Source organism: Manis javanica, chromosome 5 (assembly GCF_040802235.1).
Source record: "Manis javanica isolate MJ-LG chromosome 5, MJ_LKY, whole genome shotgun sequence".
Classification (NCBI taxonomy): Eukaryota; Metazoa; Chordata; class Mammalia; order Pholidota; family Manidae; genus Manis; species Manis javanica.
The window spans coordinates 28,116,984-28,353,870 of NC_133160.1; the positions used below are offsets into that span (position 1 = coordinate 28,116,984).

General features: G+C 44.9%; 6 protein-coding genes, 1 long non-coding RNA gene and 6 other non-coding genes across 19 annotated transcripts; 9 read left to right on the top strand and 4 right to left on the bottom strand.

The window, feature by feature from the left end:
• Positions 1-34,891: 34,891 nt before the first annotated feature.
• Positions 34,892-73,761, top strand: TGM6 (transglutaminase 6). Of its 3 annotated transcripts, none has more exons than XM_017679774.3 (13): positions 34,898-35,077; positions 45,464-45,637; positions 46,174-46,416; positions 47,167-47,285; positions 48,512-48,640; positions 50,078-50,255; positions 50,778-50,916; positions 53,137-53,240; positions 53,317-53,559; positions 56,795-57,136; positions 66,770-66,924; positions 67,230-67,363; positions 68,465-73,756. In XM_017679774.3, the coding sequence occupies exons 1-13, from the start codon at positions 35,047-35,049 to the stop codon at positions 68,616-68,618; spliced, it is 2,145 nt and encodes a 714-aa protein (XP_017535263.3). In that variant the 5' UTR covers positions 34,898-35,046; the 3' UTR covers positions 68,619-73,756. The 3 variants fall into 3 exon arrangements, with proteins under 3 accessions (XP_036873434.2, XP_017535263.3, XP_036873433.2); XM_037017538.2 differs by having other exon boundaries at positions 34,899-35,077; positions 53,404-53,559; XM_037017539.2 differs by lacking the exon at positions 67,230-67,363 and having other exon boundaries at positions 34,892-35,077; positions 68,465-73,761.
• Positions 73,762-80,423: 6,662 nt separating this feature from the next.
• On the bottom strand, positions 80,424-88,717 carry SNRPB (small nuclear ribonucleoprotein polypeptides B and B1). Of its 2 annotated transcripts, none has more exons than XM_017679775.3 (7): positions 88,578-88,717; positions 86,128-86,279; positions 84,189-84,300; positions 82,602-82,754; positions 81,924-82,062; positions 81,468-81,593; positions 80,424-80,574 (listed from the first exon to the last, which is right to left on the bottom strand). In XM_017679775.3, the coding sequence occupies exons 1-7, from the start codon at positions 88,578-88,580 to the stop codon at positions 80,537-80,539; spliced, it is 723 nt and encodes a 240-aa protein (XP_017535264.1). In that variant the 5' UTR covers positions 88,581-88,717; the 3' UTR covers positions 80,424-80,536. The 2 variants fall into 2 exon arrangements, with proteins under 2 accessions (XP_017535264.1, XP_017535265.1); XM_017679776.3 differs by having other exon boundaries at positions 80,424-80,721.
• A 13,445-nt stretch (positions 88,718-102,162) lies between these two features.
• Positions 102,163-135,154, bottom strand: ZNF343 (zinc finger protein 343). The gene is made up of 7 exons (XM_073236837.1): positions 134,748-135,154; positions 118,292-120,566; positions 115,519-115,689; positions 112,888-113,149; positions 112,666-112,724; positions 107,552-107,678; positions 102,163-104,958 (listed from the first exon to the last, which is right to left on the bottom strand). The coding sequence occupies exons 4-7, from the start codon at positions 113,000-113,002 to the stop codon at positions 103,673-103,675; spliced, it is 1,587 nt and encodes a 528-aa protein (XP_073092938.1). The 5' UTR covers positions 113,003-113,149; positions 115,519-115,689; positions 118,292-120,566; positions 134,748-135,154; the 3' UTR covers positions 102,163-103,672.
• TMC2 (transmembrane channel like 2) lies at positions 124,616-212,515 on the top strand. Its single transcript, XM_073238064.1, has 20 exons — positions 124,616-124,730; positions 134,358-135,059; positions 147,376-147,715; positions 150,458-150,610; positions 166,558-166,648; positions 169,649-169,730; positions 170,091-170,197; positions 173,579-173,677; positions 176,392-176,534; positions 178,296-178,443; positions 180,805-180,993; positions 182,466-182,645; positions 184,087-184,236; positions 186,254-186,382; positions 188,624-188,691; positions 189,522-189,761; positions 191,882-192,007; positions 197,666-197,744; positions 199,970-200,078; positions 210,799-212,515. Exons 1-20 carry the CDS (start codon positions 124,616-124,618, stop codon positions 211,014-211,016), a joined length of 3,468 nt encoding a protein of 1,155 aa, XP_073094165.1. The 3' UTR covers positions 211,017-212,515.
• Positions 171,141-171,247, top strand: LOC118972284 (U6 spliceosomal RNA). Its single transcript, XR_005061185.1, has one exon. It is a non-coding gene; the product is annotated as a U6 spliceosomal RNA (small nuclear RNA).
• A 5,475-nt stretch (positions 212,516-217,990) lies between the features above and the next one.
• On the bottom strand, positions 217,991-219,524 carry LOC108385327 (uncharacterized). Its single transcript, XR_001850260.3, has 2 exons — positions 219,390-219,524; positions 217,991-218,254 (listed from the first exon to the last, which is right to left on the bottom strand). It is a non-coding gene; the product is annotated as an uncharacterized lncRNA (long non-coding RNA).
• Positions 219,525-219,563: 39 nt separating this feature from the next.
• Positions 219,564-224,959, top strand: NOP56 (NOP56 ribonucleoprotein). 2 transcript variants are annotated; one of them, XM_017642710.3, is made up of 12 exons: positions 219,564-219,679; positions 219,822-219,911; positions 220,281-220,395; positions 220,987-221,148; positions 221,324-221,522; positions 221,852-222,039; positions 222,120-222,271; positions 222,460-222,560; positions 222,927-223,075; positions 223,314-223,435; positions 223,623-223,760; positions 224,504-224,959. In XM_017642710.3, exons 1-12 carry the CDS (start codon positions 219,677-219,679, stop codon positions 224,873-224,875), a joined length of 1,791 nt encoding a protein of 596 aa, XP_017498199.3. In that variant the 5' UTR covers positions 219,564-219,676; the 3' UTR covers positions 224,876-224,959. The 2 variants fall into 2 exon arrangements, with proteins under 2 accessions (XP_017498199.3, XP_017498200.3); XM_017642711.3 differs by having other exon boundaries at positions 220,362-220,395.
• On the top strand, positions 220,762-220,829 carry LOC118972291 (small nucleolar RNA SNORD110). Its single transcript, XR_005061192.1, has one exon. It is a non-coding gene; the product is annotated as a small nucleolar RNA SNORD110 (small nucleolar RNA).
• LOC118972289 (small nucleolar RNA SNORA51) lies at positions 221,594-221,725 on the top strand. Its single transcript, XR_005061190.2, has one exon. It is a non-coding gene; the product is annotated as a small nucleolar RNA SNORA51 (small nucleolar RNA).
• Positions 222,623-222,708, top strand: LOC118972290 (small nucleolar RNA SNORD86). The gene has a single exon (XR_005061191.1). It is a non-coding gene; the product is annotated as a small nucleolar RNA SNORD86 (small nucleolar RNA).
• Positions 223,153-223,223, top strand: LOC118972286 (small nucleolar RNA SNORD56). Its single transcript, XR_005061187.1, has one exon. It is a non-coding gene; the product is annotated as a small nucleolar RNA SNORD56 (small nucleolar RNA).
• Positions 223,481-223,552, top strand: LOC118972285 (small nucleolar RNA SNORD57). The gene has a single exon (XR_005061186.1). It is a non-coding gene; the product is annotated as a small nucleolar RNA SNORD57 (small nucleolar RNA).
• Position 224,960: 1 nt separating the features above from the next.
• On the bottom strand, positions 224,961-229,862 carry IDH3B (isocitrate dehydrogenase (NAD(+)) 3 non-catalytic subunit beta). Of its 3 annotated transcripts, XR_001850259.3 has the most exons (13): positions 229,713-229,861; positions 229,494-229,574; positions 229,264-229,362; positions 229,044-229,164; positions 227,341-227,401; positions 227,133-227,265; positions 226,924-227,057; positions 226,729-226,831; positions 226,495-226,641; positions 226,194-226,288; positions 226,024-226,084; positions 225,193-225,396; positions 224,961-225,089 (listed from the first exon to the last, which is right to left on the bottom strand). XR_001850259.3 is itself a non-coding variant. In XM_017642713.3 (12 exons), the coding sequence occupies exons 1-12, from the start codon at positions 229,767-229,769 to the stop codon at positions 225,009-225,011; spliced, it is 1,173 nt and encodes a 390-aa protein (XP_017498202.1). In that variant the 5' UTR covers positions 229,770-229,862; the 3' UTR covers positions 224,961-225,008. The 3 variants fall into 3 exon arrangements, 2 of the variants coding, with proteins under 2 accessions (XP_017498202.1, XP_017498201.1); XM_017642713.3 differs by lacking the exon at positions 225,193-225,396 and having other exon boundaries at positions 229,713-229,862; XM_017642712.3 differs by having other exon boundaries at positions 224,961-225,396.
• Positions 229,863-236,887: the final 7,025 nt, after the last annotated feature.

Below are 236,887 nucleotides of genomic sequence, written 5' to 3' on the forward strand. Positions count from 1 at the left end.
ACCTGATATTTTTCTCAAGTTTATATCCATGACTCCAAATAACATGTTTGGGATAATTTACGCTGCTTCTTTATTTTTCAGAAAAATAGTGACAACCATCCAGTGACTTCCCAATGTAGGTTAAAGATCCTCTTAATTCCCACCACTAACACCAAGTACAGCCATCCCATCCCCACCCTCCAGGATGAGTAGTCTGAATTTTGGTCTGATTATTTTGTGGCACTTACATTAATATAATGTCCATGTAGTTAAACTGTGCTTACTCTTCTTTTTGTTTTCCCTGGAGTTAATGATTTATAATCTAGGCTTTACATTTGCTTCATTTTCTATGTGCTTATGACTGTTTCAAAAGCCAAACACTTTGCTAGTTGTTGAAATAGCCTCTCAAAATCTGTAGACATCATGGGGTATTCTGTCCATTTGAACACGGTAAAGAAGTTTCTCCCAGAGCCTTCTGACCTGCCATACTCTGGACTGGCTGCTTCTTATGCCCAATGCCCAGCTGGCATCCTGGGGTTTCCTTTTGGATCATCCTGAAATTTGCCTCTCTTCCTGTTGGAGCTCTTGTTTCATGTATCACACATATTTTCTTCTTACCTGGCTTGCTCCCTCTTTTATGTTGCAGGATATTCTCCAGCAATTTTTCAAAAAAGGATCCGTGGAGGTAAATCTTTTGAGAACTTGTCTACAAATGTCTTTATTTTACTGCACACTTGGCTTGTAGTTTGGCTGGGTAGAGAATTCTAAACTGAAAATGATTTTCCCCCAGAATTTTCTGCATCCTAGTGTTACTGAGAAAATTGAGATCACTTCCATCTCCATTTCTTTTTCTGTGATCTATCGCTTTTCTCTGGAAGCTTGTAGGATCCCCACTTTGTCTTTAGTACTTTGTGATTTCACAAGACTTGGTGAGTGTTCAGATTCATCCACTGTCCACGTATTTAACATTCAAGTCTTTTCAACCTGGAAAGTTATGTCCTTTAGTTCTGATAATTTTTTTAATATTCCATTGATAATTTGTCTCATTCTCTCTGTCTCCATTTATCTCTTTCTGAAACTTCTATAGTTCAGATAATGAACCTTACTGAGTGGACTTGAATTTTCTTTATCTTTTCATTATCAGGCATACTTCTCTGTTCTTTTCACACTATTTGCTGAGCAATATCTTCAACTTTATTTTCCAAGATTTACTTTCAAATTTTTCATTCTGTTATTGTGGGTGAAATTGTAACATTTCCAGAACATCTCACCTGGCTTTAGTACATCTGCATATCAACAGGCATTCAGAGGTGGAAAGAAGTATGGCTTTAGTGTATTTGCATCATTCCTCAGGGGTGGAGAGACATTCACCTCCATATCAATGGGTAATTACCTGGGCAAGAGGGCTTATCTGTACCTGAGAGGGAAGGGGAGGGCCGGTTTTGCTTCTGCTGGAGCAGGAGAGAGAAACTGCCCCAGACTGCAGTCTGTGAGCAATAAACAGATTTCAAACTTTATTTCTCCCTTTGACTGATTTTGGTTTTTAGAGGTATTTCACCCCAGGATTTCCTCTCCCCAGACTTACAGTTATTTCTAACTTCTTAGAGCTGTTTGTTTTGAATGTTTCTGGGTTGTTTCTTTGATCATTCCCCATTTCTGTTTCATGGTTGCTATATCTTTTCACAACTCTGGAGATATCAAGAATGTTTATTTTCCTGAAGTGTTTCTCCTCAAATAGGCTGTTTCCTCCAGGGCTCTTGTTTAGAATGTTTGTCCTTTTCTCTCTTTCACATTGGAAGTTTTCTTCAGCAGCCTGGTAATGCTTGTCCGCTGGTATTTAAGGGTGGAGACTAACGCACTGATTGGAAGCCCTGCGGGCATGAAGGAGACTTGTGGGGGAACATCAGGGTGGGTGGCTGTTAGGCAGGAAAATATATATGAGCAGCGTGGACAGAGAATAAGGTCAGTAAAGCCCCCTAGAAAGGATTCAGTTAACCAGTTAAAACTAGAAAGCTAGAAAAGACTCAGAGTTAATGAGTTAATCAGTTAAAGCTCAAAAGGTCAAGAGCAACTTGGCCTTGAATGTTTGAATATTCCCCAGAGGTATCTGAGCACAACCCATGTCTTCATTGTGTCAATTAGATCATTGTAAGACTTACTCTAGCCTGCTAAAAGGCCCACCTATAAACAGCATAATAAAGACAGGGATATCCCACCTTAAAGCCAAAATTGCATTTTGAAAAAACCCAGGAAGTTTAAGAAGAAAGATTCTTAACATACTCTTTAGCAAACAACAAACAAGTAACTCTTCCCACCTTGAAGGAAGGGCAGACAGTCTTGATTGATATGCTCCCAAACCAGGAAGCTGCCATCCTGGGAGGGGACCAGAGCAGTAAATTTCTTGTGTTACGTTAATGTTGCAGAATTACCTAGAGGACTGATAAGAAACTTAATGTCTCATCAAAGATGAGACCATTTAACAAGTCCTCACCCCTAGCCCTTTGTCACATTCCTGTGTGAGACCCCTGGAAAGTTAGCTTGACATAACTTACTCCATTTTGCAAAGCTTAACCTGACTAACTCCATCTTGTGTTAAAACCCTAGTCATAAGCAAAATCAGTAAAATTACAGTCCTAAGCAAAATAAGAGAAAGGAAGTACCCTATGCCTGGGAAAGCCACAAGCTAGAAAACCACAATGAGTAAATGTCCATTTTGCTGAAACTGTAATTGAAGGGCCCCCACCAGTAAGATGGTGACCATCCGGCTTTTCTTCGGGGTCCTTGGTTCCCGCCGGCGCCACCTGAAGCCCAATCACCTCTCGCTCCCTCCCAATCCCAGCACCTAGCCAATAGCCACCAGCCCCCTAGAAGTGACACCTCAATCAGCTCATGCCCCTTCCTATATAACCCAGCACTTTTCCCTAATAAAGCAGATTTCTCCGGTGAATTGCTGCTGTGTGTCGCTCCTTTCCTTTCATTGGTGCCAAAACCCGGGAGACGGGACACCCCAACTGGGCCCCATCTTCCCCCGACACCAGCAGCAGCTTGCCCTCGTCCTCTTTTTCTGGCGCTGGCTCATCACACTCACCACTCCTCTCTGGCCTTTAGGTAAGTTTTCCCCCCGGAGCGGGCCACTCTTCCCCAAGTTATCGCAGTGCCATTGACCGTGATCGTCCGGCAAGGCCCTGACACTCGGGGATGAGGAGGGAACTCTCCTCGCCTCAGGCCTCCACGGCTGCGGCGGACCCTCAGGCCCCTCCTCCAACAGCCATAAATGAGGTGACTCCTTTGCGGATGAGAACGCTCCCTTTTTTCCCCCCTCCTCCTTCTGTTCCATCCGCCGAAATCCGTTCTGTCTGCCAAAAATTCCTAGTGCTAGGTACCTCGTGACTCCGGCACTCTGCCTTCTTAGAGAAGTCTGGGTGATGACCCACACTTCCTAATAAATTCTGACTCATATACGAGTTTCTGCAGACCACCAAAGATCATTGGGGATGCCCTTTGCCTCCTTGCGGTCTGCTCCCAGTCGAAGGATCTCCGTTCGTCTTCCCCTGTTTGTCTCCTTCTCTGTCCTTCAGCCATGGGAGCCTCCTCATCCCTCCCTAAAGATTCACCTCTTGAATGCCTGCTTAAGCATCTGGCTACCCTCTCCCTGACACCTGATATAAAACCAAAACTTCTCTGTAAATACTGCTCCCAAGATTGGCCAACATACCCCCTAGACAATAACAACCAATGGCCCGCAGGAGGAATTCTTGATCCTAACATCATTGGCAATCTCTTTAACTACTGCCAGTGCCTGAAAAAATGGAAGGAGATTCCCTATATTGAAGCTTTCTGCCTCCTCCCCCCATCCCCCGCCTCCCCCCAAGTTCTCCTAGCCTGCAAGCCGTCTCCCCCACAGAAGCCTCCCGTTCACTCCCTTCCCCCTCCTCCTCCCGCCTCCCTTGCCGCCGCCGCCTCCTGCCCCCCGCCAAGTTCTCCTAGCCTGCAAGTCGTCTCTCCCGCAGAAGCCTCCCGCCCACCCCCTTCCCCCTCCTCTCCTACAACAGCCCCTCTCCCTTCCTCCACTACCACCCCCCCCGCAGAAGCCTCCCATTCACCCCCTTCCCCTTCTTCTCCTACAACAGCCCTTCTCCCTTCCTCCCCCACCATCTCCTCCCCCATCTCACCTCCTCCACCTTCGTCCCCCTCACCTGCCCCTACCCCACGGATTGAGCCTGAGCCTTTCAGCCCCCCTTTAACTACGTCCCGGGGGCCTCCTCCGTCTTTGCCCTCATCACCTGTTTCTCCCCCACAGACTGAGCCAGAACCCTTCAGTCCCCCTCAGACTCGGTCCCGAGGGCCTCCCAAAATTATTGCCCCCCTTCGGGAGGTAGCAAGATCCGAATGCATCGTGTGCGTTCACGTCCCTTTCTCCTTAGGAGATTTAGCCCAACTTGAGAAACGCCTACGTTCCTTTTCCACTGATCCCACGACATACATCAGGGAGTTTCAATTGACCCTCCAGTCATACAGCCTCACACATCATGACATTTTCATGCTCCTGGCCAATTCCCTCCTTCCTGAAGAGCGTAGACGAGTTTAGGACTTCGCCCAAATGCACGCTACCGAAACCCACAGGACTGACCCCACCTACCCCACTGGCCCCACCGCTGTCCCCGAACAAGACCCACACTGCGATTATAACACCACCGTGCGTCTCCGCTCTCAACATATTTTCGCCTCCTGCCTAATAGCAGGTCTGAAAAAGGCAGCTCGTAAAGTAGTCAATTTTCAAAAGCTCCAAGACATAATTCAAAGGAGGGACGAAAGTCCCTCCAAGTTCTTAGACAGACTCACTCAAGCCCTATTACAGTATACCAGCCTGGACCCAGAAACCCCTGACGGAAGACATGTCCTTATGACATACTTCTTAGCTCAAAGCTACACCGACATTAAAGCTAAACTCAAAAAGTTAGAACAGGGCCCCGCTACCCCACAGACTGAGATCCTAACAGTGGCCTTTAAAGTCTTCCATAACCGGGAGGAGGAGAAAGAACGCCGTAAACAAAAGGCTGATCAGGCCAATTTCCAAATGTTGGCCCAGTTGATAAAACCACAACCTGGGCGCCCTTCTACAAACAAGCCCCCCCAGGAGCTTGTTTCAAGTGTGGACAAGAACGGCATTGGTCAAGGGCGTGCCCCTCCCCCAGATCTCCTACCACCCCATGCCCCAGATGCCACAAAAAGGGCCACTGGGGGTCTGATTTCCCAGCAACCCGAAGGGGAGGCTGTGTGAACAACCCCCATCCTAAGCCCACCATAGTGGGGCTGGCAGAAGATTGATGGGGCCCGGGGGCTTCTCGCCCGACCATTTCCATCACCAAACAGGAGCCCAGTATTACTTTAATAGTAGACAGTCGCCCCATCTCCTTCCTCCTAGATACAGGAGCCACCTTCTCAGTCTTGCAAGAATACCAGGGCCCTACCATGCCTGCCATTACTCCTGTAGTCGGGGTAGGAAGTAAACAGATTTTCCCATTAAAAACCCCCCTTTTATGTACAATCCAAGACAATCCCATACCTTTCTCCCACTCCTTCCTAGTTATGCCCCAGTGTCCCATCCCTTTACTAAGACAGGACATCCTTTCCCTCTCCACGTTTCCATAACTATATCCACTCCCACAACCCCCAGTACTCCCTTTCTGATGGCCCTCATAGCCAACGACCCCCCTCTACCCAGTGAAAGCTCCAGTTCCGCCCTCATACACCCTGTAAATCCCAAAGTTTGGGACATTACAAGCTCCTCCGTGACCCTATGTCCCCCTGCCTCTATCAAATTACGTGACCCCTCTCAGTATATCTGTCAGGCCCAAAACCCCCTAACCACTTCAGCCCTCATAGGCCTCCAACCCATCATTCAAGATCTCTTAAACAAAAATTACCTAAGACCCACTCATTCCCCATTTAATACCCCCATATTAGCTGTTAAAAAAACCAACAGATCTTTCCGCCTTGTCCAAGACCTTCGCCTCATCAACATAGCCATTGTCCCTATCCATCCCTTAGTTCCAAATCCATACACCCTTTTATCACAGATCCCTGCCTCAGCATCCCACTTCTCAGTCCTAGATCTCAAGGACCCATTTTTCTATCCCTCTAGACCCCTGCTCCCAAGATTTTTTCATCTTCACCTGGACGGACCCATACACAAGACATTCTGAACAACTCACTTGGACAGTTTTGCCACAAAGCTTCCGAGACAGTCCCCATATTTTTAGACAAGTCCTAGCTCAGGACCTCAAACAGTTTCATCATGATCACTCCAAGTCCACCTTATAATACATAGACAATCTTCTACTCTGCAGTCTCTCGTGGGAACAGTCTCAACTTGACACTGCCTCCCTACTTAACCTTCTAGCGTCCAGAGTTACCAAGTATCCCCTGTCAAAGCTCAAATCTCTTCCCCTCCTGTCACTTACCTCAGATTCCTTCTATCTCAACAAAGAAAGTCCATTACCTTAGACAGAAAATAGCTCCTCTCTGACCTCCCCGTTCCCAAAACCAAGACAGAAATCCTTTCCTTTCTAAGCCTGGCTGGGTATTTTAGAGTGTGGATCCCTAACCTCTCCCTGTTAGCAAGACCCCTATACGACCTCAGCAAAAGCCCCTCTGAAGAACCATTATCCTCCTCACCCCGACACTCCTTCATTAAGCTCTGTCAAGCCCTAGTGGAAGCCCTAGCTCTCCATCTTCCTGATTTGTTGAAGCTCTTCTCATTATACATTCATGAGAAGTCCATTCAAGCTCTAGGAGTCCTAGGCCAATATTATGGCTCATCCTTTGCCCCAGTAGCTTATCTCTCTAAGCAATTAGACCCCACAGTTCGGGGATGGGCCCCCTGCCTATGGGCATTAGCCGCTGGACAGCTTTTGCAGAAGGAAGCTCATAAACTAACATTCAGGGCGCCCCTTACCATTCTGTCCCCACATCACCTAAAAGATCTCTTAACCTACAAAAGTTTACAGACTCTCCCTCCCTCCAGACTCCTGACCTTACTGTCCTCTTTCCTCCAAAATCCCGTTCACCCCCTTTGCCATCCATACCCGAATCATGACTTTTTCCTCCTTTACTGCTCTCTCGCTTTTTTTCCTCATTCCTATTGTCTTCCCCGCCACCCCAGCCTCCTTTGTATGGCGATTCAAAGTCAGACAAACTTACCACAGCATCAAACAAAAGTTACTGCCCTCATTGCCACATCAGACTGCCCTCTGAAAAGCTGCTCTGAGCCTTTATACCTCCACTTTCCTCCCTCCACCGAGGTGTTCACTAGCAGCTACCCTTATTCTCCCTATCTCTGCTTCCTCTATGACCAAAAACAAGCCTATTGCAGGTGATGGCCAGACACCTACGGGAGATGTCCCTACTGGTCTTGCACCATTCACTACATGGATAACTCCTGGTACCCACAGTATTACTCCTCCAACCATTTCATGAAATATCCCAATGGCTCATTCTCCTTATCAATCCCAGATCCCTGGGACTCTCGATGAGCTGCCAGAGTCACAGCCTCAGTTTACTATGGGGGGTCCTCGACCCCCCATCTTCCCTTCCCTACCAAGGGTACCCCCATGGTACCCTTCATATCTCTCAAAAGTATGTTCCCTCTCATTCCCAGATCTCTCAAGTTGCATCAGATATCAGACATTCCGAAAAAGTCATTATCCAAACTCTTGACGGCGCCTCTTCATCTTCTCATCCCCGCCCCTCTTCCAATTTCTCCTACTCTTCGTTACAGCTCATTCAGGACACCACCATCTTTCTCAACCACACCCTTAACACCGCCAATTGTTTCTTGTGCGCATCACTACAGCGCCCACTGCTGGCCACCATGCCCCTTAATATTTCCAACTACTCCTTCCATGCAGAAAGACAACCCCTCTGCCCCCTGGCAGACATACCCCTATGAGAACCAGAATACGCAGATAATCTCACCATCCACCACTGTGTAGGCCCGACTCCACCCTCCTCCAGCGCACTTCACTGCCTCCCAACTCCAGCACACCCTGCATTCTCATCACCCTAATCCCACAGCTTACACTTTACAGCATGGCAGAATTCCTTGAGCTCCAACCTCCCTTGCCCTCATGCACAAAAAGGGCTGCTTTCCTTCCCATTCATGGTGGGTATCTGTTTGACCACCTCAGCCATTGAGGCAGGATTTTCTGGGGGAGCCTTAGGTCACTCTCTATGGGCAGTTAGAGATCTCAACGCCAAACTTGAGGGAGCCCTGACATCCACTGCCGATTCCCTGGCCTCTCTCCAAAGACAGGTCACTTTGCTAGCTAAAGTCACCCTTCAAAATTGGCGGGCCTTAGATCTGCTTACAGCCGAGAAGGGCGGCACCTGCGTCTTCCTTCGAGAAGAGTGCTGCTATTACATTAACGAATCCGGCATTGTAGAAACTGACATTACCAAACTCACCGACCTTGCCTCCAGCCTCCACTCTGCTTCCAATTCCAACCCATTCCCTTCAATACTAACAAATCCCCTCCTTACCTGGCTCTGGCCCACTGCAGGCCCCATAATAATCATTCTTCTCGCCTGTCTCTTCTTACCCTGTATAATAAAGTTCATCAAATCCCAAGTCGGAAAAATCTCTAATCAAACTTTCAACCAGCTTTTACTCAGGAACTATCAGCTTCTGGCCACAGAAGATCCCTCACCCTCACGTAACTTCCTCACCACACACTGAGATGGACCCCTCTCTCCGCTGGAAACTGTTCCTAGAAACAATGGCCACAGACGCCTGGCTTCTGGCACCCATATCCTCTTGGCACCAACAAGTCCTCGACCTATGGTTACAGGGAACCTTCATTGATTTCCAACCTGAAGAAGTCCACATCAACTCGTCCTTACTGTGGGGAGTCCAATCAACCCTTTCCTCCCAATCCTCAAGCCCTCACTCCCTTCTCTGCCCCCATTCAGCAGGAAGCAGAGAGAAAGCAACGTCCACAGCTCCATAGAGGAGAAAGGGGGAATGAAGGGCCTCCACCAGTAAGATGGTGAACTTCCGGCTTCTCTTCGGGGGGGGGGGGGTTCCTTGGTTCCCGCCAGTGCCATCTGAAGCCCAATCACCTCTCACCCCCCTCCCAATCCCAGCACCTAGCCAATAGCCACCAGCCCAGTAGAAGTGACACTTCAATCAGCTCATGCCCCTTCCTATATAACCCAGCACCTTTCCCTAATAAAGCGGATTTCTCTGGTGAATTGCTGCTGTGTGTCGCTCCTTTCCTTTCAGTAATTATCCATTTTTGCTAGATCTGCCCCTTGGAAAGCCCCTAACCATTTTAGCTATATTTGCTAACTGTTTTTGCTGTATTTGCCACTTACCAAGGTATAAAAGCAAAAAGGGAACTTTGTTCAGGGTCTCAGATTGTGTCCAGTGTTCTGACCGGCTGCTGAGACCCTGGTTCAAACTAGCAATAAAGACCTGTTCTGTTTTTGCATCTCGCGACTGAGCTTAGTGACTGCAACTCCGCACGGGGACTCAAAGAAACAGGGCACAACACCTGAAAAATCCTTAAAAGGGGGCACCCCCAACCTTTCAGGTCACTCCTCTCTCTGAGGTCGCCTGCACGTTCTCTCAAGTAACTTTAAATAAAACTTTTACTCTGTTTCACTGCTGTGTCTCTGCCCTTCAATTCTTTGTTGCAGTGGGGACAAGAATTGAGGAAAAATACACAACACCCTCCCCCCAACTGTAACGGAGTGCAGAGAGCATCAAGAGTCAGGAAAAAGAACTAATGACACTTAACCTGACTGCCTAGAGTGAGAGCCACCCAGTCTTTTCTTGTGTAAATTACCTGAGGCTTCTGAGAAATGTGCCTACCCTAAGTTAGATAACTAGAAGTGGGCAACAGCCTGGGAACGCCTGGGGATGTAACCCGTGATAAGTCACATAGACATGCTTGGGTAAGCAAGAGATAACAATTGAAGCGGGCAGGCAACTGGCGCGTTCCCTAAAAAGGTTGCAATGTTTCCCACTGGTTACAATATAGAGTGTGTTTTAAACCTATTAGTTGTAGAACTGCGCGGGCTTTGGTGTAACGGCTGTGAAGATCCTATATAATCAGTACCCAAAGTTGCTTCGGGGTCAGCAGCTCGGACTCGGCCTTCGTGTCAGGGGAGGTGCTGTCGACCCCAGCTTGCTGGCTGAATAAAGACTTTGCTTGGATTTTCATCTCCGTGTCCATGTGTCTTGTTCTCTGGGAAACCCCGGAGTCTTAGACCCTAACATTTAGGGACTCATCTGGGATCCGTGCCGCTTCCCTGAGAACAAAGGACGGCTGGAGGCAAGGTCTAATTGTCCAGATGGGGCAGTGTAATTCGAGGGTCACCCCCTCGTGTCTGCATAAATCCATTATAAAGCAGGAGTTGCCATCCCGTGTATGGTCTCGGGTTAGTGACCCCGAGTGAGAGAGTCCGGGTTGGTAGTCCTGGCCCCCGGGTTAGTGACCCTGAGTGAAGTCCAGGTGACTAATCCTGGCCCTAGGGTCTGAGGAAAAGCCTTAGGAAAGCAAGTCTGATCATCAGGAACCTGGCGCCTGAGGAGGAAAGGATCAAGCTCGTCACCCTGCGGCAGTCCGAGTGGACGCCTTTCGGGAGAATCACAAGAGTTTTTGAGGATCCTGAAAGTGGTGAGGGTGGTGCGCACCAGAGTGAAAGAAGGACCGGTCCGAACAAGTGTGATCAGATGTGGTGTGTGTGCTTGGTGTTATCATTGATTGTTTTATTGTGTTTTGGTTTCAGTTTATATTTTTTTTGGTGCTTCTCATTTTAAGTTTCCTTGTTCTAAGGTTCTCCTGCTCTCTCTGTTCCTCCTTTCTGCCACTACATCATTCCCCGTGGGCACGGGTCGGGCAATTAAGAGCCATTAGGGCGCCCGCCGCTAGAAGACTCCCGTGACAGGATAAGGGGGTCACAGCCGCGAATCCCAGATAAATTTGCATCCCCCACAGAAGAAAAACTGTGCAACGACAGGCACCCATTCACAAGCACATACAACAGTCATCTTGTTTGAAGTGGCATCTTCATCCTTCGCCTTTGTCTCCCTCATATTCTTTTTCTTCTTCTTTCTCACTATGGGTCAGACTCAGGCTACTCCGAAGAGTCTGATCCTTTCCCATTTCCCGAAGGTCAAGGAACAGGCCTTAAATATGAGCCTTGGCATCAAGAAGGGTAAGCTCGACACCTTTCGCTTGGTCGAGTGGCCTTCCTTTAGAGTAGGTTGGCTGACCCAGGGGTCTCTTTCCCTGGACCTTATCGGCAAAGTCAAAACCATTATCTCCCGACCAGACCCTGAGGGCCACCCTGACCAACTCCCCTATATCTTGGTCTGGGAAAATCTAGCCGAGAATCCTCCATCCTGGCTGAGGCCCTTTTTGGTGGGGAAACCTCATAACGACCCACTAAAGACCTCCGTCCTAGTTGCTCAGGAAAAATTAAAGCCCTCTGATCGCAGGGCCAGAAATCCTGTGCGCCCGAGTGCGCCGCCTGTCCTCCCTGACAGTTCTCCTCTCTACCCCCTTCTGCCAACTGAGCAGCCACCCCCGTATGTGGAGGAAAGGGGTGAAGCTGCCGGGAGGATAGAAAACGAGGCTGGGGAACTCAGCGGGAACCAGGCGGCCGCAGCTTCCCCAGACTCTTCAGCAGAGGGAAGCAGGAGGCCGGAAAGAGCTTCCCCACACTCCCCCGCCCTGGCCCCACACTGGGCGCCAGGTAGAACAGGAGGAATGCAGTTAAGGCCTCAGGGGGCCAGGGAACAAGAAGGGGAGGCTCCCTCCTCCACCTCAGAAGGAGCAGTGCCGGTTCTGCCTGTGCATGCCATCGGTACGGGCATCACTCAACAATATCAATACTGGCCCTTTTCATCTAGTGACCTCTATAATTGGAGGACTCAGAATCCTCCCTTCTCAGAGGACCCCAAGTGTCTTATAGGTCTAGTGGAGTCCATTATGTTTACCCATCGTCCCACATGGGATGACTGCCAGCAATTGCTCCACACTCTCTTCACAATGGAAGAGCGAGAGCATATCCTCAATGAGGCCAGGAAAAATGTCCTCGGAGAGAATGGAAGACCCACTACCCTCCAGCCCATCATCGACAAAGCGTTCCCACTTAAGCGCCCGGATTGGGACTTCGGGACTGCAGAAGGTAGGGAGCATCTCCGGGTCTACTGCCAGACTCTGATAACCGGTCTCCGGGCGGCCACCAGATGGCCCACTAACCTGGCTAAGGTAAAAACTATTGTTCAAGGGGAAATGGAAAGCCCAGCCACGTATCTGGAAAGGCTGTTTGATGCTTGCAGTATACCCCCATAAACCCGGAAGCAGAGGAACATAAATCAGCTGTAGTCCTCTCATTCATCAACCAGGCAGCCCCCGATATCCAGAGAAAACTCAACAAGCGGGAAGACCTGGGGGAGATCTCTATTAGGGAACTGCTGCAGCAGGCGGAGAAGGTCTTCAGTGCTAGGGAAACTCCAGAGGATAGAGAGGAAAAGCTGAGGAAAGAGAAATGGGTAATGCAGGAGAAAAATAGGAAGGAAGACAGAGAATTTCAGAAGAGAGAGAACAAAAAACAGAGGGAGGAGATGGCCAGGATATTCCTGGGAGGGTGAAGGAGGGCCCTAGGCCACCTCGAGGAACAGGACCCCGCCAATCCCGACTAGGATGAGATCAATGCGCCCTGTGTAAGAGATATGGACATTGGAAGAGGGAATGCCCCCAAAGGAGAGAACAAGGAAGAGGGAACCCTGTTAAGACCCTGCACCTAGGAGAGGAGGATTGATGGAGATGGGGCTTGGCACCCCTCCCTGAGTCCTGGGTAACCCTGTGCGTGGAGGAGACTCCCATTGGGTTCATGGTAGATACTGGGACACAATATTCAGTTCTTAAGCAGGCCCACGGTCCCCTGAACCCAGGACGCACAAGTATAGTCCAGGGAGCGACAAGGTCCAAGAAATGTGCCTGGACCACTAGCAGAAAAGTGGACCTAGGAAGGCATCAGGTCTCTCACTCATTTCTGGTCGTACCTGAGAGCCCCGCACCGTTGTTAAGTAGAGACTTACTAATCAAGGTTGGGGCGTGCATTCATTTTGAACCCAAAGGGATAAAAATCATGGACAAAGAAGGGCAGCCCCTACAACCGGCGCATGTGTTAACTCTGTCCCTGGCCGATGAACATCGTCTGTTTCAGGCAGATCAAGAAAAGGGGGGCCAGAGAGAAATGGACTCTTGGTTGCAGAAGTTCCCTTCCACATGGGTCGAGACTGGAGGAATTGGTCTCGCTAAACACCTATCCCCGGTTGTTGTTCAACTCAAAGCCACGGCTCTACCCATCCGGGTCTGGCAATATCCAATGCCAGAAGAGGCTAGGAAAGGGATAGCACCCCATATCCATAGACTGTTGGAGACAGGAATCCTTAAAACCTGCCAATCTGCATGGAATACGCCCCTGCTTCCAGTGAGGAAGCCTGGCAGTAGAGATTACAGACCAGTGCAGGACTTGTGGAAAGTCAGTGAGAGGGTAGAAGACATCCATCCTACAGTGCCCAACCCTTACACCCTACTCAGCCACCTGCCACCCACGCATGTGTGGTATACTACTCTGGACCTGAAAGACGCCTTCTTTAGTATCCCACTCTCTGAAGTTAGTCAGCCTTTGTTTGCCTTTGAGTGGCAAGAGCCGGGGGGGTGGGGGGGAAGAAAAGGGCAGCTTACCTGGACTAGACTACCACAGGGCTTCAAGAACTCTCCCACCTTATTCAATGAAGCCCTAAGCCAGGACCTGGAGCCCTTTCGCAGGAGTCACCCCCGTGTGACATTGCTGCAGTATGTAGATGACCTGTTGCTGGCCACAGAAACCCGTGAAGAGTGCGAAGAAGCCACGGGGAACTTGCTGGCTGAACTGGGCGAACTGGGATATCGAGCCAGCACCAAGAAAGCCCACATCTGTCAGAGGTCAGTAGTCTACTTGGCATACAAAATATCTAATGGGGCCAAGTGGCTAACGCAGGCCATGAAACAAACTGTCCTGACTATCCCTGTCCCTTCCTCACCCCGGGGAGTGAGAGAATTTCTTGGCTCAGCTGGGTTTTGCAGGCTCTGGATTCCAGGGTATGCAGAAATAGCCCGACCGCTATATGAAGCGACCAAAGAAGGGCCGGGCTGGCAATGGACTCAGGAACAACAAGAAGCTTTTGACAGACTAAAAGAAGCTCTCCTCTGGGCCCCCGCCCTATCTCTGCCAGACCCAGAAAAACCCTTTATCCTGTTTATAGATGAAAAGAAGGGAGTGGCTAAAGGAGTCCTGGCTCAGCAGCTGGGCCCGTGGAAAAGACCTGTAGCCTATTTGTCCAAGCGGCTAGACCCAGTGGCTTCCGGGTGGCCACCTTGTCTGCGTATCCTAGCAGCTATCACTCTACCGGTAAAGGAGGCAGACAAGCTGACTTTTGGCCAGAACCTGAGAGTAACAGCCCCACATACCGTAGAGGGGATCCTCAAGCATCCTCCAGGAAAATGGATGATGAACACAAGACTCACCCACTACCAAGGGCTCCTACTAGATTCTCCACGAATCACCTTCTCTGACCCGGTGACCCTAAATCCTGCCACCCTTCTGCAGGACCCAGATCTGACGACCCCCATCCATGACTGTAGAGACATCCTTTCCGAAATTATCCAGGTGTGAGCAGACCTGAAAGACACACCATTACCAAACTGTGAGCTAAATTGGTATATGGATGGGAGCAGCTTTGTGCAAGAGGGGGTCAGGAGAGCAGGGGCAGCAGTAGTAACCCACGAAGGGGAAGTTGTCTGGAGCGCAGCTCTGCCCCCTGGCACCTCAGCACAGAAGGCGGAACTTATTGCTCTCGCTGAGGCATGGCACCCCTCCCTGAGTCCTGGGTAACTCCCTGAGTCCTGGAAAGAGCAGAAGGCAAGCGGGCCAACATTTACACAGATAGCAGATATGCCTTTGTCACTGTCCGTGTCCATGGTGCCATCTACCGAGAAAGAAGATTCCGTTCTGCGGAAGGGAAGGGACTGAGGAATCTGCAAGAAGTCCAAAGACTACTAGCTGCTGTCAAAAAACCCAAAGCCGTAGCAGTTATACATGTACCGGTCCACCAATCAAAGAAGACACCTGAGGCCATCGGCAACAGCCATGCTGATGCGGAAGCTAAGAGGGCAGCCCTCTCAGACTCCCTTGTACTTGCAGCCCTCAAAATACCCATACCTGAACTGCCCGCCTTGCCACCCAAACCTGAGTATTCCCCCAGGATCTTGAGTGGATTAAGAAACAAGTCTCGGGGAAAGTGTTTGGGGAGGGAAATTGGAGTAGGGACCAAGAAGGTAGGTTGATTCTGCCAGAAGCATTAGGGCAGTACATGCTTGCTAATCTGCATAAGTCCACCCATCTAGGCTGGAAAAAGCTGCTCAGCCTTTTCCAGTCCAGGCAGTTGGTGTTTCCCCACCAGAATGAGGCAGCTTGTCAGATCACGAAAGAATGCAGTAGCTGTGCAATGCTAAGACCAGCCCCAAAAGGGCTGCACCCGGCAGGTACCCGGGAAAGGGAGAGGGCTCCAGGGAGGAATTGAGAAATAGACTTCACCGAAATAAAACCAGAGAAGTATAGATACTAGTATTTGCTGGTTATGGTAGATACTTTCTCTGGGTGGGTGGAGGCCTTTCCAACCAAGCATGAGACTAGCCAGGTAGTAGCAAAAAGATTAATTGAAGAAATCATCCCCAGATATGGGGTCCCTGAAGCAATAAGTTCCGATAATGGCCCGGCTTTCATTAGCAAAATCCTGCAAGGACTAGCCCTAGCTTTAGGAGTAGATTGGAAGTTACATTGTGCTTATAACCCACAAAGCTCTGGGCAGGTAGAAAGAATGAATCGGACCCTGAAAGAGACCCTTTCTAAATTGGTATTGGAGACTGGCAGGGACTGGGTGACCCTCCTTCCCTTAGCCATCTTCTGCGCTCGGAACTCCCCCTATGTACATAGTTTAACTCCATTTGAGATAATGTACGAGGCCCCTCCACCCATAACCCGGCGAGTGCAGCTTCCCGGTGCAGAAGACCCGTCCCCTGACTATCTGAATGTGTTGCAAGCTCTTGCTAAAGTGCAGCAGGAAATCTGGCCCCTGATCAGAGCATATTACGAAGGCGGGAAAATTCCAAGCCCGGAACATGGCATAGTCCCAGGGGATATGGTATGGGTCAAAAGACACCAAGTGAGGACTCTCGAGCCCAGGTGGAAAGGACCTTACATTGTATTGTTTACCACCCCCACTGCTCTCAAGGTTGATGGCATCGCTCCACGGGTGCACCACACCCACTTTCGGATCCTACCTCGTAACGATCCAAGGAACCGAAAAGAAGAGTGGAAGGTGCAGCAGCATCCTGCCAATCCCCTAAAACTGCACTTAAGCCGAAGATGAAAGAGATCCTGCTAATAAGCTCCTTAGTATAGATCTTCATGGGAGCCACATCTGTGGGGATCAGAGGCACCAACCCCCATCAACCAAGGAACCTGACCTGGATACTGATTGATAGCGACAATGGGGAAGTCATCAACTCCACACAACACAGTGTGCCAATCAGAACCTGGTGGCCTGACCTGTATTTCTGTTTTCAGCAGATCAACCCCGTTTACCGATCGGTCCCTCCAAATTTGGCTCGCTCCCATAGGTTTTATGCTTGCCCAGGAACAGGTAAAAGAAGGCACTGTGGCGGGGGGGCATGACTTCTTTTGTGCCAGCTGGGACTGTGTAACCTCGAACGATGGGGATTAGAGATAGACAGTTACAAAAATCGATTCTGTCAAATTTACTTATGTCAACAAGGTCATCCCTCGTCACCAGCCTATGACCCTTTACAAAACCAAGGCTTGTGACAAAACGGACCAGGATTAGGTAAGAGTTCAATTCACCAAGATGGGCAAAAACACTGAGGTATCGCGCTGGATAAACGGACTAATGTAGGGAATGGTGTATTGTAAATATGGGGAGCATGCCGGCTCGACCCTCATCATTAAATTAACCGTGTCAACTCCCACCGCCACCATAGGTCCCAACCCGGTTATAAATCCCCAGAAACCTTCAATCCAGGACAAGGGCCTGAGCAAAAAGGATGAGAAAATGCCAACCAGAACGCTTGCTCCAGAGCCCACGAGAGGACCGGGTCCATCAACCTCTGGGTTATGGGCCCAGCACACTCCCTCCGGGTTAGATAATCCCATGTGGGAAATGGTGCAAGCAGTAGTAGAGACTCTTAACCACACCACTTCCTCCCTCACTGATCCCTGTTGGCTATGCTACCCAGGTTCACCCCCCTTCTATGAGGCAATCGGGATAAATGGCTCCTACACTATCAACAACTCCCATCCCACTTACTAGGATGGGAGACCGTGGAGACTTACAATCGCTCAAGTCTCAGTTGTTGGTATGTGTGTAGGCACAGTCCTGACAACCCAGAGCCAGTTATGCTCCTCCCATAATAACACTACGTGGGAGCAGGGAAAGTGGATTATACCCTCCTCGGGCTGGTGGCTCTGCTCAAAGACAGGCCTCACTCCAGCCCTATCCACCTCTGTGTTCAATGCTAACAGTGAGTTTTGTGTGCTGATAGCCATTCTACCTCGCCTAATGTATCATTCTCATGAATCTCTCCTTTCTTATTGGGAAGAAAGGCCGAGCCCCCACCGGAGCAAGAGGGAGGTTGTTACCGCCCTGACCATTGGGACCCTCTTCTCCCTAGAGATAGCAAGGGCAGGCACTGGAGTCACAGCCCTTGTGAAAAAGGGCTCACAGCCCTGAGGCTGGCAGTCGACAAGGACCTAGAACAACTCTGACAGTCAATATCAGACCTGGAGCAATCCCTCACCTCCTTGTCAGAGGTGGTCCTACAGAACCAAAGAGGCCTCTTGTGCTTAAAAGAAGGTAGGCTATGTGCAGCCCTAAAAGAAGAATGCTGTTTCTATGTAGATAAGACAGGTGCAGTCAGAGATTCCTTAGCCAAACTAAAAAAAGATCTTGACAGGCGGCGTAAAGAATATGAAAGCAGCAGCAGCGAAGGCTAGTTTGAGTCTTGGTTCAAGCACAAGCCATGGTTTGCTACCCTCCTCTCGGCCGTTGCAGGGCCACTGGTCATCCTGCTGTTTTTGCTTACCATCGGCCCGTGTATAATAAACAGGCTGCTTAAGTCTGTGCAGGAGAAGTTTGACACCGTCCAACTCCTGGTTCTTCGCCAAAAATATCAGGCCCTAGACACCGCTGCGGAAGATTCCTTAGTCTGATCAAGAAAAGGGGAGAAATGTAACGGAGTGCAGAGAGCATCAAGAGTCAGGAAAAAGAACTAATGACACTTAACCTGACTGCCTAGAGCAAGAGCCACCCAGTCTTTTCTTGTGTAAATTACCCAAGGCTTCTGAGAAATGCGCCTACCCTAAGTTAGATAACTAGAAGTGGGCAACAGCCTGGGAACGCCTGGGGATGTAACCCGTGATAAGTCACATAGACATGCTTGGGTAAGCAAGAGATAATAATTGAAGCGGGCAGGCAACTGGTGCGTTCCCTAAAAAGGTTACAATGTTTCCCATTGGTTACAATATAGAGTGTGTTTTAAACCTATTAGTTGTAGAACTGCGCGGGCTTTGGTGTAACGGCTGTGAAGATCCTATATAATCAGTACCCAAAGTTGCTTCGGGGTCGGCAGCTCGGACTCGGCCTTCGTGTCAGGGGAGGTGCTGTCGACCCCAGCTTGCTGGCTGAATAAAGACTTTGCTTGGATTTTCATCTCCGTGTCCGTATGTCTTGTTCTCTGGGAAACCCTGGAGTCCTAGACCCTAACACCAACATGACCAAGCGGGCTGTTTAGCTGGGGAGACTCCAATTCAGTTTCTTTAGGTCGTTCCTTTTTGAGCTCCTGTGAGGTGTTTCCTCCTGGCTGCCAGCATCCTGGGTGGGACGTGTGAGGAGTCAGACATGGAGGCCAGCATGTAAACGTCCCCTCACTGTCCCTATTTTCTGGACAGTACACCCTAGCCCCAATGTGGGTAAAACTGTAATATTTCCAGAATATCTCGTCTGGCTTTAGTACATCTGCTTATCAATAGGCGTTCAGAGGTGAAAAGAAGTATGGCTTTAGTGCATTTGCATCATTCCTCAGGGGTGGAGAGAAGTTCATCTCCATATCAATGGATAATTACCTGGGCAACAGAGAGCTTATCTTTACCTGAGAGAGGAGAGGGAGGGCTGGTTTTGCTTCTGCCAGAGCTGGAAAGAGAGAAGGCCCTGGATTGCAGTTAGGGAGCAATAAATGAATTTTAAACTTTATTTCTCCCTTTGACTGATTTCGGTTTTTTTTTTTTTTTTTTTTTTGAGAGGGCATCTCTCATATTTATTGATCAAATGGTTGTTAACAACAATAAAATTCAGTATAGGGGGGTCAATGCTCAATGTACAATCATTAATCCATCTCAAGCCTAATTCTCGTCAGTCTCCAATCTTCTGAAGCATAACGAACAAGTTCTTACATGGTGAACGAATTCTTACAGAGTGAATAAATTCTTACATGGTGAACAGTACAAGGGCATTCATCACAGAAACTTTCGGTTTTGATCATGCAATATGACCTATAAACCATCAGGTCAAATATGAATATTCATTTGATTTTTGTACTTGATTTATATGTTGATCCCACATTTCTCCTATTATTATTATTATTTTTATTTTTAATAAAATGCTGAAGTGGTAGGTAGATGCAAGATAAAGGTAGAAAACATAGTTTAGTGCTGTAAGAAGGCAAATATAGATGATCAGATGATCAGGTGTGTGCCTATGGACTAAGTATTAATCCAGGCTAGACAAGGGCAGCAAGACATCCACGGATGCAGAAGATTTCTCTCAAAGCAGGGGGGGTGAGGTTCTGAGCCTCACCTCTGTTGATCCCCAAATTCTCACCTGATGGCCCCCCTGCGACTGTGCCTGTCTTAGGTTGTTCCTCCCTTGAGGAATCTTACCCGTCTCTGGCTAACCAGTCATCTTCCGGGGCCATACAGGGAAATGTAAAGTTGGTAAGTGAGAGAGAAGCCATATTGTTTGCAAAGGTTAGCTTTTTACTTCTTTGCAGATTTATGCCCTGTGGCTTCTATGCCCAGCACTTGTCTCGAGGTATCTTTACCACCTGAAGGAATTACGATACTCGGTAAATTCGATATGAGGCACGAATTCTATTTAAGGTTTGTAATTAGGAAGGAAGAAGAAAAGCTATAGATGTAGCATATGAAGGAAACTTGGGAGGATTGATTATTTCTTTGACATATCTTCTTGTATAGTACCTTAATTATGTATAGGTTTTAAACTACTAACTAATTTGCACACACATATTAACATAATAGGAATACGGTGACATAAACAAAGCAAATCTATAATTACCAGCCATCTCCAGTGAAGCCAAGAAAACCATTTAGGCACCCTAGGCATTTGTGAAAATTTATCTATGATATGATGGATATTGTCCAACTGTACTTGAACCATCAGACAAATCAAAGCAGCCCATTTCTGGGATCTGTTCACATCCCATATGTTCTTTTAACCATAGATAGTCTATAGTCATGAGATTTTGGGGTGCTACAACTTGCACCCCTCCCAACTCCTGGTTGAGTTCCAACAGTACAGATCCAGTCAAATTCGTTGTCTCACTGTATGCAAATGCCAGCCTAGACATCTCCCTCCTCCTTCTTATGGCAAGTCCAGGAGACGGTGGGCTGGATGCAGCCACAACCGCAGCATCGTCCGGATCCCTGTGGAGGCTTTTTGATGATCATCCCCCGGCACGAGTCCTCCAGAGAGTGCTGATGCCGGAAGCTCCTCCTCATATCGTATCTTAGTTCATTTTCTGGGTATCCAAGCTAGGCCTTGATCTTCTGCGTAGAAACAAACAGACCCTTTGCCCACACTTTGACATGCCCTCTATACCACTGTGCAGAACTCATTGGAGGTCAGCACACAGTAACTGCTTTTTTTTTTTTTTTTTAATTAAGAGAAAGGAATATTATCAGAAAAGAGTACCTCCATAGCTGATCATCTGACACCCTTTAAGTGATCAACATTAAGGATATTTAAAGCATGCGTTGATCTTTGATTTACCAATAGTTTTATCCTGTTAAGGAGTAATCCCCCTTTTCTTTCTTTCTTTCTTTTTTTTTTTAAATTTTTAATCTACACTTACCTGAGGAATACTATGTTTACTATGCTCTCCCCTATATCAGGTCCCCCCTAACAACCACATTACGGTTACTGTCCATCAGCTTAGCAAAATGTGGTAGAGTCACTACTTGTCCTCTCTGTGTTGTGCAGCCCACCCTCCCCTTTCTCCCTCCCCCCCATGCATGCTAATGTTAATACCCCCCTTCTTATTCCCCCCCCTTATCCCTCCCTGCCCACCCATCCTCCCCAGTTCCTTTCCCTTTGGTACCTGTTAGTCCATTTTTGGGTTCTGTAATTCTGCTGCTGTTTTGTTCCTTCAGTTTTTCCTTTGTTCCTATACTCCTCAGATGAGTGAAATCATTTGGTATTTCTCTTTCTCCGCTTGGCTTATTTCACTGAGCATAATACTCTCCAGCTCCATCCATGTTGCTGCAAATGGTTGGATTTTTCCACTTCTTATGGCTGAGTAGTATTCCATTGTGTATATGTACCACATCTTCTTTATCCATTCATCTACAGATGGACATTTAGGTTGCTTCCAATTCTTGGCTATTGTAAATAGTGCTGCGATAAACATAGGAGTGCATCTGTCTTTCTCAAACTTGATTGCTGCGTTCTTAGGGTAAATTCCTAGGAGTGGAATTCCTGGGTCAAATGGTAGGTCTGTTTTGAGCATTTTGATGCACCTCCATACTGCTTTCCACAATGGTTGAACTAATTTACATTCCCACCAGCAGTGTAGGAGGGTTCCCCTTTCTCCACAGCCTCGCCAACATTTGTTGTTGTTTGTCTTTTGGATGGCAGCTATCCTTACTGGTGTGAGGTGATACCTCATTGTAGTTTTAATTTGCATTTCTCTGATAATTAGCGATGTGGAGCATCTTTTCATGTGTCTCTTGGCCATCTGTATTTCTTTTTTGGAGAACTGTCTGTTCAGTTCCTCTGCCCATTTTTTAATTGGGTTATTTGTTTTTTGTTTGTTGAGGCGTGTGAGCTCTTTATATATTCTGGACGTCAAGCCTTTATCAGATCTGTCATTTTCAAATATATTCTCCCATACTGTAGGGTTCCTTTTTGTTCTATTGATGGTGTCTTTCGCTGTACAGAAGCTTTTCAGCTTAATGTAGTCCCACTTGCTCATTTTTGCTGTTGTTTTCCTTGCCCGGGGAGATATGTTCAAGAAGAGATCACTCATGTTTATATCTAAGAGGTTTTTGCCTATGTTTTTTTCCAAGAGTTTAATGGTTTCATGACTTACATTCAGGTCTTTGATCCATTTTGAGTTTACCTTTGTATATGGGGTTAGACAATGGTCCAGTTTCATTCTCCTACATGTAGCTGTCCAGTTTTGCCAGCACCATCTGTTGAAGAGACTGTCATTTTGCCATTGTATGTCCATGGCTCCTTTATCAAATATTAATTGACCATATATGTTTGGGTTAATTTCTGGGGTCTCTAATCTGTTCCACTGGTCTGTGGCTCTGTTCTTGTGCCAGTACCAAATTGTCTTGATTACTATGGCTTTGTAGTAGAGCTTGAAGTTGGGGAGTGAGATCCCCCCTACTTTATTCTTCTTTTTCAGGATTGCTTTGGCTATTCGGGGTCTTTGGTGTTTCCATATGAATTTTTGAATTATTTGTTCCAATTCATTGAAGAATGTTGCTGGTAATTTGAGAGGGATTGCATCAAATTTGTATATTGCTTTCGGCAGGATGGCCATTTTGACGATATTAATTCTTCCTAGCCATGAGCATGGGATGAGTTTCCATTTATTAGTGTCCCCTTTAATTTCTCTTAAGAGTGACTTGTAGTTTTCAGAGTATAAGTCTTTCACTTCCTTGGTTAGGTTTATTCCTAGGTATTTTATTCTTTTTGATGCAATGGTGAATGGAATTGTTTTCCTGATTTCTCTTTCTATTGATTCGTTGTTAGTGTATAGGAAAGCTACAGATTTCTGTGTGTTGATTTTGTATCCTGCAACTTTGCTGTATTCCGATATCAGTTCTAGTAGTTTTGGAGTGGAGTCTTTAGGGTTTTTTATGTACAGTATCATATCATCTGCAAATAGTGACAGTTTAACTTCTTCTTTACCAATCTGGATTCCTTGTATTTCTTTGTTTTGTCTGATTGCCGTGGCTAGGACCTCCAGTACTATGTTAAATAACAGTGGGGAGAGTGGGCATCCCTGTCTGGTTCCCGATCTCAGTGGAAATGCTTTCAGCTTCTCGCTGTTCAGTATAATGCTGGCTGTGGGTTTATCATATATGGCCTTTATTATGTTGAGGTACTTGCCCTCTATTCCCATTTTGCTGAGAGTTTTTATCATGAATGGATGTTGAATTTTGTCAAATGCTTTTTCAGCATCTACGGAGATGATCATGTGGTTTTTGTCTTTCTTTTTGTTGATGTGGTGGATGATGTTGATGGATTTTCGAATGTTGTACCATCCTTGCATCCCTGGGATGAACCCCACTTGGTCATGGTGTATGATCCTTTTGATATACTGTTGAATTCTGTTTGCTAATATTTTATTGAGTATTTTTGCATCTACATTCATCAGGGATATTGGTCTGTAATTTTCTTTTTTGGTGGGGTCTTTTCCTGGTTTTGGTATTAGGGTGATGTTGGCTTCATAGAATGAGTTTGGGAGTATTCCCTCTTCTTCTATTTTGTGGAACACTTTAAGGAGAATGGGTATTATGTCTTCTCTTTGTGTCTGATAAAATTCCGAGGTAAATCCGTCCGGCCCCGGGGTTTTGTTCTTGGGTAGTTTTTTGATTACTGTTTCAATTTCTTTGCTTGTAATTGGTTTGTTTAACTTTTGTGTTTCTTCCTTGGTCAGTCTTGGGAGGTTGTATTTTTCTAGGAAGTTGTCCATTTCTTCTAGGTTTTCCAGCTTGTTGGCATATAGGTTTTCATAGTAGTCTTTAATAATTCTTTGTATTTCTGTGGAGTCTGTCGTGATTTTTCCATTCTCATTTCTGATTATGTTGATTTGTGTTGACTCTCTTTTTCTCTTAATAAGTTGGGCTAGAGGCTTATCTATTTTGTTTATTTTCTCAAAGAACCAGCTCTTGGTTTCGTTGATTTTTGCTATTGTTTTATTCTTCTCAATTTTGTTTATTTCTTCTCTGATCTTTATTATGTCCCTCCTTCTGCTGACTTTAGGCCTCATTTGTTCTTCTTTTTCCAGTTTTAATAGTTGTGATGTTAGACTATTCATTTGGGATTGTTCTTCCTTCTTCAAGTGTGCCTGGATTGCTATATACTTTCCTCTTAAGACTGCTTTCGCTGCATCCCACAGAAGTTGGGGCTTAGTGTTGTTGTTGTCATTTGTTTCTATATATTCCTTGATCTCTATTTTGATTTGTTCAGTGATCCATTGATTATTTAGTAGCATGTTGTTAAGCCTCCATGTGTTTGTGAGCCTTTTTGTTTTCTTTGTAGAATTTATTTCTACTTTCATACCTTTGTGGTCTGAAAAATTGGTTGGTAGAATTTCAATATTGTGGAATTTACTGAGGCTCTTTTTGTGAGCTAGTATGTGGTCTATTCTGGAGAATGTTCCATGTGCACTTGAGAAGAATGTATATCCTGTTGCTTTTGGATGTAAAGTTCTATAGATGTCTATTAGGTCCATCTGTTCTAGTGTGTTGTTCAGTGCCTGTGTGTCTTTACTTATTTTCTGCCCGGTGGATCTATCCTTTGGGGTGAGTGGTGTGTTGAAGTCTCCTACAATGAATGTATTGCAGTCTATTTCCCTCTTTAGTTCTGTTAGTATTTGCTTCACATATGCTGGTGCTCCTGTATTGGGTGCATATATATTTAGAATGGTTATATCCTCTTGTTGGACTAAGCCCTTTATCATTATGTAGTGGCCTTCTTTATCTCTTGTTACTTTCTTTGTTTTGAAGTCTATTTTGTCTGATATTAGTACTGCAACCCCTGCTTTCTTCTCACTGTTGTTTGCCTGAAATATGTTTTTCCATCCCTTGACTTTTAGTCTATGCTTATCTTTGGGTTTAAGGTGAGTTTCTTGTAAGCAGCATATAGATGGGTCTTGCTTTTTTATCCATTCTATTACTCTATGTCTTTTGATTGGTGCATTAAGTCCATTTACATTTAGGGTGACTATTGAAAGATATGTACTTATTGCCATTGCAGGCTTTAGATTCGTGGTTACCAAAGGTTCAAGGTTAGCTTCTTTAGTATCTTACTGCCTAACTTAGCTCGCTTATTGAGCTGTTATATACACTGTCTGGAGAGTCTTTTCTTCTCTCCCTTCTTATTCCTCCTCCTCCATTCTTCATATGTTGTGTGTTTTGTTCTGTGCTCTTTTTAGGGGTGTTCCCATCTAGAGCAGTCCCTGTAGGATGCTCTGTAGAGGTGGTTTGTGGGAAGCAAATTCCCTCAGCTTTTGCTTGTCTGGGAATTGTTTGATCCCACCATCATATTTAAATGATAGTCGTGCTGGATACAGTATCCTTGGTTCAAGGCCCTTCTGTTTCATTGCATTAAGTATATCATGCCATTCTCTTCTGGCCTGTAGGGTTTCTGTTGAGAAGTCTGATGTTAACCTGATTGGTTTTCCTTTATAGGTGACCTTTTTCTCTCTAGCTGCCTTTAAAACTCTTTCCTTGTCCTTGATCCTTGCCATTTTAATTATTATGTGTCTTGGTGTTGTCCTCCTTGGATCCTTTCTGTTTGGGGTTCTGTATAATTCCATGGTCTGTTCGATTATTTCCTCCCCCAGTTTGGGGAAGTTTTCAGCAATTATTTCTTCAAAGACACTTTCTATCCCTTTTCCTCTTTCTTCCTCTTCTGGTATCCCTATAATACGAATGTTTTTCCTTTTGTATTGGTCACATATTTCTCTTAGTGTTGTTTCATTCCTGGAGATCCTTTTATCTCTCTCTATGTCAGCTTCTATACGTTCCTGTTCTCCGGCTTCTATTCCTTCAATGGCCTCTTGCATCTTATCCATTCTGCTTATAAATCCTTCCAGGGATTGTTTCACTTCTGTGATCTCTTTCCTGACATCTGTGATCTCCTTCCGGACTTCATCCCACTGCTCTTGCATTTTTCTCTGCAGCTCATCCCATTGCTCTTGCATTTTTTTCTGCATCTCTGTCAGCATGTTCATGATTTTTATTTTGAATTCTTTTTCAGGAAGACTAGTTAGGTCTGTCTCCTTCTCAGGTGTTGTCTCTGTGATCTTTGTCTGCCTGTAGTTTTGCCTTTTCATGGTGATATAGATAGTTTGCAGAGCTGGTACAAGTGACCGCTGGAAGAGCTTCCCTTCTTGTTGGTTTGTAGCCTTTTCCTGGGAGAATAGCGACCTCTAGTGGCTTGTGCTGGGCAGCTGTGCGCAGACAGGGCTTCTGCTTCCTGCCCAGTTGCTTTGGGGTTTATCTCCGCTGTTGCTGTGGGCTTGGCCTGGCTGGGGCTGTTCCTCCAAAATGGTGGAGCCCCGTTGGAGGGGGAGCGGCCAGGAGGCTATTTATCTCCGTAAGGGGCCTCTGTGCTCCCTGCTGCCCAGGGGGTTAGAGTGCCCAGAGATCCCCAGATTCCCTGCCTCTGGTCTAAGTGACCTGTCCTGCCCCTTTAAGACTTCCAAGAAGCACTCTCCAAACCAAAACAACAGCAGCAACAATGAGAGAGGGAACAGAAACTAAGAGAAAAAAAAAAGGAAAAAAAAGGAAAAAACAAGCGATTTTTTTTTTTTTTTTTTTTGTCCTCAGGTGCCGGTCCCAGGCACCCGCTCACTGGTCCTGCTGCCCTGTCTCCCTAGCACCAGGGTCCCTGTCCTTTCAAGGCTTCCAAAAAGCACCCACCCACCGGTCCCGCAGGGAAGGAACGCTCAATATTCTTTGTCCTCAGGCACTGGTCCCACGCACCCGCTCACCAGTCCCGCCGCCCTGCCTCCCTAGCACCGGGGTCCCTGTCCCTTCAAGGCTTCCAAAAAGCACTCGGCAAAAAGAGAGAAAAAAAAGGGGAAAAACGCGCGATATCTTCCGTCCTCAGGTGCTGGTCTCAGGCACCCACCCACCGGTCCCACAGGGAAAAATGCGGGATATTCTTAGTCCTCAGGTGCCAGTCCCAGGCACCCGCTCACCAGTCCCGCCGCCCTGCCTCCCTAGCACCGGGGTCCCTGTCCCTTTTAGGCTTCCAGAAAGCACTCGCAGAAAAGAGAAAAAAAAAAGGGGAAAAACGCGCGATTTCCTCTGTCCTCAAGTGCCGGTCTCGGGCACCCGCCCACCGGTCCCGCAGGGAAAAACGGGGGATATTTTTTGTCCTCAGGCGCCGGTCCCAGCCACCCGCTCACCAGTCCCGCCACCGTGCCTCCCTAGCACTGGGGTCCCCGTCCCTTCAAGGCTTCCAAAAAGCGCTCGCCAAAAAGAGGAAAAAAAAGGGGAAAAACGCGCGACCTCCTCCGTCCTCAGGCACCGGTCTCAGGCACCTGCCCCCAGGTCTCGCAGGGAGAAACGCGGGATATTCTTTGTCCTCCGGCGCCGTTCCCAGGCACCTCCTCACCGGTCCCGCCACCCTGCCTCCCCAGCAACGGGGGCCCGTCCCTCTAAGGCTTCCAAAAAGCGCTCGCCAAAAAAAAAAAAAAAAAAAAAAAAACCGCTCCGGTTTCTCTCCACCCGCCAGGAGCCGGGGGGAGGGGCGCTCGGGTCCCGCCGGGCTGGGGCTTGTATCTTACCCCCTTCACAAGGCGCTGGGTTCTTGCAGGTGTGGATGTGGTCTGGATGTTGTCCTGTGTCCTGTGGTCTCTATTTTAGGAAGATTTTTCTTTGTTATATTTTCATAGCTCTATGTGTTTTTGGGAGGAGATTTCCACTGCTCTACTCACGCCGCCATCTTGGCTCCGCCCCTGATTTCGGTTTTTTAGAGGTATTTTGCCCCGGGATTTCCTTTCCTTGGACTTAAACTCAACCTGGCGTGCTATGTGTCAGCCTGTATCTACTCTCTCCAAAGAATAAAGCTCAGACTCTAGTGGGCTGGAGAAAGGGAAGTGACTCAGCTCACAGAGACTGGGAGGGGGCCTAGGACTGACTCTTTCATGAACAGATTTTCAGCCAATTGTTATTTTTTTCCCACAACCTTTGCCAGCCTCCACTTACAGAACTGACCCGTGCTGGCAGCTGTGGAGTTTGGAGGGGCTCTTTTACTTAGCCAGAGAGCTAAGCAGTGGTGGCTGGTGTTCACCACTGCTTAGGTCTCTCCAGTGCCTGGCTGGGAATAGCTTTTCTCAGATCTGCTGGTTATCTGCCATTCTTGCCTCTGCTTTCCAGATTTCCAAGTTTTGCTGCTGTGACCTTCTTCCTGGTTCTCCTGTCTTTGTACATTTACACCTTTTGCATAGAAGCTCCTTCCCGCCATTTTGGTGAGGTTTCAGGAAATGACTGCAGGCATTCATTTCTGCATCTTCTGGATGTCCTCTCCTTCCTTGGTCTTCAAAGCTTTTGGTAAGGTTTGGGGAGAACATTTACAACTTCTTTCTGGAGGGACGGCATGGGGACCACCCAGGTTGCACTGGCCTGGGCACAGAATCCGAAGATTCTCATTCCAAATGAATGGTTCATCTTTTTCTTCCTGGTTCATCTCTATTGCAAGTTTGAAGAGTGCTTTGGGGCAGGAAAGATTGGAAATTAGGTAGTGAGAGTATTTTCTCCATTTGGTTCTTTTTGGGATTTAATAAAAAAGCACTCAGGAGTCCCAGGAAGAATACCATTCTCTCAACAGAGTTAATTACTTTTATTCTGTTTCCCATGAAACTTTTGCTAGAAATGGCCTGACCCAGCTCTGAGCTAACACATTCTCTATTTATGTATTTCTTGAGAATCATCCATTTCTACCATCTGTTGTAATTCTTTGGTGTATTTTTTTAAATCTCTTTCACAAACACCGAGTTTCTTTAAGGCTAGAGATTGTCTTATTCATTTTTTCTCTCCTTTGCCCCCACTCCCCTTATCCCTTTGCTGGGAGCACGTGTTAACAAGCATTTTATAAATGATTTAGTCAGTAAATGAATGAATTGAAGGATTCTGAACAAGATAACCCCCAGCAGCAGGAGTGTGTCTAACTCCTTAACCTTTCACAGTGCCTTGCCCAACACAGGCACTAATATATGTTCAGTTCCTGGCAAAAGGAAGTGGGGAATGTTAAACAGCGATAACTGAGCCACAGAACCAAGATCATGGTGACCTTCCTGTACTTCTGCTGTGCTGTTCCTTACCCAATAAATAGCACTAGCTATTTACTGAAGAAATGAAGAGACAAAGAATTGTAGTGGGGCTGGAAAGTTGATTCATTGCCTAATACCATTGTTAAACACATAGGCTCTACCCTCAGGCTGCACAGGTTCAAATCTTGATTCCATCAGTAATCAGATTTGTGACCTTAAGACACATATGTCTCCTTTCTAAGTCTCAGTTTCTTCCTCTGGAAATTGGGGACAGCATTGGTGCCTACTGATACATAAGAATCAGGTTAGAGCAGTGGCACATAGGAAGCACACAGTAAATGGTAGTTATTATAATTGCTCAAAAAGGTAAAGAAAATATCATTTTAAAATTTTCTATCACTGGTCTAATCTTCATAAGCCCAGGTCCAGTGGGTCCCAGAAACAACAGATTTCAAACTTGGGTCATTCACTCCTTCCAAAATTCATTCAACAAACACCTCTTCACATGCACTAAAGGGCAAATCCCTGTGGAGCCTACTGACACATCAGAGTTGTGGCACTTGCCTATCAATGCCTAGATGACCGATTTGGTACTCTCCCCTCGGTTCATCAGGTTCACTCATTGAGTAACAGGGATCATGTGTTTGAAGTATTTTTGGCTGTATTTCCTCTGGATTATGTTGCTCTTGGGCTACTCACCCAGCTAAGCCAAGAATCTCAGTGCTTCAGAGAAAGAAGGAGGGGGCAAGAACAATGGGCAATTGCCACTGGCTGCCTGATTGGGTGTTCTGGTTTCTGTTCGTTTTGTGTGGTCCTCCACCAGACAATCATCTTTAAATCCAGTCTTTGCCAAGAAAGGGCTTAGTAAATTCTAAATGTCCATTAGCAGTCAGGAGCTGAGCCTAATGCCTTTGACCTTCAAGGTTACTATAAGCCAGGGCCAGAGATGTCCAGGTACACCACTTAAGGAAAGTCCTCTCCATCCAGGAAGTGAAGGAAACCCACTTTGCTGATTGTGGGAAATAGAAGAAGGAAAGGCAGACAGATTTCTGGACCAAATTTCCAGAGAGCGAGAGACAGGAGGGCAAGCAGGGAGGTGTTGGAGGTGTTGGTAGCTACACAGTTTGAGGGGAAAGCCAAAATTAAGAGTTTTTGCCAACTAACCTGGACTCTGGGCCAGGGACCAGGCCACCTTTAACCTCCTGGCTTGCCCCACAGCTCCGGGCCTGCACACAGTGAGCAATGTCTGCTGGTGACTTGCCCTCGGGCTCAGCAAGCACCTCCCTCCCGGAGTTTGAATGCTGGCTGTCTATGTCATCATATTTATTACTCTCAGGTTGTGATGTACAGATGAGTGAGAGCTTCACAGTCTTTTATTAGTTGCCTAATGACTTCACCCAGGAATGGGAGGGGGCAGTATCATCTTCCATTTTATAGACCAGGTTGACAGAGACCCAGAGAAGAGAAGGGCAGCCTGCCACTAGACCATCCTGATCTGCTCTCATGGGACCTTTTGACTCATTGACCTATGAGGATGAATTCCCAAGATGACATAGGTGACTCACAGCCTGAGCACACTGGGGATTTACACATCATATACCTTGAGATACGTACCTCCTACCTTGATATACGCCTATAGGCAACACCAGGCCTGTGGTCACTGGAACCACAGGGCTCAGGAAATGGGGGTGCTCAGCACCAGAGGGCACTGTGAGCTGCCCCTGCAGCGTACAGCTGTCCCTGGATTTCTCTGGCCCAGGTCTCATCTTCACTTGAGGCCACAGCCTCCAGTCCCTTCCCCTGTGATTTGGGTCAGCCTAGGGTTTTCTCTTGAGGGACAGAACTGGAATCCTAAGGGCGGAGCATACTTTAAACCAGTAGTTCTGAAGCATTTCAGTCTCTTTACACCCTTGAAAATTATCGAGAACCCCAAAGAACCCTTGCTTATGTGGATTGTAGCTATGGATATTTACTGATTTAGAAACTAACACTGAGAAACTTACAAAATATTTATTTATTAGCTCATTTACATACTAATAAATTCATGTCATCCTAACACAAATAACATGCATTCTAGAAAAATAACTATATTTTCCAGAACAAAAAATAATATTAGTAAGAGTGGCATTGTTTTACTTTTTTTTTTTTTGGCAAATCTATTTAAATAGAAGGACTAATGGAAAAATAGCTATATTCTCGTATCTGATTTTGCACTCAATTTTTTGCAGTATCTGGAACTCTAATGAGAAAATGAATGTGGAATAGGCCCAAGAAATAAAACTTAATAATATTAGGAAAATAGTTTGACCTCACAGATTCCTTAAAAGAGTCTTGGGGACCCAAGACCTCCCTTTGAGAAGAGATGCTCTGGGTAGGGAGTCTCAGACATTAATGTGCCTGTGAGCCACCTGAGGAACTGTCAAAAGGCAGCTTCTGGCTTGGGGATCTGGGGAGCTCCCTGGTGTGGTGGCCACGCTGCCGATCCAAGGACCACGCATGCACAGATTCACAGCTCTGCCTCTGACGCTCCCACAGGCGGGGCCAGGGAGAGGCTCTGAGTCCTCAAGAAGTCATGGGGCTCTCCCAATCCATATAATTCTTATTTTCCCCAAGGTGATCACTTTGATTTTTTTTTTTTAATTTTTAAAAACAGGTTTTGGTGCCCAGGTTTTACTGGGCTCAGGCATTTGAATAATCGATTACTACTCACAGCCCAGGAGCCCTGTCCAGGGCTTTGCTGCTCTGTCCCCTGGAGAAAGCCCTCCCTCCATCCTCCACTGAGAGGCCCCTGTTTTGCTATATCCCCACCACCACTGAAAAATACAGGACACTTCAATACGTGACCTCCTCTCCACCAGACCTGAGGCTTGGTGTAGGGAGGCAGGTAGGAGGGCAGGGAGTTCATAAGCCTTCAAGACACCTTCAGTCAAGGAGACCGAAATGGGAAGTACTCAAAATACCGCCAAAAAGAGCATTACATTTCTTTATGATAGCAAAAGTCTGGAAACAACACAAATTCCCCTCAATTTGGTTAAGGTAAGCTAAATCATGTAAACTCACACTAGAATTACCACTAGTAATGACAATGCTTGTCTATCTTCTGTGATTTCAAAAGGGAGCCCAATACAAGCAAAACACATGGTTAAGCGAAAGGGCAGGTTACAAATACACTTCTCTGTACAATGGGTGTATGTGTATTTATTTATATTTGTTGGCGTGACATGTATGTATGAATTCTTCTTTCTCTGTATCACTTGGATTTTCTACATGCATATGTATTATATTTACAGTCAGGAAAAGAAACTCTTTTTAAAGCATCTGTTTATTCCACAGGCACGGATTTTCATTGGTGAAGCACCCATTGTATGTTGGGCAGGGGCTGGTCCAGCTGCTGACATCAGGGTGTCCTGTGTTGCCCCAGCCTCTGGCTCCCAACTGCCATCTCTAGCCTGATCATTTAGCATCAGAAAATGTTGGAACCAGTAAGACCCAGCCCACAACCTCATTTCACAGATTAGGGTGCCAAGAGAAAGTACATGACTTGCCAAGGGTCACACAGCCAGTTTCGCCCAGAGATAACAGCCCAGGGCTCTGTGGTCCCAGGGCTATGCTGCTCTCTCCTACCTAGGCCTGAGTATGAATTGTTGTTGGGGTTTTCTTTCTTTTTTGGGGAGGTGGGGGGTACTTTTGAATGGCCTGTCTTCTGGGCACCCCAGTCCAGGTAAACCCAGGATGAAAGATGAGCCCTGAATGAGACAGTGATTAGTAAGGTGGAGCCTGATCCTGCACAGGCAGAAAAGCAGCTTCAGAAGGGTCCCGGGCTGCCTGCCCATGGGGCACAGGCTGCACATATGAGGAAAGTCGGCCCTGGGCCCATGCCAGATGTCAGTAATTACAGGCAATGCAAGTAGCCCATTAAAGATGCTTGCCTTGCACCACACTGGCAAGCTGAGCTCAACCCCTTTGCACTTTCTATAAAAAATCCAGCCACATCAAACACTGGGGTTTTATACACTTTCCCAAATTCTCAGGTGATCATAGGGAGCAATGGTGCCCACACGGCACACAGACCGCCTGCTGCTCCTCAGCCTTGTCTCAGTGTCCACCCTTCCCACTTCCCCTGTCCCCCTGTCCCGGACCCTCCCAGCCTCAGTGGCCCCAGCCATCCCCTCAAGGCACTTCCCAACAAAGAGAAACTTCCCTCCCATCTCCCATGAAAATAAAATCCCCTTATTTCATTCCATAGAAGATTTTAGAAGCTTAGAAGTCCAGGGTCCTTGAGCCCTGGAATCTTAGACTTTGACGTAGAACCGCACTGAAGAACAACTGAGTCCAGCCCCTTTAGTTGACAGGAGGAGAAGCCGGGGTTCTGAGATGGAGAGGTGTTGCCCGTGGTATACGGGGCACCAACAGCTGCCAGGTCTCCAAGCTCCAGGCTGGAGCCAGCTCAGAGTCCAGGTGGATCAGCCTTGCCTGTGACCAGAGCGCCACTCCCCTTTGGTTAGTCACCTCCTCCCAGAGCTTAGGCTGACATCACTCCTAACAGGGAGGCCTTGCAAGACATCCAAAGGACAGAAGACCCCACAAGAAATCAGGCTGAGGGTCTCCTTCTAATTTCCAGGGTAGATTTAGCCCAGGCAGAGGCAAGACCACACACCATCCCCATCTCCCCACCTCAGAGCTCAGAAATCCCCAAGTGGAAGTTTGGAGACACGGAAGGGGTGCACATGCTCAGGAACAGTCTAACTCCCAACATACAGGTGATTGAAAGAGAAGGGACCAGCCGTTCAGGGTTCCCATGCCTCCAGACCCTTTCCATGAGTTATGCTAGTACCTCCTCAGTCTCCCCATAAAGAGGGGTCACTGTCTTCATCTTCCAAAGGCTCAGGGGGAACCACAGACCTCACTGAGGTCACGGAGTGACCAGGGGCAGGAGCTGGCCTTCAGCCCCAGGCCTGTGTGGGCCTAAAGTTTGTTCCTCTGAAACTCAGGGCTCCTCCAGCAAGAGTGAGCCCACGGCGTGGGGGTGCAGGGGTGCGGGAGGGTGGGGTGTGGTGGGCAGGGTGCTGGGAGAGATCACCAGCGTGCCCCTGTAGATGCTGCTGGAGCCCACGTGGAAGAGAGAAGAACCACAGAAGCTTCTCATCACAGCCAGGAGGGGAGGAGACACCCCAGACAGGAAGCCATGAGACCTGGGTCCTAGTCCCAGCTCTGCAGCTTACACTTTAGAGAAAGTCCCTAGCCTCCATTTTCTTTTTCTTGTGGTTGGGCTGTTGTGAGGGGTGTGACTGGGTGGCCATAAACCCAGATCCCACCCACCTCCCTCTCCTTCCTCCTGGTCCGTGCCAGGCTTCCGACCTTCCTGACCTCAGTTTCTCCCACACACCAGCTCTCAACTCTGCATTTGGAAAGCCTTTTGACTAGAGCCCTTCCCACACTGGACACCTTTTAGGTGCAAACCAGGGCAATTATGTGTGATTAGGGGTGAGAAGGGCCACGCCTGCTCTTGATTTCTGCCTGTCCTGCCTGGGAGCGTCCCCAGATTTGCCTAGCTAACTCGGGCCTGGCTGCTCCAACACGCCGTGCTGACGGCCCACACCATCGCACAGAGGAAATGAGGACTCGGACTGGGCCTGGCATGGCAGGTGAGTGGGCAGGGCCTGGGGGCCTCAGGGCACAAGGGCCCCTGAGAGGAGCTTCAGGAAGTGGGAGTCTGGGATGAAACTTTGCTCACTGATCCTTAGGATTAGCTGCGTGGTCCGTGAGCTGTTCCCACACGTTCATGAGAATATAGGAACCCAAAGATGGAAAGAGCCAGCCCAGACCACCCAACGAGTCTGCAGCAGGACCCTTCCTGGGCGTGGGCCAGGCCTACATGCCCATGCCCCTTGCTCGACTGGAGGAAGGGAAGAGGGGAACTGAGATCTTCTCACACTGTGTACATTGTGCATATCCAGAAACATCTCTGGGCGTAGATGGGAACTGTGGGCAGGGTGGGGAGGACAGAAAGGCCCCATGGACGCATCCTCTTCTATTTCCCATCCCAAAGGTTCGGGGGCAAGAGCAGCTCTGTCTGACATGAAAAGAGCTATGTGAACTTGAGCAAAAGAATTTTCCCTTGGTGCCTCCTTTCCTCATCTGTAAAATGGGAATTACAGCACAAATCATCTCACAGGCTTGTTGTAAGGAATCAGTGAGACCAAGTGCCCATACCCTCCACAATATCTCATGTCAGGTCTTGTAGACAGTAAACTCAGAAAATGTGCCTCCCTCCATGGCCCCAAGATAGTGAGGGCGAATCCCCCTCCCACCCTGCGGCCTTGTTCCCTAGTAAACAATGACATGTTTTATACCTACTCTGGGTAGGTGCTGGGGGCCAGTCATGAACAAGTCAGCAGAAGGAGGGGTCCTAAAGGATCTCAGAGGGGATCTTACAGGGAGTCTTCTAGGCCTTTAAAGGATGTTTCTAATTCTATGCCCCCTATTTTCAATTGTTCAACATCACGTGACAATTATATGAGGTAGCTCTTGTTTATATTTTTACTTTCAAAGGCAGGTATTTAAATTGCCTTGTCATATTGGAAGTTCCTCTTCTCACTCACTGCTGATGGTTGCTAATATTCCTGGGCGTTCTGGGCCCTCCTGGCTCTTGGGGTGGGCCTGCTCCCTTAGGACCAGGCCTCGTCACCCCAGCTCACACCCCAGACTGCTGCTTTGAGACCTGAGCTGCTTCTCCCCATTAGCCCTGCATTACTGGGGACTGGCTTTGCTTCCTTCAGGACTGCTTTTCAGAGCTCACCCAGAGGTCCCTCTTCCCTAAGTATCTGACATAGTCTCAGTCTTAAATTCAGTCCAGCTTACTTGCTAAGAAAGGACCTTTTGAGGAGCACAGTCACTGATGGGGGTTACAATGTCAGGTCTGCTACTAACTTGGTAGGTGGCCATTCTTCTCCCTGCACCTCAATTTTTCCATCTGTGAAATGTCAGAGCTGGATGCCTTCACACCAGTGCATAAGCTGACAGGCTGCATTCAATCCCCCAGCCTTCGGGCCTTCCTTGTTTCTTGGGGACCTGTGCCTCAGAGCAGCAGACCACGCCTGCCAAGCAACCCGTGCAAAGCCTGGGTACAAAGTGTGTGGCCTGCATGCCGCTCCGCTCCTTTCCCTCCCTCACGCTGTCTGTGGACACATCACTAGTTGACCCCAGAGCTCTTCCCTGCAGAACCTGGATGTGACCCCAAAATACTCCTCAACATAGGTCTTCAAGGAGTCCCTATCAGTTGACCAATGATAGGCCAACCCTTTTGCTGTTGTTGAATTATAATAGTCATTCAACCCAGAAATTCCAAGAATTGAAGAAAATATTCTGTGTGGGGTTGGCTCTGACTGGGAGGGACATCGGGTTAGAGTTGATGGGCCACTGCCTAGTGGTGAGAGAGGGGCCAGCAACTTCCACAAGGACCGGGAAGGAAAGGGAGATTGGGCAGTGGCCCCAGGCCACTCCCTAGTTAATCACTTAGCCGTGGACATCAGGTGCCCATGACACTAAGCATGAGGTCATAATGGAGCCCATTAAAAACGAATTACGTCAGGTCCAGAGTCTGGGAGATGTTGCTGCCTTCAGCAGAGCGCCCTGGCGCCATCCCTGGGGCTGCCCCAGAGACCTGGGCAGGAGGGCATCATCAGCCCTTTGCTGTCACCCGAGGGTGGGAGGAGAAGCAGCTGAGCTGAGCGAGGGCTGGGCTGGGGCTGGCGACGAAGAGCTGAGTGAGTGGGAGGCCACCTCTGCACACAGACCCTTCCCTCCAAGTAGGACTCTTTCTTAGGCTGACTTCTGGGGCCAGCTGGTGAGCAAGTGAGCAAGAGACAGAGGGTGAGTTTCTCTGGAAGGGAGTGGAAGGCAGGCCAGATTGTGAGGGACCGTGAATGTGAGTTTGGGGACTTTTGAACAGAGAAAATGACGTGCTGGCCCTGATGCAATAGGAAAAGTCCCTGCACTTCACTGAACCTCAGTTTCCCCACAGTAACAAGATGGACTGAACAGGATGAGAACAGAATGTCCTGAGGCTATTGGGGCCACACAGTAATTTAAGCAAGAGGGGAAGAGGGGAAAGTAAAGAGAAAACGATGTGTGCGGTAGCCGGGAGAGGAGGCCCGAGGTGGTGGTGGGATCTGGGGAGAGGAAGAGCTGGCGAAGTAAAAGCCCCGTCTACTGACCTTGAAACTGTAGGCTCACAACTGTGCTCAGTGCCTTCTAAGTGGGGAGGCCACTCCCCTTGGTTGAAGCTTGTCCTAGGGTCTTTATGAATGGATTTTCCTTTCATTCTCAGAATTTCCAGATTTAGGAGATGGATTTTCTCATTACCCTATTTATGACCATTACCTCATGCTAGAACTCTATGAGAAAGGGATTATTATTATTACTGCCATTTTCCTGGGAAGGCAATCTGAGCCTCAGAGAAGTTGATTAACTTATCCAGGCCACACAGTGCATAAGTGGAAGATTCAGGAGAGCATTAATTGGCAGAACACTGGAATGGCAGCCAGGAGTTCTTGTGCAAATACTGATGATAGTATGATTAATAACATGCACATTTACTGAATTCCTAATATGTACCAGGTCCTGTTCTAAGTACTCTATGTGAATTATTTCATTCAGTCCTCACAACCCAAGGAGGTGGCTGCTATCATCACCCCCATTTTCACCATAAGACTGGGGTTCAGAGAGGTTCAGTCACCTGCCTCAGGTCACAGAGCTGACAAGCAGCAAAGCCTGCATGTGAACTCCTGTGTGGGCCTCTGCAATCAGGCTCCTGATCACTGTGCACCGTGGAAAGGAAGGTCAAGAGAAGAAGGTGGGAGGGAGAAGGGAAGGAGGACAACCACACTTGGGGGTCTGGAGGCTTTGGGGTGACAGTGTGGGTGGAGAGAATGACCTTACTACATCCCTTTTCCCTTGCGTCTAGCAGACACAGCAAAAGGCTGGGGTCAGGGGCCCTGAGCTCAGGGCTGGGAGCTCGCCTCTTATATCCCCAGGATGCGGGCCCAGGGCTGGCAACACCACCCATTCTGTCCTCGGGGCCTCATCAACCACAGGAGTCCCAGATGAGACATGGCCTCTCCCATCCCTTCCCAGTGCCCACCAAGGGGCTGTGACAACATCAGCACACTTCAGGAGTCCTGGGGGTATCAGAGGCACTTGATTCAGCAAGCCGCAGACTCAAACCCTCAGAGTCCTTATAGGTCATTTCACAGATGAGAAAACTGAGGCCCAAGAGAAGGAAACGACATAGCCTAGGTCCCACAGGGAACAAGTGTCAGGTTGGCCTGCCTGAATCAGAAGCCACACACTCCACCCATCTCCTGGGTCCATGACTGTGGAAGGAAGGAAGGAAGGAAGGAAGGGCAGGTCTTGGAATGTGACAGCTTGAGAGAGAGGATTACGGGTGGGTGGGGAGCCTGGTGCGCTGATGGGGCGTGGGCGTCGATCCTCAAGGGTGTGCCAGGAAGCTGGTGGGCATCAGCTCCTCTTTCTACACCCAGCCAAGGGACAGCGAATGATGTTCATTCATTCATCCAGCCAACATTCACTGAGCATCTATTATGCCCAAGACGTGAGCCAGGCTCTCACAATCCAGAGACAATGAGACTCAGGCCTCGCCTTCACAGAGCTCACAGTCCAGTGGAGGAGAGTAACACACAAGGGAGTAACTGTGACCAGGCCCCCTTTATGACTTTCTGGGACAGAAGCCTGAGTCTCAGATAATAGAATTGGAGCTGAGCACATGGAGGAGGTGATGGGTTTATCCTGATGGGGACTCTGGAAGCAATACTACAAGCACATGTTTCTCCTGGCCTTGAGCTGCCCCGTATATAGGCTCCCCACCCCTGTGCCCTTTAGTCCCTGTGGGGGCTGGAGAGGATGCTGGCTAGGGCAGAGCTGGGCTGTCATCACCAGAAGCGCTGCTTTCCCCATGCAGGATCCTGGCTCCCCGGCCCTGACCATCAGCCCACACATGCCAGGTCATGGGGATATGATGCTGATGAGTCAGATGGCTTAGATTACCAAAGCTGCAGCTCCAGGGGCAGGTCACACAGGCTCCAGAGCAGAGACCTGGGTTCAGACGGTGTAGCTGGTGGGGGTGGTGGGTCAGGATTTCTTGGTAATAGCTCTGCAAAACCATCATGGGGCAAAAGGACCAGATGTGTTCTGTGGGTCTAACGGGGAGGCAGAGTGGGGGCAAATGGGGAGAAGCTGCCAGACAAAAGGCCTTGGTTCGGCAGAAGGAAGGACTGCTTAACATCTGGGTGGTGTGTGAGCTCCTTGCAGAGCCATGCAAGCTGCAATTATGATCGAGTATCCACCAGGAATTTGGCTGAGGGAGTCTGACCTGGGCAGGAAATTGTGAGAGAGAGAATTTCTGAGATCTGGAGATAATGACAATAATGGCCTCTCTGACTCATCCTGCCCTCTCCTGCCCCCCATGTGATGAGTCTACAGATGCCCAGGGGGTGGTGGGAGCTGGTTTGGGCTGACAAGGGAAGGGGAAGCCATGGCAGAATCCTTCGGTTGAACCTGTGCCCGAGGTCTAGGAAGTCTCCCCATCTCCTAGCTGTAAGCATCCCTGGGGCATGCCAGGGCTGAGATAATTAGAGCGACTTACCTCCTCCCCTACTTCTGACTCATCCCCTAGGAAAACAATTGCATCCTGTTCTGGCCTATCCTTGCATAGGCTGCAGCTTGACTCCATGAGCTACAAATCCAAGGCAGCAAGAAGTCCTTTTCTTCCCGTCTCTGGGTCTCAGTTTCTGTCGGTGAAATGGAGACCTGGACTTATACAGGCCCTTCCAGCTCTTCCGCTGGTAGGTGAGACAGCCTGTGCACCAGGCGAGTGGGCTTCCTGCCTGGGTTTGCAGACCAAACAGTGGCCACCTGAGCTCAAAGTTCTGGGACTGTTCCTGCCCAAGAACTGCGGGACTAACTCAGTGTGAAGGCTTCGGTTCTACTTTCAAATGGGAGAATTGGCAGTGAATGGAGGTCCCCTTACACTGTTGTTCCAGCTGTAGGAGCTTCCAAGCTTGGGACACATGTGTCAGCTCTGTAAGTTCCCATTCACATGTTCGGTCATTATCCCCTAAGCTTGATGCCAGGCTAGGCCTTCCAGCATAGGCCAAGCCAGGAATAGCCTTTTCAATGGAGCTCAGGCTTGGGTATTGAGACTGTAGCAGCTTAGCTCCTCATAAGTGAACACTGGTTAGAAAGCTCTTGCAGTCTAGACAGGAGAGCCGTGAGGAGCTTGCCCTAGGGTAGCGGTGGAGGTGGAGACCTGTGATGGATTTGGGGCAGATTTTGGAAGTGGTGCATCTGGACTCAATGATGGATTAGATAAGGAATGTGGGTGCAAAGGGGAATCACAGAAGATTCCCTGGTTTGAGCCTGGGCCCCAGGAAGCCCAGATTCCCTGGCTTCCACTAAGACAGGGACAGCAGGGATTTGGGGATGGGGTGGGGAAGAAATCAAGAGTTCTGTATTGGGCATTTAGGCTGGATTTGCCTAGAAGCCCACCAAATGGAGATTTCAGATAGATGTTTGAATCTATTATTTGCATTTCAAAAGAAGAGACAGAGTGGAAACGTAAACTTGAGTGATAGCAGCAGACCTCAATCAAAACCACTTGATTCTACCAAAAAAATTCCATTAGTATAAAACCTCAAAAGATAGGAGTTTAGAAGCTCCATTCTTTCCCTCCAGAGATGCTCCTTATATAAACATGCCCACCTCTCCCCAGTTTCACGTACCAGGCAGGACTCAGAGGAACTACTTTGGCCACAAAGGTCCTGTTTTCCTTCCCCCAAGAGTGGGCATCTGGTGCCTGTAAGTGTGTATAAGTAAACAAGGTCACTCCAGGGATTTTTTTCCAAATAAAATCTGTTCTAAGGTGCTTTCTTTCTCTTCTTTTTGATATAGAAAAAGCCAGTGTGGTTTTTGAAATTCTTCTGCACTGCAGCTGCATAAAAATCATCCCAAGAGAGTGGCTTAAAACAATAGTCATCATTTTATGATTATCACCGACACTGGACTTGGCCCAGCCAGGCAGCGCCTGCCCAGGGTCCCCCTCATCATTGCAGTCTGACTGTGACTGGGGCAGAACCATTGCAAAGGCTTCTTCTGCTCATATCTGGTGCTTGGGCTCCTCAGACATCTCTATGGTGATCTTGCCTTGTGGCCCCTCCAGCACATGTTTTCTGTCTTGTTGCACTTTATCAGATGATGACAGATAGATAGATAGATAGATGATAGATAGATAGATAGATGATAGATGATAGATAGATAGATAGATAGATAGATAGATAGATAGATAGATAGATAGATAGATAGATAGATAGATAGATAGATAGATAGATAGATACAGATAGACAGACAGGCAGGCAGACAGATAGATAAACAGATAAGGCTCAGGGCTCCAAAGCAGTCTTTTTGGTTGACTCCTCCTAAAATCCTGTAGGATAGGTGCTATCCTTACCTCTGTTGTTTAGATCAGGACACTGAGACTCAGAGAGTTGAGATGACTTGCCGAAGGATACATAAAAGATGGCAGAACTGTGGTCAGGGTCCAGGTTTGTCTGGCTCCGAAGCCTGTGTTTTCTCCATTCTACAACCTGACTACTCAAGATTTGACAATTCCTGGTCTCAGCCCTTGATCAGAGAGGCAGGATAGCATCGAACCCTGGAACTACCATTACTAGCTGTGTGCCCTTCATCAAGTTCCTTAACCTCTCTGTGTCTCTGATTCCTAATCTTTAAAACTGGGGTGATAATAGTATTAATCTCACAAGGTTGTTGTTAAGATTAAGTGAGTTTACCAATGTAAAGCACAGATGATAGTGTCTGACTCATGGTAAGTATTACATATGTTAGCTCTTGACTTATTCTTCTTATTATAGTTGGGGGCCAGGAGGCTCAATTGGGACAGCTTTACCCAAGCTCTGAGTTAGGGTTTGCATATTGGAAAGAAGAGCTGAATGTTATTACTGAAGAAGGGTCCTAAAGATTTATCCAGACACGAGAGTTTCATGTTGAGAAGTTTAGCAGGTACAAATTAACAACCCAAGCTTGGATATGAAAGATATGTCACATTTACTGACACTACTTAAATCTAATTAAATCTAACCTTGAGTCCTGACCTTACTGGGCTTGTCAGAAAATTCTATCCCAGGTATTACTGGGGATCCCTCCATGCTTCAGTCACCTATTGCTGTGTAACAAACCACCCCTACTCAGAGGTTTAAAACAACAGCAATCCCCCTCTTGCTAACAAACCTGCAGTTTGGGCAGACCTTGGTGGGGAGAGCTTGTCTCTGCTGCATTTGGTACCAGCTGAGGCAGCCTGCCGGGCGACTGGAGGATTTGCCTGCGGGATGCTCACTTCCAAGGCTGCCAGGTTGGTGCTGGCTGTCAGCTGGGAGCTCAGTGGGCTCTGGGTTGGGGGTCCTGGTATCTCTCCACTTGGGCTTCTCCATGGGCCATCTGGCTTTCTTCAAGTCATGGCAGCTGGATTCCAACCAAGATCAAGCAGCTCAAGAGAACCAGGCAGAAGCTATATCAACTTTTATGATCTAGCCTTGGAAGTCACAAAGCGTCACCCTGTCTTAGCCACAAGTTCTCCCAGATTCAGTGGGAGAGAATATATATCCCACTTCTCCATGAGAGGCATATCAACACCATATTACAGGAAGAATAGATGCAATGGGAGATAATACAGCAAACACTTCGGAAAATATAATCTGCCACTCCCCCAACCAAAAGATTAGCTGAAGATTCTAGAGTCTTTCAAAAGCTAAACATTTTGGCTGGCTGTCTCTAGACCTTGGCCCAGGTGAGCACTGCTCTGATGCCCAGGGTCCGAGACTGGGACTTCCAGGCCTGTGACTCCTGTGTGGTCAAAAAGGCAGCACAGCCAAGGGGTCCTATACAAGCTTAGACTCCGGGCCAGATGCCCAGCTCTATCACTCACAGGCTGTGTGATTCTGAGCCTCAGTTTCCTCATCTGTGGAGTCAGGATAATAATGACATTCCCTCACATGGTTTATGGAGGTTAAATGAGATAATATTTATAAATTACTTAGAAAAGTGATGGGTTCATAGGAAGTTTTATTAAATAAAACCTATCCAATAGTCCAGCCAAGAATTACTGAGCACTTACTGTGTGCTGGGTACCAAATAGAATAGAGCCAAGGGCCCAGTGCAGGTGCCCTGGGGCAGGGGGTGCTTGGGGACATTGCTTCAGTAGTTCTCAGCTGTGGTACTGTGTTTCATAGGATGGTCATATCGATTTACATTTCATCCCCTGTGCTCTTACAATGTGATATAGGCCCATTTTCATCAAGAGTGGCATGTATTCCCTCCCGTGAGCCTGCACAGATCTTTGTAACTGCCTTGACCGGCACCAGAGCATGGAGGCAGCAGTGTAACTTCTGAGGTTAGGCCAGAGAAGGCGTTCCAGCTCCCACCTTGTCTGCTGGATCACTTGCTTGGGGGGAAACAGATGCCACACTATGAGGACTCTTGTCAAATTTGCTCTTAGAAGTTTGAGATGTATCTGCTTAACGCTGACCTCCTCCACTGGACTGTCAAGTGCCTCACCCCAGGGTTGTTTTTTCTCCCATGGACTTTTGGTCTGTAGCACCCAGCACGATGCCTGACACCTGAATGAATGAACCCTGAACAGAGGGAGGTAGAGGATGGTTGGGTTGAGGCTGGACACCCCACCCACCTCTCCCCTGGAGACATTCCATTCAATTTAGTGCCACCTTCTCAAGCAAGCCTGGCTTGGCACCTTCAGACCAGGCCAGGCCCCACTGTTATGCACTCTCTCAGCTCCACGTACCTTTTCTTGACAGCATGTATCTAAATGACAGTTATTTGTCAGCTCACCTGTTTAATGTCACCCTTGCTTATCTGGAATATAACTATCAGTTATTGGACTGTTGTATTCTAAGGGCTCTAAATGACAATCAGTTAGCCTTGCGATCAGTCCCACAACATATTATTTTTCCCACCCTACGGAAGGCGAAACTGAGGTTTGGAGAGGTCAAACAGAAGATAGTTTAGCCAGTAGAGCAAGTCAGGATATGAACCCACTCAACTGACCCCAGAGACTGTGCTCATAACAACTGAGAATGGCCTCACTAAGAATCTCTCCAGGGCAAGCCCACATCTATCTTGTTCACCAATATATCAAAGGACCAGACAGCAGCCTGGAAAAAAGAATGCCCCTAAGTCAGTCCCAGTATTTAGATTCCATGTTTGCAAACTGGCTTACTTGCTAAAATTTATTTTAAACTCCAAATCACTACTCTTGGCACTTTTGTGGTCGTTCATAGCCATGCACAGAGTGGTAAAACACAGAGTCACCTACCACGCGTGCTCCCAGCTGAGATCGAGCGAGGTGACACTCTGCTTGTTCTCACTCTCACACTGTGAACAAGCATCCTTTCGCAGTCCATTTAATGCCATGTTTTTTGCATGTTTGTCCCTTTTTGCTGGTGATTTCACATTTGCAACAGCCCCACAGCAGGGCTGAAGCACGGTTCCTGTGCACGGGGAGGCTGTGATGTGCCTTACAGAGAAAACAAGTGTGTCAGATGAGCTTCGTTCAGGCGTGAGCTGTAGTGCTGCTGTCCATGAATTCAATGTTAGTGAATCAACAATATAGTAAATAAAAAGTCTTTTAACAGAAACACATATAAAATAAGGTTATGTACTGATTGGATGAGAAAAAGTTGTTGTGACCAGAGGCTCACAGGAACCTACTGTATTTTCCTTCTGAGCGACACTCAGTATTGGCTAACTCAGGGTTCACAGTGACTTTACAGAACGTAACTGCCTCGAATAACCAGAACCAACTGTATATCACAGAAAGTGGCTTCATGAACAAATGACTGGCAGGCCAAAGCAGATAGCAGGGCAAATCAGGCATGGATAAGGTATGTGCTGAAGGCTTGGTTTCTTGCTGTCCTCTCCCTGCTCAGGGGTCAAAGTCACCAAGGTGGACTGGCAGCAGCTGAGGAACTGTGCTGCCCACCGCACAAGGGAGTACCCTGGCCCTGAGCTGGTGGTTCGCAGGGGCCAGACATTCGTCTTCACATTGGAGCTGAACAGACCCCTGGACAGCGAGGAGACCCTCATCTTCACAGTGAAGACAGGTAACTGGCTCACCAGCACCCTTCACTGGTCTACAGTCAGAAAGATTTATCTGGTGACCAGTGACCTGAGACCCTGTGGTCATCAGCCCAGACTTCAAGGGAAGCAAGTCCCTGTAAGTGGGCTAAGCCCCAGACCCTGGAGACTTTTGATGACAGCTTTCTGAGGATGGCTTAAAGTTGTTGTTAGCAGGCAGTGGGAGAGATGAGATGACTCTGGAATTCCTTGCATACCAAGGAATCCAGGACTTTTGAGCTCAATCTTTTCTTTCCTGGACTGACAAAAGGCAGACTATGGTTTCAAAGGGTCTTTCTCTTTTATCCAGGAGGTGGCAGGTGGAGGGGATGAAGGGACCATCAGAACAGCTGAGGTGGGCCCCAGTACGCCTCTGACCTTGTGTCTTGACGAGGTCCTTCCCCGCAGCAGTGTCCCAGCAGCTCAGCAGTTTGACCGTCCAGGCCTGTAGCTTTTCCACTTCTCTGGAGCTGGGTTACCCCAGGGGCATCTGGGTGTCCTGATTCCCTTTCCTCTCTGCCAGGACCACAGGCTTCCGAGACCCTCCGCACCAAAGCTGTTTTCCAGACATCAGAGCTCAAAGTGGGCAAATCCTGGACAGCAACGAAGGAGGCTCATACCGGGAGCACCTTGACTGTCAGCCTCACCAGCCCTCCCAATGCCATCATTGGCCGCTACCTTCTGAGCACCAGGATTTCCTCTCGCCGCAGACATAGTGACCTGAAGCTGGGCAGATTTGTTCTCCTTTTCAACCCATGGTGCCCAGGTGGGAGCTGGCAAGTCTGTCCTAGGGGTGGGCCTGCCCTCAGCTGGAGCCCAGGAGGCAGTTAGGCAACAAGTAGGTGAATGCCTAGAGCCTGACGAGAGTCAGACCTAAGCAGAGGCGGGCACTGGGCGCAGGAACCTGGTAGCAGGTGCTACGGAGGAGCCTCTGGGCCAGAGGGGCAGGAATCGGAGGTTTCTGGTGTGCAGAGGCCAGCAGGCAGGGACGGAGCCTCGTGGGAGGAGAGGCGCCGCAGGGGAGAGCAGCCGGCCGCAGCCGGCGAGCAGCCGTGGTTCAGTCCCGGCTCCGCTGCTTCCCTCCGTAAGTCTCAGTGTCCTCATCTATAATATGAGAATAATGTGGTGCCCACCTCTAAGGGGTATGGTGATAATTCATACTAATGCTTGTAATGTACAAGGTACCTCATAAGGGATACTAAGGTCAATATTCTTATTAATATCGAAGAAATATGATGCTACTGTTGGCATCAACTAGAATCACCCAAGGGCATCAGGAGTCCTAAAATCCCTCATTCTTGGACCAGATTGCAGTTGATCCCTACCTGGGGAAGGCCAGCCTGGTAGAATGGGGCTTGGCCAGAGGCAGCCTGGGAGCCTGGCAAGCCCCCTCTTGCCCTCTGCTGTCCCAGCCAGCCTCCAGGCACCATCCTGCTGCTCTCCCTGATGTAGCCCCTTCCCCAGGCCAGCAAGGCCAGAGCCCTAGCCCATGCTGGGCCTGATGACTGCTTTTCAGAGGATGACGTGTTTCTGGCATCAGAAGAGGAGAGACAGGAGTATGTGCTCAACGACAGCGGGATCATCTTCCGAGGCGTGGAGAAGCACATCCGAGCCCAGGGCTGGAACTACGGGCAGGTCTCCAGGGGCACCGCCAGACAGGGCATGCAGGCTGGGGTGTGCAGAAAGACAGCCCAGGAGCCCCTCTGTCTGCTCACTTCTCCACAGGAGGGACAAGCTGGGCTGACACCTAGAGCACATTCATTCACTCATTCAGCACTCTCAGTTGTGCAGGGCTGCCCTGGGTCCTTGGGAGGGTGGGTGCCTTGGACAGTTTGCTGTGGAAGGATACATAGCTCAGATCAGGGGTTCTCAGTCTTGAGCATGCAGCCAAACCCCATGGCAGGCTCTTTAAAACACACAAATGGCTGGGCCCCATCCCCAGAGTTACTGATTTGGTAGGTCTGGGCTGGGGCTTGGGAATATGCATTGCTAACAAGGTCCCCAGCTGCTGCTGCTGGTCTGGGGCTACACTGGAGGGCCACTGGCTTAGATAAACACTTACAATTCAAGGTGCAGTGTAGGGGTTGGTGAGAGTCAGAGTGACAGAGGTGAGAGGTGAGGGAGAGTTCAGAAGAGCATGAGAGAAAACCACCCTGGGCATCACAGAAGGCGTCATGACGGCAGGGCTACATGTCCAGAGTTGGGCAGGATCTGGACAGAGGGAAGAGCAGACAGAGCTTAGCGGAGGTGGGAAGTCAAGGCATGGTTTGGCTCTGCTGGAGGAGTTCTGTCTGCCTGGCCTCAGGCACCCACCTGGAAGAAGACTGGCCAGGCAAGTTAAGGATCTTGACTGTCAGGCTGAGGAGCTAGGGCCTGAAAGCACCTGAGGGATACACCGGAGAGTTACCTAAGGGGTAACCACTTCTCAGCACCCACCTCTTGTTGCATGTGGGAAGGTGACCCCAGGTTCCCAGACTTTTCAAATTTCCAGAGACCAGAAATCCTAATTTATATGTAAAAATCCCCCAGTTTTTAAATATTCTCAGTTAATTCAAATGTATTTGAAAGAATCATGTAAACTAAATGAGCACCCAGTGGGGTTACCCATTTACCACAAACTTAACTATGGGTAGTGGGGGGCCAGGGGCAGTTATTGAACAGGGGAAGGTCGTGAGTAAGGGTGAGCTTCTGGTTCATGGCAACCCTTCAAGGAAGGGTTTCTGAGATGTGGGAATGCTCTGTGATGTCCCCGAGAGGGTCAGCAAACTCCCCTGCATGGCCCAAGTGACTAGTTGAGGGTTATGGGAGGGTCTGGAATATGGGAGAGGCTCTGGCATCTAAGTACAGCCTTTTGGGGACAGTTTGAGGAGGACATCCTGAACATCTGTCTCTCCATCCTGGACCGAAGTCCTAGTCACCAAGATGACCCAGCCACTGATGTGTCCCACCGCCACAACCCCATCTATGTCTCCAGGACCATCAGTGCCATGGTGAGTAGCCCCACAACCCATCTGACACTCCCTCAGGGGTCCCGGGCCACACCCAATGATCATTCCCATCACCTCTTGTGTTAATTCTCCATTGCTGCCTAACAAACCACCCAAAACTCAGCAGCATAAAACAACTACTTACCATGCTTACAGTTTTGTCTGTCAGGGACTTGGGCGCAGCACTGTGTGGATGGCTTGTCTCTCCTCCAGAACGCTGTCACTGGGGTGTCTGAATGGCTGCAGGTGTCTGGATGGTTTGATGAAACCATGTATCTGGGGCCTTGGTTCTGCCAGTCAGTGGTTCCTGGTTCTCTCCCATGCCCCGTCTGCTGGGACTGGACTATCAACAGGCTTGCTCACTCTCATGCGTGGTCCCTGGGCTGGGATGGTTAGAACAGCTGCAGCCAGCCAGCTGTGGCTCTGTTTCTCCGTGCAGCCTTTCCACGTGACTAGCTTGGGCTTCCTCACGGCATGGCAGTCTCAGGGTAGTCAGGTACAGCAGCTGGCTTCTCCCCAAGCAATATTTCCAATAAAGAGGAAATGGAAGCTTCCAGTCTCATAAGGTCTAAGCCTGGAAACTGATGCAGCATCACTTCTGCCACAGCCATGCATCACAGCAGTCACGGCCAGCCTAGATGCAGGGGAAGGGGTCACAGACCCACTTCTCCATCTTTAATCTGTTACTCACCGCAGTAGTGCTCCCTCCTCAAAGAGCAGCCAGAGGGCCTCCTAGCTCTCTCTCGGTAGTAAGCAGGTGTTAGGGTCAGCGGGTGGGTAGCTGGGATGCCAAAAATGGACAAAGCTGTTTATCCCATATTTGGTTCTCTGCATTCCTCCAGACCTCAGAGAGAGTCAGAGCACAGAGACCCACAAGCAGCGATCAGTTCCAAACAGCAGTGGTACAGCCCCGGGGGACAGCAGTACAGGCTCCCAGTCAAAGTCCTGAACTTTGGGGTCGCCTGCACCTTTTGATAACTTGGTGTGTGATTTGAGAAAGTCCCTAAACCCTCTCTGAATCTCAGTTTCTCATCTGAATAAAAAAAAATAAGAATGCCATAGAACCTTAAAGACGTTAATGTAGTATGCACAAAGTCCTTAGAGCACACCTGGTCCCCAGTGAGTGTTTAATGTAGGTTACCTGTCTCTATAGTTATCATACTGCCAACAGTCCCCAAAACAAATCACTTAAAACAGGAAATGCCCTAAAACCACAGTGAATTTTCCACAATAGAGTAGCTTGATGGTAGATACTGAAAATGATAAATAGTACCAAAAAGTAGGTATTTCAAAATAGCAGATGCCCCCAATTTTCAGATAATTTAATAGTAAGGGGTGACCCTAAATGACTGGTCCAAAGTTGGAGATGATTTTACGATGGCAAGGATCCTGAAGAAGGAAGCCCTGCCTGGTGGTGGACCCATGGCCTCCTCTGCCCAGGTGAACAGCAACAATGATCGGGGTGTCCTTCAAGGCCAGTGGCAGGGCAAATACGGTGGTGGCACCAGCCCGCTGCACTGGCGTGGCAGCGTGGCCATTCTGCACAAGTGGTTCAAGAGCAGGTTCAAGCCAGTCAAATACGGCCAGTGCTGGGTCTTCGCTGGAGTCATGTGCACAGGTACCCAGGGAAAGAAGGACCCCCATCAGCACCCTCATGTTCCTTCATTTGCAAATATTTACACAGACCCTCCCCCAAACCAGTCTTTCACTACTGGTGATGGGGAGCTGGAAGCCTGGTTAATGACCAGAGAAATGAGATGGTTCATTTACATGACTTCTGATCTTTTATCTTGCAAGAATCCCACCTCCTTCTGCCACCCAGGCTCACTGAATGCCCTTGGGCGATTCCTGTGGTCCCCTAGGCCTCCAGTCCCCTCAGAAAAATTAACAGGCTATTACATGGCTAATATATGGCTTCCAAGAGCCTGTCTATTCAAATAGGGTGGCAGTCATGTCTCCAGAAATCCCCTGAGAGGGTGTACAGGAGATGGAGGTGTTTCTGAGGGTGGAGACAGGAGTGTCAGTCCTGGAAAAGTACACAAAGACAGAGAGGAGCTGTGGGCAGTGGGGGAGAAGGCCAGACCTCACCCTGAAGTCAGGGTCTTGGCCCCTGGAGCCACGCCAGCCTCCTGCTCTTCAGTCCTTAGGTGCTTGGGGATCGCCACACGTGTTGTGTCCAACTTTAACTCCGCCCATGACACGGACAGGAACTTGAGTGTGGACAAATATGTGGACTTCTTCGGGCGGACCCTGGAGGACCTGACAGAAGACAGCATGTGGTGGGTCTTAGGCCTGTTGGGTCCCTGCCCGCAGCCCACCAGAGGGGCTCCCCAAGGCAGACGCAGAGCTGGAGCCTGAGCGAGTGCAGAAGGAGAAAGAGGCGCCCTGCCTTGGGGGTGGTTGTGAGCGGGTGACTCCTCTTCTCAGACGCAGGGGTCTTTGGGCACATGACTCAGAGGTCAAGGGGGCTTGCCTTGAACCCCCACTTCTCCTTGTGGGACTCAGCCCTCCCCAGGATTCCTGTGACTTGGGAGTGGGGCCAAGATTCCCTCCCCATTGTTACCCGTATCAGCTCCTGCTTCTCTGACAGCTGCCCGTGCACCATGCTGTGTGTCCCAGGTGGGAGACAACCTCTTTCCCCAGCTCAAACAAAACTGTTCACACCAAGCTTTAAAATTTTAATTTAAATTTAATATTTTAATGTAGGGAATACATTCATGTTCTTTACTATTCAAAGAGTACAAAATGGGTTACCGTGTACACCTCTCCCCTGCCTGGTTCCAGCCTCCCTTTCCTCCATGCCGGAGGCAACAATATGACTAGTTTCTTACATCTCTTTTCGGGAAGAGGCTCAGCAGGTACAAGCACACACATATACATCTGGCCCCTCTCTGCCCCACTTTTTACCCACTTTAAATTGGCAGCATAATGTAATACTGTTCATCTTGCTCATACCCTTGACAATAAGTAAATACAAAGTTTCCTTATTTTTTGTAGTACTTAAAATGACACCACCACACTCAGTGACCAGCTAGTGTAAACCAGGCCCTAAGTGCTGTGTGTATACTGACCCATGTACTCCTCCAAATAGCCTTGTGAGCATGCGAGGAAGGTTCCCAAATCCTATCTCTATGTCGCAGAGGAGGAATTCAAGGCACAGAGAGGTTAAGTGATGTGACTTCACAGCTAGTGAGTGGAAGATCAGGGGTATGAACCTGGTCAGCCTTCAACTGTAGAGAAACTACAGTAATCTAACCATTGCACATGGATGGACCGAATGTTTGCCTTTACAAACAACGCTTCATTGAATGACCATGCCCTGATGTCTGTCCCATGCATGTGAAGTTGTCCCACAAAGCCAACTTTCTAAGGAGCAGGGGCAACAGTGAAGAGCACACAATACAGAAACGTAGACAGCCTCGGCATCCCTGTTCTTGGAATGTCCTTGAGCCGCCCCAGGGGAGCTTGCCCAGGTGCTCCAGCCCCCCAGTGCCCCCTCATCCCATCTCTCTGCCTCTCTTCTCCCCTTCCCTTTCTCTTCTTGGTTTTCTTAACTCCCTCTCCCTGCAGGAGCACCAAAAAACTTGCATTTTTCTCTCTTCATGCACAATGGACAGATGCTTCTTTTTGATGTTGGGGCCTCTGTCACCACACGGGGTATTAGTGCCTCCCTTTCACCCGCAAGTGCTTATCATGATATTTTCCCAAACAAAGACCCTTACCTCCTAAAAAGGAGTTCCGAGGCCAGCCATAAAGATGCCACCTCAGGCAAACCAGGGTTTCTCTCTGCTGCCTCCTTACTATGTGACTATGTGCAAATTATGTCACTTTTCCTAGGCTCATATTCTCATCTTTAACATAGGAAACTTAAAAGAAAGCCTAACCTCCTTACCAAGCCCTACAGAGCTCTACCAAATCTGCATGCTACCTACCTCCTGTGCTAGCTATAGCCCAGAGATACATACATACTTTCTGTTCCTAAGCTCTTTTTTGTCTCAAGAGACTTTGCACATGCTGTTCCTTCCCTGGAACACTGTTCTCTTCCCTCTTTCTATAACTAATCTTTTCTCACTTGGTCTCATCTTAGACAACATTTACCTAGAGTAGGTTTCCAGCAGTCATTCTCTACTCAAGTCTCTCTCTCTTCACAGCATTTATTGTCACATGCATTTGTTTTATTTATCTGCTTACTTAACTGCCTGTGTCCTCGTCTGTCTCCTGTTAGAATGTAAGCCCATGAGGGCAAGGATCTTCTGTCTTACACTGAACAACAAGTTGTTGAAATATATACACACATGCATACCTATACATACACACATATATATATACATATATACAGATCATATGTGCTCATTCATACAGTTGAATGAATAGTTCACAAGACTCAGCCACAGTGTGCCTGCAGAGCTCCAGCCCAGCGCCTGACTCACAGTGTCACTTACCTTCTCTGGGCCTCTGTGCTCACTGTAGGCAACCTTGTTCCATCCTCTCTGTGGCAGGAATTTCCATGTCTGGAATGAGAGCTGGTTTGCCCGTGAGGACCTGGGCCCCTCTTACAATGGCTGGCAGGTCCTGGATGCCACCCCCCAGGAGGAGAGCAAAGGTACAAGCTCCCGTGGGTGGGTCCCAGACCCCTGCTTTTCCTCACCCTGATGCTCACACCCACCCCTCCTGCCCAGGCATGTTCCGGTGCGGCCCAGCCTCCGTCACTGCCATCCGTGAGGGTGACGTGCACCTGGCCCACGATGGCCCCTTCGTGTTTGCAGAGGTCAATGCAGACTACATCACCTGGCTCTGGCAAGAGGACAAGAGCCGGGAGCGTGTGTACTCAGACACGAAGAAGATCGGGCGATGCATCAGCACCAAGGCGGTGGGCAGCGACTCCCGTGAGGACATCACCGGCCTCTACAAGTACCCAGAAGGTAAGAGCAATACGGAGGCCTCTACCAGCCTCCCCAGGATGACCCGTCTGCTGAAGAGGGGCAACCACAGCCTGGCCTGGGGCCAGGCCCTTTCCCATGCATTAGGCTGGTGATAGCTTCATTCAGCACTGTCTCTGTGCTTTTGAACCAAGTGCCTTTAGCTTATATAAATAGCTTCCTCTGTTTGTAAGTAGATTTCCCACATTATATAAATAGCTTCCTCTGTTTGTAAGTAGATTTCCCACATCTAATAATAATAGCTACACTTCCTTGAACACTTACTATGTGCCAGGCACTGTCTATTCACATATGACAATAATAATTACTAAAAATAAGGATGATAGTAGCAAGCATTATTTTCTGACACCTTAGGAAACATAGCACTGGGCAAAGTTCAAAATAATAACAATAATAGCAGCTCCCATTTATCACCAGCCAGAGCCTATACCATGGCTACTAATTTGTGGTCACCAGTACTTTGTTGGTATTTTTTGAAGAGCTTGTACATTTTGGTGTCTTTTCTAGTTGCTGCCTCCAGCTATACTGTAAAAGTTGCCCCATGGAGTAACAGGCCCCTTAGCAATGCTGTGATCTGATCCATCTATTTTCAGCCATTTCTGCCCATCAAAACAATGTCATTGAGTACTTAAGACTTGAGGTTCAAACTTGAAGCACAGCTATTCTCCTCCCCATCCCTGAGCACAAGCCAGTGACCCAGAAGGCTGCTGTAAATGAAGGGCATGGTCTACTCTGGATGCCTCCACCCATCCTCTCACCTGTAGCATGGTGGTTTGCAGCTCTGGTTGCAAACCAGAACCTGGAGCACCTGTGGCATCCAGAACCTGCCAAACAACCCAAATGTCCCAGGTGGTTCTATAGATGAAATAACAATGGTTTATTTGCTCAGTATTCTGTGGGTCAGCAATTTGGGCTGTGCTCAGCTCAGATGGCTCATCTGCTCCACACGGTGTCAGCGGGAGCATGTCTGACTCCTCATACAGGGCTGCTGGGGTGGCTGGGGCTCTCTCCCCACCTGGCCTCTCCTGCACCAGCCCTCACTATGCACGTGGCAGCAGACAATGAGTGTTGGTGAGGATGTATGGGACCTTCATACATTGCTGGTGGGAATGTACAATGGTGCAACCACCTTGGAAGAGAGTTTGACAGTTTCTCAAAATGTTAAACACAGAGTTACCATTACAACCCAACAGATGAACTTCTAGGTACATAGCCAAGAGAAATGAAAACAAACATCCACACAAAAACTTGCACATGAACATTCATGGCAACATTATTCAAAACAGCTAAAGAATGGAAACAACCCAACTGGGTAAATAAATGTGGTATATCCACACAATGGAATATTATCCAGCAATAAAAAGGAATCAAGTCTGATACATGCTGTAACATGGGTGAACCTAGAAAACACGAAGTGAAAAAAGCCAGCCACAGAAGACCACACAGTCTATGGTTTCTTTTATATGAAATGTCCAGAATAAGCAAATTAGACATTAGATTAGCAGTGCCTAGAGCTGGGGTTGTGGCAAAGAGGGATGGGAAGTGACTGCTAATGGTTATGGAGTTTCTTTCTGGGGTGATGAAGTGTTCTAAAATTAGATCATGGTGATGGGTACATGACAGTGAATATACTAAAATACTGAATTGTATTCTTTGAATGAGTGAATTGTATTTTATGGAATTAGACATGAATAAAGCTATTAAAAAATAAACCAGGTGGTCAGAGAAGGTCTCCCTAAGAAAATGACATTACATTCTTTGGCAGGGAAGTGAAAGATTTTTATAGTGATATAGTTATATATTGAATATATTATGGATACATTATGGAGTAGAGTGCAAAGTTCACATACATTTTAATAATAAAACTTGAGATGTTAAAGAGCCTTTAGGTCCATATGGGTCCTTCAAGCCCCAGCCACACAGTATTAAGGTACTTCGGGGATAACGTATGGGAAGGGGTACACCACAGGTTTCAAGCAGGGAAATGGAACCATCACAGTTGGATTTGGTGCTGACAGGGGTGGAAAAAGGACTGGAGCAGGCGGTGGGGCCCACATTCCCAGGAGGGAGGGGCCATACTTGAGCATTGTTCTCCGTGCCTTCCCTGTGGGCCTCTTGTCTCCACTGTACAGATGGGGGGAAAGTGAGGCTTGGAGGGGCTAAGAAATGATAATAGTAATAAAAATCCACTATCTCTGGTGGTACACAGACCTGACGGTGAGGTGATTTATATGGTGGTCTGATGGGAGAAGAGTACAGAGTCTAGAGATCAGTGAGGATGTTCGGCAGGACTTGAAGACTCATCAGTTGTGGGTGGTGAGGGTTTGGGAAGAGTTAGGGACACTCATAGTTTCTGGCTTGCACACTGGGTGAATGGTGGAGCCATTTGCTGAGATGGAAAATGCTGCCAGGCAGAAGATGTCATGTTTGGTTGGATTGGGGGCACCTGTGGGACATCCTGGGGCAAGAGGAGGGAAGCAGCTGTCCAGTTGCATGTATTGGTCTGATGGTCAAAAGAGAGGTCTGCGGTAGCAACAGGGAGTGGGAGATCAGGGGTCCTAAATGCACATGTCTGTGGGAGCCTTGCAGATGGTACCCCGTGAGTGCAAGTCCAGTGGGAATTACAGGGTGGGGACCCCGGAGAACCAGAGAGAGCAGCCACTACTCAGCAGGAAACCATTACTGCTGTGCAGAGAGAGGGAAGGCAACATGCTCAAGAATGTGGAATTTGGAGCAGACTGCCTGGGTTCAAATCCTGGCTCCCTTGCAAGTTGCCTTATTCCTCGATGCATTAAGTTCCTCGTCTGTAAAACCAGAATGACAATAGTACCTACCTCCGAGAAGGAAAAATACCGTAACTAGAACTATAGTGCCTGGCACAGAGTAAGTCTACAAAGTGTCAGCTATCATTATCATCAGACTTCAGACCTAGTTGTCAGAGAAGCTGCAAATCTATATTTTTATGTGAAATTTTCTTATCTGAAGTTGTTGGCAATTGATTTAAAATTCCCTTAAATGATCCCAGAATCAAACGCAGTGCCTGTAACTGAGGTCTGCACATGGCTTTTGGACTGCCAATCTGAGACCTCCCACAGCCCTGGTGGGCTAACATGGTGAAGGAACGGTGGTGTTGCCTAAAGAAGAGGGGAAATGAGAATAGGTGGCCCCGGACAGGTGCAGGAGGAACAGGGGCCTCACCATGCGCGATGCCCCACAGGGTCCCGGAAGGAGAGGCAGGTGTACAGCAAGGCCGTGAGGAAGCTGTTCAGCGCGGAAGCTCCCGGGAGGAGGGCCCGGCTGCGCAGGGCCGGCGGCCGCGGTCTCCGGCGCGACGCCCTCCTGGAGCCCGCCACCAAGCCCAGCATCACCGGCAAGTTCAAGGTGCTGGAGCCGCCCGTGCTGGGCCACGACCTGAGGCTGGCCCTGTGCTTGGCCAACCTCACCTCCCGGGCTCGGCGGATCCGAGTCAACCTGAGCGGCGCCACTATCCTGTACACCCGCAGGCCGGTGGCAGAGATCCTGCACGAATCACACACAGTGAGGCTGGGGCCGGAAGAAGGTAAGAGCGCCGCCCGCTGCGCGGTGGGACCAGCCCGACCCCTGTCCAGGAGCGGCGGGGCCGGACTTCGGGAATAATGTAAAAATGCATTCATTCCCGAGAAGGTGGGGTTATTTCTGAGCATTTGCTCAGAGCCTTGCCTCTTGTGCCCACTTCACAGCTGAGAAAACTGAGCTTAGAGAAGGTGAATAAGAATAGTAATGAAAGTCCACAATCCTCTGGTGGCAAACTTGTGCGATAGTGAGATGATCCCAGCTAGTGTGAATATTCACAAACGGAATAAATCCCTCCTGGAAGCATTTCCCAATATATGGAGTATGCTTTGCGTTGCCTTTCTAAAATCCAACAACTCCTGCAGCCCATCTGGCTCCAGGTGTTCTGTATGGCAGGGGTGGACTAGTAAGTGACGTTTATTAAGTGCTGACTTGTGCCAGGCCCTGTCCTGAGATTTCCACCTTCACCAGGGCCCACCTCCAGGACCACCCTCTCTCCTCCTCTCCTCTCTTCCCGTCCTCTCCCTCTTCCTTCCTCTCTTCACAGACATTCTGAATTGAGGATTCAATTAAACAGCGAAACTTTTCCTCTGGGCCACTTTCTAGTATGTGAAACTTGTGTTTTGACAGGATGTGAAAATATGTGAATGAGGTGTCACACATTTTTCACATTTTTGTTATTTGTTCTTCACAAAATCTAAATCATCACAGAATAACACTTTATGAGGAAATATCAATTAACATACACTTTTTCCTGGCTTTTTTCATATTCACTAAAGATTTAGAGGGCAGACAAGAGAAAGATCGCCTATGATCCTGCCACCCATCTACAAATTATTTAACATGTTTTCCTTCCAAAATTTAAATGCCTGTTGGTTTTTGAAAACAGTTCTAATTATATGGCAGACACTCATTGGTGCCCTGCTCTCTTCACATTACACTATAATTTAAATATTTTTGTACGCTGTTTATTCATATAACACTAATAAATGTGTAATCTTTAAATAAATGTATGGCGATTTATCTTTTCCCTTCTTTTCAATAGTTATCAGCTTATTACTATTCTTTTTAAAGCAAACAGCTTGATTTAAAAATATCCCTTTTTTTGTCTGGGTTTTCAACTGTTTTGTTAAAAGAGATTCAAAAAATGGGACTACTGAACCAAAACATCTATTAAAATATAATTTATTAAAATTTATAATTTTTCAAATTAATAGACTATTTTTACTAGTTTTGGTTTACATAAAATAAAGCAGAAAGTACTGAGTTCCCATATACCCCCTCACCACCTTCCATTTCCCCTATTATTAACACCTTGCATTGATGTGGTACATTTATTATAACTGATGAGCTAATACCTGTATATTATTATTAGCTAACACCCATAGTTCACATTAGGGTTCACTCTCCATTGTACACCCTGTGGGTTCTGATGACTGTGTGATGACACGTGTCAGAACACCAGACAGAATCTCTTCTTCACCTTTTCGCTCCCTGCTCCCTCTCCTCAAACACCTGGCAACCATCGGTCTTTTTGCTGTCTCCATAGTTTTGCCATTTCCTGAATGTCATATAGTTGGAATCATACAGTCTGTAGCCTTTTCAGATTGACTTCTCTCACCTAGAAATATGTCCTTAGATTTTATGGCTTGCTGGGTCATTCCTTTTTTGTTATTGAAGTACAGTTGATATTCGGTATTATATTGGATTCAGTATCCAACATAGTGATTTGACCATTATATATTTTTAATTTTGTTCTTGAAGTATAGTTAATATACTAAATTATATTGATTTCAAGTATACAACATAGTTATTTAACAGTTATATATTGTTAGTAAGTCCCCACCCCAACTAGTGCACTTACTGTCAGCATAGAAAGATGTTACAGAACTATTGATTTTATTTTCTATACTGTACTTTCATCCCTGTGACTAATGTATATTATGGTTGAGATTTTGTGCCTCTTTAGCCTCTTCACCTATTTCACCCACCCACCCCTATGCCTCCCCCATAGTAATACCAGTCACTTCACAGTGTCTGTGAGTCTACTGCTGTTTTCTTCATTTTGTGTTATTTTGTTTTTAGATTTCACATATAAGTGAAATCATTTAGTATTTGTCTTTCTCTGACTGTTTTATTTCATGTAGCATAATACACTCTAGGTTCACCCATGTTGTCACAAATGGCAGGATCTTTCTTTTTTATGGGTGAATAATATTCCATTGTGTACATGTACCACATCTTCTTTATATATTCTTTTATTGATGGATACTTTCTTTGGGTAAATTCTTATAAGTGAAGTTACTGGGTCATATGGTAGTTCCATTTTTAGTTTTTGAGGAAACCTCCATACCGCTTTCCATAGTGGCTGCATCAATTTACATTCCCACCAACAGTGTAGGAGGGTTCCCTTTTCTCCACATTCTTGCCAAAACTCTCTATTTCTAGTCTTTTGGATAGTGACCATTCTCTTGGATGTGAGGTGATATCTCATTGTGGTTTTAATTTGTATTTCCCTGATGATTAGTGATGTGGAACATCTTTTCATGTACCTGTTGGCCATCTGTATTTCTTCTTTGGAAAAAAAATGTCTATTTAGTTCTTTGTCCATATTTTAATTGGGTTATTTGTATTTTTGGTGTTGAGTCATATGAGTTCTTTATATATTTTGGATGTTAACCCCTTACTGGATGAATCATTTATGAATACACACTGTGGGTTGCTTTTTTTGTTTTGTTGATGGTATCCTTTGATGTACAGAATCTTTTTAGTTTGATGTAGTCCCACTTACTCATTTTTTATTTTGTTTCCATTGCCCAAGAAAACATGCCCAGAAAAAAATTGCTCATGCTTATTTTTGAGAGATTTGAGCCTGTTTCCTACTAAGAGTTTTATGGTTTCCTGTCTTATATTTAGGTCTTTATTCCATTTCAAGGTACTTTTGTATATGGAATTAGAAAGTAATCCAGTTTCATTCTCCTGCATGTACCTGTCCAGTTTTCCCAACACCATCTATTGAAGAGACTGTCTTTTCTCCATTGTATATTCATGGCTCTTTTGTCATATATTAACTGACCATATAACTATGGGTTTATTTCAGGCTCTCTATTCTGTTCCACCGATCTATGGGTCTGTTCTTATGCCAGTACCATACTCTTTGGTTACTGTAAGTATAGCTTGAAGTCAGAGAGTGTAATACCTCCAGCTTTGTTCTTCTTTCTCAAAATTGCTTTGGCTATTCAGGATCTTTTGTGGTTCCATATAAATTTTAGGATTATTTTCTCTAGTTCATTGAAAAATGTCATTGGTGTTTTGGTAGGGATTGCATTGAAACTATAAATTGCTTTGGGCAGGATGGCCATTTTGACAATATTAATTCTTCCTATCCATGAGATGGGATAGATTTCCATTTACTTCTGTCTACTTCAGTTTCTCTCATGAGTGTCTTATAGTTTTCAGAGCATAGGTCTTTCAACTCTTTGGTTAGGTTTATTCCGAGGTATTTTATTCTTTTTGATGCACTTGTCAAGTGGAATCGTTTTCCTCATTTCTCTTCCTGCTAGTTCATTGTTAGTGTATAGGAATGCAACATTTCTGGGTATTGATTTTGTATCTCATGATTTTGTTGAACCCAGTTATTAGTTCTAATAGTTTTTGGTGGAGTCCTTGGTGATTTTCTATATATAGTATCATGTCATCTGCAAATAGCGACAGTTTTACTTCTTCCTTACCAATTTGGATGCCTTTTATCTCTTTCTGTTGTCTGATTGCCATGGCTAGGACTTCCAGCACTATATTGAATAAAAGTATGAGAGTGGAAATCCTTGTCTTGTAATCTTTCTGAATCTTAGAGGGAAAGCTTTCAGTTTTGCATCATTCAGTATGTTAGCTGTAGGTCTGTCTTACCTGGCCTTCATTATGTTTAGGTATATTCCCTTTATACCCATTTTGTTGAGTTTTTACCATGAATGGATTTGAATTTTGTCAAGTGCTTTTTCAGCATCTATTGAGATGACCATATGGTTTTTTATCCTTCTTTTTGTTAATATGGTGTATCACATTGATTGATTTACCATCCTTGCATCCCTGGAATAAATTCCACTTGGTCATAATGGATCCTCCATTTCATATATTTTTTAATTCAGTTTGCTAATATTTTGTTGAGGGGTGTTGAATCTATCTTCATCAGGGATATTGGTCAATAATTTTCTTTTTTGTAGCATCTTTGTCTGGTTTTGGTATTAGAATGATGCTGGCCTCTTAGAACAAGTTTGGAAATATTTCCCCTTCTATTTTTTGGAATACTTTCAGAAGGATCAGTATTAGCTCTTCTTTAAAGGTTGGGTAGAATTCAGCTGTGAAGCCATCTCGTTCCAGGTTTTGTTTTGGGGGAGGTTTTTGATTACCAATTCAATTTTGTTACTGGTAATTGGTCTACTCAGATTTTCTCTTTCCTCCTGGGTCGGTCTTGGGAGGCTGTACATTTCTAGGAATTTATCCATTTCTTATAGGTTGTCTGATTTATTGGCATGTAATTTTTCATAGAATTCTGTAATAATTCTTTATATTTCTGTGGTGTTAGTTGTAACTTCTCCTTTTTTGTCTCTGATTTTGTTTATTCGTGTACTTTCTCTTTTTCTCTTGATCAGTCTAGGGGTTTACCTATTTTGTTAATCTTCTTTAAGAATCAGCTCTCGGTTTCATTGATTTTTTTCTTGTTTTATTAATCCCTATTTTGTTTATTTCTGCTCTGACCTTTATTGTGTCTCTTTTCTACTAACTTTGGGTTTCATTTGTTCTTCTTTTTCTAGTTCCTTTAGCTGTGAGGTTAGATTGTTTACTTGGGATTGTTCTTGTTTCTTGAGGTAGGCCTGTATTGCTATGTACGTCTCTTTTAGAATTGCCTTTGTAGCATCCCACATATTTTGAACTGTTGTGTTTCTGTGACAGTATTTGTCTCCATGTATTGTTTGACTTCCTCTTTGATTTGTTCATTGATCCACTGATTATTTAGATGCATGTTGTTTAGTCTCCATGTGTTTGTGGGGTTTTTTTGTTTTCTTCATATAATTGATTTCTAGTTTCATATCATTGTGATCTGAAAAAACGCTTGATACAATTTCAATCTTTTTTAATTTATTGAGGCTCTTTTGTGTCCTAGTATGTGATTCTGGAGAATGTTCCATGTGCACTTGAGAAAAATGTGTATCCTCCTGCTTTTGGGTGGAAAATTCTGTAGATGTCTGTTAAGTCCATCTGGTCTAATGTGTTGTTCAACACCTCTGTTTCCTCATTTGTTTTCTGTCTGGATGATTTGTCCATTGATGTATGTGAAGGTGTTAAAATCCCCTAATATGATTGTGCTGCTGTCTATTTCCCCCTTTAGGTCTGTTAATATTTGTCTTATATATTTAGGTGCTCCTATGTTGGGCACATAGATATTTACAATTATTATATCCTCTTGTTGGACTGATCACTTTATCATTATGTAATAATGTTCTTCCTTGTCTCTTGTTGCTTTCTTTGTTTTGAAGTCTACTTTATCTGATAAAAACACTACTACTCCTGCTTTTTTTCTCCCTTTTATTTGCATGAAATATCATTTTCCATCCTTTCACTTTCAGTCTATGTATGTCTTTAGGTCTGAAATGAGTCTCTTAGAGGCAGCACATAGATAGACCATGTTTCTTTATCCATTCTGCCATCCTATATCTTTTGATTGGTGCATTTAGTCCATTTACACTTAAGGTGTATTGGTAGGTATATACATATTGCCATTTTATTGATTCTGGTGGTTTTTATAGTCTCTCACTGTTCCATTCTTCTTCTCTTATACCCTTCTCTTGTTATTTGGTGGTTTCTTTTAGGGTTGTGCTTGAATTTCCTTTTTTCTTTAATTTTTTTTGTGTGTATCTATTAGAGGCTTGAGATTTGTGGTTACCATAAGGCTCGTAGCTTCCTAAATATATGACAGTCTATGTTAAATTGATGGTTATTCTATTTCCAACATAATCTAAAAATATTATTTTTATTCTTCTTCCTCCTCCACACTTTATGTCATAATCTACATCTTTTGTGTATCCTTTGACTGATTTAGTGTATAGTTGATTTTAGTACTTTTGTTTTTTTAACTTCATACTTGCTTAGTAATGGTCTACTACCTTTAATGTAAATTTATTTTCACTGATGAGAAATATTTAGGTTTAAGAACATTTCAATCTACAGAAATCCCTTTAACATATCCTGTAAAGCTGGTTTGGTGGTGGTGAATTCTTTTAACCTTTGTTTATCTGAGAAAGTCTTAATCTCTCCTTCAAATCTTAATGATAACCTTCCTGGGTAGAGGATTCTGGTTGTAGGTTCTTCCATTTTAATTCATTAAATATTTCATGCCACTCCCTTCTGGCTTGTAAAGTTTCTACCAAGAAATGTACCAATAGCCTTACGGAGTTTCCCTTCCTCAGTTCCAGCAGTCTACTGTTCATTCCCTCTGTTGTATTTTTCATTTCAGTTACTATATTCTTCATCTCTGAGTGGATCTTTTTCAAATGTTCTCTTTGTTGAAGTTCTCACTGAGATCATCAATTCTTTTCCCTAGGTCAGTGACCGTCTTTATTTCTGTTACTTTGAAATCTTTATCAAGAAGATTGCTAAGCTGTGTTTGCCCTTTTTCTGGTGTCTTGTCTTATTCTTTTGTTTAGAACATATTCCTCTGCCTCCTCATTTTGTCTGGGTTTCTGTATTTCTTCCATTCTATTAGATAGATCCACTATACCTCCTGGTCTAGAGAGTAATAGCTTTCTGAAAAAGGTATCTGGTGGTGCCCAGAAGCTCAAGACTCTTTGTTACCAGTGCCTGCTTCTCCTTTGTGGTGGAGCCACGTTTGATGTTGGTGGACTGTTGGCAGGCCTGCCTTTCTGGCCGTCTGCCAACAGTGACTGATCTCTGTCAGCAAAAGCTGACATCTTGCCTCTGTGGCTTAGGAGGGACTTCTGCTGGGATTCCTTATGGGCAGGGCCACCCTCTGCCTGCCAGGAAGCAATGGTGGCTGCTGCTGGGCTGGGCAGTGGGGGTATGCAGGGGAGTGTGACTCAGGGCTGAACCGCCAGTAAAGGAGTTGGAGAGTTTAGAGCTGACTTCCATGGGCAGCTTGAACATCTCATCAGTTGGGCTGAAAGAGGGCCAGAAAAGTTGGGAGAGTGTCCTCCCTCTGGCTGCCAGGCAGCAAAGTCTCACCACTGCTGGGCAGAGCAAGCCTGGCTGGGCAGATGCACAGGAAAGTGCACAGAAGGATGAGTGACCAGAAAGGGAGATGGAGCTTTTGGAATTGGCTCCTTTGAGCACCCAACCAGCTGGATTGAGGGAGGGCTTGGGGAGCCTTGTCCAGCTGCCCTTCCTCCTCTGGGGGAGTGCTTCCTCCAACCCCCACCTCTCTGGTACCCTTCCCACTGCTGGTAGATCTTTCAAATCTCTGTCTCTGTGTTGGGTCTCAGCAGAACCAATGAAGTGTCCCTGTCCTTCACAAAAGCAACAGGAGTCTCAGCCTCCCTGTGTCCAGCCCCATTAATCTCCAAAGCCAATGTAATGTGGACTCATGTTTCCTGAGCATATCTTCAGGGCCAGATGTGCAGGATTCCTGAGCACTTATTCTCTCCCCACTCTTCCTCTCCCTTCCACTTGTGGCCTGGGATGGGTGACAGGCTTGGGTCCCAATCAATCTCAGCTCTGCCTCTTTACCCTTCTCACTGTGGTCTTCTTTTCCCTACCAGATGTAGACTATTCTGCAGTCTTCAGGTTGTTTTCAGGGTTACTTGTATTTGCTGTAGTTGCTTCCTTGGTGTGTACACGAGAGGAGGTTTCTGCCTTGCCTTCCTACTCTGCCATCTTATCTCCTCTCTAATTCTTGCTCATTTCTTTTTACCACTGAATAGTATTCCTTAACATAGATGTACCACAGTTAATTTATCTATTTACCTACTGAAGAGCATCTTGGTTGCTTCCAAGTTTTGGCAATTACAAATAAAGCTGCTATAAACATCCATATGCAGGTTTTTGTGTGAATACAAGTTTTCAACTCATTTGGGTAAATACAAGGACTAGGATTGATGGACGGTATGCTAAGAGTATGTGTACGATTCTAAGAAACTGCCAACCTGTCTTCCAGAGTGGCTGTACCATTTTGCATTCCAACCATCAATGAATGAGACTTCTGTTGCTCCACATCTTCTCCAACATTTAGTGTTGTCAGTATTTTGTATTTTTGCCATTCTAATAAGTATGTAGAGTATCCCATTTTAGTTTGCAATTCCTTAATGATATATAATATTGAATATCTTTTCATATGCATCTATATATCTTCTTTGGTGAAGTGTCCAGATCTTTTGCCCATTTTTTAATCATGTTCATTTTCTTATTGTTGAGTTTTAAGAGTTCTTTGTATATTTTGAATAACAGTTCTTTATCAGATATGTCTTTGCAAATATTTTCTCCAAATTGTGGCTTGTTTTCTTACTCCCTTGACAGTGATCTCACAGAGAAGTTTTTCATTTTAATGAAGTGCAACTTACCAATTTTTTTTTCATGGATCATGCATTTGGTGTTGTATCTAAAAAGTCATCACCATACCAAAGACCTCTAGATTTTCTCCTATGTTATCTTTTAGGAGGCTTATAGTTCCACATTTTACATTTAGTCTTATGATCCATTCTGAGTTCATTTTTGTAAAAGGAAAAAGGTCTGTGTCTAGATTTTTTTTTTGCACATGGATGTTCAGCTGTTTCAGCTGCATTCACTGAAAAGACTATCTTTTTTCCATTTTATTTCCTTTGTTCCTTTGTCAAAGATCAGCTGACTATATTTGTGGGGGTCTATTTCCGGGCTTTACTTTGTACCATTGATGTATATGGCTATTCTTTCACCAATATCATACTGTTTTCATTACTATAGTTTTAACGTAAGTTTTGAAGTTGGGTAGTATCAATCCCAACACCAGTCTGATGCTGTTCTTTTCTTTCAATGTTGTGTTGGCTGTTCTGGGTCTTTCGCCTCTCCACATAAACTTTAGAATCAAATTGTTGATATCCATTTTATAACATGCTGGGATTTTGACAGGATTGGCTTTAGAAGAAGTTAGGAAGAACTGACATACTGACAATATTGAGCCTTCTTATCCATGAACATGAATATCTCCCCCAGTTATTTAGTTATTTGATTTCTTCCAACAGACTTTTATGGTTTTCCTCATGTAGATCTTGTGCACATTTTGTTATATAAATGCATTCTAAGCATTGTTATATAAATGCCTTCTAAGCATTTCCTTTGAAAACTAATGTAAATGGTATTGTTTTTAATTTCAGATTCCACTTTTAATTAAAATAGGGCATAGAGCTGTTATTGCCAGTACGTAAGAATGTAATTGACTTTCATATATTAACCTTTTATCCTGTCACCTTGCTATAATCACTTATTAGTTCCAGGAGGTTTTTGTTATTCTTTCAGATTTTCTATATAGATGATCATGTAATCTGTGAACAAAGATCGAAGAAAGTGCAACTATGAACTGAGCCTTCCCTTCCTCCTCCTGGGTTCTATTGAAAAAGAATATTGGACTCCCAATTCCTACCTGTGTTTTCCCTTCCAGAGAAAAAGATCCCAATTGCAATATCTTATATGCAATATAAGCAAGACCTGACAGAGGACAAGAAGATCCTATTAGCCGCCATGTGTCTTGTTGCCAAAGGAGAGAAGCTCCTAGTGGAGAAGGACATCACGCTGGAGGACTTCATCACCATCAAGGTGGCTACTCTCTGCATCCACCACCCTGTTCCTAGAAAGCCTCCTTCAGAGCTGGGGGAGGACATCAGAAGTTGGTGGGAGGGTGTACTTTTAGCTCTGGCTTCTGTACCCTTTTAAGGGTAGGGAGAAGTGGTGTGGATGCAAGGAATGGGTATAATGATAGGGCTCAGTAGGGGTATGTGGGAACAAGGGATAGACATGATTAATCTCCATACCAGAACCCAGTGAGGGTCCCAGCCAGGACCCATAGGTTTCCTGGGGAAATGGGGAGGAGGAGGGATGACTTATGAGTATTGTCCCTTCAGGTGCTGGGCCCAGCTGTGGTGGGGGTGGCAGTTGTGGTGGAAGTGATGGTGGTCAACCCCCTCTTGGAGAAGGTGGAGGACTGTATGCTGATGGTGGAGGGAAGTGGTCTTCTCCAGGGACAGCTCAGCGTTGAGTAAGTGTCAGCCTGGGAGTGGGAGGGCTGCCTTTCCTGTAAGATGCACCAGAGAGAAGCTGTCAGTGAAGGAGGATGGCAGAGATTCTGGACCCCAGAAACCAGTCCACTGCCTAGACACACCTGACTTCATTTACTTATTCATTCCTTCATTCATTTAATCACTTTGTCATGTAACTCCTCCATATACTCATTCATTTATATTTTCACTCATTTATCCATTTACCCATTCACTCACTCTTTTATTCATGTTTTCAGTTATTCACTTATTCATTGATTACTCAGCTCAGTTTGACTGTTTCACTTACCCACTCATTCCTTCTTCAATTTGCTCACTCATTACATGTCCCTTCACTCGGTCTCCATTTACGCATTCACTCACTCATTCCCACATGTTGCATTCATTCGTGCATTCATTCATTCTCAATCATCCAGTCACTCATTCATGTAGTCCTTCATCATACTGACCTGATCAACATGTCAACTGTTGGGAACACCAAGATGAACAGATGGGGATTTACCTGGAAAAGGGCTCTCCGAGACAGTTGGCCCTTCAAATTAGGACAGTGTCGTTTTTGCAAAGGGATGGCTCCCCAGTGTCCAGGGGATCAGAGGCAGCCTTTGAATGGGGATAGGGTGGGACCAGGGGAAAGCCCCAGTGGAGCTTATATTTGAGCTGGGCCTTAAATGATGAACTGGGAAGCTTTTAGATATCAAGAATGGAGGGCTTCCTAGTGAGAGATCTCCATGGCTGACATGGTCAGGGGAGGTCTCCTGGAAGAAGATAAAGTTGAGCTGGATATCGAGTATGACTGGAATGGGAAGGGCCCCCTGGGTGGGAGGAAGAGTGTGGACAAAAGCCCGGAGAGTGGAAGTGTAAGGCATGTTCAGGACACAGGGCCGAGATGAGCCTGGCTGGTTGGAAAGAGCAAGAAGTAGTGGGAGGGAAGATTAAGCTGGAAGCAAATGGACAAGGTTTGAATGTCAAGCCACAAGGTATGACTTTGATCCCAAGGGCTCTGGAGGGCCATGGACTGGCAGTCCAGGCTCAGGAAGAAGAGCAAGCTGATGGTCTGCCTTTCTCCCATCCCCCTTCCCCAGTGTGCCCAGCCTGGAGCCCCAGGAGAGGGCCTCAGTCAAGTTTAACATCACCCCCTCCAAGAGTGGCCCCCGGCAGCTGCAGGTGGACCTCGTCAGCCCTCGCTTCCCGGACATCAAGGGCTTTGTGATCATCCACGTGGCCACAGCCCAGTGATGGGCCACAGGGGGCAAAGAGGGAAGGAGATGGCGCATTCCCTCCTGCCCGCCTCTTTGCCCCTCCCATGGGGGAGCCGGGAGGCCTTTGTCCCAGGGCTGCTTCCACTTCTGCCCCACTTTGTGAACTTGGGCAAGTCTGTTCCTCTCCTGAGCCTGTTACCCCACCTATAAAATGAGGTTCTGGACTTGGTAATCTTTAAGCTTTCGGACAATGAGGGATGGTGTCGGGGGCCTCTACCACCTTCATCCATCACCCTCAGTGCTGGCAGGCTGACAAACGGAGCATCACAGCAGTCCCGGCCCGCTGGCTCTGCCAGCGTACTGGCAGACCTTCCAGAGCCCTGGCTGACCCTTAGGCGCTCCTTGCTTTTCTCTCAGCTCTTCAATGCTCTGACCACATCCAGACCCAAGAACCTTCCCAGTCCTGACAGAAAACCCAAAGTATTAGTGCTGACACCCAAACACCCCCACCACCCCCACTGTACGCAGAGGCAAGAGCCTTGCTCACAGCCACAGTGTGAGCAGAGGCAGAACTGGGGCCCCATCACTTTATATCACTTAAGTTTAACCCCAAAGTCACGTTCCTGAAAATCATGAGATCTGAAGCAATGGGAGATTTTACCTCAGTGAAGACACAGGCCCAGCAATTAAGGGGTTCCTGCCACCTGGAAGAAGCTGAAGACAGAGATGGGGCCATCAAGCCTGGGTTGCATTTGGGAATGCAGCCCCAAATCTGATCGGGTTAGGGCCATCACTTATCAAATACATCCAGCCCAGGGTTTCTCTGTTTCTTTGGAACCAGTGTTGACTTTGCAAAACTTCCCCAGCAGCCTATACCACACACAATCACATACTTAGCATCGAAACAGGACAGAGATCTCTGGGCTGAAGACCAAATGGAGACCACTAGGCCCTGAAGATAAGTGCAATAGACATGGAAATCAGCTCAGAAATTTCTTAGATAGCCAAAAGAATCATAACTGACCATATAATTTAAGCAATCTGAACAAAATGGCTCATCTGCAGTGAGACATTTCCTGATACAAACTTGAGTGGAAACAACTTATGTAGTGGTTCTTTGCAAAAAGAGGGTCAGGCAAACACACGGACTGTGTTTGATGGATGATCCTTATGACCAAGGCCTTAGTGAAGGCAATTCTCAGATGATTCTTACAATATGGGGACAGCTTAGAGAACTCAGAGAAGTGGATAAATGTAATGAGTCAGGCTCATGGGCTGCCTCAGCTCCAGGACCCCCTTTCCAAACCAGTTTTGGATGCTTATCCAGTGTAAGATGGGCAGCTGGGGGTTCAGAGCAGGAAGCATTTCCTCAGGGTTGAGCAGCAGGAAGGGGCGCAGGGGCTGAAGGCAGCGGGAGGTAACCTCCCACTCTCAGCAAAAGAGACACCCCTTTCAGCAGGGAGACCGATATGGTCTCCCTTTGCAGTGGCCCCAGACACCCATTCTTATAAGCAAAGGCCAACTGCCCATCTTCCTCAAGCTCAGCTGTCACAGGTTGAGCTTCCCAGGAAGCTGACTCTGCAATGGAGTTTAGGGTGCAGGACATTTATTAAGGAATGACTAAGGATCGACATGATGGAAGGAAGGGGAGTTAGCAGACGTGGGCAGAGGGAGAAATTGAACCATGATGCAGGCCCAGGGACAGCCTAGGCTAATCCCACAGGCAGCTCTGGAGCTAGCACGGCCTGCCCGGTGTGTGTGTGTGTGTCTGAAAAAGGTTAAGCAGCCTGGCAGGTAGCTCTGTCTCCAGTTCAAACCCCTTGCCGTTGGTGCCTCTCAGTCAAACTGAGATAGCACTTCACTGGGACAAAACTGGCCCCACAGGTTCTTCCGGCCCCAGTTGAAAGCAGAAGCTACCTCACCGCCAATGAACACCCTGGTTGCGCGTGGGAGAATTGGGGACATTAAGAGAAGACAGCCCAAAGCAGTGTGGATGGAAACGCAGCTCTGAAAGCTGCAAATAAAAATGTGCAGGTAGGGATTACCTTTCTATTGGTAAAGCAACACCCAAACAATGCCATTCAGAGGAAGGACAGAACAGGGAGTTCAGAGTCTTACAGGCTGTGGGGACCCAGAAAATGTTTGCAAACCATGTTCTATTATCTAGAATATATAAAGAACTCTGGAAATTCAACATTAAAAAGAAAAAAGTCAAAAAACAATCTAATTAAGAAAATAGGCAAGACATAAACTTTTCACTGAAGAGGATAACAGGTGGCAAATTAGCCCATGAAAAGATGTTTAATATTATTAACCAATAGGGAAATGCAAATTAAAACCACAGTGAGATAGCACTAAATGCCAACAAAATGGTTTAAAAGAATTAGTGACAATACCAAATGGTGGCAAGCCTGCAGAGAACATTGAAAATTCTTACATTGCTGGTATAAATGTGAATGTTACAGCCACCTTGGAAGACAGTTTAGCAGTTTCTAAAAAAAAAAGAACAAAAATAAAAGAAACATGCACTTCACATAGAACCCAGCAATTGCACTTTGCACTCCTGGCCATTTATTATAGGAAATGAAACTTGTGTTCACATAAAAACTTGCACATGAGTATTATCCCAGCTTTATTTGTAGTAGGCACAAACTGGAAATAACCTAGATGTCCTTTAACTGGTAAGTAATTAGACTGTGATGCATCCATATCATGGAATACTACCCAGCAATAAAAAGGAACAGACTGTTGATACACACAACACCTGGAGGAATCTCCACAGAATATGTGAAAAAAACCAATCCTAAAAGGTTACATAGTATATGATCCTGTTAATATAACATTCTTGAAATGAGAAAATTCTAGAAACGGAGAAGCAGTGCAGGCTGCGGAAGCCTACTGAGAGCACACCAGAACAAGAAGAGAGCCCTCTCTTTCCTGCAGTGTCTCTCCAGCACCCTCTGCTGACAAACCATAACATCATGCCAGCTGATGAACAGTCGATTTGGAGCTGAGATGCCTGCAATTCACTGATGACTGGTACCATGACTTTCTCAACATTTCTCTGAAAAATAAAGTGCTCTCCTGCCCAAAGCCTTTGCAGTTGCTGTACCCTCTACCTGGAATCCCTTTTCTCCATCCCAACCATATCTTCATATCTTACTCCCAACAGGTTTTCGCTCAAACTGCTCTTGATCAATAGGACCGTTTCTGACCACTCCAATTAAATAGCACCACACTCATGGCACTTTCCGTCTCCCTCTTCCTAACTTATTTTTGTCCATAGTAATTGTTACCATTTGACATAACTTACTTTCATGTTTATTGTCTGTCTCTTCCTTCTAGAATGTAAGCTCCTCAAATACAGAGGTCTATTTTGTTCACACTTTTATACCAGGCAGAGTTGAGTAGAATTCCACCTATTTATTGATATATTTATATTATAAATATTTATTGAATGCATGAATTCAAGTAAATTATGAACATACAGGAAGAAAAGGGGGAACACGAACTAAAGTCTCATCCCCTAGATACTACCACAGTTAGCATGAGGCTGAGTTTCCCTTCAGATTTTCCCTAATAAGGATTTTTTAAAATAGGGGTTTGATATACATACACAAATGTGTTCATATCAAAAGTGTTCAGATTGTTGAATTTTCACAAACTGAACCCACCCAGGTATTCAGCACCTAGATCAAGTAATAGTACACTACCAGTACCCTAGAAGCCCCTCTGTGCCCTGCCCCAGGATAACCATTATCCTAGGTTGTAGAATCAGATTGGTTTTTGTGCTTTAGATGAATGGAATTACACAGTATGTGTTTTGTGTCCGACCTTGGCTCCCATCTTGACACATGTATAGAAGATTCATTCATATTGCTGTGAAGTATTATAGATTTTTCTTATTCCTTGATGTGTAATATTCCATTGTATGGATATACTACAAATTATCCATTTTACTGTTGATGGAGATTTAGGTAGTTTCCAGTTTGGACTATTATGAAGAGTTACTCTATACATTCATGTACATGTCTTTTTGTGACCATGTCAGCATTTCTGTTGGGTATATAACTAGGAGTGGAAGTGCTGGATCACGAGATAAGGATCACAGGATCATTAATAATTATGCTGGAAAACAGATGTAAACAGATGTATGCTCAGATTCACCAGCCAACCTCTCCACCCCACACCCCTGGGATATTGTCCTTCATTCTTGTCAGCTAGTATTCCCTGACATAAGTTGGATGAAGTACCCAGCACTGTGTATGGCTCTCAATATGAGTACTTTGGAAATGAACGTGTCCTTCCTTTGACTCTATGCAAAGCATAGTAGCTGGTCCAAGGGGACAAAATAAAGACAAATAAGCTATATTCATACATAAGAGTGGCCAAACCCTGTGACTACAGATCTCACTCCTAAAAAAATATGCTAAGGTTATATTCAAAAGAAAAAACTCTTTCTTTACAAAGTTGGAATTGAAAGATTCAAGAACTGTAATAATGACTACCTGCTCTGTGCTAACCTTCTTATTTATAGAACCTCATTTAATCATCAATGAGATAGATGCCAATCTATTAAACAAAGTCTAACTTCATTTTTTTGTTTCGCTGCTGACAGCTTTCAAGCCCCTAAGAAAGCCTTGTCGGCTGCCTCCCTTCACACCTGTGGGAAATGCAAACCATGCAAGCCCTCTTACGAGCCCTCACCATAGCCCCACACCGTAAGCACAATGAAATGGACCAACTGCCCCTCCTTGCTCTCTTGAGCCATTTTCAGACTTACTGGGGAGCCTACCCTGCACTCTCCAAAAAGCCTCATTATGTCAATAATAAATCTTTTCATATGCCTCGATGCATGTGCAGGGTCATCAGTCCCAGCTATCAATACCAAATTTGGGTATGTGGGGGCATCAGTCCTGCCCCCAAAAGGCATCAAGACACAACCCTATTTTATAGATATGGAAGCTGGAATTCAGAAAAGTTATTTATTATTCATTCAACATGTGTTGAGTGCAGAGCAATGGGAAACTACATGGATGAATTCCCTGTCTTCATTAGAGTAGGGGAAGTAGTTTATAGAAAATTTAAGTATAAACTGTTTTTAAAAATATGAAAACTAGTCTCACCTATAATTAAATATATTAACTAAAATAGATTTTTTAAACTTAAATTGAACAAGATTTAACGATGCAACAATACATTGTGTTGACAAGAATGTGAGCAATTCAGGGTGTAGGAAAATATACTTGGAGGGCTATTTTGTATATCTATCAACATTTCAAATGCCATCCCCTCTTCAAAGGTGAACTCTCCTTTTAGGAATTTATACACATATACAGAGGCATGGCCCCACAGCTACAGAAATGCAGGGCTTGACAATTCCTTCTTTCCAATAGTACATATAGCTCTTTGTAGAAAATTAAAATGATACAGAAAATGAGGCAGAAAAACCTCAGAATCCCAGCACCTGCACATGAGACTTAACCCATACACTTGCTGCTCCCTTCCTGACAGAGCAATGCTGCCTTCTGGTGGATTTATACTTTTAAGTACATTGTTATTCACCATTTTTAATTTTTAAAACTACTTAATTTTAAGTAGTTAATACACTCACATGGCTCAATAATTTTAAAATTCTACATGATACACAATGGAAACTTTTCATTCCATTCCTGTTCCCGTCAAACTAGGTTTCTTTCCCCACAAGCAACCACACTGGCCAACTCCTTGTATAAGGCCTTCCAGAGGTATTTTATACCTACAACTGGATTCTGTAAATGAATTCTACCACCTGCCTTCAAATCATGAATCTCTAAAACCTTTAAAAAAAAGAAAAAATATTTCTACACAAAATAATCATTACTGCCTGATCTGTAGTCATGAAAAGTCAGAGGTAACATGATAACCAAGTTATGTTCATTTACTAGATATACATGCAGTAATCAAGACTTAAGTGATAACATGAAAAAATGTCTCTCACAAAATTTTTTAAGACAATACATAAAAAAGGAAATAACTTAAAACAAATCCCTCGTTTGAAATAGAAAGAACAAGATATATCATTTTCAGCTATCAAACTAGAAAAATATATTATTCTTAATGACAATTATCTGTTCAGGGGAGCTTGTTGTGAAAGCATAGTTTTGTGTTTTTTAACAGGGCAAATTGACTCCAGTTTTAATAAAGCTAATGAAAATGTTTATGTCCTTTAACTCAAAAATTTCTTTTTAGATTATCTAAATATAAAACAACTTTTCTGCAAAAATATGATCATCCATTTGTTAGTGAGAAAACTAAATGTCCAAGTACAGAGAACTGGTTAAGCAGTAATATGTTCACTTAATGAAATAACTTAAAGTCATTACAATGTTTGCAAAGACTTGGGAGTACATTTTTGATGTTAAAAGAAAGTTGAGCATCTAACAATGAATTAGCAGAAAAACCAGGAAAATAAATCCATTTAAAATTGCATCAAAAACAAATAAAATTCCAAGGAATAAACCTAACCAAGGAAGTGAATGACCTATATGCTGAAAACTACAAGACACTCTTGAGAGAAATTAAAGAAGATACCAATAAATGGAAATACATCCCGTGCTCGTGGATAGGAAGAATATTGTCAAATGGCCATCCTGCCTAAAGCAGTCTACAGATTCAATACAATCCCTATCAAAATACCAACAGCATTCTTTAGTGAACTAGAACAAATAGCTCTAAAATTCATATGGAATCACAAAAGACCCCGAATAGCCAAAGCAATCCTGAGAAGAAAGAACAAAGAGGGGCGGATTATGCTCCCTAACTTCAAGCTCTACTACAAAGCCACAGTAATCAATTTGGTACTGGCCTAAGAACAGACCCATAGAACAATGGAACAGAATAGAGAGCCCAGATATAAACCTACACATATATGGCCAATTAATATATGATAAAGGAGCCATGGATATACAATGGGGAAAAGATAGCCTCTTCAACAACTGCTGTTGTAAAACTGGACAGTGTAAGAGAATGAAACTGGATTATTGTCTAACTCCACACACAAAAGTAAACTCGAAATGTATCAAAGACCTGAATGTAAATCATGAAACCATAAAACTCATAGAAGAAAACATAGGCAAAAATATCTTTAATGTAAACATGAGTGACTTTTTCCTGAACACATCTCCTTGGGCAAGGGAAACAAAAGCAAAAATGAACAAGTGGAACTACATCAAACTAAAAAGCTTCTGTACAACAAAGGACACCATCAGCATCCTACAGTATGAGAAAATATATTCATAAAAGCCTTAGCTGATAAGGGTTTAACATCCAAAATATATAAAGAACTCATAGCCTCAACACCCAAAAAATAACCTGATTAAAAAATGGGCTGAGGATCTGACCAGACAGTTCTCCAAAGAAATTCAAATGGCCAACAGGCACATGAAAAGATGCTCCACGTTGCTAATTATCAGGGAATACAAATTAAAACCACAATGAGATATCACCTCACTCCAGTTAAGATGGCCAACATCCAAAGGACAAGAAACAACAAATGCTGGCAAGGATGCGGAGAAAGGGGAACCCTCCTACACTGTTGGTGGGAATGTAAATTGATTCAACTGCTGTGGAAAGCAGTATGGAGGCTCCTCAAAAAACTAAAAATAGAAGTACCTTTTGACCCAGTAATTCCACTCCTAGGAATTTACCCAAAGGAAACAAGATCCCTGATTCTAAAAGATGTTATGTACCCCTATGTTTATTGCTGCACTATTTACAATAGCCAAGATATGGAAGCAGCCTAAGTGTCCATCAATAGACAAATGGATAAAGAGGAGGTGGTACATATATACAATGGAATACAATTCAGCCATAAAAACAAAGAAATCCTACAATTTGCAACAACATGGATGGATCTAGAGTGTATTATGCTCAAGTGAAACAAGCCAGGTGGAGAAACACAAGTACCAAATGATTTCACTCACTTATGGAGTATAAAAACAAGCAAAACTGAAGAAACAAAATAGCAGCAGAATCACAGACTCTGAGAAGGGACCAGTGGTTACCACAGGGGAGGAGTTGGGGAGGGAGAAGGTGATTAAGCAGCACTATAATTTGCAATCACAAAATAGGTAAGTCACAGGGAGGGCAGTACAGCACAGAGAAGACAAGTAATGACTCTATAGCATCTTACTACACTGACAGTGACTGCAATGGCAGGGGTGGTGGTGAGGACATGATAATATGGGTGAATGTTGAAACCACAATATTGTCCATGTGAAACTTTCATCAGATTGTGTATCAGTGATAAGAAAGAAAGAGAAAGTTGAGCATACAGTGGTATCACAAAACCCAATGAGCAGGCAAAAGCTAACATTGACTGGGATGTTGTAACTCTCAGTATATTTTCTTTCCATAGTTGTTCTTCAATGGGAGTTCATAAATATTTTTTAAGGAAACAAGTAGAAAACTTATATGGAATATGTTGTGTGCAGGTCTGACCATGCAGAATTTAGATTTAAATCCAGCAGCAATGCTAATGACTTTATTTTTCATTTAGTCCTCACAGCCACAGACCAATTTACTAACTGGACTAATGTTACAGAGGCTTAATAAGCACACTGGAATGTGAAGTAAACCCCACAGGTAGGTCAAAAAGCACAAAAGAATTCTTCACCCTAACCTCTTTCACCACCAGGGACTTAGCAGTTATCTTAAGAGATACAAGACTTGGAATGCCCACATGTCTAGTCGCAGACTTTTCCTTTTGTTCTTTTAGTTTGGTCAACAATTCTGAGAAGTCAAATGTGCCTTTTTCTGTGTAGGGTCATACACACAGAACTATACAGACCACATTTGAAGAGGGTTTAATGGATTTTCAAGAACCATTTTGAGCATCCAGTCTTTTTACTTTGCTAACCACTAGGCAATACTTGACTTCACATTTTTCCTTTATTGATTAGGCTTATTTGTGTGATGAAAGTAAGAGTCCATGCCTTTTAGCTCAAGCTAGTAGTGTAAAACACTTTCAGGTCACACCTGGCAAGTACATGGGAGGCTAGGCAGAGAGTAGCCTTAGCCCTCCTTTGCAATTTCTGTTGCCCAGGTTATAGGTTCTTGCTACACTAAGCCAACCACTGGCTTTTTGTCAAAAGCTGCTGCTGCCAAGCTCACCTTCCTGATGTCCTCAGTACTCAATTTCCTCCACTAGGCATATATTTCCCACAACAAAAAGACTTGGCAAATTCTTTCCATGAAGAAACTCTAATTGAGAAATTCACACAACATGCAATTAACCACTTCAATTTGACCATTAGAACTCAGTATTAGTATAGTCACTGTTGTCCAACTACCAGCTATCTCTCATCTTAAAACTGTCTCATCACCACATAGAAACACCCCATAGCCACTAAGTAATCTCTCCCTTTTCCCTGACCTCATCACCATGACCTGAAAACATCAATCTTCTGTCTCTGGTTTTACCTACTCTGGACATTTCATACAAAAGAAATCATACAATATGTGACCTTTTGTGTGTGGCTTATCTTAGCACATTTTCAAGGTCCTTTCAAGTAGTAATGTGCTAACATTTCATTCTTTTATGGCTAATATTCCATTGAATGTAGCATCCTGTTTATCCATTCATATCATGGACAGTTGGGTTATTTCCACCATATGGCTATTATGAATTATGCTATTACAAACATTCATATACAAGTTTCTGTGCAGACATTTTCATTTCTCTTAGGTATATCTAGGGGTGAAATTGATGGACCATATAGTGATTGTTTTTGAGGAACACCAACAATTTTCCATAGTGGCTGCACCATTTTACATTCTCACCAGCAATGCACAAAGGTTTATTTCTCCATGTTCTCACCCACAGTTGTTACTCTCCCCTTTTTTCCATTAAGGCCATCTTAGTATGAAATGGTATCTCATTGTGGTTTTGATTGGCATCTCTTTAATACTGAACGCCTCATGTGCTTGTCCATTTGTGTGTATCTTCTTTCAAGAAATGTCTATTCGATTTCTTTGCTGACATTTTCATTGGGCTGTTTATCCTTTTGAGTTGTGATAATTCTTTATAGTCTGGATATTAAAACCCAAATCAGATACATGATTTCCAATTATTTTCCCCCACTCTGTAGGTTGTCTTTTCAGTGTTGGTAATGTCCTTTGATGCACCAAGTTTTTAATTTTGATGAAGTTCTGTTTATTTTTTTCTTTTGTTGCTTGTACTGTTAGTGTCAAATCTAAGAACCCATCACCAAACCCAAGGTCATTAAGATTTACCTGTTTTCTTCTAGTTTTTTGTCTTGCCTAGATTGTTAATCCATTTTGAGTTGATGAGTGATATATGGAGTTAGGTAGAAGTCCTTTATTTTGGGGTGCGGTTATCCAGTTGTCCCAGCACCGTTTGCTGAAGAGTCTATTCTTATCCACTGAAAGACCTTGGTACTCTTGCCAAAAATCAACTGGCCATACATGCAGGCGTTTATTCTTGTTCTCAATTATATTCCATTGGTCTTTCTCATGCCAGTACCACAGTTTTGACTACTTAAGCTTTGGCTTTGAAATCAGCAAGTATTAAGACATCCAATTTTGTTCTTTTTTCAAAATTGTTTTTGCTCTTCAGGGATCCTTGCAGCTTCAAAAGAATTAAGAGGATCAGCTTCCCCATTTCTGCATAAAAAAAGCCATCGGAATTTTGATAGAGATAGCATTGAATCCACAGATCACTGTAAAGTATTGCCATTCTAATAGTATTAGGTCTTCAATGAGATGTCTTTTCATTTATTGAGGTTTTTTCTTTCAGCATGTTTGTAGTTTTCAAGGTATAGATCTTTCACCTCCTTGGTTATGTTGATTCCTGGGTATTTTATTCTTTTGGACACTATTACAAATGCAATTTTTTAAATTTCCTTTTTGGATTGTTCATTGCAGATGTACAGAAATACAATTGGTTTTTGTATGATTTTACACCCTGCAACTCTGAATTCATTTGCTCTATTATAGATTCTTTAGGTTTTTCTGTATTTAGGATCCTATTTAAGATTTACTTCTTCCTTTTCAGTTTGGGTATTTCATTTCTTTTACTTGCGTAATTTTCTGGCTAGAACTTCCAGTTTAATGCTGAATAGCAGTGGTGAAAGTGGGTCCTTCTTGTTCCCGATCTTAAAGGGAATGTCTTCAGCCTTTCATTATTATGTTGGCTGTGGGTTTTCACAAATGCATTTATTTAATTTAGACAGTTCTTTTTATCCCTAATTGCTGAGTGTTTTTATCATGAAAGGGTGTATTTTGTCAAATGCTTTTTCTACATCTATTAAGATGATCATGTGGCTTTTCTCTTCTGTACTATTGCAGTGTATTCCATTGTTTTTATGTTGAACCACCCTCACATTCCTGAATATCCCAACAATACACTATCTTTTTTTCATCAAGGTCTCGTTTGCATTTGGAATTGTCTTCCCCCTAGACAGTAATTGAAGAATAGCATCCATTTATTTCTGTACCCCTGAAACTAAATGTACTGGAGTACTGCTCAGTGACCCATCTTGTCAACTAAAAACACAGGCTTTGGGTGGAAGAAACCATGGAGATCCCACAATTCAAAAGTTGGGTTAGGTCATATGTCTATGTGGGCCATCTATCTTTGCCAGTTTGATAGGTGAAAATGACTCACTGTAGGTCAATTTTAATTCTCTATACATTTGAGATTTTGCATCTCTGCAAGTGTGTCATTAAATTAAGGGAAACAACTATGATTAGGGCTGAATTTTCCAAGGCAACCCTTCTTGACTCCATTAAGCATTCAATGTATCAAAGGCTTCTAAAATTAACACACCAGGTGCATCTGTAATATTCTCTTAAGAGTTTATTATAAACTAGCTTCAGAGGCCACAGGAAATAAAAGGACTATGTACAGTCTTACGGGAAACAGGCAGGGAGTTGAGGAGGGCCAAGATGAGTCTAGGGCCTTGGTGGGCGCATTCCCAGGGGAGGGGGCCCTGTAAGGGAAACCAGACAATCCGGTGAGACTCCGAGAACAACGGCATAACAAACAAACAGGTCTGTGGTAATGTGGCCCTGGGGATTCGGGCTCACGCCTCTGTAGAGCTACTTCCATAACTCTGTGGCCAAGGGTCAAAGAAGGCCTGAAGTAAGAGTAAGAAGTTTAGTCAGTGCCTGATCTGCAACTCAAATCCCCAGCCTTGCCCCAGCCTCCCACATCCCACAGTTACCAAGTTATCAGAGGGATATACATGGCATGTGCTAACTGGGGGTTTCTCTGGGGGCTGACTGCTTCCTATGCTTATAAAACCCATGAACAGAAATCTGACCTAGAGACACAGGGGTCACCAAGTGTGGCTGTGGGTTATCTCAGAGGCCACTGTGGCCTGGGTGGGAAGAACACTGGTCTGGGAGGCAAGAAACTGAGCTCTCTCTGGGCCTGCTTCCTTATCTATAAAAAATGGTAAGGCTGATCTTTATCACCATTTCTCAAACTGGAGTTAAACAGATATACATAATAAATAGTAAACCAAGGTGAAAAGCCCCCTCTTAATTACTGAATATTAGCAAACCAAAGGGCATAAGACAATCCCATGATCTTTGTGGGAGACTCAGAATGCATTATTTCAGAGTGCCACTAGAATATGCCTTGGACACTGAGATGTACTCTGGGTACAGGGCTACTCTAGCTCTTTTAAGAAAGAGGTACGATCAACTTAAGAAATGCTTGTTCCCTCTTTCCTTTCTGGAAAAGTTGTCCTCTAAGAGTTCACTTTTCTAGGCTTAAGGCCTAAAAGCCCCAAGGGTATGGTCAAAACCCAATCTTCTCTCCATTTCCCATCCTAATATATCTCTAAAAGAAGTCAAATTCCCTGCTACAGGCACTTACCTCGCATCCCTGGGGGAGGTGGTCTCATCCCTGGAGGGGGCATGCCCATTGGAGTTCCTCGTCCAGGGGGGATCCCCATTGGGGGGCCCATGGGAGGCCTCATACCAGGAGGTGGGCCCATCATGCCTTTAAGAGAAAAGCCACAAGAATATACCTCAAGTGTCTGTCTTGAAAAGACAGCAGGAAAGATACGAAGTTGACCACCAAGCTCTGAGACAGATGGACAATTCCACCCTCCCAGTCTCTCCTAGAAAACTGGGACCTGAGCCAAAGAGGTGCGGCTCCCAGTGGCTCTTGCCCAACTAGTTTCAGGGTCAGTCAGCCAGGCTGGATCTCAGAGTAATCCTGCTTAATTACACAAATTCATCATCAGTTTCAGTCAAGGTTGAATCTCATCACAAATCCAGCTCAAGCAGCGTCTATCCATTAGCAATGGTCTCTTTATGGATTCCTCACCTGGAGGGGGTGCCCCTCGGCCCATAGGTGGAGGAGGACCCCCACGGCCAGGTGGATACTGAGTTGGGGCCCCTGCAATGCTGGCAGTGGCAGCAGCTGCAGCAGCTGCAACAGTGCCTCTTCCTTGTGGGGTCATCACCTACAAGGATGCAGAAGGGAGTCAGTAGAACAGTTCCAGGCAGGACAGCACCCCACCACCTCCCCACCACGGTGAAGCAGCAGCAGACACAGTGAAGACAGCCCCTAAGCTACAACTCACAGCACAAGACCGCCTATCTAAATCCATCTGCCGGAGATCAAGCTTGAATGCCCAGTTCCCATCTTCTAGGCCCGAGTTAAGGATGCCCAATCCAATTAGAGAAGGCAATTGCATTTTCAAATATAACTGACTGATAATACGTTGTAAGAGAATAGACTTCAGAAGCTATAATGGAAACCATTTGCTCCAATATAGTGGGCTAAAATACCTTTTATGCATCTCTTACTAGCATCAACAACACTTTACAATGGCAAGTTTTCCTTTTCACTTGATTTTGGGAAATAAAATTTAAAAAACAGTGAAACATGGATAGCCTGATAGTCACAGGTTGGTCATTCTGGACTCTATCCTAACTACAGACACTCACTCTACCCTTTATTTTAACCACTAGAAATTGGTGCCCTTCCCCAATTCCTCACCTGCTGGGATGGCCCACCAACCCCACGGACTGGCCCGGCAAGTCCTGCAGGAGCCTGGGGCATGGGAACACCAGCTGGGATTCCTCTGCCAGCAGCTCTGCCAATCCCCGGGCCCCCAGCAGCTCCAGCAAGAGGCACTCGGGCAATGCCAGTCTGAAAAATAAGAAATGTGCTAGAATGCTTGTGGCCTAAAGAATTGGAAATACACTTCAATTGCCAAAAGAGCCCCTCAGATTTTTAGGGCATCAAAACAGCTCATAAACACTACCCACCCATATCTGTTAAGCCCATTCCACCTCCATCCAAGATCATCTGTCACCTCTGCAGCAGGCTAGAAGAACTTAAAAGAGTAAATCTAGAGAAACATACCATAACTCAACCTGTATGCATTCCTATGAAAATTAAACCAACAAAGGGCCAGGGCTCCACTCAGGAGGGGATGGTAGACAAGAGCACTTGACCCCATCAGAGAGACATGAAGATCAGTCCCAGCTCGATTCTCACCTGGTAGGTGACTGTGGGCAATCAAAAAAAATCCCACAGTTCTGGGACTATTTCCTCATATGTAAATGATGGCATTATGATAAAACTGGTTGTGTTAATGAAGGTTTACAAAGGCCACATTAGAGTAGCAAATTCTACTATAGATACCAAAAGTTATAAATATGTACACACATCCTCAACCAAAAAATATGGTACGATCCTTTGCAGGCAATTATAATTAGAAAAAGCTTCAATGTAAGAGTCCAAAAAGAAGGAAATGACTAGGATAAACTACTCTGTACTCATTAAGAAAATATCTCTAAGTCATTAACATGACTTCTAAAAAGTAATGTTTATAATATTAAGTGAAAAAGCAGAAAAAAATTATTACAAACTTATTAGGTGTTAAGTACAAAACATATATATGTGGTCAAAAATAAAAATAAGGGAAGAACATTATTCCTCTGATGAACAATGTCTTAAAATGAAAAAGAGAAAACAAATTTGGTTAGATTCTTTAAAGCCTGTTCTATTTCCAAATGTAGGTTGGTGTTTATAGAACCAAACTGCCTGGGATCAAATGCCAGTTTCACCACTTACCAGCTGTGACACGTTGGGCAAGTTACTAAACCCCAATTTGTCTTAGACAATCTAAACAAATGTTACAAGTATTAAATAAAATACCTAAGTGCCTGGCACACAGCAGATGGCCAATAAATGTTAATTATTACTCTGTTAACTCTATAAAATACACACATATTCTACTGTTTTGAGTCACAATTTTTTAAGGTTTAGCTAGACTATCGTCACATTAAGAAATGACCCAGATGGTCTTAGGTGCTTTATCTCCTGACTCACCACGTATATCAATTAAGGAAGGAAGAGCTTTAAAGTTAGAAACCCTCAAACTCTAGTTCCCAACCTCCACTTCTTATTTGCAGGGTAACCTCCTTAAGATTCAGTTTATTCTCTGTAAAAGGGAAAGAAAAACCACAGGGTGCCTATGAGTAACGCAACAAAATGCAGAGAACCTACACAGCCTGCTTCATAGCAGTACCTCCCCAAGGGTTCCTGGCCTTGCACTGGCACTCTGCTCTGACTTACATCTTTGGGAGGAGGTCCCTCTACGGTCATTGAGACCAGGTTCTCCCCTCGAAGCAGTACCAGACCAAGGACTCGCTTCTCTTCTCTTTCTGCTTGTTTTGAGTTCTTTGGCCTAAAGACAGATTTAGGAGAAGAAACAAAAAAAGCACACATTATAAAGAGGGCAAAGTTCATGTTCACCTGCCTAGGGGCCTCAAAGGTTTGTTTTACACCCTCTCTCTCAAAAAATGGAACATAAGCTTTCCCTAAGACAGCTCCTCGGGATAGTCTCCACAGGCTCAACTTGTAAACCCCTTCAGCAGTTGTCTCCCATGCACAAGAGGATACACAGACCAAGAGCTATGACGAGAGTTGGGAAAGCCCACACCCCCAGCTCAATGTTCAACTGTGACCATCATGCAGGCCCTTCCTCAGTCAAGTCTTCTTTGCTATTGCCCTGTTCCCCACTTCAGCCTCAGGCCTCACCAGTGTCAGGCAGTAGCCTAGACAATTCCTCAAGTTAACCAGCTCCCACTCAGCCCGCTTACACGTGGCATCCTTCTAGTACCAACTCAACCCCACAGGCACAGGCCTGTCATTTTGTCCCTGAACTCACATCAGAAATAGAAGCCATAAAGGAAAAGGTAAGAGTTAATTACACAGAAATTACACCTGCCTTCAAAGCACAAAAAACTGAAATCTCCAAGAGAAACACCCAGAGAGGGATTAAGTATAAATGTAAACAGAAAAACAACCACAGTAAGATAGGGAAAGGGAAGGAAAAGCCAAGCCAATACCCTAAAAATAAAGGAAAGACAAAATGCCCTGATTTTAAAAAAACAACTTAAAGGTTTCATTTTACTGATACTTTGTATTAACTGGCTTTCTGAGGGTAGACATTTTTTTCTTTTCTTTTTTGGCTTATCTTTATTTTCTTATTTTTAACAAAAATATGTGTTGCCCTTTCACAATTAAAAAACCAATACTTCTGGGTATTTTACTTTTTTCTCAATATACTTTTATGTATTTTCTTAAAATATTTTCTAATAAACATTTTTAAATTATCAGAATAAAATTAGTTTCATTTAAGAAGAGAACTATTTGGAATAGTTCTACACTGATCTGCTGGCCCCTCTAATGCGTACCTGGCACTTAGCCATCTCTATATTTTTTGTCCTGTACTTCTTGACCTTGTACCACAAAAAGAAAACAATGGCCCTAAAGGGAATCAAAGGGAAATTATAGCCACTGACAAAACACTATGGACCACTACATGTGGCAAAAGACAGCTGGATGATCATGGAAATCACATAATCTGTGGGCCTTAAGATGCCTTGAATATAAAAATAGGATGAAAAGGTAGATTACATCTTTTAATTAATAATAGGCCAGAAACTGAAGACCTGTGAGTCTTGAGACAAGGGAGTTCGCCAATTAACTTTAGGAATTGTAAGAAAGTAGAAAATATCTCCAATTGTTTCTAGAAATGCCAATAAAAATCACTGGCCCCAAACCCACACGGGGAGCTGAGCACTTACCCTGAAGAGGGTCAGAGGCTTCTTAAAGCAGTTTCAGACCAGGCTGCATTGGGAGAGCCCTTTAGGCTACAGCTTTACAAATATGCAATGAGGCCAGAAAATCAAGCTCTCCCCCCTTACACACCTGTAGGGAGAACATGAGAGCCCTTAACCCCAGTACCCAGGGGCACACAGTCAGAGAAACAAAAAGCCTAGCAGCCCTCCTTACAACTTGTACTCTGCTAGAACTGAAGAGCAAGGCTAGCTGGGCTAAGGACGAAGATTTCTTCGCATCCAAGAACCCCATTTAAATCTGCCCTCTAAAACAGGAAAGCAAACAGAGGAACCACTAGCTACATCACCACCTGTCACTTGGCCCACCCACCCAATCCACTCTCCCCTGCCCCAAATCCCCCATCAGCCCCACCCAGGCAACTCCTTACTTGATCTTTCTGAACTCATCACAGTCACAGAGGATCAAATTCATATGCTTGTCAAAAGCCTTGAAGGTGCCAATGAAGATGCGGCCATCTTGCAGGATGCACCTCATCCTGTAGTCGATGTGCTGCAGCATCTTGCTGCTCTTGCCCACAGTCTACAAGGGCAAGGGGACAACAGCAAGAATGAGACTCAACTCTTCTGGACCCACACCCGTTCCTTCCTAAAATCTTCCACTTCAGCCTTCTTTTCCATGTGTCCATCTTTCTCAAAAGATTGTCAGTATTGTCTTCCAGTCACAACCCTTTCCCAATAATTCTCCCATGTCACTCTGTGTACAGCCCTGACCTCTGCCCACTACTGTTATCTCTCCTTCCCTCAAAATCATCTTTCTCATATTACAACTGCCTTGTCTATGCTGTATCAGTTTCAGAGGTGAAGAGTGTAAGGTGTCTCCAAACTAATCCAATCCACCCATAGTAGATATTAGCCCAGTGGCAGTTGGGCAGATTTATATTAAATATAATATATAATCATACTATAATTATAAGATATATATGGTGTTTTGACTCTAGTGCTGTAGAACACCCACATCCCATTAAAAAGACCGAGTAAAAAAACTGGAATGGAACTGGCACTAAAATCCAATCAATGAGAAGCTTGTTATCAGAAAGGAGATGATGGGCTTGGAGGTAGAGAATGGAGTCCCCAAATCAAAACTTTACGTTAGTGTGCGTCCAGGACGGCCTTAGAAGGAAATGGTAGCCAGGATGCTAATCAGTTTGAACATATAATGGTCTTTAAGGCTATGTAACTAACCATACTTCTTAATTAACCCAACAACTTTTTCTGCCTTAGCCTGGCCTCCAATGTAGTATTACTAGAACAGAGAGACTATATAAACATCACAGTGCGAACTGTCAGTACCCTTGGCACTTACATTTCTCTCCAGAAATAAATGACCTGGCATCTGATTGTTATGAACCAGTCCAAACTCATCCAAGTGCCTTCTATGTATCTCAAGCTCTGTGCTTGCTGTTCACCTCTCTGAGCTAGGACAAAAACAGGATTCTGAACCTACAAATGTGTGGATCAGGAACTCGGACTGCCACCTGGGGGACTCAAGTTATGTGGTTCGGTCTCCCTCAGATAACTGTTAACCAGCTTGTAATCACACAGCTAGCCAGATGCATCTTAACCTTTATGGCAACATGTATTGGTCCATCTGCCTTAAAATAGCTAACTCTTACTGGGTGCTGCGTACCATACACTGTGATAAGCACCATATAATTCATTTACTTCTCAGCATCAGGTCCCTATTATTCCTATTTTACAGATGAGGCCACTGAGGCTGGGAAAGGCAAATCTCATAGCCAGGAAGCTGTGTTGGAACCTAGCCAGCCTGAATTCTGTCTCACCAATTCTCCAAACAATATCTACCAGATTTCCCTGCTTTCAGCTCACCCAACACAAAACAAAGCTATCTTTCTAAACACCAGGCAATTCATGACATTTTGCTGGTTAAAATCCTTCAATGACATGCCTCATCACCAACAGGATTAAAGTAGCATGTAAAGTCTTTAGTAAACAGGCTGCTGTCAATTCTCCCATCACCTTCCACCTCTCCCTCCCTCTTGCTCTGCAGGAACTTTCCTGCTACCCTTCCTGCTTTGCTTTTTAAACCCTTCTGTTCTACAACATTCCCTCCCATTTTCGCTAAGAACACACAGATTTTTTTAGGACTCTTCTCAGTAATCATCTACTCCAAAAGGAATTTCTTACCCTGCGGCCCTCCCCCCGTTACTTTTTAATAATGCTTAAGTGCAACTTCGACTTATATTATCCGTGTCCCCAACTAGAAAGCGAAGTCGATGAAGGAAACATTTCATTGCGTAGCCCAAGAGCCTGAAAAGTCAGATATACTCAAACATATACGTTGTACATATGCTGAACACAAGAGCTGCAAACATTCCCACTCACCCTCCGGTTCCATCCTCCCCATCTACCAGACCCAAGTACACTCTAAGTCACAAGCTCTTCCACTTCTTACTTCTAAGACCCTCACCGTCCCCTCTTCACAAGTCTGGAGTCGCTTACCGGATCTTCCCTAGTCCACCCGCGGCTCTAGCGCCTGCTCCTAGACACTAAGCTCCAGACACATAATTATTCCACAAAGGCTTATGCAGTGCCTACAGGATCCCAAGCACTATGGCTACAGCGGCGTGGATATCCAAGGTTCGATCGCCCCCACCGAGCGACCGCGGCCCCCATCCCTCAGTTCCAGCCTTCCCCTCCCCCACCGCGCCGTACTACTAAGGTCCGGGCTAACCCGCCGAAACGGAAGGACCGCAGACCAGGCCTCCAACGCCGAGTGGCCAACCCAGCGCCTCCTCCCCGCGTCTCCACTGCAAAACAAACTCGTAAAGATCTGCGGCCACGGCCTGCACCTCCTCACCATGGTGGCGGTTCTGATGGCTCCGATTACCGCTGGATTCGCCTCCACGGAAGCCTAGCCGCCCTCCACTACACTGCTTCCCGCCGCCGCTAGCGGAAATGCGGCCGCCAGTGAAATAGGGCCGAGTAGAAAACTACTTCCGGGCCCGATGACCCGCTCTGGAGTTCCGGCCACGACCCGGAGCCGTGAGCTCGGAGCGGGGCGGGGCTCGGGACCGCGTTAACATCAAACTGAACTCCGAAAGCTTGGACACCTTCCTAGTTGCAGTCCATTCAGGAGCTGTGTCTCCTCATCCTTATCCTCCTGCCCCTGCCCATTACCTCTCCGTCTTCATTTCCTCTCATTATCCCCTGGCTCTGCCCCGTACAACCACTATCCTTTATGAATTTAGGTAACGAGCTCCTGCCTCAGCGCCTCCTCACTTACCTTTGCCTCTGCCAGGAATGCTAGTCTTCTACGTATGTGCAAGGCTCATGCCCTCACCTCCTTCAAGACTTAAATTCAACCTACATTTTCCCACTGAGAACTTTCCTGGCCATCCTATTTAAAACTCATCCTTCCAACCTGTCCCTGCTTTATTTTTCTCTTTAACATCAGTGGCTAATATACCATGCGTTTTTGTTAGTTATTGTATTACAACTCCCCATTAGAAAGGAGGTGGTTTTCCTTTTCGAGTTGTTCATTGCTGTAAGTGCCTAGAACACTGCTTAGCACAAAAGAAGAACTCAAAACCTTTTTGAATGAATGAATGAATCAATCAATCCCATCCAGTCCCATGACTTGAATACTATCTAAATGTTCAGGAATTTCAAATGTATTCCTCTAATACTGGGCTCTTCCTTTAACTCTTGGCCTTTTCTAGTCCAGCCACCTGCTTGACATAGACGTCTAATAAGTATATTAAATTTAACATGGCAAAAACTGGATTCCTGACTCTATTCACTCTTCTTCCCAAAACCACTTCTTAACAGTGTTCCCCATCTCAGAAGTCACTCCGGTTAAAAAACAAACAGTAAAAGAACAAACTCGGAAGTAACCTTTATTCCGCCCATTCCCACCTCATAATCAATCCGTTAGCAAACCCTGTGGGCCTCACCTTAAAAGTGTCTTGAATATGACTGTTGTCTCTGCTCCACCACTACCATGCTAGTCCTACTACCATGATCTCTTTCAGGGCATCATTAAACGAGCCTGTAACTACTCTCTCTACTTCCTCTCCTGCTCTCACAGCAGCCAGAGGGACCTGTCTATAAAGTACTGGGACTATATGAGATGACATAACTGAGCTGTTCTCCACCTCCCAAAAACTTCCCAGTGCACGTGGAAAAACATCCAATCCCGCATCCCTCTCCAACTTTATCTCCTTCAATGTTCCCCTCATTCATCATCCTCCAGCCACACTAGTCTCCCAGCTGTTTCCCAACCTCAGCAAGGAAAGTTTCCACCTCAAGGCTTTGTAAACCTCATGCCATCTCCAAGATGCATATTCTATCATCCTGTTTCTGTCAACACACAGAAGAAGAGATGGGGGCTCAGAACGTTGAATCATCTTGCCTATGCAAATATAGTGCCATCTGGCTCCTCAGCTGGCTCCCAAGTTACCTTGCCTTCTAACGTAGCATTCATGTGTGTATTTTAAAAATATTTAAATAGCACCTACTAACACCCTGCACTGTTACTGGGATACAGTCCTTTCCTGAAAGACTACATGTTCTAGTGAGAAAGACAAAACAAATGAATAAGTATACAAAGAAAAACTAGAATGATATGGAGGAAAAAGGTAGGATGGGGGACTGAGAGTGACGAGCTAGTTTTGGCTAGATGGTCAGGAAAAGCCTCCCTGAGGAATGGAATGTAAGCAAAGACCTGAAGGAAGTGAAGGACATGCCAGACATTTCTTATAAAGGGAATCGTGTTACATGGGATCATTAGTGACTGCCTTCTTTCATTTAGGATGTCCTCAAGGTTCATCCATGTCATGGCATGTATCAGTACTGCATTTATTTTTATGGCTGAATATTTCATTGTATGGATGTAACACTTTTATTTATCCTGTCATCCATGGATGGACATTATTTGGGTTGTTTCCACCTTCTGGCTATTATGAACAATGCTGCTATAAGCATTTGTGTCCAACGTTTCAGGTGGATATATGTTTTCATTTCTCTTGGGTATATATCTGGGAGTGCGATTGCTCGGTCATTAAATAACTGTTTAATCATTCGAGGGGAACTATTCTCATGATAAACAGGGAGGATGCTTGTTGCCCTTCTGCTTGAATTCTGTGGAGAAATGAGAACTTTTAACCTTTTGCAAATGTTTCTATTAATGGAAAGCTGTTTTGAGAATCCTTTCAAATTCCCCTCTGAGCACAAACCCTACCACATCTGTCTTCTTTCAGTCCCTCTGCTATTGCCATCACTGCGCTGTAGTTTCATCCTGGACAACTGCAGCACTTCTGACTTGCCAAATTTATCCTGGTCTCAGTGCTGTCCATCATGCCTCATCTTTCTCTTCAGCTTTCTCTCAGATTCCCATCATTACTCCAGACCTTTAATCCCACATAAGTCCTGTGACAACATACTCAGCAGAAAACCCGATCCACAATGTTCTCTCAATCTTATTAGTCAGGCATACTTCAACTATGGCAAAATTATTTCCTCCAAGATTTTTTTGTCCTTTTTTTTATTAAAGTATCATTGATATTCAATTTTAGGTTTCACATGCAACACTGTGGTTACAACATTCACCATATTAGTGATTCCCCGCCTCACACCCCAGTACAGAAACAGTCCATCAGTGTACTGAGATGCTATACAGTCACTACTTGTCTTCTCCATGCTATACTGCCTTCCACGTGACCCACCTACATTATGTGTGCTACTCATAATGCCCCTTAATCCCCTTCTCACTCCCTGCCCATCTGCTCTTCCAACCCCTTCCTATTGGTAACCATTAGCCCCTTCTTGGAGTCTATGAGTCTGCTGCTATTTTATTTCTCCAGTTTTGCTTTGTTCTCATACTCCACAAATGAGGGAAATCATTTGGTACTTGTCCTTCTCTTCCTGGCTTATTTTACTGAGCATAATACCCTCTAGCTCCAATCATGTTGTTGCAAATGGTAGGATTTGTTTTCTTCTTATGGCTGAATAATATTCCACTGTGTATATGTACCACATCTTTATCCATTCATCTACTGATGGACACTTAGGTTGCTTCCATATCTTGGCTATTGTAAATATTGCTGCAAAAGACATAGGAGTGAGTACATCTTTTTGAATCAGGGACCTTCTTTCCTTCAGGTAAATTCCCAGGAGTGAAATTCCTGGGTCAAAATGGTATTTCTATTTTTAGTTTTTTGAGGAACATCCATATTGCTTTCCACAACATTTGAATCAATTTACATTCCCACCACCAGTGTAGGAGGGTTCCCCTTTCTCTGCATCCTCACCAGCATTGCTTGTTCCTTGTCTTTTGGATGTTGGCCATCCTAACTGGTGTGAGATGATAACTAATTGTGGTTTTAATTTGCATTTCCCTGATAATTAGCAATATGGAGCACCTTTTCATGTGCCTGTTCCCCATCTGAATTTCTTCTTTGGAGAAGTGTCTGTTCATATCCTCTGCCCACTTTTTATTAGGGTTATTTGCTCTTTGGGTGTTGAGCCATGTGAGTTCTTTATATATTTTGGACATTAACTCCTTATCGAATATATCACTTACAAATATATTCTCCCATACTGTAGGGTACATTTTTTTTGGTATCATTAATATACAATCACATGAGCAACATTGTAGTTACTACATTCCCCCCATTATCAAGTCCCTACCACATACCCCATTACAGTCAATGTACATCGGTGTAGTCAGATGCTATAAAGTCACTACTTGTCTTCTCTGTGCTATACTGCCTTCCCCATGCACTCCCCCTACGTTATGTGTGCTAATCAAAATGCCCGTTATTACCCTTATCCCTCCCTTCCCATCCACCCTCCCCAGTCCCTTTCCCTTTGGTAACTGTTAGTCCATTCTTTGGTTCTGTGAGTCTGCTGCTGTTTTGTTCCTTCAGTTTTTTTCTTTGTTCTTATACTCCACATATGAGTGAAATCATTTGATACTTGTCTTTTTCCGCCTGGCTTATTTCACTGAGCATAATACCCTCTAGCTCCATCCATGTTGTTGCAAATGGTAGGATTTGTTTTCTTGTTATGGCTGAATAATATTCCTTACCACATCTTCTTTATCCATTCATCTACTGATGGACACTTAGGTTGCTTCCAATTCTTGGCTATTGTAAATAGTGCTGCAATTAAACATAAGGGTGTACATGTCTTTTTGAATATGAGATCCTGCATTCTTTGAGTAAATTCCTAGGAGTGGAATTCCTGGGTCAAATGGTATTTCTATTTTGAGTTTTTTGAAAAACCTCCATAGTGCTTTCCACAATGGTTGAACTAGTTTACATTCCCACCAGCAGTGAAGGATGGTTCCCCTTTCTCCACATCCTTGCCAACATTTGTTGTTTGTCTTTTGGATGTTGGCCATCCTAACTGGTGTGAAGTGATATCTCATTGTGGTTTTAATTTGCATTTCTCTGATGATTAGCAATGTGGAACATCATTTCATGTGCCTGTGGGCCATCTGAATTTCTTCTCTGGAGAAGTGTCTGTTAGGATCCTCCACCCATTTTTTAAGCAGTTTATTTACTTTTTGGGTGTTGAGGCACATGAGTTCTTTATATATTTTGGATGTCAACCCCTTATTGGATATGTCATTTATGAATACATTCTCCCATACTGTAGGATGACTTTTTGTTCCACTGGTGGGGTCATCTGCTGTACAGAATCTTTTTAGTTTGATGTAGTCCCATTTCTTCATTTTTGCTTTTGTTTCCCTGGCCCAAGGAGATGCATTCAGGAAAAAGTTGCTCATGTTTATATTTAAGAGATTTCTGCCTATGTTTTCTTCTAAAATTTTTATGATTTCATGACTTAAACTCAGGTATTTGATCCATTTAGAGTTTACTTTTGTGTATGCAGTTAGACAATAATCCGGTTTCATTCTCTTACACGTAGTTGTCTAGTTTTGCCAACAACAGTTGTTGAAGAGGCTGTCCTTTTCCCATTGTATATCCATGGATCCTTTTATCATATATAAATTTGCCATATATGTGTGGATTTATATCTGGGCTCTCTATTCTGTTCCATTGATCTATGGGTCTGTTCTTGTGCCACTACTAAATTGTTTTGATTACTGTGGCTTGAGGTCAGGGAGCGTAATCCCCCCTGCTTTATTCTTCCTTCTCAGGATTGCTTTCACTATTTGGGGTTTTTGGTGGTTCCATATGCATTTTAGAACTATTTGTTCTAATTCATTGAAGAATGCTTTTGGTATTTTGATAGGGATTGCATTGAATCTGTAGATTGCTTTGGGCAGGAATGCCATTTTGACATCAATCCTTCCTATTCATGATCACAGGATGTATTCCCATTTAATGGTGTCTTCTTTAATTTCTCCCATGAGTGTCTTATAGTTTTCAGGGTATAGGTCTTTCACTTCCTTGATTAGATTTATTCCTAGGTATTTTATTTTTTTTGGTGCAATTGTAAAAGGAAACGTTTTCCTGATTTCTCTTTCTGCTAGTTCATCATTAGGATATAGGAATACAACAGATTTCTGTGTATTAATTTTGTATCCTGCAACTTTGCTGAATTATTATTAGTTCTACTAGCTTTGGGGCAGATTCCTTAGGGTTTTTTATGTACACTACCACGTCATCTGCAAACCATGACAGTTTAACTTCTTCTGTATGAACTGGATGCCTTGTATTTCTTTGTGTTGTCTAATTGCTGTGGCTAGGACCTCCAGTACTATGTTGAATAAAAGTGGGGAGAATGGGCAGCCTTGTCTTGTTCCTGATCTTAGAGGAAAAGCTTTAAGCTTTTCACCATTAACTATGCTGTTGGCTGTGGGTTTGACAAATATGGTCTTTATGATGTTGAGATACTTGGCTCTCTACACCCATTTTGTTCAGAGTTTTTATCATGAATGGATGTTAAACTTTGACAAATGCTTTTTTGGCATCTATGGAGATGATCATGTGGTTTTTCTCCCTTTTTGTTGATGTGGTGTATGATGTTGATGGATTTTCGAATATTGTACCATCCTTTCATCCCTGGAATAAGTCCTACTTGATTATGATAGATGGTCTTCCTGATGTATTTTTTAATTTGTTTTGCTATTTTGTTGAGTATTTTTGCATCTTTGCTCATCAGGGACATTAGTCTGTAATTTTCTTTTTATGTAGTGTCTTTGCCTGGTTTTGGTATTAGAGTGATGCTGGCCTCATAGAATGAGTTTGGAAATATTCCCTCCTCTTCTACTTTTTGGAAAACTTTAAGGAGGACGGGTATTAGGTCTTCACTAAATGTCTGATAAAATTCAGCAGTGAAGTCATATGGTTCAGGAGTTTTGTTCTTAAGTAGTTTTCTGATTACCAATTCAGTTTCATTGCTGGTAATTGGTCTGTTCAGGTTTTCTGTTTCTTCCTGGGTCAGTCTTAGAAGGTTGTATTTTTCTAGAAAGCTGTCCATTTCTTCAAGGTTATCCAATGTGTTAGCATATAATTTTTCATAGTATTCTCTAATAATTCTTTATATTTCTGTGGTGTCCATAGTGACTTTTCCTTTCTTGTTTCTGATTCTGTTTGTGTGTGTAGACTCTCTTTTTTTCCTGATAAGTCTGGCTAGGGGTTTATTTATTTTGTCTATTTTCTCAAAGAACCAGCTCCTGGTTTCATTGATTCTATTATTTTATTCTCAATTTTATTTATTTCTGCTTTGATCTTTATTATGTCCCTCCTTCTACTGACTTTGGGCCTCATTTGTTCTTCTTTTTTTAGTTTCATTAATTGTGAGGTTAGATTGATCATATGGGATTGCTATTCTTTCCTGAGGTATGCCTGTATTGCAATATACTTCCCTCTTAGCATGGCCTTCTCTGCATCCCACAGATTTTGCAGTGTTGAGTTATTGTTGTCATTTGTCTCCATATATTGCTTGATGTCTGTTTTTTTTTGGTCATTGATCCATTGGTTATTTAGGAACATGTTATTAAGCCTCCATGTGTTTGTGGACTTTTTTGTTTTCTTTGCATAATTTATTTCTAGTTTCATATATTTGATATTTGTGGTCTGAGAAGCTGGCTGGTACAATTTCAATCCTGAATTTACTGAGGCGCTTTTTGTGGCCTAGCATATGATCTATTCTTGAAAATGTTCCATGTGCACTTGAGAAGAATGTGTACATGCTTTTGGGTGGAGTGTTCTGGACATGCCTGTTAGGTCCATCTGTTCTAATATGTTGTTCAGTGCCTCTGTCTCTTTACTTCATTTCTGTCTGGTTGATCTGTCCTTTGGAGTGAGTGGTGTGTTGAAGTCTCCTAAAATGAATGCATTGCATTCTATTTCCCAATTTAATTCTGTTAGTATTTGTTTTACATATGTAGGTGCTCCTGTGTGGGGTGCATAGGTATCTATAATGGTTATATCCTCTTGTTGGACTGACCCCTTTACCATTATGTAATGTCCTTCTTTGTCTCTTGTGACTTTCTTTGTTTTGAAGTCTATTTTGTCTGATACAAGTACTGCAATTCCTGCTTTTTTTTCCCTGTTAGTTGCATGAAATATTTTTCCATCCCTTCACTTTTAGTCTGTGTATGTCTTTGGCTTTGAAGTGAGTCTCTTGTAGACAGCATATAGATGGGTCTTATTTTTTTATCCATTCTGTAACTCTATGTCTTTTGATTGGTGCATTCAGTCCATTTACATTTAGGGTGATTATCGATAGGTATGTACTTATTGCCATTGCAGGCTTTAGATTCATGGTTACCAAAGGTTCAAGGGTAACTTCTTTACTATCTAACAGTCTAACTTAACTTACTTATTATGCTATTTCAAACACAATTTTAGGGGGGCGGGTTTCCTCCCTTCTTTTTTTTCCTCCTCCACTCTTTATATATTAAATGTAATATTCTGTACTCTGTGTATCTCTTGACTGGCTTTGGGGGTAGTTGATTTAATTTTGCATTTACTTAGTAATTAATTGGTCTACTTCCTTTACTGTGGTTTTATTTTCTCTGGTGACAGCTATTTAGCCTTAGGAGCACTTCCATCTATAGCAGTCTCTCCACAATACACTGTAGAGATGGTTTGTGAGAGGTAAATTCCCTCAACTTTTGCTTATCTACAAATCATTTAATACGTGCTTCAAATTTAAATGATAATCTTTCCACATACAGTATTCTTGGTTTGAGGCCCTTCTGTTTCATTGCGTTAAATATATCATGCCACTCCCTTCTGGCCTGTAACATTTCTGCTGAGAAGTCTGATGACAGCCTGATGGGTTTTCCTTTGTATGTGATTTTTTTTCTCTGTCTACCTGCTTTTAACACTCTCTCCTTGCCCTTGACCTTTGCCATTTTAATTATTACATGTCCTCCTTGGGTCACTTGTGTTGGGAGATCTGCACTTCCATGACCTGAGAGACTATTTCCTTCCCCAAATTGGGGAAGTTTTCAGCAATTACCTCCTCAATGACACTTCCTATCCCTTTTTCTTTCTCTTTCTTCTTCTTCTGGTACTCCTATAATGTGAATACTGTTTTACATTTGGATTGGTCACACAGTTCTCTTAATATTCTTTCATTGCTAGAGATCCTTTTTTCTCTCTGTGCCTCTGCTTTTTTGTTTTCCTGTTCTCTAATTTCTATCTCATTTACCATCTCCTCTACCTTATCTAATCTACTTTTAAATCCCTCCATTGTATGTTTAATTTCAGATACGGAATTTTTATTTTTTGTATTTCACTTTTGTTTTTGTTTTTATTTTCATTTTTATCATTAATCTACAATTACATGAGGAACATTATGTTTACTAGACACCCCCCATCACCAAGTCCCCTCACATGCCCCATTACAATCTCTGTCCATCAGCATAGTAAGCTGCTATAGACTCACTACTTGTCTTCTCTGTGTTGTACTGCCCTCCTCGTGCCCTACCCCAAATTACACATGCTAATCATAATGCCCTCTTTTTTCCCACCCTCTCTTATCCCTCCCTTCCCACCCATCCTCCCCAGTCCCTTTCCCTTTGGTAACTGTTAGTCCATTCTGGGATTCTGTGAGTCTGCTGCTGTTTTGCTCCTTCAGTTTTTTCTTTGTTCTTATACTCCCCATATGAGTGAAATCATTTGATACTTTTCTTTCTCTGCCTGGCTTATTTCACTGAGCATAATACCCTCTAGCTCCATCCATGTTGTTGCAAATGGTAGGATTTGTTTTCTTCTTATGGCTGAATAATATTCCATTGTGTATATGTACCACATCTTCTTTATCCATTCATCTACTGATGAACACTTAGGTTGCTTCCATATCTTGGCTATTGTAAATAGTGCTGCGATAAACATAAGAGTGCATATGTCTTTTTCAAATTAGGCTGCTGCATTCTTAGGGTAAATTCCTAGGAGTGGAATTCCTGGGTCAAATGGTATTTCTATTTTGAGCTTTTTGAGGAACCTCCATACTGCTTTCCGTAATGGTTGAACTAATTTACATTCCCACCAGTAGTGTAGGAGGGTTCCCCTTTCTCCACAACCTCGCCAACATTTGTTGTTGTTTGTCTTTTGGATGGTGGCAATCCTTACTGGTGTGAGGTGATATCTCATTGTGGTTTTAATTTGCATTTATCTGATGACTAGTGATGTGGAACATCTTTTCATGTGCCTGTTGGCCATCTGAATTTCTTCTTTGGAGAACTGTCTGTTCAGCTCCTCTGACCATTTTTTTATTGGATTATTTGCTTTTTGTCTCTTGAGGTGCGTGAGCTCTTTATATATTTTGGATGTCAAGCCTTTATCGGATCTGTCATTTATTAATATATTCTCCCACATTGTAGGATGCCTTTTTGTTCTATTAGTGGTGTCCTTTGCTGTACAGAAGCTTTTCAGCTTGATATAGTACCACTTTTTCATTTTTGCTTTTGTTTCCCTTGCCCAGGGAGATACGTTCATGAAGAAGTTGTTCATGTTTATGTCCAAGAGATTTTTGCCTATGTTTTTTTCTGAGTTTTATGGTTTCATGACTTACATTCAGGTCTTTGATCCATTTCGAATTTACTTTTGTGTATGGGGTTAGACAATGATCCAGTTTCATTCTCTTACATGTAGCTGTCCAGTTTTGCCAACACCAGCTGTTAAAGAGGCTGTCTTTCTCCACTGTATATCCATGGCTCCTTTATCATATATTAATTGGCCATATATGTTTGGGTTAATATCTGGACTCTCTATCCTGTTCCACTGGTCTGTGGGTCTGTTGTTGTGCCAGTACCAAATTGTCTTGATTACTGTGGCTTTGTAGTAGTGTTTGAAGTTGGGAAGCAAGATCCCCCCTGCTTTATTCTTCCTTCTCAGGATTGCTTTGGCTATTCGGGGTCTTTGGTGGTTCCATATAAATTTTAAAAGTATTTGTTCCAGTTTATTGAAGAATGCTGTTGGTATTTTGATAGGGATTGCATTGAATCTGTAGATTGATTTAGGCAGGATGGCCATTTTGACAATATTAATTCTTCCTAGCCAAGAGCATGGGATGAATTTCCATTTATTAGTTTCGTCTTTAATTTCTCTTAAGAGTGTCTTGTAGTTTTCAGGGTATAGGTATTTTACTTCCTTGGTTAGGTTTATTCCTAGGTATTTTATTGTTTTTGATGCAATTGTGAATGGAATTTTTTTCCTGATTTCTCTCTGCTAGGTCACCATTAGTGTATAGGAAAGGAACAGATTTCTGTGTATTAATTTTGTATCCTGCAACTTTGCTGAATTCAGATATTTGTTCTAGTAGTTTTGGAGTGGAGTCTTTATGGCTTTTCATATACAATATCATGTCATCTGCAAATAGTGAGTTTGACTTCTTCTTTACCAATCTGGAAGCCTTGTATCTCTTTGTTTTGTCTGAGAGATACTGTGTTTTTCAGAGTTTCTCTTTCTTGAATTCCTCCCTGAGGTCTTGAATATTTTTCTGTAGCTCTGTGAGCATGTTTATGATTTTTATTTTGAAATCTTTATCAAGAAGTTTGGTGATTTCAGTTTCACTTAGCCCTCTTTCTGGTGTTTGAGGGATTGTGGTTTGTATAAGATTCTTTTGCTGTTTCATATTTCTAATGATTACTATGGAATAACTGTATAGATAATGCCCTCTGGTGCCCAGAAGTTCTACTCTATGGAGCTGCACAGAACCTGGAGCAATGGCATTGGCCACAGGTGCACAGTGCTGGTGCCTGCCAGGAGGAAAAAGCTCTTTCCTGCTTCACAGCCATAGTGGGAATGCAGGGAGGAGCCTCTGTCTTACATCCCTGTAGCTGCCGTAGGTGGGGACATGCTCCAGCTTGCCTGGCACAATGGCAGGAGCAGCAGGTGTGACTGGTGCCTGCCAGGAGGAAGGAGCAGCAGGCTGTGCATCACAGTGGGTGGACCTCGGGGCTGCATTGTCAGCCAGGGGGATTGAGCATCTGAAGCTCCTGAAAGTTCCCAACCTACTGGGCTGAGTGTGCCGGGATGATTTTGTCCACCTGTCCTTTCTCCTGAGCAGCATGCTCTGTACAATCCTTGCCCCTTTAGCACCCCTCTCACTGTTGGTTAAGTCTTTCAAAGTGCCTGCCTTTCTTTTGTTCCAGAGCAACCAGTTGTGGGTACCTGTTCTCCAAAGCAGCTGGAATCTCAGTCTCTCCAAGTATTCTCTGCCTGTCTTTGCTTTCCAACCCCTCTAATCTCCAGAGTTCATGCTCCCAGAGAAGATCTCCAGGGCTGGGTGTTTAGCAGTCCAGGGCTTCTACTCCCTTCCCACTCTGTTTCTCTTCCTCCTGCCTATGAGCTCAGGTTATGAGGGTCCCACTGGATCATGGTGTTGCTACTTTACCCTTTCTGTGAGGTCTTCTCTTTCCCCAGATGTAGACAGGCCATTGCAGTCTTCAGTCACTCTTTCAGGATTAGTTGTATTTGCCGTATTTTTTGTGTTATATGTGGTTTGGGGAGGAGGTTTCTGCCTCACTTCTCATGCCACCATATTTTCACCTTATTCCCTCTAAGCTTTTTATGTGTTGGGCTCCTCTATGAAAAAGATAAGGGAGCCTCTTTCACGGTGGGTTTACTGGCCTTGGGGAAGGTGCCCACCCTGCTTTTACCTCATTATTGGAACAGGCCTGGAAGAGAGGCAGCTTAGATAAAAACTATTATAAGTAACATGGAAATTCATTACATTAAGCTCCCTTCCTCGAGGCCAAAGAATTCCTTCCTAGTTCCCAGAGGACAAGGGAAGTTGGCAAAAGGGAAACTGACATCTACCAGCAGCAGGAGTTCTGTGGAGCCAACTCTGCCTTACAGATTGGGGAGCAGGGCAAGCTGGGACCTGTCCTTGCTGTCTCCATCAGCAGGAGATGAAGGTGGAGCCTATCCCTTTTGTGTTCCCTAGCTTTGTGAGACTTTCCAGTCCTTGGCTGTTGTCCCAGTATTCACACAAACAATTCTTTTAAGCTTTTTAGGACAGAGGTGGATGGAACTCTAGGAACCTGGTTTCATTTTTTTTGCCATTCTAGGATGTCTTATTTCAACCTGTCCCAAATTTCTTTCATTAAAAGGCTATGGACTGTATGGCTACTCTCCAGAAAAATTTCTAGATTAAAATTAATGAATATGGTGCAGAGCTAGATAAAAATCTTTATGTAATAAGAACATAAATTTTCATCCCTTGAATACGACATTCACATTAGGACCAGGAAATAAAAAAGCATGACATGATATTTACATTACATTTCCATTAGGAAAATCATGCAGTGAGAGAATCTCACAGCTGAAATACAAGGACGAGAGTTAGGTTAAGTTGTCTTATACCTGCTGGTTGGTGGATGACACAGGGTACCATTAGCAGAACTGGGTCCTAGAAATGGAGGGTTGAGGAGACATGGTACTGAGGCTGTTTTAGGGGCCTTTGGGCCTATCTTGACATGGGGAGTAGCTAAAATCCCCAAAGCAATCATTCATGACTGTAGGCATTTGGGATGGTTAAAGAACTTGATCCTGGAATCTGGAAGGCTGCAGGGTGTGATTAGAAACACCTAGACATGGAGGATGTGAAAAGACCATCAAAAGACAGCAGTGCTTTGAGGAGGGTACAGAAGGATTCAGTAGCAACCTAAATTAAGACTAGGGAAAAAGAAGGAAGGAAACCCAAGATGGAAGCTTTTTCACAGAAGACCAAGGGAGTGACCAGTTAGGAGAGGAGGCAACCCAGCCCCCAAAGACCTGGAAAGTTCTTTCCCTGCACTGGCATGTATGCAAAACCTACATCATCCTCCCCATGCAAAGGCTCCAATGCCCCAGTAGATCAATTAGAATGACTTGGGACTTATTTTTTATCAAGGGTTGAATTCCTGCAGGAAATCTGATTTGTGGATTTGAATTCCTTTCCAGACAGATGACAGAATAAAGTACACAGCCTAAGCTTATTGAAGATTTTACTACAACAAAAGACAAGAAAACATGGGAAAGAATTGGTGTCAAAAAATAAAACAAGTTATCACTGATTACTTCAACATACCCTTCCTCTTTATTCCATCTTAAAAAGTGGGGAAAACATGTCTGTTCAGGTGTTAGTGCCTGATACAGGGTGTGGAAGGCCAAAGCCTTCTGAAATGCCCTCAAAGGCTGGTGAGGTAGTGGTTTGTGGGGACAGCTCTGTCCTCTTGCCTGTTGGGGAGGGATATCAGGATAACACTCCACCCACTAGGTCTTCTCCCTGAGTGTGTCCTCTGCTGCAGGATTAGGTGTAACTTATTGTCAAAGCATCGCCATCTCCCTCCCTGTCCAAGCAGAGCTTCTCCCTGGCAAGAAATTCTCTTATGCATAACGAGGTGTGCTTTCACGAGTCCTTTCTCACTCACTGGCCCTGCACATACAGCTTTGATTCTGTACACTCTGAGGATGGCTGAGAGGTGACTTCCAGCCAAGCCTTGTCCACTCTCCTTATTACCTAAAATGTCTCCAAGCAGATACCCTAACAATGAGATGGAGAATCGAGTGGTTCACGGGGAATGGGGCAGGAGTGTGCAAAGATGCTGACCTGCACTGTTTGCACCCAAGAGCTCATTCAGTCCGAGACCTCTGCATCCAGGATGACCCACTGGAGTTGTCACAGCTGAATCATGGGTTGGGGATTTGTCTCATCAAAGAGTCACTGGGCAGAAGTCATTCTGTGGGAAGATGATGAAAGTGCCATTCCTGTGGCTGAGAGCAAATCCTAGTGAGTTCATCTCTGCAACCATGAGCAGCAGTTATCCAGAGCAGTAGGGTATGGGCCCTGACGAGGTGGTCTTGTTCCAGAATATCCCTAGGAAAGGGTTACTCTCTGGTGTGTAAAGAAGTCCAACTGATTACAAAAGCCTTGTCCACACTCCCTGCAAACACACCACTCCTCCCCAGGTGTGCCCTTTTGTGCCTCCTGTGTGGTCTTGCTAAGGCCCACCAACACTCCCCAAATGCAACGAATCTCCTGAGTCTGCACTGGATGTTCACTCAATGTTGACTTGCTGCTAAAGTCTCATGCAGTCTTTACACAACCAAAACTGCCCACCTAAGTGTGATTTCTTTGTGCAATAAAGGTTGAGTTATGGCTTCAGTCACCCACTCTGCACATATATGACTCCATCTACATGCATCCTTGGTGTATGATGAGGGTCAACACATCTCTGAAGCTTTACTCACACTACACACATCATAGCAAGTACTTACTGGGTGTCTCTCTGGTCAAGATGAGGTTTGACTGATTGCTAAAGTTTTTCCCGTGATCCCTGGACACATAAAGCTTATCTTTCAGTGTGTCCTCTGATGTCTGTTTAAGATTTGACATGCAGCTAAAACTTCATCCACACCCTCCACAAATATGCTTCTCCCCTGAGTGCATCCTCTGGTGTCCCATATCTGACTTGCAGCTAAAGACTCACCTGCACTCCCCACACAGGTAAGGCTTCTCCCCTGAGTGCCCCCTCTCGTGTCAGATAAGATTTGACAGGCGGCTAAAGCACTGCCCACACTCCCTACAAACATGCTCTCCCCCTGAGTGCATCCTCTGGTGTCCCATAATATCTGACTTGCAGCTAAAGCCTCTCCCACACTCCCTGCACAAATGAGGCTTCTCACCTGAGTGCCTCCTCTGGTGTCTGGTAAGATTTGACTTGCGCCTAAATCCCCACCCACATTCCCTGCACTTGTAAGGCTTCTCATCTGAGTGTGTCTTCTGATGTCTCTTAAGATTTGACTTGAAGCTGAAGCCTCGCCCACACTGCCTGCAAACATGCTTCTCCCCTGAGTGCCTCCTCTGGTGTTGAAGGAGGTATGATTTCCAGCCAAAGCCCTGACCACACTCTTTGCACATGTAAGGACTTTCCTCCGAGTGTGCCCTTTGGTGTCCAAGGAGCAATGATTTCCGGCTAAAGCCCCACCCACACTCTCTGCACACATAAGGCTTCTCCCCAGAGTGTGTTCTCTCGTGTTTGATGAGAGTCGACTTCTTGCAAAAGCCTCGCCCACAATTGCTGCAAAAGTAAGGCTTCTCATCTGAGTGGGTCCACTGGTGTGTGATAAGGTATGATTTGTAACAAAACCCTCGCCCACAAACCCTGCAAATGTAAGGCTTTTCATCTGAGTGTGTCCACTGATGTTTGATGAGATGTGACTTCTGGCTAAAGCCCCGTCCACATTTCGGGCAAATGTAAGGCTTCACTTCTACATGTGTCTTCTGGTGTCTGATAAGGTAGTACTTCTGGCTAAAGCCCCGCCCACACTCACTACACACATGGGGTTTCACCCCTGAGAGGGTTGGCTGGTTTGTAATGAATGTTGATTGTAGGCCTCGGTCTAGTTCACCATCTCTGCAGTTGACAGCTCCAGATTTTGAGGTTTCCTTCTCTCCTTTGTCTGTTTGCCCAGGCTTTTCCCTTTGGGCTGAGGTGGGCTCTATGCTTACCACCATGTTGGCTTCTCTAGAACTTGCTGACTGTCCTCGGGGTGGGCTGGGGAACACGTTTGAGGTTTCTCTCTCCTCTGTCCTTGCACACAAGGGTTTCAAGCCACCTTCCCTCACTTGGCCTTCTGTGTTTCCACTCCAATAGCTTTGAGCAGAATACTGCTGTTCCTGATGCCCCAGGTCAGAATCCCCTGCATGGAAGTGATTCTCTATAGGAGAGCCTGAGAAGATCGGGAACGTACGTTGGCTGAGGGACTGCAGACAGAAGGCCAGAAGGCATGAGGAATAGGGGTAGATGTCTGGCTTTGTTTCTGCTGAAGACAGAGAGTTTTCGGTTAGACTACTGGGGTTCGGCAGTGGACAAGAAAAACATAGTCCATGATTTCAGGATTCTGGCACCTTGTGCCTAAACCCATCCCAGCACAATGATATCAGACTTGGCTATAGGATTTTTTTAGGCAACAAATGTTAATGAAAAGTGAGGGCCACATTCCATCAAGTTTTAAGAGCCACAATGACAGCTGTCATTGCCATTTTCCCCTCTTCCTTAAGAACCCCTGACCCAGACAGAGCATGTACCCTTTGCCTGGATTCCAGAACCAACAGAGCTGAACCACACCTGAACTTGAGACAATGTAAGTGAGAAATGAATATCTGCTATTATGAGCCACCAGAGGTTGAGTCTTTTTGTTATCACAGCACTGCCTATCCCAGACTAACTGAATTATCTCCTCTCTGAAAGCTTTAAAGGTGATTTCAGGGTAAACTGGCCCATTTCTTCCTTACAGTACTCTTGAAGAAGAAACATCATAACATGAATGTGTGAAGAAATACAGAAAAATAGACTGGTTTAGGAGGAAAAGCAGTATGATCTCTGTTGTTGATAGTCTGAGAATACACTTGTGCTGTCTTGTAACCAACAGAAATATGAGGATAAAGCACAGGTGAGACGGTGACAGAGAAAACATGTTCATCATAGTATGTGAGGGCAAAATCATTGAAGTTCACAAACTGCTTAAGGGTGTGAATAGAGAGACACAGCAAAAAAGAGTATGTGGCACTAACCCCACAATCCCTACAATCCCCATGTCCAAAGCAAAGAGGAAGAAGTAAGAGAAAAGCCCCAAAGAGCCCATAACAGGCTGGAGAACTGCCAAATGTTGTGGCATAGGGCAAGATAAAGGAAACAATTTTAAGAAATATAACTGAGATCCAGGCTTTCAATATCAACACTAAGTGGACCCACATCATTGTAGCATTTTCCTCTGTATCCATTAAATATATTAACATAGTGAAAGAGAATAATATGACCAAAAGAAAATAAAAATAACAACAAAATCTAGTTAGACTGACTAGCTAAGGCCAAATCAAAACACACAGAACCAGACTGAAATGGATGAACCCACACATAATTACATGGAGCTCAAACTAGATGGAATCAGATCAATACACATCAAAGAAGATGAAAATGGAACAAAGAAAATCTGACAATTCATATCAGGGAAACAACCATGCCCCTGAATAAACTCCTACCAAAAACTAGCTTGTATCTCCAAAAAAGGTAATTCCTCCCTACATGCATTATCTAGAAATAAAGGGCCATCCAGAACTGCCCCATCCTATGTGGTAGCACTAGTTACAGGTGTATACTGAGCATCTGAAATGAGATGAGTCTGAACTAAAATGTGTTATGGGGATAAAATATACACCAGATTTTTTTAGACTCTGTAGAGGAAAAAAAAGTAAAATATCTAATTTTATCTAATATTTATATTGATTACATGTTAAATGATACCATTTTGATAGGTTAAATAAAATATATTATTAAAACTCCTCTCACTCATTTATTTCCTTTTAAATTTATTTAACTACTTTGTCAAAGCAGTTACTAGGAAATTTTAAATTATCCACATGCCTCACATTACATTTCTACTGGACAGCACTGATCTAGAACAAGGGGGAAAAAACTACAGCCCATGAGCTAAAATCCAGCTCCGTTTTTGTATAATCTACAAACTGAGGATGGTTTTTAAATTTTTCAGTCACTGGGAAAAAGTCAAAATAATAATAGCATTTCATGCCACATTAAAGTTATGTAAAATTGAGTGTCCACAAATACAGCCTGACTGGAACCCAGTCCGCTCATTCACGCGCAGACCTTCGGGGCTATTTAACACTACAACAGCAAGCGAAGAGTGGTTAGGGAGACCACAGTGCCTAAGGGAACTACTATCTGGCCCTTTACAGAAAAAGTTAGCCAACACCTCATCCAGAGCTATGCTTTAATGAAAGTATTTCTTAACCTTGATTTAAAGGACCAATGTAAGTTTTTAAATGAATGGAAAAGAAAAAAATGTGGTTTATGAAACCCAAAAGCTGTACTAACTTGGACACTGAATTTTAACTTCTGTCTGAGAAGGCATCTCTCTCCCCTTGAAAACTGTGCCTCCAGGCTCAGGGGCCTCCCTGCAGTTTCTAATGCCCAGAAACCACACCTCTTCCTTAAGGTCTGAGCACCAAGGAAAGCCTCACTCTCAAATACTCTTACCCTAGATACCCAGACTTCTAACTCCCTCACCCCGTATGTCATTGGTCAAATGTGATTTCATTCTTAATGTCAAATACCGAATTTCAAAGCCAGCCAGCCACCACCTCACCTCGATACTCCTTTATCCTGCCCTATTTCTTATATTTTTTGTATTATACAGTGCTGATCACCTTCTAACATACAGGGGTACGACACTTCCATTTGTTGTCTGTCCCCACACACTAGGAAGCAAGAGCCCCCATAGCCAGGGATTCATATTTCACCGACTAATGTGTTCAAAGGGTCCAGAATAGTTTCTGGCTCACACTGCATGCTCCATAAATCTCTACGGAGTTCATGAGGAAAGAACACAGCCTCACCCAACGAGAGCAGATTCCTGTAATTCTCCAGCATCACCTCTTTGTATAGTTTCCTCTGCTCAGACCTCAGTCGCTTCCATTCTGCCTCCGTGAAGAACACGGCCACATCCCTGAATGTAACTGGGACCTGGAAACAAGCAGCAAGTTAATGGCCAGCCTGTCACCACCCCCTTTCCCGGTGTGAGAAGCACATCTGTGGGGCCCTGGAGAGTCTGGAATGCATGCAGCTGATCTGATCCCTAGCAGGTAGCAGGCTTCTCCCTGTCAAGTTCTTCTGGGCGTTCCTGTGCCTTTGTGTTCAATCTGAGAGAAGCATAACTGATACATAACACACCGCCAAAGAAAACAAACCATGTGATTATATTCATTTAAAAAATACAAACACAAAATCAGTATAAAAATTAGTCCGTGGTATGGAAGCTACAAGACTTGTCCTCCAGGAAGTAGTGACTACGGAGTTCAAACCTGTCACGTGTGAACCTGGCAAGTGTTCTGCATCTTGACTCAGGTGCTGGTGAGGTGGTGCTGGTTTTCACTTCTCAGAACTGAGCACATTGTCCGTTGTCCGCTTTGTTACATGTATATTAGACCTCAAAAAAATTTTAAACTGAAACACTAACTTGGTTAGGCAGGAGTTCCTGCCTTCCTAATACTTAAAGTGTTTCTTTCCCAGAAAACTGCTTATGATTTACAATGCTTGCCGATCAGCAACAGTGCAATTGAAGGCCCTTTTTTGGCTTTAGAAGCCCAATCTACCATATAGTGGTAGCAGGTCAAAGTGCATAAGGGGAAAATGATGGGATCCACATACTTTAATCCTCTGTTAACTAAGTGCCCAATATCTGGCTTTTCTAAAAAGAAATTCAATAGATATTTAACTTGAAAATATTGGGGATATGTTTGTCTAGAACAGTTTCCACATTGAATGTTCATGAATTAGAACTCAATTGTGACAGCAGCATTTGAGAGCTACACACAGCAAATTCATCCTTAACTAGACATTATAGATGGAATTCAACATAGAGGAATCAAAAGGTTTTACATTGAGTATCCTTCTTGAAGCTAAAAATACTACAAAGACTCCACAATTTCAATTCTCTGAATCCTATAAGTTACTTCTTATAACCTAAGCAGTGGTGGTTGTGTAATGCCACATTTGCATGGGTGTCCTTGATCTCAAGCACATCCCAGCTGTCAATACGGGAACTACTGGCTTGTGTCAAATAAAATTAAAATGCTATGGTTCCCCGCAGCAGTACACAGGAAGGAGAGCTGGGCAGGCTGTAGAGGCGCTAAGGCAGCCACATCACCACATGCTGTGCTGGGAAGATGCCAAGCAGCCCGTCTCACCTGCAGCAGCAAGACCGCCCGGCCCCTCACCCAAGGGAGAGGAGCAAAACCGCCTGGAATGCTCAAAGGAAACAGAATGGTGTCTGATTCTCATGCCCTTGGTGGCAATCCTTAGGAGAACAATCAACAATCCTAATCCACACCTCCTCTCACATACAGATCACATCAGCACATGTGGAGTATGTCCTTTTAAAACACCAACCAGAGGTACTTTGACACACTGCTTTGATACACTGATAAGTGTAAACTCTTTCCTGTATGTATCCAACACACACACACACACATCCCATCACACGCACACCCCATCACCCTCCTCCCCATAAAGTGTATATGTAAGCTGTTTTCAGACAAAAACTGATTGACTTTCCACCTGGGCTATAGTCCTCAGGCTGAGTCTTAATAAAACAGCCATGTTGGTTTAATCAAAATCTGCAAAGCACTTTAATTTCCTTTAATGAGAAAAGAAAACTAGAACCTAAATCTTTAGGGTAAATTCAATGTAACTGATCTTGAAATAATTCAATATTGCAAAGACCATCTAGACCATATGAGCTTTGTTTTCTAATAGGCAAAACTCAACATCCTATTGTCAACAGCTCCTATTTTGTTGTGTCTCATGCCACAGACACCTTGAAGTAATGTTGGTTCTTCTTTCATCTACAGCTTATCCCTGGCTTTCCATTCATCCATCCCCTTTGCCCAACACTGCAGAGGCCCCCACCTGCTTCAGGTTGACATCTAAGGCCTGCCTGTACTCAGCGTCTCCCAGTGAACACAATCTACCCCTTCCTATCCTGTCACTAGGTCTCCCTATTCTGGTCAGGTCCGAGTCTTCACGGTCTTGTTTACTCTTCATCTTAGTTTTCATGATGATGGCTTCAATCTGGACACGTCGTTTCTATTTCTTCCTACTCTGTTAAAATCCAAGTATCCTCCAGGATCAGCACAAATCTCACTACTCTTAGGAAGACTTCCCTGCTTACTCCATTCCATCAAAGTGTCTTCCTCTTAGAAATACTTAGGACATCAATATTCTTTACACATTAGGGAAAAAATCTTTTTTCCAAAATCAAGAAAATTTGTTATATGTTACAGAAGCACACTTTACTAAGCTTTCCTGGAATGAAAGCAGGGCATGTAGCTCACTTTGCCTTCTCCCCACAAGCCCAACTGATGCCCTGGGAGAATAACTGTGTCCACAGTGTACCTTCCAACAGAAAGCCCTGCCAATAAAGGGAGGACCAATACAATCCAATGAGATTGAATTTAACAGAGAACTGAAAAGCTGTTTACATTTTACAAATCAAAATACTTATTTCAATTTTCTCTCATTCTCGCATTCATGTATTTTTTTTCTTTCTCTCTCTCTCCTTTTCCCTACAGATATATTTAACTTTTATTGACTACTTCAAATTTTAGGTAAAATATTATACCAACTCTTGAACTAACCTGCCCCTCTCCAGACTGTTGCTTAGATCCTTGTTGTTTTGTGACTTGTCTGGACTAGCTCAATAGAGGCTATTACCCTGAAGAGAGGGCTTCAGGGTGCATGCAGCCTGGGACACACACATCAGGGTGCATGCAGCCTGGGACACACGCAGTCACTCTGATCTTCCCCATCCAGGAATGACACTCCTTCCCACGGGGCTCTCTTTGTGTCTCTCCCTGACCCCCTGCTAAGCTTCTGGCTGGTCAGACTCCACCAACATCATACCCAGCTGTTAGCCTCCGTGCATTCCTACTCAACAGTATCATGGGCTATAAATGGCCCCACAGTCTGATCCAATTCAAGGCAGCCCTTTCACAGGGGAGCTTTGAAGCCAGTGTGGAACTTGCTCCAACCCCAGGAGGGCTCTCCTGAGCTACCTATTTCCCCGGTTCTCTTGTTAAATATCTAGCTGATCTGCCATTTTCTGTTCCTATCACGGACCAGCTTCCTTTTAATTGCTCAATGCCAAAACCTCCACTGTTTTCAACAGCACCCTTAGGCTTCCACTTCCCTATGCCATGTTCCAAATGAAGCCAGTCCCTCAGGAAGCACTGTGCTGGTCCCTGCTTGCTCACCCTCCTCTCTCAGACAGGACCTCTGCCCCACTGGGCAGGCACTTCTCTCAGAGGGCCACTCCTGCTCCATGAGCGAGGCAGTGGATGGGGACAGCACCTCCCATTCTGCTCAGCTTGCCTCTCATGAGTAAAATCTTTGCTCTTTGAACAAGCTGGGGAGAGGGAAGTCAGGTCCCTCATGATTTGATACCTCCTATGCCTGGGAAAGAGCATCTATCTTACAAATAGGGGCTGGCAGAAGAAAAAAACCCAGATCTCTTGGCCACACTTGCCTGCAACACTGAGCTAAAGGGCATGAGAATTGCTGGTGGCCGCTCCGCCTCAGAAGTGTGGCCCTGTACTTGGCCACACCCACTGGAGCAGGCTTCCATTACACTGAGCTGAAGAAGAGCACGAGGGGCGGGCTGGGAGACAAACACTATGGCTGTTCTTACTGAGGCTTAGTAGATTTCCTGGAATAAATGTTTCTCCAGGTGCTGTTATGTCCTTACATCAACTTGCAAACTACATTTTTATTATTTTTTTAAATACTTTGTTTGTTTCATTGGGGAGAGGGTCTGTGGAACTCCTCACCACCACCATTCCAAAAGGGCTTCTCCTGCATCCTTTTAATCTGACTGTCAGTCCACTGTGAGGGGCTGGACACGGGTTTGAAAGCTTTAGGTTAGCACCTTACAATGACTTGTACTGCACCACAATGTAACCATTTTAACCATTATAATAAAAATTACTGTTATCACCTTGTTTTTACACATTATTTTTCCAAAGATCTTGTAAGCTCCAGGATAATGATGGTATATTTATAAACCTATTGGTTTAGCTTACAGAATCTCACATATTCACAAAATATGTCAAATGTTCACTAGAAATGATTTGGGGTTTTTTGGATGGGGATAAAGGGCTCTATGCTCCAAGAGCCTTCTATTTGAGTCATTCCTTATATACTATAGAACCATCTCTGAGGGTAGGAAAATTTGCTCCCATATTTTTAGATGTGGGTTTTTGTGGCAGTAAGGAGACTATACAATACAATGGAAGATGTGGGAAATCTGAGTCAGAGGAAACTGAGTTTAAATCCTGGTTCCACAATGTGTGGCCTTGCAGAAATCATACATTTACGTGATGAAAACCTTTGCCCTCTGAAATAAATAGTATTATCACCACCACTACCCTCTTACAAACTCTTTAGAATTATGGAGCAAACATGATGATGTTTGAGATTTGTCTAAAATCATCCAATGAGGGAAGTGTGAGGGGTAGAAAGAAAATGAGACTGGCCATTGTGGGTGACAACTGCAGCTGGGTGATGACACCTTAGGGCCTGTCATCACTCTGCTCTCCACTCTGATATATGTTCAAAACTTAAATAATAAAGAAGGAAAAAGATGTCTAGTGCACCGTATCATTAGATAGTATGGACGTACAAGGAGTAATAGTTCACATGAAAATTCCAATAACCTATTTTTCAAAAGTATTCCTTAATGTTGAAAAGTCCCCTTCCTATGAATCTTGGGTATACCTGTCAACAAAAATAACACACACAAATGCAGAATCCATTACAAAGTGACCAACACAGTTCCTGAAGCAGGCATGAGCTGCCTAAATGTCCACTCTCTCTTCCCTTCCCAATAAAGAGAATATAAGGCTTATTCTCTGGGAAACAAGTCTGCATTGCAGGAAAAAACTGTATCACAACTCACCCGTTTTGGGGGCTTTTCCTCTTTCTCATGGAGACACTCAGGACCATTAGGAGGCAAACCTAGGGGAAGAAAAAGGAGCAGTAAGGGACCAGGCCTCCCATAATGCCCCCAGAGTAGCTCCCTGAAGCCTGTGATGGAGGAAGCAGTCCCTTGACTCAGGTCTGGTCACTAAAGCATTCTCAGTTCAACCTGGAGCCCTTCCAGACCCACAACAGCTCTCACCTTTTGCCTCCTGATTTTGAGTCACTGTCTTTACGGTCTCTGTATCTTGCCTGTGCTCCAACCGCAAAGTCTCCTCCCAGTCCTGCTGTCCCCAGGCATGAGGATCAGGCCACATTATGGCCCCAGAGTCAGCCCAGTGCTCTTGCAATTCTGCCAGAGGGCCGGACAAGTCATCTCATCTCAAGACTGATCTCTGCTGCCCAGGGTGACTTCTCTGGCCCTTCCTTGTTATAAAGTCCATCTGTTTCCAAGAAGCCAAGACCTGCAGAATGGAGAAGGAATGGGATGGTGATGGGAGCTTTCCTGGGGGCCCAGCCCTGCCCTCCTCAGCAGGGATCCTGTCCTCTCACACCCTCCTTATTCAACATGCCCTCTCACTCCACAGGGCTTCTTGCATATTTTACTTCCTTCCTTTCCTGCCTGTAAGCCCTCAAGTCTCCTGCCACTCTCCCTTCTCTGTCAAAATCTACAGTTCCTTCCCTCCTGCACACCTCAGGTTCAACTCCAAGTCTTTTATCAGTCTCTGCTACCTGGAGCCTGAGTCAGAGTGAAGACATAACACAGTGTCAGTGGAGCGAGAGCCTCAGAGTGTCTCCTCCCAGACCAGTCTGGGCATGGAGAACTCAGCTCCTGACTCCTCCCCTGGCCCCAGGCTCCAGCTGTGTTCGATCCCCCAGGTCCCAGGACACAGGAATTTGGGATGTCTAAACTGAGTCCTTCTTACTGTAGGTTGAGCTCCAGGTTTCACTAACAATATAAGGTTGCCAAAGATAGGAAAATGCTGGTTTTAATAAGAGGACTTTCAACAGACATCCATATGATGTGTTTAAACTAGGATTTCATAGTATACTTTTTTTAAAGGTCAACATCTATTAACAGGTAACCAAACATTTTCTTGAAGCCTGGATAAGTAAGAAACTTAGGTATTTAATCTCCTTCCCTATATGAATTATGCCTTTCCTATAAGAACTGTGCCACCAATAGTGCCAAACAGATGAGTGGAAGTTTCTCCTTATATTATTATTCAGCCAACATAGGAAAATGTCAGAATTAGCATATATTCCCCAATCTATTCATAATTTAGGCACTAAGAATCAAGAATGGCTAACATCAAAAAAAGCAAAAAACACATATTATTTTCATTCTGATAAAAGAATACATCACTTACACTGTTTTTAAAGGGAATGAACCTAAGTACAAGTAAACTCTACCCCAAATGGTCACTTTGGGGGAAATAACAAAGGAGTATCATTTTCTGCACAATAAGTGTGTAGTCAGCAAAAGCCACCCTATAGAAACTCTACATGTCAAATGGCCTGGGTTCCTCAACAGATAAACAGTAAGGAAAGGAACAGAACGGGAGATGAAACTGTAGATCAAAAGAAACTTTTGAAAAAAGTCAGTCTTAGGTTTCAAAAAAAATGGTTTTAAAATCTGAATGATAGTGTTTAGAGAGACATAGTTAGGTCACTGACTTTAAAACTCAAGGAAAAGGTTACTTTTGGAAGGGAGGGAAAAAGCTGTGACTGGGACGATACAAATGAAGAGACATCTCAGAGAGAGCAGCAAAGACCTATTTCTTGACCCAGGTGTTCACTATATTCTAATTCCACATTGTACATCTCTTTTGAGTGCCTTTATTTTCTGCATTATCTTCTACTATAAAAGGAAATAGCGGCACAGAAAATAGAACTGGTATTTGTGCAGCAGTAGACATGGAACAGAACAGAGTCCAGGTATATTTGGGATTTTAGCATATAGCAAATATAGCATCTCAACACACTCAGAAAAGGATGTCTCTTCATAAAGGGCTGAGACAAAGTGCTGTCTAATTGGAAGTTAGATTCCTAGCTCACACCTTACATCAAAATAAATTCGGAATAAGAGATAAACATTAAAACAAAATATAAACATTTAGAAACATATCAGACATTATACACAGGACCATGGGGAAAGACAGGCCTATTTTTAAAAGAAAAAAAACAAAATCCAGAAGCCATGAGGAAGAGGTGAGTAAATCTGACTATATATCAATAAAATACTTCAGTTTTACCAAAGACACCTTTAGAAAAGGGTAGAAGGGAGGGAAAAATACATATATGTATGTTTAAACTTTCTCTTTTCATAAAGAAATACTGGAAGGATTTGTAGAATATTAGCAAAACTGATTATGTGGAGGAAATAAACCTGTCTTTACTTGCATCAACATGACTGTGGCCTAAAATCCAAAAAACTCAAAGCAAAAACTACAATGACTAAGTGAATTTAAATCTCCCCAGAGGGCAGGCTCTGAGGGGTTAATATACAAACAGCATTGGATTTTTAAATACTAGTTGGGAACAACTGGAAAATTACGTTACAAAAACATTTCCAAAAGCATCAATAATATAAAATAAGGGATAAACCTAAAGAGAAACGTAGCTGGATAAGGATGGCAGTAACCCCCATGAGGGCACTGGTCTGGGGTAATGTTCTCTGTAAAGGCCTGGCCCTTCAATCAGCCCTGGTATCCTAGGGAACCAAGCAGTGCCTCTGAGCCTCTAGTGGGAGACAGTGCCGAGCACAAAAGCACTACCCATGGTTTGGAGCATCAGAGACATTGCAGGAACAGGAAAGGTGAATAGTACCCACCTTGCAGGAACCTAGAAGTCCTCTCTGTGTCTACACAGTGCTTTCTAGGCAGGCAAGATATGAGAAGGTAGACCCGAGGATGAAATGGGCAGTGTGAGCTTCTGGACTGTTTCGCCGTCCCCACTTTCCATGCTAGAAATCCCAAGCTTAAAAGAAAGGGTGCTCCTCTTCCTTTAAAAAAACAAGAAGAGACAAGAAAGCCTCAGATCTGTCAGAGAAGAAAACAGATAGGAAGTTTCTGAAGGACAGCCAGGTTTGGCCATCAGAATGCATCCTGCCCTGATATTTTGCTACTGAAAAGGAAATTAATCCTTTTTGTGTCTATTGGCCTCAAGTTGTAATACCACCAGCAATAGTTAACACTTCCTAAATTCTAAGCTTTGTCCACAAAAAGACCATTAAAGTCACCTTGAAATAAAGACAGATTTCTTTGAGCCAAAGTGAGTACCAGCCTGGGAGTCACAACTTCTACTAATAGGAGCATTCCCAGGGGCTACAGGCATATGAAGGTTTTATATCCTAGAAGAAGCAAGCAAGAAAGACAAACTTCAAAGGGGTACATTTCATTTACTTAAGAGAAGCTTTTTAAAAAAAATGTCCAGGTCATTTACATCCTGGTGCCAAAGGGAATTAAGGGGAAGGGCAAACATTCTTATCTCATCTTATGACTCTGAGTGATAGGTTACCTTATTGATGCTGACCAGAAAATTCCTGACTACATTTCTAGGGAAGGCTGAAACTGCAGCTAGGCCAAGTAGGAAACCCTGCTTTGGTACCTGGCCTGGAATAAATGACTCCATGTTGGGCCTGTGCCTCTCTTTTTAATAGCATGTACCAGAGACAATTCCAGGCACTGTACTAGTTTTATCTCCCAAAGGTCCATAAGTTAGAACTTGTGATAAACTGAGTTATAAATCTTGCTCAAGTTGACAAATCTAGAAAGTACCTAGACTTGAGCTCCAGCTGTGCAGTGCTGTGCCAGCTGGGCCAGTAGCAATGCCCACCCCTGTGTATCTGACAAGGAAATATTCAGAAAGTTCTCAAATCCCTCCCCCTCTACAGGTTTGGTAGGAAGCCAAAGAGACAAAGTTTCTATTAAGGCTTCAAAAATATAAAGGAATCACAAGGTGCTTGGGTGCTTGAGATTAAAATAATGTAACAATGTATTCCCCCCAGGAGGACTCAGTGGTATGGAACAGCTTGTTAATCATAGCCATGGAAGCCCATTAGTTTATAATAGGGTATCCCAGTAACCTTTACAGAAATAGATTAAAATACTAGCATCCTGAATACACCTACAGTGTATAAACACCTAATAGCTCCTACTGCAACAGTTTGTGGGTGCTAACTCCCCCCTTAGCTTTATAGTAAATGTATAAAAGCCATGGCCCTGCTGTACTCAGGGCTCAGACCTTTGGAGATCACTCTCCTGAGCCCACCAGTGTAATATAAACCTCCAGCCTCCAAGACCTCCAAGTACCACTTGGTTCTTCCGCCAGCGATCGAGTCCAGGTTTTCCGGTTTTCCAAAATGTATCCACATACAGGTGGATGAGATGTATAGGAAACAAGATTGGCCATGAACTAATAAATGTTGAATCTGGTAAAAGGACCATGGGAATTCACTGTACTATTCTACCAAATAGGCTTAAAATTTGTCTTTACCAAAAAAAATTTTTTTATTAAAGTTCTGATACATATCCCTTCATATTCCAGAAGTGGTTTCGCCAGAGGTCCGCACCCTACCAAACCCCCTCAATCCCCAAAGCAGAGACTGGTAAACTGCACAAAATCTGATCCACATACTAGGGGCTGCCAAAATTTCTACAGCCTGTTTGAGGGTTTCGTTAACTCTGGGAGTATCAAAATGGCCACACATGAAAACTTAAACTTCCTAACTCAATACCATCTGTTAATTAAGATAAAAGCCATACAAGTTTCTGCTAAAATATAAACAAGGATATTTGCAGGAAAATAACTTCCAGTTAATTTCCTTAGGCACTGTGATATATATGAACCCCACATCAATCTTTTCTCTGCATCACATTTTGTAAATGAAATGTACTCTAGGTGGTAGGGATGGTTTCACCTGGGAGAATCATCCCCAGTAATGGTGCACTGCACTGCTGGGACCTGCAGTTGGGGACGTTTTAAGTGGCGGGGGGGGGAATAAAGCTTTATTGACTTCTGCCCATAAAAGTGATGACACACGGGCTTGTCCTCAGTTTGACTCAAAGAAAACTGCCTTTATTTCAAGGTTATATTAATGATCTTTTCATTGACAGGTTGGACACCCAACACATACGGGGAAAGCAGACAAGAATTGGGGGATCAACCAAAATGGGTATTCATATTACAACCAAACCCAGGATCTTTGCAACTAAGTACAGTGGGCCTCTGCCCCCACCACAAACCCTGGGATAACAGGGCCCAGAGCAGCAGATCAATCCATTCAAACACCTGGCTGGACTCAGGCTCCAGGATACAGCCCGCCATCACTGGAGGATGCTTGTCCCAGGTCAAAACTTTCCCCACCACCTAAAACGCCAAGGTCTCCAGACCCAAGACACTACCAGCGACTCTCTTGCTGTATCTTGTCCCCGTCAAGCACACCTACACGTACCAACTCCCAACAAAACAAGGGTCAGCAGTGCCTCAGACACTCAGGCCAGCCACATCACCTCTGCCAAACCCCGTGCCACACACCTAGCACCCAGCCCAGTCATCTCTTGGGCCACATTCAGCCTCATCAAAACAAACAAGAAAACCCAAACCTGAATCACCATCAGTCCTGGGTTCCCAGAACCACTCCAAGACGCAGAAACCAAGACGGTAGTGAAAGGTTTTACTGCGACTCCAGTGACAAGAGGGAAGGAGAGCAGGCAGGCACGAAACTTGCGATGAAGTTTTATTATCTGCGGAGACAAAACGGCTGCCTCAAGATGAGAGCAGCAGCAAGGGTAGGGGATTTCTGGCTTTTATACTTGTCAGAGGGGGAAGCAGGTCAGGTGCTTTCTGAGAAGCGTTGGAAACTTAAGGACCATTGGTGCTGTTTTTCTTGGTGGGCTTGCTCCCAGATGTGGGTTTTCTTTCATTCCCACCTTTTGTTTTTGCTAAAAATTGGAAACTGGAGTAGGGGGAATGGGAAGAAGTTCTTATCTGGCTGCTTCCTGCGTGAATGAGGCTGAAGAAGTTACTGGGGTAGTGGTTGGCTCTTAGCATCTGGTGGTAGCATCTGGGGTGGCTCGGGCTTCATGGCTGGTCTCGCTTGGGTTCTGCAAGAGCTGATAATCTTGTATAAGCAGTTGGTTAATAGTTTGATTGGTGATTTTGGAAATTTGAGTTTGGATGAGAGTTCGGAAGCAGTTAAGAAGACAGGGGGCTATTAGGAGCAGAGTACAAATAAGGAGTGAGGGGGAGAGAAGGGGTAGTAGAAAGTTTAAAAAATGGTCTGAGAAGGGCCACCAAGGGTTATTGTTGAGGTTTTTTTCTTTTATTTAGGAGTTCTTTAGAAAGATTGGAAAGACGTTGGAGGTTATATTCGATTTTGCCTGATTGATGTAGTAGCAACATTCTTCCCATAGGAAGAGGCAAGTTCCGCCTTTTTCTGCTAAGAGGTCTAGGGCTCTCCTATTTTGAAGGGTGACTTGGCTAGGGAAGAAAGTTGGAGCTGGAGGGGTTGTACGGATTGCGCAGTGACTTCAACTGTAGTTGCGAGTTTATCAGTTAGGTCTGTTAAATCTTGGGTGAATTGGTGAGAGGCTAGGAGTGAGTGGGCTAGACTTCCTGAGGCGAGTCCGGCTGCGGTGACGGCTGTGACGAGGCTGCCTACTAGCACTGCGAGTAAGGCAGCCCGTCGTTGCCGATGGTGGGATGGGATTTCTGGAAGGGAGGTAAGGCTGTGTAGTAGGTCGCTGAGTTCTCCCTCGGTGTATATGGTCATGCAAGAGATGAGGGTGACTGAGTAACAGGGATGATTTACATTGTGTGGAAGACAGACATAGAGGATGTAGTTACAGAGGAAGAAAACGCCAGGGAGGGGCAGTTGTATTAGGGGCTGAGTTGTGGTGGGTGGAAGGGGGAGGACAGAGTGTGGAGTTGTTTGCCCAACAGTGGGTTCTATTAAGAAATGAGGGTATTGCAGTGATGGGGGCGGAGAGGAGCGGCCGAGGGCGGCAGGGCTTGTCACTGGTATTACTAGGTATGGGTATGGGGACAAGGAGGGAATCTTTGGGAGGGCAGCAGAGGAAACATGAGGAAGTGTTAAGGGAGGAGTAGTTCTTGGGAAGAGTTAAGGAGGTGGATAGCAGGTTGATAAGTGAGAAGTGGAGGGAATAGTTGAGGTTTTGCAGTGATTTAAGGGTATGTACTCGCGTTTGGTTGAGATTCGCTATGGCTCAGTTGGTACGAGATTGTTGCAGGGATTTGGTGATAAGAATTTTTCCTCTGCCATCAGGGGGGTTGGCATTTCGTAGCCCCACTGCAGCTATTCGGGTTCCCCAGGATGCGGGGTTATCAATGGTAAAGGTGACATTAGGCTGATTGCTGGGTGATAGAAGGCGAGTGGGGTTTATTCCCCAGGCTCTACTTTGTCTGGCGGTGGAGTAGGAATAGTGATATTTACAGCTCCATGAGGGACATCCTTCCCATCCTCCCGGGTCTCTGCAGGAGGAGGAGGTTTGGTCTTCTTGGAAGCACAGGTATTTGGCCATAACTCTGGAGGCAGAGGTGGGGCAGTGATGGCTTACACATGTTTCAAGTGCATTGAAGGTTAAGGAGCTAGAGGGGCAGCCAGTGAGGGAACAAGAGGAGGAGTTCAGAAGCTTGGTATGTAGACTCCAAACTTCGAAAGTGTATTGGCAAAGGGGAGCGGTGCAGTCTTTGGCTGAGGGAGAAGTGTGGGAAGAGGTAATTAGGAGGAAGATTAAGAGTAGGTTAAGTTTGGCCATCTTCGAGAACTGGAGGGGATTCTTCTGAGACTGAAGGGAGTTTGGTAGAGGGTATCTTCTTGAACTGGGGAGTTGGAGGTCCGCTTGGCTGTGTATCGCTCTGTGGATGGAGAAAGTGAGGAACGATGAGTGTGTGGTTTGATACTGGAGCTGTGGAGCCAGTACGGGAAGTTCGCTGACTTGACGGCAGTGGGAGTGGTTAGTATGACTCAATAAGGACCTTGCCACTTGGGGGTGAGGGAGTTACGTGTGTTGTGTGGAGGGGAGATGAGGACTCGGTCCCCTATTTGGTAAAGTCTTGTAGGGTGTTTGTTTGGCATGGGGGTGTGAGAATTGACATGGGACCATAAGAGATTTCGTATAAGCTGGAGAAGAGGGGTCATGAGTGGAGGGGGTAGTAGCGGGGGGTCAGGAAGAATTACAGGAGGGAGGATTGGTCTTCCATACATAAGTTCAAATGGGCTTTTTCGGCATACTTCTTACTCTCAGTAATGCTAGAGGGAGAAGTTTTATCCAGTCTATATGGAGATCAAGAGAGAGCTTGGTGAGTATGTTTTTCGGGGTTTGGTTTGTCCTCTCTACTTTTCCAGAGGACTGAGGGTGGTAGGGTATGTGGAAGTGCCAAGGAATGGCTGGTGACTTGGCTAGGGTTTGAGTTATGGTAGAGGTGAACTCGGGGCCGTTGTCTGGTTGTAGAGAGGTGGGAGCCCAAATCAAGGGATGATGTTGAGGAGAATGTTGGAGACGGTGGAGGATCTCTTGTTGGTTGTAGGGAAAGCTTCTACCCACCCGGTGAAGGTGTCTTCTAGGACTAGGAGGTACTTATGTTTTTTCAAAATGGGCATATGAGTAAAATCGATTTGCCAGTCAGAACCAGGGAGGAAACCTCTTGCTTGGTGGCAAGGAAAGGTGGGTTTGTGGGAAGGGGTGTTAGGGTTGGTTCTTTGGAAGATGTCACATGAGGCAAAGAGGGTCCTGAGGTAGTTGAGGTCCTCGGGTGAGAGATGGATGAAGGGTTTTAGAAATTGCTGCAAGGTGTGACTACTGGTGTGAAAAAGCTTGTGTAAGTAGGTTAAGAGATCTTTTGTAGGTAAGGGGAAGGGTGCAGTCTCAGATTTGGAGAGGGAAAGGAAGAGTCCTGTGGATGTTAAAGCTGCCCTCTTTGCTACTTCATCAGCCCTGTTGTTACCAAGTGAGATGGTGGATTGATCTGTCTGATGGGATTTAACAGTGGACTATGCCTATGGCTGCTGGTAGTTTTGAGGCTTCAAGGAGGGCAGTGATGTGTGTGCCATTGGTGATTGAGGTTCCCTTTGTTGTGAGGAAACCCCTTTCTTTCCAAATGGCTGCATGGGAGAGTAAAATGTGGAAGGCATATTTGGAGTCTGTGTAGACTGTTAGGAAGGACTTGGCAGCTAAAGTGAAGGCCCGGTTTAGGGCAATAAGCTCTGCTTATTGATTGGTAGTATTTGGTGGGAGAGGCTGAGCCTCAGTAATTTTAGTGAGAGAGACTACAGCATAGCCTGAGTACTTGGTGTTGTTATGGATGAAGGAACTGCTGTCTGTAAACCAGGTATGAGTGGCCTTGGGTAGCGCTCCTTCTTGGAGATGAGTTGGATGGGATAATAGGTCTTCTAATATTTGTATGCACAAATGGGAAAGTGGTGTTATGGCTTGGTCTGATACAAGGGAAGCTAGATTGTGAGGGGGACAGGTTTCAAAGGTGAAGGAGGGGTCTTCAATGAAGGCTGTTTGGAGGGTTAGGACTCGGCACAGGGATAGCGTTTGAAGTCTTTCGTATGTAAGGAGCTCCGAGAGATGATGTGGTGAGCGTATAGTGGTGGCTTAGCCAAAGGTTAATTTTTTGCTTCTTGTATAAGAATTGTGGCAGCAGCAAGAGCACATAAGCAGGGAGCCCACCCTCGAACTGTTTCGTTGAGTTGTTTGGATAGATATGCTATGGGGGCTAAAGTTGGGCCTATGTTTTGGGTGAGGGCGCCGAAGGCGAACCCGCGATTTTCAGAGATGAAGAGAATGAAGGGGCAGGTGAGGTCAGGGAGATGTTGGGCTGGAGCGCGGATTAAGGCGTTCTTTAGAGTTTGAAAAGGGTGGTCCACAGGATTTAGGAGGGTTTCAGAGAGGGTTCCTTTTGCCACAGTGTATAGAGGAGCTGCAAGCAAGGAGAAATTGGGGATCCAGTTACGAAGGAAGTTGGCAAGGCCTAAGAAGGAAAGAATTTCTTCCTTTGTGGTGGGTGTGGGAATATTTTGTATGAATTGTTTTCTACACGCGGTGATGGCTTTGTGTGTGGGGGTGAGGACACCTAGGTAAACAACTTGAGGCCGTGAAAGCTGTACTTTGGAGGGGGATACTCGGTACCCGCAGGAAGAGAGGTGGTTCAGAAGGACGGCCAAATCTTGTTGGGACACATAGAGAGAGAGGCTGCAGAGGAGGAGGTCATCAACATATTGTAGGAGGGTGGAGGAGGGTATGGAGAGGTTCTGAAGGTCATGGGCGAGAGCTTGCCCAAAGAGGTGAGGGCTGTCATGGAACCCTTCTGGGAGAACAGTCCAGGTTAGTTGTGTGGACTGGTGGGAGGTGGGGTCAGTCCAGGTAAAGGCAAAGAGATCTTGGGAGTCAGGGTGGAGAGGGATGGTAAAAAATGCATCTTTGAGATCTATGACTGAAAAATGGGTAGTGTTGGCTGGGATGGAGGAGAGAAGAGTACAGGGGTTGGGAACTATTGGGTGGATGGGGATAGCTGCAGCGTTAATGCAATGGAGGTCTTGGACTAATTGGTATGTCCCATTGGTTTTCTTTACTGCTAAGATGGGTGTATTGTAAGGTGAATTGGTGGGTTTAAGGAGACGTTTTCAGGGGAGGTCATTGATGGTGGGCTGAAGGCCTAAGAGACTTTGGGTGGGGAGCAGATATTGGGGCTGGGAAGGAAAGAAGTAGGGTCTATGAGCTTAATGCGGATGGGTGGACATCTTGCGATGGATGGGTGGACAGTGTCCCATATATGGGGTTACCTATATCTGGAGGTAAAGGGGGAGAGGAGGCGGGAGGTACGGAGGCAAGGCTTAGGAGGAGGAGAACTGCAGATGAGCTGGGGTGAGGGCGTATGGAGCGATGGAAGGGGACGGCAGCGTTGAGTTTCTGTAGTATATCTCACCCAACTAAGGGAGTGGGACATCAGGGTAGGACAAGGAACTAATGGGTGAAGGTGGACTGCTGAAAGGTGCAGTAAAGTGGGGGTGGGTATTAGAGGCTGGTAGGGAGACCCGCATATGCTGATTATAGAAATATTGGAGTGGCGTGTGGGGCCTTTAAAACTACACAGGACAGAATACATGGCTCCTGTGTCTAGGAGGAAAGAAATAAGCTGTCCGGCCACAGTGACGGTCACCCTAGGCTCCCATGCTGTGATGGCAGTGGCCTGAGGTGAGAGCCCTGGGCCCTGTCAGTCTTCAGCCACTAGGCCGAGAAGTTTTGTGTCTGTGGTGTAGGGAGATAGCCTGGCACTGCTTTGAGCACTGGGACAATCTACTCCCCAATGGCTGGGCAAATGACACTTAGGACAGGGCCTGGGGGGCTTTCGTGAGTTGGGGCAAGCTCTAGCCCAGTGGCCAGTTCTGCCACACTTAAAGCAGGGCCCAGGCAGGCTCCACTTGGAAGAAGGGGTGACAGAGGATTTGGTCGCTGTGGCTGGAAAAGCCTTAGCCAAAAGTTGGTACTTCTGCTGATATTTCTGTTTTAAGGCTTTTTCACCTCTCCCATTATACACTTTGAAGGCCACGGTTAAAACTTCTGCCTGTGGGGTTAAAGGCCCATGCTCTAGGTGTCTGAGTTTAGCTTTTATGTCAGGGAAGCTCTGGGAGAAGAAGTAGGTCATGAGGAGTTGCTTCCCATCTGGGGTCTCGGGGTCTAGGTTGGTATATTGGAGAAGGACTTTGGTAAGCCTCTCGAGGAAAACTGATTTTCATTTTTGTCTTGAATCACCTCTTGGAGCTTCTCACAGGCCTTGTGTGCTCCTCTCCTGAGACCGGCAACAATGCAGGTGGTAAACTGGTCTTTGTAGATTATGTCTTGAGGGTCGTTATAATCCCAGTTGGGGTCTCTGTCTGGGACAGCTTCGGTACCGATGGGATGAGAGGGGGTAGTAAGGTGTATGTCATCTGCATGTGCTTTGGCCTGTTCCCAGACTCGTCTGCGCTCCTCTGGGAGGAAGGTACTGGACAAGATTACATGGAGGTCATGGAAGGTGAGATTGTAGGACTGAGACACTGGAACTCTTTTATATACGTGGAGGGATTGGAAGTATAGGAACCTAACTTCTTCTCGATCTATGAAAGATCAGAGAGGGAAAATGGGACATGGACTCTGATGACTCCTCGGCTCCTGCTACTTCTCTTAAGGGAGCTAGGAGATGGGGTTTAGATTTACTTCGGGTGGCTGGTGGACTGCGCCGAAGAGGAATGGAGGAGGGACCTGTGGGTGAACGAGTAGGAGAATTAGAAGAGGAGGAAGGAGGGGGAGTTGTAATAGGTGCTGAAGGAGTAGCAGGGGCTCGGAGGGGGCGGTAAGGAGATTCATCGGCAGGGTCGTGGTCAAAGATGGAGGGAGATGGGGGGTTTTGAGGGGTTTGAAGGACTGCAAGGAGGTGTTTAGGGGCACAGGAAGCACAGAGAGAGGGTTTATTGCAGAGGAAGGTAAAAGCTTGAACATAGGGGATCTCTTTCCATTTGCCCGAACGCTCACAAAAATTGTAGAGGTCTCTAATGACCTTTGGTTCGAGAGAACCATTAAGAGGTCAGGTGGTTTGGTCGTCTAAGGGATATTGAAGCCAGATGTCATTGCGGAATCTAATGAGTTTGAAGGGTTTAAGGTCAGGGTGCAAGTGGAGAGTTTTGAAGTTATTGAGAAGGCACCCAAGAGGGAAGTCAGCCAGAATGGAAGCCTTGTTTCCCATTGTGACTGTGTGAAGACTCTGCTCAGTGCCCAAGGCATCCCAAGGAGACTGAGGGTCTGTGAGAGAGAAGCAGTCTCAGACAGAGGTCGTCACCACCGTGGCTGAGGTTGCAAGCATAGGACTGACCAGAGCCCAGTACTGGGGCTTCCTGTAGGGAATTCTGAGTCAGTGAGAGAAGTCACAATGGAAAGAGGCTTTGAGAGGGAAGTGAGGCTAACTTGATAGGAAAGGATGTCAGGCTGGAGGGATGCTAGGACCCTGGCTACAGGGGACAACCATAACTGTGAAAGTCGTGGTTGGGGGTTCCCCTGCTCAAGACTGCCTATGAGAGCACCGGACAATCAACAGTCATCTCTCAAGTATGGTCTCCGAGCGTTTAAGCCAGGGACGGGAACTTACCAGTCGGAAGGTGTTGGGCATTGGCAGAGCATTCGGGGGAATGGAAGGGCAAGTTCGGCTGGGCTGGGGTCAGGATAGGGCTCTCAAGGCAGCTCCGATTCCCGAGGGAAGGGCAAGATCAATGAGAAGCCCTCATCCAAGTCACAGCACCAATGAAAGGTTTTCCCGCGACCCCAGTGACAAGAGGGAAGGAGAGCAGGCAGGCACGAAACCTGCAATGAAGTTTATTATCTGCCGAAGCAAAAGCGCTGCCTCAAGAAGATGATAGCAGCAGCAAGGGTAGGGGATTTCTGGCTTTTATACTTGTCGGAGGGGGAAGCAAGTCAGGTGTTTTCTGAGAAGCGTTGCTTTACAGGGAAATGAAACTTAAGGACCGTTGGTGCTGTTTTTCTTGGCGGGCTTGCTCCCGGATGTGGGTTTTCTTCCAGGGAGCTACCCCACCCAAACACACTGGGGCTGCGTGGCTCCGGCCACCCTTCCCCTTCCCACCATCCCCCCGGGGACCTTGTATAAGGAACCCACATCTGGATACGAGCCCACCAAGAACAGACAGCCCGCCAAAATAAACAGCACCAACGGTCCTTAAGTTTGCATTTCCCTGTAAAACGTTGCTTTTCAGAAAACACCTGACCTACTTCCCCCTGTGACCAGTATAAAAACCAAAGATCCCCTACCCTTGGGGCTGCTCTCAGTCTTCTGAGGCAGTCATTTTGTCTCTGCAGATAATAAGCCTTGCCGCGAGTATCGTGCCTCCTGTCTTCTCCCTGCGCACCACCGTTGGGGTCGCGGGATATACCTTTCATTGGTGCCATGACTCAGATGAGGCTCCCTCACTGATCTTGCTCTTCCCTCTGGGAATCCAAGCTGCCTTGAGGTCCCCCTCCCCAACCCCACTCTGGCTGCCTGGCCAAACTCACCTCTCCATTTCCCGAAACGCTCCGTCGGCATCCAACACGCTTCAATTGGTGAATTTCCCATCCCTGGTTAAAACGTTCTGTGACTAGACTCGAGAGATGACCGTTGATCGTCCTGGAGGCTGTCCTGAGTGGGGAAACCCCCAACCATGACTTTCATAGTTACGGTTGGTCCTCATAACCGGATCCCAATCTTGCCCGCCCGAATATTTTCCTTTTCCTTTTCCTTTTCCTTTTCACCTTCCTCGTTGTCCGACCCTCTTTCCTGCTGTGACTGTTCTCCCATTCTCTACAAAAGCCCCGGTACCGGGCTCTGGTCAGCTCTACGCCGGCAGCCTCAGAAGCAGGGGTGACGACCCCTGCCTGAGATCGCCCTAGCAACCTGCCTACCTGCCTCTTCGGGATGCCTTAGAGTGCAGACTGCAGTCTCTCACTTAAGTCACAATGGGAAACAGGCCCTCTATTCCCGCCGAGTCCCCACTGGGGTGTCTGCTCAATAACTTCAAAGCCCTACACCTACACCCTGATCTTAAGCCTTTTAAACTCATTTGTTTTTGTAATTAAATTTGGCCCCAATATCCACTAGACAATCAAACAGTGTAGCCTCTTAAAGGCTCACTAGATCCTAAAGTTATCAGGGATCTCCACAATTTCTGTGAGCGTTCCAGAAAATGGAAATCCCCTATGTTCAAGCTTTCACTTTCCTCTGCAACAAACCCTCTCTGTGTCTCTTGTGCCCCAAAGCACCTTGTTGCCATCCTTCAGACCCCTAAAACCTCCCCACCTTCCTCCATCTCCGACCGTGATCCCGCCGATGAATCTCCTCCTTACCGACCTCACCTGCCTCCAGCAACCCCGTCAGCACCTATCCCTACTCCTCCTCTCTCCTCTCCCTCCAGCTCACCCTCTCCCTCACCCACCGACCCCCCCACCATTCTGCTTCCTCCCAGCCCACCAGCTACCCAAAGCAAAACTAAACACCACTTCATAGCCCCCTTGAGGGAAGTAGCTGGTGTTGAAGGCGTCATCAGAGTTCGTGTTCCCTTCTCTCTCTCTGATCTCTCACAGACTGAGAAAAAACTGGGCTTTTATACCTCTAACCCCTCTACCTACATCAAGGAGTTTCAGTACCTCACCCAATCCTATAACCTAACTTTTCATGACCTTCACGTAATTCTATCCAGCACCCTGCTAGCAGAGGAGCGCAGACAAGTTTGGGAGCAAGCCAGAACACATGCCAATGACATACACCTTACCACCCCCACACATCCCATAGGAACTGAGGCAGTTCCTGACAGAAACCCCAACTGGGACTACAACGATCCTCACGACATAATCAAGCGAGATCAGTTAACCACCTGCCTAGTGGCTGGTCTAAGGAGGGGAGCCCATAAGGCTATCAACTATGAAAAACTCCAAGAGATCATTCAAGACAAACAGGAGAATCCTTCCATTTTCCTAGGATGGCTAACCAAAGCCCTCCTGCAGTACACCAATCTAGACCCAGAAACCCCAGACGGGAAGCAACTCCCTATGATCTACTTCTTCTCTCAGAGCTTCCCCAACATAAAAGCAAAACTTAAGCGCCTAGAGCGCAGGCCTTTAACTCCACAGGCAGAGGTATTAGCAGTGGCATTCAAAGTATACAATGGGAGAGATGAGAAAGCCCTCAAACAAAAGTACCAGCAGAAGTACCAACTCATGGTCAAGGCCTTTCCTAGCATGGCCACAAAAACAGTCACCCCAGCCACCAAGCAGAGCCTGCCAGGGCCATGCTTTAAGTGCAGTAAAACAGGCCACTGGGCTAGAGCATACCCTAATCCACAAAAGCCCCGCAGGCCCTGTCCTAAGTGTCACTTGCCAGGTCATTGGGGGATCGATTGTCCCAGCGCTCAGAGAGGCACTGGGCCAGCCTCCTCCTACACCACTGACACAACTCTTCTCAGCCTGGAGGCCGAAGATTGATGGGGCCCAGGGCTCCTACCTCGGGCCACTTCCATCAGAGCAGAGAAGCCTAGGGTGACCATCACTGTGGCTGGAGAGCCCATCTCTTTCCTCCTCGACACAGAAGCCACTTATTCTGTCCTGTGCAATTTCAAAGGCCCCGCTCACCGCTCTAATATATCCATAGTCGGAGTCTGCGGGTCCCCTTACCAACCACTAATAACCCCCCTACTCCACTGCACCCTCCAACAATCTGCCTTCACCCATCAGTTCCTCATCCTGCCTCGATGCCCCACTCCCTTAATTGGGCGAGACATTCTGCAGAAGCTCCACGACTCTGTCACCTTCCATCCCTCTATACACCTGCACCCCAGCTCGTCTGCAGCCCTTCTTGTCCTAGCCCTCACCTCCGCGCCTTCGGTTTCTTCACCTCCCTTACCCCCCGACGTAGTTGACCCCATAGTTTGGGACACTGTCCACCCATCCCTCACGAAATGCCCCCCTATCCACGTCAAACTTAAAGACCCCTCTTCCTTCCCTTCACAGCCCAAATATCCTCTCCCCATCCAAAGCCTCTTAGGGCTACAACCCATTATTACAGATCTCCTTCACAAGCAACTCTTAAGGCCCGCAAACTCCCCCTATAATACACCCATTCTAGCAGTAAAAAAGCCTAATGGGGCATATAGATTAGTCCAGGACCTCCGTTGCGTCAACACCGCAATCATCCCCATCCATCCAGTGGTTCCCAACCCCTACACCCTCCTCTCCTCCATTCTGGCAAATACCACCCATTTCTCCATAGTAGACCTTAAAGATGTGTTCTTTACTATACCTCTCCACCCTGACTCCCAAGACATATTTGCCTTTATGTAGACTGATCCTATGTCCCACTGCTCAACACAAATAACTTGGACAGTCCTTCCGGAAGGCTTCCGAGATAGCCCACACCTCTTCGGGCAAGCCCTAGCCCATGACCTTCAAAACCTCTCCATACCCTCTTCAACCCTCTTGCAATATGTAAATGACCTTCTCTGCAGTCCCTCCCTTACCATTTCCCAGCAAGACACTGCAGTTCTCCTAAACCACCTCTCCTCTTGTGGGTTTCAGGTGTCCCCCTCCAAGGTGCAACTGTCATTATCACAAGTTTCATACCTCGGAGTCCTCCTCTCCCCCCACACAAAAAGCTATTACTGTTTGCCGGACACAATTCATACAAAATATTCCCACCCTACCATGAAAGAAGAGATCCTTTCCTTCCTCGGTCTCGCTAATTTCCTCCACAGCTGGATTCCCAATTTTTCCTTACTTGCTGCCCCTCTATACAATGCAGCGAAAAGAACCCTCTCAGAACCTCTCCTTAACCCTATAAATCACCCCATCCAAGTCCTAAAAAACGCTATACTTCACACCCCAGCTCTGCATCTCCCTGATCTAGCTCGTCCCTTCATTGTCTTTGTGTCTGACAACCACGGATTCACAATCGGAGCCCAAACTCAACAACTAGGTCCAACCTTAGCCCTCACTGCATACCTATCAAAGCAACTTGATGTCACCATTTGGGGTTGGGCCCCCTGCCTACACACCTCGCATCCTCGCGGCTGCTGCTCTTCTTATACAAGAAGCAAAAAAACTGACTTTTGGTCAGCACACCACCATACGATCCCCACACCATCTCTCAGAGCTCCTTACTTACAAAAGACTCCAAACGTTGCCCCCGTGCCGAATCCTAACCCTCCAAACAGCTCTCATCGAAGACCCTTCACTAGCCTTTGAAACCTGTCCCCCTCACAATCTTGCCACTCTTCTATCCAACCAACCAGCAACACCACACTCCTCCCATTCATGCATACAGCTCTTAGAAGATTTACTCCTCCATCCCACTCACCTCCAAGAAAGAGCGTTACCCCAGGTCACTCACATGTGGTTCACAGATGGAAGCTCTTTTGTCCATGAACACACCCGCTTCGCTGGATAAGCCATAGTGTCCCTCACCAAAGTCACTGAGGCTCAGCCCCTCCCATCCAGCACCACCAATAAACAGGCAGAATTAATTGCCCTAACCAGAGCTTTTACCCTTGCCGCCAACTCTTCACTCACAGTCTACACAGACTCTAAGTATGCCTTCCACATCCTACTCTTCCATGCAGCCATTTGGAAAGAAAGGTGCTTCCTTACTACCAAAGGAACTTCGGTAACCAATGACCCTCATATCACAGCTGTCCTCCAAGACTTGCAACTTCCAAAAGCCATAGGCTTAGTCCACTGCAAAGCACACCAAACAGATCAATCCATTACCTCTCTCGGCAATAATCGAGCTGATGAAGCAGCAAAAAAGGCAGCTCTTTCTCACTCTTCCTGAAGATAATTGTCCTCCCCCTCCCCCTACTCAAGATCTTTTAACCTACCTACACAAATTCTTTCATGCTAATGCACATATATTACAGCGTTACCTAAAACCATTCCTCAGCCTCTCACCTGGAGATCTCAAGTTCCTAAAAGACCTTTCAACATCATGTGACATATGCCAAAAAGCCAACCCCAATACTCCATCCCACAAGCCCACCTTTCCCTGCCACCAAGCCAGAGGATACCTACCGGGCTCTGACTGGCAAATCGACTTTACCCACATGCCTCCAGTAAAAAAACATAAGTTCCTCCTAGTCCTAGTAGATACTTTCACCTGGTGGGTAGAAGCCTTTCCTACGACCAACAAGAGAGTCTCCACCGTCTCCAACATTCTCCTCAGCAATATCATTCCCCAGTTCGTCCTTCCCACATCCCTACAATCAGATAACAGTCCCGAATTCACCTCCTTAGTCACCCAGTCCTTAGTGAAATTGCTGGGTATCCCTTGGCACTTTCACATACCCTACCACCCTCAATCTTCTGGGAAGGTAGAAAGAACTAATCGGACCCTAAAGAACATACTGACCAAGCTCTCTCTTGAGCTCCACATAGATTGGATACAACTCCTCCCACTAGCACTACTAAGAGTACGGAGTATGCTGAGGAGGCCCTCTCTTATATCCCCCTTTGAACCTATGTATGGAAGACCAACGCTCCCTCCCGGGATTCTTCCTGAACCCCCGTAACTTCCCCCTGCTCTCTTGACTCTTCTCCTCCAACTCATATGACATCTCCTGTGGTCTCAGGCTGACTCCCTTACCCCAGCACCCAGCAAGCACCCCCCAACTCCATATCACATAGGAGATGAAGTCCTTATCTCCCCCCGCCCACATGCAACACACAACCCCCTCACCCCCAAATGGCAAGGGCCTTATTGAGTAATACTAACTACCCCGACAGCAGTCAAGCTAGCTAAAATCCCATACTGGCTCCACAATTCCCGTACCAAACCCTACACTCATCCTTCCCTTCCTGTTTCTCACTCCACAGAACGATACTCAGACAAGCCAACCAGACCACTAACTCTTCAACTCAAGAAGATATCTTCAAACCTGCCCCCCATCTCAAAGGAATCCCCCCTTTCTTAATTATGCACAGATCAACCTTGTTCCTCCTCTTTTCCACCCATTCCTCCTAAAAGATTGCTCCTCTCCCCCGACAATACACGTTCGAAGTATGGAAGCTCCATAATGGAGAGAAAAATCAAACTCCTAAATTCTTCTTCATGCCCTCTCTTGAGCTGTCCATCTATCTCCCTAACCTTCAACGCCCTCGAAACCTGTGTAAACCATCACTGTCCTACTTGCGCCTCCACAGTCCTTGCCAAATACCTCTGCTTCTCAGAGGGTCAAACCTCTGCCTCCTGTAAAAGAGATCCAGTAGGATGAGTAGGGTGTCCCTCATGGAGCTGTAAATATCACTGCTCGTATCCCACTCCCAAGCAGAGCGGAGCCTGGGGAATAAACCCCACCAGCCTCCTTTCCACAAGCAGCCACCCTAATGTCACCTTCACCATATCCAATCCCAGTTCCTGGAACTCCCGTAGAGCAGCTGTAGGACTCAGAAATACAAACCCCCCTGACAGAAGAGGAAAGATTATCATTACCAAAACTTTGCAACAATCACGCACCAACATAGCCATTACAAACCTCAATAGAACCAGACTACACACTCTGAAATCACTGCAAAACCTGAACTTCTCCCTCCACTTCTAGTTAGTCAACCTCCTCTCTACATCCCTCACATTGTTGAAAACTATTCTGCTCTTAACACCTCCTCATGCTTTCTTTGTTGCCTACTCAAAAACTTCCCCTTTGTTCCTATCCCCATACCCAGCAACAGTACTAACAGCGCAAAAGCCTGCCGCCCTAAACCCTTGATCTCATCTCCTGTCCCCTCTCTACCACCCTTCTTTAATATCTGACTGTTGGGCAAGTAATTCCTCGCTATGCCCTCCCTCCTCTATCTACCACCCATTAGCCCAAAACACCACACCATCCCCCGGTGTTCTCTTCCTATGCGATTCCATCCTATACGCATGCCTCCCTCATAATAGTAGTCATCCGTTAGTTAGTAACTCTCATCCCACGCATGACCATCTACACTGAAGGAGAATTCAGAGATGTAATCCACAGGGCCACCCTTCCCGAAATTCACCACAGGCGGCAGCGAGCTGCCTCACTAGCAATATTGGTGGGATTCAGTTTTGTCACTGCCATCACTGCCGCTGGACTAGCCTCAGGGAGTCTAGCCCACTCACTATTAACCTCCCACCAATTCACCCAAGACCTGTTAGACCTCACTGATAAACTTGCAACGACAGAATTCACCGCGCAGTCCATCCGATCCCTCCAACTCCAACTTTTCCTCCGTAGCTGAAGTCACCCTACAGAATAGAAGAGCCCTAGACCTCCTAACAGCAGAAAAAGGCAGGACCTGCGTCTTTCTGCAAGAAGAATGTTGCTACTACATCAATTAATCAGGCAAAATCGAATACAACCTCCAACATCTCTCCAATCTTTCCAAAGAACTCCTAAATAAGAGAAAAAAATCTCAACAATAACCCCTGGTGGCCCTTCTCAGACCATTTCTTAACTGTTCTACTACCCCTTCTCTCCCCCTCACTCCTTATTTGTACTCTGCTCCTAATAGCCCCCTGTCTTCTTAACTGCTTCCGAACTCTCATCCAAACTCAAATTTCAAAAATCACTAATCAAACTATTAACCAACTACTTATACAAGTTTATCAGCTTTTGCAGAACCCAAGCGAGACAGCCACGAAGCCCGAGCCACCCCAGATGCTATCACCAGATGCTAAGAGCCAACCACCACCTCAGCAACGTCTTCTGCCCTATCCACGCAGGAAGGAGCCAGAAAGAGTACTTCTTCGTCCCGTTTCCCTTACTCCAATTTCCATATTTTTAACAAACACAAAAGGTGGGAATATAAGGAACCCACATTGGGATATGAGCCAGCCAAGAACAGACAGCCCGCCAAAATAAACAGCACCAATGGTCCTGAAGTGTCCATATCCCTGTAAAACGTTGCTTCTCAGAAAACACCTGACCTACTCCCCCCTGCGACCAGTATAAAAACCAAAGATCCCCTACCCTTGGGGCTGCTCTCAGTCTTCTGAGGCAGTCATTTTGTCTCTGCAGATAATAAACCTTGCCGCGAGTACCGTGCCTCCTGTCTTCTCCCTGCGCGGCACCGTTGGGGTCGCGGGATATACCTTTCACCTTGGGCTATCTAGCCTTGACTGGACTCACCCCACCGCCAAAGCCACTCCGCGGACGCACGCCGGAGCCGCCTCGCTACTCGGAAATCGCGGGTCCCAGAATTACGGCCCCCGCCCAAAAAGAACTTGGAGGTCCAGGTCACTCGCCGCGGCCGGCGAAGGGGCTCAACGCGGCGTCCAGCACATCGGGGATTCGGGGTTGGCTGGGCGCCCCCCGTTTCGTCACCAAAGCCGTGCCCCCTCCTCCAAGCAGCACAAACCCCGCACCCGCGGCCGAGCCGCCGCACTCGGCCCAAGCTCCAACCCTAGGCCGGCCTCTCCCGACCCGCCTTCCCGTCCGGGGAACACACCGGGCGCCCAGGACCCATGCAGCCTGGCTTGCCCAGCGGCACTTCGCTCACTCGCCTCCGGCGCTGGCCGCCGCCACAGCTGCACTTCCCAGAATCCCTGCCGCGCCGCCCCAGCCGCTAGACAACCGCTTCCCTCCGCACCGCGCGGTTAACCGGCCCGTCACTGCAGTGACCGCCCGCCTCAAGTCTCAGGCGACACCCCTGCAGAACTCAGGCACGGGTCCCGAACGGAGCCGCTACCCGCTGCGCCCCTTCCGGAAAGATTCGCAGTCCCAGAGGTCTTGGCGGCAGCTCCCGCGCGCGGCTCCCAGATCCCGCGCGGCCGCCGGGCCCGGGACAGCGCTGCCCAGGCATTTCGGGTTGGCGCGTCAGCCCAGCCAAAACCCCCGCGCTAGTTGTTCCTTTTCCCTTTCGTCCTCCCGCAGGCTTAGGCTGTGTAGCACGTCAGCTGAAACAAACGCGCCTCTCCCGTAAGAGAGTTTATTCAGACCCTTACTGAGGGCCAGGACCCGGGAGCGCTGTCAATCACAATTCTGACGTGAGGGCTCCAAGGCCCTTGTCTGCGAATTGTCTCTGCCTTCTTACAACCGGAGATGCGTGCAGGAAAGCGGTTGCATCTAACAGGACATCAAGCAGTGTGGCAGGGATATGTCTGAGTAGTGTCTCAGAAGAACACTGTAAGTCCGGGGAGAGGAAATCCCGGGGCAAAATACCTCTAAGAACCAACATCACTCAAAGGGACAAATAAAGTTTAAAATCCGTTTATTTCTCCCAAAACTGCAGTCCGGCCCCTCTCTCCTGCTCCAGCAGCAGCAAAACAGGCCCTCCCCCTCACCTCTCAGGTACAGATAAGAAAGACCTCCTTTGCTCATGTAATTACCCATTGATATAGAGATGAACTTCTCCACCCCTGAGGAATGATGCAAATACACCAAAGCCAAACTTCTTTCCACCTCTGAACTGTTGATATGCAGATGTACCAAAGCCAGGCAAGATATTCTGAAAATGTTACAATTTTACCCACACCAGGGAAGCCCAGTAGTTTCTGTAAGATAAATTCTAGCCGAAATAAGCAGGCGATGAGAGGCAACAAAGGTCCAGGAAGTTTATTTGAGTGCAATTCCCGGGCGAGGTTCACCAGTCTGAAACAGGCTGGGGAAGTCGAGCCCAGGAGAGGAGGCGGGGAGATTTTAAGAGAACTGGGAAGGGAGGGGGAAGTGGGCGCCCTAGTGAGGGGAATTTTTTTTATTGGCTCAGGATAGGGTGATGGACAGCCAGAGGTCTCCTCCTTCTAGATGGAGGGGGTCTGCATCCAGGGTTTGTTGGCACTTCATGGGACTGGAATCCAGGAAGAGCTGTTCGTTCCTTCCTTATATGGCACAGAGCTATTTGGTGCTTTGTTCCATTTGCACTGTCCTCGGTTTCCTCCCTCCAGTGCCTCCAGCCTTACAGTTTCAACAAGTTTAGAAAGTTTGAGTGAAGGATCCCATTAGGTCTGTTGGGCGGGAAAATAGATATGAGTGGGATGGAAAGAGAAAAAGGCCAGAAAGTCCACTAAAAAGGCCCAAAATTAATCAACTAAAGCCCAAAAAGCCAGGAGCAACTTGGCCTGGGATGTTTGAATACTCCCCAGATAAAGGAGGGTACCTCAGCATAGCCCATGTCTTTATTGTGTTAATCAGGCAGGCCCAGCTTATTTTTTTTACCTTTACCTATACACTGTTTTCTTTTCTCCTTCCGGCCCTAATTAAGTAGTTTGTAACCTAGACAACTAATTTAGCATGCAGGCCCAGCCATAAACAACATAGAGAAAAGCAGGAAGGATTCCATCTTAAAGACTGTATTTTAATACCCAGGAAGTTAAAAATGTAAGATTCTTAATGTAAGGCTGGAGGTACTGGAGGGAGAAGCGCAAGGACAATGCAGGCGGAGCACAGACAGCATCAAGTGGCTCTGTGCCCTATGGGGAAGGAACGAACAGCTCTTCCTGGATTCCAGTCCCATGACGTGCCAACAAACCCCGGATGCAGACCCCCTCCATACGGAAGGAGGAGACATCTGGCTGTCCATCACCCCACCCTAAGCCAATAAAAATTCCCCATATGCCCCTGGCACAGCCCACTTCCTCCTCCCCTCCCTGTGCTTATTAAAACTCCCCACCTATCTGGTTACGCATGACTTCCCCAGCCTGTCCCTGGGACTGGTGAACCTCACCAGGGAATTGCACTCAAATAAACTGCCTGGCCCTTTGTTGCCTCTTGTCACCTGCTTATTTCAGCTAGAATTTATCTTACACTTAACTTACTCCTTAGCAAACAGACAATAACTCAGCCCACCCTCCGGGCAGGCAGGCTGTTTAATCTGCTCCCAGACCAAGACACGGGTATCCCAGGGAGAAATTCGAGCAGGAAGTTCCTTGTGTTAAGTTAATTCTAAATATTCAAAGACCACTTAACAAGTCTGCACTCCCAGCCCTTTGTCACATTCCTAAAGAATCCTTAAAAGGAGGAACCCCCAAACTTCCAGGGCGCACCTCTCTCTGAGGTCGCCCACACTAAGTGTGTAACCTTTTAACTTTAAACTCTCTCTTTTCAACCTTTCAGGGGGCGCCCCTCTCTCTGAGGTCACCCACACTTTCTAAGTGTGTAAACTTGTAATCTTAAACTTTCTCCAACCTTTCAGGGTGCCTCTCCTTGGCCGTACTTTTTCTCTCTTTAAGTAACTTTAAACAAAATTTTTACTCTGCTTCACTACTGTGTCTCTGCCCTTTAATTCTTTGTTGTGGCAGGGACAAGGGTCAAGGAAAATACACAACGCTCCCCCAACAGGTCCCTCCTTGTTGCCTGAAGATTGAGGATGATAGTGACAGTGATGACTCCAGGTTTGCAAGGATGTTGTAAAGTCTGGATAATCTGCCCCATAAAGTAGGTATCTTGAACATCAGCAATTGTGGAAGGCATACCCCAAGTGGGAAACACAGTTTCTAATGGTCCTGCAGAGAGCTCCATGAGCACAACCTAGCACTATGCAGCTCACAACACACGCACATGGACACGGAACATGAAATGACAGTATCAATGTCATTCTGTTTCTCACTCCTTGATATGGACCTCTCACCCTTCCCCAAATGTGTATTTACCTCTGGAAGCATTGAAATTTATATAAGTGATATCCCGAGAATAATGTGAAAGACTGTTTTGTTCCCATACTTTGATTTTGAGTTCAATACCAGTAATTGCGGAAAACAGGTATTGTTGAGAGAAGAAATGCTTAATGCCAAGACCACCCTTTGAGACATCACAGCCTAAACCTGCCTACTTTAGAAGGAAAGTACATCAGCCCCTCAGGGCAGGGGCCTCTTCTTTAGTCCCTGATGAATCCTCAGTGCCTAGAATTGGGTCTGGCCCTAGTAGGCGCTCTTCATTCTCTGTGGGAAGGAGTGGTGTATTCCACTGTGTAGACAGGGCAGGTGCTGGAACCCAAGAAATTTCCCTGCAGAAATGAAGATGTAGAAAGCCTTCCTCCTCAGACAATAGAGAACCAGGAGGGGCAGGGCAAAGGGTCAGCTGGGAGGGTACTCGCTCAGCAGGGGGCAGGGTGGTGGCAAGAGAGCTGGAACACCCTCAGCAGGCCAGCCTGTTGCTGCACAGTCAGCACAGGACCTACACTGGCATCCCCCAACCCAACACAGATGGGGCTGCTGCAAGCACCTCAGGACCCCAGTCCTACAGCATTGAGGACAGAGAGTGCTACTGAATGTCCCTACCCTGCCCTTGAACCCAGGGTGGAGCTGGGGAGGTGCTGCAAGAACCATGGGATCTGGGAGGAAGGTGAGGTGATAGAAAGCTCTGAGGCTTGAGCTAAAGAGCGAGCATTGCAGGGGCTATGACACCTGGTGTTTCTTTTGCTCTTTCCCCTCTCCGCGGTGGCCAGGTGACAGCCAGGCCATTAATCATTAAATAGCAAGCTCTAGCGGCAGGTGTGTGTCACCTGTCACAGTTGCAAAGCAGTGATAAGCATAAATGATATTTTGAGATATCCCAACAGCTTAATGTGCTGGGAAAACACCTGTGACTTTTGTAAAGGAAAAAATCACTTTTCCAAGGGAAATGTTTATTTTCCGTTAAAGGCCAGGAGAAGCAAAGATGTAGCGTTTCCCCTGATTTCTATTCAAAGAGATCCCAGAGGAAGAACACCACACTCCAGGGCCTGTAACTGCCTTCCAGTGAACTCGAACTCAGTCATGGTTATATCAGAGCAGCCAAATGTGCCTTTTGAAAGAGGGCAGCAGTGGGAAAGTGAGAGAGCAGTGGGAGGCAGCCAGTCCATTAGAGCAGGCTCAGGCCTCCTGCATCAGGATCCAGAGTGACACCCTCGGGGCCCTCCCAGACCCACTGATTCGAAGACCAGTAGGAGTCCTGGGAATCTGCATTTTACACAGAGCCCTTGTGATGAACTTTCACAAACATCCTACAATTTCCCCTGGTGCATTGTTCCAGCTGGGATTCCAGGTGAAGGGACTGAGCTCGTCACACCTTCCTTGGCTGGCAAGCAAGTGCAGTCACTGCCAGGAGATGAGTCGCAGCTCCTGGCCCCTAAGGGGCCCCACCGCATGTAAGCGATGCCTGAAACATGAGTCTCACCACTGCTTTGCAGGGAAACCTGAGCGGAGGAGTATGAGGCAGGATTGAAGGGCTGGGAACGCACCGCCTCCTCCCCCACCTGTCTCCCACACTCACCCACCTGCACATTCAGTCTCAAACCAGCCAAGGAGCCCTGGCTGCTGTCGGGGCCCAGAAAGAGAAGCCAGCCACCGTGAGGGCGGAATGCACCCTGAGCTGAAGGTGTGCATGGGCCAAAAGGCCACATGACCCCTTGAGGTAGGCTGAGTGAGCTCCGCTGACCATGAGCCACCAACTAAACGCCCTGAGGGAGGAAGGTGAGTCTGCCCTCATCTGTGTGGGGCTCACAGGCTTCCAGGGTAGTAGCAGGCGACTTGGGGCACAGGGACCCAGGAATGAGTCCAGAGGGCCTGCCTCTTGCTCACTGAACAACTTCAATGTGGTTGCTGAACCTCCTGCCTCCTCCGTGAGATGAAGGCAGCCATCACTTCCTTGAAGGGCTGTTGGAAGGATTAAAAAATGTAAAGGGCATGTGCAAATGACGTCGCATAGCACCTTTGTTAATGTTGAGCAGCAAAGGTCATCAGGCCTGCCAGGGTCTTTCAGCAGATTTCCCTGTCTCTCTGTCTGTCTGAGGAAAGGGTTGTGAGGAAGTTCCGAGTTTTTCTAGGTGTCATAGAAATGTCAGGACTAGGGACTCCAGAGCTTGTTAGTGAAATGATGGGATCCAGGTTCCAGTGTGAGGCAAGGATAAACCAGGGAGGCTTCCCACAGTGAAATAGGGGCTGTGCAGGGAGCATACAGTCCAGAGCTCAGCTTTCTTCCCCGCACTCTCTCCCAGCAGGTGGTAGAGTGAGAGGCGGGGCCATGAGCGGCTCTCCAGCTACAGGCGAGATGGGTGGTGGGTCCCCAGGAAGCCTGGGCAATCCAGCCACCACCCAGTGTTTCCTTTCATCCTCCTCCTTTGCTCCCTCCCTCTCTTTCACCATAGGGAGCCCTCCCTCCCCAGGCTAATAGTTTAATCAGGGAGAGGGCAGAGCACGGCTCCTGGAGGGCCTGCCCTCAGCCCTGGGTGTCAAGGGACCCTCCCAGAGTTAGTGACACAGAGCTGAGCCTCAGGAAGCAGTGAACATTCACCAGCTTAGGGGGCAGGGAAGCTGGTAGGTGGGGGAGCTAGGACATGCATCCAGGACACCTGACAGCTCAGGTGGCCGCAGCTCTTTTGTGAGTCTGTGAGGGTTTTACCAGCAGGGGATGACCTGCTCCTGGAGAAGCCACAGAAAGTCAGAGGCAGGAGATGCTGCAAAATTACATGTGCTATTAAATGAAATGTTATTCCATCAAGTGCAAAGGAGGATCAGAACCGCCCCTCCTCCTACATTAATTTGTAAGTGCACTGCAGTGTAAAGTCACCAAGCTGAGGGGGAGCCAGACCCGCTGGGCCTTCCAGCTTCTCTCCCCTCAGCCTGTTCTGCACTCTGAATTCTCTCACTCAAGTCAGGTGCACAAACACGAGGCGGTCTGTTCTGTGAGTGGGAGTGCGTGTGGGGCCTGGGGGGTCTCCTAACGGAACAGCTGCCTTCCTAGCTCCTAAGTTACACATCACATGGAGTCCAGTGAAAACTGACTGAATGGAAAGCTTAGAAAGCACCTTTTTTACTGTAGAAGAGGTTTGGGGAAGATTGTGGGACAAATTCTGGCTTGCCCTCCACATTCCACATGAATTGTTCAATCAGCAAATGAAATCATAACAGAAATGACAGCTTGTGAAAAATGCATGAGCCCCGAGGTTATGGCTACACCGCACCGCTTGCTACAGCTCATTCCCCAAAGAAAGCCACTTAGAAGCTGATGGAGGACACCCAGTGCTCAGAAGAGCATACAAATATACTGACTTTCTCGAATAGTCCTTTCACATAACATGGAGCTGGTCTAGGACAGGGGCCCAGGAGACCCTCTCCTTAAGCCCTTGTCCCCTCTCTGATCCTCTGCCCTCACTGAGAGCCTAGCCCCATTCTAGAGCCCTCCAAGGGCTCACAGCTGAGGTGACACCCAGTTTCTCACACTAGTTCCCATGTCCTTGGAGGGAATGGATGTGTTTACGGCTTCCACTCTCCTCCATGAGGGGCGAAGCCCCCAGATCCATGGCAAAGAACATCTATTGAACAAACCCATCTCTCAACAGGCTGATACTGACCAGCTTCTGAACATAGAGGAATTATTATTACACTGAAATAATCTTTCTTTACAATTTTTTTTTACAAAATCCCTTTCCCATAGGAGGTGAGGAGAAGAAAGGTTAGGGCGGGACTGGGCAAAGAAAACCTGTCTTGCCACAGAGATGGTCTCCTAGCTTTGAGCCTGTAAATAGCACTGGATATTTTTGGTGTGCTCCACCAGCACTGGAAAAGGAGTCCCAGGGACACAGACATTGTTCATGGTGGAGTCCTTGCTTGATGCCTTTTGCTGCCTTCACAGCAAGTGAAGCAGCCACAGCAACATGCTCACAGAGTCGCCCTGTGGGGACTGGGAGCCAGTGTCCCCTCTCTGCAGCAGTGTCTTCAGTGCTGCTAGTGTGATTCTTTCACGCAGACCACATCCTAAGAAACATGTTCTAGCGTCACACCCTCACCCTCCAGATCTGAACCCAGCTCCCCATGGAAGGGCATGGCTCCCTGGGCACCCTGCTCTCCCCATACTCCCTGCCCCAGCGTGGTTCATACCCAAGGCTCAGCTCTGCCTTTAACACCGTGCCCCAGACCTCTTGGCATTTCCACTGGGGCCCTGTTTCCTGTTCACTCTGCCCAGAATCTCCCCAACTTGCTGGTACCACCACCCCTCTCTATCTCTACCCCTTTCTCCTCTTGGCAAACTCCTATTCATCCTTTAAGAATTAGAGTAAACATTGACTCTTTGTGAAGCATTTCCAACCATCCCAATTATAATTCACATTCTCTGTATTTCCATGGCCCTTTTTGTTTATTCTTCTTCTGAAAAACAAAATACATTTCTCTGAGTTATTGTCAAAAGCTGGCTCCCTAAATATCACCAACATGACCTATTGATAAGGCAAAACAGATTTATTGCTTATAGCAGGCAAAGCTTTAGCAGCATCTCAGACTGGGGAAAGTAATGTCAGAATTTACTGAGAATTGAAAATTTAATTAAAGGCAGAACTTTTAAAAGTGGGGGCTTGATTAGGACTGGATAAGAATCACAATAAACAGCAAGGCCAGGATTTTGAGGCAAAGCATTGAAAGAATCTTAGGATGCAAATCAGGGTCTGTGATGATTTCCACTGAGGAGTTGATGGTCTTTGAGAAAATCCCATACTGAACAATCAAGCCATTTTCCTGGGCAAGAACTCCTGGAAAAATAAAGTCATGCTAATGAAGACAGAGGCATAGCACAAATCACCTTACTGTATGCACTAAGGTGTAGTCTGCGCTCCTTGTCAGTTCCCAGTCTGTCATTGTGGTCATCCCTCATCCACGGCTGGACAGACCACAGTATCTGAGCAGGCAGTCCTTGTGTTCACCGCTGTTTGAGATGTCATGGCTGCATGCCAATTGTCTGCTGAGAGTTCTTTCAACCTCCAAGTTCCTGGTAGTGGTTGTTTCAACCTGTGTGTCAGTTGTTCAAGTTCTTTCTGCTCGATGACACTTTGTTCGATCATGTCACACACAGCAGGAATGCAATGGCATTCAAATTTGGGAGATGGCACTTCTAAACAGTGGTGCATAGAGGGATACTAAAAGAAGGATTATAACCAGAGTTTGTACAGTCCACTTTTCAGCCAGGAGCCAGGGATGCCCAGACTGAACAAGAGAACATATCTCATGCCAAAGCAGAAGAGTTCACAGAGCAGATATGGGGTTGTTAGTCAAAGTACCCAATTTTATGGTATCTTTGCTCACTTCCTAAGGTCTTTTTAGTAATATTGGAGATATCTAAGAGGGCTTCAGTAATGGAAGGACAACATCCTTCCCCTGAAACAGCTCACCTTACCCTCAAGAGGCCAAAATTCTGTCTAAAGTATCTCTGTTCCAGTCACCCATCCAATTTCATACACACCTCAGGAGATGTGCTCTATGGCCTCAATGGCATTGTCTAAATCACTTGCTATTCTTTCAGTTATAGCATTAAAAACGTACCCTGTTATCCATGCTTCTCATAAAGTATTCAGTGAAGAGTCCTGAGTTCCAGAATTCCCCTAGAGTAGTTAAGGTTTCAGTTCTTGAATCAGGTTTTCTTCAGTGATACTATCTACTGATCTTTTTTCCTAGAGGACCAAACAATGGGGAAAAAATGGACCTTAGGTGATGTCAGAGGCAAGTTTGGGAATAAGTATTGGTTTACCAAAGAAACAAGTTCCTGTCCAGTTTGTGGGTGGTAGTTAGTAGGCTTTTGTGTCAGATGCAATATCAGTCACTGGGGGCCAGCCAGTCGCCTGGTTTTAGCCAGAATACTCCTATGGTGTTGTCAAATAATACTGAAAATGTTTGACACCATTCATCAAGAAGAGTTTGGTGTCAGTGAATTTGGTAGTATCAAGATCATTAGGTGGGTCTAAAGCAAAAGGAAAGGAACAAATCTTACTTGTAAGGTCTTTGAAAATGAGACAGTCTCCAAACATACACCACCTAATCTCCTTCCAAGTTCTAGGTCAGTGAAAGTTCAGTTACAAAGACTAGCTGTCACAAAAGTATTGTTTCACTGGAGGCAAAACCCTCCTAGGATGTGATGGGGGTTTTAATTTTCTAGCCTTCTGGCCTGTTGTGGAGTTTGCCATCCAGAAAGTCACCCAATAGTGAAGTCCAGTTACTCAGGAAACCAATTGATTTCTTATAAGGAACTGGGACCAAAGGAAGCTGGGTGTGCCCCTTACACAGTTCATGTGTGAATTTTAGCTGGGTCCCGGAGTCATACCAATGAGGGATTAAGGACACAAACAGCAATATTTATCATAGGGGCTTGTAAGAAACACAGTTAAAAGTAGCCTTACATTAATGAGAGGATAGAATTAAGTAAAGAATCCAAAACAGAGGAATACAGGATATAAAGTGACAGTCTCTGGTCTTGTTCCACGGACCTCAGGCACAACTGTCTACATTTAAAGGCTGTCTACTTCAGACACCTAGGAACCCTCAGCCTGAGGTCACCAGTAGGGACAGTCTTCCAGGAATTTGAGATTGGTTTATGTCTCTTTCGTTGAAGAACATGAATCCAAGAATCACCTCCTTAAGAGTTTCACTACTGTGCCGGTTGTTAACAGCACCTGACAGAATACTTCCAACTGGGGTTCTGAGGCAGTATTTTGCTGAAGTCAAATAGTTCTTTGTATAGTTTGTATCCTTTGTCAGATATGTGTTTTGCATATATTTTCTTGAGCTTGTGACTTGTCTTTTCATTTTCTTAACAGTATCTTTCACAGAGCAGAAGTTTTTAATGGTAACAAGGCCCAACTTATTCATTTTTTCTTTCATGGATCATCCTTTAGTGTTTGTTGTATCAAAGAACACATCGAAAACCCAAGCTCACCTAGATTCTCTCTAATGCTCTTAGGAGTTTTACAGTTTTGCATTGCACATTTGGGTCTATGATTGATTTTGAGATAATTTTTGTGAAAGGTATAAGATTTTTCATAGAAATTCTTTACTTATTCTCTATTCCCAGTTTGCTGAGATTATCTCCCGTGAGCCAGACACTTCTGTGTTTCATTAACCTGCCTACGGAACCATGGGGATACTAGAGCCATTAACAGAAACTGAGGTGCAGAAAAGTTAAATAATTTATCTGTGCACACAAAGATAAACAACTCATAGAACTGATATTTTCACACAGACCAGCCTAACTCCAAAGCTGTGTTCTTTTTACAAGTAAAAAATCATGTTTCTGTTTTTGAGTATCGGAGCAATGACATCCTTTCTCAGATGTCAATCACCGGGCTGTATTCATTAGGAAGGTAACGGAGTGAGTGCTAACACCCCCTGGTTAGAGTAGAGTGAGACTCTGAGGGTAAGTGACTTGCTCAAAGACACCCAGCTAGTAAGTGGTGGAGAGGTTAGTTATGAATCCCACCACCTTATACTTAACTACAATATAAATAATAATTATTCCTACATTTAATTTGTAAATGCCTACACACATAGCTCTGCTTAAAGAGGCTATTGGACAATGGTGTGGGCCATGCTGCTCATGCTGTTTGACAAGGTCCAGGCATGAGGAGGAATCCTGAAAACAGGCAACCTCACAGCTGGCCCCTGCTAATTCCCGCACTTATTTTTGCAGTTATGATGTTGGTGATTGGGCTCATATATGGGAAATCTTATGTATTTAAGATTTATGAATCTTTAGTAAATAACATAACCCAAAATATTGATCAAAGCACCAATTCCGGAAATGAAAGCAGTGTAATGGGACCAACTGTTTCAGGCAGACTGCCACAAAGAAGGGAGGCAGAACAACCCAGGCCTCTCAAAACTAGATGCAGTTTGTTCCTCCTTTTGTAACAATTGAAACATGATTAACCAGGAGTTATGGTAAACTGAGCCATAGAAAAACCCCCATAGAAAAACCCATTTTTCCAAGAAATTTATATGAAACAGCCAAGTAAAAGAGATTAATAGTCCCTACTGCCCACAGCCCCCTTTAAGTTGCTTATAATATTAGAAGAGTATCCCCCTTAAAGAAAGAATTTATGAGCAAAATAGGAAGACTTAACATTTATAAATATCCCATATATAGAAGTTTATAATAAATTTATGACAAAATATTATTATATTAATAGTAAGGTAGTAAGAGCAGATTTAGTGTTATTATATAACGGACAAAAGAGGACTGCAAGGCCCTAGTGCCTGTAGATGCAGGAGGAAAAGTATAAACACCTGAAATTATAGAATGAATATTATAAAAGAATAAGGTGTTTTTATTGTATTCATAGGAATGTTAAGGAATGGGTGATAGAAGTACCACCCCTAAATTTTAAATGTAAGCCTCAACCCACATGTGTAGGATAGGATTTAATTAATAATATAGTTATACTTAATAACCAAAAGACATATAGCTTTCATTTTATATAACCTGCTTAAACTTTATATAGCCTTAGACACATACCTTAGACACATATCTTAAACTCTATATAATCTTACACACTTAAAGTGAAAATCATAGCCCACATGCTTAGCCCACATGCTGTCTTACGCCATTTCCTGTCTAGCACCTAGTACGTAACCTATATCTCTGGCCAAAAAGGTTAAGGGAAAGTTAAACATTAAATGTTACAAGAAAGCTGTTCAAAAAAATAATTAACATCTGTAATAAGCCAGAATTATACAAAAACTGAAAGGAAAAAACATTGTACCATCCATGATCAAAGAAAATGTGTAACATTATGTAAACCTTAAAAAAATATAAAAATAAAAGCCCTATCGCTTGATGTCAGGAGATGTTACAACCTTAACTGGGTGTTTCGTCTCCTCACTCATCTCCTCACTCACCAACGCTGTCCTTTCCTTCGTGACCCACACCTTGGCTGGAGCTGGACTCCGGCAGGACAAACTGTTGGAGAAACCTCATACTGTAGAGAAGATTCTGCTTAATCAGGTCATTTGCCAAAGATATAAAGTCATGGCTTAAAACAAACCCAACAAAAATGCTTAGGCATGTTGAGGAACAGGACTTGAACTGATTCTCCTGCTCTCACCTCCTGTCCCTTCCCTCATGCCAGATGGGGATGCATGAGGGGCAGGCCCTCCATTCTCAGTGGTCCAGCTTTGCCAAACAGAAACCCATGCTTGGCCTTAACACAGAGGGTCAGGAGATGACCCACCTCTGACCCCAGGAACTTCACACCCACAATGAGGAATCTTTACCTGAGGTGTAGGCAAGGGTGGGAAGGTCAGCCTGTCCACGGAGGCAGACATTAATTCCCATGGCAGACCAGAAGCTCTGGAAGAGGTGGCCTGTGGGGCCAACAAGTTCCAGGAAGCATCATGAACCTCTGATTTCACAGCCTGGGTGGGTTGGGGGTGGCACTTTTATGAGGTATGGTCCAGTGAGATCAGAACTGTCTATTTCCTGTCCCTGCAGGTGACAGGGCTAAGAGGACACCCTCAAGGAAGCAGGTTCCCAAAGCCGAGAGGTCACCAGGCAGTCGTGGAGCTCAGCCTGGCAGGAAGGAGCAGGCCAGGGGCAGCCCAAGACCAGGGTCCCCCTGGAGGAAGCAGGCAGAACGCGGGAGACGCCAAGAGGAGCGGAAGCAGAGCCAGGCAGAGAGGATCTGTGAGGGGAGGAGAAGGAGGGATGGGAGGGCTTCCCTCAAGGAGCAGAGAGCACCCCCAAAGAAGGAAAAGGAGGTGCCCAAGAAGGAGGAGATGTGGAAGCCACTGAAGAAACACAGGTATGTTGTGATGACACAGGCACATTTCCAATCTGTTCTCGCCCTCTCCCCCTAGCCCTTCTCCCTGCCCTGACAGGGGTTCCCATCCCCTTCCCCTGCTCTCTCCTCTTGCCTTTGCTGCTGCCCAGCTCCAGGTCTGGGCCAGAACCCGGAGAACGGTCACAGCCACCCCAGGTGGACTGGCCACTGGGCACTCTCAGCAAGGCCTCACGTTACACATGTCAAGTGGACGCTTTGAGCGTGACATGGCAGCAAAGTTTAACCAGATCCCAAGTCTCCAGAATTTCAGCTGGTGACTCACCACAGCTCTTGAATAGGAGCTGAGAGAAATGAACAAAGTTAGATTAAGGCATCGTCAGAGCTGTTTTCTCAGTCTGGGCCTATGTCCTCTTCTGGGAAGTATGGCGTTGATCTAGAAGGCCTTCAAGGATCCCACCAGCTCTGAAATTTTAGGATTTTATTTACTTGCTTTGTTTCCTTTCTTCCATCATTCCATCAGCGCTGGCACCCACAGGCTGTGGACAGAGCCAGCTTAGGGAATCAGCAGGGGAAAGCAGGACTTTAGTGCCACCTTTTGCTACCAGTTTTGATGGGACATCTCCCTCTCTGCCTCCCTTTTCCTTTTTACTCACTTCTCATGGTATTTTAACAATCCCTGTCGATAAGGGGTGGGAGGCTTTTGAAAGAGTGGGAGGTATCAGGATGACGGTGAATTGATGCTTCTTCCACTGGATTCTAAGAAACCATCTCTGCCCATATCCTTACTCCCATCTTTACAGAGGGGGAGCTGATGCCCTCAAAAAGGGCTGCTGATTTCTTCTGTCCCCCATGCCAGCCATCTGTGGCTCACTTACAGCTTTTGTCTACTATCTGGTTGTTCCTGCACATGAGCTGAAGAGGTAAAGGATGCATGGAGCCTTAGCAAGTTGGAGAGAACTTGAATGCATCATTGATGGGCCTAGGAGTGTCCTGAAATTTAGAGGAAGGCTGCACCATCTTAAACGAGTCCCATGTGTCTGGATGGCAGATGCAGCGGAAGGGACACAGACAAGGGCTCATTCATGCCATTTTTGGCTTAGTGCCATGGCAGGGCATAGAGGGATGAAAAAGACTCAGTCCGCATTCCCAGATGCTGACAGTCTTGCAAAGGAAATAGGACATGGGCGCCAGTCATAAGACAAGGCAGGAAGGAATGTGTATATGAGGAAGAATTGATGAGGCATTGTTTTGGTGGGGTGCTGGGCCACCCTTGGAGAAGGTAAGCATCTCAATAGTATCTGAAGCAGAGAAGGAATCTGAACAAGCAATGCCTGAATGCCCCCCAAGCTCCAGACCAAGGGAATGCCTACGCAGAGGCTCAAAGGCAGCTGTCAGGGGTGTGCATGAAGCATGGCAAACCTGCCTGTGCTCTAAGCCTCCAGCGTCCCAGGGCCAGGGCCCCTCCTCTCACCTCTGTCCTTGAGTCGTGCTCGTCAGGCATTCACAGAAGCTAAATATCACAGATGCTGCTGCAAACTGGTCTCTAAAACCTGCGGTTACCCAAGTCCACATCTGGGTATTTCCATTTAGGAAACTTGCTAAGAAGGCTGCCCAGGCATAACCTTCTCCAGTCTAACCTTCTCTCTCACTGCCTGGCTGGCTGTGGTCTTGCTTAGTGGAATCACTGTTTTTAGGAGTGAAGGAGGCTGTGAGGCACACATTTGACAACTTGGGTTTTGTGATGCCCGAGCACATGGCCTTGACTGTGGGCGGGAGTGGGTCTCTTCGCCTGTACTGTCCAACACAATAGCCACCAGTCACATGTTGAGCACTTGAAATGTGGCTAGTGACTGACAAACTGGATTTGTAATTTACTTTTAATATGATGTTAATACTACTGAGTTGACACAAGAGTTAGTAAATTTTCTTAACCTGGACAGATGTAATTTTGAAATTGATTTAACTTTGAAGCCAAACCATTTCTTTAAAAAAAAAAAACACTAACTTTCTCAAAGCAGATGTGAATGTCAAAGGAATATGATAGTCTGCTGCTTGACTATTTATTGGGAACCTTTTAAGCATGTCTAAAAGAATTTGGGTATGTGAATCTACTTTTTCAACTGTAAATTTTTTGAAATCCAAATACAGATCAAATATGTTCCATGAAAATTTAATGTCTGAATTGCACCCATGGTGAACACTAGATTTTGAAGACAGTGCAAAAAGAATATAAATATATCATTAATGATTTGTATATTATATAATTCACATACATACTATATATACATGTAACAAGTACATATTCATATACTTTTTATATATGCTGAAATAATTATTTTTCGACATATTGGATTAAATGAAATGTATTATTAAAATTAATTTTTGCCATTTTCTTTTACCATTTTAATGTGGCTACATTAAATGGGTAAATGGGAAAATTTAAATTACAATTCATGGCTCGTGTTATATTTCTATTGGGTAGCACCGTGCTAGAGTGCCGTGTCTGTGGAAACCCAGAGAAATGGAGTTTGAAGGCAGCGCTCCTGGTGTCTTAGGCTACAGGACAGAGTTGTGGCCTCTTCTGACAGGTGGTGGGAGTCACTGAGGGCTTCTGAGCAGGGGCAAGTCTGTGAGGGGTAGTCAGAGCTAGGAGTGTAGGGGAGACGGCTCACCTGTCCTGCAGGGGTAAGGGGGTGCTCCTCTGCATTCCATGGGCGCCTGAGGCCTCCTTCACTCTCCTCTGCTCCATGGTTCTGCCTCCAGATCACCCTCCTTGGCCTCCAGCGCCTCTCGTGGAGAGTCTCTGTCTGAGGAGGAGCTTGCCCAGATCCTAGAGCAGGTGGAAGACAAGAAGAAGCTCATGGCCACCATGCGGAACAAGCCCTGGCCCATGGCAAAGAAGCTTCGGGAGCTCAGGTGAGCAGGCGGTGGTCAGCCAGGGCGTCTGGGTGTGCCGATGGCCCAGCTGCCTCTGATGGGCATGGGAGTCCCTTCCTCCTCTCTGCCCCAAGACGGCTTGACAGGAACCGGGAGCCGCCCTCCTGCACTGCTTCGGTCCTCCTGATCCCTAGCACAGGCACACTTGGGGAGTGGGGTACGGAGTCAAGACACGCGTGACCTGTGATTGTTGACTGAGGCCCTGCTCTAGGCCAGCACAGACGGAAGGTCCCAGCCTTTCCGTGCCTGGCACCCTTTCTGTCCTGTGCCCCGCCTCATCTGCTATCTTCTGTGCCTCCCTCACAAAACAACACATGCCTTCCCTGGGGGCTTTCTGTGACCCCCGCCCTGTCCTCAACAAGTTCAAAACTCCCTTGTGTTCCCTCAGCACCCAGAGTCCCTCCACATGTGGCTTTCTCACATTTGTAGTGTGGATAGCAGGGAGAGTCTGCTTCAGGGACTGCCGTGTCCCAAATGCCTAACTTGGGGCCAGGCTTGCAGTGATTGCTCCGTGACAATTGTTCTGGCCTCCTACCCACTCCCCTGACTTACTGGTAACTCTGCCTCTTCTCTGGTTTGCAGATGAAAAGCTGGCACACCAAGTATTTCTTTGACTCTTGTGTGTCTGCTGCAGTTTGAGACAGGGACAGAAAACTACACTGCTTAGGTTCTGGTTTCCTACTTTAAAAATCCATTCAACATTACCATTTTCTCCCAAGGCCCTGTGGTTTTTCTGCCCTAAGGCTGAGCATAACACTCCCTTTCCTCTTCCCTCTATGCAAAGCCGTTTTCCTGGTTCCTCTCATACCTGAGTTCCCTATTGTCCAAGCCAAACACCTCACCTTTTATAGTGTAGGACAATGTGGCAGCTATAATTGACAGTTCACCCTCACTGTTTGCCCCCAGGAGGCACAGCAAAGACAGTACAGACCCTGACAAGGCTGCAGAGCTTGCTCTACGCCCAGCAAATTACTCCATGGCCTCCTGTACCACAGAAGAAGTGCCTCCCTGTGGTGCCTCCAGGCCAGTGCTGACCAACCTAACTTCCTGGAATTGTGGAAATGCACTAACTTTGCACTAATACAGTATACACCAGCCACATGTGGCCGGCCAATGGGAGCTTGAAAAGTAGTTTATGTAACTGAGAAACTAAATTTTTTTGTTTTGTATTATTTAAGTTTACATCATCCCGTGTGGCTAGTGGTTACAGCTGGGAGGTAGATGCAACTCCAGGCAAGGGGGGCTGTCTTCCTTCCTAGACCTCTTTTCTGAGTCTCTTCTTGCTTTCTCAGGGCCAGGTTCTTCCTGGGAGGGGGAGGGGGAGGCACAGAACAGCCATCTGTCACTCTACCAGAAAGCCACCCCCTCTCAGGTGTCACCTGAACACATCTTTTATTAACAGTGGAAAAAGAGCAACCCTGATACTTGTGGAAATGAGATCTCCACCTGGCTGGAAGTCTCAGGGACCATAAAATCCCTGAGGGCCATTCAGTGGCCCAGAGGAGAAGTCTGACATCTCCAGGCCTGAGGGGCAGTGTCTAACCTGAGGGCTTCATCCCTGGGCAAGTTCACCCTGGATTTAGTGAGACTGAAAAATGATAACTGACCCTTCTTGGGAAAAAAGGGTTTATACCCAGCTTTATTCTCGTGGTGGCAGGTTAAGGGCTAGAATCCCATTTGTGTGCAGCAAGCCATTCTCTGCCTCTGGGCCTCTCTGCCCCAGAGTCCTTTACATCGAGTCAATAATAATTCATTGCCCACACATATGCAAGCCTGTGCCTGCTAGCACTGCACATGCGCAGTGGGCAGGCAGACAGGGTCAGGCGAGAATTCTGGCCATGGAACTTCCTTTTTCTCTACAGGGAGAATTCCTGGTCTTGTAGGGGTGTTAAGTGGACAAGGCCTGAGGAACTGAAAAGACACAGGGCTCTCTCACTAGTATAAGAGGACATCTCCCCAGCAAACACTCCTGTCTTCCCCCTAGGCCTCTCTCTTGCCTCGTCCTCCCCAGACTGCTCCCAGACTCAAGTCTTAGGCTCTGCAGCCTCTGAGTCTCCACTCAGGCAGTGTCTCTGCCTAGAAGATTTCTGCTTTCTGCCAGTCCACCTGACTGATTCCTACACACCTTGTAAGACACAGTCCAAGTGTGCCTACTGCATGGAAGCCCCATTGCCCTCCCGCATTCAGGCTGAGTCATTTACAGCCCTTCTGATCCCCAAGGCACTGTCTTCCCACATGACTGGACTCCTTTGCAGAGCTGTGTCTTACTCTCTTTTAATGTTCTTTCTCTCTCATATATTGCCAACACCTGCTGAGCAATCCATATGTGCCCGACATTGTTCTGAGTGCTGTATGTATAACGACTCATTCAATCCTCATAACTACCCTGTGATTTACATAGCAGTATCACTTTCCCCATTTTACTGATGAGCAAACAGAGACACACAGCAATCAAGTAATTTATAATTTATCCAAGGTCACACAGAGAGTAAAGTGGCCTGGACAGGACTTGAACTCAGGAATTTTGGCCCCAAAACCTGCACTCTTATTTGTAATCATCTCTCCAGAATTCCTAGGCATTTTAGAATGTACCCTTTTGCCTCCTGTATGACCTCCTCCTCTGGCAGTTAGTCTTCAACTGCAGATTGCATCCCCAGACTACATCTTTTTTCAGAAGCAATGGTGTGGGAATTCCAGTCTGCAGCCCATTCAGGGAGCTGGCTGACCTGGACACAGGTGTCATAGACAATCAAAGAAGGATGGCAGGACATAAAGAGCAACAGCAGTGAAATGGGGCCGGCCCATGCTCCCACCTCTGCACATTGGGATGGTTTTGGCTGGCTCTTCCATCCCCCTCTGGTTTCCTTCCCTTAACCTCTCTGAGCCTCACATTCCACAGCCATAAAACAGGAATAATAATATCTACCTTGCAGAATTGTTCTTACAAAATCAAAATATTTACTTCATGTACCGAGCACATAATATGCCATTAATAAATAGTAGTTATTGTTACTATTAAACCTTGAACATCTTTTGTGCCAGACACATTGCCAAGCCTGAGAGGTGAGGACGGGGAGGGACGATGAGTCAGAGAAGACACCATTAGTGCACCCCACTGATGACAACACAAGTTTGGCTGTGATGTTGGCACAAGAGGTTCTAGGGCCCATGAGTCAGCTGTTCGCTTTAATCATAGGATTAGTCAGGTATGTTCCTCAATGTTGTCAGAAGGTTAGTCTCGTAGAAATTTACCCAAACTACTTGCTTCCTTGAGAGAAATCTGAAGAAGTCCACCTTTGCCTTTTTTTCCCAATAAGTACAGCTACAACTCTGAACATTATATGTAAAACAAACATGAGAAGACTCAGAAAGGTGGAGAGAAGAAGCAGACTGGCTAAGGACCTCAGGAACAAAGGAATGGCAGGACATTGAGTTCTGGGTTTTCTTTCTGCCTTACGTATCCCAGACTGGATCTTGGAGAAGCCGGCAACCCAGAAACACCAACAGACACACGAAAACATCCTCAAGGAAGGTCTGCTGTCTCTAACCAAAGGACTAGGGAAGGAGTAGCCCAGCAAGTCAGACAACTCAGTAGTAACAACCCTCCTCCAACCACACCCCAGAAACAGAAGAGCAGCCCCATTCCCCCCTCTGGCAGCAAAAACCAAGTAGGGAGGCTTAGATTTTCTCCCTTGTCCCCAACATCCCCACCAGTGTGTGTCAGAGAAGGTCAAGTGGGGAGCAAAGACTTTCACCACCACCTGGCAGTTACAAGGCATCCCTCCCAGCCAGGATGATGTGAGTGGAAGCCTGGTGAGCAGCAGCCTGAACTCCCATCCCTGCTCGGCACTAACAAGGAGCTCCTATCCAGCTGTGGAGTCAGAGGAGTCCAGTGAAGAACATGGGCTTCCACCTGGAAGAAAGTAGGTGGTATCCCCCTCCACCTACTGGAGCAGGGTCAGAGGATGCTTGCTAAAGCACAAGATTTAAATAAGATCCAGAGTTTTATAATATCTGAAATTCCCACCTTTCTATTGAAAATCACTTATCATATCGGATCCAGCAAGATTGCAAATTAATGATAAAACAATCAACACATGCTTAACACTGAGATGACATAGATGTTAGAATTACCCACAAAGACTTCTAAAGAAACCATCATAAAAATGCTTCAGTGAGCAATTATGAGCACATGAAATAAATGGAGAAATAAAAAAGCTCAGAAAAGAAATAGAAGATATAAAGAGAAACAACTGAAAATTTTAGAAGAAAAAAATACAGTAGCTAAAATTTTAAGAACTCAATGAATGAGCACAATAGTAGAATGGAGAGAAAATAGTAAAGGATCAGTAAAGTCAGAGGTAGAAAAAGAGAAATTACCCAGTCTGAACATTAGAGAGAAAATAGTGGAGTGGGGGAACAGAGCCGTAGAACATGTGAGACTATCATAAAAGATCCAACATTAGTGGCTTCTCCATCTCTTCCCCAAGATATAAGGGTAGGGGGAAAGAAGTCCAGGAAGAAGAGGGGCGAGACTGGGGGCTGAAAAAATACTCAAAGAAATAATTGAAAAATTTGCAAAACTTTTAGATCCAAGAAGCTAAACAAAGCCCAAGCAGGAAAGACCCAATTAATCCATGTCCAGACACATCATAGTCAAGCTTCTGAAAACTAGTAAATGGTCAGAGAGAAACAATACCTAGTCTATGTGGGAAAAACACTTAGAACGACTGCAAATTTCTCATTAGAAACCATGGAGGACCGACAGAGGTGGCACAACAATTATTCAAATGCTGAATGAAAAGAATTGTCAGAAAGAAATTTTACTTATGCATCTCAAGATTAAGTGTGATTTTGAATCTGATCCCTTTCACTGTGTTTGGGAGGTATATGAGAGATGCCTTGGCCAACTTCAAGTGTTGCCAAGCCCCTTGTGCAGGCACCGGGGGAGCAGAGGGTTCCTTCCATCAGCGCCCTGGGCCAACAGAGAATCTTATCAGCTGCCTGCTCTCAGAGCTGCTGTGTCCTCAGCAGAGATAAGGGGGACTGTCTGCTGAATGGAATCACTGTGCTCACACCCCATGCATTCCCACATTAGATTCTCATAGCCTTATCCCATTTTTAGATGAAAATTTCACCCGTCTGAAAGATACAGAACCCTGCCTGGGTCTCTCTGACACTAAAAAACACACAATGCTCCTCCTTCCCTCCCTGCAGTCATCACTGGCCACCCTAATAGAGTTTTCCAAACTGTGATTCAGGCCACTATGTCTGCAGTGAGGGTCTCCTAGAGGCAAACGTGAGGGGATTCTGAAGAGCTGTCTGCAACGTGGCTGCCCCTGAAAGCCCTTTCTTCAGTAACTTCCTCCTCTGCTGAGTGTTGCAGGGGCTGAGCTGAAAGGGTTAACAATCACCTGCCCAAAGTGACCCCCAGAAGCTTCCTCAAAGCAACATCCCTCCTCTCTTGCTTTTTCACTTCATTGACCACAAACTTGCGGCCTGAGGACACAGAGAGGTGAGTTTGTGGGAGGTTCCCATTTGAAAGGAGATGGCAAGGGAAACAAAAGCCCCTTACAGAAGAAACATTTGCAACACTTGGATGTGCAGGGCAAGATCTAGTGTGTCCATAAACCAAATACTATCTCTGATAAGGAAGGACATGATAGCTTGGATCACAGTTTGCTGTAAAGATCTTAGTCATTATTCTGTATATACCTTCATGGGATCCAAAAAAGTTTGCTGTGTCCATCAGACTTCTCAAACAAGAGGTTTTTCAGTGAATGGTCCTTGGAGTTGCAAGGACATCAAGAAGAGAAGTATTTGCTGCCATGCTCAATGGCTCAGGCACTGAAATCCCAAAATCTTAAAAGCTGGCACATTTAAACTCACAAACTCCAAATGCTTAGGAGTCTCTGCCCACTCATAAGATACAGGAAGAGGACAATAATACAAATTTCATGAAAACATTCTTTGGTGCCTTGGCAACATTGGTAGTCACAGATAAAACTCACTGCCAGGACGTGTCTTGCCTACAGGGGGAACATGGAGCTGATTGCACTTAGGAGTCTTAGTGGAACCCATACAGCCTGGTTTTTTGACCCTGGCCTCAGGAGCTAGACAGTCATCCTCACTAATATTGAGCCATCATAGAGATCTAATAAAACTAGCCTCGGGAGTAACTCCAGGTTAGAATGTGACTTTAACACATGTCAACTGCCTGCACTTACCCTTTGGAGGTAATGTAGGTACTGTGGAGCAAGCAGTAAGGACTGTCGCACTAGCAGCCAGACAAGTAGCTCCATAACACCTTCTTCCATCCACCTCCAAATGTACTTCATTTTTCATCCACCTGTTTGGATTTATTTATCCAGTGCTTGCTGATAAACTGTTTCTCTGCGGAGTGGGATGAGGGAAGTCTTGATTCATAACATTTGCTGATTTCCATGGTCTAAATGCTCCCACTACAGCCAATTTCAAGCTATCAAGAGTTTAACAACTGGTTGGCTAAGTTCCTGAACATTTAATAATCGGTTCTCAGGAGCCAGTCCTCACCAGCTCTGGCACACCACCCAGACTATCTAATAGACAAACTGATCCATGTGTTTTTCATCCAACCTTTCCCGAATGTTCACTCATTCATTCAGCATTCATCCAGTCCACAAATATCCACTGAAGGCTGTATTCATTTTCTATTGCTGCTGTAACAAATTATCACAAGCTTAACAGCTTAAAACAGCACTCATGGAAGAGGGAGCCAAGATGGCGGTGTGAGTAGAGCAGTGGAAATCTCCCAAAAACACATAGAGCTATGAAAATATAACAAAGAAAAATCTTCCTAAAATAGAGACCACAGGACACAGGACAACATCCAGACCACATCCACACCTGCAAGAACCCAGCGCCTTGTGAAGGGGGTAAGATACAAGCCCCAGCCCGGCGGGACCCGAGCGCCCCTCCCCCCGGCTCCCGGCGGGTGGAGAGAAACCGGAGCGGTTTTTTTTTTTTTTTTTTTTTTGGCGAGCGCTTTTTGGAAGCCTTAGAGGGACGGGCCCCCGTTGCTGGGGAGGCAGGGTGGCGGGACCAGTGAGGAAGTGCCTGGGAACGGCGCCGGAGGACAAAGAATATCCCGCGTTTCTCCCTGCGAGACCTGGGGGCGGGTGCCTGAGACCGGTGCCTGAGGACGGAGGAGGTCGCGCGTTTTTCCCCTTTTTTTTTTTTTTTCTCTTTTTGGCGAGCGCTTTTTGGAAGCCTTGAAGGGACGGGGACCCCAGTGCTAGGGAGGCACGGTGGCGGGACTGGTGAGCGGGTGGCTGGGACCGGCGCCTGAGGACAAAGAATATCCCCCGTTTTTCCCTGCGGGACCGGTGGGCGGGTGCCTGAGACCGGCACTTGAGGACAGAGGAAATCGCACGTTTTTCCCCTTTTTTTTTTTCTCTTTTCTGCGAGTGCTTTTTGGAAGCCTAAAAGGGACAGGGACCCCGGTGCAAGGGAGGCAGGGCGGCGGGACTGGTGAGCGGGTGCCTGGGACCGGCACCTGAGGACAAAGAATATTGAGCATTCCTTCCCTGCGGGACCGGTGGGTGGGTGCTTTTTGGAAGCCTTGAAAGGACAGGGACCCTGGTGCTAGGGAGACAGGGCAGCAAGACCAGTGAGCGGGTGCCTGGGACCGGCACCTGAGGACAAAACAAAAAAAAAAAAAAAATCGCTTGTTTTTTCCTTTTTTTTCCTTTTTTTTTTCTCTTTGTTTCTGTTCCCTCTCTCATTGTTGCTGCTGTTGTTTTGGTTTGGAGAGTGCTTTTTGGAAATCTTAAAGGGGCAGGACAGGTCACTTAGACCAGAAGCAGGGAATCTGGGGATCTCTGGGCACTCTAACCCCCTGGGCAGCAGGGAGCACAGAGGCCCCTTACGGAGATAAATAGTCTCCTGGCTGCTCCCCCTCCAACGGGGCTCCACCATTTTGGAGGAACAGCCCCAGCCAGGCCAAGCCCACAGCAACAGCGGAGATAAACCCCAAAGCAACTGGGCAGGAAGCAGAAGCCCTGTCTGCGCACAGCTGCCCAGCATAAGCCACTAGAGGTCGCTATTCTCCCAGGAAAAGGCTACAAACCAACAAGAAGGGAAGCTCTTCCAGCGGTCACTTGTACCAGCTCTGCAAACTATCTCTATCACCATGAAAAGGCAAAACTACAGGCAGACAAAGATCACAGAGACAACACCTGAGAAGGAGACAGACCTAACTAGTCCTCCTGAAAAAGAATTCAAAATAAAAATCATGAACATGCTGACAGAGATGCAGAAAAAAATGCAAGAGCAATGGGATGAGATGCAGAGAAAAATGCAAGAGCAGTGGGATGAAGTCCGGAAGGAGATCACAGATGTCAGGAAAGAGATCACAGAAGTGAAACAATCCCTGGAAGGATTTATAAGCAGAATGGATAAGATGCAAGAGGCCATTGAAGGAATAGAAGCCAGAGAACAGGAACGTATAGAAGCTGACATAGAGAGAGATAAAAGGATCTCCAGGAATGAAACAACACTAAGAGAAATATGTGACCAATACAAAAGGAAAAACATTCGTATTATAGGGATACCAGAAGAGGAAGAAAGAGGAAAAGGGATAGAAAGTGTCTTTGAAGAAATAATTGCTGAAAACTTCCCCAAACTGGGGGAGGAAATAATCGAACAGACCATGGAATTATACAGAACCCCCAACAGAAAGGATCCAAGGAGGACAACACCAAGACACATAATAATTAAAATGGCAAGGATCAAGGACAAGGAAAGAGTTTTAAAGGCAGCTAGAGAGAAAAAGGTCACCTATAAAGGAAAACCAATCAGGCTAACATCAGACTTCTCAACAGAAACCCTACAGGCCAGAAGAGAATGGCATGATATACTTAATGCAATGAAACAGAAGGGCCTTGAACCAAGGATACTGTATCCAGCACGACTATCATTTAAATATGATGGTGGGATCAAACAATTCCCAGACAAGCAAAAGCTGAGGGAATTTGCTTCCCACAAACCACCTCTACAGGGCATCCTACAGGGACTGCTCTAGATGGGAGCACCCCTAAAAAGAGCACAGAACAAAACACACAACAAATGAAGAATGGAGGAGGAGGAATAAGAAGGGAGAGAAGAAAAGACTCTCCAGACAGTGTATATAACAGCTCAATAAGCGAGCTAAGTTAGGCAGTAAGATACTAAAGAAGCTAACCTTGAACCTTTGGTAACCACGAATCTAAAGCCTGCAATGGCAATAAGTACATATCTTTCAATAGTCACCCTAAATGTAAATGGACTTAATGCACCAATCAAAAGACATAGAGTAATAGAATGGATAAAAAAGCAAGACCCATCTATATGCTGCTTACAAGAAACTCACCTTAAACCCAAAGATAAGCATAGACTAAAAGTCAAGGGATGGAAAAACATATTTCAGGCAAACAACAGTGAGAAGAAAGCAGGGGTTGCAGTACTAATATCAGACAAAATAGACTTCAAAACAAAGAAAGTAACAAGAGATAAAGAAGGCCACTACATAATGATAAAGGGCTCAGTCCAACAAGAGGATATAACCATTCTAAATATATATGCACCCAATACAGGAGCACCAGCATATGTGAAGCAAATACTAACAGAACTAAAGAGGGAAATAGACTGCAATGCATTCATTGTAGGAGACTTCAACACACCACTCACCCCAAAGGATAGATCCACCGGGCAGAAAATAAGTAAAGACACACAGGCACTGAACAACACACTAGAACAGATGGACCTAATAGATATCTATAGAACTTTACATCCAAAAGCAACAGGATATACATTCTTCTCAAGTGCACATGGAACATTCTCCAGAATAGACCACATACTAGCTCACAAAAAGAGCCTCAGTAAATTCCACAATATTGAAATTCTACCAACCAATTTTTCAGACCACAAAGGTATGAAAGTAGAAATAAATTCTACAAAGAAAACAAAAAGGCTCACAAACACATGGAGGCTTAACAACATGCTACTAAATAATCAATGAATCAATGAACAAATCAAAATAGAGATCAAGGAATATATAGAAACAAATGACAACAACAACACTAAGCCCCAACTTCTGTGGGATGCAGCGAAAGCAGTCTTAAGAGGAAAGTATATAGCAATCCAGGCACACTTGAAGAAGGAAGAACAATCCCAAATGAATAGTCTAACATCACAACTATTAAAACTGGAAAAAGAAGAACAAATGAGGCCTAAAGTCAGCAGAAGGAGGGACATAATAAAGATCAGAGAAGAAATAAATAAAATTGAGAAGAATAAAACAATAGCAAAAATCAACGAAACCAAGAGCTGGTTCTTCGAGAAAATAAACAAAATAGATAAGCCTCTAGCCCAACTTATTAAGAGAAAAAGAGAGTCAACACAAATCAACATAATCAGAAATGAGAATGGAAAAATCACGACAGACTCCACAGAAATACAAAGAATTATTAAAGACTACTATGAAAACCTATATGCCAACAAGCTGGAAAACCTAGAAGAAATGGACAACTTCCTAGAAAAATACAACCTCCCAAGACTGACCAAGGAAGAAACACAAAAGTTAAACAAACCAATTACAAGCAAAGAAATTGAAACAGTAATCCAAAAACTACCCAAGAACAAAACCCCGGGGCCGGACGGATTTACCTCGGAATTTTATCAGACACACAGAGAAGACATAATACCCATTCTCCTTAAAGTGTTCCACAAAATAGAAGAAGAGGGAATACTCCCAAACTCATTCTATGAAGCCAACATCACCCTAATACCAAAACCAGGAAAAGACCCCACCAAAAAAGAAAATTACAGACCAATATCCCTGATGAATGTAGATGCAAAAATACTCAATAAAATATTAGCAAACAGAATTCAACAGTATATCAAAAGGATCATACACCATGACCAAGTGGGGTTCATCCCAGGGATGCAAGGATGGTACAACATTCGAAAATCCATCAACATCATCCACCACATCAACAAAAAGAAAGACAAAAACCACATGATCATCTCCATAGATGCTGAAAAAGCATTTGACAAAATTCAACATCCATTCATGATAAAAACTCTCAGCAAAATGGGAATAGAGGGCAAGTACCTCAACTTAATAAAGGCCATATATGATAAACCCACAGCCAGCATTATACTGAACAGCGAGAAGCTGAAAGCATTTCCACTGAGATCGGGAACCAGACAGGGATGCCCACTCTCCCCACTGTTATTAACATAGTACTGGAGGTCCTAGCCACGGCAATCAGACAAAACAAAGAAATACAAGGAATCCAGATTGGTAAAGAAGAAGTTAAACTGTCACTATTTGCAGATGATATGATACTGTACATAAAAAACCCTAAAGACTCCACTCCAAAACTACTAGAACTGATATCGGAATACAGCAAAGTTGCAGGATACAAAATCAACACACAGAAATCTGTAGCTTTCCTATACACTAACAACGAATCAATAGAAAGAGAAATCAGGAAAACAATTCCATTCACCATTGCATCAAAAAGAATAAAATACCTAGGAATAAACCTAACCAAGGAAGTGAAAGACTTATACTCTGAAAACTACAAGTCACTCTTAAGAGAAATTAAAGGGGACACTAATAAATGGAAACTCATCCCATGCTCATGGCTAGGAAGAATTAATATCGTCAAAATGGCCATCCTGCCCAAAGCAATATACAGATTTGATGCAATCCCTCTCAAATTACCAGCAACATTCTTCAATGAATTGGAACAAATAATTCAAAAATTCATATGGAAACACCAAAGACCCCGAATAGCCAAAGCAATCCTGAAGAAGAAGAATAAAGTAGGGGGTATCTCACTCCCCAACTTCAAGCTCTACTACAAAGCCATAGTAATCAAGACAATTTGGTACTGGCACAAGAACAGAGCCACAGACCAGTGGAACAGATTAGAGACCCCAGAAATTAACCCAAACATATATGGTCAATTAATATTTGATAAAGGAGCCATGGACATACAATAGCAAAATGACAGTCTCTTCAACAGATGGTGCTGGCAAAACTGGACAGCTACATGTAGGAGAATGAAACTGGACCATTGTCTAACCCCATATACAAAGGTAAACTCAAAATGGATCAAAGACCTGAATGTAAGTCACGAAACCATTAAACTCTTGGAAAAAAACATAGGCAAAAACCTCTTAGACATAAACATGAGTGATCTCTTCTTGAACATATCTCCCTGGGCAAGGAAAACAACAGCAAAAATGAGCAAGTGGGACTACATTAAGCTGAAAAGCTTCTGTACAGCGAAAGACACCATCAATAGAACAAAAAGGAACCCTACAGTATGGGAGAATATATTTGAAAATGACAGATCCGATAAAGGCTTGACGTCCAGAATATATAAAGAGCTCACACGCCTCAACAAACAAAAAACAAATAACCCAATTAAAAAATGGGCAGAGGAACTGAACAGACAGTTCTCCAAAAAAGAAATACAGATGGCCAAGAGACACATGAAAAGATGCTCCACATCGCTAATTATCAGAGAAATGCAAATTAAAAATACAATGAGGTATCACCTCACACCAGTAAGGATAGCTGCCATCCAAAAGACAAACAACAACAAATGTTGGCGAGGCTGTGGAGAAAGGGGAACCCTCCTACACTGCTGGTGGGAATGTAAATTAGTTCAACCATTGTGGAAAGCAGTATGGAGGTGCATCAAAATGCTCAAAACAGACCTACCATTTGACCCAGGAATTCCACTCCTAGGAATTTACCCTAAGAACGCAGCAATCAAGTTTGAGAAAGACAGATGCACTCCTATGTTTATCGCAGCACTATTTACAATAGCCAAGAATTGGAAGCAACCTAAATGTCCATCTGTAGATGAATGGATAAAGAAGATGTGGTACATATACACAATGGAATACTACTCAGCCATAAGAAGTGGAAAAATCCAACCATTTGCAGCAACATGGATGGAGCTGGAGAGTATTATGCTCAGTGAAATAAGCCAAGCGGAGAAAGAGAAATACCAAATGATTTCACTCATCTGAGGAGTATAGGAACAAAGGAAAAACTGAAGGAACAAAACAGCAGCAGAATTACAGAACCCAAGAATGGACTAACAGGTACCAAAGGGAAAGGAACTGGGGAGGATGGGTGGGCAGGGAGGGATAAGGGGGGGGAAGAAGAAGGGGGGTATTAAGATTAGCATGCATGGGGGGGAGGGAGAAAGGGGAGGGTGGGCTGCACAACACAGAGAGGACAAGTAGTGACTCTACCACATTTTGCTAAGCTGATGGACAGTAACCGTAATGTGGTTGTTAGGGGGGACCTGATATAGGGGAGAGCATAGTAAACATAGTATTCTTCAGGTAAGTGTAGATTAAAAATTTAAAAAAAAAAGAAAGAAAGAAAGAAAAGGGGGATTACTCCTTAACAGGATAAAACTATTGGTAAATCAAAGATCAACGCATGCTTTAAATATCCTTAATGTTGATCACTTAAAGGGTGTCAGATGATCAGCTATGGAGATACTCTTTTCTGATAATATTCCTTTCTCTTAATTAAAAAAAAAAAAAAAAAGCAGTTACTGTGTGCTGACCTCCAATGAGTTCTGCACAGTGGTATAGAGGGCATGTCAAAGTGTGGGCAAAGGGTCTGTTTGTTTCTATGCAGAAGATCAAGGCCTAGCTTGGATACCCAGAAAATGAACTAAGATACGATATGAGGAGGAGCTTCCGGCATCAGCACTCTCTGGAGGACTCGTGCCGGGGGATGATCATCAAAAAGCCTCCACAGGGATCCGGACGATGCTGCGGTTGTGGCTGCATCCAGCCCACCGTCTCCTGGACTTGCCATAAGAAGGAGGAGGGAGATGTCTAGGCTGGCATGTGCATACAGTGAGACAACGAATTTGACTGGATCTGTACTGTTGGAACTCAACCAGGAGTTGGGAGGGGTGCAAGTTGTAGCACCCCAAAATCTCATGACTATAGACTATCTATGGTTAAAAGAACATATGGGATGTGAACAGATCCCAGAAATGGGCTGCTTTAATTTGTCTGATGGTTCAAGTACAGTTGGACAATATCCATCATATCATAGATAAATTTTCACAAATGCCTAGGGTGCCTAAATGGTTTTCTTGGCTTCACTGGAGATGGCTGGTAATTATAGATTTGCTTTGTTTATGTCACCGTATTCCTATTATGTTAATATGTGTGTGCAAATTAGTTAGTAGTTTAAAACCTATACATAATTAAGGTACTATACAAGAAGATATGTCAAAGAAATAATCAATCCTCCCAAGTTTCCTTCATATGCTACATCTATAGCTTTTCTTCTTCCTTCCTAATTACAAACCTTAAATAGAATTCGTGCCTCATATCGAATTTACCGAGTATCATAATTCCTCCAGGTGGTAAAGATACCTCGAGACAGGTGCTGGGCATAGAAGCCACAGGGCATAAATCTGCAAAGAAGTAAAAAGTTAACCTTTGCAAACAATATGGCTTCTCTCTCACTTACCAACTTTACATTTCCCTGTATGGCCCCGGAAGATGACTGGTTAGCCAGAGACGGGTAAGATTCCTCAAGGGAGGAACAACCTAAGACAGGCACAGTCGCAGGGGGGCCATCAGGTGAGAATTTGGGGATCAACAGAGGTGAGGCTCAGAACCTCACCCCCCCTGCTTTGAGAGAAATCTTCTGCATCCGTGGATGTCTTGCTGCCCTTGTCTAGCCTGGATTAATACTTAGTCCATAGGCACACACCTGATCATCTGATCATCTATATTTGCCTTCTTACAGCACTAAACTATGTTTTCTACCTTTATCTTGCATCTACCTACCACTTCAGCATTTTATTAAAAATAAAAATAATAATAATAATAGGAGAAATGTGGGATCAACATATAAATCAAGTACAAAAATCAAATGAATATTCATATTTGACCTGATGGTTTATAGGTCATATTGCATGATCAAAACCGAAAGTTTCTGTGATGAATGCCCTTGTACTGTTCACCATGTAAGAATTTATTCACTCTGTAAGAATTCGTTCACCATGTAAGAACTTGTTCGTTATGCTTCAGAAGATTGGAGACTGACGAGAATTAGGCTTGAGATGGATTAATGATTGTACATTGAGCATTGACCCCCCTGTACTGAATTTTATTGTTGTTAACAACCATTTGATCAATAAATATGAGAGATGCCCTCTCAAAAAAAAAAACAAAAAAAAAAAAACAGCACTCATTATTAGCTCAGAGCTCTGTAAGTCAGAAGTCCGGCATAACGTGGCTAGATTCTCTGCTCAGGGTCTCACCAGGCTAAAATCAAGGTATCAGCAAGGCTGCAGCTCCCATCTGGGGTTCAAAGCCCTCTTCCAAGCTCACAGGCAGAATTCATTTCCTTCTCTTGCTTTCCCTGTGGCATCCTCCAGAGGGACTCCAGCAACAGGGGACCAAAATTCTTCTAATTTCTGACTTTCCCCTCTGCCATATCTGCATTCTCCTGTTTGTAAAGCCTGTGTGATTACTTGGACTCTTCCAAAGAATCCAGGATACTCTCCCTATTTTAAAGTCAATAATCTTAATTACATCTGCAAAATTCCTTTTGCTCTTCACAGGTGCACCACAAGGGGGGGGGGGTGCGGGGGAGGGGCTGCACCGAGAAGCAGGGCATGGGGACTAAAAGTCTGCCTACAGGTATCAAGTGCTTTTGGCTTTTGGGAAACTTCAGTGAATAAAACAGACACAATGGCCTGCCTTCACGGGACTTACAGTCTAACTAGGGGTATAAAAACACCTTATGCTTTCAGCCACATACACACATGCAAGGTTCAGATTGCTTCGGATTAAGTGTTAATTGAATTCCTGCCCCTTCTTTTTTTTTTTCTAACCAGGGAGGCTCAAGAGTTTGTGGAGAAGTATGAAGGAGCCTTGGGAAAGGGGAAAGGCAAGCGTCTCTATGCCTACAGGATGCTGATGGCTAAGGTGTGTGGTGCAGAGGCAGCAAGCCTGTGGAGGGCTTGCTCAGCTTCCGAAGGTGGGCTACCATCACAGGCACGTGTCCCGCCTCACCTGTAGGCTCCAGCTTCCCCAGAATCCAGAGCATGAGCTCCAGCTGACCATTCCAATTTGTCCAGTAATGGAAACCAACTGGATCCTGCCTATGTCTCTATCCGTATGTTTGAGGGCTTCAAAATATTTCAGACTTATTTTCTCTCCAGGAAATAACTAATTCACAGAATGAATAATATTAAAACCATTAGAATCTTATTTCCAACCCCCAAATCAGGAGACCTTTTCTGATGAATCATCCATTTTTATAGAATACCTTCAGGATTTTTTTGTGCATTCCTTGTTTATTGATGTATAAGTTTTAACTTTATCTTGTGGCCATTTTGATAGTTCATACTCTTCCCAAAACTCAGTCATTTCATTAAGATTTTCATGTTTTAATGGATAGTAACAGATGGTTGTCCCATGATTTTTGTAATTCCTTTCTATATATGCTGGGCTTGAATATTTTTTATTCCAATATTATTTTTTCTCTTGTTTCAGGTTTAATTGCCTGATGACTATTTGTGGGTTTTTTTAATTAATTTTATCTAGAAACTATTTGCCACTTAACAACTACACACTCAGATCCTTTTCCAGCTAAGGAATATATATATCTTTGATAAATGATACTACTGTTCAATCATGTTTCTATTCAGAGAGTTTGTTACTTCCTTAGGAAAATGTCTGCTGATCTTCTGTCCTCTGTATTTGTCTCCCTTCATTGTTTTTAATTTTTTGCTTTCTCTCTTTTTGTATTCTCAGAAATTTCTCAGGTTTATTATCAGTATCACTGAATCAGTTTTCTTCTGTCTCAATTACAGTATATTTACTTTCATCTTATCATTGACCTTCTAGCTACTTTGTAATCCTTCCACACGTCACCTATATTCTTTTTAAAATCTCAAATTTTTATCCTTTACTCTAGAAGCCATAGGATATTTTGTGTATCCTATTAAGAGTGTTGAACCATTTCTCAAAATATATTCATGTGTCCTAGAGGAAATGCTTTCCAAAAATTTCAAAGAACCGTGTCCCCTTTTCCTTGTTGTGCAGTACTGTTTCTCAGGCCTTCCTGGTTTAGTTACTCAGACCCAGATTTCACCCACAGACAGGATGCACAGCTGGCCTGTGTCTTGTTCAACTACTGTTTGAAATCCTTTTTTCCCCCAATATATAGCTGGAGAGCAAGATGGCATGCTCAACTAATAACCAGGGGCAATAGCTACCGTCTCATGCAGCCCTGAGGAAGGGAGTTGGGGCCTTCTCCTGCCCATGCACCAGCCCCATTTTCTGATTCTCTAAACCAATGAAGGATACGAGCTTCAGTGCAGTTTTTCTGAGGCCTCTCTCTCCCCACCTCCCACCCCCACCTCCAGGGCAGCACTTTTCAGGCTGAGATGCCCACAGCCTTGAGGGGCTGTTGGGTGGTTGCCAAGCAGCCAACTGACAAGCTGATGTCTCCAGGGGCCTCATCTAGCAACATTACCCCTATTGGCCCTCAGCCTCACAAGCCTCTATTTTGTACTGATTTTATCAGCACCTGACAGGGGATCCATCCTCTCAGGGGAGGACTCACATTAATAAAGCTTATGAGACTGATATATAAAACCAAGTGCTGGATTATTCATTTATAAGGAGAAATAACTGATGCAAGAACTGGAAATTTTGAAGTCCACATCAGCAGTGCCTTTTATTTTTTATAGCAGAGTTAGCTACGTAGGTATCTAAATCTTAATCACAATTCCAATCCATTAATTAATTTGCTGCCATAGAAACTTCAGTCCAGGTGATGGGCAAATACTTTCCTTATATACAGACCTCCATGGGAAGCCAAATTAGCCAAAGAAGATTTCTGAGCACGGAGTCAGAACTCGGGAAGGCAGATGGAGCAACAGGACTAGAATGCCCCATTCTACCATCTGCTTTCTCCACACCCCTTCCTGTTTTAGGGACATCTTTACCATGCTTATCAACCAGCCTTTGCTTATGGGTCCCCTTCTTTGCATCTGTCCCCTCTTCTGACAGGTGGTTTCCTTAACCATCCAATCAGGATATGGTCAAAGGCTTCCAGTCTGGAAGCCCATCTGATTCTTTCAATATATTGTTTGATCCTTTGATCCTTTAGTGAATTTACAATTTACCTCATTTCCTTCAAGTTCTTATTTCCTCTGTAATAATAGAAACTGATCTTAGAATCTTCTCCCTACTACCTCTTTGCCTGCTGTTTTCTGAGTTTTTTAAATTCCAGATGGATTTATGTCCAGGAGTTGGGTTGCTGGACAGCAGCCCCTTGAGGAATTGACAAATTGTCCCCGAGCCCGCAGACAGATAGCTATTCAGGTTTCTGACTGGGACAGACTCTGAGTGTTGGAGCTGAGAATAGGCCATGGAAAAGAGCAAAGTGCCTTCCTAACTCCTTTCAGGGAAAACCAGGCTGTTGTTCTACCGGGAGAAGAATCAAAAACCATGGGCTGAGGTCTCCTTACCAGTTCCACCCTCACTGTAGCTCAGCAACAATGCCTATCAGCTTTAGGTACTTGGTTCTCTGCCACATGTGGGTGTGAAACTTGTGAGATTTCTTTATTCCCTTGAATTTTTGTTTTAAGGTAAAGAAAGTTGTGTCAGAGATGGCTAACCCAAGTTGACCCCCCAAACCAGAAATTACACACAGAATTTGTAAGTTCATATCTAACCTGTCCAAACCTGAAGTTTTACCAGCCCTGACTTCTCTCTCATTCCACACCTGACGTTGGAAAGTGAAGATCTGAGCATTCGCCTCTGGCAGCCTGCACTCAAGGTCTCAAGATGGCAGCATCACCCATGTGGCCACCTCATGCTGACACGTCAACATCAATGTACACCTCCAACAAGCCCCTCCAGGCCCCAAGGCAGCATGTTAATGAATTGAGGTTATTACCTGTTTCATTTCAGAAATGGGTCAAGTTTAAGAGAGACTTCAATAATTTCAAGACTCAGTGTATTCCCTGGGAAATGAAGATCAAGGATATTGAAAGTTAGTATTTTGATGTCACTATTTTTAGTTGGCTTACTCAAGTTCCAAGGGCTTGGATTATGTTCTCGACCAACCATTCAGATTTCCTCATAGGTACTGTTGGATTAGAAAAAAGAATGGGCTTTGGACTAGTCAGACCAAGATTTAAATTACAGTTCTTCACTTTCTGATTGTGGGAGTTTAGGCAGACGGGTTAATCCCACAGAGCATCAGGTTATTTACCTGGACAAAGTAAGTGGAGGTCAGGATGTCCCATCCACGTAGTAACATGAAAGTTGAACCCACCCCACATGCAAAGTGTTCAGCAGGGTTACCGCCTTCCTTCTGCAGCACTCTCATCCCACCCTCTTTTCTCTCCAGGTCACTTTGGCTCTTCGGTGGCGTCCTATTTCATCTTCCTCCGATGGATGTATGGAGTCAACCTTGTCCTCTTTGGCTTGATATTTGGCCTAGTCATAATCCCAGAGGTAAGCAAAGAATTTCCTATGCCTTAGGGTAGCACTGAGACTTACCATGATCACCATCCTCATTTATATTAATCAAATACTCTCTGTTTCACAACACAGGCAGTCATTCACTTTAAATTCTATACTCATATCGAGTACCCAGATAGTTCAGGACAAAGAATGGAACCAAAATACTTATGTTTCTGAATTAAGAGGTGGACTCCGAAATTTTCTGTTTTTCATTTTACTTAAATCAGTGGAGAATTCATATCTCAGAGCTTTCTTTTTCTTTTACCCTAAAAAGAAAAGAGAGAATGTATCATATCATCATTTATTGCCCAAAAACCTTGCATTTGAGTAGTGCTACTCACATTCTCCCAGTCGTAATCACATGTGGATGTAGGTATAAGCTTACCTGTACATGGGTAATTGAGGAGCCAAAAGGAATAAGCGACTTGTACCGAGCCACACAGAGTGTTTGTAGTGGTTAAGATACCAGATCTCGAGTGTTGGCCTGGGATCTTTCCCAAGGGCACCTGTGGTCTGCTAAGCACCCAGCCCAGCAGGTGCTACAGTCCTGCCTGAACCACCTGGTGCTGGTGCTGGGCACACACGTGCATTGACTGCAGCAACTTTCAAGGGAACGCCATGTCTGCATTTAATATTTTCCTCCTTCCAGGTTTATTAATTGGTTCTCTGAGAGCTTAGTGATTCCTATTTTAATGTAAGTGGTTCCAGCAGCATATTGGAGTCAATTTCTGTAGTCACATCCTTGGGAAACCTCTCTGCACATCCTCTTTTCAGGAAATTGAAAGACCTCCATGGAATGTGAATTAAAGCAGATTAGTTGTAAGAGGCTGATGGTGTATAATAGTGTTCGGTAGCAAAGGAGTGTTGTTTTATTTATTCAATCACTGGATTCTTTTCTACATTACCTAAAAAGTATACTTAAAATACGTCACTAGTGCTCGCTTCGGCAGCACATATACTAAAATTGGAATGATACAGAGAAGATTAGCATGGCCCCTGTGCAAGGATGACACACAAATTTGTGAAGCGTTCCATATAAAAAAAAACAAAGAATGAAAAAAAATATGTCACTAGCTTTTTTTAACTCCTTTATATACATGCCTGGAAACCAGTGTTATGCGTTCATTTACTCCTTTGTGTCTTCTTAAGCCCTTATTACTCTCTGATAGAGATGTAAGGATTTTGAAATTCTGTCAAGTGTGTACAAATGCTCTTGCACTGAGGCTGCTTCTCTCCAGGGGGAGTTACATCCTTTTTACATTACAGTGTAATTTTTCTCTTCCTTATTTACATCAAAGGTTTGTCTCTTTTAGTTATTTTATTTAAAAAACAACTTTAGCTTTGTTGATTCTCTTTTTTCTTAACTCAGGCTTTTGGGGGAATAGAAATTACATTCTGTAAAATTAATTATTTTTAAGTGTGCAGTTCGATGAGTTCTGACAACTATATACAGTGAGGTAACCATCACCACAAGTGAGATATTGAACATTCCCATCACCCCAGAAAGTTCTCTTGGGCCCCCTTTGCAAACAATTTCCTCTCCTTATCTCTAGCCCCTGACAAGCATTGATCTGATTTCTGTCCCTAAAGTTTTGCCTTTTCCAGAACATAATATAAACAGAATTGTGCAGTATGTAGTTTTATATTATGTAGTGTTCTGTTACATTTAGCACACCTTTGAATTTCATCCATGTTGTTGGATTGGTCAGTTGTTGGTTCCTTATTGCTGAGTCACATTCCATTTTACAGATGCACCATTGTTTGCTATCTATTCACCACCTTATAGACATCTGGGCTATTATGAATAAAGCTATGGTAAACATTCACATTCAGCTCTTGTCTTATGTATCTTTATTTCCCATACCACTAATTTCTGCTCTAATCATTTCTTTCCTGTCGATTTCTTTGGGTATGTATTAGTTATCTTTTGTTGTGTAACAAAAAGTACCTCAAATTTTTTTGCTGAAAACAACATTTATTATCTCACAGTTTCTGTGACTCAGAAGAGGCACAGCCAGGGTGTTATAAAGGCTTGGTGATGTTGTTTCTTAAACTAGATAGTGCATACATACTAATTTTCTTTTCATTATGAATCAACTATACATATAAAGAGAATATAGCTATATATTTATATATACTCTTACATATACAACATATTTTCCAATAAGAATATAAATTTAAAATAAACAAAAAGAAATGGAGGGATTACCTCAAGTGATGAACCTATAAATTAAAGAAAAAAAATGTTACATTAAATGGTGAACTATTAAAACCTGTTACTAAAAATCAACAGCAACATGGTGTACCCCTTTCTCCATTCTTTTTCAACATTATTTTGAATTTTCTTCCTAATGCAGTAAGTCAAGAAAATTAAGCTTATGTATTTTACATAAAAAAACACAAAATTATTTAAGTTTGCAGGTGGTATTATTATACATGTAAAAATTGCAGCAAGTCTACCAAAAGTTACTTGAACTAATGAAAGAGTACACCAAGATGGCTAGGGTCATCTTAAATAAATATTAGTGGCATTTTCTATAGTCAATATATGATTTGAAATGATTTGTAACATTCTCACACAATAGCAACAAATCTACAAAATAACTAGGAATAAATTTAACAAATTAGAAGACTTCTGTGAGGAACACTCAAAGCATTACAGGACAAAAATATAACTGAATAAATAGGAGGACACATTCTTGGAAGAGAAAACTTAATAACGAATCAGTCCTTCCTAAATCAAAATGCAAATTTAATACAATTCTGATTTTTCTTAATGAAGGATGTGAAAACAAACACATATATCAGAGTATTAATAACAATTATGTATAATGAAGAACTAAAAGTACTGTCATTTCCAACAATAGGGGATTTGTTAACTGAGTTTATGGTACATACATATAATTTGATACTTTGAAGGCATTTTACTGAGAAATACCATATGCCATAGAGTATTGGTTGTAAAATAATATCAAGCTAGAATATAGGAACCACATTGTTTTCTTGTGAAACCTTCATAAGAGTGTATTTCAATTATACCTTAGTAAAAAAATAATAATAATATCAAGCTAAATAACCATATTAAAATATGTATAAAACTCAGAAACAGCTGAAAGGAACTATGTGAGTATCTAACAGTCATTATCTTTGGGGATGTGGAGATGACGGGGAAATTTTTAAATGCTCTTCTGTACTTTTCATACTTTCTACAATGAGTGTGTGATACTTTTAAAATAAGGAAAGTGATAAATGTTCTTTAAAGAAGACAATGGGTGTATCTTGCTCTGAGAAGGGAAGTATTCAACCCAGTATATGATCGTCTCTATGTGTTTGTATTTTCTCCATAACTGTGTCATTCTGTCCCTCCACAAGGTACTGATGGGCATGCCCTATGGAAGCATACCCAGAAAGACAGTGCCTCGGGCGGAAGAAGAAGAAGCCATGGATTTTTCTGTCCTTTGGGATTTTGAGGTACCATTGCCAACATACCGGTGCACTTCTATTTTGTGATTATGAGGCTTAAAGATTGCACAGATAAATGTGAAAAGATGCATTTAATTATTGGAAAATCAATTATTTTTTTATAACACATGAGCTAGCCAATCTTGTCCTCCTAGGTCCCCTTCATGGGTCTGTTCTCCAGCCACACTCTGATGGACGCTGAGTCCCTCATGCCGTCACTGCACCCTCATTCTGCCAGATCTATATAGGTGATCGTACCAGATGTTTTTTTCTCCCCGTCCCCACATTAAGACACTAGGGCTCTTGCCAGTCCAGCCTTTCCCCGAGCTTCCCATGGCATCTTCAACTGAACATCCTACTTCAAATTCAACATCTATCCAACCAAACCCACATAGCTTTTTCCCATCTCCTTTATCAGAACCACCTTCCATCCGGTCATTTCCGTCTGAAACCTGAAAGTCATCCTATACTTCTCCCTCTTCCTCCACGCTCACCCCCCACATCCCGTCAATCACTAAATCTGAGCCTATCTACTAAACATTTCTGGAATCAGTCCCCTTTTCTCCATCCCTCTACCTGTCCTTTGAATAATGCCCCCTCCGTCTCAGGACCACTGTCAGAATCTGCTACCTCTTCTCCTTGCCATGGCTTGGCTCCTAAAATCTCCATTCCCTATACTGCCAGCATGATCTTTCTCAAATGTAAACCTGACCCTGTCACTTCCCTATGTCAGATATTCATTCATTCCCATTCCCAGATGGAATAAAATCCAGTGTTCTGAATTGGATTTACAAAACAGCTGTTCATGACCTGGCTGCTCCCCATCTGTCCAGCCCATGTCCATCTAAGACCTCACACTTCACGTCCCAATGTTACCAAGTCTGGGGGAAGTCCTTGAGTGCATCACATATTTCCAGTGCCTCGCTGCCTCTGCTCAGGGTCCTGTGGCTGGAGCACTCCTCCTTCCTCTTTGAATCCCCATCCCCCCTGGCCTGGTCTTGGTCTGCAGCTCCAAGAAGTTCCTAAGGCTGGGAGGCCTGGCAGTGGTGGTTCAAGCAACAGAGCATTGCTGCTGCCCTTTGTCACTCTCACAGTCTGATTCGAGACCCCTCAGAAATGTGTGAAACAGAGGTGGAGTATTTTTCCAAGCCACATGGAACAATACTGAATAACTATTATACTATTCCTATACTATTAAAGAATATAGACCATTGCTCCTATATACCACTACTAAGGACTTATTTTTGATTTCACTCAAGGACCCCTGGTGAAACATTCTATCTACCCCCCAAAACTAGATTTATTCAACAATAACCCCCTGTTTTATTTTTTGTTGTTGCCAATGATAAAATTGTATTTTTCAAGCAAAAATGAAAGTACTGGAAGATGTCTCTCCATCACCATGACAGTGGCAGTTTGTCCATAGTTAAATATTTTTCTGATGAGCTCAGTGGAGATATTAACAAATGTAATTTTTTTGATATGGTATGAAAAATATGTCAACATTTGGCATATTTCCATAACTCATATGATCCCCCTTCTGACGCATCATCAGAGGTCAGTAGTAACCTAAAGCTATGTCACAGTGCCTACATTATTCATCTCACTCCATCTCATCACGGAGGCATTTTATCGTCTCCCATCATCACAAGAAGATGGGGTGTCCAGACGATAAGACAATTTGAGAGAGACCACATTCACATAACTTTCATTACAGCATATTGTTATAATTGTTCTATTTTATTATTAGTTATTGTTGTTAATCTTACTCTGCCTAATTTATAAATTAAACTTTATCATAGATCTGTATGTATAGGAAAAGACATAGTATATATAGGGTTTTGTACTATCCACAGTTTCAGGCATCTGCTGGGGATATTGGAATGTATCCTCTGCAGATAAGGGGGGACTACTGTAATCAGTGTTTGGGGGAGAACAATTTATTTTAAGGTAGCAAGGTATGGAAAGTTCATTATGTGATTGAAATTCCACATTACAACTAACCTTTAAGAAATAACTATTTATTCATTGAGTTTAGTATAATATCAAACAAACAGTCGCAAGTATATGAAAAAACTATTAAGATTTGCCTCCCCTTTCCAACTACGTATCTGAGGCCAAAATAACCCCCTGTTTTATATCCAGCACAGACATAAAACAAGTGCTAAAATTTTAAGTTAACATTGACTAAATAATTACACCTAAAATGTGCACAAATTACATCAAAAGGCAATTATACCTAAAAACCAAAACCAAAAACAAAATTGAAGTTCAGGTTAGACTGTGAGCCTTACTAAGTATAGTTTCCTTTAGAAGTTTTGAAATACTGAGAAAGTGTACAGACTACCATCTACATCCAAAATGTTAAATTAAGATCTGGGGATGAGGCAAGAATTTGGAGCTGTATGTGCATGTGCACAGAGAGACACACACCACCATCCCTAACTTCATCCCAAATGTTAGCAACACTCACCTCTCCATCCTGTATCGCACTCTGCACAATGGAGAAATAAAGAGAATGAAGCAAAAAAGGGGGAGATGTGGAGATGTGGATAGACTCTGCGGGAAGGGAAGGGAAGAGCAGGAACACCCAGGACTCTTCCTTCCTCCCTCAGACTCCCATTAGGCCCCTGAGAAAACAATCCCTGGTGGGAGGGAAATGTCTGATGACTATCTGTGCTGAGCGTACAAAGCCCCGAGCATTTGGGTTTGCTGTCCCGCAGGGCTACATCAAGTATTCTGCTCTTTTCTACGGCTACTACAGCGACCAGAGGACCATAGGGTGGTTGAGGTACAGGCTGCCCATGGCTTACTTCATGGTGGGGGTCAGTGTGTTTGGCTATAGCCTGATGATCGTCATTAGATCGTAAGTATGACCACCTCATTTACAGGCTTGTAATTTTCTTCACACACACAGCCCACTCCCATGGCCACTCTGCCTACTTAACTTCTTGTGTTGGGGAATTTAGGGAGAAAACAAGGAAACAAAGCAAATGTAGACTGTCATATGTGGTATACGAGACATAGAGTAATGCGGAAAATTCTAGGAAATGGGATAGACACTCCTTTAGATGATGCTGATTGGTGCCAGTCACTCAGAGTCTGGGACATAGCATTTTAGATAAAGGAAGAGCATGTGCTAAAGCCCTAAGGCAGCAAGTATTCTAATGAATTCCATAAACTTGAAAAGGCCATTGTGGCTTGGGAGGGCGTACCTGGTGAGATCAGGCTGGAGAAATTTTCAAGGTCTTTTTCTGCTTTCCCCAAAACTCAGCTTCCTCAGAGAAACTCTTCAGAATTCTGTAACTCTAGCTTGCATGTGAGTACTGAGCCCAGCATGTATAGTTATGCACAGTAAGCCTAAATGAATATCTATGGCTGTAATTAACCATGGTGTCCTTTCTGGCCCCAACTCTACCTGTCTCTGTGGTCAGAAATGGCCTTTTAATATGTTTATGCTTCTTAATTCATAGTCTCCGAATAAAAATTTGGCCCAGCCCATGAATTGCCTCCTTCTAAGGCAGAGAACCCCAATCAGCAAGAGTGAGTGCAGGGTTGGGGGCACAGCCTCTTGCATAAACCTGACCACCAGGGCCCACCCACCCTTTAGCATGGCCACATCTTCTCCCAGAAGAGCATAGCTAGCTGTGTCTGCAGGAGAGTAGAGAATGCTGGAAGCCTGGTTAGAAGCCCTGAAAGGGAACTGTGTGGGCCCAGCATGACTTTCTAGCACCTCATCTTAGGAGAAAATGCTGCTATTCAGAGCTTGTGTGGTACACAACAGTGACCACTAGTGATATGAGGCTGCTTAGCTCTATCAAGAGAAAGAAAAAACCAAGGAGACAGGCTTTGTTTTATTCTTAGCCCTCATGTTATGTTTTTCCCTGCTATTGTCTCCAGTAAGTATATGGATAAGTTCTGTTTCCCTGATGACCCAAAAAGCTAACTAAGCCAACCAAGCTCCTGGAACAGCAAATCCCAAAAGCCACCGATAGAGTAAGGTAGGTTTAGAGAGGCACAAACTACCCTCCCACCACCACCACTTTATCTGATAGAGCCCCTGCTGGGAATTCTGATTCCCACAGGGCTGAACTCTAGGGTGAGAACTCCACAAAGAGGGTAAAGATAGGTAAATGAAATGGGCAGGTAACCTGGCAGGTCCAAGGTACTTTCAATCAAGCTGGCTTAAGAAAAGAATGTGCATGTTACCTGGCTGCAGTAACAACTGCCTCGGGTGTACTGGATTGTACATCAGAAAAGAATCTTTTTTCTGTTCAAGAAAGCAGATGAATTAGAGGGGATGTTCCTCTTTGAGAACAAAATCCTCATAAAGAGTTCCCAAACGACATCGACAGGTGAGTCAAGTCACAGGAAATCAGACATCAAGGCAGAAAACATGCTTAAATGTCCTGTATCCTGCAGGCTTCTTATTACCCAGCTGACACCACTGTGCTCACAGGGACTGTGAATAAGGCACCCTGGCTATCATTCGTCTGACTCAAATCTATCTTGGCTCATTCCCCTCACTGAATGTCTGCTTCCCGTGCCCAAGACGGCTCGGGCCAAGCTTCCCTGGGGAATTCAGCAGAGAGAGGGTACACGTGACAACAGTGTGTGCACCCTGCAGGATGGCCAGCAACACCCAGGGCAGCACAAGCGAGGGGGACAGTGATAACTTCACATTCAGCTTCAAGATGTTCACCAGCTGGGACTACCTGATCGGGAATTCAGAGACAGCCGACAACAAATATGCCTCCATCACCACCAGCTTCAAGGTAGTCACCCCGGGGCACTTCCCACTTCCCCAAGGAACTTCTGGGTCCCTTTGGGACTGGGAAACTTGGCCCCGCACGGGCATAGGGAATAAGATCTCCACGTGAGTTGTGGCAAGAGCTTTACCAAAGGTAAAAGTCTAGCTCTCAAGCCTACAAAAAAGAATGCTCAAGGCTGGTACCTACCATCTGTTTCTTAGTACAGCAGAGAATCATGGATACTGGGACCTGTCCTCTGTATCCTTGTAGAACTGTTTTCTTCTGGAAGAAGTGAAAGGACTCATTTGGGGCAGCAGTTCTCAACCTTTCATGCAAGTTTGAATCAACTAAGGAGCTTTGAAAATCTTCTAGGCCCTACCCCAAGATTCTGGTATAATTGGTCTGGGGCAGGGAATGGGCATCAGATTTTTTTTTTAAACTCCCCAAGTGATTAGAACACCCAGAAAGAGTTGAGAACCCTGGTTTAGAGTGTGGGAATAAAGGAACCAATTAAATGTGCAACTTCCCACGTAATTATCTCATTAATTTGTTCACAAAAGAGATGTGAGGCCTACACATCTCTATTTATTCCACAAAATTAAAGCAAACCTGAGGGTAAGCAAATGAATGAAGGCAGAAACTGGTACACCAAAACACCACTCATCTTATTTTTTTCCTCCTCAACTGTACAAACCATTCGGAATTCTTGATAGTTCAATATTTCTCCTGTGTGATCACTCAGACTTTCTTTCCCCCAAGACCCCGCAGAGGTCAGAGTTACAATGCAGCATGCTTGGTGGTCTTATCTTCTTCCGTTTCCTCTCTTCTGGCCCTTCCTGGGAGGAAAGGGGGCTGCTGCCCACTGACTAATACCTACAGATGACAGCTATGCCCTCCAGGGTCAGGGCTGGGGCTCAGCAGCTCACTACATGAGTTACTTGAGCCCCAGAGTCCTGTCATCTTGGCAGTAGGTGGAGCAGGGAGCTGACTTGGTTCCCCTCCCCTTCTCCTTCTCCCTGCTACGGGAGCTCTGGCGGAGCATCCAAGGCAGGGCAGGGTCAGCTGGAGGCCTTGACTGTTCTTCCAGGCCTACCAGAGTGAGACAAAGAAGGTCAGTGTCTACGAAGCACTCTGAAAATCTAGGGAGGAGAAGAGTCTATTAAACATCAAGATCATCCCCTTACATAACAGGGCACATGAGAACTGTGTGAGTTAATAGATATTAACTGCTTGATTAGCAAGTTAAACCTGAACCTAAACACAGGAACTGTTCATTGATTAGAAAAGTCTCCTTCCAGGCACTTTGGTACCCAGGAGACCTTTACCATTTTGGCTCTGCCATACTATCTCTGTCTTCATAGGCAGTTATTGATGCAGGATATGAAGATTATAATAAAAAATCTATGGTATTTTTATATACTAACAACAATTAGAAAATGATTTTTAATTCCACTTACAATAAAATTACATGAATTACATAAAATTGCTAGGAATAGATTCACAACAACAAATATGCAACATTGCTGAAAGAAACTAAAATGCCCTAAATAAATGGAAAGATATTCTATGTTCATGGATTAGAACAAGGGTTAGTAAACTATAGTCCAGGGCCCAAATCCAGCCTGCTGCCTATGTTTTTTTTTTTGCTGAATAATAGTTGATACACAGTATTATGTTAGTTTCAAGTATACAACAACAATGATTCTATAATTATCTAATTATTAGCTGCTCATCCCAACCTGTGTAATTATTATCTGTCAACATAGGAAGTTGTTACAGAATTACTGATTTATTGAAATAAAGTCATGCTCATGTATTCACATATTGTCTGTGGTTGCTTTCATGCTACTACAGCATAGTTAAGCAGTTATGAGAGAGACCACATGGCCTGCAAAGCCAAAAATATTTACTATCTGGCTTTTAATAGAAAAAGTTTGCTGACCTCTGGATTGGAAGAATCCGTATTGTTAAGATTCAGTTTTAACCTTTTGACCTATAGATTTAAAACAATCTCAGTCACACAGTTGCTGAAATCTCTCTGGGCCTTAGTATCTGTGATTAGTTACCAACAGTAACTATTGGCTGTGGTTGGGATTAAGAGGGATAATGCATGGCAAGTGTTTACCACTATATCTGGCTTATAGTAAGTATGCAAGAAATCTAAGCTTTTGTTATTACATGTACCAAAACAACATTAACAACAAAATATATTTTCTTAAAGAAAACAACCAATTCTTCATAGAGCAACAGTGCTCCATATTACCCCCTCCTCTGTATTATTTCATTTATGGAAATACAGGAAGTAGTAATCTCAGGAGCTCAGCAACAGTGGTGCCTGTTGGTTCCTGGCCTGTCATTATTCACATCTTATTTTCATAAATTAAGGAATCAATAGTGGATGAACAAGAGAGTAACAAAGACGAAAATATCCATCTGACAAGATTTCTCCGTGTCCTGGCCAACTTTCTCATCATCTGCTGCTTGTGTGGAAGTGGGTACCTCATTTACTTTGTGGTTAAGCGATCCCAGGAATTCTCCAAAATGCAGAACATCAGCTGGTATGAAAGAAATGAGGTAAGGAGGACATCTCTGCTGAAGTGAATGTTGAGGGCAAATACTGAAATTATACTAGTTCTACGCCATTCCGTTGAATTACTGAAAGTCTGGATCACAGGACTTGTTTTAAAAAGTGAAATTACATCCTTTTCTAGTCAAGTAGCATGACCATCTTGAACAAAGAGTCACTGTTACTAGGCTTTCACAGCTAGGTAAAGCTGGATTGTAATTAGCATGTCAATCAACTGGACAGCCAGTTGTCCTAACATCAATTATTTAAAAAGTGATCTTTTCCTCATGGCTCTACAGTGCCATACATCATAAATCAAGAGTCTATTAATGTGTGGGCATGATCATGGGCTCTTTTTTCTATTTCATTGGTCTATTTGTTCCTGCATTAATTACACACTGACAAACTATGTCTTTATAGTATGTCTTGATACCTGGTAGAATGAGTTCTCTCACTGAGATCCACAGTAAAACTCATTAAGGTTTATTATGATTATATTGAACCCATAAATCTCTTTTGGGAGTTTGACATCTGTGGTAGTTGGTAAAAATGGCTACAAATTCTTCCCATTCTTGTATGTACATTTCTTTGCAAAGTTATTTTTCTGTCCTCTCAAGAAGAGGTAGCATCTGTTTCCCCATCCCTTGAATCCAGCTGGGCTTGGCCATATGACTTACTTTAACCAATGGGACATTAGCAACCATGATACAAGCAGATTTAAAAGTGCTTGTGTATTGGAACTTGCTCTCTTGGGAACCCTGGGACCTCCACCTTATGAACAATCCTGGGCTAGCCTGCTGAATGATGAGAGACACATGGCCCAGTTATCTCATTACCCTAGATGATAGCCAATCAACTACCAGACATGTGAATGAGTCAGCTGACCAGAGATACACGAATGAATCCTGGTAATGCCAGCAGAAGAACCACCTAGAATCACCATTTTACACCTAAAGAAACTATCAGCTCAGAGAAGCTATGTAACGTTTCGTAATTTACAAGCCAGCAAGTGATAGAACTGGGGCTCAAACCTAGAGAGCTGAGTCCAAATGCCATACTCTTAACTGCATCCCTCTACTGTCAGTTCCCTTCTGTGATCTGACCTTCCTGTTCACCATGCTTCTGGGATGAGGACTCCACGGGTGACTCTTACCTAGCTCACAACTTTTACAGAACACAAGGCACTGTCCTGTATGTTAATCCATTTCGTTCTCAAAGAAAGTTTGCTTTTTTTATCAATACTAATAGCAGTAATTGTGATAGCAACCAGTCACAGAGCAGTTATTATGTGTAGGACATAAGCTTACTGCTCAGGGCATGTTGACACCTTAGCTGGGATCACACAGCAGGTTGCCCAGACCCTAGGGCATCTCCTGAGGTGGAGGAGGGGGCAATAAGGAGATGGCAGTGCAGGGCCCTGGGGGTGGCCAAGCTAGTGATATTGATGACACAAGTAATCTAGTCTTTCCTGATTTCTCAGGTAGAAATTGTGATGTCCCTGCTCGGGATGTTTTGCCCCCCTCTGTTTGAGACCATCGCTGCCCTGGAGCATTACCACCCACGCATTGGACTGAAGTGGCAGCTGGGCCGCATTTTTGCGCTTTTCCTGGGGAACCTCTACACATTTCTCTTGGCCCTGATGGATGACGTCCACCTCAAAGTAAGGCCACAGACTACCCCAAATCCCTAGTGACCACCAAATTTCCCTTTTAGAATATAATAATGTTTTCCTTATGCATAATTCATATTAATTAATGAACTTTTGGAAAGTTCAGAAAAGTAAAAGGAGAAAAAAAAAACATCTCCAGAATCCTACACCCCAAAGACAACCACTGTTAACATTTTGCTGCAGTTCTTCACTGCCTTTTTCTTTCTTCATGTCATATACATGTCTTTTGGTACCTTTAATATTTTATCTGCAGCCTTTCCCTTACGGTTTCATGTGGCTATAAATATTTACCAGCCAAGTAAGCGTCCATTGAGATGACGAGTCATAGTTGACTTGACCTATCATCACTGCTTACCAGATGGCTATGGGGCACCCACAAGGTCAGGTGCTGGGGGTACAGCAGACAACAAGACACATCCAAGAGTGTCCACACACTGGCTGGGAGACAGACTCATTGATCACAGCATGCTGTGGTATGTGTTTCAGTGGGGACAAGCGCAGAGCAGCATGGTGTGCAGAGGAGGCCGCCAGACCCCACCCTGGGGAACCTCAGGAGACTGGAAAAAGCAGAGGGTGCAAACAGGGAACTGCATAGTGGCTGAATAGTAGAGGAGAGGGCGAGAAGTGAACAATGAAGCTGGGGGGAAGGGCCAAATGATGAGGCTCCTTCCCAGGTCCGCCCCATTACTGAGTTGCATGAACTCTTTCTTGAGGTTAACGGGAAGCTGTTGGAAGATTCTACGGATGGAAGTGACTGAATCTGGCCCTTGCCTCTTAACCTGCATCTCTGCCTTCCCTCCTGTTCCACCCTCCTGAGCTCACATTTCCTCCACAGGGCAAAATCCTCTCTTGCCCCTCTCTCTACCCTTCTCCCCATGTTTAATGAGTTGATTATTCCTCCCTAAGGTTTTGGCTCAGATGTCACTGCCTCCAGGGGGTCTTCTGTAACTCCCCCTGCTGATGTGGATTTCCTCAATCCTCAGAGAAAATGTTCTGTAGCTCTTATCATTGTTCTGCAATTGTCTGTCTGTTCATCGCTGTCACATACTAGACTGTGAACTTTCTCAGGAAAGCACCAGCTCTCTTGTTCACTCCTGCATCACCACTGCCTCATACACCCAGAATAGACCCTGAATAAACTAGTCTCAAAAGAATGAATGAATGCTTGGATGGATGGATGGATGGATGGATGGATGGATGGATGGATGGATGGATGGATAATGATTTAGAGAAGTCTAACTTCATGGAAATTTCCCCTCTCTCCTGTGTAGATTGAAAGCAGGGAGGGCATTTCTGGAGAGACTCTGTTGAGGGGCAGGGCAGAGGCTAGGTATAGGATTGTGGCGTATGCTGGGATTAATCATTGCTCCTCTGGAAACAGTCGGACCACCCCTGGCTCCTTCCACCTCCGCATCTCCATCTTCTGTTCTAGCTTTCTCAGGAAGAAGCAATAAAGAACATCACTCACTGGACTGTTTTTAATTATTACAACTCCTCGGGTTGGAACGAGAGTATCCCCCGGCCACCCCTGCACCCTGCAGATGTGCCCCGGGGTTCTTGCTGGGAAACAGCCGTGGGCATCGTGAGTAGTTACATTCTCCTGAAAAGGGGACCCCTGCCTGTTCTCAGTTCTTTGTTATTCCTTCCTTGATATTTCCATTTTTAAGCCACCAAAACATCAATTCAATATTTCTTAGTAAAGTTCCATCTTTTCACATTCTCATTGTTTTTAGTTTCTCACATGTTTCCCTATATGCTCCTTTCATCAAACTAATACCACTTGGATTTCTTTAGTTTCACTGCAGATTTCACCAAAAGCCTAAGCTTCTCCACCTGGAAGTTATGAATGCTCCTAAAAACTGGATGCAGCTTTTGTGTGTATATGCGCCTGTGCATTTTTCTATAGAGAATTAATGACTTTCATTAGCATCTCAAACATTAATAACTACCATTTCCCCTTGTCCACTTCACTACCATTCCTGTAGCTTGCACAGTGTGGACTTCAGAGGCTAATGTTCTTTGCCTTCCTAGATAGAAACCTGAAGTATTCCCAGGTAATACCAGGATCAGTAATACTAGGTAATACTACCTTTTCTTCCTCAACTCCATCTCTCAACGTGCGGTTTCTATTCACCTGCCGCCCCACTAAGATGCACAGTTTATTACGTCATTGTGGGTCCCCTGAAGAATCCACTCACATAGAGCATTAGACAACAGTGTTCCTAACTGAGGATGATGATGTACAAGGGAGGAGAGGATTACATCACACACCCCATCAAACACTGCCTACAGGCCCGCAGACATGTTCCTGCTGCACAGTCTACCTCCCATGGGGCCCTACTGGGGCCCTTCTCCCCACTTCCTTCATGGAGGACTCAGACTCACCATTTCTTGCCTCCTCCAGTTCAGATTCCCCCACACTCTCAAATCCTCATCATCTTTAATGTGCAGAGCAACTAAGCTTCCCCTCCTACATTTTAAACCTATCACAGTGTGTAACAGAGAAAGTCCTCAGGTCAATACAATTCAACCTCTTTAGAAAGCAAAAAGGAGTTCATCACCTACAGAATTCCTTTGGAATATTCTGCTATAGAATGTCTCATCTGCTGCTCCATGTCCTTGGAAAGCATCTCTTGCCTTCCTCCCTGAATGCCCATCACTGATTAAAGCTTACTTCTCTCTGAGCTTGTTGGTGGTGATGGGTTTAAGGTCCTGTGTCCTGCCCACCCATGCCTTCCACCACCTCCACCCGGGGTCCCGGTGCATCGTCTTGCACAGAGGTGGAGACCTGACTCACATCAGTTTGTCTTCCATTTAGAAGCTTTAACCTGATATCTTATGGAGGAATAACCCTGAAAACTCATCAGCCATTCATCCCGCAAACATTTTTTAATCATCTTGGAGGCTACAAAAATTAATAAAGCAGACCCTGTGCCTCCTAGGAACTCCAAGTCTGTTAGGTGTTGTAATGATGCCTGCTAGATCTTTTCAATTTAAAAAAATAATAATAAATTATATATAGTCAACAAAACAGAAAATCCTGGCTTTTGGTTCATCTGCTATGTGCCTCAATGAAAAACCTTCATTATTTTGTTTATAATCAAGAAAAAAATCCAAGTAGCAAGAGGTGAAGAAAGCTGGCTGCTGTCCCCTGTGTGTGATGGTCAGATTGAGTCTTAGCTGAGGCACCTCGCACTTCTGAACAGGTGGCGGAAGCAAGGAGGGAGCCATGAGGTCCTCTAGCTGTGCCACAGTGCTGATGACTACCAAGCATTGAGTATTGCCAACATGACAGGAAATTTGCACATATAATCACTAAGCTTTACAATAACCCTTGAAGGTTAATACCATTATTGGCTTCAAGAGGTTTAGAGGTTATTCCAGACCAAACAATTAGTAACTTGTAGAGCTGAGACCTCCAAAGCCTGGTTTTCCAAAGCCTGGTTCCTTTCTCTGCACCACCACTCTGCCACCAAGAACCAGAAGGTAACAGAGAAGAGTTCAGGTGGGTGGGGGTGACTCTCCTTGGCTGCAGTCAGTCGGGAGAAGGGGACAAGATCAAACAGTGACCACCCCCTCTTTCTGTGTTTGCCTTGCAGGAATTCATGAGACTGACGGTGTCTGACATGCTGGTAACCTACATCACCATCCTGCTGGGGGACTTCCTGCGGGCTTGTTTTGTCCGGTTCATGAACTACTGCTGGTGCTGGGACCTGGAGGCTGGATTTGTAGGTCACTGTTCCATGGACATTCCACAGAAAGACATCTCAGTCATCTATCTGATATAGTCAGATGCATTCTTATGCATTTCTTTAGATGCTTAATGTCAGTCTCTGCTCTGTGAAGTAGAAAAGTATTTCATCTGTATTTCCTTTAAGGGCCCTTCTTAGAGGAGACTCTGCTTTTTCCCAGTGTAATTAACAATGTGAGCTCCTTATCTGGGAAATGGAGCCTTTTGGCCTTGGGAAAGGTGGATCACACGCCTCAGTGCTGAGCAGATAGATCGGTAGAGCAATGCTGAAGCAGCACCACCTTTCAGCAGGGAAGGCAAAGAACACTAGTCTTAGAAGTCCACACTGTGTGAGCAGAAAGTGGGTATGGGTAATTTTTGAGACTAATGAAATTCTGGAGTTAGGGAGGGTCGAATGCTTCAGAAAGTCCTGGAACACACCAAGAACACAGTGACCATTGGTGCTGTCTTCTATATTATGCTTTGAGAAACTTTTGACTCTTATTTTCTCTACCTGGACATGCCTCTTCCCCACCTGCATGGGAAAACTGTTCATTCTAAATGTGTGTCACTTCCTCTCTGCAGTGGCCTTCTGTGATCTGGTAGACTCTCTGGCTTCATCTGTCCTGTGAAGGACTCTTCCACAACACCTCACTCACCAACCCAATAGTCACTGGTGTTGGAGGCGACCTCCTCCTTGAGCTCCATGTCTTATTTACCTATGTCATCCTCACCCTGGCCTGCAGCAGGGTATCTGGTCCAGGTAAGGGCTCTAGTACAGGTTTCTGTCATATTTTTTTCTTTTAGTAACCAGCCACAATTTAAGACACCTACTCAACTTCTCCTCACCAACAAGGATATCTTCATAATCTCATCTGAGAGCAAGGATGAAAGACCTCAGGCTCAAAGAGGATGCCCTCTAAAAGGAAGACACAACATTGCTAAGATATCATTGCCCTTAAATTAATTTACAAGTATAACAAGGTCCCAAAATAATTCTAAAGTTTATACTAAAAATAGGCATGGGGAAATAGCCAGGAAAACTTTTAACATAGCAGAATGAAAGGGACTAACCTACCATTATACCAAAACATACTATGCAGCTGTCATAATGAAAAACTGGGAATAGACAAACTTATCGATGGAGCAGAATAAAAGGTCCAGAAATGGGTACAATCTATGTAGAAATTCAGTTTATGATAAAGGGAGTCTGTCAAACCAGTGGGAAAAAAGGATTATATAACAAATACATTGAGACAACTGGTTAACCATTGTGGGGACAGGGGGAGCTATATCTCTCACCCATTTCACCTAAATACATCAACTATAGAGGAATCAAAGATTTAAATACCAAAAAATGAAATCATAGATCTCTAAAAGAAAGCATATATAAACTGATAACCTTGGGGTGAGGAAGATTTTTCTAAGCAGGACACAAAACCCAGTAGATAAAAAAGTTTTTACAATATTTTAGTGTTAAATTTTAAATTCCCGAGAGTGAACTCTCATGTATTTGGATTATGCTTGTCTCCCCCTCTGATCCGTACTTGCTCGACCTTCCTTTCCTCTCTCCCATTCCTGTCACGCTTCACCTCCATTTCTGGAAGACAGATGGGGAGTCGGCTCAGGCCTGCTTCCTAAGAACCTGGACTCCCCAGGGCTTCCACACAGTGTGTTCTTTCACATAATCAACAGATCTCCAAAACTCTGGTAATCAGAATCAGATTGAAGATTTGAATCTGACTGAGCTCTTTTCTTTCAATGAATTGCTCTCAGACTAGAGGAAAATGGAGAGAAAAGTTGTTGATTTAGTTTTGCACAGCTGGTTTTTTTTTAAGCTTTTCATTTGACTCCTTGTTTAATTGTTTGCATTTCATTATTTATTGGATTTACTTCTTCATTATAATTTCAAAGTACATTTCTGATTAGAGCCTTGATACAATGTTCTCTTAGGGGCCCCAGTCCTCCCAAGACCACAGTGTCAGCCTGCAGGTCCTAAAAGGTAAAGATTCTCACATTTTTGATTGAAAAAGAAATGGAAAAAAGGTTTCAACGTTGTGAACTTCAAAACTTTTCTTAAAAAGCTGACAACGTGCTAAAGAAACAGGCCTCGGACTCTAAAGTTCCTCTCCAATCAGGAGAGCAGGCTCCTTAGGATGGAGGGCCCTGGCTTAGCCAGTGGGCTGGAGTGGGGTCTGGCTGACACCCTTAACAGTCCGCCTCCTTTCTCTCTCTGCAGCCCTCATACGCTGAGTTTGATATTAGCGGAAATGTGCTTGGTTTGATCTTCAACCAAGGAATGATCTGGTGAGCTGTACATTTTGTTTGGGGATCATCTCATTTGGGGAAACAAAAAAACTGGAATGCCAGACTTTGTTTCTCAACTAGCTGGGCAGTGGCTGAACAAAGCTTATCTGTCTGTCCTCTCTGAGCTTCCTTCTTTCACATGACAAATAGAGGGCAGGAGTCAATGGAAACCAGAGAGTGTCTGCCCCTGCCCCGGCCCCACCATGTGCTGCCCTTGATGGAGGCAGGGAGGAAGGAACAAAGGAAAAAGTAGGGAGGGGAGGAAGGAGGTACAATGAAGAGAGGGAGAGAGGGAGGTGGGAAAGAGGAGGAAAGAAAGAAGAAGGAGGGAGGGAGAAAAAAGGAAGGAGAGAAGAAGCTAAGCTAAATGCACTACAGAGCTTGCGTCCCTGTCTAGAAGGGAGCTGGAAAGAGGCTGCATAACTCCAGCTGAAGACTTCCAAGATGCCAAGAGCTCACTGCAAGCCAATGTCCAATTCTCTTAATTTAAGGATTTGAAATACTTTTTTGAACACCAATGTGGTTTTAGGGAGACCATAAAGAAACAGACAGGAGACCACATAACTTGCTATACCTAGTGATGAGGCAGTGGCAAAATCCTGGCCAGAACCCAGCCCAGTAATGCTCAGGGTATCCCCCTGTCTTAAGGAATAGGTGGCTAGGGCTTGGTGGTAAATGTACTAGTTAAAAGGGAGACCCCTTCCCATGGGACCTGCAGAGAAAGCAACTAGGCCTCATACCCCAAACCCATCGATCCCATTTCCTTCTGTCATCCCTCCCTGACCTGCCCTGTGTCCAGCTGACCAGGAATGTGGTTTCTGCACTCCCAGGATGGGCTCTTTCTATGCTCCAGGACTGGTGGGCATCAATGTGCTGCGCCTGCTGACCTCCATGTACTTCCAGTGCTGGGCGGTGATGAGCAGCAACGTCCCCCATGAACGTGTGTTCAAAGCCTCCCGTTCCAACAACTTCTACATGGGCCTCCTGCTGCTGGTGCTCTTCCTCAGCCTCCTGCCAGTGGCCTACACCATCATGTCCCTCCCGCCCTCCTTTGACTGCGGGCCATTCAGGTGCATAGTCTTGGTTGCACAGGAGCAGCTCCTCTCTGGGGCTGCCTGCCCAGAGCACTGGCTGATAATTCTGGTTCTGGTGTCAATATCAGCCTGCAAAAAGCCACAGAGCTCTGGGCAAATCATCAGTGTTGTTCAATAGTTTTCTACAAGGATGGAAATGTCCCATGTCTGTGCAATCCGGTATGGTAGCCACCAACCACATGTGGCTGTTGAGCACTTGAAATGAGAACCAAACTGAGAAACTGGATTTCTTTATTTCGTTGAAATTCATTTTAATTTAAATAACCACGCATGGTCAGTGGCTACAATATTGGACAGTGCAGCTCTAATCTTTTAACATACGGGTAATCTACTACCCTGGATTACCTTACAGTGGGAATGAGGACCAGGAAGGTGCTGAAGATGAAATGACCAGCTATTTACAAGTGCCATTCAAATGTGAAGCAGCTTTGGAGACTCTTAACTGGGTTCCCATGCTCTGCAGAGCATTTGCAGGCACTGTGGGTTCAGAGTAAAACTGGACTCGTTTAGGAGCTGGACATTGTACAAAGAGATAAATAATTATGTAAGGAGGTGGACTAAGAAATAATGTGCATCTACTGCTATCTTTACAGATGTGAGAACCTCTGAAAACAAAGCTCGCTCTCTCCTCCATAAAAAGGGTTCTGTGGCTCAAGTAGTTTGGATGGCTTCCCCTTTTATCTGCCACCTTTTCACTTAGAAATGCTCAAGGAGCACAGTCCTTCATTAAAGGCTTGGAAGAATCCTTCAGTAAGATAATGTGTGCAAGCCAGTGTTTCCATCCTTACTGACCGGGGCTGGGAGTAGTGTGAGGCGAGCGAGGCAGGGACCTGCACTTGCCTGGCCCTGAGTCAGTACCTCCCTGACTGCTGCTCCCCAGGGCTTCACGCATCTCATCCCACTCTCATCCCGGTGTGCCTACCAGTGTGGAGCAACACACTTTGGGGAATGCTGACGTGGTACTTCTCAGTTTACAAGCAATTTAACCAGTTAAAGCCCTATGGTTGGTGCCCCTCAGTGAGGGCTGGGTGCTCCAAGGGGACAGCAGCAGGAGCTCACAGCAGACTGTCCTCTGGCTGGACAGGGTTCAGACAGAAGGAAAAGCGGGGCTAGATCTAGAGTGGAAGACCATGCTGAGCTGAGGAAGGTCTGGGACACCAGGCTGAAGGGAGAGCCACATGGCAGAAATGGTCATTTGTTCCTGTGGGCACTAGAAACTCATGTATCATCTAATATGTCATGACGCAATGACAAAATAATGCATTTTTAACATGGTCCCAAAATAATCCATATTTTACATGATGGGTATATACTGATAACAAAAAGTAAATTAATTAAATGTCATAATATTGGTGATATGCTTGGCACTTGAAATGCTGTCATGTAACTGCATTACTGCGATTTGTCATGTGCTCTGCAGCAGTGCTAGGCATTGAGATGTTCACAAGCAGTCTTTGGCATAACTATTCATGTTTGCCATTATTGCACAAAAGGAACCCTAGACAATATGTAAATACATGAGTATAGCTGCGTTCCAGTAGCACTTATTTATAAACACTTAAGTTTGAATTTCTTAATTCAATTTCTATGTATCATAAAATATTATTCTTTTAATATTTTTCCAACAATTTAAATATGTACAAATAAATCATTCTAATCTCACAGGCCATATAAAAAAACAAGTAGCAAGCCAAATTTGGTCCATGGGCCATTGTTTGCCACCCTTGATCAACACAAGAGAAAAATGAGGCTTCTAGCTGCAATATTTTGGAAGGCACTTATAATTTGACAGCCCTAAGCTCAATATTTTATATGCATTCATGTCTATGCCCTCTATACAATTCTCTGAAACAAATACTTATATTATACTTATAATATGAGATTAAACTATGCTATTATTATACTGTATTATACAGATGAGAAAAGTAGAGCAAAGACATTTTCAGTATTGTGCCCAAAGATGTCAAACCTCTGCAGCTCTGGTTCTTCCAGGAAAGCAGTGGTGAGTGGCAGCTTTGGGCCCCTGGGGGCGTGGTCACAGTTGTGTGTGCCCTATGAGCTTCACAGCATGCTCGTGTGTCCTGTCCTGTTTCCAGTGGGAAAAACAGAATGTATGATGTCATCCAAGAGACAGTTGAAAACGATTTCCCTACCTTCCTGGGCAAGATCGTTGCTTTCCTCGCCAATCCAGGCCTGATCATTCCAGCCATCCTGCTGATGTTGTAAGTTAGCCGGGGCAGCTCTACTGCATGGAAACCTCCCCTCACAGTTCACACCTCCTTGTCAAGTCATTCCTTCTTGCCTTCTTAGCCTGGTGCTTCTTAGCCTGGTGTCTTAGGAAGCAGATCCTAAGACAAAGATTCAAATGCAAGTCATTTATTGGGGAGGGGGTAGGGAAGAGACAGAAAGGACAGAAAGGTGCCTTATTACCACGGAGAGGACCTTAACCCTGCTGGGGAGCCCTAGGAAACAGTGTGCCTGAGTTACCCCACTCCAGGGCATTGGTAGACCAGCTGCCCTACCACTGACTGAGTGCTTCTGGGAGAAATGGGAGGGGAGAGGCTTTGGGTAATGCCAGGGCAGCTTGGGCCAGCTGCAATCCTGGGCATAAAGTCCAGGATGGAAGGGAAGCTTCAGGCAAAGTGGTGAAGGTACTGGCTGGTCTGAGTGTTCCAGGGAGCACACTGGAGATAGGATCCAAGGAGTACAGGTAGCTCCTGACAGTTATCTCAACTCCCTCCCAAAGGTTCACTAGCAACATCAAAGACTTCTGGGCTCTGAGTGTCTGAGAAAGTAGAGGCTGGGCCTCTGTTCCTGGCTGGGCCCTGGGACTTTCCCACAGAGCACCCTGTGCCCTGGAACATTTGGTTCATCATCACTACCCCTCTAAGACTGAGGAGAGGGGGTGGTTTTGTAACCCCAACAACAAGCCCCTTGTCTAAGCATAGGGGGCAAACAATGAATATGCAAAGAAGGAACAGGTGTTAAAATTCAACCCAGTAAATTTAAAGACCTAATTGGATTTATTAAGTGATTCTTGAATCGGGCAGCATCCCACCTACCAAGTAGAGAGATGCTTCAAGGAGTTGTACAAAAAAATAAAATTTGAAGGACTTTTATGGAAAGGAGGATGGGTCAAGAAATTATTAGCAAAGAAAAGAAAAGATTGTTCTTGGGTTGCTGTTTAGTGGGTTGGGGGAGGATGCCGTTTGGGGTTCATTTCGTTTTTTAACATAGGGAAGAAAGGAAAAACAGAACCCAGGAAATAAGAGTCCTGAATTTGAATTGCTGCCATCAAAAATATACTAGTGAAACCTTAGTATTTTTTTCCTTAATAGAAACCTATTTTGCATGCTTTTAAAAAATTATTAAATATTCCTACCTACCAAGTAAGTCACGAAACCATTAAAGATAGGCAAAAACCTCTTAGACATAAACATGAGTGATCTCTTCTTGAACATATCTGCAAAAATGAGCAAGTGGGACTACATTAAGCTGAAAAGCTTTGTACAGCGAAAGACACCATCAATAGAACAAAAAGGAACCCTACAGTATGGGAGAATATATTTGAAAATGAAGGAGGCTTGACGTTGCCTCAACAAACAAAAAACAAATAACCCAATTAAAAAATGGGCAGAGGAACTAGTTCTCCAAAAAAGAAATACAGATGGCCAAGAGACACATGAAAAGATGCTCCCACATCGCTAATTATCAGAGAAATGCAAATTAAAACTACAATGAGGTATCACCTCACACCAGTAAGGATAGCTGCCATCCAAAAGACAAACAACAACAAATGTTGGCGAGGCTGTGGAGAAAGGGGAACCCTCCTACACTGCTGGTGGGAATGTAAATTAGTTCAACCATTGTGGAAAGCAGTATGGAGGTCCACAAAAATGCTCAAAACAGACCTACCATTTGACCCAGGAATTCCACTCCTAGGAATTTACCCTAAGAACGCAGCAATCAAGTTTGAGAAAGACAGATGCACTCCTATGTTTATCGCAGCACTATTTTAGCCAAGAATTGGAAGCAACCTAAATGTCCATCTGTAGATGAATGGATAAAGAAGATGTGGTACATATAACAATGGAATACTATCAGCCATAAGAAGTGGAAAAATCCAACCATTTGCAGCAACATGGATGGAGCTGGAGAGTATTATGCTCAGTGAAATAAGCCAAGCGGAGAAAGAGAAATACCAAATGATTTCACTCATCTGAGGAGTATAGGAACAAAGGAAAAACTGAAGGAACAAAACAGCAGCAGAATTACAGAACCCAAAAAGAGGTACCAAAGGGAAAGGAACTGGGGAATGGGTGGGCAGGGAGGGATAAGGGGGGGGAAGAAGAAGGGGGGGATTAGCATGCATGGGGGGGAGGGAGAAAGGGGAGGGTGGGCTGCACAACACAGAGAGGACAAAGTGACTCTACAACATTTTGCTAAGCTGATGGAAGTAACCGTAATGTGGTTGTTAGGGGGGACCAGCATAGTAAACATAGTATTCTTCAGGTAAGTGTAGATTAAAAATTTAAAAAAAAAAAAAAAAAGAAAGAAAGAAAGAAAAGGGGGATTACTCCTTAACAGGATAAAACCAAAGATCAACGAAATCAATGGAGGTACTCTTTTCTGATAATATTCCTTTCTCTTAATTAAAAAAAAAAAAAAAAAAGCAGTTACTGTGTGCTGACCTCCAATGAGTTCTGCACAGTGGTATAGAGGGCATGTCAAAGTGTGGGCAAAGGGTCTGTTTGTTTCTACGCAGAAGATCAAGGCCTAGCTTGGATACCCAGAAAATGAACTAAGATACGATATGAGGAGGAGCTTCCGGCATCGGCACTCTCTGGAGGACTCGTGCCGGGGGATGATCATCAAAAAGCCTCCACAGGGATCCGGACGATGCTGCGGTTGTGGCTGCATCCAGCCCACCATCTCCTGGACTTGCCATGAGAAGGAGGAGGGAGATGTCTAGGCTGGCATGTGCATACAGTGAGACAACGAATTTGACTGGATCTGTACTGTTGGAACTCAACCAGGAGTTGGGAGGGGTGCAAGTTGTAGCACCCCAAAATCTCATGATAGACTATCTATGGTTAAAAGAACATATGGGATGTGAACAGATCCCAGAAATGGGCTGCTTTAATTTGTCTGATGGTTCAAGTACAGTTGGAAAATATCCATCATATCATAGATAAATTTTCACAAATGCCTAGGGTGCCTAAATGGTTTTCTTGGCTTCACTGGAGATGGCTGGTAATTATAGATTTGCTTTGTTTATGTCACCGTATTCCTATTATGTCAATATGTGTGTGCAAATTAGTTAGTAGTTTAAAACCTATACATACTTAAGGTACTATACAAGAAGATATGTCAAAGAAATAATCAATCCTCCCAAGTTTCCTTCATATGCTACATCTATAGCTTTTCTTCTTCCTTCCTAATTACAAACTTTAAATAGAATTCGTGCCTCATATCGAATTTACCGAGTATCATAATTCCTCCAGGTGGTAAAGATACCTCGAGACAAGTGCTGGGCATAGAAGCCACAGGGCATAAATCTGCAAAGAAGTAAAAAGCTAACCTTTGCAAACAATATGGCTTCTCTCTCACTTACCAACTTTACATTTCCCTGTATGGCCCCGGAAGATGACTGGTTAGCCAGAGACGGGTAAGATTCCTCAAGGGAGGAACAACCTAAGACAGGCACAGTCGCAGGGGGGCCATCAGGTGAGAATTTGGGGATCAACAGAGGTGAGGCTCAGCCATAGGCACAAAATAAAATTTGAAGGACTTTTATGGAAAGGAGGATGGGTCAAGAAATTATTAGCAAAGAAAAGAAAAGATTGTTCTTGGGTTGCTGTTTAGTGGGTTGGGGGAGGATGCCGTTTGGGGTTCATTTCGTTTTTTAACATAGGGAAGAAAGGAAAAACAGAACCCAGGAAATAAGAGTCCTGAATTTGAATTGCTGCCATCAAAAATATACTAGTGAAACCTTAGTATTTTTTTCCTTAATAGAAACCTATTTTGCATGCTTTTAAAAAATTATTAAATATTCCTAACATAAAGAAAAGTACAGACAACAATGTACCTGATCACAAGACTAAACAGATGTTAATATTTTGCAATATTTGCTCTAGAGCTGTCTCTTTTTAAAAGAAAGAAAATGTTACAGATATACTTCAAGCCCCACCTGGTCCTTCTCTCTTTCACCCTCTCCATAACCACTATTTGGATTCATTTTAATCATTTCCATGCATATTTTGGTACTTACATCACATGTGTATGTATCATTGTCTTCTGAGTTTAAAATGTTTTAATGAATGGTTCACATTACAAAGCTTTCCTCACTCAACATTATGTCTGGGGGATTTATCTATGCAGATACATGAGCACACATTTTCATGGCTGTTGTGTTCCCTTGTATGACTAAACCACAGTTTATCCATTCCTCTGCATAGAGATAATTGGGTTCTTGCCACCTTTTTTGCTATTTTAAATGTGCTCCTGGTGCAAATGTGACAGACCTCTAGAAGTGGAATTGCTGGGTCTTACGTATGCATTTCTTCAATCTTTTCAGATAGTGCTGCTCTCCAGGATTCATGTGCTTCCTTACATCCTGGATTCAAACATCCTCTGCTTCTAACTCCGGCATGAGGGAGGGCTGACAAGACAGTGACAAGCTGACGACCCCATGACCCACTGAGGGAATTCTGAAACCCAGACACCAAACCTGACCCTTGCAGGCAGGAGGGGAAATACTAACTTTGTAAACAGCCTCAAGAGAGACACAGCCATCCATGAGCATTTTGTCCTGACTTCCAGTTCCTCCCTAATAAATAGGTTGTTAATGAGGAGAAGGGGTGACGCCACAGACAGAGGAGGGCCTTCCTAAACAGATGGGTCCTTCACTTGTCCTCCACCCCTCTCTTCTCTTTGCACAGTCCTCTGAGACTTTGCTTCAGGAAGACCCAAGAGTTGGACACAAAGACATTAATGGTGGAACCTAAAACACTTTTAGGATGAACCTAAAAAACTTCCAGGCAGCAGGCCAGCAGAGCCCCTCGTCCAGGAGGTGCCTGACTTTTGGGGTCCCTCCCCTCCCAGGTAGTAAGTCCATCATGACCCTGGACCCAAGGTTCTGTCAAAGGGAAGCCAGGCTATAGCCGCAAAGGACACTCAGTCACCCAGTCAGCCTGAGTGGCTGGACTCTGAAAAAGCACCAACCCAGGCCCAGAAATTCCTGTCAGGCGTCCGTGGACAGGGAGCCTTCAGGGCATCTTCCGTTGCATGTCTCAGCACCATTAGAGCAGGAATAGGGTGCCTGTCTGCCCTCTTCCAGACTTTAAGACCATGGACAGAGCTTTGGCTTCCAATGTGGGCTCTTAACAAGTGCTAATAGATGGGCTGACCTTGAGTAAAGTACTTGACCTCTCTGAGGGCAGGGCACTGACTGTAAAGACAGGAGCCATCCTTTCTACTTCAAGGCAGGAGCCATCCTTTCTACTTCATGGGACTTCTGTCCAAACCACTAAGATGTGGAATGGGATGCACACGACAGAGCCTGGCACAGGGCAGGTACCCAGGATACACAGTGGTCAAGAAACCCTGCCACTTCCTGACCTCTTCAGATTGCCCAGAAGAGGTATGATTCCTTTAGCCAAACTTTACTGAGCACTCTGAGAGGTAGGAAAGTGTAAGCCATTTCCACACTAAGTGGGGAACTAAGGATGGTAGGACCTCCCTCTGCCCTGCCCGGAGGTAAAGCCTCTACACAAAGCCCCCAAGCCAGGAAGCCTGTCTTGATTCCTTGGAAGAGGCATCCAACTCTTGGAATTTCCAAAGATTTCAGTACCACAGGGGATGCTCTTTTTCTCTTGCAGCCTGGCCATATACTACCTGAACTCAGTATCCAAGAGCCTATCCCGAGCTAATGCCCAGCTGAGGAAGAAAATCCAAGCGGTGAGTCTCCGGGAGGATCTCATTCTGGAGGGAAAAAAGATCTCACGTTTTTTTCTGATTTGCTCTGAGCCTAGCTGTATGCTCTAAATGGCTTTCTGCTAAACAAATCTAAAACTATCTGTATTATAGGAAGCAGCCTGTGTGATTCAACACCATGTGTTCATTTCTTTTTTTTTACTTCGGTTTTTTAAGGTATCGTTTTTTTATCCATTCAGTGACTCTATGTCTTTTGATTGGTGCATTCAGTCCATTTAGGGTGATTTTTGATAGATACATACTTATTGCCATTTCAGGCTTTAGATTCATAGTTACCAAAGGTTCAAGGGTAGCTTCTTTACTATCTAACAGTCTAACTTAACTTGCTTATTCCCCTGTTTCAAACACAATCTAAAGGTTCTTTTTTTTCCTCCCTTCTTTTTATTCCTCCTCCATTCTTTATATATTAGGCGTCATATCCTGTACTTTTTATGTATCTCTTGACTGAGTTTGGAAGTAGTTGATTCAATTTTGTGTTTACTTAGTAATTAATTGGTCTACTTCCTTTACTGTGGTTTTATTTTCTCTGGTGACAACTATTTAGCCTTAGGAGCACTTCCATCTATAGCAGTTCCTCCAAAATACACTGTAGAGATGGTTTGTGGGAGGTAAATTCCCTCAACTTTTGCTTATCTGGAAATTGTTTAATTCCTGTTTCAAATGTAAATGTACTCTTTCCAGGCAGAGTATTCTTAGTTTGAGGCCCTTGTGCTTCATTGCATTAAATATATCATGCCACTCCATTCTTGTCTGTAAGGTTTCTGTTGAGAAGTCTGATAATAGCCTGATGGGTTTTCCTTTGTACATGATCTTTTTTCTCTCTCTGACTGCTTTTAGTACTCTGTCCTTGTCCTTGATCTTTGCCATTTTATTATATGTCTCAGTGTTGTCTTCCATGGGTCCCTTGTGTTGGGAGATCTGTGCACCTCTATGGCCTGAGAGACTATCTCCTTCCCCAGATTGGGGAAGTTTTCAGCAATTACCTCCTCAAAGACAGTTTCTATCCCTTTTTCTCTCTTCTTCTTCTTCTTGTACCCCCATAATGCAAATATTATTCTGTTTGGATTAGTCACACGGTTCACTTAATATTCTTTCATTCATAGAGATCCTTTTTTCTCTCTGTACCTCAGCTTCTTTGTATTCCTATTCTCTAATTTCTATTTCATTTACAGTCTTCTCTATTTCAACAAATCTTTTAAATTCCTCCATTGTATGTTTCATTCCTGATACTGTATTTTTCAAACTTTCTTATCTCTTTCTTGAATTCCTCCCTGAGGTCTTGAATATTTTTCTGTAGCTCTGTGAGCATGTTTATGATTTTTATTTTGAAATCTTTATCAGGAAGATTGGTGATTTCAGTTTCACTTGGCCCTCTTTCTGGTGTTTGTAGGATTTTGGTTTGTACCAGGTTCTTTTGACATTTCATACTTGTAATGAATAATATGGAATAATAACTTTGTGTAGGCAGTACCCTCTAGTGCCCAGAACACTGCATTTATATTCTGAGGATATTTGAGGGCACAAAACAATAATGACTAAGAGGTTGCTAATGAGCAGGAGAAATTCACTGGATTCCACCAAAGTTCATATATCATAAAACCAGTACCCACAATTCCTACAGATTCAAATTAATAATATAAACGCTAAAGAAAATATCATCAAAGTGATGTACTGCTCATGCCTCATGGTCTAAGAGGTCTCTTAAGTCCTCTGTACGCACAGGCAGCACAGGCAGCCTCCCATCAACTGACCTCTGACTACTCTCTTCCCCTCTCCCAGTCCCACCCACACTCCTACAGAAGGTAAGAGACAGATCCCAAAGCTCTCTAAGCCCTGTCCTCCTTGCTCCCTCCATCCCTCTTCTGGAATTAATTTATTTGTCTCCCATCCAGTTCCCCATCCACATTTCCCTCTATTAATCTCATTGGGTTCCTGCCCAAATATAGAAAACCATTGAAACATAAGACTGGCACTTTCTGTCCTCCCCTGGCCAGATTCCTTCAAAGGCTGTGCAAACCTAAGACTCAGACTGCCCTCTTCCATAAGTCATGAGGGCCAATAACTGGCAATTTAAGGTCATTACCAAGAACTGAAGGCAGAGCCTTTCCCTCTCTATCTCACAATCCTGGACTCTGAGCCTCAAACACCCACTTCCCCAGCCACGACCAACCATCAGCTTTTTCCTGCAGCTCCGTGAAGTTGAAAAGAGCCATAAAGGCAGAGCCACAGTCAGAGATTCAGATGACACAGCAAAAGTCAGCTCCCAAAATGCCACCAAGCTCCAAATCACCCAAGAAGGTAAATTCTATTTGGTGCTGATCACTTTTTAAAAGGCCATGTGGAAAGGTGTAAAGAGCATATTTTAGGGAATCAGATGGATCTGGGATTGAAATAAAAATTCTGACTATTATTAGCTGTATAAAGCCGGAAAAGTTAAAGTCAGACTAAATCCTAGTGCATACCTCATCGGCTGGTGAAAAAGAGGCGGGATTATGCATGCAAAGCATTTCACTGAATTCCTGGCTTAGAGAACCAGTGGGGAGCTGGTAAGACAGGGGTAGGGACATCTGTAAAATAGGGGAGTAGTGTCAGCCTTTCTGCAGAATCGGTTCACTCATTTCTATCCTCTACATCTCTGACTAGATTCTTTATGTTCCTCACAATTTAGTCTTCATTTCTGAAATGATTTTGCCTTCCTCACTTCCTCTCCTGAATCTGTCAGTTCCCATGTCTTATCAGCTTGAACACTACCAGTTTCCCACCCAGATCCCTTTAAGATGCTCCAAGTGTTGGATGGGGTGAATCACAGCTAGCTGCAGGTGGAGGAGGTATTTATTTTGTTTTGAATGTTTCCTTTAGGAGGAGAAATAGGGAGATTTGAACCTAGCAGCTGCTACTCCTACCTCACTGGTTTATATTCTCATTAAAAAGAGAGGCACTGGAATATCTAAAATAAAAGGATGACAAAGGACCACATAGAAGTGTCACAGGGTTTCAGAGGGCTGTGATCACAGACCATCTCCACCCTGAGAGTGAGTAAAGGTCAAATTGAAAGAGACCATCTCATTTTCCAAGTGGCCCTTTGTAAAATTAAGCCATATTAGGATGCTATAATTTTGGCCTTCAATAAGAGAACTGAACAAGATGCGTAATGGCTGATGGTTTAGAAGTTAGAATTTTGAGTGCAGAAATTACTTATCATTGTATCCCTTTATGACATATACACAAGAAATAGAAACAAGAGAAATTTAAGCACAAAGCAATAGGTCCCTGCAAGGTAAAAGTCCTGTCAGTTTATTTTCAATAATTGAGATCTGGTAATGACAGGAGTAACTGCAGAAGAAGGTCAGGACATTATGGAACAGTGACCATTTTGTTGATATTGGAACAGTACCCAGTGTTCCAGTAACCAGCATTGACATGGGTATAGTAACAAATTACTATTGAATAGTGACAACTAACAAGTACAAAGTGGATGCTGCAAAAAGAGGACAAGAGGTCTCTGTCAAAGCAGAACCTGTTCCTGGTGAGTCTCTCAAAACGTAAGGAAGATGTTTCAAAGTTATAGACATTCTTGCCAATAAGATCAGCTGGCAGTCCATCAATGCCCTCAAACACTGGTTCAGAGATACAGTGCAGAAGAGTGACAGCTTTTGTGGAGCTGAAGAAAATCGTTGACATTGCCTAATTTTTCCACATGGAACAGGAAATGAAGTAAATGTGATAGTATAATGTAACATCACCAACAAAAACAAGACAAAAAATAGAATGAGCAAATTTGGACACTGATGGTCTTAAGTATGGAAGGGGAAAAAAATAGGTATACAAAAAGTTTTCTAGCTCTTTCTCTGGAATCTCGCCACTGCGTTGGTGTAGATGAGAGACTGAGCTCGAGCTAGCTCCAATAAAGGCTCTTTGCTTTTGCATCGGTGTTGGCTCCTTGGTGGTCTTCTGGGATTCGCGACTTTGGGCACAACATTATATCTTCCTAGGCACATTCTAGGGGCCAAGGATCAATAAATTAGACATAAAAAAGGCAACAGACGGAGGGCGAAGCCAAGATGGCGGCGTGAGTAGAGCACCAGAAATCTCCTCCCAAAACTACATATATCTATGAAAATATAACAAAGACAACTCTTCCTAAAATAGAGACCAGAGGACACAGGACAACATCCAGATCACATCCACACCTGAGAGAAACCAGCGCCTCACGAAGGGGGTAAGATACAAGCCCCGGCCCAGTGGGACCCGAGCACCCCTCCCCCAGCTCCCTGTGGGAGGAGAGAACTCAGCAGGGAGAAGGACCCCAGGACTGCTGAACACTGAGCCCCAGGATTCTGGACCAGAGCGCAGACACACTGCATGTGTGGGGTCTTGGATACTAGGGAAACAGGGCGGCAGGACCTGTGAGTGGGTGCCTGAGGCTGACGCCAGAGAACAAAGAAACGTGAGCGGCCATTGTTTTTTTTGTTTTGTTTTGTTTTTTGTTTTTTTGGTGAGTGCTTTTTGGAAGTCTTAAAGGGACAGGGACCCCAATACTAGGGAAACAGGGAAGCAAGACTGGTGAGCGGGTGCCTGAGACTGGCACCTGAGGACAAAGAAAATTGTGCTTTTTCCTTTTTTTAAAAAAATTATTTACTTATTTATTATTTATTTTTCTTTTTGTTGTTGTTGTTTTGGCTTGGAGAGTGCTTTTTGGAAGTCTTAAAGGAGCAGGGCAGGACACTTAGTCCAGAGGCAGGGAATCTCGGGTTCTCTGGGCACTCTAACCCCCTGGGCAGCAGGGAGCACAGAGGCCCCTTACAGAGATAAATAGCCTCCTGGCCACTCCCCCTCCAACAGGGCTCCACCATTTTGGAGCAGCACCCGAGCCAGGCCACACCCACAGCAACAGCGGAGATAAACTCCATAGAAGCCGGGCAGGAAGCAGAAGCCCTGTCTGCACACAGCTGCCCAGCACAAGCCACAAGAGGTCGCTATTCTCCCAGGAGAGGAAGGCCACAGGAGAGGAAGGAAAGCTCTTCCAGCTGTCACTCGTACCAGCTCTGCAAACTATCTCTATCACCATGAAAAGGCAAAACTACAGGCAGACAAAGATCACAGAGTCAACACCTGAGAAGGAGACAGACCTAACCAGTCTTTCTGAAAAAGAATTCAAAATAAAAATCATAAACAAGCTGACAGAGATGCAGAGAAATATTCAAGAGCTAAGGGATGAAGTCCAGAGGGAGATCACAGATGCCAGGAAGGAGATTACAGAAGTGAAACAAACCCTGGAAGGATTTATAAGCAGAATGGATAAGATGCAAGAGGCCATTGAAGGAATAGAAACCAGAGAACAGGAACGTATAGAAGCTGACATAGAGAGAGATAAAAGGATCTCCAGGAACGAAACAATACTAAGAGAACTATGTGACCAATCCAAAAGGAACAATATCCATATTATAGGGGTACCAGAAGAAGAGAGAGGAAAATGGATAGAAAGTGTCTTTGAAGAAATAATTGCTGAAAACTTCCCCAAACTGGGGGAGGAAATAATTGAACAGACCATGGAATTACACAGAACCCCCAACAGAAAGGGTCCAAGGAGGACAACACCAAGACACATAGTAATTAAAATGGCAAGGCTCAAGGACAAGGAAAGAGTTTTAAAGGCAGCTAGAGAGAAAAAGTTCACCTATAAAGGAAAACCCATCAGGCTAACATCAGACTTCTCGACAGAAACCCTACAGGCCAGAAGAGAATGTCATGATATATTTAATACAATGAAACAGAAGGGCCTTGAACCAAGGATACTGTATCCAGCACGACTATCATTTAAATATGATGGCAGGATTAAACAATTCCCAGACAAGCAAAAGCTGAGGGAATTTGCTTCCCACAAACCACCTCTACAGGGCATCTTACAGGGACTGCTGTAGATGGGAGCACCCCTAAAAAGAGCACAGAACAAAACACACAACATATGAAGAATGGAAGAAGAGGAATAAGAAGGGAGAGAAGAAAAGAATCTCTAGACAGTGTATATAACAGCTCAAAAAGCGAGCTAAGTTAGGCAGTAAGATACTAAAGAGGCTAACCCTGAACCTTTGGTAACCACGAATTTAAAGCCTGCAATGGCAATAAGTACATATCTCTCAATAGTTACCCTAAATGTAAATGGACTTAATGCACCAATCAAAAGACACAGAGTAATAGAATGGATAAAAAAGCAAGACCCATCTATATGCTGCTTACAAGAAACTCACCTCAAACCCAAAGACATGCACAGACTAAAAGTCAAGGAATGGAAAAACATATTTCAGGCAAACAACAGTGAGAAGAAAGCAGGGGTTGCAGTACTAATATCAGACAAAATAGACTTCAAAACAAAGAAAGTAACAAGAGATAAAGAAGGACACTACATAATGATAAAGGGCTCAGCCCAACAAGAGGATATAACCATTCTAAATATATATGCACCCAACACAGGAGCACCAGCATATGTGAAACAAATACTAACAGAACTAAAGAGGGAAATAGACTGCAATGCATTCATTTTAGGAGACTTCAACACACCACTCACCCCAAAGGATAGATCCACCGGGCAGAAAATAAGTAAGGACACACAGGCACTGAACAACACACTAGAACAGATGGACCTAATAGACATCTGTAGAACTCTACATCCAAAAGCAACAGGATATACATTCTTCTCAAGTGCACATGGAATATTCTCCAGAATAGACCACATACTAGCTCACAAAAAGAGCCTCAGTAAATTCCAAAAGATTGAAATTCTACCAACCAACTTTTCAGACCACAAAGGTATAAAACTAGAAATAAATTCTACAAAGAAAAAAAAAGGCTCACAAACACATGGAGGCTTAACAACATGCTTCTAAATAATCAATGGATCAATGAACAAATCAAAATAGAGATCAAGGAATATATAGAAACAAATGACAACAACACAAAGCCCCAACTTCTGTGGGACGCAGCGAAAGCAGTCTTAAGAGGAAAGTATATAGCGATCCAGGCACACTTCAAAAAGGAAGAACAATCCCAAATGAATAGTCTAACATCACAATTATCGAAACTGGAATAAGAAGAACAAATGAGGCCTAAAGTCAGCAGAAGGAGGGACATAATAAAGATCAGAGAAGAAATAAACAAAATTGAGAAGAATAAAACAATAGCAAAAATCAACAAAACCAAGAGCTGGTTCTTTGAGAAAATAAACAAAATAGATAAGCCTCTAGCCAAACTTATTAAGAGAAACAGAGAATCAACATAAATCAACAGAATCAGAAATGAGAACGGAAAAATCACGACAGACTCCACAGAAATACAAAGAATTATTAAAGACTACTATGAAAACCTATATGCCAACAAGCTGGAAAACCTGGAAGAAATGGACAACTTCCTAGAAAAATACAACCTCCCAAGACGAACCAAGGAAGAAACACAAAAGTTAAACAAACCAATTACGAGCAAAGAAATTGAAACAGTAATCAAAAAACTACCCAAGAACAAAACCCCGGGGCCGGGCAGATTTACCTCAGAATTTTACCAGACACACAGAGAAGACATAATACCCATTCTCCTTAAAGTTTTCCAAAAAATAGAAGAAGAGGGAATACTCCCAAACTCATTTTATGAAGCCAACATCACCCTAATACCAAAACCAGGCAAAGACCCCACAAAAAAGAAAATTACAGACCAATATCCCTGATGAATGTAGATGCAAAAATACTCAATAAAATATTAGCAAACAGAATTCAACAGCATATCAAAAGGATCATACACCATGACCAAGTGGGATTCATCCCAGGGATGCAAGGATGGTACAACATTCGAAAATCCATCAACATCATCCACCACATCAACAAAAAGAAAGACAAAAACCACATGATCATCTCCATAGATGCTGAAAAAGCATTTGACAAAATTCAACATCCATTCATGATAAAAACTCTCAGCAAAATGGGAATAGAGGGCAAGCACCTCAACATAATAAAGGCCATATATGATAAACCCACAGCCCACATTATACTGAACAGCAAGAAGCTGAAAGCATTTCCTCTGAGATCGGGAACTAGACATGGATGCCCACTCTCCCCCCTGTTATTTAACATAGTACTAGAGGTCCTAGCCACGGCTATCAGACAAAACAAAGAAATACAAGGAATCCAGATTGGTAAAGAAGAAGTTAAACTGTCACTATTTGCAGATGATATGATATTGTACATAAAAAACCCTAAAGACTCCACTCCAAAACTACTAGAAATGATATCGGAATACAGCAAAGTTGCAGGATACAAAATTAACACACAGAAATCTGTAGCTTTCCAATACACTAACAATGAACCAATAGAAAGAGAAATCAGGAAAACAATTCCATTCACAATTGCATCAAAAAGAATAAAATACCTAGGAATAAACCTAACCAAAGAAGTGAAAGACCTATACCCTGAAAACTACAAGTCACTCTTAAGAGAAATTAAAGGGGACACTAACAAATGGAAACTCATCCCATGCTCATGGCTAGGAAGAATTAATATCATCAAAATGGCCATCCTGCCCAAAGCAATATACAGATTTGATGCAATCCCTCTCAAATTACCAACAACATTCTTCAATGAATTGGAACAAATAATTCAAAAATTCATATCGAAACACCAAAGACCTCAAATAGCCAAAGCAATCCTGAGAAGGAAGAATAAAGTTGGAGGTATCTCACACCCCAACTTCAAGCTCTACTACAAAGCCATAGTAATCAAGACAATTGGGTACTGGCACAAGAACAGAGCCACAGACCAGTGGAACAGATTAGAGACTCCAGGCATGAACCCAAACATATATGGTCAATTAATATTTGATAAAGGAGCCATGGACATAAAATGGTGAAATGACAGTCTCTTCAACAGATGGTGCTGGCAAAACTGGACAGCTACATGTAGGAGAATGAAACTGGACCATTGTCTAACCCCATACACAAAAGTAAATTCAAAATAGATCAAAGAACTGAATGTAAGTCATGTAACCATAAAACTCTTAGAAAAAAACATAGGCAAAAACCTTTTAGACATAAACATGAGTGACCTCTTCTTGAACTTATCTCCCTGGGCAAGGAAAACAACAGCAAAAATGAACAAGTGGGACTATATTAAGCTGAAAAGCTTCTGTACAGCAAAAGACACCATCAATAGAACAAAAAGGAACCCTACAGTATGGGAGAATATATTTGAAAATGATAGATCCGATAAAGGCTTGATGTCCAGAATATATAAAGAGCTCACACGCCTCAACAAACAAAAAACAAATAACCAAATTAAAAAATAGGCAAAGGAACTGGACAGTTCTCTAAAAAAGAAATACAGATGGCCAACAGACACATGAAAAGATGCTCCACATCGCTAGTTATCAGAGAAATGCAAATTAAAACTACAATGAGGTATCACCTCACACCAGTAAGGATGGCTGCCATCCAAAAGACAAACAACAACAAATGTTGGCGAGGCTGTGGAGAAAGGGAACCCTCCTACACTGCTGGTGGGAATGTAAATTAGTTCAACAATTGTGGAAAGCAGTATGGAGGTACATCAAAATGCTCAAAACAGACTTACCATTTGACCCAGGAATTCCACTCCTAGGAATTTACCTTAAGAACGCAGCAATCAAGTTTGAGAAAGACATATGCACCCTTATGTTTATCAGAGCACTATTTACAATAGCCAAGAATTGGAAGGAACCTAAATGTCCATCGATAGATGAATGGATAAAGAAGAGGTGGTACATATATACAATGGAATACTACTCAGCCATAAAAAAGGGCAAATCCTACCTTTTGCAGCAACATGGATGGAGCTGGAGGGTATTATTCTCAGCAAAATAGAGAAAGAGAAATACCAAATGATTTCACTCATCTGTGGAGTATAAGAACAAAGGAAAAACTGAAGGAACAAAACAGCAGCAGAATCACAGAACTCAAGAATGGACTAACAGGTACCAAAGGGAAAGGGACTTTGGAGGATGGGTGGGTAGGGAGGGATAAGAGGGGGGTAGAAGGGGAGTATTAAGATTAGCATGCATGGGGAAGTGGGAGAAAGGGGAGGGATGTACAACACAGAGAAGACAAGTAGTGATTCTACAACATTTTGCTATGCTGATTGACAGTGACTGTAAAGGGATTTATAGGGGGGACCTGGTATAGGGGAGAGCCTAGTAAACATAATATTTGTCATGTAAGTGTAGATTAATGATAACAAAAAAAAAAGCAGTTCCTGTGTGGTGACCTCCAATGAGTTCTACACAGTGGTATAAAGGGCATATCAAAGTGAGGGCAAAGGGTCTGTTTGTGTTTATACAGAGGATCAAAGCCTAATTTGGCTACCCAGAAAATGAACTAAGATATGATATGAAGAAGAACTTCCAACATCAGCACTCTCTGGAACAGTCATACCAGAAGATGATCATCAAAAAACCTCAACAAAGATCCAGGCGATGCTGCAGTTGTAGCTGCATCCATCCCACCGGTTCCTGGACTTGCCATTGGAATGAAGAAGGAGATATCTAAGCTGGCCTGTGCTTTCATTAAAGCAACAAATTTGACTGGATCTATACTGTTGGAACTCAACCAAGAATTAGGAGAAGTGAAAGTTGTAGCGCTCCAAAATCTTACGACTACAAACTATCTACTTTTAAAAGAACATATGGGATGTGAACAGTTCCCAGGAATGGGTTGTTTTAATTTGTCTGCTTTCTCTCAGACTGTTCAGGTACAGTTGGACAATATCCATCATATCATAGACAAATTTTCACAAATGCCTAGGATGCCTAACTGGTTTTCTTGGCTTCACTGGAGATGGCTGGTAGTTATTGATCTGCTTTGGTTATGTAACTGTATTCCTATTATGTTAATGTGTGTGTGCAATTTCATTAGTAGTTAAAACCTATATATGCTTAAGTTACTCTACAAGAAGATATGTCAAAGAAATAATCAATCCTCCCATGTTTTCTTCCATCTGCTACCTCTATAACTTTTCTTCTTCCTTCCTAATTACAACCCTTAAATAGAATTCGTGCCTCATATCGAATTTACCGAGTATCATAATTCCTCCAAGTGGTAAAGATACCTCAAGACAAATGCTGGGCATAGAAGCCACAGGGCATAAATCTGCAAAGAAGTAAAAAGCTAACCTTTTCAAACAATATGGCTTCTCTCTCACTTACCAACTTTACATCTCCCTGTATGGCCCCAGAAGATGACTAGTTAGCCAGAGACGGGTAAGATTCCTCAAGGGAGGAACAACCTAAGACAGGCACAGTCGCAGGGGGGCCATCAGGTGAGAAATTGGGGATCAACAGAGGTGAGGCTTAGAACCTCACCCCCCCGTTTTGAGAGAAATCTTCTGCATCCGTGGATGTTTTATTGCCCTTGTCTAGCTTGGATTAACACATAGTCTACAAGCACACACCTGATCATCTACAATTGCTCTCTTACAACACTAAACTATGTTTTCTACCTTTATCTTGCATCTACCTACCACTTCAGCATTTTATTAAAAATAAAAATAATAATAATAATAATAAAGGGAGAAATGTGGGATCCACATATAAATCAAGTATAAAAATCAAACGAATATTCATATTTGACCTGATTGTTTATAGTTCATAATGCGTGATCAAAACCGAAAGTTTCTGTGATGACTGCCCTTGTACTGTTCACCATGTAAGAACTTATTCACTATGTAAGAATTTGTTCACCATGTAAGAACTTGTTCATTATGCTTCAGAAGATTGGAGACTGATGAGAATTAGGCTTGAGAAGGATTAATGATTGTGCATTGAGCATTGACTCCCCTATACAGAATTTTATTGTTGTTAACAACCATTTGATCAATAAATATGAGAGATACCCTCTCAAAAAAAAAAAAAAGTTTTCTATGAGAAACCAAGAAACACATTGGCTTGACAGTGGTCAGGTCATGCCACCGTAGTCCCTATATGCCTTCCACCCACCCATGCCTTCCCCCTCCTTCCCCTACTGGTTGCTGTTTTAAAGTTTGCCCTCTCCAAATATGGATTTTTATTACAGATCTAAAGCCCTTTCAATTCTGTACTGATTAAGTCAGTACTGCACTATTTGAGTTTTTAAAAATTAAAGTACTATGGGATCACATCGATTGGGACTAGGATGTAGGGGAGAGCTTAGGAAGAGAGTCAGCCTTTCATCTGGAAAACTCCAATAGCTTCTGTTGATGCCCTTGCTCAGCTTCTCTTCTTGAGGTATTTGCTAGAATTATACTAGCTTCTGTAACAGACCCAAAACAGCTAATGACTCAAACACAATAAAAGTTTACTTCTTATGTAACATAAAGTCCAAATTGGTGTTTCCACTTGGTGGCTGCCTTCCTCCCAAGCAATGATACAGGGACGCTGGCTCCTTCCATCCTGTGACTCTGCTGTGTCTAGCTTGTGCAAGAAGGGCCCAGAGCACACACCTGGCACACACCAAAGCCTGGACTCCAGTCACAGGCTGCCCCCATCCACAATAGGAATGGCCTATTTCTCTGTCCCAGGAACGGGGTTCGGTGAAGAACCAGCCAGTAACTGCCCTTAACTTGGAATTAGAGGAAGGAAGCAAGTACGTGAAAGAGCTGGAAATTGGATCCGACTCCATACAGTTTACGTAGCCCCTCCATCATTGTATTTGACCCTGGCCACCACCTGTGATGCTGTTACTATTGTCAGAATTCGATCCTCAAGAAAACCCAGATTCAGAGAGTCTAGCTTAAAGCCATAGTCCAAAATCTCGTTCTCTAGCCAGCAGACCATATTCCTCCAGCAGCTGTGTTTATGCAAAGGTGAGGCCAAGGTGGCCCCAGACGCCTCAGGGCAATCTGACCATCCTCCCGTCACCAAACAGGACTGAAATCTAGGTACAGACCATGGCAGCCCCAAAGCTCCGGCCCCATACCAGGGAACTGTAGCAAAATCCCCCACACCCTCATTCTTGTCTTGGTTCCTTTTCCAGGTACGATGGCTTACTCTGCCAGCCAAACCCAGACTCTGGACAAGGCGGCACAGGGTCCTGGGACCTCCAGTTCCACTGGGGAGCCTATACTGCCTGCCTCCCGGAACTTCCCTCTATCTCGGCCCCCTGGCGTCAGACCACATTGGAGCCAAGCCCAGCCTCAGGCTCATCCCTGGCAGTCCGCCTCTGGAAAGAGTGCTCAGAGACCCCCTCACTGACAGCTGGGACTCAAGGGAGCACCGTTCTGGGCCGACCCTCGGTCCCCACCGGCTCACACACCCTAAGCGGTGTTCTCTTTCTCTCTCCTCCCCCACACAGGCACATTCTCTCCTCTCACTGAACTTGGAAACTTTGATTCCTTAGTCTCAGGCCCTTGTTGGCTACCAGAATGGAATAGTGGGTTCATCTGCCTGTTAGCAGAGCTGGGGGCCCCCACCAGCCCCCAAAACTGCCCTCCCCAGGATCTTGGTTCAGGCAGCTCTGGACCCTACTCTGGTTCACCTCAGCCCTAGACTTTGGGAAGAGGCGCAGGGCCATGACCACCATCATAGGCTTTTTTGTGGCACCCATGTTGAGACACAGGTTTCTGTCAACAAAACTGACTGAGGGGAAGGGGCAGAGGGGCCCACATTCCTGACCATCATCTCCATCCAAAGGAGGTGGGGCAGTGCAATCGAAGGTACAAGAAGCCAGTGAAAAAAGTAAATGAGCCAGACATGGTAATTTTCAATCACAATGTAAGTTGGTCATGAAGACGATAGTACAGCATGGAGAATATAGTCAGTGATTCTGTAACATCTTTCTATGTTGACAGATAGTAACCGCATTAGAGGGGGTAAGGATTCAATATGAGTAACTGTTGAACTACTGTGTTGTACATTTGAAGCCAGTATAAGATTGTATATCAATGACACTTCAATTTAAAAAAAAAAAAAAGGAAACGAGCCAGAGTCCAGCCATGGTGAGCAGGAAGGTGGTGAGATACCCCAGAACCCATCCCGAAGGGGGCTGATGCTATTAAGCCCCTGAAGTGCATCATGGTCTCCTAGAAGCAAGGCAAGGAGCACTGAGTGGTGTTAAAGTTAGGTAATTGTTTCCTAATTGTTGCCTAATTGAAGTAAAGTTAAAGATGGCTCAGAGAGGAAAAATCTTTCTCATGCACCAAATTTGGAATGGAATTTGATAGCCTGCTCGTGGTATTAGGGAAGCTGAAGATAGTTTCTTTGAGGAGTTTTGCAGAAGGTCCAATGCCGGGCCTTGTCTCTGTTGATTCTGTGTTCACCCAGTGTCATATCGTGATTTTGTGCCCAATGTCTCCAGCAGGACATCAGCTTGGGAGGCCAGACCATTGAGAAGGCCTTACCAGCACGATCAAAGACTCCCCAGAAGCTGAGCCACAGTCCAGGGCTCTTCGACCGTGCAGGCAGTTCTGCCCTTTCATCTACCATATGATCTGAGGCCCAGGGTAGCAGGACAGCTTCAAGGTCAAGGAACCACCTTCCTCCTTCTCTCTGAGTGTTTTAAAGGGTGTCCTCTTCCTGAGCCACCACCCATGTCCCCAGGGTTCTCAGGAGAATCCCCCACACCCTGGAAATCTAGCAAAGTCCTGGTGGGGATGAAGATTTTACAGATTTCATAAGCTATATAATTAAAACAATTTGTTGCTGTATAAAAAATTATCCCCAAAATTTAGCAGCTTAAAAAAAACAATAAACACTTATTATCTCACAGTTTCTATGGGTCAAGAATTTAGAGGTGGCTTCACCAGGCAGTTCTGGTTCTGGATATTCAGTCAGGAGCTCAGGCTGGGCTACAGTCACTGGGAGAGTTGACAGAGGCAGGAAGACCTGTCTGCAAATGGCTCACTCCTGTGGTGTTGGCAGGAGGCTTCGGTTCCTTGCTGGCTAGTACCAAACTGAGTACTCCGCACATGGACCTCCATAAGGCTGCTGGAGCAGCCTCACAACATAGTAGCTGGTTTCCCCCAGAGTAAGTAATCTGAGACAGAGAGCAAGGAGGAAGCCATAATGCCTTTTATAACCTAGTCTCAGAAGTTACACCATCTCTTCCCTTTCTGTTCACTAGAATTGAGTCACCAAGTCTAGCTTACACTCAAAGGGAAAGAAAGCAGGCTTCCTCTCTTGAAGGGGACAGAGATTATCAAAGCATTTTGGACACATTTTAATGGGAGATTTCCTGATTCAAATAGTTGCAATAACTATATCAAGAAAACTCAAGCTTTTTTGAGAGCTGTCCATAAGAGGATCAGTTACAGGCAACAGGAAACTTCTGGTGAGCTAGGGAGATGAGTAGAGGAAGAAGGCATAGGTAAGATAGGAAAGGTGTTAATGGGGTGTGACTTTATAGCTGGCATGTTATCAGAAAACAGTCTAAGGATTGCTCTGCACCCTTGGGTTTGACCTTCCAGCTCATTTCATCTTAAAACTTCACTATTCAGCCTATCCAGAAGCCATAGGCATGAAGACACTCTTTTCTTCCTTCTTTCCTCCCTCCCTCCTTCTTCCTCTCTTTTCCTTCCTTCTTTCCTTTCTTCCTCCCTCCCTCCCTTCCTTCCTTTCCTCAGGTCACCTAAGAATGCTTTGAACTAGAAAGTCTAGTTAACAATTTATTAAGAGAACTAATTCGTGTATGCCTTACTGAGGGGAAATGAAACAGACAGTAAATTTTATCAGTCAAAGGCTATTTGCATGCACATCCTTTTGTTTTTAATAGTCTACCTGTTCAATGTCCATAAAGTGCTCCATTGTATACAGAATCACATAAGCAGGAACATACTTCTGGTAACATTCCAGGCAGGTACATGAGTTCCCTGTGACTAGCACACTCACGGAAAGTAGTGGGTGATGCACCACCCAGTAAGGAGACCTGGCACGGTCCCAACAGTATCTACTATGCTGGAGAGCCTCAGCTCAGTAAAAAGTCACTTCAAGTACGCTCTATAGAGCCCCAGCCAAAGCTGGGGCCCCAAAGTTCCTCATGCTCTGCAAAGGAAAAGAAGAAGTCTGCCATGCAGAAAGAGACGTTTGTCTTTTTGACCTTGTCAGAAAGTGGAGGAAAAAAGTCTCCCTTGAGAATTTGTATCCACAAGGCAGCACTCACACAGAAGATACAAATTCCCAAAATTTTTTTCCCATATTTTTTTTGTTTTCCAAAAAACTCAAGTGGAAAATTTTAATGTAAAGTGATCTTAGGTTAACAGTACTTCCAAGAAAGAGGAGGGGAAAGGCCAAGAAACAAAACACAACACAGCAAATAGAAAGCATGCAGGATGATAGAAATAAAACACATCAGGAGTCAAAATTAAGGCAAATGGCCTAAACCCTCCAGATAGAAGACAAAGATTTTCAGATGAATATTTTTAAATCCTATGTGCTATTTTCCAAGAGATACCTTTAAAATGGTGTGAGTAGGGACTTCATCATCTTTGGTTCCTAGGAACAAAAACTACAATACAGTCTTCAAGGGCAAAATCACTAGTCATGTGAGTGCCATCCAGGTCTGTAAGTTGGGTTTGCTTCTGAATGCTGAGTGTATCTATTAAAGACAGCTGTCTGCAGTTTTGTGCCAGATGATTTGTTCTTCAATGCAGTGTTAGTATGGAAAACATGAAGAAAGGACCAATATCCAGGTTGGGCAGATGAGATATGTAGAGCACACTGATATCACCAAACCATGTCTGGAAAATGGGCCATATAAACCTGACCTCCAACTCTGTTATGAAACTTCTATAACTTGACATATGGAAGCTGAAGTTCCAAGCATTATACAAAGTGCCCAATTAAAAACAGATGTTACCACACGCATGGGTATGATCAAATGTCCTCAGGCTCAGGTTATAAACACAAACAGCCCAATAAATAACATGTTAATAGGCATGGATATGCTCAACCTCATGCTCAAGTTATAAACAGAGAGAGCATTCACAACAAAACTTTTACCCTAAAATCCTCATCAAATCTGGGCTCCAGGACACAAAAAGACAAGAAACTCGGCTAGTTGACTGGTCTTGGATATTTTTCATTCCTCTATGTCTCTGGCGGGAAATGTTGCATATATAACTATCAAAGACTGTTGAAGGGTTTGTTTTCACATTTGGGGAAAGAGCCAAGGAATTGCTAGAAACCTTTCAAATTTGTGGTCACGGTTTTCTCATTCAAAAAAAAAAAAATGAGTGTAAAGTGCCGCCATCTTGTGGTTACTTTATGTAATTTCCTTTCCTGAAGCTCTCCGTAGTTGACGGAATTTAAATGAATACATTTCATTTCTATTGGGCTCCGTTAGCGTTGCCCAGAGTAAAAACTCCTCTGGGTTAACTCACACCAAAATGACACAGTGAGCCAAAGGCTGGGCTAAACAAAAAAGGGATGGGTACTATAGAATATGATGCTTCCCAAAGGGCAAAGAGTCCAATCTACGCAAAGAAAAGGTCACAGGTGCCACATGGCTTTAAAGCTTTAGCCTGGAACATGATTGGGAAACCTGCAGTTCCCCCTCAGACCTGCTGGAAATGCAGGACATTTCTCAACTGCAACTTTTTGGGAAATCTGTCTTGCACATCACCTCCAAACTAATCTCCAATCAAACACTGCTTGACGAAAAGTCATTCTCATCCAAGCCAAGCCACTCATCCTGGCTTCATTCAAGGCTTCCTATGTTCTAGATCTTACATACTAGATCCTGTAGTCGTTTATCCAACTACTGACCAGGATGAATCTTACACCTCTAGCAGGCTTTCTGGCTTCTCCTTCCAACTCTCTTTCCAACCCCAAACTCTAAATGACCTACACAGTCCTCTATGACTACCTAAAATGTCTTCTAGCTGTGAAGTCTTGCTCAGGGACCCTGGCCCATCTGTCTTCCAGTCATTCTCCCAGACTACTATATTTTAACACTTGATACGTTCAATCTCCCAGGATTATAAAAATCTCTTAAATCAGAGATCATGGGTTAGGATTACCACTGTTTTTATTATTCTCCAGATGTCTGCAGAATCTGTAGTTTCTTGAATACCAAAAACTGAGCTGAGTCTTCATCTGTAAAAGAAAGATGTTGTATCACACAGTCTCCAAGGAGCCTGCTAGCTCAAAACTCACCTATTTTCTCAGGGGTCCAAAAAAGACCAGCTGAATTGAATTGCTTAGTTTGGGTTCTGAGAACATATGTAGCTTTGGGCAATGGGAGGCAAGAAAGACATCAGCCTTTATCACCAATCTAAACAACGCATGCGTCACAGAAGCAACCAAAATAGAAAATAGAATAAATTTGGGATTGAATTATAATGTAAATACTGCCTACCAACAATTGTATAATACAGCTAAAGCAGTACTTAGGGGGAAATGCAAATTTAAGAAGAAAAGCTTAGTGAGCCAAACAGCCATATTAAAAAATCAGAGGACAACAAAATAAAGCCAAACAAGTACCAAGAACGAAATACTAAAGAGCGAAATATTCAGAAGGTAAAAGGAAATGTTGCTGTGTTATTTATTGACAAAGGGGACAAAAACACAAGACAAAAGACCACCAACATTTGTTGAGTTCCTACTCCACGCCAGGTACACCTGTGTCAAACCTGGCCTACAGTGGGCATTCAATAAAATGTTTGTTGAAGAGATGACTGTATCTTCAATCTTTATTGAGTCAGGATTAAAACATATCAGTGGAGAAGAAATAAAAGCTTCATTAAATCAGGATTACAAAGTTCAGTGGAGAACAAATAAAAGCTCAAGAAGTCTAGGCGATTTTAACCTAAGGTCACATTCTAAGTAGCAGAGCTGGGGTCTGAACCCAGGTTTGCTGACTCTGATTTATATTTGGCACTGCTTCACAAATCATCCTGAAATATCGTGGCTTAAAACAATACATTATTTCTCACAATTCTGTGTGATGTGGGGGCTCAACTAGGTGGTTCTTCTGCTGGCCTTGTCTGGGGTTGCTCATGTGGCAACAGTCAGATGGTGGGGGGGCTGGAACACACACAATGGCTTTACCCATGTCTGTCTTCTTGACAGGGACAGCTGGAAGGCTGGGCTCCCTTGGGCTGCTGGGAAACCTGGACCTTTCCATGAAGTCTCAGGGCCTTTCCCTCTCTATGCAGTCTCTCCAGCAAAGTAGCTGAACTTCTGATAAGGCAACTCATGGCTCCAAGAATGCAAAAGGCTGAGGCCTGGAACTGGCACAAAATTACGTCTGCCACATTAGCTATAACGAGTCAGAAACCCAGTCCAGTTCACTGTAGAAAGGAACTACTCAAAGACCTGATACCAAGAGGCATGGAGCATTGGTGGTCATTTTTGCAGACTAGCTACCAAGCGTGATCCTGAGACACCAAGCCTTTATCTTCCCATTACTTCCTGCCATCATGAGCACCCCCACAAAGAGAACACGACTGTATACTCCACTTAGATTATTCTGTCAGTGGAAAGGAAGGTAGCCTGGAGAAGGGGAAACCAAAGGTTTAACGAAAGTCCACTTTGGTGGCGAAGACCTGACCCTAGGTAGAAGTGAACAAAGTAATACAGAGAAGGATGGTATAGTCTTTGACATCACATACTGCAGAGATGCCCTCTGGAGTCAGGATTACAAAGTATTGGTGGAAATAACTGAGTAAAGAGATAGAGGTGAGGAAGCCTAAGGAATATTTAGTGTTTACACCATGTCCCCATCTAGTCATAAGTGTCTGCCATCTCAGTAGTTGATGTGCACTTTTCTTCAGCCACTTCTCTAAGCTAGCAAACTGCTTCAGCACAGCCCCTTTATAATCAGAGGACTCAAATGTATCCAAAGTATGACTATGGTTAACTTTCAGGTCAGCAATTCTCAGGCTTTATTTATTTGATCCACACAAAAATGTTCATATAATTTATATACTATATTTGTATGTACATATGCACTTCTACATGTATACATGTGTATATGTATACATATACACACATGTACATTTGTTTAACTGTGACAAAAGTTTTACAAATCAATACCCCTTACTCTATGTGACATACTATCACTGCATCTTATTTTTTTAATGCTGGCCAAGAATGTCTAAATTCATGCTGCAATCCATTAACAGATTCTGATTTCTCCTTTGAAAACCCCTTCCTTTGCAGATAAGCATCTGTAACCTCACCAATAGTTAGGATTAAGCTGACAAATCAAAGACAGTAGGAACCCAGAGATCTCTGAAATAGAAGGGTTTATTGAGCTTTATAGATGTTAGCTAGAGAAAGCACTGAAGGGTCTCAAGAAAAGTAAGTTCTTTAAATTTACATTGGCTGTAAATAAAGGTGGGCTGGTGTTAGGGTTAGGTAAGGCAGAAATCAGGGAATAGGTAGTTAGTCCATAAAGGCTTATGGGTTGGTTGTTGATAATAGTCAGGCACTGCTCACCAGCAGGGATGTGGTGGTCCTGGGGACCTTCTAGATCATTGCTGAAATAACTTCACCTAAAAAAAATGGAGTTTCTGGTTAGCTACTGAAGAGGCTTTTGACTGATTACCTTCCCTCATCTCTCCCCCCATTCTAAGGCCCGTCATGTCACTTAATTTTAGGATATCTCAGAATTTTTCCTTATCAAAGTATAGAAATAATGAAGTAAATCAAATTTCCATTACGTTTTGAATCACTTATTTATAATAGTATTTATAATGTTAAGAGAATCTAACATACTGATTATGTAATTGATTTTGCAATTCCATTTTAAAATGTGGAGTAACTGATTCAGACTTACCATTTTAAGTGGATATATGTAACAGAAATCACATTTGCAAGCAATATTGAAATTATAAATTAAGATATTCCAACCATATTTTCAAGTTTAATGTACTGGGTCTTAAGAGTGAGCTCAGTACTTGGATTTTGTTCAAGTAATTGAATTGCTTAAGAATAGAATAAAACATAGATGCACTTTAGTTACGGGAATTAAAAATCCCCTAAAAATTATTTTTAAAAACTTGACAGCATATATACTTTAGGATAAACGGGTTTTTTATTTATTATTCAAGTATTAATTATTAAAGCAAGGGTAATTTCAAAATAGTCGTTTGGCTGCCCAAAGGTCGTCCTGGAGAAAGCAGCTCCAGTTCACTTGGAGGTACCAGGGCGAGCAACACGTGGCCTCGCGAAAGGAGCTGGGTTCTGCTAAAGCAAGGGGCCATGAAACCGACCAAAGAAGTCGTCTTTCTTTTCTACGCTATTCCCTGCCACCCTCATTTAAAATGAAAAAATTAACAAAGTACTATTCAAAAGAACGAAACGGGTTACGAGGACAATTTCCACTCGGTCTGCGCCAGCGCGCCTCACGCTCCGTTTTGTCCCCGGAGAGCGGGTGAGAGCACGCAGCCCACAGGGCTCCAGGGAGGGTCGTCGCCAAGTCGGAGGCGGGGACAAGGGGGTCCTGGAGGACGTGGGATGCAGGGAGGGGTGTGAGGCCCGCGGTCATCAGCGAAGCGGAAAGAGGGCTTAGCAACAGTTCCTGCTTGGAGATGGACGCCGCGGCCCACGCGAGGTCTCCAGCCCGGATTTTACCGGCTCTGCTGCCTGCAACTTATAAGATGGAAACACGAGGGTCTGGAATATTACCCTAAAAAGTGCTTTCCCAAACCGTTTTGCAGCCCGCAGGGGTGTCACGGTGGTGAGCGGCCCGGGTAACCGCGGTCACCCGCGCAGGCGCAAAGGCCAAAGAAGGCGTTCCGCCCGCGCTGCACCCCTTCCGGGCGATACCACCCTAGCGAGTCCCTCCGAGGGCCCGAGAAGGTATCGTCCCTGGCCTCTGATTGGCCCGCGGCGCGAGGGCGTGGCCTCCGGAGCCCGGTTCCGCGAGCCAGAGCCCGCTCGCCGCATTGCGAGCCGGGCCGGGAGCGGGCATCATGGTGAGGAGTGGCTGCTGTGTGCGGACAATGTGGAGGCCGCGGTTTGGGCCTCTCTTCTGGCCGGAACCGGGGCCTGCCCTGGGCGCTGGGCTAGGTGGACACGGGGGCCGCGCTAACGGTAGCGCCCCGGCTCCCGTTCCAGGTACTGCTGCACGTGCTCTTCGAGCATGCGGTCGGCTACGCGCTGCTGGCGCTGAAGGAGGTGGAGGAGATAAGCCTTCTACTGCCGCAGGTGGGTGAAAGCGGTGGGCTCGCCGGCCGCGCTGCAATCCTTCGGGCCGCTGGGTCCCCAGCATGCACCGCGCGCTCCCACGTGGCCGGCCGCTGGGGGTGCGCTGGGCCTCAAAGCCCGCGAACAGGAGGTCCTTACCTGCTTTGCTGATTAGAATCGCTTTAGGAATATTTGGAAGTAAACCTCCCTGACTCCACTCCCTACGAGGAAATAGAACTGGGATTTAGGGCCCACGATCGGCTCATTTTTAAAGGTTCAGTTGGGTGTTAATGTGCGTCTAGGGCTGAGACTCGCAGCTTTGTTGCGCCCTGGAGGCAAGAGCGAGGGAAGGAAACCACATCCTTTTTCTGTCGCCCCGCCCTCACCCAGGTAGAGGAGTGCGTGCTCAACCTGGGCAAGTTCCACAACATTGTTCGTCTCGTAGCCTTTTATCCCTTTGCCTCGTCCCAGGTTGCCTTGGAAAATGCCAACGCTGTGTCTGAAGGTAAGTCGGCCGCCACCATGAATTTTAGAGATGAGCCGAGAGAAAAGTTCCTGCTACTGTTGTACTCCTAGGGAACTTGTGATAGTATTTGCCTTTCTTTGGCTGATTTGTTCTAAATCTGATACATGCTGAGCCATATTTGACATGTACAGGATGTAACTTAAAATAGCTTTCACAGAGTTAAAGGTCTGAGGAATATGGCAATGTTCAGTGCAGAAAAACCTAGTTGGGAGTTTGGTCTCAAAAAGCAAAACGGATACTGAACACTTTGATCGTGCTCCGAGGTATGTTTTAAGCTTTCAGTTATGTATTTCACAATTGGTGCTGTTCGGCCTGAGTCTGTACCTCCTGTGGTGGATGCAAGCTTTGCAGTGATGACTTGAATCTGTCAATCCCCTGAGTGCAATCACTGATGTCTCCATGTCTCTGAGCAAAGCCTGAAACGGGCGGGACAGGCACGCCATCCCAGCATATTCTGCTGGACCAGTGTAAGAGCTGTCTGTCACTTAATCAGCAGTTGAAGGGACAGGATCCCTTTTCTGTTTAGGCCTCCTTCAGCATGTTAGTGGGAGCTCTGTTCTTTGCCCTGAGGTGTTGTTCATGAGGACCTCCGCCTGCTCTTGGAGACTCACCTGCCATCCAAAAAGAAGAAAGTACTCTTGGGAGTTGGGGACCCCAAGATTGGTGCTGCTATACAAGAGGAGTTAGGGTATAATTGCCAGACTGGAGGCGTGATAGCTGAGATCCTCAGAGGTGAGACCATCGATATATTAACATTTATGTCATTGGTAACATTTTGGGGGTGGTTCTGTAAACTTTTTAGGGTGCTTAAGTTTGCTTCTGGGGAAACCCTCCTACTTGACTGGTGCCCATAGGTGTAGGAGCTAGCTCAGAGCCCTTCCGAGCTCACAGTCTGTCTTTCCTCCAGGAGTTCGTCTGCACTTCCACAACCTGGTTAAGGGTCTGACTGATCTGTCTGCTTGTAAAGCCCAACTTGGGCTGGGACACAGCTATTCTCGTGCCAAAGTTAAGTTCAATGTGAACCGGGTAGACAATATGATTATCCAATCCATTAGCCTCCTGGACCAGCTGGATAAGGACATCAATACTTTCTCCATGCGTGTCAGGTAAAATGCAGGGTCAACCCCTGAAAAATGGGGTCTTTGGCCTATGGGTAGAACTGTGTGGGGTAGGGCTGGGCCTCCTGGTGCTTACCACAGGCTGTGTCCTTACACTGACTGTATAGAAAGAGGAGGCAGAGTAAACCTACCCCATATACACCTCAGCCCAGGCTCTTTGCCTTGTCTGTATTGTGAATGGGGGGACATGGCAATGAGGTTTGGGGTTGACTTTGTCCCATTTCCACCAGGCAAAAAGCAGGTGTGGCAAGGGCTGAGGTTGTAGCTTAATTTGAGACATGGCAGCAGGGCCAGGGAGTGATTGTGGCTCTTTGCAGGGAGTGGTATGGGTATCACTTTCCGGAACTAGTGAAGATCATCAATGACAATGCGACATACTGCCGCCTTGCTCAGTTCATTGGAAACCGGAGGGAGCTGAATGAAGAAAAACTGGAGGAGCTGGAAGAGCTGACAATGGATGGTGCCAAGGCTAAGGCTATTCTGGATGCGTCAAGGTCCTCCATGGGTCAGTACAGAGCCTAACAGCCAGAATAAGGACAGAACTCTGAATAGCTGGCTTTTGGATTCACACTTGCTATCCCTTAGGCATGGATATATCAGCCATCGATTTGATAAACATCGAGAGTTTCTCCAGTCGTGTGGTATCATTGTCAGAGTACCGCCAGAGTCTACACACTTACCTGCGATCCAAGATGAGCCAAGTAGCCCCCAGCCTGTCAGCCCTAATTGGGGAAGCGGTGTGTCATGGGGATGCAAAAATGGGCAGGGGTTTGCGGTAATGTGTTAGCACACATATCCATCCCGCAAAGTTTCCTCACCCACCATATCCTCCCTGGTTTACTGGATTTGTGGGGGCGAGGCAGGATCATGCAGTTGGTAGGTTGGCAATTCCAATCTCTGACTAATTCCTTGAATCTTTCTCTAGGTAGGTGCACGTCTGATTGCTCATGCTGGCAGCCTCACCAACCTGGCCAAGTACCCAGCGTCCACAGTACAGATCCTTGGGGCTGAAAAAGCACTGTTCAGGTACCAGTGAGGGCATCTGCCCACACTCAGGTGCCACTTCTGGTGCCCGCTGCTTGTTTGGGGATCACGGTGATGGCTGACCAGGGCTCCCGGACCTATACAGGCCTCTGCTATAGGGGTGATGGCCAGTCCTGGTGTCTGAGTGATTCCCAGGGCCCAGCAAAGGGACCAAGTTTCCAGGTCAGCGACATTGGATGTCTTCCCTCTGCCTCTGGGAGCTGTGGGTTGGCATGAGGTGGAACAGAGACCCAGTGGGCCCTGAGGCTCACACAGGAGGCTGGGAGAAGAGGGAAGGGAAGGAGCTGCATTGGCTAATAGGGTTGAGATTTCTGGTGTTCAACTCTTCAATGAATATTCTTCTCCCAGAGCCCTGAAGACAAGGGGTAACACCCCAAAATATGGACTTATTTTCCACTCCACCTTCATTGGCCGAGCAGCTGCCAAGAACAAAGGCCGCATCTCCCGATACCTGGCAAACAAATGCAGTATTGCCTCCCGAATTGATTGCTTCTCTGGTATGGGTGGGTGTGGTGGCAGTTGTGAGGAGAAGGGGCTGGGAGGGGAGGGCAAGGCTTGACTACCTTAGCAGCTTCTACAATGATGGCAGTATTTTTCGTCAACAGCAGTTCACCTAGTGAGTGTTGATACTTTGGGTCTGAGTGAAGCTGAGGATATGGGGAATACTGGGGTGGGGAGTAGTTTATCCCTTTAGGAGCTGATAGGCTTTGTTTACCCACACACACACATATCCAGAGGTTCCCACAAGTGTTTTTGGGGAGAAGCTTCGAGAACAAGTTGAGGAGCGGCTATCCTTTTATGAGACTGGAGAGATCCCACGAAAGAATTTGGACGTTATGAAGGAGGCAATGGTTCAGGTCAGTTGGCACTTTGCTAGGTCAGGGAGAAACATAGCTGGCTGTTGGAGGTGATGAGCTTATCTGAGCCTGACCTTGTGGAGTGGAGGCAAAAAACTGATTTAATGAGCCTGATCCAGTAAAGCCAGGAGGGAGGCCTGGAGAGCCAGATGTCTTCAGGACCTTTTCAGCACTTGTCTTTGGCCAGGCAGAGGAAGCGGCTGCTGACATAACTAGGAAACTGGAGAAACAGGAGAAGAAACGATTGAAGAAAGAAAAGAAACGGCTGGCTGCAATTGCCCTTGCATTTCCGGAAAACAGCAGTAGCACTCCAGAGGAGTGTGAGGTCAGTGGGCAAGTCGGCACTTGGCCCTCGAAGATCCTAGGCTGTAGGATTTTCAACCGCAGGAAAAGGGTGTGCTACCTCAAGCCAAGGTTTTGAGTCCAGGCTTTTGCTGAAATAAGAATCTGAAACATCTAAAACTACCTCTTGATTCTATAGGAAGGAGATGATAGGTGCTGAGAGAACTTGCTCAGGAACCCGGAGAGCTGAGCTGGTCATAGCACACCTGTTCCCTGTGCAAGTGTGCTCTGTCCTCGGCTGCCTCCCAGGAGTCCTCAGCCGGGGGTAGTGTGATTCCTGCCCCACTTATTCTCAGATGTGTCTGGAGATGGTAGCATTTCATTGGGCATGGGGGCTGGGAGGTCTCCCGTGCTGGGAGTGTACCATTGCTGTCACTCTCCCTAGGACTTTGACATGGTGCCCAGCTTGTCAGCGTTTCAGGGTCCCCTCTGGAACTTAGCATGGTGGTTCCATTGTGACCAGCAATGGTGGGTTTTTCTACAAACTATTCTAACAGGCTTAGGTTAGTACATTCTTCCTGTCTTCCAAGTGGGGGTCATGTTGGGGTGGAATACCAGCACTGCATCTGTGCAATTAAAAACCATCTCAGAAACACTGGGCAGTATTAATAGCATTTTTGCCAGTCTTTCTGCTCTACTTAATTGCTAGAATTCTTATGGGGTGTGTGTGGTGTTCATACAACAGATGACACCATTTTGTGTCCATTTCCTCCTTTCCCCCTTTAGGAGACAAGTGAAAGACCAAAAAAGAAGAAAAAGCAAAAGCCCCAGGAGGCTCCCCAGGAAAATGGAATGGAAGAGGTCCCATCTGTCTGTCTCTCCAAACCCAAGAAAAAGAAATCTTTTTCCAGGGAGGAGCTGGTTAGTTGTGATCTTGAAGAGACAGCTGGCAATGGGATTCTTCCCAAGAGGAAGAAATCTCTCTCCAAAGAACCAGGTAGTGACCCTGAAGAGGCAGGAAATAAGAATGTCCCCAAGAAAAAGAGGAAGTTCTCTTCTAAAGAAGAGGCACTCAGCAGTGGACCTGAAGAGGCCACTGGCAGCAAGAGCATCTCAAAGAAAAAGAAAAAGTTGCAAAAACGATCCCAGGAAGCTTAGACTGGACATTTCCCTGGCTGGGCATAGCCAATGGTGACATTTCCACCCCACCCCCTATATTACAATAAAAACAAGTTCACAAGAGTTCAATATAATATATATTTATTGTCATTAATGTGGGTGTGGGTGTGACCTATGGGTGGGGTAGGGCATCAATGACAGCCTCAGTGAAGTCTTGGCAGGTGGCATAGCCACCCATGTCAGAAGTTCGAACCTGTGGGGGAGAATTTTCATCATCCCTGTGGTCTAGGCCTCGTCCCAAACCCACCATCACCACCTAATACATGATTCCCTAAGGAAGCCAGCCCCAGGATAACCTAGGCTCTGCCCAGGTGATTATGGTTTAGAGGTATTAAGGGCTCCTCTCTGGTCCACTGTACTGAAGGGAGGTGTAGGTAGTATGGTCCTTGTGAGGTTGGAGGGAATAAAGGGCTCTAGCCCCCATGGGGGTGCAGGTGGCCGATGACAGACTTGATGAAGTCGGTTGTGGTGCTGTAGCCGCCCATGTCTCGTGTCCGCACCTACAGCCACCACCGGCAATAGCCGTGGGGAAGAAGAGAAGAGAGCCCATGAAGGGGGGGTAGGACAGTATCATGGAAATGGAACCCAAGAAGGGGTGATGAGGCCAGAAAACAGATGCAATGCAGCAGAGATGCAAGGAAGTGGCCAGGTTTGGAAGAGCATAGGCCAGAGCCAGTCTACAGCCTGAGCAGAATAGAAGGCTGAGCATGAAGTGAGATGAATGCAGACCTGAAACAGGATGAGAATGCCTTGGAGAAAAGACAGACCAGGTGGGAGGAGAGCAGGGGAACACAGGTGAGAATGAGCTTCCAAGTGTGGAGGAGACCCCAGGCCTCATCCTGCCTGCTATCTCCCTCTGCTCCTCCGCCCCCATGTTCTTCCCCCAGATAGAAAGCAAGTTCTGCACTAAGATGGCCCATAAAAGCCAAAAGATGGAGCAGGAAAGAAGAAATAGCAGATAGGAACTAAGAGGCAAAGATCAAGAGAAAGGGGGTAAAGAACAGCCCTGAGAGACACAGGGAAAGATCAGAGAGCAGATGATCTGAGACCTGGAGGGTAAGGCCCCTATTCAGGCTCCCCAGAGAGTACCACCAAGGCCCTGAACCCCACAGCCCTTCTAAACTCACCTTGCCGACTTTGATCACCTTCTTCACTGCATCTGCAATCATGTTGGAGTGATACTCGAGACTGTCAATGTGGACAGGAAGAAACTGAGATTCCTCCTCCAGTGTCCAACTTCCCCACCAGTATTCCCCTTACAACACCTGGCCACCTCCCCTAGCCCACCACAACCTACTTGAGATGCCGCAACATGTTGGAAGCTGACAGCAGCATGGCTGTGGGGTTGGCAATATTCCTGCCCACCGCCTGGGCAAATGGGTGCCGGGCACCCTGTGGAGAGAGGCAGGCCAGAGTCACTGGCAGCAGACACTGCAAGGAGGCTCAGATCAGGCCAGACACTGAAAAGAGGCATGGTGGGTTGAGGGCCAGGAGGAGGCCAGGGTCACTTAGGAGGGGGATTCAAAGTGTGTGGCTATCAGGGGACCTGAAGCCAGAAGAGGGCACATGGAGAAAGCTGAGGGAACAGCGGATCTCACCATCTCAAACACTGCATACTCAGCACTGTAGCTCTCACCAGGGACCACACCAGCTCCCCCAACCAGGCCAGCAGCCAAATTGTCAATAATGTTCCCATACAGATTAGGCATCACCAGCACATCAAACTGGTAAGGATTCTGCACAAGCTGAGGGGTGAAAGGTAGGCATGAAGAAGAGAACTCCACTCCTTGCCCTCCTTCAGCCCTGAGAGTGGAGACATGGGAAGGCCTTACCTGCATGCAGCAGTTGTCTATGATCATCGTCTCAAACTTGATTTTGGGGTACAGTTCAGCAACTTCCTCACAGCACTGCAGGAACAACCCATCCCCAAGTTTCCTGTCCGAGGGCCAAAGGGAATAGATTCAGCCAAGAGGATGCTGGGAGCTACCTTCCCAGGAGCCTACCCCACGTGAAGCCATATCCCTCACATGATGTTGGCTTTGTGGACAGCCGTGACCTTGCCCCGACGCTTCTTAGTGGCATAGTCAAAGGCGAATTTTGCAATCCGCTGGGATTTGGTCCGAGTGACGATCTTCAAGCACTCAATCACACCCCTTGCACTCTGGGTTAAGGAGAGAGAGGCAGCTGGGTGCCTCTTCCCACCTTCACCCCTGCCCACCCGTTTCTAGGACCTCACCTCATGTTCCAGAGAGCTGTACTCCCCTTCCGTCTGCTCTCGAATGATCACCAGATCTAGGTTGTTGTGTCGAGTCATGTACCCAGGAAGCGACTTCACATGGACCACATTGGCAAACAAGTCCAACTTACGCCTGGGGGTGGGGCAAAGCCATCAGCACTGTGCCTGGTGCCCCAGGACCCATGACAGACCCAAGTCCCCCACCTACCTCAGCCGCATATCATAGGAGGCTAGCTCCCCCTTGTACTCCATTGGAGTGTGGATCTTTCCTGCATAAACAAAGTTACGGGACAGAAAAGGAGGGTGTCAGCACAGGCCAGGCCCAAGGGAACCCAGACTGGTGCACAATTCCCTCAGCGACATAATACAACCCAGCTCCCATCTCCCACTCCAACATCAGTGACCCTTAAATGGCTCAGGAGGCAACAGGTAAAGGCAACAATGCAGTTAAAAACAAATATTTTTTCCAGTTTTAGTCACGATATTTTTTAAGCTGAAACTTCAAAATGACCAAAAAAGAGGGCAGAGGATAATTTCATGTTATCAAAGACCCTATGTTTAACAGGTTGAGAAATGTGCTAAAGGCTCTGTGACTTCCTTGTTGTTTCTGTGTCTACCTATTTCCTATTTTTTCAACCAATATTCACATTATCGAATATCAAGTGTTTAGGCACTAGGGACATCTACCTAAAAACACAACACATAACTCCTGTCCTCAAGGGACAAACAATACATTGGGGAAAAAAGACAATGAAAGACATGATAAATACCATAGGAGAGGTATTAACAATGTATAAAGGAACACAGAGAGAAATTCCCTCTGACAGTATCAGAAGTGTCATAAAACAGTTGGCATGTTAGCCAGACATTAGGTTGAGCATAGTAGGTCATAGTGACACCCAAAATATGTCCACGCCCCAACCCCCAGACCTTGTAAATGTGACCTTACTTGGGAAAACAGTGTTTGCAGATATAATTAAGCTAAGGATCTTGAGATGAAATCATCTTGGATTAAGACGGGCCCTAAATCCAGTAACAAGTTCTTACACAAGAAATGAAGAGGAAAGAGGCACAAAGGAGAGAAAGCCATATGAAGACAAAGGCATGAATTGCAGTGAGGCATGTGCAAGCCAAGAAACACCAAGAACTCCAGGAGCCACAAGCAGCTAGAAGAGACAAGAAAGGATTTCCCCCTAAGCTTTCAGAGGGACTCCTACCAACATCTGTCAGAATTCTGGCCTCCAGACATGAGAGAATACATATTTTAAGCTACAAAGTTTGTGGCAATTTAAGGCAATACTAAGAAACTAATACAATGAGTAAGAAAAATTCTAAAATAGCATCAAAGGAAGAACATTTTGGGTCCAAGGAACAGCATGAGACAGGATAGTATATATACTTGAAAACTTAGCACGGTCTGGGGTGAGCAAAGCACAGAACAAGGGCTGTGGAAATGAAGGCAGAAAAGCTGAGAGTCAGAACTAGTTTCCCATGCTAAGGCTGTGCCTCGCAAAAAGTCATGCTGGTCTTTGCAAGGGATGTAGAAAATAGACCATAGGGGGCTGAACTGGAAGCCAAAAAAAATTCTAATGTGCAGATTAAAGTAGGGAAGCAAAAGGGAAGACAGAAGGAAAGAGTCAGCCAGAAGCATCATTCCAGAAACACAATTAGCAAGTCTTCAAGATATGCATTGTAGCCCCATGACAGACTCCGAAAGGTTGGCGACTTCCTGCACAGAGAACTCACATGATCTCTAGCCCCCTGGGCTCACAACAGGAAGGAACAAATGGCCATGAATCGGTGAGAGCACTTGCAAGTTAATGTATTAGTATGTGCAGAGAAGCTTAATGAACATGTGTGTGTTTGATTTTAAATGACATTATGGGCAAGGTAGTAAAGAGTCACACATACCAATGATGGCAACCTTATTCTCCTTCATGGAACTCAGCACCTGTTCCAGCTTTTCCTCAGATGCCATATTCTGCACCTCACTCAGGTGATGCTCCTGGAACTCCACCGGCACAGAAGCAGCCTTCAAAATCGGGTCCCAAAAATCGCGGGGTCAGGATGGAGTCAGTCCTTTTCAACCCACCCCCTTGTCCCTGCTGGCTGATTCCTGCAGGCCACTCACCTTGAACACCTCTTTGACAGCGTGCATCAGCTCGGGCCCCACGCCGTCTCCCGGCAGCATGGTTACGGGAAAGGCGCCCTCCACCCTTATATCCTCGGCCTGCAAACGGGACCATCAGAGCTACAGCTGGGGCGGCAGCGGGGATCCTGCGGGGAGTGGAGGGGTGGGGAAGAAGCCAGGGGAAAAAGGGACAGGGAGGTGCGCGAGATCAGAGCCGGATTTGCGCTTACCTGGCTCCGCGAGGAGGCGTGCGCCACCGCCGAAGTACACAAGCTCCTCCATGCCCCGCGGTTCGGGGCAGCAGCCAGCGCCTGCGACAGAGACACACAATCTTATGAGATAGAGGCTGGGACCTCACCCCCTCCCCCAGACCCGAATACTGCAGCAAGCCCGGTGCAAACCCGCCGCTGCCCCGTCCGCCCCCGGCCCCAAGCGCCCCGGGCCCTCACTCGGGTCAGCCAGCGGACACCGCTGAGAGCCGCCATGCTCAATGCAGGGAGTCGCATGGAAGTGACGCCATCAGCCGCGCGGCCCGGCACCCTGACTTCCGGCCCGTGGAAAGGCGCCGAGAGGGTCTCTGGCTTCCTCTGACCGACGTCCTGGCTCGCTGCTCTTCCTCCTCTTGCCTCCCACTTATACTCACCTCTTTCTCTGGAGGCTGACAGGACACGTAACCACTTAGTCTTTGTTTTATTGTCAGTAACCATATTTATGTTGAAACTTCAAAATAATGTCAATAGATTTCATGTTTATCACACGAGGACCTGAGTTTAATAACACGTTGAGAACAGTACTGGGGAATCTGCTGTTTCTTAATGTGTTTATACCTACGTGTTTGTTATTTTTTCAACTAATACTCGTTAACGTTGGTATGTCAGGCACTAAAAGCATTAATGAATACAAAAAGCCATGGGAGAAAGTGTGCGTTTGGTTTCACCTTCATTCTCCTAACCTGCCCAGTTACTCTCTACTAAACAATTTCACTCGTTGTTTTATCCTAGATGGCCTTGTTCTTTATTCTGTCAATTGTTTCCCAAATAATGTGTAGGAGACCTGAACTTCCCTGAGCAGGAACATAATTGGAAACAAATTACTTCAAACGTGTGACTAAAGGGGAATTTCATACTGATTTTTTTTAATTCCAGTCACATGCTGTTTACAGATGACATGCCTAAAACACAGGAGGGTTTGTCTAAACCAGTAGTAGTCTGGAAGTGTGGTTTTGGATCACCTATCTAAGAGGACCAAAGGCACTTGATAAAAATGCAGATTTATGTTCCACCCCAGATGTTCTGAGTCTGAATTTCAAGATAGGGGCCCCAGAAAATACATTTTTAACAGGCTCCCCCAGATGTTACACAATGAAAGTTAAAAACCACTAGCCAGGTTTCTTGTGATTTGCACACCTAATCCATTCAATAAGGGGCAGGATATCCTCACAGCCCAAGGGAGGGAATGCCATGGTTCTAATTTGGGGGACCAAACTCAGACTTTGTGCCTCTTTCTCTGCATTCATTTAAGTAGGTAAAGATTAGATACTAAATGTGTAAGAGCCTTGAGTAAGTGGAAAGTGTTAAGGCTGTTATAAATGTTATATTTTAATATTTATTAATGTATAGTATTTAAGGTAACATACTCCTCCATCTCAGGGTCAGACATCCCATGAAACAAATCAAAACCAGATGGCATCACCATCTTCTTCTCATAGACTTCCTAGTCCCAACTTCCACACTGCTGTTGCCACCCACCACCATTTGTCTCCTCCAAGTATCACTGTGGAGAAAGTGAAGGTTCCTATGGCCAGGATTCTCACCCGGCCCTGACTGGCTTGCTCACTACACACGTGTGGGCAATACGTTGTTAGAGCTCCACTCAGGGCTCTGGGCTGCATGGCTACAGGGCTGCAAGGCTGCAAGAAAGCAGACACTGGAGTGATGGCAGTGCCGAGGACAGAGACCGAGATGACTACAGGGGGCAGAGAAGCCCTGAGGCAGAAACCGGTGTGCTGCATGCAGACTCACTCTGAGTGGATGGGATTCTAATGATTGAAATGCCACCATGGGAATAAAGTTGGATATAAACCCTTTCACCCCAAGAACATTCTGTTGTCATTCCTCACTGAATCCATAGTGAACTTCTCTGGGGCTGAAACCCATTAGCAAGACAATCACTCTTTGTGTTGAAAGTAAAGGAGATTTACTCTTTTTAAAAACTATATTTTCTTTTATGTTAGGAAATTCAGGGTGGAAAAGAAGAGAGATGTGCCATCTTGATCCTTTCTCTCATACTTGTCTAATTTTCATCCCAGAAAATACTAATTTTCTTGAGAGTAACTGCAACATTATTTCCATCCTTAAATTCTACAAGAGCCCAGCCTGGCACTCAAACAATATCTGCTAACCAATATAATGCCATGCTGCTGTCAGCAAGGTGAAAGGGATTGATGAAGGGTACCAACCGATTTCAGCTGAGAGGAAATTCACTGTTTGAAGGCCATTATGCTCTTCCTGTGAGTTTAGCAAGCTCTCCGGGCCTTTGAGTTGCCTTGAAGGCGTCTTTCATTGATTCTGTCTGAGAATGGGGATGTTCAGTCAGGACCCTTAAAAAGTTCCTTAACTAGTTTCTTGGGCAGGGGAGAGAATTTATACCATCTTGCTCCTTTTAACTGTTATGGAGTATAAATGACTGTTCAGTAAGATGTTGGGTGAAATGAAGTCAGTTTTTGAAGCCTACAAATCCTCCAATACTGGAGTCCACAGGGCCTCTGTCTTGCCAATGGGTTTCAGCCCTGGGCAAGTTCACTACAGATTCAGTGTTACCAAAGAAATGACAGTAGAACATTTCTTCCCGGTGAAAGGGTTTATTACGCGGGTTTGTCTCCTAGCAGTTGGTCAAGCACTAGTATCTCTGCCTCCGCCCAGAGCACTGGGCCAAGCTCTCAGTATAGTGCAATAATAGCTTATTGCCTATGCATGTGGAAGCAGTAGCCTAGCAACAGGCCAGTTACATCATCAAGTGGTTTAAGTTCAGTGAGGATCCTGGCCATAGGAACCCTGACTTCCCCACAGCCTCAAGTGTCTACAAGTACAAATCAGTACCATAAACTTGGCTGGGGAAAATCCAAAAATCACATCTGTAGTCCCACTAAATTCGAACTGAAATTTAGCATTTCCTTTCATTGTGAATGTGGAGTGAAATGACAGTGCTCCCTGTAGTATCCTTGACTTTGTCACTAGTAGAAATTATATTGCATGCTGAATTTCAGTTAGGCCATGTATTGCCTAATTTCCCAGGCATCTCAGGCTCTTAGAGGCTCCATTTAGCCATGGACAGCCCTCCAGAGAAGGGGATAGTTGTGAGCAGTTAACAATCAACAACTGAAGTAGTTACAGGGACTGGATGCACCAGCTGGCAAAGAGGCTCTGGGCAAGGCGGCTGCTGACTGTGGCAGTGAGAATGAACATGGTGCACTGGAACACAGAAGAGCAGACATGTTTGAGGAGATGAGGAACAGTGAGGAGTATCAAGTCAGACTGGTGCAAGTTCCAGGGCTGAGTAAAATGGAGATGGATTCATGAGCAATATTAAGGACCCTGTTGGGATGGTGACCATGAATTTATTATGAATTCATCACAATTGTGTGTTATTTCATGGAGAAAGCCAACACTTGATGTAAGGAAAACAGAAGTTACCATGGCCAGGATCATCACCTGACCCTAATCTACTTGCCCACTGCACGTGTGCAATACTCACAGGTGCAGGCTTGTACACATGTTGGCAGTGAGCTATTACTGACTGAGTCACTATATAAAGAGCTCTGCTCAGTGCTCTGGGTGGAGGCAGAGACAAAGGAGGATTACAGGCCTGTAGACTGTTGGATGCAGGCGTAATTCTAGTGCTTGATCAACCACTAGGAGAATAAAGCCAATGCCCACTGTCTAACTCTCCACTCTGCCAGCCTTAGTGTGTCATCTGATACCCTTGTCCTTGGTTTCTCATACTCACTATATGGCTGTTGCAACTCTGGACATCACTTCTACAGTCAGAGCTGACAAGAGGGAGAAAGAACAGTTCCAACAATCATACGTCCTCCTTACCAGAAGTGTAAAAGCTGATCCAGAAACATTCTCAGCAGGTTTCCACTTACATATCATGGCCAGAACAAGGTCCATGACCACTCCTACTACAAGGTAGACTGGGAAGGAGGTTAGTCCTGATTAGCTTAAACTAATTCTTCACACCCTGACTGCACATTAGATTCACCTTGGGAGATTTTAAAACATACCTATGTCTGGACCCCACCACCAGAGGTTTTGATGTAATTTGTCTGGGGTGGGGTCCAGAAACTGGTGTTTAAAAGCTCCCTGGATGACTCCAAAAGTCAACCAGAGTTCAGAACCAGTGTCTTACACCAATTTGAGCTTCACCTGGGGTAAGGCATTTAGGATTAGATTCATGTGTGAATAACAATGCACAACATAACCACAGCTCAAACAAGAGGGGTTTATTTCTCACTCACATGGAAGTTCAGTGCTAGTTGGTTCAGGGCTGCACTGGCCATCCATGGTGTCAAATGTTCAGACTCGGTTATCTTGTTGGTCCACCTTGCAGTGCCTCCATTCCTATGTTCATTCAAGATCCCTAACAGTTATTCCAACTTCAGCCATCAAGTACAGGAAGGACAGGGAAGGAGAAGAGCAGAGGCCCACCCCTAGCCCTTTAATTACACTTCCTGGAAGTTACACACACCATTTCCACTCACATCCCAGGCAACCCAGAAATGTGTCAGTCTTTTTCTTCCAAGCTCCAGCTCTTGTTTCAGAACACTTCTTCTACCTTACACAATAAGCATATCCTCCAATATTTTTTCTAATGCTGTTATGGTTTTGTGTGTTTATAAGGTTCAAGTCATTCATTTATCTGAAATGTAGTTTTGTGAAAGGTGAAAGATAAATATCTAACTTCAATTTTTCCAAAAGGTGAGCTGATTGCCCCAGTATCATCTATTATCTTTTCCCCCAGATAAGAAATTCTACCTTTATCAAGTGCTTAATTCCCACGTATATATTAGGCCAGACCATGTGAAACTGCTGATACCTATCACCTAACTCAGCTTTGTTTTCTCAATTACACCAGTCAGTCATTATTGGATGTCATTATATTTGCTTATTGTCTGTGTCTCTTGAATGAAGTTCAGTGAAGGCTGGGATAATGTCATTTTTATCAACTGCTAGCTCATATGAATCTGCTAATTGAATGAATGAAATTTATCCTTGAGTCTGTTAAACTTTCTGTTGATAAAATTTTTAATGTTGAGCCATTCTTATGTATTAGAAAAGCCAGCTTAGTTATGAGATATTATTCTTTAAATATACTGCTCTATTTCATCTGTTAACATCTATTTAAGTCTTTTGCATCTGTCGTGCCAATGGGTTTCAGTCCCAGGCAATTCGCTATGGATTCGGTGTGACCAAAGAAATTGGCAGCAAAACGTTCTTTGGGGTGAAAGGGTTTATTACCCGGCTTGTTCTCCAGCGGTAGGTCAAGCCCTAGCATCTCTGCCTCCCCACAGAGCACTGGGCGGAGCTCTCTATATAGCTCAATAGTAGCTTATTGCCTAAAGGTGTGGAAGCGGCAGCCCAGCAACAGGCCAGTTACATCATCAGGTGGTTTAAGTTCAGTGAGGATCCTGGCCATAGGAACCCCAACTTCCCCCACACTCCACCCCTCCAGGATTCTCGCCTTACAATCTACATGCTTTCAATCTTCCACAATGGTCCCTGTGCAAGAAGGCTGGAGCACTGTAACCAGATTCCACAATAGCAACAGAGGATAACAACAACTTAGAGATAATAAAAATTAAGATACAGCAAGATTTTGATACAAAAATTATAATAATCCTCAAGCCAGAGGAGGTTCCTAATAACAAAAATTATAATAATCCTCAAGCCAGAGGAAGTTCCCAATCCACAAAGACTTTAGGGGCAATAGGACACATGTTTTAATGTCACCAACATAGGTAAATCTTGTCCATCAGGTAGGATGCATGCAAGAGAGTGGTCCTGTGAGATAGGACTGTAGCAGGAAGGGGGTCCCTTCCAGGTCTGGTATACCATACTTTTACTCCTTTCCCCATGGGGGTTACTGAAGGGCCTATATATAGTGCTACTGCAGGTGCATGCACTGGCCACAGTGATAAAACAAAACTCCCCAATAAGATGCTCCTACCTTCTGGCTGTTCAGGATATACTACTGTAAGCTTTGGCAGCCACTCTGCTGTTATTCCAGGAATACACAGGAGGACAGCTTCCAGGCCTTGTCCCCAAGGTGCCAGGAGAGCCAGCATCATTGATCCATGTGTCAAAAGGTCCAAGGCCACGTCCACTCAATGGAGTCTCCGGGGTTCAGTGCAGTTGGTGCTGGCAGCAAGATGTTATTCTGGTGGCCAAACCTCGGCTTCAGTGATTCTTCCTTGGTTTGTACTTGCAGTTGTATAGAGGAGGCAGCCATATGTGTTAACATGTCTGTGGGGCTCAGAGCTCCCTTTCGGGGTCTCTCATTCAAACACTGTAGCATGGTCCATAAGCGGACTGATCATCCCTGCAGACTATTGGTATCTGACTTTAGTCTGGGTTTTAACAAGCCATTGTGCCTCTCTATCATGCCTGCTGTGGTAGGATTGTATGGCACATGAAACTTCCACTTGATTCCCAGTTGTTGTACCCATTCTTGCAGTGTATGTCCTGTAAAATGGGTGCCTTGATCACTCTCAGTCACATGTGGTCGGCCATAGGCAGCAAAGAGACACTCCAGGCCTCTTTTGGTCATCTGCTGGTCTGCACAACGGGTAGGAAAAGCAACCATAAGTCCAGTATCTGTGTCCACACAAGTCTTTGTGTACTGATATCCTTCTGACACAGGTAGAGGTCCAATACAGTCTATCTGCCACCTGACAAGGGGTATAGGCCCCTTAGCTATTGTTCCATGTTGCTGTGGAACTTGGAGTAAGTCCCTTTTGGAGCAGACGACACACTCCTGCCAGGCTCTAACTTCTTTGAAGGTCAAAGGCAAGCCCCACTGAAGGGCTACAGCCCACATTGTCTTTTGCCCTGCATGCAACAAATGCTGATGTAGCCACTGGGCTACATCAGAGACAGGCTTTCCTTCTAACCAATGTATCTGGGCCAACTTATCTGCCTCATCATTTCCTGGGGATGCCAATGGCAAATGGCCTGTCACATGGTATACTGTAATTATTTTAGTCTGACCACAGGCCCATAAGTCTTGCCATAATTCTTGCCCCCAAAGGGGTCGGTGACCAACCAGCCAGTTGGCATGGTACCAGGTTGGTAGCCACAGGGTCAAGCACCGATAAACAGCCCAGTTGTCAGTGCAGAGAACTATAGGGGAGGGCTCCTTGCTGATCACAAGCCACACAGCCCGCAACTCTGCCTATTGGCTGCTCTTCCCCTCACCGTCTTCTATCCATATTGTCTCAGTCTTAGGATGGAAAGCTATGGCCCTCGATTTTGCGGGCTGCCCACGGCTGGAGCCATCTGTGTACCATGCATCTTCAGGTATAGGGGCTCTTCCCTCCTGACAGGGACTCTCTGCTACTAATGGT

Bases quoted from the DNA above. Each gene is read 5' to 3' on its own strand.
- TGM6 (XM_017679774.3), top strand. From the start codon at position 35,047: ATGAGGACTCGGACTGGGCCTGGCATGGCAG. The intron at 45,638-46,173 runs GTAACTGGCTCA...CCTCTCTGCCAG, and splicing joins CATCTTCACAGTGAAGACAG to GACCACAGGCTTCCGAGACC. The intron at 50,917-53,136 runs GTGGGTCTTAGG...TCTCTGTGGCAG, and splicing joins CTGACAGAAGACAGCATGTG to GAATTTCCATGTCTGGAATG.
- SNRPB (XM_017679775.3), bottom strand. The intron at 84,301-86,127 runs GTAAGGAGTTGC...ATCTGTCTTTAG, and splicing joins GATGAGTTCAGAAAGATCAA to GCCAAAGAACTCAAAACAAG. The intron at 82,063-82,601 runs GTGAGGAATTGG...GCATCCTTGTAG, and splicing joins TTGGTGGGCCATCCCAGCAG to GTGATGACCCCACAAGGAAG.
- ZNF343 (XM_073236837.1), bottom strand. From the start codon at position 113,002: ATGTGGCCTGATCCTCATGCCTGGGGACAGCAGGACTGGGAGGAGACT. The intron at 107,679-112,665 runs GTGAGTTGTGAT...GCTTGTTTCCAG, and splicing joins AGGAAAAGCCCCCAAAACGG to GTCCCAGTTACATTCAGGGA. The intron at 104,959-107,551 runs GTGAGGCTGTGT...CTCTGTCTTCAG, and splicing joins CAGGAATCTGCTCTCGTTGG to CAGAAACAAAGCCAGACATC.
- TMC2 (XM_073238064.1), top strand. From the start codon at position 124,616: ATGAGAGGGGGTAGTAAGGTGTATGTCATCTGCATGTGCTTTGGCCTG. The intron at 178,444-180,804 runs GTAGTCACCCCG...TCATAAATTAAG, and splicing joins CCATCACCACCAGCTTCAAG to GAATCAATAGTGGATGAACA. The intron at 188,692-189,521 runs GTGAGCTGTACA...CTGCACTCCCAG, and splicing joins TTCAACCAAGGAATGATCTG to GATGGGCTCTTTCTATGCTC.
- NOP56 (XM_017642710.3), top strand. The intron at 222,040-222,119 runs GTCAGTACAGAG...GCTATCCCTTAG, and splicing joins TGCGTCAAGGTCCTCCATGG to GCATGGATATATCAGCCATC. The intron at 222,272-222,459 runs GTGTGTCATGGG...ATCTTTCTCTAG, and splicing joins CAGCCCTAATTGGGGAAGCG to GTAGGTGCACGTCTGATTGC.
- IDH3B (XM_017642712.3), bottom strand. From the start codon at position 229,769: ATGCGACTCCCTGCATTGAGCATGGCGGCTCTCAGCGGTGTCCGCTGG. The intron at 227,058-227,132 runs GTGAGGTCCTAG...TCCTTAACCCAG, and splicing joins ACAGCTCTCTGGAACATGAG to AGTGCAAGGGGTGTGATTGA. The intron at 226,832-226,923 runs GTGAGGGATATG...GCCCTCGGACAG, and splicing joins GTCCACAAAGCCAACATCAT to GAAACTTGGGGATGGGTTGT.